The 288358-nt window shown below is 38.3% G+C and overlaps 1 protein-coding gene across 2 annotated transcripts; it reads right to left on the bottom strand.

Annotated features, from left to right (window-relative positions):
- Positions 1-57696: 57696 nt before the first annotated feature.
- On the bottom strand, positions 57697-266955 carry LOC131686263 (uncharacterized). 2 transcript variants are annotated; one of them, XM_058970531.1, is made up of 3 exons: positions 265837-266955; positions 69584-70272; positions 57697-69512 (listed from the first exon to the last, which is right to left on the bottom strand). In XM_058970531.1, the coding sequence occupies exon 3, from the start codon at positions 69041-69043 to the stop codon at positions 66539-66541; it is 2505 nt and encodes an 834-aa protein (XP_058826514.1). In that variant the 5' UTR covers positions 69044-69512; positions 69584-70272; positions 265837-266955; the 3' UTR covers positions 57697-66538. The 2 variants fall into 2 exon arrangements, with proteins under 2 accessions (XP_058826514.1, XP_058826512.1); XM_058970529.1 differs by having other exon boundaries at positions 57697-70272.
- Between the last annotated feature and the right edge of the window lie 21403 nt (positions 266956-288358).

Raw genomic sequence — 288358 nt, 5'->3', positions numbered from 1 at the left:
TTCTATTCTATTCTATTCTATTCTATTCTATTCTATTCTATTCTATTCTATTCTATTCTATTCTATTCTATTCTATTCTATTCTATTCTATTCTATTCTATTCTATTCTATTCTATTCTATTCTATTCTATTCTATTCTATTCTATTCTATTCTATTCTATTCTATTCTATTCTATTCTATTCTATTCTATTCTATTCTATTCTATTCTATTCTATTCTATTCTATTCTATTCTATTCTATTCTATTCTATTCTATTCTATTCTATTCTATTCTATTCTATTCTATTCTATTCTATTCTATTCTATTCTATTCTATTCTATTCTATTCTATTCTATTCTATTCTATTCTATTCTATTCTATTCTATTCTATTCTATTCTATTCTATTCTATTCTATTCTATTCTATTCTATTCTATTCTATTCTATTCTATTCTATTCTATTCTATTCTATTCTATTCTATTCTATTCTATTCTATTCTATTCTATTCTATTCTATTCTATTCTATTCTATTCTATTCTATTCTATTCTATTCTATTCTATTCTATTCTATTCTATTCTATTCTATTCTATTCTATTCTATTCTATTCTATTCTATTCTATTCTATTCTATCTATATATATAAGAGTCAAAGTTTGTATGTATATGATATATAGACTCCCAAACGGCTTAACCGATTTCCGTAAAAATTTGCACACAGTAGGTATTTGGTATGGGGCGTGTTTGTGTGCTATTAGTTGGAGATTATCTGCCCACCAGATGGCGCTTTGGAATAAATTGTGTTTTCCTCCTATTTCGCAGAGCGTCGCAGCAACGCGCGATGGGTATTAGCTAGTCTTTGATAACTGTTAGTTGAAAGTAACTCGTTGCTATAGCGGATAGCAGCTGTCAGTGTTTGTTTGCAATAAGTATCATATATAGAACACTCACAATCGTCTGAGCTCTCGATCGAAGCAGTTCGTTTTCTTGTGCTGTGAGTAAAGTAGAGTAAATCAATATACATTGTGAAGGCCAGTCATTGTTTGAGGCAGGCTTTGCTCGCCGGTGCCTAGGTTGGTGAAGTGAATAGTTCAATAACCGGACAAGCTGCTATATAAGCTAAGTATCTTTTTTTTCTCATTTCCCTTTCCCCGATCTGTCGCTACTTCTTAGATCCCTTTCCCCTGAATATACGTTTCATCTCTCGTTTACACCACGCGCTATCCTCGTGCCTAAATGGCCGAGGGCGAAGTAATATTGGATGGGAATGATATTCCCATGGATTTACCGGATAAACCCTAAATTACTCCCTCCCCTGATTCCCCCAGTCCTCCTCGTATTAAAACATACCCACCCAGTTCAAATGGACCCTGGGTGGTCTATTTCCGGCCCATCACGAAATCGCTTAATATTTTAGAGATCTCACGGGAGCTGACTGCTAACTACCCGGCCGTAGCTCAGATAACACGTGTTAGAGCTAATAAGATACGCATATTAGTGAATGACCTCGACCAAGTAAACCAGATTGCTCGCAGCGAGCGTTTTACAAAGCAATTTAAGGCGTATATACCTTGTTTGGCAGTGGAGATCGACGGGGTCGTCGCCGAATCGGGTTTGAAGTGCGAAGACGTGTTGAAGTATGGAGTTGGTTGCTTTAAGGACCCCTCACTTGTACATGTGCAGATTCTGGAATGCAAGCAATTGTATTCAGCAAAAACTGAGAATAATAAGACAACTTATTCATTGTCAGACTCGATTCGGGTGACTTTCTCCGGGTCTTCCCTCCCCAACTATGTTCTCCTGGATAAGGTTCGTGTACCGGTTCGCCTGTTTGTACCGCGGGTAATGAACTGCAGCAATTGCAAGCAGCTGGGCCACACAGCCACCTATTGTGGCAATAAGAAAAGGTGCGGCAAATGCGAAGGAGAACATGAGGATGACGCTTGCGGTGGAGAAACTGAAAAGTGTATTTACTGCGGGGGCCTTCCGCATGATCTTAAATCATGCCCCGCGTACAAACAGCGTGGGGATAAAATTAAGCGCTCCCTTAAGGAACGCTCGAAGCGCTCTTATGCAGAAATTCTTAAGAATGCTTCGCCATCTGTCCCTTCGGAAAATTCCTTTGTTCTTTTGGCTGGCGTTGAGCAAGAATCTGACGACCCACAAGAGGGAACATCTTTGGTTAACCCAGGGGAGTCCAGGAAGAGGAGAAATCTAGCTTCCCCTAGATTGCCTCGTATGGGTGCCAAGGTGTCGTCCACTCAGCCGAAGCAATTTGCTCCAGGACTTGGAAGTTTTAATTCTAGCAAGGAGTATCCACCACTTCCAGGGACACCAAAAACCCCAAGTGTTCCCTTTTTTTCAAACAAATACTCAGTTCAGTAGCGGACTAATGAAATTTTCTGACATAGTGGACTTAATTTTCACAGCTTTCAATGTTACTGATCCTATTAAAAGCATTCTGATACATTTTCTCCCTATGGTGCAAACATGTTTGAAACAGTTGACTGCTAAATGCCCCCTCCTTGCAGCGATCGTATCCTTCGATGGCTAAGTCATCAAACGAGGTCACTGATTCGATCACTGTCCTACAGTGGAATTGCAGAAGTATCCTCCCGAAAATCGATTCCTTCGAATTTTTACAAAACAGTTTAAAATGTGATGCTTTCGCATTATGCGCAACTTGGTTAACTTCCGACATAAATCTCAACTTCTACGACTTTAATATAATCCGTCTGGATCGAGAAAACCTAATGGAGGAGTACTTTTGGGGATCAAAAAGTGCTATTCTTTCAACCGAATTAACCTCCCTTCGACACCAGGCATTGAAATTGTCGCTTGTCAAGTTCAAAGTTTCCTTTGCATTGCTTCAATCTACATTCCTCCTAGAGCCTCGGTAGGGCACCGAACGCTTTGTAATATCACGGAATCCTTACCGGCACCGCGGCTAGTTCTGGGAGACTTTAACTCGCCCGGTACGGTATGGGGCTGTCTTCATGATGATAATAGATCAACATTAATCCAAGATCTTTGCGATAATTTCAACATGACCATCTTAAACACGGGAGAAATGACGCGGATTCCTACACCACCAGCACGCGCAAGCGCGTTGGATTTGTCGCTTTGCTCGACATCGCTACAGTTAGATTGCATGTGGAAGGTGATCCCTGATCCCCAAGGTAGCGATCATTTGCCTATCGTGATTTCAATTGCTAACGGTTCAAGACCATCGGAAACAATCAATGTCTCGTATGACCTCACACGGAACATAGATTGGAAGAGTTACGCGACCGCGATATCCGTTAAAATCGAATCCACTCAAGAACTTCCTCCGCAGGAAGAGTACAGGTTTTTGGCTGGCTTGATTCTCGACAGTGCGAATCAAGCTCAGACTAAACCAGTACCCAGCGCGAATACCCATGGACGGTCTCCCACACTGTGGTGGGATAAAGAGTGCTCAGAGCTGTACGCGGAGAAGTCCACTGCATATAAGGCCTTCCGGGAAGACGGGTTACCCGCTAGCTATCAACAGTACGCGTCGTTAGAAAAGCGAATGAAGAGTCTAATGAAAGCCAAAAAACGCAGTTATTGGCGCCAGTTAACGGTTAACGAGAGAAACAGCGATGAGCACGCTTTGCGGTACGGCTCGACGTATGCGTAACCGTAATACTACCAACGAGAACGTGGAATATTCAAACCGTTGGATATTCGCTTTCGCCAAGAAGATCTGTCCGGACTCTGTCCCGGCACAGAAAACGTGCCGCGCCGCGTCCCCTCACGATACCGCGAACGAAACACTGTTTTCGATGCTGCAGTTCTCACTTGCTCTCTTATCATGCAACAATAACGCCCCAGGATTAGACAGAAGTTAAAAGCTTTTTTCTGAACCCCCTCCCCCAGGATCCGCCACTGTCCAATCTTTTCCTCGGTAGTCCATTTTTTGTGTTTTCATAAATAGACCACAATTGGGGTGGAAACAGTGGTGGGTTTCGTTTTGCAGATCTTCCCAGTTTTTCGCGGCCAAGAACGTACGTTTCTTCTACATACTTTATTAGCGGAGCCATCTCTGTCGGAGCTGTGTGCTGGATGAGAGAAAAGGCTCGAGAAATATCTTCTGATGGTAAAAAAGACAAAGCACGCAACTTTTCAAACAAAAGTGATGCATTTTTGTTTGTCGAAATCATTGGAACCAGACCTAGCTTTTGGGTGTGTTTCGAAATATTCTGGCTATAGTGGAAAAAGCATACAACTGGCGAAGCATCGGAATATTCGTGATGAAAAGCATTGATCATGCCCTTCTCGAAGTCTTTCAGGATCATTTCTGGAGCTAACTCGATGTCTATCTCAGATGAAACGGATGTTAGCTTTTCGAGAACTTGTTTGTAAAGTTGCTCCGTCAAATTGGTCATCAACACGTAAACTGCTGGAATGGTGTGTACTGGTGCAATGCTTGAATGAATTGAGAATAGTTGTCTATAATCCCAGGGAACAGTAGGTATCAAACGTTGCATCTGCGATCCAATATCGAGCTTGATGCAGTCTTTTTATGTCTTCGGTTGATGCGAATAATATGGCATGGCACTCTTCGATACTGACTTTTCCCCTGAAAAATAGATCTCCGTCGACGGTTCGCTGATAGGGGAAGATGGGGTAAAACGCACTCCCTAAGTAAATATGATCATAACTCAGCTATAGAACATAAATCGGGAGAATTTAATTAATGATATCGTTTTGCCAACCTTTTCCTCTGTAATCACAATCATAACACTTTGAAAACTAATCAAGAACATGAAAAATATTCGATTCTTAATAATCATTAAAAATTGCCTTCCGAAAAATAAGCAGGGCAAAACGCACCTGTTCGGGGGTAAAATGCACCACAACAACGGGACATGATGCACTACAACAACGGGGCAGAAAGCACCGCAACAACGGGGCAGAATGCTCGGTGAACAAGCAAGTAGTTTTGTTTTCTAACGAGATTTCACAAAAGTGTGCCATTAAAAAGCCTTAGGTTATGCAATTAGTAGGTTTTCAGAACAATATTTCTGTTTTCGACTAAAAAATCAGCAGAATCAAAGAAGAGGGCATTTTGCCCCCGATGGAGCAGAGATATAAATTTAGCAAAAAGTGAATTTTTTAGTAGATTATTCATATATAGTGCGACAGAATAATGAACAACGGTATAAATAGAACTGGAATGCACTGATATAATAAAACAAATTGCATTTATAAGAGCTGAAAATCCTTGTTGCATGAGCCACGATAATGACATGAGAAGAGCACGTTATTGTCTTTTGTTTATTTCTCGAGCTGCTATTGATGTACGGTTATCAAACTTTGACAAAGTATGTTTATTTTGGCGGACTTCCGACTGGTGCTACCCTTTTCTATAAATTTTCAGTAGTTTTCAATATAAGCAAGGGGTGCATTTTGCCCCGGGGGTGCGTTTTATCCCATCTTCCCCTACTCTTCAGGTATTATCAAATCTCCCGAGTCCTCGCCTTCAGCACTTCGTGACACTTTTGACCGCGCTCGTTGCACAAGCTTCCTCCGAGCGTTCGAAGAAACCTGCAGTTGGATCTCGTTCGATAACCCAATGGCGGCAGTTCTAGCAATTCTCACTGATGGACCACTATCGCTTGCCACATGGCGCTTTATTGACAACCGCAGTCTAATCGCCTCCACTTTTATTGGATCCGGTGCATTAATATGATCTGATCCGGTTGTCATGACAACATGTGCCTTTCCATGTTTCTTCGTTACAATTCTTGCCGTGCAGCTGCTGCGTTCTTCATTTCGTCTGTTTCGGTTTCGACAATCCCAATAGAAAGTATCGTCCGTCCAAGTAACGAAACATTTTTAACACTTTCGGACATATAAAAAGTCGTATTTAACTTACGTGCTTATTTAAACAGTATAAAAAGCCCTTCCAGTAAAGAATATCGCCTCCTCTGGAACGTTTCAAAATTTCTGGTGAGGCTTTCATTTTGAAGAATGTTATACGATTTATTTCGTTTTGTCATCGTGAGACTAATGCTGATTTCGGTTTTAGATCAGAGTCGCCCTAGGTTCGCTCCAATATTAACAAAATTCATGCAAAAGTGACAGCTCAGAGCGAACCTAGAACGACACGGCTCTAAAACCGAAATCAGCATAAAATAATTTTCTGCTAGTGAACTTTCAAGGCTTGCTAGGAATAATATAGAAATGATAGGCGAAATGCAAATGTGGTAACTATGGTATCACTAAGTGTTATGTTGTATGTTGTTTATGTTGTTTTATTCACAATTTGGTAAAAAGTTGTAACGAGGTGGCCGCCGACCCGCAAACCGTTGATCCATTCGTCGCCCGGCTTGCTCAAACTTAGTGGTTTGAATTAGTTTAAATCCGACGGAGCGGACTGATGATGTCGGACAGCACGCTAATAAAAGCGATGTGATGTAGGTGTAATGAATCATCTGGTTTGCAAAAAGTTAAAAATATTCTTGTCTGGAATATTTACGACAGCTTTCTCGTTGCATATTTGCCGCTGTAATGAAATAAATAAATAACTGCGACGCATAATGTGGCAGCGCCACATCGCTTCAAATATAGTGCTGCCCGACATCGCTCCGCTCCGTCGGACTTAAACTAATTTAACCCTAGAACGTTGCACTGGGGTAAAATATACCCCACGCCATCTTTGGAGCCGTGAGTTAAAAACTTAATATAATATTATAAATTTTAAAAAAAACTTTTATTCACTACACTTTATTAATCATAACTAGCCTACTTGATGGTCTGACTAGGACTGACTTGCTGCTAATCGTTGGAACTTCGATGCTCCCCACAAGTGACACGAACGGGTGTTTATGTTTTAGCTACCGTATTACTTTCCCATGAAAGTACTACCGATGTTTTGTCTAATGGTGGCTTGGTGTGAACGATAATTGCCAATAGCCTTATTAACTCATGTGGAGACGAGAATTCGGCATTTACTGACCTGGGACCCAAACCATAAGGTGGTATAGCCAGTTTGCTTATAGCCTTCGTGGAAGCAGCTGTCAAAGTTGGCGTGAGGTACGTTTGTACCCCAGTGTGCGGTTGCCGTTAGCGTTTCGTCAGGTTTCGTGCTGTCAGTGGAAATGTGATTCGTGAAAATACCAGTTTAAATACTGGTTGTTTAACTACGTTAGTAACTTTTAGTATTACATATTCGTTTTTATTCATCTATTCAATTAATTTAATTTAATTTTGAAGTAGAAACAAATTCGTTCTTATTTTTGCTGATTTTTATTGTTTTATTATTTTTAATAGTTTTCAAAATAATGACTCGCAAGTACAATTGTGCACAGTATCTGCTGTAACAGTAACGTTGCGCGTTACAAATGTATTACCGATCAGAAATATTTTTTTCATTTCAATTTCCACCCCATTTAGTAGCATTTTCCAAAACCAGATTTTTAAACTTTCACTCTTCCAAAAAGTACGATTACTTTTTCAAAAATTTCGAAATTCCATTTTATACCGTTTCTAGACCATTCTTTCAACATTTAGAATCATTTGATTTTTTTTCAAATCGGTTTTTCAAAGTTATAGTAATTTTTGTGAAAAAAGTCAAAAACCACGATTTTTCAATTTTTTTTGTTCAAACCAATTTATGTATCATTGATTCAATAAATTCCGTACTTTCACTCACATATGTTTTCACAATTGAAAAACAAAGAAAATGAAGTACATCTCTTTTGTTTGCATTTTTACCTGCGAAAATTGCGATTAAACGCATGCAACGTTCTAGGGTGGAAAACGTAAGTGCAACGTTCTAGAGTTAAGCCCCTATGTTTGAGTAATCCGGGCAAACGAGTAGATCACAGGTTTGCTTGCGAGAGGCCGCCGCTTCCGACGGGATTTCCTAGGGAATGATTTGGCTAAAAGTTATACAACCACGTTGGACTCCATCTGATTGCAGTAACCATCGTAAATAAAATGATTAATAAATTGAATAAATTTGCTACTATATCTTTATATACTTTGCGGAGTCGTTCATTTCTCTGAACGTATTCATTCCTCTGTGCCTTACCTTTAATATTATTTAACCATTGAAATTACTTTTGGTACGAAATGGCTCATTCGGTGAAATGACCCATTCAGCGAAATGACCTTCGGCGAAACGGCATTCGGCGAAATGACCCGCCCCCGAATTTTGGGCGCTAGGCGCCCCCAGGATAATCCGCCCCAAAATTACTATAAATACTCGTGAATTGAAAAGTAATACAACGTACATGTAATGATCTGGTTAGTTCTAGACAACATAAGTCAATGGGACTAATAATAAAAAATGGATTTTTGCAATAAAAACAATGCTAATTTGGAAATGCCGAAGTTATTCCCATTTCCTGTAAAAATGCAAAATGCGGGTTACCTCCTTTTAGATGCCAGCCAGTCATATAACAATGACATTTTGTACAGGCGGGCATATCTATTCTTGCTGTTTTTAATCATGTTTTGAAAAAGGTATGGAATTGGTTTCTCGCATCAACAAGCTTTTAAATTTTCAGTTCAATTCCTTGTAGGGCCTTATTGTGCAAAATATTTCAAATGTTGACTTTTTTAATATGTACCGTATTTTCAGATCTCCTCGTTTAGGGAGCGAATTACGAACGAGGGGCCGCGTTTTAATGCACCTGCATCACATTATGTTACACGGGTGCGTTTCGGCTTCGCCTCATCAGAAACCGACACTAACTTTTTGTCGGAATAGATTAGCGCCGGCTTGACGCAAATCCCTTAAAACTAAAACACATGTTGTGTTTCAATCGAACGACTGATCAAACGTGATGTCCCGTCCGAGCAGAAGTTCTGTTTATGCCGATGAGACACAGTGAAGCCGAAACTTGTCTTGGCTTAGTAGGCCTATGCGAAAGCACTATGCTATATGCACCCTAAGGAGGAAAATTGGGTAAACACCAAAATTTCTCGCTAGGGCGAATTTTTTTTTGGTAGAACCAGTTTTTGCACTTAGAGTGCACAAATCCTCATTTGTTACAAAAAAAATATAGCATCACATTATGACTGTTCAGGGTTATTCCGCAAGTGCCTCATTCGGAAGGTTAAAAGAAGATCTTCCGTTGATTGAATGGAACATCCGCTCGCTGCTGGTTGTTGCCAAACAGGCAGTTGGAAACGCGAAAACTCTAAAGCTTTTGTGCAGGGAATTTGCAAGTGGTCCAGAAAATTTTATATTTTTGCGAGGTGAGCGAACCTGATAGAGCGCCGTTCATTGGGTGCTTTATAACGAAGACTAAATAACTTCAAGAAAATACGCCATACACATTCCAGATACGGAAGAAATATACTGAACAAAACCAAAAATTTATACGAAAATTGGTCTCTAATAGGGTAGTGGGTTCTTTTAGTTCTAGTTCAATCATATGGGCTTATTTTTCTTTCTAAACATAACAGAAAAGTCAAGAAAATTCTAAATTATGACTTTACAATGTCAACAGCTTCGATTGCCATTCAAATAAATCAAACTCATATAGTGTGGGAATAAGAAATACAAAATAACAAAAAAGTAGCCGGAAGCTGGGCATACATAAATTTTGTAAAACATCTCGACAACCATAATAGACAGTATGACGAGGTTGTCGATTAATTCGAAGCTGTGTAGTCAGAATAAAATATCACTGTAGAGTGCTCGAGCCCCTATTCTTTTGAGTCTAACGATCAAGCTAGTGATGCTGTTATTAGATACTTTTTCGGAAAACTAGCTCAATGGAATGATGCGGCGAATGACCATCCTATCGAGTCAAAGCGATTGGCCTGCAACCTGAAATATAATACACTGCTGGAAATATACACGGAAATGCACAAAACGAACAGTAACAGGAAAAACCTAGGTTTTCCTAAGGAATTTGGTAAAAACCGTTTCTACAAAAGGCACACGAAACTTTAAATTTACTTTCCGCTGTTTAGCACATGACAGCCGTCGTGACCGCCAAGTAGGCGTCAAGTCCAAAAAAGCAAACATTATTTATGCTCGCATGAAATGGCTGCAAATGGCTGTCGTCCCGTTAGAGCAGAAGTTCTGATGCTGAGAGCTTGCGGTGATGGTAATATGAATATGGATTGTATGAGAAATTCGTTATCTCACTTCACTTGTTGATCTGCATATTCATATACCATCCAAAATCTACCTCACGGTTCAATGCAACGTTTATCCAAGGGGTAAATACAGCAACTCTGGAAAAAATTTTACTTTGAAGTCAACTTACACATTATTTTTTGAAAAATAGTTCATTCATTATTGAGTGAATTCACAGAATAGAATTCCTTGAATCACGTAGATGTGATTTCATACCCCGATATTTGAAATCGGTTTAGTTTTACTCCTTAAAAACCTTTAAAACCATACTCTTTGTTGTGTTTTGACAAAAACAACTTTATTTCAGAAGATAAACCAAATATCCAAAAACAAAAGTAACAGTTCAAATCTCACGTTAGGTCTTTCATTTAAAACTAGTTTCGTTATGATCGATTCAGCCATTGCTGAAATATTTACATGACGTTACTAAGGACACACACACATACAGACATTGTCCCAGTATGTCGAACTGAGCTGATTGGTGTATGAGACTCGGTCCTACGGGCCTCGTTAAAAGTTTCCAAAGTTTGAGCAGATCCTATACATTTCTTTTGTAAAAAGTAAACATTTTTCTTGGAACATAATTTTTTTGATTGTTGGTCCCGGTTGCGATGCCAATATCGCTGTTCAAGCCACAGGTACAGATCTCCTAACACACGAGATATTTCTTTGCAAACTTCGACAGCTTAATGTGTTAGAAAATCTCCGCCACCTTTCCTGTTCCAATCGATAAAGTCCTATCCAGGAAGCAATCAAAAATTATCAAAAAAAATAGTGGAAATTAGATTTTTTATTTATTCAGCCATCTGGATTTGATTTTGCAATGCCAAATACTACCGACAAATTGGATATTCCATCAAATTGTAATTTCTCCTAATTTTGGTGACCCGTCTGAGAAATTTTGACTCAATATCAAACAAAATATGATTTTGGTTTAACAAAACTTTTTTGTCTATCTTGCCAATTTGTTACACATAGTAATTAATTGACAGATGGTAAGAGGTCATTTAATATGGTAGTGTTCTGAATTCGAAGCACATTCTATTTCAAGAAAATCCAAACAGTGATAAAGACACAGCAAATCGATCGACATTATCCAAAGATGCTTCCACTAAACTGCCACGTCCAAAAAATTGTTAAGCTCTCACCCTGAAATGAGTTCCATCCAGCCAGGTGACGCTGCCTCCCTTCTTGCGAAATATCGGGAAATAACTTCCAATCATGGTCTTTGCCATTTACAGGCATTATATACCTAAACGCACAATCTCACAATAACTCATATCGAATCATTCCATTTCCTTTTAATACCTTACTAAATTGGAAATTATTTTACAGCTTCCCCACAGGCTCTATGTAGTTTCTGCTTCCAGGACGGTCACACACTAACACACACGCACAGCCAATATTAGAAGGTAACTAAAATTTAACAACCTACAACATAATTCCGACCACTGCTGGCACGCTATTTCAAGCATTCCAAATCTGTCCTGTCCTCGATAAGGGGATCCGACACGGATTTAGGCGATGCGGCGAGAGTGGCAGTTATCGAGATTAGACAAACTGGAGCAAACGGACATACGGACCCGAATCCGAAAAATAATGTCGATTGGTGCCAGGGCGACTCGGACTGACATTGTGGTTCAATGAAGCAGCAAATGAATTTGCTGTGGAAAATGGGAAAATGGTTTGCGGTTTTTTTTCTGCTTCTTCAGTTTAGTTGTACATTGTGGCTTTTGGTAGCAGCATTCCTTTTTTTTCTGTGGCAATCGAAATTCTTTCGGGATAACTAGTTGCCGATCAAACCACATGGAAGTAATTATCTGGTTGAAGTTCGAATCGAAGTGCTATATTGTTATATGAATTTATCATTGTGGCTACGATGTTCCAGTATTTGTTTAGTTGAAATATTGATAATGTAGACAAGATAAATATAAAAAGTATCTGTATTCCAAGATGCTGCACATAACTAGCTTTGAAAGAGTTAGAGTAATAGACCACTATAGAATTCAATTTGAAAAATATAATATTTAAGATTCAAACAACAACAAAAATTTGTAAAAAAAAAGCGAAGCCACTAAACAGAATGGTCAAATGTCAAATCACTGAAAACAATATCAAAAACATCGGGATGTGCTTAAGCCGTTCTTGTGATTGTTAAGCAATCCAAATGACGTTTTTTGACAATTCAGCGGCGGGTTTTGTCAACAAGTTTCTTTACTCTGCTCCTGCGAACACGAGAACTCGTCCGATGAACATCTTTCGTTGGTCCGAATCGTAGAAGACTCTTAATAAAAAATAATCGTAAAAAGTTGTTTTGGAAAAATTGTTTTCAAGGAGTCTATCGCAAATAACCCTACATACCTCGCTACCGTTGCTATTTTTTTATGATTCATTTATTTGACACGGCTCATAGCGGTAGATTAACGGAGCCGTGGATCTTTTATATGTTTACAAATGTAAAAATAAAAATATAAACAAATATTACTATAATATTGGATCTCGTGCGCGCAACTTTTTATTGCAAGCGGAGACCTTCTTTCGCAGGGTCTGCTGCCACACTGCATCTGGAGGGTCATTTAATTCTTTTTTGTTTTTCACGTTCAGGTCAAAGCCGGCTTGGTGTCCGCGAGCAGATGTTTTTTCCCTGTTTCTTGCACTTATAGTTGACCAGTGTAAATTCGTCATTGCTATTACCTTCCTTGCCGATGTTGCTTAGTTGATTTTGCGGTGCTGAATGCTTCTTTTGTAGTTGTCATTATGGTCTGAGCAACTGCTGCCACAAATTTGGCCACCGTTTGTGGTTCAGGCATTGGTATTGAAAACTCTGTTTTGGGTTGGTTTGCCGTAGATGAGTTGGCAATCGGTTGAGATGTGTCTTCCTCTGCAACTTCCGCGCAAGGTTGTCCATGATGTACTGTCTGATTACTTGCATGTAGGAGTTTGCCCCTCATGAGTGCATAACGTAGTTTGTAGTTCCGTGAGTTTTGAGTTTTATTGTCAAGTAGGAGGGTACGGGCCTTTCGACACACATCCTCACTACAAAAACGCCGTTATGAGTACCCGGGAAGAAGTTTCCCGAAGAATTAGGTGTAACGGATTCAACTTCTCCGTATTGCGACATGCATTTTTCAATTGACTCAGGAGAGGTACGTGGTTATAGGTCATACAGCTTTACATCTATATAATCATTTTCAATAACGGAATCTTAATTCCAACGTTGTCGCTTTCAACCACGTGTTTTAAGTTGTTCTGCAAAACGAAACGCTCAGCTTGTGCTAACGTGTTGAATGATATTAAAACTGCACTGCGAAGATGATGATACTGGAGGTACAACACTTCCGTAAGTCCAAGTTGCATTTTTACCTTCAAAAGGTATTCCACTTCACAAAAACTCAGGCGCGTTGAATAAAATTTGAAGTCGACGACCGCGGCGTTGGGTCGGAGTAGAGCTTTTTCGTCAACTTTACTCATGGTAACAAGAATAATACGATGCCTCCTTTGTTCTCGAGACAATGTACACTAGATCGAGAGGCCTGTTGTTCGCTTGGCTCGATTGTAGTTCTGACAGCGGCAGAGGTAGAAAGTAAACTCTACCGTTGCTAAGTAGAACTTTAGCATCTTCAACAAAGTTCTTCACAACAATATTTTTAACCCTTTAAAAGACCCAGAGTTTGGGGCTATTAATGAATGTTATATAATTAGAAACACGGTTCTCTCATTTAGTTTAGAATATATTTACATATATTTCATAATAAAACTGTTTTGAATTTCTCAACGACAGGCATTTTCAGGTCGCCATAGGAGGAACTATTTCGGATCGCTTCCCTGAGTCGGCCGGAGTACCACAGGGTTCGGTGCTGTCGGTAACGCTGTTCTTAATCGCAATGAATTCGGTGTTAAAAAAGCTACCAAAAGGGGTCAACATATTCGTCTATACAGATGATATCTTAGTTGTGGTTACGGGGCCACACCCCAAACGCGTTCGTCGAAAATTACAAGCTGCAGTGGACGCTATCGGTAAATGGGCTGAGGCATCCGGTTTCAACATCTCGGCTACTAAAAACGAGATTACTCATCTTTGTCACTCACACCACAGGGTCACAAACAGACCCGTCTCCATCAACGAGAAAACTCTGAAATACACTGAAACCTCCATTTACGAACTCTTTTTTTACGTAATATTCGATTTACGTAACTTTTTTTACGAACTAAATTCGAAATAACGAACTCTTTTTGGAAAGTTACTAATATATGTTGGGTATTTTCGGAATGTAGTTCGAGTGCATGACGGAAATCGATGTCTTGAGCCATTTTGGAATCCAAGATGACGACTTCCGGTTTAGATGAATTCTCTATAACCTCAACAATATGGGTATTTTCGGAATGGGGTTGACGAATGCATGACGGAAATCGATGTCTTGAACTATTTTGGAATCCAATTCTCTATAACCTCAAGAATATAGGTATTTTCGGAATGGGATTGACGAGTGCATGACAGAAATAGGACCCTTATTGTTCGTTATCAAGAATATTGCTCAACCGGAAATCACCATCTTGGATTCAAAAAAAAATTGCGATTGTCCATTTTCAGCATCTACTTGTCAAGCCCGTTCCAAAAATACCCATATTGTTAGAGTTATCGAGAATATTGCTCAACCGGAAGCCGCCATCTTGGATTTCAAAACGGTTTCAGTTGTCCATTTTCAGTATCTACTTGTCAAGCCCGTACAAAAAATACCCTTATTGTTAGGGTTATCGAGAATATTGCTCAACCAACGAATATTAATAAGAATGTGAAGCAAACTTTTTTACGAACTAAATCCCAAATAACGAACACTTTTTTTACGAACTAATTCAATTTACGAACCCCCGGTTTGGTTCGTAAATAGAGGTTTCAGTGTATAGAAAGGAGTCCATAGTATTAGGCGCATCCCTCGACCGGTACCTTTGGTCCACACTTCTGCCGAGTTAAAAGGAACTGCGAAAGCCGATGACGATTGATCAAAACCATCTGTAGCCGCCACCAAAGAAGTAATCGCCACGCCATACTTAACGTGAGCCAGAGCATTATAACCAACAAACTAATGTACGGGATTGAACTCACCGGTAGCGCATAAGACTCATTAGTCAACATATTTTCCCCCGTGTACAACGCTTCAGTCCGAATAGCATCTGGCCTCTTGCCGAGCTCACCGTATGAGGCTTCGTGTGTGGAAGCAGGTGTTCTTCCCTTCCCCTGGATCGCAGCCACCGAGATCATAAGACACGCAATTGGATTCTTGGAGAAAGTTCCAGGGAACAATCGTATTCAAAGAACGACAGCAAACAGTGTCTTTAGGCGAGAGTTATATGGTACACGAAAACAGGCATCGATATCGAGAGAAATACCGCCACCGAGGGATTCTCAGCACCAGCTGAGGAACGAGTCGCACCAAGAAGGATTAGAAAAGTAGCAATGGAGAAAACATGAACGTTTGTCACAAAATAAAAAGAGCAGGAGCACAATCCATCCTGAAGTAATACCTAACGATGGATCCGGGGGATGAGGATTAGGGTAAACAAGAGGTTTAGGTTTAGTCGATAAGCTTACCTACTACAAACCACTGCAGTAAGAACCCGATTCTACCACGAGCTAGGAGGCAGCGATGTTTGCTGAAGAATCCTTCTCGATAACTGACATTGACTCAATTTGTTGATCTGAATCGATTGGTACGCATTACTCGGCCCTCCACGGCTCGGAAATAACCTTCACAGTTTAAGAATTTCTGTACCTTTCTTTTACAAGAAACGTAAAAAAATCAAAATCCTGCCTTCCCTTGAGGATTTTCTGCGCACGGGCCGGATAGCACGTCTTTGCTGTTGTAGCAGCTGACTAGATTTCGCCAACACGTAACTTAAAAATTGATGAAGCGTGAAATCCGTTTATTGAAGCACTCCCTTTTAAATTCTTCCAAATTCATAGTCTAATCCGTCACAAAAAAAAACCGGTTTTCTTGCTGAAGGAACAGATCCCTCGTCAAGTCAGTTTCTTCCGTGAGCCCACGAAAATAAACTTGCATCTTCTAGGAACCTTGCCGTGAGCAGTAGATTTTGAACCCTGATTTGCTTGAAATTCCCATAGACTTCATCGTCGATGAAGACACATCCATCGAGTCAGTACCTCGTCTTACAGGTTTTTTCGCCAAACCATAATCCCAGGTATTGAGATCAGGTTAAATTTTTCGAATGAACTTCTACCACAGTTGACGTGAATGGATAGCAGTATTGAGAGATTCCTTGTACTGTTTTATAACTCGAGCCAGAATACATTCAGGATAATCTAACATTAGCCAATTCCCGAGTAGACGCTGGTAGTTTTTCGAGTAACTGTTCACAGTTATTGTTGTTTTCTTCTCCTAGATAAAGAATAACTCGGCACCATGTTGGTTAAAAACTGTGAAATAAATAGACCAAGAAAATGTGTTTACAACAAATAAAAGGCTTTTAAATGCTTGCTGAGATGAGCTCAAATTTCCTAATTTCTCGCGTATCTGCATTCCGTTGAACGAGGAATCTGCCCAAAATCAATGGAATGCAAAGGCTACTAATTTAAGGTGACTGGAATTTGTTTGACCAAACGGTAGATTGGTCTTTTCCCCCTTTTTGAGTTCAACAAGATATCAATTCATACACGGAAGCAATATAGTAACATAACTGTACACGCTGTTATTTAGAAATTCAGAGTTTATATTTGATATTGAGCGTACTTAAGTAAAATCTGATAGCAAAGTGAAAACTGAACTTGATGTTGTGAAGTTGCCGGCAATGATCACTCAGGTTGATAACGTTTTGGTCATTTTAGTGGTTGAAAGATCAAAATCGAGAGCAAGAAATTGTTCTTTGACATTAAACAGATCTGCTATAAGTGAGAGCAAAATGAAAACTGTTGAAATATTTCGATAATAACAAAACAAGTACTCAATATATTTATTTTGCAAAAAAAAACAAAAGCGCAAGATTTTTTAATGAAAAAAGCACAAGATTTTTTATGAAAAAAGCAGATCATGAAAGCACAGCAAAATGACATAAAAATATTTCAGAATATTTTCTAGAAGTGAAAATGGAGTTTAGGCTTATAGAAGTCACCTTACTTCAGTATCAACACCTATCCAATGCCTTACTGATATCATTCAACTTGTTAGACCAAGCAGACATATTCGTTTTGCAAAACAACTTAAAATACGTGGCTGAAAGTTACAGCGTTGAAATAAAGATTCTCGTGTATATAGAAAATGACAGTATAGAGGTAATGTTATATGAACTATCAATCCCACCCATTTGAACACATTAGTTAGAGCAGTGTCTGCTATCTTTATTCAACGTATTAGCTTAAATGGTAGGATGAATAAGGGTGCGTTGTACTCGACTTTTCGCTTCGCTTTAACTTTTTATTGATCGGCTTCTACAGAACGAAGCAAAGATGTCGATACCGATTTAAGCGCAATCCAATGAGTGTAAGTCGAGTTGTCGGCGAAACAGTGTGACATCGTGACTAATGAAATGAATAAGGGCACGTCTACACTATACAATTCAAACACAACGGAACTATAATCGAACAAACCACGATTTGCATCCATGATGGGCAGATTTCTATGTGCAAGTACTGTAATTAAACAGAACATACTGAATAATCTTGCGCGGAAGATGGTCAGGAGAATACCTCACAACCGGTTGTCAACACATCTACGGCAAAGCAATCCAACTACCATCATCTGAACCACATAAGGTTGTCAATTTTGTGGCAACTGTTCAACTGAAAACACAGCATCAAGCACCACAACATCAACAGCCAGCACCTTCAATGCGGGTTTTGTCACCTGTAAGTGCAAGAGGTAACGAAAAACATTTGATCGTGAGCACAAACACGGCATGACTGATTAGAGATGGGCAGACTAGTTCTGCAGAAAAACAACTAGATCACATGAACCATTTTTTCGTTCAGTTGAATTTTTAATTGTATATAGTAAATGATTGTCCAAACAGTCTTAACTGGAAAGGCTGGAAGACACATGCAGTTTAATTTTTGAGCGAAAACTATCGTTGAGCGTTTGCCTGAGGATTTTTTCTATTTTTCTTGAATTTCATTCTTCGTTCAGTTCCAAATTAAGAGAGCATCCAGGATAGTTTGTGGGACGGTAGGTCAGTTAATTGTCATTCGTTCGCCTAAAAATTTGTCCCTTGAATTTGGCGACCTGCTTTGAGTGAACTGATCAATTCGTTTCCAAGCGAATTAAGCAGGTACTACTGTGCTTTGAAAAGGAACTCTCGTTCACTCTTTCTATTCGAATAACCAGTTGTCCTGAATCGATCGCGAACGGATTTCCCATCTTTATGTGGATGATAAAAGAAAAGTAAATGAACCTCAAGATGCAGCAGGTGACCAGATAAGTTTTTCCCCGCCGCGAAAGAAGCTATAGAAAGCAGCATGTACGAAAACCGACGAACACTCAATAACATTTTGTTTTGTTTTAGTTACATTTTGCAAATATATAAAAGACTCCTTTTAGACACCGCAATGAGCCGTATCGAATAAACGAATTATAAAAAATAGTGATTTCATACAAGGATGGTGTTTGATTAAGTAGTCGCCAATCCCTAAATATGAACCGTGTTAAGAGATGAGTTTCCAAAATTTTACGCTTCTAAATGTATTTATTTTTTGAAATCGTCTATAAGAAATATTTTCTCAGAAAGGGGTGCCCCTCCTTTGTCAGCCAGCTGGAGCCGCCTATGATTTTTACCGTCTCCTCGTCATGCCCATTCCGAAAACAGTCATATTTACCGGGCTATGGAACATTTTGTTTAACCGGATGTTTTCATCTTGAATTTTTAAATAGTGCCAAATATCGATTTCCGACGTTTACTCATCAACCCTATTCCGAAAATACCCATGAATTAATACGGAGGATTTGGCGTAACCGGGAGTCGCCATCTTGAACTGAAAAAAGAAACCAAACAATAAACATCGATTTCTGTCCTGTACTCGTCAACCCCCCAACCCATATAAGTTTTACTTTTGGTGATAATCTGGTGTAAACAGTGACACCTAGCGGTGAAAATGTGAGCAAGTGGGTTTTCTCCAAGTAAATTGTCGAAAACTCCCATACAAACTTCAAGCACATTGATCCAACAGCTAGACTTGTTCGATTTGGTTCGAATTTGGAACAGACAATCCTGGTGGGATTGGGAATCGACTTAGGGGTGGGCCGATGGCATTTTAAAAAATTAGCTTTTTTTCAAGGCAATCTAATATACAGCTACCGAGGTTCGACATCCCACCATTTAGTATCTTTGCGGTAATATGGGTTCAATACCGCAATTGCATGTTCTATTACCAAAAAGATAATAGAATCTTTCTCAAACATAATGGAAACTTACCCCTCGGATTTTCAGTGTAGAACGTTACATCATATATAAATGAGAGCAGATACTGCGCTCAGTGATGACCGCTCATAAACTCGTCACACAAATCGTAAGGTTACTTCTAACGTCTCCCCTTACCACATTTACTGTTAGTAACTCTCATATCCCTACTTTGAATAAAGTATTGAAATTTTCGAAGCATTTTCTAGTAAACTGTAGTTCCGGCTCAGTTACATTTCTGTGGAGCGTTTGTAATCATTTTTATATAAAATAAGTTAGTCATTTTTATACAAAAGCAAAAACAGATTTTCAACACTACTGAGAGTGAGCAATTTATCCATTTAGAATTGCTGTTGCCGCGCTTGAGATACCTACATAGTTTTTTATACAAATAATAAAAATTCAATTGATGCATTCTGTTGAATTATTTCTGGAATTGGGATACAGCATTATCACGAGCTGCTTCCGATATAGAATTATGTACATTGAATAAAAAAGGACATCGCATGGTATGGCTGACTTTCGATCCCAATTTTTGCTTTATTAAAACGAAAAACAATACACAATTATTCAATTTGTCGAGATCGAAAAGCACAACGCCAAATATGAAATAGGAATATAGCTTGATTTTTTTTGTATACTGTCAAGCAAATTGATAAATTTGAACCCAAATTCTGCACCCAGCCAGTACTCGTTTGTTGCTTTGCTGATTAAATTTTTTTGTTCCCAACCCAGCAAACTTGGTTCCATTGTGGCTTGGCTTGATTGGAATGTGCTATAAATTAAATCAATTTTTTCGCACACCCACCGCGTACATGCGCGCAGAAAAGGAAACTTTTTCCCGCTACCGGCGACCGAGATCGAAATCATCTTTTTCCAATTTCCACTAATGATTAGTAAATACTCCCGGCTCGGCGCGGGGACAGCGGCGCGTCACATTGTCCCGAAAGAGCAGCAGCGAAAATGTGGGTCCCTTTTTCCACTCCATCGCTGTCAACGCTAAACCTAATTTAAATTTCGTAACCAGCACGTTGCTGGTGGAGTTGGCGACGGTGGAAACCGGGCTTTGATTTTGTTTTTATTTCTCTACCCAAATTAAAAGCATTTCAATTTCCACATTCTCAACCCGCTCATCAGCAGCCGAGATTCCACTGAAGTATGTACCTACACGCAGTCCGGATCCCGGGGCAAATGGTGAAAAAGGGATCAGATCACGGTTCGATGGAACGTTAAAAGAGGAATTCCACCATCGAAGATAAGAAGGGCAAGTCTTTCAACCCGTTTTTCTCGCTCGCAACTGATGCACAGGGATCGGCAATTGGTTCAGTAGTCAGTTATACATTATGAGATTACTCCTTTCTTGGGAACGGTCACCTACTTCGACGAATGATGAAAGTTGAAAGCGAATTCCCCTCCCCGCTCGAGCTGTTCGATGGTGCACAATTTAATTAAAGAAGGTTTATCGAGAAACTCAGACATGGATTCGACATGACGAAATCAGCTCAGTGAGGTCGCTTGAGGCTGCTGGAAGTGGGGGGATATGGATGGGTGAAAGCTTTTCGGATATTATTTACAAGCAAGCATGCATACAAGTATGTATGAAGGGAAAAATTAAGTTTGATGAAGTTCATCGTACCTGATTGGAGATCACAGGAATTACTGGCATTAATATCGAATGTGTTTCAGTAGGAAAAAAAAAACTTTTCTCTCGTAAGTATATTTGTTACCGTTGTGCTTAGCAGGATTCCCTATGCATTAATATTCTAGACTGCGCACCGAATGCCAGGCCAGGTTCGTGGCTCTGGCTCCACTCCACGTCAAAAATAGTTTGCATTTGTTCCAACCTACCGCAGTCAGTCAGTTAGCCAGTCAATGTGTATGGATGCACTGCGGTTTGATTATTCTCCGCAGTCGATCCGTGGTTGTTCTGATGAAAGCAATCTCATTTCCATTGAATTAAGCTGTAACCGAATACAGCGGTTAATTGCTAGCTCAGGGGATAATCCTTGAGTAAATTTGATTAACTGCGGAGCTGCTTTTTACTGCAGATTCGAGAGTCGATTGAAATTCATTGCCATCAAATTAAACTTAAATTAAAATTGATGGTGAACCCGGTGTGGGTTTCAATCAGTAGAAAAGTTTCGTTCGATTGAATTGCGTATTCTCTGCTCCATCGGATCTTTATTGAGCACACTGAGATGAATACCAAGTATGATTTTGTTCAAACTTTTATACGGTATATTATGAAGCTTTCATGTCCAGAACATGACTAGAAGTCAATTTTTTTCCAGTTTCTTCACATCAGGAACATTGTACTGCTCACGTTCATGCTGACAATAACACTGTTGGTAGTTCGGTTGTTTTACATAACTTCACCAACCCTGAATTTTTTTTAATTCAATCTGTTTTTTCGAACTTCGATAATACTACTAACGAACTGTCTTTCCGTTTTCAAATAAAATTTGCATAAAACACTTTAAAAAAATCACGAACTTAGCTCACTTTTTCGCCACAACTTTGTATATAACTCCTTAAACTGTAGAAACTGAATACAATGCATGAACTGGAAAAAATAAAGAAAAAAACAACAATAAAATGAATAATATAAAAAATATGAAACTATTAAAATAAATAAAACGAATAAAATTATTTAAATGAATAAAATTAACAAGATCAAAAAAATCATAACAAAATAAAATAAATTTCATGAATAAAAAAATAAACAGAAATAAATGATTGAAATGAGAAAGTTTCATTCAAAATTCAATAGAGATACGAAGTGTTTAAAAGTGGTAAAATTGGATTGGAGTTGGTGTGATTTTCGTTTTTTGGTCACATGCCTCCCCTCCCCATAGTGCAACGTTTCTAAGAGATATTATCATCATCTTCAGGGGAAAGCAAGGTTTGTACATACGTTAGTTATAGTTTCTCGTAATACAAATATTTTGCAAATTTTCTCAGGACCACAAATATTTTTTTTGCAAAATAGATGTAATATATGATTTATTCCCGCAAAAAGTTCTGCGCCACTTTCTATCTCTAGGGATTGATAGTTTTGACTTGGACATTAACAAATATATCGGGTTAGTAGGAGATCTTATGACACAACATAAAAATGGATGGAGAAATAGAAGGATTTATGTGCCACGACCACGAAGAGAAAACGAAAGAGAGGGGGCTTGGGGAGGGAGGAATGATAAATGATCAATAATGCCGTGACATTATTTTTATATTTTAGGCGATATTTCGATTGCTGATATGCTTATTATAAATTATGCAACTGGTAATTTTTGTGCCATGACTCGTATAACATAAATCGTGCATAAATGCCAAATTTTCACTAGAAATTTGCGATTCCAAAATATAGAAGCTTTCGCAGATTCCACGAGTATAATATGAATTTGAATTATGTGAGAAATCTATAATCTCACTAGAGGAATTCCACGTAGATCCGCCAGAAAATTCTCAAAATCGTGACCGAGCTTCGTAGATTCCGATAAAACTTTGCACATTTCACCAGCATAGAAGACTAAACATTTGCCACAGTCGATAAGATTATTTTGACTCAAGAGAAACTTTTTAAAAGGGTGTAAAAGTTTCTATATGTAGCTTTTTCGAAAAAAAAACAGTTCGATTACCATATTTTATACAACAAAACTATCTGAAAACTAGTTACAGGAAATGAATTCTTCTGTACGAAAAAATATACACTGAAAAAATGTTCTTTAATTTTTCACAAAAGAAACCAAAATATTATTCAACCATAGGGTCCGATGATTAAACTATATAGTTGAATCATATTTTGGATGTTTCCATGTAGCTTTCAAATGGTTCGCAATATTGCCTTGATAGCAAAGGGAAAGTTACAAGAAATTTTGTGGGCATTTCAAAAAACCTATCGCTGTTAAAGGTCGTATTAAACAAAACAATTGTGCTGTTAAAACAAATTTTAAAATGTTTCGAGAACTACTACATTCCAGAAAACTTTTGTTACGATCTTTCTGATTCAAAATGGCGTTTAGGAGAATATTCAAAAAGAAAATTGTATTTTTGACTGCAAATAGTATGAATTATAATAATATGTCAAAACTTTTTTATTGAAAACTTCTCCATGATCCAAATACACTAGAAAAGATTCTTCTGGGGTACAGCAAATAACTTTTAAAAAGAGCATAATTACACGAATTAATTGTTTCTTTTGAAGCAAAATTCCAAAATTCTCGACAACTGTCGCATTTTGAAAGATTTTTTTTACGGCGCCGGTGGTTGAGTGGTAAACGTGACCGCCAGTTATTCCAGTTGGCCTGGGTTCAATTCCAGTAGAGCTCGTTGAGAATTTTTCTGCGGTATTCTGTGGTCTCGTCTTCCTTCGGAAGGGAAGTAAAGCCGTTGGTCCCCGGTCCATGCAATTGGTGGATCGATATCTAGTCCAGGTAGTGGAAACACCTCTCTGACGTCAATAAAGAAGAAGGAGATCCAACTTCTATACTCTTACTAACAAAAATATCCTCCTCCCGTGATACTTGTGGAGTGTGCAGTAGTATATACGGCCTCTAGCAAAACCAAGTATCGGACTAACCATTCCTTCCCTTTCCTTCCGCGATCTACGTTCGGGCCTGGCCGCTGCCGGTATTGATCAAAACACTAGGATTATCAGGGAGTTGCACATTAAAGATGTTTCGCTACTCCCAATCATAATTATCTACTGATTCCCTGTGCAACTTCAGCTAGCCCCGATCGATAACGGAGCAGCAGCCAGGGGTGGTCGCACAAGCTCAAGCTCAACTATCGCGGTTTGAAAGATTGTTAAATGCATTTTGATTTTAAATAATGCTTAAAATTATATTCTGCAATAAAATTTCAATTCTGTGTGTCATTTAGTAAGAAATTGAAAACATCTAAAAAGTTATAGTTAGAAAAACTTTTTTACCGATAAGTTCTCCATCGTGCAATCAATTCAAAATTTTTCTTTTCTCTTTAGGTTTTTTGATAATATATTAAAAATTTATGAAAATGGGTTTTTTTATAATTTAAATTTTGAACGCTTTTTTTTTAGAAAAACTATCCAATTTTTTTTCAATGTATATTTTTTCGTACAGAAGAATTCATTAACTATAACTCGTTTCCAGAAAGTTTTGCTGTTTGAAATACAGTAATCGAACAAAAATGTTTTGAAAGTAATGCACTCAGAGACGCCCACTCCATTTTGAAAAATTGCTCTTGCATCAAAATATTGCAATTGCCAGAGAATATCATGGAGATTCATAAACCGAACACACCTGCAAAGTTTCGTTCGAATCGAATCGATGGTCATATTTTGCGGTCGGCCGGTTTCCCCAATAATGCATCGTCCAACTGGTACGCACTCTTGCTTTAGCCATAGTGTTTTGTTTGTCATCGGTCATCGGTTGGATGTCACGTGGGACATTATATGTTGACAGCCCAGGTCGTTTCTTGACACTTTGCACGGTTGTGGGCGATATTCCCGATTAGTTGTCTACATCTCTTATAGAAAAGTTGGGAAGATGTCTGTATTTATTTATTTATAATTAATTAATATCAACAGACACAGTGTGGTCCTAATGATAATTTCTTAATCTATTTAAAAAGTCAAATTGTAATCTGCTACGTGGAATGTGAAGATCGAACTCGGATGACACTCTGTTGAAGGTCCGCTGCAAACCAATGATGGCACCGTTTACTCCATAGTTAGTCCGGCGAAGAGGTAATCGGAGGAATAAATTATTGCGAAGGGCGCGAGGGCGAACGTTCATGTTTATCGCACTGAGAAGCTCGGGGCAGTCAATTCGATCTTGCAAAATATCCGAAATCGTCATAGCACGGAATAGATGGTGAGGGTTGCTCCAAGGCAATCGACGAAGGGCAAACCGAACAAATCTGCGCTGTACTGTCTCAATTCGATGGACACCGTTGAGATAATGAGGGTTCCACACAACTGAACAATATTCCAGAGTTGATCGAACGAGTGAGCAGTAGAGAGATTTCAAGCAGTAGATATCTGAAAAGTGCTTAGATATTCTCATTATGAACCCCAAACAGCGTGATGTCTGTAACTACTGGACACTCTTCTTCAGATTAAGTTAGTGTCAAATTCTATAACTAATCCTGAGAAAAACCTATTAGAAGCTAGTATGAGAAACCGATTTAAGAGTTTCTGAACTGTTTCTCTGCTTCGGGAGATTAGAAGACCTCTAAAGTCGTTCGAAACTCCAGGTGCGGGGAAATTCGAACATTTCTGATTCTCGAGTCTCTTCTCTTGAAAAAAAATAGAATTGCATTACTTTACAAACGATTCTTACAAAAAAAAAATTTCCGCGCCAATTTAACAATTTCTAAAATTTACAACAAGTTGTGGTTTCTAATTGGAGGTAACCTCATTTATCTAAATGAATATTTAGAATTACCGTCTTATATTCGCCTTCAACCATTATTAAGTAAAGTTATAATAGTTTATCATAACATGAACACAGTAAAGAAAACTTTACTAGTCTAAAACTTACGCGAACCGATGGAAAGCGCAACGAAGGTTTATTATTTACGTTAATTGATTCCACGCCTATTTACTTGATACTACTAATACTATATTTTACGTGATTCGATATATGAATAAAAACCACTGCATTCGCTACATTTAAATATCTACTTTAGGAAAGTTACCATAATGGCAAAAAAGAACTAGAAAGCCACACATGAAATGTGACTGTATTGCTTAAAATTTTAGTTTGCTTTTCTGATCTGGGGTGTTTACAATTGTTCAAGGTTGAGATTGTCCCATTAAGATTTAAAACAGTTCAAGCTATTAGTTCGGTCTTCGGCCGTAGTTTTCTGTCTTTTTTCTTCATGTCTTCTTAAATAATTTTGATCAGATTCGCTCACCTACTACAAATTAAACGACCTGATAAGCAGGTTTGGTTCAATATGCAACATTCGATGTTGATTGGTTGTACGAACTACTTGATTTATTACTAATCCAAATGCACTAAAATATTAAATATTTGACACTAAATAGTGTAGTCCTACGTCCACAGTTCGTGCAACACCATAGGGCCGCACAGTGGCTGGAGGCTGGCCAAAACCTCAAAAATTTATTTTCGAAATATTGATATTTTATATTTTTTATCTCATGCATTGAATGATGTATATTCAAAATTTTATGATTATTGGATAAGAACACGATTTTTAACATGAGTTTCAACGTAGCAAAGTCTGGACTTTTTAATGAATTTCATTTCCGAATCCACAATTGCTCTGTTCACTTCAAATACATGTAGCTCTTTTGATTTTGGTCCGATTTTAGCACAACTAGTTTCATTGTGTAGAGGAACGAAAGAACTTGGTTATTGAATAAAATACATTTGAAAAATTTGCTTAGAATTATGACTTTTTAGTTTAAATATGTTTGAAGTGGTCAGATCAAAAATACTTTTTTCACTAATGTATTCTGTACAAATTTCGGAATCATTTCGGAACGGTCACATAGTACACATTCTATGGCAAATAACCTCTACTTTTCGAATATCATGGTCTCGTTCTGCGCCTAGGTGCGCAAAAAGGTTTATGGAGATTTTGAAGCTTTGTTGCTGATATGGAGGCGCATGGTGTTTTGTGTAAAATAGTTAGACAATCTACAGTAAACCAACACGTTATAAAATGGATTTAAAGTAGTGTTCTTAATTTTTTATAATATTGCTGACATTGGTGAACAGTGACGGAAAATCTATCATGAAAACGGGATCATAGTTATAAGAAAGGTTCAATGACACTCTATGGAAAAATGCATTTGATATTTTGCAAGTTTTGACATCAAAGATGAGCTCAGCACCTCAAAATTAACTTAAATTGTGATTTTCAGCCAAATTAGGTAACATTTGAGGTTTTGTCCGACTTTTGTTTGAAGACCCGCCACTGTGGGCCGTCCCTTGTAGTTTTTTTTTCCGATAACGCTGATGTTAAAGGTAATCGAACATTTTTTTATACTTTTTTGAACGGAAAATTACAAGAATTTTTTTTTACAAAATTGAATTATCACTTCCATTCAACTGCCCTGATTCCTATCCTTTTACTGGGATAACTATCAAAAATGCTAGCCCATGTGGCTGAATTCATCGTCAAGGAAGGCCGATCATGTAAAATGAGGACGTGTTCACATATTTTGAGTAAATCAATTAAAAATAATTCTGAAGTCTTAAAGGTAGAACATACCTATATATTGTGATATTTAGAATAATAAGATCCATCGGTTTATTAAATAAAAGGAGAATTTTATTCTTTATTTAATGACCCAATTGAAAAATACTGAGCCCTAATGAAGCCGGCCCTCCAAAAGCATCCTAAGGAAGTGAAATCGAAAGCAGAAATGAGGAAAAACAGGACCTCCACACAAAAACCATTTGGCCTAAACGCTGTACAAGACCTCATGACCAGTGTTAAAAGAAAGGTACGAAAATTTGGATATAACTGTGAAATTGAATAAAACGAGAACGGAAAAAATCAATACTATGCTTTATTTTATTTCTTGAAAGTTTGAAAACGGTGGTGAATTTTGACAAAATTTTCTTGTGATGCCATTTGAATCCGTACACCCTTTAATTAGCATGTTTGAAATTTTCTATGGACGATGTTTTCATTTTTACAAACGTGGTGATTTTAAGCGATTGTTTGGTAAGCTTATGAATAGTAGACAACTCTCTAGTAATTAATCCTATGCTTATCTTACTACACACTCGGGCTAAAAGTGTAGTCCCAGCTTCGTAAAGCGAATCCGATTTTGAATATCAACGTAACACAGGTACGTGATTCAAAGAATAAGCATTAGAAATCGATCCCGAAAACAATTTGTTGTTGTTGTTGTTTTATCTACGTCACTTAACACCGTATGAAAAACAATTTGTGAATTTACTAATAAATTAACTATTTTTAAAAAATAAATATGCCAGTTTACTTCAAGAACAAAATAATGTCACTTTGACGTGAACTTACGTCGTTCTTGTCTTATTGGTGCAGAGCAGAATGATTCGCGGAAAAAAACGTAATAAAACATTCTCCTTGAAAAAGAAAATGTTTGTAGTCCTGACAAAATTTGCAAAATATTTGTTTTGTGAGAAAACTAATGTCTACTCAGCTTCTTTTTTCCCCTGAAGATAAAGGTACAATTCATCGAAACGTTGCACTATGGAGAGTCATGTGACCAACAACCGAAAACAACTTCAACTCCAATTTAAAATTCAATTGTTTACTGAGCCTATATAAATACTATAACGAAAGAGATCCTTGGGTATCTCAAACTGGGTATTATGGATGTTTGAAGCTGAAAATTTTTAAAAGAGACAATCTACGTGCGTTTTTAAACTTCCCGTAACTCAATTAAATTTTGAATGAAACATATCTTAAAATATGTCATCTGAAAACTAAGAATACCTATTTGAGATGATATTTTTGAAAATGCACATTCATTACATTGGAATGAACTGTTATGAAAAATGGCTGATCAAAGTCCAAAAATATTAACAAATTAGATCCGTCTTAAGACCCCATGATGGGGTATGCAAGTATAATAATTCTTCTACCTTATAACTAAGGCTTCAGTTGCCAGTTGCCTTATACTGAGAACGCCTTAATTAAAGTTTCAATGCCATAATTAGAAGAGAGTCGTTGGATAATTCAGTAGACGTTTCGTTTTAGTACTCTGTATTCTACACGTAAATTAGCGAGGATTACGATCATAGTTTATGCAGAGAGTTGATCTGACTATATTCTTTCCATGCACATTATTCTGTAGCTACAGATGACACAATTTGTATAGAAAACCCTAATGTACCTTTTTCATGATCAATGTGACTAAAACATATTTATATACAGAAAAATAAGACGTCTTATTTCAAGAATGATCATGTCTCAAAAGCAGTTTATATGTCCAGGCAAACTTTCAATGACCACTTGCTTTTCCAAAAGTTCAAATGCTTATTCTGGTAGTTTGAACCATTCCTTTGTCATGATATTAGTTTGAATGAGACTCAATAACACATATCTCCGGTACGAGAATTCCTAACGAAATAATTCGTAAGCTATAAGGATGACTGGAAAGGGACTGTAATCGACGGAATGCACAGCTTTTGTGCTATCGACAATAATATAATCGCCAATATAGCCTAGATACTTTGCGACACCTGTATTACTATCTCTATCGTACTGCGTGTAAGAGGCTTGAAAGCACACGTCCTTATTTCACTCTACTATTTTCAAATAGTTGTTAAAATACTGGATCTGAGAATTCTCATCTGTACAAATATCTTTTTTTCAGAAATCTATGACCAAAAAGACATCATTGCATTCCAAAACAAATTGAATGTTCCAGTTTGCTGGTGACTAATTAAGGTCCATCAATAAAATAGAAACACCAGATAATCTTGAAGAACGTCATCAAGAAAAGGAGAACAAAAACACAAAAGTGAAAACAAAAAGAATGGAAAACTAGAAAGCGCATCGTTTATTATTTCCCACATTTCAAAACTATCTAGAACAATGGTTTTCAAACTAGTACAATTCCGTTGATTCTTTTTACTTTATATAAATCATCTTTTTTCGAGATTTCTTTCTTTATATTTTACCAGTTCATTCATTTAATGGTTTTATTCGTTGGGTTTATTTTATTCATTTTAAATATTTGACCAATTTTAATTAAATGATCATTCAATTTTAATTTTTTTATTCAGTATTCTTTATTATTTGCTTTTTTCAGTTTGATAATCTGACTATTCATTTTATTCATTTTCTCAAGAACTTTAATTTCACACATATTAATTTATTCTATTCGTTTTTATAATAAATTTGTTAATATAGTTTAATTTTTCATTTCAATCATTCTATTCTGATTATTTTTGTTTTCCTTTTATTCATTTGATTTTTTTCATTTTGACTATTTTTTCATTCTATTCGTTTTATTAACTCCTGTATGCCCATGCTCTTTAAAATCAACAAGGTTTTCAAAGAGCTATAACTTAGGGGTTAGACAAGATTTTTTCACAAATACAAGTAAGGCTAATAATCAACTATTACCTTTTTCGAGCCCTAACAGTTACAGGAATTATCCGTAGAACTGCAGTTATTGCAATTGTTCCAGTTATCGGTGAAAAAATATATATGGATGTCTTCGTTGCTTTAAAATATTTCTAAAATCTTATCAACATAGACTGTCTTCAACTATATTTTCCGCCCAATCGAACTATTGAAAGTTTTGCAGGATATGAAGGTACAAATTAAGTAGCTTCTAGCACTGCTAGAGAAGCTCTTGTGTTAATGGTTTTTCGTGTTTCTTTACTCCAGAACCTTTAAGAAAAACAATTTTGGAACCCTATTTACGCTAGAAGTTGGGCAGGAATGTATTATTTATTTACATTTATTATATTATTAATTTTTTCCAGCTCATATATTTCATTCAGTATATTCATTTTATTCAATTTTTTCTTCTGTTCAGTCATTCTTTTTACTCATATCATCCAATTTGTTAGCATGAAGCAATTAAATTTATTCCAATAATTTCAAAACTTTTATAAAAATTGTTTAATTTTTATTAGACCTGAGCTACATTTATTTATTTATTTTATTAATTTGATTTATATTGATCATTCTACACATTTTATGAATTAGATAATTTGTTAAATTTTTAAACCTTATTATTTTTTTAAATTTTATATGTTGTATTGATTTTCTAACATGTATTTGGTTTATTCGTGCAGGACTCAAAACTGTTCACTTCACCTTTAGTTGTGGTCAACATCGCGTGAGTTCTGAAAACTAATAAGTGCTATGTGTAAGAAATGTCTCATCTCACTGCTAGCTGGATTAAATCGGTTTTTCATTGCACTATTTTACTAATTCGTTGAATAAAGATAGCAAAATCGTTAGACCATAATGACCGGAATAATGTAAATGGCATAACTCAACTTAATTTTTGTATAACATTTTGCAATTGTTTCCAGAGAATCCGAACTAAACCCGATTAGCGGAATATTCATAGTTGATGAAATATTAAAATCAGCTTAAATATTTATTTTTTTTAATTTCAATTATAGAGGTTTTAACCTTAAGGTCATTCGCCTCTTCGGGTTAGAAAAATCTCTTAGGAAAAATTTCTAACCCTATGTGCGGGGTCGGGACTCGAACCCAGGTGCGCTGCGTACAAGGCAATCGATTTACCAATACGCTACGCCCACTTAAATATTTAAATCAATTATATAATGTGGCATTCCAAGTCAGAAAACAAAGTTCAACATACAATAGCCATACGGAAAAATTTGTTTAATGCTCCAGCAGGGAAATCACACACACACACACATTACATTCCTCCCAACCCAATCATCGTTTGTTGATGGGTTGCTTTAATTTTTACTAATTCATACTAACACGGGAATGCCTGATGCATTATGAATTAAACAATAAATTAAATTAACACCGATATGATTTATGGTGCATAGTTCACCGAACAGATCTCATACGACTAGTAGGCATTTGTATTATCAGATCCAATTAATGCCAAGTTCGCATGAATAATGATTCATCGTAGAAGTGGGAAAAAAATAAATAAATTTAAAAGTGCTAACATGGCACAAACAAACACTCACATGGACAGTAGTGAGAATAACTACATTTTCACTTTATTTGATTAGCGTTTTGCAATTATAACTTTTGCATCAGCAGAGCAAATATTGCTCTGATTCGATTCTAGTGTATCCACATATATATACACATATTTGCTGGAAACTAACATGGAAAGGTGAAACGGCTACAAATGAATTGGACGTTCGAGCTTTGCCCGTTCGTCAGGCCAGCAGGACAGTCAGTGCGCGTGCAGATGCTATTGGGCGATTTTACTCATTAAAATCGTTTGTATATCGGATTCTGATTATTCGCTATACTGTGAAAGTTTTTATTAATAATTTTATAAAACAAGTTCCTATTTTTCTGATCGTATTTATGAAATATATCGATATTGTTTGGTGAAAGGAAATTTTACAACATTTTCTCTAAAAATAAAAATGAATAGGTTTTTCATGGGGCATTTATGCACAAAGATCATGCACTAGAACGTTGTCAGCGTTATTTGTTGTTAAATTTTGATTCAGAATTGTAAAATCGAAAATTATCGTCGAACATGGCATTGTCACTAGTGCCTATTACAAGGTTCTACGTAGGCTGTTCAAACCTGTACGGAATGATCTTCTGGTACAATGCTACAATAGACTCCAAGTAAATGGCATCATCTAAACGAGAAACATTAAACACTTTCTTGAAGAAGATAATATGAATTGATACAGTTTGTAGAACAATCCGCTGATTATGTCGCAATACGGTTAAGTGATCTCCACTGAACGCGACTCAGTGAGGAATGTCTTCCCTGGCATTGCCAACAGTGCTCAGGTGTTGAGAATGCTGCATAATCGCTCCACTTCTTCATTCGAGACACAGGAGCGGAGATAGATAAGAAATATAAAACATGTTTCAAAAGGTCTTCGTTAAATTTATATACCTTATCAAATAAAATGTTTACGAGTCAATTCAGTGGCAGGCTCACTTATTGAACCGTGTCCAATTATTAAAAAGTATATGAAACCTGAAAAATTATTGAAAATAGTTTTTGTAGATAGTTATATATTAAATGTAATAAAAACTTGTCAATCCACCGTGTGATGCAATACGGCCTTTCTCATTTATCCAAGCTATGTTCAATATAATTGATGAAATGCATATTGCATTGTTGTTATTACACTATACACGAACCTGATATATCTACAATTCTTGAAACGATTTTTTTCGGTAATTAGGTTAACTCCCCGGAAGTGTGTGCACGTTCTGTAATTCAAGCGAAATAATCTTAGAGCTTCAGGCGGTTGCCTAAATGTAGATAATAGCGGCTTACCGAGGGTTGATCAGCATTAGTTCAATATTGTCTTCATTCTATCACATTGTGATATGGGAGGAGGGGTAATGATGTAGGTTGTTCATTTGAGATGAGGGGGTAGTTAACCATTGGTCGCAGTGGTTCGTCTCCAACAAAAAAAAACACGGTTTGACCCGCTGAGTAGGCTAGGTCAATGACTGGGGACTATCCAAGGAAATCGCGACAAAGTTGTAAGCTAAATGGCTCACGGAAAGTTTACCGCCAGAGATTGTGCGATTGAATATACGGAACTAGGAATTCTGGATCACAAGCACAAAGCCGGGGGCAAAATGGTTCAAATGGCAAGTAATAATGCGGAGTTAATTGCGAATTAATTCGCGAGCAATAGAAAGTGGTGCTTTAAAGTTCCATTAGTCTTTCTACGAAGTAATGCTTAGAGAACTTCCGTATTGAAAGTGTCTTTAGAGGTTTCGCACGAAATTGAGTCTCACATAGTGCCAATTCACTACAGACCAGGCTTTTGAATTATTTTTTTTTTTTAATTTTAATGGAGCGGAAGGGGATCAGGGAATTAGCGAAAGCACTGAAAGCTGACTTAATAGCCAAATGACACCAACTTATACTAGTTCTTTAGACCATGATTCTGATCATGTGTGTTTCAAACAGTACTTTTATAGTTTCGGGCACACTTTCGTCTGGAGAGTGCAGATGTCGAAGAAACACCGATGCATGAAGTCCTCGTCTATCCTGGATTTGCAGCAGCACAGAGGGAAATGCCTTCGTTTAGCGTAGAGAATATCATAGCGGTGATGTGTCGCGATGTACATGGAATGCCTCAGCACAGCAGTACCGCTAATACTATCGGAACTTCAGCGAAACGTGGCGAAACGAACAGCATGTTACCAACACTAACTACTAGGAAAATGTGACTCCTCTTTAACTAACTAATCTCCGGATCGGTCGACGTTCACGGTATTAACCATAGCCTCAAGATACACGGGTCAAACAGCGTGCTAGCAATAGCAGCGAATAAGAGACAAACAAGAAGAGCAATCGAAGAAAAAAATGAGAATTCGGTCTCTGGAGAAAGTCCCCGGACTTCTCCATCTAAGTAGGATAGATGCCACCAGAGAAATCTCAGACGGAGAAACGTAGATTCACCGCCGGGGCTACCCGAGTAGATTTCTATAAATGTGACAACCAAATGGCTTAAAAACGAGCAAAGATTGCGGCAAAAATTCCTGCCCCGGGAAACTCTCAAACTTAGCAAGGTAGTCACCCGAGTAGATCGTGACAAAGCAAGAAACTAAATGGCTCAATAGAACGGGACGATGTGGGAACTAAACGACAAAAGAGCCAAGGGGCCCAAGGTAAGAAGAGGTGAAATGGCACAATCCCTCCCAAAATACTACCCAACGGTGGTCCCGGGAGAACGAAAACATGGTGATATCAGTGAGGTCAGTTTCAGTATGCGTACTGGAGAAATAACAGTATGAATCCGACAGTACTGCGTGCCAGAGTTAAAAATAATCGAAGCTCTTTGTTGACGGTTGAAAATGAACCTAATGCGACTCGCGGTGAATAGAAAAAATATTCATTCAAATATCTATGTTATTCATTCAGTTGAATATCGTACAATATATTCATTTCACTAATTATATAGGAAAATGTTTTCAAATGCCGGTAAAGCATATGAAACAATGATCATCATCGCTTACATTTTGCCAGGGCCTACTTTGATGCGTTCGATTCGGTGCTGCACGGCTGCTTCGTGTAATAATCGGAGACGAATGAAAATCTGCATGGATGAATGGGCGGTTTGTTCGTTTGATATTTTCAGCTGCGTCACTGAATATTGAAAATGAATGCGGCTGAATATGATCAATTTTCATTCAATGAAATTGAATATTTTTAACTCTGCTGTGTGCCACGTCGGCAGTGGTCTCATTGGAAGATTCCTCATGGATAAATAAAAAAAACTACAACTCATACATGCATTCATCAGCACAAACATGGGGGGCAGCAGGGACCGGAAGAAGAGGAGTTCGGGGGCTTAACGACCCCCTCCCCCCTCCCCTGCGAGTTGGGAAGTCTTGCTAGGATATGCCGCGGTTTTGATTGTGCTCAGCTAAACCTCTAAAAAGCCATAATTCCGAAAGCAGTTCCGAAGAAGTGAGTCTTTGCCGCTTCTGCTGAGATCCGAAGACTTCAGCAACCAAAGATCTTAGCAACAGAAGCACTCTAACCCAACTGGAACCGGCACATCAGAATCGACGCTAGTAACATCCTGATTACGGCATACTGGTCGTGGCGAACGTCAACGGACGGGATACGGATCACGAATTGCACAGCTACTTTGGGCTGACAAGCGTGCTGTTCTACTCCCTGAGTAAGGATGGGCTGCCTACGTCCTGTCAAAACCTTGGCAGGTCTCCGGGTACGTTCAAAACTCGTCACCATTTAGTTGCTAGTACTAGGTTCGGATGGACCATTCCCGATTTTTTGCCTCTCCGGCTCTGAACACTACTCCACATGAAGGATACTGTCAACCCTGGCTTGACCTCCCTGCTTCATAGCTAAGAATGGTATCACAAGAGACGACTACGTACAATGAGTGGGAATAGCGACCCAGAGTTGGGACCGAATCAAATGGAGAAAGAACAAGAAACTGAAGCAGGCGTGGCGCCAGGGGTGGTTTGGTAAGGTCATTACCACCACCACCAGCTGAAGTTATTCAGCAAGACCAGGAAGCAGCCTTTTGGGAAGCTAGAAGCTTTAAAACGGGAGATCAAGCTTAGAAAGCCAGATTGCTACAAGAAGCTGTGCCAAGAGATAGACGCCAATCCCTGGGGCAATGCGTGCTGAGTCGTTATGGCAAAAATGAAGGGCTCGTCAACGCCAACCGAAATGTGCCCGGGTAAACTGAGGATAATCGTTAAGGGTCTTTTCCCGAAGCACGAATCAACTACGTGGCCACCGACACTGTACGGCTAAAAATGGGGAGCAAACACGGACGATCAGCAAGTGACTAACGATAAGCTCTCGGAAGCATCTATGCGCCTGAAATCAAAGAAAGACCCCGGTTCGGATGGAATACCAAACGCGGTGCTTAAAGCTGCGATCCTGGCATATCCGGACATGTGCAGGATGGTGCTGCAGAAGTGTTTAAATGAAGGAAATTTCTTCGAAATGTGGAAGGCACAGAGGCTGGTGTTGCTACCGAAGTCAGGGAAGCCACCGGTTGTTTCGGCCTCGTATAGGCCAATATGTCTAAGCAGAAGCACCAAAGAAGGGGACACCGTTAATGCGGAGTGGCTATGCTGATTGTAGAAAGTGCCTTTAACAGTGCTAGTTGGTCTGCTATTGCCGATTCGTTGTACAGTTTCAGAGTTCCCGAGTACCTTCGTAGAATTCTGAGGAGCTACTTTCAGAACTGGACACTGGTGTATGAAACTGACCCCGGAAAAAGAAGTGTATCCGTAACTGCAGGCATTCCACAGGATTCCATGCTCGGTCCCTCTCTTTGGAATGCTACGTATGACGGAGTGTTGAAGTTCCGTCTCCCCAGGTGCGTGAAGTTTGTCGGTTTTACAGGCGGCGTGATGCTTCTAGTGATCTGCGAATCACTAGAGGTAGTAGACAACTGTGGACAACTGGATACACGAGAAGAAGTTAACCATCTTACCACAAAACCGAATTGGTGTTGATAAAGGGCGAACACGAAATTATTGCGACACATTCAACAGGGCATAACTTTTTTACCATTGGGTAAAAATCAACCAAATTTTGCACACTTTCTCATTGATGTGTATTGTTTACATGTTGTCAAACTCGAAGTCGTGTTTTTCGATTCAACGAAAATGGAGGTGAACCAACGCGAGTCGAGAGAACAAATTCTTTCCAAACACCTGGAATTTCCTGACCTGTCGCACGGGCAGTTGGGAAAAATGTTGAACATTCACCATTCAACCGTCCCCAGAGTGTTGAAGCGGTTCCAGGAGAGGTTGACGTTGGACCACGGCAAGCTAGAAAAAAACCGGGACCGGAGAACAAAAAGGCGGAGGGAAAGGTGAAGCGGATGATTAAAGCAAATCCCAACGTCTCAAGCCGTGATTTGGCTAAAAAGATCGGCATGTCGCAGAGCTACGTTCAGAATGCAAAGAAGAGAGCTGGACTACATACATACAAGGTACAGAACTTCCCAAACCGCGATGAGCGGCAACAATCGACGGCTAAAACTCAGACACGGAAGCTCTACTAGAAGATGCAGACAAAATATGGCTGCTGTGTGATGGACGACGAAACGTATATAAAAGCCGATTTTAAGCAAATTCCGGGGTTGGAGTTTTTCACCGGCAAGAGCAAGTTCTATGTGGACGACAAATTTAAGAAGAAGAAAATGTCGAAGTTCGCCTCCAAATATCTAATTTGGCAGGCCATCTGCTCTTGCGGACTGAGGAGTGAGCCTTTCGTGACAAAGGGCACAGTAAATGGCGAGATCTGCAAATCTGAGTGCCTCGAGAAGCGCCTTTTGCCGTTCTTGCAGCAGCACGACGAAGCTCCGCTATTTTGGCCAGATTTGGCATCATGCCACTATTCTAAAAGTGTCCTGAAGTGGTATGAGGCCAATGCTGTCCATTTTGTTCCAAAGGACATGAATCCGACAAACTGTCCGGAGCTGCCCCTGGTGGAGCAGTACTGGGCAATGATGAAGTGGGAACTTCGGAAGAGCAAGAAGACAGTCAAAGACGAGAAGGACATGTTAAGAAAATGGAAAAAAAAACTGAGAAACTGGTACCGGATGACGCTGTAAAGACTGTGATGGAGGGCATCAAGCGAAAATGCGTTCAATTTTACACTCAAGGGTTCATCGATTAACTGTTCTTTTGATTTTTGAAGTAAATATATGTATAAAACCACCCCAAAATTTTGGTTTGATTTTAAACATTATAAGAAAATTGGCATGACATTTTCTGTGTCGCAATAATTTCGTGTTCGCCCTTTAAGCAACCGAAGGGGTCGAGGAATGTCTCATCGGCTCAAAGCTGGAAAGTCAGATAACGATCAGCTAAACTTTGATAGCTACATCGACTACGCATGCGGGAGGGCCGTAAAAGAGGTCTCGGCACTATCTCGATTCGTGCCCAACAACCCGGCTATCAGTAGCAGTAAAAAGCGGTGAGTGTCTTCACCTCGGTGCTTCGATACGCAGGACCTGCATGGGTGACGGCACTGCAGAAGAAGAGGTACAGATCTCGGCTGAATAGCACGTTCAGGTATAGAACTATCTCGTCAGAGGCAGTCTATGTGATAGCTGGAATGATGTCCATAAACCTTTAACTCGCAGAATATAGCGAGTGTTATAGGAGAAAATTCCGTAAACCAGCCCGAGCTGATGCCCTATGCAAGTGGAAACATCAGTGGGGTAACGCTGTAGACGGTAGATGAACCCATCGACTAATTCCATGCCAATCGGTGTAGGCGTAGTGAACTTCCCCATAACGCAGTTCTTGTCTGAACATTTCAAGATGCATCTGAACAGATTCAGTCATGCGAGATCGCCGTTCTGCATCTCATGTGGTAATGCAGAGAAAACACCTGAGCACGTGATCTTTGAATGCCTGCGAACTGTGATCATGAGCGAAACGAAATGAGAATCATCGTCTGTGCGGACGTCAACATGAACAATATTGTGCGGACCAAGAAAAATGGGACGCGGTGAGCAGAATACTCGTTCAAAACATGTCAGCGTTGCAACAAAGATGGCGCGAGGAGCAACAACCAACAACGTAGCAGTGAAGCGCTTCGGGTCGTTGAGGCACCGATGAATCGGAAGTTACACTCCAATCGGAATCGTAGGATCGACGATGGTACTCTACAAGTTAGTCTAATTACCAGCAGACGCAACCGTAGTAGGCTAGATCCTGAGTGTCACGTGTTGTCGACAATAGGTCGTCGGGCCACCTGGGAACCGGAAGTTATCCTCCGCCCGGAATCGAAGAACTGACCTCGTTATCTGACAAGCATTGAGATAACGGATTCGAAAGAACATTCGACGTCAGGAAATCTCTCCGTCGGAGTAGGCTAGGCCCACCACCGGGTATAGTTAGAGTAGATCGTGAAGTAACGCCAGCAAATGGTCAACTTGAACTTGAAGTTGCACTGCCCCCAAAATCGCAGGACCGACCTCGGCATCTGCCGAGCTAGCATCGATTCCGCAAGATCCATTGCTTGGTATCTCTGTCGGAGTAGAAAAAATCCAACGTCAGGGCTATTCCGAGTAGTCCGTAGCGAATCAATGGCTTGAATTATCAGGACATCAGTCAACCGGATGCAATCCTCCACCCGGAATTTCTAGATAAACCTCGACACTCTGCCGGACAGCATCGAAACAAAAGTGACTCGTCTGTCAACGGTTTTGGATTCGTTCGTCGGGGATCTCTCCGCTGAGGTAGACTAGCTCCACGTTAGGGTACTCAGGGACAGTGATGTCCCTATCCTCTGTGCAGTAAAGAGAAATTGAAATTGCTCCCCACACTCTGGCAAGCAAAACGAGAGCGCTTCTCTTTCGTTCATATACACCACCGTATTTGATATGTGTAAGCGCACGTTGATGGCAGAGGTAAATTTTCATACACCCAACACTGGAACGATCTAGAGTGTGGAGAAGAGCTCTTGAAATTCTCTGTGGCGCGCTCAGATAAATTCGCCACCGCGCGCGCCCCAGAGTCGCTGTGGTGTATTCACTGGCGTGGTTTCACTGGCGTGTATTCACTGGCGTGTGATCTTTGGTTTGTTTTCGTCTTACAAGCGACATTGTGGGTGAGTGATTTAATTTGCACAGGTTATTGCGTTGTGTTGTGTGGATGGCGGTATTCGAGCCTAGGGGCAAACAAGGAAAACGTTTTACGTATCAATGTATCGGCTGGTATAAACAAAGTTTTATAATGATCTGTAGTATCAGATTAATCGTATAACAGATGTAAGACGGAATTTGTACATCCACATTAGGAACGGCCTATTTTTTGTTCGACTGAATAACTCAATGGTAATTTAACTTATTTTGATTGCGAATTTGGCGACGCCAAAAAGTAAAGTGATCCATTACAAGTAATGTCCTGGTATTGCACACGTTTTCGATTATTATCATACGCAGGCATTGTAATTCTCTCTCACTCACGCGAGAAGAGGCTTATCCGATGTCCAACTTTTCCGAGATAAAGTCCACATAAAACAAAATAACGTTCACGAGAATTCACATTATTACTTGTTTTTTTCTGTAGCGCGTTATTAAAAATAATGACGTGCCAATTTAGAAGCGCTTCTATTTGACCGGTACAGTGCTTTCAAGGGGTTACAACACTGTAGATTTTTTATAACATTTAATTTTTATTTATTGGTTGAATTTTGTTTACTGGTGCTTTAGAATGCTGAAAATGATATTCCAAAAAATTAATCGCGAAAACAATAAATAAATATTCAATTTTTTTTCGCAACGCCTCTTATGTATACCTCGAGTATACTGAAAACGTTAACCGTATTTTTCTCGAAATAATTTTTTTTTTGATCTGGCCGGAAATGTAACTCGAACAAATGATTTTTGATGAGTTTAAAATTTTTACAGCATGTTCAAGATTACTTTCTCCAGCGATGTACGAGGGATTTAATTTTTTCATTGCATAATTTTTTAATAAGCAAATTTTGTGTCGATTTTTAACACATTTTCAGCGTTTTTCGACTAAAAAATGTGCCATTTCGCGAAAAATCAAGACATAGAAAAAATTTTACGTATGCTGCTTGCTGTCGTTCTAAGAAGTTTAAAAAGCTTTGGTTTTTGGCTCTGGATCAAAAATTACGGGACATAGAGTTCCGGCCGTGGACGGCTTCCAAAAAAAAAACTCCCCGACGGGAAAGTGCTGCACAGCCGCCAACTTGTGACGAAATTACTCGAATAAATCATTTTTTTTTGCAATAATGTTATATCTCTCATTAACCCTCTGGAAGTCGCACTTATGGCCCACTGAACGAGCAGCCGCTAATGCTTTAAGACGGGTTCGCTAGATTTTCAGAGCAGCGTGCACTGTTTAACTGAAAGTTAAACAAGATCTCGATTCATCTCATTATTGCGTCAAGATAAATTCCCGAAATATGCCTATTTTTCGTGATCTATAGTGGTGTAACCCCTCAATAATTAGTTCTGGAATCTTTTGACGGCATTTTTCTTCTGTGCCATCATTTACATAAATTAGCTGGTTTTCTCTCGAATTTCCATGCGATGGAATAATAAGAGAGATAATTAAAATTAAAACCTAACATGTTCGGGTACGAGTATAGCAAAGAAGTTCAAAATGGCAAATCCACCGTCTTTGCAGTGCATACTAAATTGTTCCAAAGAACGTTTATCTGTTTACCGTGATTTTATAATTTGTAAAACTTATAATATTAAGTTTATGTATCAGAGGATGTTTATGACCTCACCGAATAAAAATCTTCTTGTGTAAACCTTGAACCTATAGTTGATTTCGTGACGTGAGGATGTGCTTTTGTTTTCATTTCGATCCGAAAAAGGAATACGATCTACGTTTATATCAAAAATTAACGTAAACTTCGTATTCTATACATATATTAATCAATTCACCTGTAAGTATTCATGCATACACGTTATCGAGTACACTTCCGTGATTTTTATTCTTAGTCCAATTAGGTGATTCAAATTTTCTGATAAACAGAAATATAGGATTTGATTCCTGATGAAATAAGTTTTTATGGATATTTAGTAAAATTATATCAGACAATACTAATTATCCTCAACATATTCCATTTTCTTCTCAAAATTTATCAATTTCGAATGCTCTAGTAATGCTAACAAAGTAAATACATAATAGTTTAATAGTTCCGCACTTAAGGTGTGAGTCGCATTTTAGTCATGCTTGGGTCAGTAAAAGCCAAATATTTTACGCTTTTTTGGCTATTCTCGAGCGACGTAGCGATACAAAAAAATATTTCGTTCTAATTCTAATATATTTTTTTTGAAAATCTACACTTGTACTGCATTACAACGATAGCATTAGTTAGACTAATAATATAGTGCAATAAAAGCAGAATGTTGAAAGTTGTTCTACGTGTCTTATGAACTGCCCTAGAATTTTAATTGCAAATATGGGAAATCATTCAACGTATCTTTGGTATGTGTGCAAAGAACTAGAATATTTGAGTGAAAATTCTGCTAAAAAATCGATGAAGTTCTATGGGCGATTTCAATATATTAAACGAAAGCATTTAATCACAAAAATGATAAAAAATGTTAAGATTGTTTATTAACCAATTTATGTATGTGAAACTTCTTGTACCATTACCACTACCATGTATCATTAATATAACCATTGCTAATTACGGCTCCTATGGGACATGCAACTATAGATACATTAGCTCAACTATATATAACTTTCATACTCGGTCATACAAACACCCTTTTGTTAAGAACCGGTCACCATACCAGAATTTGCTTTTTTCCATATATATATATATATATATATATATATATATATATATATATATATATATATATATATATATATATATATATATATATATATATATATATATATATATATATATATATATATATATATATATATATATATATATATATATATATATATATATATATATATATATATATATATATATATATATATATATATATATATATATACAGGGTGTTTGGTTCATGGTTAAGAATCTCTCGGGGGGTGATAGACTGCCATATTTGGAGAAAAAAATTGTTCTACACATACCATCAAATCTCAACCGTTACAGAGTTATTGAACTTTTTGTGTAAAAAACTTATTTGTCTTAAAATACCTCTAACTTTAAAAGTATTCTTTGTATTTTAAATGTTTCAGTTCCATTCGAAAGGTGAGAAAATTTCCTATTGAATGGTGTTCTCATATCTTTTAAGTAGTTAGTTTTAATTACCTTTTAGCTGTAAAGTAGTTAAAAGTTAATGTTTTTGAGGAGGTTTTTGCTAATTTTCTCGAAATAATGAAGTATGATTATAGCAATATCTATTATCCAAAAGTTGGATTTTTAGACGATTCATAATTTGTTCTTGGAAGTCATATTTCTATCTCTTCTCATTTCTTTGTAATTTCATTACTATACTTTTCCTGTAACCGACTTGCAAGTGCTTAAAAGACTCTAATTTAAAAAATATGCTTTATATCGTTATTTACAAGATTTCATTGGAAAGCTGAGAAAATTTCCTATCAGTGTATGTACAAATATCTTTTAGTTAAGTGTACTAAATGATTTTTTACTAACGAAATAACTCAAAATTTGTGTTTTTGGAGAGTTTTTTAATTATTCTAATTATTAATCAACCAAATTTTGTTGTTACTATTGTTTATTTGATGCCCCTTAATGTTCTCTATAACTTTTTATTTGACACTTTGTCTATATCTCTTTTAATTTTGCTGCTATTTAATAGTTAACACAGCATGAGCTCGCCACAAATGTAGTGGGTTCGAATTCGTTATTTTTGCATATGAAACGATGTGATAAAAACGATTTTGCGTCGAAACCAAAAGAGATAATTGAATGGAGTCAAAGAAAGAACTGTAGAACTTGCTGAGATGCATTATTTCCATGATAATAATGGTGATGTTTATTATTTACTATTTTAAGAAAATTAACGAAAATGCTAATAATAGCACTAACTTTAAACTAATTTACTTTTAAAAGAATACTAAATTCACTTAACTGAAAGGTATTAATACTTTTTCCACTGTAAAATTTTCCTGGCTTTCGAATAAAAATGAAAAAAGTACAATAAGTGCCATAATTTTTCAATTAGAGCTGGTACTAGTGGAAATGAGATAAAAATATCCATGTTGAATAACCCAAAATCATGAAAATAAGAAAAGGTAAGTGTATCATGTCAAAGAATGAATTAAGCAGCACACCAAGACTAACAATCTGAATAATTAAAAGGATGAGGTTAACTATTAGGATTTTCAAGAAATGAACGAAAAATCGTTCAAAATTGTTTAATTTTCTTGTTTAAACTTGAGGAAACATCTTACTTGTTACTTGAAAATACGAAAATTTCATAGAGATTGACAGAGATTCCGACAGATACTACCAGATACCTAATACTTTGTTTTGCTGTTGATATTACGTGCAATGAATCCGTGCATTATAATTACGGTCTAAAATACTAACTGACGCAAAAATCTAGAATACGTATAATAAACATTGTTGCTGCTGACCCATTTATAACATCCTTTTATGGAACACAAGATTCATTGTTCATTTAAAATAAGCGTGAACACTAGTGGCCTTTTTTCTTGACCCCGAAACTGAGCCAATTTATTTCGCTCATTGACGCGCAGAATCCCGGTCCTAGCTCCCATGCTCTTGAAACATTCGCTTTCGCCTGCTGTTTAAACTATTTCCACGCAAAATAACAGACAAATAAAAAAATGAATAACGGGTGTACGCTCAATTGTGATGTTGTATGTAAATTAATTATCGTCACAAGCGTATACCTAATTTTAAACTTGTAGGATTAAGTTATAATAAAACTATTAATACTTATAACACGAGTTTGCATATCAGGTGCCTCTGGTCATTATAAAACTCTCTATACGATGATACGTAAAAAGTTTTCCCAAATTGCCCCGAGGACTGAGTACTTTTAGTTTTGCAGGTAGTGTAACAATACTTTATAAACTCCTTCGCTTTACCAAGCAACTTGTATGAAATCTTCAGTAGAAAATAATATAAGCTTGAAATAAGCTACCACCATCCACACAACACCTGTGTAAATCAAATCAATCGCAACAACCAGTGCAAATCAAATTAATTTCACTCGCAATGCTGCTTGTAAGACGAAAACAAACCAAAGATCACACGCCAGTGAATACACGCCAGTGAATACACGCCAGTGAATACACGCCAGTGAAACCACGCCAGTGAATACACCACAGCGACTCTGGGGCGCGCGCGGTGGTGACTTTATCTGAGCGCACCACAGAGAATTTAAAGAGCAAGAGAGCACGGTTATCTCGCACCCAACTACCTCAACACCAGCGCACACTTGAAATCGGTCTATACAGCTCCGAAAGAAAGAGCGTTCTTCTTTTTTCTGTGGTGTGTGATCGTTGTATCCTCTGTGTAGGCATCACACTTACGCGCCAGTGCATCACTAGGGTGAAATGCCATCACTGCTCAGGGTACCAGTGAACCGGAAGCCAACCTCTTACCGGACTGATTGGATCTAACACGACATCCAACTGGTCAACGTAGAGAGGAGCTTATGTACAATATCATGCCGAAGCATAGGATGATGCGGCGGAAATCAGATCAGCTAAATTAGTATGACCAGATAGGCCTGGAATCAGGCGAAATGCATGAACACAGCTACCACCTCACCCCATCTGTATTAACAACTTCAAATAGAATCCGGGGGATCAGGTAAATATCAAACTTTTGCGGGTTGTTTGAGGAGTAGGGTTCAGAGTTATTTTCTTTGTTCAGAGTCCCTCACTCTGGCACACGATGGACGAAATCGGTAGTATGTATAACTACTGAACGTTTGCTGGGTCGGTTTAAAAACTTTACCACCAAGTGGTAAAAACTCTCACACACACATTCGCCGCCGATGGACTCGCCGTTGGAGTAGACTAGATCCACCAGCGAGGACCAGTTGAGTAATACGCGATGTAGCACCGGTTTCGAATTGTCGGGGCACCAGCGAACCGGACGCCAGGCTCCACCGGAATCGCCTAGCCGACCTCGACAGCTTACTGGCTATCTCGTGAGTATTCTAGATTCATCGCCAGGTACTAAATCAAGCAGATTGCGTCCCCCAGCGGATCGCTGGGGCGCCAGTGAACCGGAAGCTACGCCTCAGCAGATACTGGCAAGCCCATTGAGTAGGCTAGGTCCACCGTTGGGAAGTAGATCGAGTAGAATGGGACGAGCGCGAAGAGCTAAATGGCTCACAAAAACGAGCATCAGTATTGGGACAGATCCACCGACGAGGAATTCACAGTAGGGTAGATACACAGCCAATGATATCGTGACAAAACTGGGAGTTAATTGGCTCATGAACCAGACATCGGTACCGAGAGGAATTCCGCCGCCGAGGAACTCTCAGTCCGGGTAGTTTCACCGCCTGGCGCTATCACGTTTCATTTGAGCGGTCACAATTGCTAGTATTATCAGCAGAACTGAAGCTATTGCAATTGAATTGATTTAATTACGTTGAAGAAGTGCAGCCAAGGATAGTTTCAGGTAACGCTCAGAATACCAAGGAGTACGAAAAAGTAAAAACGCTTACTTTGAGCGGTTATATCTCAGCCGTTTCTTAATCGATTTTAAATCTGGCTTCGCAGGGTATATCTATTGTGAACAAGTCGCTCTAAAAATAGGAGAAAAGGAGGTTTCATGACTCCATCAGTTCTGAGGAAAAATTGTTTTGGAACCCCGTATATAGTAGAAGAAAAGTTGTTAAGAAAGGGTTAAATGGATCGAAGGTCGAACCATTTTATTGATCAAGTGAGGCTCCGAGTTGACTGTGGAAGCGGGTATCGGTTAAGACGCAAATTCTTCCGTCGGAGAATTCTTAGTCGGGGTAGGGTGAGTTCACCGCCGGGAACTATCTGGGAACTATTGTGATAAAACTGGGAGCTAAATGGCTCATGGAATCAGAAGTTAAACGGCTCACTGAGATAAGAGCTAAATAGCGGAATACTAGGTAGATACGGAAACCTGGAGAAGTGTCGAGAGTTAAACCTTTCCCGCTTATGGTATGTGCAGCGTACCATAAACCTTTAAACTGCTATAACTTTTGGTTTCCACAAGATTTGTTTACAAAGGCAAGTAAGCTTGATAACTGGGACGATCACGTTTCATTTGATCAATCACAATTGTTAGTATTACAGCAGAAGTGAAGCTATTGCAGATGAATTTATTGGATGCCGTTGCCAAGAACAGTTTCAGTTAAAGGTGAAAAATAAAGTTTTGATATAAGTTCATTGTCTTACCATATTAGACGAATTTTACGCTAAATCGTATTTAGAATTGGCAGCACCCGCCATATTTTAATGAAACTTTCTGTACATGAAGACTTTGTCACAAAAAGCTACTTTGCATACTTTGTTTTTCCAAAAATGATCTAGACTGTCTTCTGAAAAAGGTCAAATTTTTTTACCAATTTTGTTCAAATGGCTATAGTCTAAAAATTACAAATCCTAAAAAATGTGGTAGAAATGATTTTCAAAAAATTAGTCAAATTTTTGAATAAAAATATTGAAAAATTTATTCGTCGACTCCTACACTGAAAAAAGCGATTTTAAAAATTTTAAGTCTATTTCTCAAAAACTCCATCTTTGATTTGGATGAAATTTTGTTCCAAGATAGGTAATTATGTTTCCTACCTACCGTCAAAAATTCAAGTTGGGAACTTTTAAGTAAGAAAGGTTATTTGAAAAAAAAACTTTTCCTTGTTCAAACTGAATTTCAGTGTTTTTTTATTCAGGGTCCATAGCTCAGAGACTAGCACCCAGAATCCCGTCGAGAGAACTCAGACTCCAGATTCCATAGGCCAGAGTCCAGAGTCCCGAGGCGAGAGCTCAGAATACAGAGTTAAGAATGCAGAGAATAGAGTCGAGAATCCTGGGTCCAGAGCTCAGAGTCCTCAATCCAAATTAATGTGGCCAGAGTACAGAGCCTTGAGACCAGAATCCAGAACCCGAAGTACTGGACCCAAAATACCGAGGCAAGAGTTCAGACTCCAGAGCCCAGAACGCAGATGCCACAATCCAGAGTTAATAACACAGAATCTCGAGGCGAAAGTCCAGAACCCAGCGTGAAGAGGGCAGCATCCAGAGTTCAAAGTCCAGAATATAGAGTTCAGAGTCCAGAGACGAGATTCCTGAGACCAGAGTTCAAAGTCCAGAAAACAGAGCCCTCAACCCAAAATACTGATCTCAGTGTCCCGAGTTCAGCGCCCAGAATCCAGAGCCCAGTGTCCACAGCACAGAACTCAGAGACCAGAATCCAGAGTCCACAGCCCACACCCGAGTGCAGAGCCTAAAGTTCAGAGTCTAAAGTGTAGGATCAAGACTAGAGCCCATGGTTCAGAGTCCAGAGTGCATAGTACAGAAATTCGAGGCCAGCGCACAGTGATCACCTTCCATACAAAAGTCGGACAAAACCTCAAACGTGGCCCGAATTTGATGAAAACTTCACATTAGGGTAATTTTGTGACGCTGAATTCATATTTGATGTTTATTTTTTTGTTTTTAAAATCCTCAGAATTTTGGCACTTAGGGTGGTTCGAAAATTCAACATTTACGAATATAAAGTGCACTGTTTCCGAAAATTCATTTTCAAAAAATTGGGTGCGGTGTATTTTTTAGCAGAATGCACATTTTTTCAATTGTTGATAATGATATGACACATCTATAAATTATATTGCGAACCCTGGGTAGTCAAAGGCTACAATGCGTCTCCTTCAGACGTATCATGAAAAATCACCTTTTATCATACCTCGGGGCAGAAAGGGGCAAAACAAGATATTCATTTTCGGAAAGTACACTAATTTTCAAGTTTAATGAACAACAAGCGATCTTTCCGAACCGTTTCAAAAAAAAGTACAGCCACTTTGAACATTATAACTTTAAACTGTTGCTCGATTTATTATTTGTTGTTCATGTCTGAGCAAGAAGAAAGGCTTGTATCGAATAAATCGAATGGCACCTATAAATCCAGCGAATAACCTTTTAAATGAAATCAGTTTGTCCCCAATCGGAATCTTAACTAAAAAGATATATTCATTTGAATAACTTAGGTTTGAAAAGAGCTTTCCTCAGAATTCATCATCTATTTCACCTTTGAAGTTCTGTAAAAAATTGAACTCTCGTCTTCGGGACTTAATATTTTGAGAAGACTCCATTCAACCTGTTAAGAAATAGAGAAAAATGTTAAATCACGAAAAATCTAAAATAAAATTTTGAGGTTTTGTCCGGCTAGGCGACACTGTGCAGCGCCAAGAGACCATCATCCAGCGAGAGTGAAGAGTCCATAATCTAAAGTTCAGTGTCCATAGTCCAGAGACCAGAACCCAGAATCCAGAGTCTCGAGGGGAGAGCCAAGTTTCCAAAATCTAGAGTCCCGAGTGCAGATTCCAAAGTTCAGAATCAATACTTCAGAGACCATAGTTCAGAGTCTAGAGTCCATAGCACAGCATATCGAGACCAGAACCCGGTGCCAAGAATCGAGCGTGAAGAGTCCATAGATCACAGTTTAGAATCTAGACTGGGTATTTTCGGAATGGGCTTGACGATTTGGTGCTTGAAATTTATGTCTGACGCCATGTTGAAATTCAAGATGGCGAGATTCGGACGTAAATTATTACGATTACACTTCGGATTGTTTATCTTTACACAGCAATTGATACCGTTTAACTTTGATTTATATAATTGATCCATAATGATAATTTTACTAGAACTGCTCATCACAACTGTTGTTACAAGACAGCTTTAAGGCCTTAGTTTTATAGTACTGTTATTTGGTAAAATGAATATTGATGCCGGTAAGGTAGGGGAACATGGGGAGACTTGACCAGGTTTTCAGCTAAAACTGCATAAATCTCTAAAAAAGCCTTCAATCCCCCAAAAATCATTCAGGTATAATGCGCAAAGTTATTGCGCGTCTTCGTGATTTTTTCCAGAATTTTTAATTTAATTTTTGAAAAGTTACAAAAGTTTTTCTGTGATCGTTTTTTCTGGTCAAGTCTCCCCATTGCGGGGAGACTTGACCAAGGCGTGGGGAGACTTGACCAAGAGAATTTTGAAAAATCATAACAAAAAATAATGACATAAAACATACTGTAATTATTATTTTCCCTATTGTCGAGATCCTTAGGTAGCAGTAAAAAAATATAAAAGAGTTGCATTTGATAAATTTTGATTTTTTTAAATGCATTTCTTTTTAAGGATTAACTGTACTGCTTGCATTGCATGTTCACACATCACGAAATCAGTCCTACTATTGCTAACTTTGCTTACAAATTTTAAAACATAAAGACTTATGTTTGGGGTGGGATTTTTTTATGGCGTGATTACCATTAACTGTAGATACCAAAGCATAATAAATATTAGGAATTTTGTATCTTTCTTCAGCTGATCGCCACTTGGTCAAGTCTCCCCAACATCAGTTATTGCGTTCAATTTCATGCGAATTCTAGTAATAACTATTCCAATGTTCCAGTTTATGTAAAATCATTTCACTGCTTCACAAGGATTAAGATGGTATATTAGCCCTTTAATAGTAATTAGTAGTCGAGTAGATATGTCCATACAAAGTTTGATAAAAAATTACATCATTTAATGCAAATTTATTAATCACGTAATATTTTCTGCAAGGAAAGGATTTTTTAATCCAAACTTTCAAAATTACCTTAAGGGATCGAAACAAGTATAAAAATATTTTTGAAAAAAAATTAAGAATCGAATAGAAGACGCCATAGCCGAAAATAGAATTTTGCGGTTGGTCAAGTCTCCCCATGTTTCCCTACAGGTAACCAGAATAATATACCAAACGAATACCAAATTCATTACTGATACTTTTTGCGTGTATTAGGCAACTAGCAGTTGGAAAATTGGATTCAGTGATGATTATGACTTTCAGAGTTTAGTTTTCGATAAAAATACACTGAAAAAAAATTCAGTTTAGAAAAGGAAAAGTTTTTTTCAAATAACTTTTTTTTCTTGAAAATGCCCAACTAGCTAGGGAACATAATTATCTATTTTAGAACAAAATTTCGTCCAAATCAAAGATGGGTTTTTTTTGTAAATCGACTTTAAATTTTTCAGTGTAGGAGTCGACGAAAAATTGTTCAATATTTTTATTCAAAAATTCGACTAATTTAGTAAAAATCACTCCTATAACATTTTTTGCAGGATTTGTCATTTTTAGACTATAGCCAATTGAAAAAATTGGTAAAAAAGTTAGATTTTTTTTAAATGAATAGTTCACATTTTTTCATGCAGTTGAAGACAAAACTTTTAAATGTTTTATGTTTCAAATCCCCAACCTTTTGTTAATAATAAACGTTTTTGAAAAATGGTAGATATAATTGTATATAATTCAAGGCCATGTTTAAATTTTCATTTCAGAAAAACGTATGAACGCCATTTCATCTTTTTTATAACATAATGGAGCCGGATGGGAGTGGTAAAGAGGATTTCGCATGCCACTATAAATTGTTTATCAAGACTAAAGTGTCTTTTGTAATATGCCTAAACATATTTTATCTGAGATATGTCGGTTACATCATAAGACGCAAATCAAAATGTCGTCGTCTTCAGAAATCTATTTGGTAATAACAGAAATCGCAGTATAATTAAACATAAGTCAGGACAGTTGAGTTGTGGTTATTTGTCTCCCATTCTCCAATTCACTCTTGACAATCAGGAGTATATGTGGGCAGGACAGTCTGGAGCGACATGCAGTTTGTGTGGGAAGGATTTTGATTAGAGCACATACTGGAAGCGTTAAAAAACTCATATACCCTCACGGAAATTGTTAATATTTTGACAGGAGAGAGACCCGTTCACAGAGTCAACTAAATGGTCAGACTCTTTGCTGTGTGAAGCGAACGTATTTCACCTCTGGTTTCTACTACTGAAAGCAAGATATTTGCCAAACTTTTATAAATTTGTTCTAAGGAGATATGCTTTTTTGTTGATAGCTACTGCCCCACTTCTTTTAAACTAACTATTGTTGGGGTTATAGATGTAAGATTATTGATAAGGTAGTTTGCTCTGAATACTCGTTGAGTCTGCCCGTTTAAAAATAAGATCTGTTTCCTTATGGAATGTGAAACAAGTTTCTTTCATATAAAAGCGAGTTGAATTAAGTTAAGATATACTTTCTGCCATACGGTAATTAAATCTTTTACTTGACCATTTGGGAATAAACATAACTTACCTGGATCAGCTCTCAAATTCAGCTGCCTCACTACTGAACTATTTCTAGAAGACCAAGGTACCAATCTACTTTATGTCATTATTTAAAGTTAGCTTTGTTTGAACGCTGAAATCGGCTGCGGGCTATGTTTGTTTTCCATTAACGCAGACAGGAACTCACAATTAAATACCTGATTTTTCTAGTTTCTGTCAACAACATCGAACGGGACAATGAAACATACCAGTAAATAGCAATTCCATATTTATCTTTATTCATTCCATTTACCGATTCCAAACCGCATCTAGATTTATAGCACTTTAAACAATAAATGTACCGCTGAAACCTAACTGAAAGCTTAGTAGCTGGGTGGGGGTTGAAGCGTGTGAATAAAAATTCGAAAAGCATATTGCTGAACGGAATTTGTGCAAATTTATGTCATTGTGTTCAAGTTTATTTTTCGGATGATGTGGTTGCACAGAATTCGACTAGTTTGGTTCAGCTGTCACCACCGACCGAACCCGCCGACAGCTCATCGTTCATGGATGTGATCATCATGTTGTGAATGAGTGGACACAAACACATTAAACGTTTTGTTTCATTTTTGTCGTGGTTTTATTGTATTACTCTCACAAATTCCACTCTTACTCGGTCTCGCTCATTGATTTCAATTTAATCTAATTTTTTCACTCAATAATTTATCTACAAAATGTTATTTACAACAATGTGTTACATCGGTCTTCGATCCTTCTGCCCAGTTTGTGGATTTCCGCAATTGAATTTTTTTCTTTAAATCTTTGTCGCTGCTGCCGATGTTGCTGTTTCTACTTCATTTCAACCGATTTTAATATTTACAATCAATTACTTTCATTTGATTTTGATTTTCCCCGTTTGTTTTATTATGCGCGGTTATGCCCCTGCAACGTACAATTTTATTTCCACTCACAACTCGGAGCAGAACATTCACGGCACAACGTACTCCCACCGACATGAAAAGCGATTCGCAGCGCGTGACAGAGGGCAGGTCATCAATCAATCATTTAAAAATGAATATAATAATACTGGGCAAGGAAAATGATATATTTGGGAAACCGTTGCTAATGGTAAAATCAAAGAGAAATAAACTGGACGACGAGCGAAAAAAAAACACGCGTAACCAACGCGATCTGCTTTCGGAATGAGTTTTAATTTTCGCGCGGGGCGTAGCTCCGTTGCTGGTGTTGACCGCGAGAGTGACCTACCAGTGTTGGTCATCGAACATGAAACGAACACAAAAAGTGGGTCGTAAATTAAAAGGTACATTCGCGCTGCCACGCTATCGGGGTGGGAGTGTGCTGTGAAATTTTATTTTATTTTGAAGGAAATGAGGAGTAAAATTTAAATCAACGTAGTACACGAACCAGTTGTTTGAATTGTCGGGTGTTCTGTTTTTTTGTTTATATTTATTCGCTATCATTTCAATTATCATCACTAGAGTTTTCATTTGTTTTTTTATTTATTTCTTTGTTTGTTTGTTTGCTTCATCTATCTGGTGAGAAGTTTCATTTTGTTTTGTTTTTTTTTCTGACGCATAACAACTTTTCTCATTATTAATGTCGCAATGTAAGAAGAGTAGATAGTTGCTGTTTGCCGGTCACAGTTGGTAAATATTGTAATGAATTGCCAATAAGTGTTTGTCTTCTTCTCATTTTTGGTATGAATGGAAAAGAGAAAATTTTAAGCTAACAACGATTGCACATGTCAAAGGATCTTCCCGAATTTTTATTAGAAGATTGGAATGCTGTCCAACCGCTCTGTTTTCGATTCGGTTCTTTTTATTGCCATCCAAAGTTGTTTTCGCTTTAGACTACCATTACAACGGATTTGTGGTTTGAGTCACTCTCTTGCAGATTATTTTTGGATGTATAAGTTGTTTTATGGCACCAAATTCCTATTTCAATGTAAAAGTTATTTTTTCGTAGATTTTTCGATTAAGACTTAAAAGTTAGCATTTTCTATAGAATTGTTGCTGCTCGGCTGTCAATGAAAACTGACTTCCAATCAGTATAGGTAGTGCGAAAATCGTGTGCTTCGTTATCCGCTTACCGACGAATCTTCGGTACCCTGAGGGACAGCGGAACTTCCAACGAGCCGTTTCTTTAATCTAAAGCAGCAACATTCCAAGAATAATACGGTTTTATCGCGAGGATTCCTATACGCGCCTCCATTGAAATTTCAATTTTTAATCGGTTAACCATTAGCGCCTCATTCTATCCAGTGATGGATCTAGGGGTACGGACCCCCTTCAATTTTTTTTCAATTGTTGATAAATTTTAAATCATTTTCAATGTAATATTAGCTTCAAACTCAAAATCATTATCAACCAAATTTGCGCACAAAAACAGATAATCATTCAATAAGGTTATTACGTATTACAAATTGTACAATATTCATTTGAAAATCGAAATTACAGACCTATCCCGAAAAAAATTCTGGATCCGCCCCTGATCTCGCACAGACCAGAAGCTAAAAATACACCGCTCGCACATAGCAAACCAAACGAAGAAATTTTACCCACGTCGCTTCGTTACCTCTACACGTTAGTAACAGAAAGTCTAGTTGCCTCCACGGTGAGCAAGACGAGTGAAACAAAAAATTGCCGTATTCCACTTTACGAAACTTGAAGAAGAGCTACAGTACGCAAGGTGAAACAGTTGTTAAAGGTGAAAATGGACTTGATCTTACGTTAGTGACCTACAGCTACATCATACAAAAAATGTGGTACTGGTAACTTTCATACAATACGACGTCGAACATGACAACACTTTTAATGTCCCCGTTTACATTAACAAGAATATTACTGAAATTCGCCTTCATGATCTGGCACCACGCACCAGCTACGAGTACATTAAAAAATTCAGGTCGAAATACGGAGAAGTGAAATCCGTTACGAATGATATCTAGAGGAACTCTTCATCTGGCATTCCCAACGGGGTTCGTGTGGTTAGAATGCAACTGCATAAATCTTACAAATCTGATCAAGGCAGAACCTAAATTTGAAGAATCCCAAGCACATGCTCCGGGCAGACGACCACGCGCCAGTTCTGCAACCAGACGGTACACTACGGTAAACCATGCGCTAAAACTGCTCCGAAAAATGAATCTAATACAACACACATAGGCAAATAGCCTTCCACCGCTAAAGCACAGACTAGCGGCCAAAAGATAATCCTCGGTAACCATAAACAAACATCCAGTAAACCGAGCGTAGGAATAACCAAAAAGAAGACGGATACACCAGGGTCACTCATAAATACAAGAAGTATCAACCAACAGTAAATATTCAAATAGCTCTAGCGATAGCGGCATGGACGCACACGAGAACGAGAGAGAGGGCAGACAGAACAACCAACAAGCAACAGACAGCAAAGTGAATGCACTCCTGAGAAAGATCAAATCTAGTGAAAAAATTGAGTCTCCATCAAATCGAATTTTCAAATGAAGTAAAAATTTGCGCGTCTATTCACGCGCCAACCGCCGGCGATTTGTACGCGCGTGAAGTATGAAGCCCAAACGGAAAAAAATCGAATCCATGTGCATGTGTGAAGTGACCTGTACGAGAGTGGCGTGGCAACTTCCTTTAGGAGGGCGGTTCATGCCTCGTAGCGACCTACCAGTTCAACCACTAAGATATACAAAGCCAACAGGCAGCATAGTTAAGCTATAAACAGGTAAGCCGTTGGACCGTTACAACCCTTACAAAATCTTAGAATAAATAGTTGCCATGTGATAATTGAGTTTGCAGTGGCCGGTTAAAGCCCTGGTCAGCATGCCGCAGTGGAGCTTCGAAAAATGTAAGAGATTTTTCGAAACCACTGGTCATGGTTGTTCTAGAAACGCCTTTGTTTGGCGACACGTTCGTAGGTTTCTCCAATAATTGCGGTGCTCGGACGAAGCCCAGGACCGTATTTTTTCCCTTATCCAACTTGTCGAAATTGACAGCGCGGGCTCAGGACCAACGAAGTCAATCGCTGAACCTGTTCCAGTAATACCGCAATGTCCGGGCACCCAGACAAGGTAGATAGTGTTGACAATGCTTAGTTCTTCGATTTGGGTTCGCCACGCGATCACTAGCTTGGACTGGGATTTGTCTGAGCTAAGGGCCTTGATTGCAGCCTGACTGTCGGAGCAGAAGTTTATAACTCTGCCGGACAAACTCAGTTGAAGAGCCGATTGCACCCCGCACATACTCGCAAAGATGTCTGCTTGGAATACAGTACAGTATCTACCTAGTGAGTGAGATTGTTCCAATCTCATTTCACGACAGTAGACACCAGCACCAGCACGTCCCTCCATCAGAGAACCGTCAGTGTAACAGACCACTTGCGTTTGTTGTTGTCTTTCCATAAAGCCAGACAACCACTCCTCTTGAGAGAGAATCTTCATATGGAATGTCCTGTAAGGAAAACTACAAGTGAGTGTAATATCGCTGGGAGCAAGAATATCTTCACCCCATGTAACCATTTGTGACCACAATCGTATATGACTGGTAGCAAGATCAACATGATTACTGTTCCAAAGCCCAGTAACCTGCAGTCTGTATGCACATGATAGTGCTTCTTGTTTTAAGTGTATGTGTAATGGTTTGATATTTAGAAGTGCCTCAAGAGCAGCAGTCGGAGTCGTGGTGAAAGCACCAGTCAACGCCATGAGCGCCATTCTTTGCAGATGGTTTAGCTTTGACTGGACTGTCACCACCTCTCACCTCTGCCACCAAACAAGGCATCCGTATGACAGTATTGGACGTACAATTGTCGTGTAAATGCAATAGATGTATTGAGGTTTGAGACCCCAGGTCTTTCCAAAAGTTCGTCTGCGCTGCCCGAAGGCCATGCACTCTTTCTTGACTCTGAACTCAATGTGAGCAGACCTATGCTACCCTATCATCATAGAACCCAATTTCTACCGAAGTACCGAAATCAGGCCAACGGCCTTCTGTACGCACACCCGAGGCGGACTCGTCGCCACCCGTCCTACCGACTTCCGCTAGATCCATTCCAATGTAGAGTAGTAGACTTGCGACGAATGGTAGCTCCAGCCCTAGTTGTAGCACACTACCAGACGGAACAAAATGAACACTGCTAATCTAGCGGAACATCAACGGCCTGAGAGCAAATCTTGTATTCTTGAAATGTACTGTTGCTCATTCCGTGCTCATCTGCCTGGCCGTCCGAGAGAAACACATAAAGAGCGGAAACCTCTACACTTGGGAGTCAGCTAAAAACGTTGAACATCTATCAGACGGTTGGCCTAGGGACTTATCGTCCGATTCGGTGCAATTGTACATTCATATGATTGTGGTCGCCAGAAAGATCAACTTTCCCATAAAATGCACAGTGGCGTCCCTTAGGAAGCCAGCGACATTGGAAATAAATTGAGGAATCTCTTCAAGCAACTGCAGAACCCCGAGAGTGACTTCAAAGCCCATCACGCAGCGTGGGGCGGAAGGAGGTACTGCCACCTCGGCAACGCTATTGTTGAGGCAGTCGAAGACAGAAATACGGTGATGCTAAATGACAGCATTATTACCATTCTCTGGAGTAGATCCCTATCCACCTTAGATTAGGGGAACATGGGGAGACTTGACCAGGTTTTCAGCTAAAACTGCATAAATCTCTAAAAAAGCCTTCAATTCCTCAAAAGTCATTCAGATATAATGCGCAAAGTTATTGCGCGTCTTTATGATTTTTTGCAGAATTTTTAATATAATTTTTGAAAAGTTACAAAAGTTTTTCTGTGATCGTTTTTTCTGGTCAAGTCTCCCCTTTGCGGGGAGACTTGACCAAGGCGTGAGGAGACTTGACCAAGAGAATTTTGAAAGTCATAACAAAAAATAATAAACATAAAACATACTGTAATTATTTTTTTCCCTATTGTCGAGATCCTTAGGTAGCAGTAAAAAATATAAAAGAGTTGCATTTGATAAATTTTAATTTTTTTAATGCATTTATTTTTAAGGATTAACTGTACTGCTTGCATTGCATGTTCACACGTCACGAAATCAGTCCTACTATTGCTAACTTTGTTTACAAATATTAAAATATAAAGACTTATGTTTGGGGTGGGATTTTTTATGGCGTGATTAACATTAACAGTAGATACCAAAGCATAATAAATATTAAGAATTTTTTATCTTTCTTCAGCTGATCGCCACTTGGTCAAGTCTCCCCATAAAATCTTGGTCAAGTCTCCCCAACATTAGTTATTGCGTTCAATGTCATGTAAATTCTACTAATAACTATTCCAATGTTCCAGTTTCTGTAAAATCATTTCACTGCTTCACAAGGATTAAGATGGTAGATTAGTACATTAATAGTAACTAGTAGTCGAGTAGATATGTCCATACAAATTTTGATAAAAAATTACATCATTTGATGCAAATTTATTAATCACGTAATATTTTCTGCAACGAAAGGATTTTTTTCTCCAAACTTTTAAAATTACCTTAAGGGATCGAAACAAGTATAAGAATATTTTTGAAAAAAAATTGAGAATCGAATAGAAGACGCCATAGCCGAAAATAGAATTTTGCGCTTGGTCAAGTCTCCCCATGTTCCCCTACACCATTTGTTCTAGCTCCATCGCCGGAACCTGTGGATGGTCGGTTCTAGCCGACATTGGAAACAGCGATCATTTCCCCACTGTTGTCTGCCATGATCTGCTGCTACCGACATATCGGCGTCATCGTTGGATCTACGATCGAATGGGCTGAACCACATACGAAGACAACTTGTCGAATGCTTTCGATCGATTCCGGAAGAGCTTGCAGAAGCAACGATTTAGTCCACAAAACCATGCAGCTCCCAAACCAACAGAATACCATTAAACTGGACGGTTCACTGATGAAACCCAGAAGTAGCGAAAGTAATCAGATATAGATCTCTCATTACTCGACCACTATCGAAGGGATGAGAGATCTTGGCATTCTCACCTTCTGACGAAATTGGTTAGGCATGCTATTGCGAAAGCCAAGGAAGTCGCCTAGGCTTCCATCCTTGATGGGATAAGTTCTGAGTCGCCAACACCGAAACTGTGAAGAAGGGTGAATGCCCTGGGCAGCAAAAGAAGACAAAATGACTTCGCATTAACGTTCAACGGTACCAAGATAATTGAGTCATCTGAAATTACTAGTGAAATCAGAAAGCACTTCGTGTTTCTCTCTATGGACTGCTCCATCCCACCCGTTTTCCTCAGAACGAAGAAGAGCATAGAAGCCACCCGTACACATTCACATTCACACCAGATGCTAACCAGGACTACAACAAACTGTTTTCTGGTATGGAACTGGTCATGGCGTTGAATATAGCACAGGGCAATTCTGTCGGATTTGACAAAAATTGTTACTCCCTGTTAAGGCTTTTACCCCCGGTTGGTAAGCGTGCATTAGATGCATTTAACATCATCTGGGGATGTGGGACCTTCCCAGAAAACTTTGAAACGTGCTCATGATGTAAAAAAACCAGGAGTCCGAATGACTTACGACGCATCAGCCTACTCCCATATATTAGAAAGACGATGGAAAGAATGGTAAACAGACGCCTGACGTCCCTCCTCGAGGAACAAGATCTTCTCAACCGTCACCAGTTTGCATCCCGGAAGCGACTCCGGTATGACGTGAGGAAGTACTTCTATAAGTGCACCGATGGGGTGTTCATTGAAACTTTATCAAAGGGGTAGATTTCTCAAGGAATACATCAGTGGCGAAGTTTCAGGGTAGGCGTTGGAGGAAACCAATTGGATGTATTATTGGAGGCCAATAGGGTTCCCGTGACTCGATGCTAGCATTCACACTATTTTTGGCCAGCATGAATTCCATCTGCGCCACGCTCCCGAAACGCATATTCGTGCTTGTTTACGCCGACAATGTGATACTCGTAGCTATCGGGAAAACGGCTGTTGCAGAAGATTGAAGCTGTACGCATTGACGACTGTTCTACGACCAGTCATTTTCGGGGAGGCTTAGTCAATATCCTGGCACCGCTGTATCGCATAAATTGCAGCCAATTTGGCTTCGTATCTGCTGTCAGACACCATATGGACATCTCGAACTTTGGCGAACGCGTAGGAGTGAGTGTGAGTGGAATTGAACCGCCTCGCCCATCACCTCCGTAGAATCCGCCGCTATTACTGCTGCCATCAAGAAACCTGAAGATACTCAGACAGTGATCTTTTCCGACTCCCTCTTGATGATCGCGACGCTGAAATCAGTGGAGTCCGACCTCTCCTACGTCCCAGCCATAGAGCAATCTTGTGAGCCGTTTGACCATCACATGCTGGGTTCTCGGGCATAGCTGAATCCGCGATAACGGGGATGCTAACCGCTTGTCAGTTCTCAGCGTACAAAAAAAGGTCAGCACAACAAAACAAAGTTACGAATCGCGGAAACGCTGAGAACAAAAAAAACAATACGAGACCGACAAAACACAAAATTTGACAAGAAGCTACGGCGAGTACCCAGCGGAAAAGAATCCTTTTAAGGGTCCCATCGTAGCTTTGCAGGAAGCTTATAATAATTTAAATTTATTTATTACCTATTGCTAGAAACAAATGCATTTATCAATTGTTTTTATTAAAAAAAATGTTAACCAATTATAACTAAAGAATAAGCTCGATTCCGACATTATAAGCAGTCTTCCTATGAACGTCGATAAGTTTGCACCTGTGTACAAAATTTCGTGCACGCGTTCAACCTTAAACTTACTTTGCCTTTGTGAACAGGCTCGCCTCGAACACCGAACCCAAGCGAACGATGTGCAAACTTAGGTTTAAACACCGTGTACGTACACCGTGTGCGTACACAAGAACGGCACACACAAAACAGAATGAGTCAACATTAGTGATGATAAGTGATAGAAAGAGAAAACTAGTGTCAAGAACCTGTGTGTACGAACACCGCGTACGTACATGGGATTCGGTTGTGCAGACGACCATGTGTACGTGTTTTGGTACGAGTTTTCACACGAAATGTGGGTTTAAGATGAGCACAAAACTAAAGCGAACATGGTGTTCGATGTTCATTTGGGAATTCTGATTATAAGGTCACATTATAAGGTCATTCAGAGCACTTTGTCACTTACTGGAGAAACCTACAAATATTTACGGTCAGAAGGTGAAAGGCAATATCGAAAAAAAGACTGACCGCGAAAATCGGATTGAACAAAGAGCACTCCCCGCTGTCGAGTGGGATGTTCATAATATCACCCGCGTCGACCTTCCAAAGTGTGCAACTTGTAATACACGACAGACATAGGAGTACCCAAGTAACCACGACGCTTCAAATGATGCAAAGTTAACAGTCTTAAATGAGTCGTTCGTAGAATGCGATAAAATTCTTCATTGCTGTAAAAGCAACACCAATGCTTTTATAAAGTGGAAAAGGGCGATTAAGCGACTGATGTAAGAACTGTCAAAGAAAGCATTTATTTTACATTAATAACGCTCTTATAAAGCTTTTGTCTGCTAAAAGCATTACTAGATGCTGCAATAATGTTTGTTTCGTTTTGACAGATCGATGTTATATAACACAACATAAAGCTGATATAATGTCGAAATGAAAATAATTAAAATGGAAAAATGAACGTTTTCCTTTTTTCAACTTATCTTATCTTATTCGTTAGATACAACATTAACATCACCACAAAATTTAAATTCCTTCAGATTTTTTAAATTAATTTTAGGGGATCCGAACCATGATCATCTGACATCAGCTTCATACGAGGTAGGTCGTTAGCACTCTTATCTGTGGAGGATAGCTGCCGACGGAATGATATTTGCAATATATGAATAACGTTTTACATTATATAGCCTTTGTTAATGCAATGACACGTCGGTATAGAAGGAGAGGTGCAAACATTTGGCATTTTTTGAGTAGATTAGTATTTATCGTGTGGCTCTCGAATCGCGAAATATAAACATCAACAAACGAAGCAGAGATTAATTTTAGTAGAGATTCCGAAACATGGTTAGTATTGACATCAAATTGTGCAGATGAAATATTGAGCATTTAGTGGTTTCTCTATGATATGCTTCATCTGAGTTGGAAATTATAGGGATGCATAGTCGTGTTGTTTAATTTCATGTATTACTCCACGGAAATAGGATTGGTTAAAAGCTATAGGTGTTTCAGTGCTCCGATATTTTTGCCCCATTCGTAGAAAATTGTCCCTTTGCCACACTACTCTCCATGTTGTTTCAGGTTGATATTTTTTGATTAGAACATTTTCTTCATAAACGTCAAATTATTTTAATACTTCGTAACATTTAGTTCAAGCATTATATGCTTTTCAAGTGTAGCGCAGTAGAGCGTCAAAGCATTTGTAAATGCAATGCAATCAAACACTAAACCGTTGCTCTAAAGGTGTGTATAATGCCTGTTACATTGCTCATAAGAGGCAATGTCTTGAAACATTTGGGATGTTGTGTTATGGTAGCACTGCTTTAAGAAAGTAGTTTTAGAGCAAATGAACATTATCGATGTTAAAATAATGCTTCATTATAATGCATGTGGTTATTTGGGTACTCTTAAACTGCCGGAGTTTGAAGATCTGCGATAACATCATGTCCTGTCCTCCTCGATTCGCCTTAGTAATCGAAGATGCACTAATTGCTTTCTTTAGGGACGCCAACCTTTTAAAATCCGAGCGCGTTTCCCTCAAATCCCTTTCTTACCACCATCGCACAGTTGTCGGAAACGCCAAAAACGTGAACTTAATTCACTAGAGGCCAAACCATCGAATTTTGGCTGATTTTTTGTATGGAAAAAGTAAAAAAATATGATAAAGTAAGCTTACCCTATTCATAGGGTTCTAAAGTGCCATGCACCAAACCTCTTTACCTTTATTGTGCATAGCTTAGACAGTGAAAAAGGTGCCTGTTCGTGCATTTTGGTTTGCACCTTTCTTTCTTATACGTAGTTGAAGTTGGTGTAAAAAAATGTAAAAATCTTCAATAACTTTGAAACGAATGAGTATTTTTACATACAGTCTTCGAAAACATTATGTAGTTTTGATACCTACACATTTGTCTTGAACATAATTTGCACAAAAAGTCACAATGAAAAAAGTTATATAAAAAACTAGATTTAAGGGGGTTGCCGTAGAAAATCGATAATCTTTTGTCCTACACGCTCAAGTTCTTTAACAAAACTCTTCGCTATGAGTAATTCTAAAACTTTGTCGAAGACAGCAACTTTTTACCACGTCAGTATAAAAAGTTAATTTTTTTAGTTCCATCATAGTAAGCCATGCCTAATTTCAATTGTTATCAGATTGTGGGGAATATTCATATAAACAATTCCTCGGAAGACACCCTGTGAATATATTCGACGGTTTAGCCTCTAGTGAATTAAGTTCACGTTTTTGGCGTTTCCGACCACTGTGCATCGCTCATTGGGGCCTCCACCACACTGATATGATAGAATATGGAGATATTCACAAGAATTTCTGGAAAAGGCTTGTTCTACAACTTTGTAGAAAGAACCTAATTTCTATTTCTCTCCGTTGACAAGTTAGTGTTGGCGCCCTCTATGCGGAGAAATGTGGGACGAAGAACCGACTCAGGGGTAGCCTGATGGGGTCATTTTTTCTTGTCATTCTACGCTACACCCGGACCGAGTACAGGTGAGGTGTTACCGCGGCGCTTTCGACTGTCACAATCGGCAAACTCAGCTATCACTAATGCTGAGCGGGCCTTCTGCCACACCTGAATCGGGTGCTGGGGCGCGTCAGTTGCGCCCCTGGCTAGATGTTTCCTTCATTGAGCACAACGAACTTAAGTGAAACGAAGATAAAATAAACTTTGTAAAATGCATTGTAACGATCTTTTTCCCGGGGCGAATAACCCTATGTGGTTAACGTGAAGATATGTGGAAGCCAGGAACGCACGCTTGTTGCTAGGCAGCGCCTCGCTTGTTTACATTGAGAAAAAATAGAACTCGAAGTGAAAATTCAAACGCGCAAATGAGCGTTTTCGGATATTTTCCTTCGGTCATCAGCACAGCAGCAGAAAATTCAAAGTTTTGTTAGTAAACTATTTCTTTCGGGTGTTTTTGCAGTGGAGTGTGCAGTCAAAGTGCATTTGAAAAAGTGAATTGAAAATGAGAAGAAGAAAAATAAGAGTGTTTCGAAAAGAAATCACAAGTGATGAGGGGTGATATTTTCGCACAAAATATGAACTACAGATGGCATTCCGTCAAAAACTTGGGTTGATTGTATAGGAAAATGCTCTAGCTTCCTGAAGTAGCAGTTTCGTGGCACACCGGCAAGGTTAGTGGGTTGAAAAACGTATTTTTATATTAGCTCATGTCAGGTACATGGTTAGACAGCGAGAGGGGTGTGTGTGGTGTAGGAGTTATGTTGTGGCTCGTTTGTATAATGTCCTTAAAGCAAAATGATAATAATAATAATAATGGCAACAGTAATCGCATGTCGAACTCAAGTCGAAGAACTCAGCAACCCAGTTTGGTAAAGAGCTATAGGTTGTATCAGAAGCGTAGATTGTTTCTTCGAGAGTGCAAACCCAGACTGTTTATTGTTTTGTGCTGTATTTGTCATTTTCCATAACTTTTTCTTCCACCTCTCATGCCGTTTCAATCATGAAAACAATGAGACGACATTGCGTGTCACAAGTTTCCTAAAATATGGAGCTAATCTAGTCTGACTTTTGGTCCATAACGACGGTATGCCTAACGTATGTATGCATTCAGTGATGTCTAGGTCCCTTTACTCAGATATTAATATGGGGTTATGGTTTACAAAGCCTCAATGCAGAAGATGATTTCATATATGCAGAAACTAGTACAAGGAAGATGTTAGATGTCACTCTCTGCTACGACATTATTATATTTGAGTTGGGTATCTGGATCACGAATAATGAGCTGAAACCCTCTTTTTCTGATCTTAAGTATATCTTCTTTGATCATTTAAACGTTTAGCTTTAAATCGTCTATGTGACGATGGTTATACCAAATCTACAAGTGACTTTCAACTAATTATTTTGAGATGTTAGCTCTCAACGTACAAAGTAGATATGAAATATTCATTACAAAGTGGAAAAAGTACTATAGATTGTGCTCTCCTAAACATAATTTTGGCTGATCTGTTTTTGGAAAAGTATCCAACGATTTCCGCATCATTTTTTGATCTTGAGCCTCAACATGGGTTTTTATTATATCCTAATAAGTTGAATAAATCCGTTGGGCTTAGTAGAGCTTCGTTTTCAAAGGTATGTGGCACTAAGAAGAAGAATTGTTTTCATCAACAAAACATTCTGAAATAGTGGTGGTGATATTCTGGCAGTGACATCCACTAAATTGAAACTCCATACGGATTTCTTTTTATTTTTTCAGAAAAAGAACCCTGACCTGGTAGAACATGGACAGCTCAATAGTCAATTTTTTACACAAAACAGAAATATGTTTGAAAACATTTTTCTGTGCCTGTACTAAGCTCTCTTTAATTTAATTAGTTATGCGAATATTTTTGCTTCGGAAGGTCCGATTGTCCCACTGAGTTTTACAAACGAAAAACTAAGATTAAAATAAAAATTAATGTTTCTACCAGACCTCATATCGGAAGATTAACAACAATTTTCCAAAACGAAACAATGATTATCTGTCAGTGTTATTCCAAACGAATCAAAACGATCCATATTGCAAATGGTGTGATCTCAAGCTTAAATTAAAACATTCGAAAGGAATTGTCTACCGAATTGTAAATTACGTGTAAACCAAAGATTATAAATATTCTGTCAAATGAACCCAACTTTTTTAACAGGTTGCCGAAAAATATGAAAACTAACTATTTCTGCCTGAAAGCGACGACAATCTTTCACAGAAGCGGTTGCATGATGATATTCAACAGAACCGGTTCAGATTACCGAAAACAAACAGCAAACTACCACCTCTTCTCGCAGTCCGAGTCCTAGTTTCCTAAACAAACACATTGGTTCACCTAACATTAGTACACTTTATAACATCCTCCTGCTGCTTTCCTTACGTTCTGCAATCGCACTCTTATAACGGTACATCATCCGATTCTAACTGTAACGAGCCGGAGGAGTGTAGTTTAGTGTGCTCCAGAAGCGGAGGCTTCATCCTATGTCAAATATCCGTCGTTTCATGGCTGTCGCCGACATAACCCTCATCCGGACTGTCCGCCAGCGGTCCAGACAAGTGCCTCAACTTGGTGCCACTTTCGCATTCCGCTTCCTCTTCCTCCTCGCGCTGTTCCGGTATCACATCCTTATCCATCAGCTCGGTGGTTTGAGCACCGACGCACTTTTTCAGCACCGGCACCGGTGCCGATCCACTGCTGCTACAGGGCACCGTTTGGGAGTTCAGCGCCGGTGGAGGTAAGTAACGGTTGAAATCGGGGCCTGTCTGGCCGGAAATCGGTAGCAACTGTGGGTGATAACCAGGCAGGAACGATGGCCACTGCTGGGGAGGCGCAGGACCAACACAGAATGCTGCCGGAGCGTTCATGTAGGTCAACTGTTTCACTCCGGTCGGTTCGAGCTTGTATCCTTCCGGTGGCGAAGGGAATTGACTTGTACCCGTAGTGTCATCACCCGGCTGCTGAGGATATCCTTCGGCCGTGTATCGAACATCCGTAGGACCACCGTACAGTTGATAGGTTTGTGATGTTCGTGTTATGAACTCAGCGTCGTTTGAGTAGCGAACTTTCGCTTGTCCTTTCTGTCCTCGATTGTGCGGTAGCGTTCGATAGTAGTTAACAGTAGGCCCACCTTGAGCCATCAGATTCAGATCGATGGGGAAACCATTTTGATCCAGGAAACATCCCGGACTAAGATGAATGTCCACCTGGTGTTGGTACATGTCTTTATTCATTCCTCTTGGCAGTGTCGACATGGCAGTGAACCGTGGACCCATGGGTCGTACTCCCATCGGTGGCTGGAAATAGTTCTGCTGATAACTAGCTTCACTACTAGCGTCCTGAACACTACTCTGCCCATCGGAATCCTTCTCGCCCATATCCGAATCCAACGCATCGGCTCGCCCTCGAATCTTCCCACTTTCCGCATCGTTGATCAGATCAGGATTCTGATCCTGATAACTGCGAGCTGATGGCGGACTGCAAAACTGTCCCGGCCCACCGAGTGCCAACTGGTTCAATCCAGCTTTGTCGTGGTTGTTTCCAGTGTTCAAATATAAAACAACATCCTGTGGACTGCTTTCACTTAATGCCACTGATCCGTTCATCTTTGCGCACGTCAACGGCTCTCCGATATCATTGGTGATTGATGAACACTTTTGGCTGTTACCGGCCGTATCTGAAGCCGACTTCCCGCGAGCCTTCTTACTGGCATCTCGTCTGATGCTACGCCTACTACATCTACATATGATCGTACAAACAATGAGGAATAGTAGAAAACCTGTGGCAGCACTAGCGCCCACGATGAGTAACAAATACTCCTGCGAGAAGGTAACCTCCTCCACTACCGGTTCTTCCTTCACGATAACATGTAACGTGTAGTTTGCCTGAACGCGTCCCGCTGAGTTTTCCGCTATGCAGAAGAACGTCCCATTATCATCCGGACTGGTGTTGAAAATTAGCAGCTCGCTTCGTTTTTCCTCGCCTGTGTCTTCGCTGTAGTGGGAGAGATGTAGATTAGGCGCTAGCAGACTGTCGTTCTGAAGCAGTTGTCCCTGAAACCACCAAGATATGGAAGCTTCCGGGGTGGCAGAGATCTTGCACGTCAGTGTCATGTTCCGACCTTCGGAGATCTCTCGATACAGTGAATCCGGTGTAATAACGGGGAGGCAGGCTAGGTCTTCCTGCTGAATGCTTCTGATTACTTGACCTGCTAGCCGAAGTGGTCCGGAACACTTCGGTTCCTCCCGCTGAGGAACGTTAAAACTGTTCAACCAGGTGTGAATATCAAGCAAACGGCAGTCACACTGCCATCGATTTGCCTGCAGGTTGATTCCATGTAGGGATTCCGGTAGAACATGGTTTCCCTGAATAGTGGCTATTCGGTTGCCATCCAACCGAAGCCATTCCAGGTTGTCCATTCCAATGAATGCTTCGTCTTCGATCAGTTCAATCTGACAATTGCTAATTTCTAGAGTTGTAAGAAAGGAGAGATGTTTGAACCCGTTAGTTCTCAATGTTCGAATTGGATTCCCGCTGAGAGATAGCCGCATCAATGCTGGATAGTCGGCAAATGTTTCCGTCGGTACCACCGAAAGCATATTTTCCGACAGGTCAAGCTCCACCAAATTGGTGAGCCCCCTGAAAGCTCGATCATGAATTTTTATTAGTTGGTTTCTAGCCATATATATCTTCTGTAGATTTATGAGATCCATCCTTTTGAAGCGTTCGCTTTGCAGGATAGTTAATCCATTGCCGGAAAAGTTCAGGACCTGTGTACCGGGATCCATTCCCTCCGGTATTCGGTTAAGTGACCTTCCACCGCATTCCACCGTCTGTTTACCGCCCTTCCACTTGCACACACACACCTCAGACGGACAACCGTCCACGCCAGTCATCAGGCGCATCATGTTAAATAACGCACCTAAAATCACCAGATTTAGCCACATTTTATCCAAAGCTGTAGCTCTTCTTTCCAGACTGGCACCTGTCATGCTTCAACTTTTTCGTCGGCGATATATCAACAACTCACTAATTGGAATCTTCATTTTCCAACTTTTCCGCGTAACAACCACCTACGATTCCCAGGCGGCCTTGCTGCTTAAATTGGCAATTATTTATTTATGGTTCACTTCGAAGCCGCAGAAAATATAAACGCATCACTTCGTTCGCCTCTCCACGGAAACCGAAGCAAAATTGAATTTTCTGGCGAGAAAAATTTGGATTGAACTTTTTGCGTTGGGCACTTCACCCTGCTAATGTTGATTTTCTTTTTTTTTTTTGTTCATCCACACTTCGCCCGTCTGGTATTTCAAACCCCACACTTCAACCACTAGGTGGCATAACTTTCGAAATAAATCTCACCGCTTGTGTTGCTTTTTTCCCTCACTTCCCGGGCACACGAGGGTTGTCTGCATTTCCATTTTTATTGTTTTTCGTTATTTCGTCCAGCTTCCAGTCTCCCTATTTCAAAGTACAGAATTAAACACTAATGTATAAATTTTCTTGCTGCTTCACATCTTCCGCTCACTCACCAACACCAAAAAAAACCAGACTCGGTGGCGGTAGGAACCAGCTTTTTAATTTAGCCCCGCTATCTGCCTGCCCTATCCACGATGTCCGGCCCGGTTCCACAATGTTGGAAGAACCTTATTTGTCTTCCAGTTTCATTCCGAATCTCAGCCCAACACTCGACGTGGGGCGTGATGGCACTACACAATCGCCGCACTCAATTTCCAGTGCTTGCACTTTTATCCGGCACGTTGCAACGACTGCAGCACCGCCGCCGCAGCAGATCTTCATCAGCGTCAAACGAAGAGGATGAAAATCATGACCGAGTCATAATCTTTGACTCCTCGTTTTCTATTTTGCTCCTAGTTTTCCTGCCCTTTCAGCTCTCGAGAAACACGAACAGATACAGCCCACTTCAGACGACAAGTATTCAGCGGTGATGATGACGATTGTATGCTGTTGGCAGTACAAATGTCAAACCGAGGCCCTTTTTTTCTCTAACGCTACGATAACGAGGACCTCCTCCCAACGTCCCGGTTGTTGATGTTGCTGCTACTGCTGCCACTGCCTCCCGAAGCCGGGGAGGTTTTTGATGCGGATAATTTTCCTGGAAACAGCAGCAGATGCAAATCCAAGGTGCTCACAGGAGTCGCTGGGTCACAGCATCGTTTCATAATCGGCGGCCGGTCCAACCACCAAGGCAGGTGATATCCTGAAATGAGAAGTAGAGAAAAGATGGGATTTCGTTTTAATAATCGTGGAGCAGGTGCGCGAGCGAGAATTGTTGATAAAATTAATTATATTTTCGAGAAAGCAAAACTGCAGAAAACGAGAGCGCTTCAGGTCGGTGAATGGAGGTTCATTAGTGACTTGTCGAAGCGGGAAATGTTTTCCCTGGGCGAGGCAGTCATTCGTGTAGAATATGTCGCTTTTCGAATGGTTTTATGATTTTTTTTCCTAGAATAAGTTTGACTTCGAAGATTTTCACTACATTAAAGCGGTTTACTAAAATTTGTACGTTTTTGCTGTATTTCTAGTTATATGCCAAGTTTGATTAATAAATAATCTGATTTTTTTCAGATAGTATTATTTTCAAATATCAATTACTATTTTCGTTTGAATTTCGCATTTTGTTTTTAACGATAATGCGCACATTTTCTGTATTAAAATAAAGTGGTATTACTGCAGGAAAAGGAAGTTTTTTGTGTCACTCAACCAAAATTGCGTTTCATCTTATAGCAATTAGTATTATAAAGTTAACCCATCATACAGGCAATAAAACCCATCGGTACCATAACATTGATAAAACACTTTATCTTCGGAGTTAATTTGATTATCACCGTGTGTCCAGCTAGAAAAAAATCAAATGATTGTGTACAGGAAAAGACTGTGACATTAAAAAAGTAGCTTTTCTCAAGAGTGTGCAGTATAATTCGCGAATGAATTTCAATCTTTTACAACTATCGCATCCTGTTCTACCTAACTCTTCTATATATTACAATTTGCTATACACCGTCCAAATTAACACATAATTTATTCGAATTCTATTCTAACCCTTACACAGCCTGTATTGAAAAACGTCCTGGAAAACACAACCACCAGTCCGTAGTATTTTTCTTGTTAACATATTTGGAGCATATTTTCATATGTCGCAAATATTAAAACGGCCACGCCTACTGTGCAGAGTTGGGTTTGAAGATGTTTCAAAATTAGACGGCAATTAACTTATTCATTTAGTGAATAATTTAATTAACGAATTGTTTTGAATCTTAAAGGAGGAAGAAACGAGGACAACCGTACCGACCGTTTCAGTTTAAAGGGAATATAATAAATCGTTGGAAGTGACTTGGCTAAGAAGGTTAATGTCACTCCTTTGGTCCTTTGGGATGGGACAGAGGCAGGGTCGCAGAGAGAAAATACGGGCCCGGAGGGTCCAACGTACGGGCCCCCACCACTATGTATTGCCTGAGTATAAAAAAGTTGTTTGATTTCCCATTGGAGTTCACTGAAACTATGTATAGTACACTGAAATTTTATATTAATGTACCAGTTTTTAGCTCTAGTTGTTTGTAGTGCAAATGAAGGAAAAAACGTAGAGTTTTTATACTTTGGGAGTTTTTTAATTCCTTTTCGACAGTTTTGGTGACTTTGAAAAGCGCCATTTTGTCAATAGCATTTATAAAAGTAAGGAAATGAAAAGATTGAAAATGTAGGAATTACAAAAAATGAAAATAGCTCAACGGCGACCATCTTTAAAAAACCAATAGGAAAACTAAATATTAAAAGAATGTACAAAAGAGTTAAAAACAACAAAATCAACCAAATAAACAAATTAATGTCAATGTCAATCAAAAAATATTAAATCAAAAAAAAAACCAAAATAAAATCTATAAAAATAGATAAAAGAAAACAGGAAACTAGAAAAACATATTGCGAAGATTAAAGAAGTCGAACATTATTGCACAAATGGTGAAAATAATTAAAAATCGATAGAAAAGTAGGAAAAATTTCAAAAATCAATGAAAATGAAAAAACTACTAAAAAGAAATATAAGAAATGAATAAAGCTGAAAAACTCGATAAATCAAGAATAATGAAATTTATTTAACATTAAAAACAAGCAATATTTAAAACAATAGAAAAGGTAAATAAAACGTTCAGAATGCATAAAATTAGAGGAGTATATATAAAAAACATGAATAAAATAACCATAGAGAAATTTAAAAAATGAACGAACCGTAAAATTTTTAAAAACAGGAAAATTGGAATGATGAAAAGACGAAAAAGTAAAGAAAATTGGAAGTATTGAACAAAAACGGAGCAAACAGACAAAATGGAAAACAAAAAATGGTAGAAAAAAGCCAACATGGTATACTATAGAATCAAAAAAAAAAAAAGAAAAATTAACACGAAGCAAATGAATAAAATGGATTAAATTATTTAAAGAACAGAAAAAACACTAGAAATGAAATTTGAAACGAATTCAAACAACGAACTAAATGTAAAGTGAAGAACAAGTGCGCATAGTGTCAAAAAAGATAAATCAAATGTTTTTAGGAAAATAAAAAGTCATTGTAAACGTATAGGAAAATGGTCAACAGAAAAAGTACTTTCAAAATAGGTTAAATGGAAACAATGAAGAAATAACAATAACGAATTAAATCTTAAGAAAAAGGTATAAACAATCAATAAAATTATATTAACTGTATCGATTTTGTTGGCTATTTTCGGCAAATTTGAGACTAAGAGAAACGAAAGCAATGAAATTGAAAGACGGATAGGTATTCTAGAGCGAATCAGTTATAAACTTAGAACGGAAAACTAGAACTAGGCAGGCTCATATGGGCATGATCGAAAGGAAATGTGAAGAATTCTTTGCCTTCTGCAGAGTAGGAGTTGGGCGTTACTGGTTACTCTGCAGAAGGCAAAGAATTCTTCACATTTCCTTTCGATCATGCCCATATGAGCCTGCCTAGTTCTAGTTTTCCGTTCTAAGTTTATAACTGATTCGCTCTAGAATACCTATCCGTCTTTCAATTTCATTGCTTTCGTTTCTCTTAGTCTCAAATTTGCCGAAAATAGCCAACAAAATCGATACAGTAGAACCTTGCGGCAATTAAAACATAGTAACAAAATTATATTAAATGAACAATGGGAAAAAATAAAACTACGAAAAACGAAAAGCTAAAAACTAGAAATAAGGAAGAAAATAGGAGAAAGGTAAAAAATAAAACAATAAGACAAATTGGAATTGAATTTGAATAAGTGAAATCGCTTTTGGAAATGGAAAAAATATAAAAAAGGGAAATAGAAAAAGGCTATGATAAGAATAAATGTAGTAAATAGACAAATTCTAAAAATTAGATGGAATGACAAAAGAAACAAATAAAAAGCAGGGTATTAAAATATGAAACAATAAGAAAAATAAAATAAAGAAAGCAGAATTTTCTCGAAAAATTACGATTGAAATGAGATAATAGAGAGAGAACTATAAATTAAAGTAAGTGAAAATGATAGCAATAGAAAAAAGCAAAAATAAGGATTGCAAAAAGATGGATAAAATAAAAGTACGGAAATAGATGAAAAAGCAGAATCTTAAGATTGTAGAAATTCAAATATAATCCACACCTTGTAAAAATAGATCAATGAAATTTTAACAAAATATAAAAAATCCATGTAGGAATAAAAAATGGAAAAAATGAGAAACTTGGATCAAATTTCAAATAAGGGTTGTGGTTGAATTTTACGCTATTCTGGTTTCAAAAACATTCATAATCCTATAAAAACATGAATTATTCTCTTATTTGTGTTGGTGTGTTAGCACACCTGTTATAATGAAAATGTTGATAAAAGGCCGTATTTGAAAGAACTGCAAAACGCATCTTTCCCATCCCTGGCCTCTTTGCAAGGGGGAATTGGTAGTCGAAAACTACAGAAAAAAGCTACGTCATTTGAGTGCGATCCCTTGACAAAAACGTATCGGTATCATCTCGTATCTGAAAATGGTTTTTTTATGGATTTTGTAACAATGAACGGCAAACCAAATATATTGAATTTTAAATTTGAATTTTTAAATTAATTTCGAATTATTGTGGTTTATCAAGAGTTTTTTAAGACTTATTTGGCCAATTGAGCTCTCAAATAGAGGTAGGGTTACCGCCTCTAATGGTACTTTGACCAGCAGAGTTTTACTGAGCAGAGAATAGACTTCAAGAGACACATGGGTATGCATTGAAATCAATTAGAATTTCGAATTAAAGTGATCACTCGACAGAATTTTGGAGTGCTTCCATTGCTTTTTATTGAATAAATCACTTAAAAACAAATAAATATGCACTGTTTTGTTACTTAAGTAGCTCGTAGCACTAGGAGGAAAAATATCTTATTTTCTTCACATTCAGCGTAGAGTGTAATGTTTTGGTAAAGCTCTCCACCTTTCTGTGCCGTTCACATTTAGTTGTATGTTTTTGCATTTGTTAACAGTTTTGTTGATTTAGTTGGGTGTAGTACTTCGCTTCCTAGGATATTCACAAAGAATCTAAAAGCACCAGCCACTCTCGCTGTGAAGGATAACCCGAGCGAGCTTTGCTCTGCTCCTCAGTAAACAAACACGGGGTGTGAAATCACACTCCATATATTGTCCTTCAGATGGTGCTGCCGCATGCTATTGTAAGTGAAACGCTCCAAAATTTCCATATTTGAGGTGTTGGCATATCCAAACAGTTTAAATCATCGCGTTTTGCTCATCTTTTTTTTAATCGAGCCGTCGAAATATCAGTATTATTAAAATGTAGCTGGATTTTGATAAAAATGCCGGTTTCGAATATGGAATAATGGAAAGTTATGCTAAAGATATGTACTTTATTTATATGTATTGATGTCAAAAGATATTATTTTGTTTGTTTATAGAAAATGTCAATAACTTTCACGATTTTGTAGCAGACGGTTTAAGCACACATTTTTGCAAAATTATTGAAATACTTTTTTTGTCCACGTATGTCCACTATGTTTCAAGGCAATTTATGTGTCTTGAACGATTCTCCATTTGGAACACTATAGCATTCTTGCCCGAATTTGTACGTTTTTGAGTAATCTTTGGAGACGAAGATGGATTATAAGATTTTCGGTTCAAAATTTAGACTCGTACTTTTAATTACTACTGCACCTCCGGTTGTCATAGCGAGTCGCACAATACTGCATTTTGAGCAGGAATAATTGTGTATTAAGTGGTGAAAATTTCATCGAGATTCATTAACATTTTCAAAATTTATCAAAAGTTGAACGCAAAAGACGTAAATAATTTTGGTCATTCATATTGAAAACTAACGGGGTGAGCAGAAGTGATCGCCAAAGGTTCCAAATTTCAAAAACCGTTAACGAATACCATGGTTAAACGTTACCGGGCAACTATGACGTTTGATCATGCAAAGCAAACCAAATCTAGAGGTGGAATATATGACTGGATTCTACGAGCGAAAATCAGTAATGAGTGAGGGCAGAGTAGTGTAAAAGAATACTAGGAATACTCCGGCCGTGATTTGGTTAAAAATTTCGCTTTGGCGTACACTCCAGCTTGGCGAATTTGTTCGTGAGAAGGTTGTCAGTCGTAGTATGTCAGCAAGCATGACAACAAAAAGGGGTTGCTATAAACTATACCAGGAAGTGGTACAAGCATGTTCTGACCAAGTATAACGCATGTACTTAAATAGGCGCTTCATCGTAATAATGAACTTTGTACAAATCCTCGGTCTAACAATTTAAATAAAACTATGAATCTTAGTTAATTTCACTTGTTTTCATTTTTTGTCATATTCGTTTTTAGTTCCTACAATTTGCATGCAAACTTTTTGTCAATTTTCACTCCATGCGTTTCGTCGTAGAATAGGCTTATTTTCTATAATTTAAAAAAAATACTATTTTTCGTACTTTGAGAAATATGTGCATCGGACAGCAATTGAATATTAATCGTACAGAGTTGAAAAGTTTTATAACTATGTTGTATAATATTCCAAATACATAGTTTGAAAAAACTAATAACATCAATTCTCATAAAAGCTACATCATCTAGACACCCAAATAAATTATTGCGTGCAAATCAATAAATTCTATCATTTAACTACACACCATTTAAAATTCGATACATTATAAACGTTATTGGCATACACTGGAACCATCAAAACCATTCATTTGTGAAAATTTACTAATATTTAAATTAAAATGTCGGCCATTTTGCATCCGCCATTTTGAATTTTGAAAATCTGACATCAAAATCGTAATCTACGCCCCAAAAAAACGATTTCTGGTAGAGAAAAAGGCAACGCAAAGTTGCAAAATAATCTAGTGGATTCTTCCGGGCGAATTCGGATTTACCTGAACGAAGACACGGAATTCGCCTCCAAAAACCGATGTTGCAACCCTAAGCAGGATTTCAATAATAACTTTCGATACTAATCCAGCGCTTTCGAAGATTGGAAATTCAATAGAACAAAAAAATCGATTTCATATTGGCAAAATTTGAAGACAAGCTCATGACTTCTAATCAAAAAATTTAATTGTTTAACCCTTACAAGTCTGATCATATTTTTGTTTCGATTAAGGGGTCATTCGCTTCTTCCTTCTGGTTCGGAATTTTCCTATAAAAAATCTATATTCCTGTGTGCGGGGTTGGGATTCGAACCCAGGTGAGCTGCGTACATGACATTCAATGTACAAATTTCGCTATGCCCACTCGAGTCTGATCTTGTTTCGATGCGAGAATTAGGTTGTTATAAACATAGTTGATACCAAATATGCAGTAGTTTAGAATTTTCGCTATTCTAGTTACCTCATGCACAAGATATTGAATTTTTAATTGCATTCTCAAATAAATTTTTGTCGAAAAAGTATTTGTCAAAATTTTAGTTTCTCGTAAAAATCCGGGCCCCCTTCAGAACTCCGGGCCCGGGGGGAAACACCCCGGTCCCCCCCCCCCCCTCTCGGCGGCCCTGGACAGAGGTATTTACACCTTGCCCTGGCTAATAAGCCTAGGTTAAAGCGCCTTCACTCGGCAAAAATGGTATACGTTTTATTATGAGCAAAACCGATTTAAGTACCAGTCAGAGCAGAAATCGTCGCTGTTGTGCTATCTTATGACAAGCGCCATTTAGCACATTTCGAGAAAAACGATTTTTAAAGTTTGAAATTGAATATCTTCAAACTTATAAATGATAGAAACACTTCATAGAAGACAATTGATGCTTCTATCTATTCTGTATTAATCTCTCAAATATTACGAAGATCGGTTGATTATGTTGCGAGTTGTTACTGAAAATGTAAACAAAAGTCGCACTCACACGTGTCATAGGTGTGTATTGATGACAAAATTTGTATGGCGTGTCATAATCGTGCATGGAAAATTTTCCATATAAAAAAATCATCAATTATTAACTTTTATTCATATCTTTGGCTTCATTTGGTCTATGAACAATCGGTAAGATGCATTTTAAAGGAAATGAGTCAGGGAATCTAGAAAAAAATAGTTATTTAAGGTTACAGTGTTGCCAAATATGCTATATTTTCAGTTGTAAAGTTAAACTGTATCTTTTTCACAAATCGTGTGTTTTTGTTTTGAAAATGATTATGCCATTCTGTTTCTCAGACAGTTTTACATAGAAAAACATCCTATATATCAAGATAGCTTGCGCCAAACCCCAATCACAGTAATTGTAAACAAAAATCATAGAATTTCTCAGTATATCTTAGTACCCAAACAGAATGTCAAAATTCTGAAAACGCCACTTTGTAGAGATTTTTCAGACAAGTAATGTTGCATGTCTAAATCAGTTTACCCCAAAATGGCGTTTGTCATAAGATAGCACAACAGCGAAGAAATGGGTAAAAAAACATTAGCGCAAAAATGGGTTAAAATGATATACCACTTTTGCCCTGAGAGGAAAAATATTCCATTTTGATCCTAAGGGGTTCAGAAATTTTTTATCACAAATCAATGAAACCATCATCAATGTGGAAGTTATTTGAAAGTTGGTGGTCAGTAGGTATCGGAAATTGAAGATTACCGTCATTTTGAAATCCAAGATGGCGAGTTCCGGTTACCACAAAATAGTGAGAACCACCATCAATATGGGTGTCATTTGAAAGGTGGTAGTCAGCAGACCCCGAAAATTGACGATTTCCGTCATTTTGAAATCCAAGATGGCGACTTACGGTTACAACAAAATAGTAAGAGCCACCATTAATAAGGGTGTCATTTGAAAGGGGGTGGTCAGCAGAACCCAAAAATTGACGATTACCGTCATTTTGAAATCCAAGATGGCGACTTACAGTTACAACAAAATAGTAAGAGCCACCATTAATAAGGGTGTCATTTGAAAGGGGGTGGTCAGCAGAACCCAAAAATTGACGATTACCGTCATTTTGAAATCCAAGATGGCGACTTACGGTTACAACAAAATAGTAAGAGCCACCATTAATAAGGGTGTCATTTGAAAGGGGGTGGTCAGCAGAACCCAAAAATTGACGATTACCGCCATTTTGAAATCCAAGATTGCGACTTCAGGTTACTAAAAATAGTGAGAATGTGGGTATCATTTGAAAGAGAGTGAACAGTACGTAACGATTCGCAGTATACAGGATGTTTCATGGCTAGCGTTACGATCTTACTAACACTATGGATCCTTTCTGATTGGGGTTCGGACATAGGATTAGAGTTCAAAATAATCGAACGTCTTTTATGAGGACTGAAAATGAACCTGATGCGACTCATGATGAATAGAAAGAATATTCATTCAAAAATCCATGTTATTCATTCAGTTGAATATCGTACAATAATATTCATTTCACCAATTCTCCAAGTAAATGTTTTCAAATATTGCTAAAGCATAAAATATTAATTATCATCGCTTATATTGTGCCAAGGCCTGAAGCGTTTTATTCGTTGTTGCACGTTCACCTCGTACAATAATCGGAGATGAATGAAAATCTGCATTGAATGAATGAGCAGTTGGTTCGTTTGACGTTTTCAGTTTCGCCACTGAATATTGAAATAATAAATAAAATAAATAAAATAATGAATATGATCAATTTTCATTCAATGAATTTGAAAATGTGTAACTCTGCATAGGACGACATGATATGGTATGAATAGATAACGTTTCGTGTACAAAGTGGTTTTAGGGCCAAGATCTTGTTGGAGGTACCCTGGCCTTGGCGATGAGCCCAGCTTCGGAACTCTTTAACTTGGAATGTCCCATGCCAGGACTGCCGAAGATAACAAAATATCAAAAGATCTTTGCAGGTACTTCGCGATAAACCCCGCATACCTACGTCTGCGATCTTCCAAACAGGATTACCCTCCGGTGATAAAGTGAACCGTTCAGCACTTATTAATTTACACACAAGGGGTGCCAAATGTGAACCTACAAACGCTCATGTTCACGCGATCATGAATTGATTAACTCCGGAAGTCTCAAATCTCGGCTCTAGCAACATAGATCAATGCGTTCAGTTGTACTAATAAAAAATAACGCTCATAGCAACTAGACAACACGTTCTATGGCGCCACGACCGGAAACTAGTGATACCAGGGAACTCACTCGCTTCTAGCATCTGAACCGAATACTGAAAATTAAGTATCATTCACGGTCCACGCGATCATTCAAAAGCACAGGCGAAAATTGGAATGGGCTCGCAGTTAAAAAATCGAATGTATACAAGCGAAGTTACACGCTAGCATCCGCGAGATACAAAAATCAACATAATCGAATACGTTAACTTACAAACGCTCGAGCCCATAGCCATTATGCACATAGGTGGACATGTAATCACGATCATCAACGATCTACTACGCCCATGATTTCAAAAACTGCAAATCGCCTCGATGATTTAGTGAACGCTAAAGGGCGAACACGAAATTATTGCGACACCGAAAATGTCATGCTAATTTTCTTATAATGTTTAAAATCAAACCAAAATTTTAGGGTAGTTTTATACATATATTTACTTCAAAAATCAAAAGAAAAGTTAATCGATGGAGCCTTGAGTGTAAAATTGAACGCATTTTCGCTTGATGCGGATGTGTCATCCGGTACCAGTTTCTCAGTTTTTTTCTATTTTGTTAACATGTCCCTCTCGTCTTTGACTGTCTTCTTGCTCTTCCGAAGTTCCCGCTTCATCATTGCCCAGTACTGCTCCACCGGGCGTAGCTCCGGATAGTTTGGCGGATTCATGTCTTTCGGAACAAAATGGACAGAATTGGCCTCATACCACTCCAGGACACTTAGAATGGTGGCATGATGCCAAATCTGGCCAAAATAGCGGAGCTTCGTCGTGATGCTGCAAGAACGGATAAAGGCGCTTCTCGAGGCACTCAGATTTGTAGATCTCGCCATTTACTGTGCCCTTTGTCACGAAAGGCTCACTCCTCAGTCCGCAAGAGCAGATGGCCTGCCAAATGAGATATTTGGAGGCGAACTTCGACATTTTCTTCTTCTTAAATTTGTCGTCCACATAGAACTTGCTCTTGCTGGTGAAAAACTCCAACCCCGGAATTTGCTTAAAATCGGCTTTTATATACGTTTCGTCGTCCATCACACAGCAGCCATATTTTGTCAGCATCTTCTCGTAGAGCTTCCGTGCCAGAGTTTTAGCCGTCGATTGTTGCCGCTCATCGCGGTTTGGGAAGTTCTGTACCTTGTATGTATGTAGTCCAGCTCTCTTCTTTGCATTCTGAACGTAGCTCTGCGACATGCCGATCTTTTTAGCCAAATCACGGCTTGAGACGTTGGGATTTGCTTTAATCATCCGCTTCACCTTTCCCTCCGTCCTTTTGTTCTCCGGTCCCGATTTTCTTCAAGCTCCTTTGCCGTGGTCTAACGTCAACCGCTCCTGGAACCGCTTCAACAGACGGTTGAATGGTGAATGTTCAACATTTTTCCCAACTGCCGGTGCGACAGGTCAAGAAATTACAGGTGTTTGGAAAGAATTTGTTCTCTCGACTCGCGTTGGTTCACCTTCATTTTCGTTGAATCGAAAAACACGTCTTCGTGTTAGACAGCATGTAAACAATACAAATCAATGAGAAAGTGTGCAAAATTTGGTTGTTTTTTACCCAATGGTAAAAAAGTTATGCCCTGTTGAATATGCCGCAAAAATTTCATGTTCGCCCTTTAATGCACTTATAATCTGATCAACATGGTCTCAACGAACAAATAAACGCTTATTCCCACGCGATCGTAAAGTCCCTACGCCCGCACATCTGAACCTCTGAACTCAACATCACAATCAGAATCACGGCCCGCTGCAATTGGCCTTAAGTAGTGTTTTAAAGATGGATATTTCTTGTTTCGTCTGTAATTTTAGTGAGCGCTTCTGATAAGGAGCCCTTCCGAGAACCCATCTCTATAACTTTAGTAGGACAATTCTAAAAAAAAACGGGTGTCAAAACCGAACTTATTTTTTCCTACACATACTACCAAGTCTTCTTTTCATATCAGTAGCATCTGGCTCAAATGACACGTTCAAAACAAAGCAATAAAGTTCACTATTCGCCATACAATCGAAAAGTTAGAGTCGCTGCTCACTTTATTGGATGATAAGCTACCAAATCGACCACATCCAGTACGCAGAGAAGAATTCATAGCGGCGAGAGCCAAGAGTACGCGATGATCGCGAAGAATCGATTTGACACCATTCTCAATAACTTGGCTTGTCGTATGCGACAATATGGCGTATTTTACGGAAGAATCGTGGTAAAAAGCATGTTAACAGACTTGGGACTGCCCAAACATGAATCCAGTAGTCTTGACAAATTGTGGTTCCAATAAGACAGCGCCACGTTTCCCAGTTGCTAGTTGCACAAAAAACTTCATGTTCATCCCTGAGTGTATGTGCTAAATACCCTTTTTCAAAGCAAAGTTCTAAACGTGTTTCAAATGAGGCAACACATAGAAAAACAGTATAATGATACTTAAAATATTTGTGCTTTGAAATTTCTACATAAAATATGCTACTGAACATGCCCTAAGGAATTTGCTAAGTATTAATGCTTCCAAACCTGTTATATAAATTAATGCTATTCAGTTCTTTCTTTCGGTCAGATGACATAACTTTTTGCTTGACTACCAAGGATCGCTTCGAATTAGCTTCGCAACTTTTTGAAAACAAATCAAAACTGCAACTGCTCTAACATACCTCAATCTTCTCACCCACCAAAATTTCCAACTCACCCCCCGCCGTTCAGTAGGCGCAAACCCAGTGGAGTCTATCTGTTCTTTAGTAATACCTACAGAAGCATGTTGTCAGATGACTTTGTGATAAAAAACGCATGAGGTACATCCGAAATATGGAACGCGTGTGCCAATAAAACATAAGAAGCGATATAGGCTTATCACCTTAGGTACATAAAAAATATTTTGACAGGAGACGTGGCTGTAACTTCTATGGATATCTTTAAATCATTTGTTAAACACTTTGATAAATCAGTATCACAAATCCAGTACAATGTAACGTACCTAAATGATATTAAAAGTAGAGAAAAAACTACGATTTTCACGGTATCATATAGGTATTTAAATAAACTTAAGATATAAAATCCCCATTCCAAATGACCACCTCTTTCAAATGACATCCTCATTGACGACGTCCCTCACCATTTTGTGGAAACCGGAAGTCACCATCTTGAATTTTGAAATGGCGGTTATCATCATTTTTCGATGTCTACTGACCACCCCCTTGCAAATGACATCCATATTGATGATACTCACTATTTTGTGATAACTGGAAGTCGCCATCTTGGATTTCAAAATTGCGCTAATCGTCAATTTTCGGTGTCCGCTGACCACTACCTTTCAAATGACACCCATATTGATAGTGGTTCTCACTACTTTGTGATAACCGGAAGTCGCCATCGTGGATTTCAAAATGGAGGTAATTATCCATTTCCGATGTCTGCTAACCTATACGGATCCTATATCTCATGATTTCTAAAGCATCGAAACATTGACTAAAATTTCATTATCCACAAGTCCGAATAAGAAATATCTGATTCTTTTCTTAGCACAAAAATGGGTTAATATTCTATACCAGTCTTGCCCTGAAAATTTTGTCGAACCACTTTTGCGCGAAATAATATTTGACCCACTTTTGCCTGAGGTTGTGATGAATATACCATTTCTGATCTAACAGAATATTTTAACCCACTTTCGCTCTTAGCAAAATTTTAACCCACTTGCTCTCAGCCTCTCATATGAAACTCGTCCCGCTGGGCCTCGGTAAAGTTTTCAAAGTTTCTGAAAATCCTATACATTTCTTTTATAATAAATGCAAAAAATGTAGCCTCCTCCCCACCAGAGAATACTGCTCACGCCCATGCCTCTATTCTTCCGTGGTTCCGGAACAGGAAACACGCACGCAGGATCAGCCCCACTCCCATAGGACTCGAGAGACTGGCTACCGAGTGAAAAATGGTTATCCTTGTACTTTTACGGAACAAGCATTAGTTTGATTCTACACCTCGCCTCCTCTAAATCCCGATCCCACCGAGCGGTACGATGCCGGACAAGCACGGAAAAGCTCGTAAAGAAACAAGAAAATCTCTCCATCCAAACCAGTATCCTTGTGCCAACTGCCGTCCCGAATCAATGCTCGCCAAACCCTATATACGTACATACATACAGTCATGCACAGTCTTCCTCGTTTCATGAAAAAAGTAGAACAGTTCGTTGCTTCCAGTCACACAAACTGGCGTCGAATCGATATCGAGTTCAGTCGAGTGTGTACTTTTCCTCCTATTCCCGCACGATTACTTTGAAAGCTTTTGGCGTCGCCACCAGGACAATGTAGATAATGATGAATTTGAAGGTACACCTTTGATTGAGGACCCACATCAGGATGGATGTGCATCGGAAGAAGATAAATTGTCCGCAATTAAGCAAACGTTTCAGGCCTCCCAGGAGAAAATCGAATTCAGCTTGATGGGTTTTTGCTGACTAGATAAGGCAGGTTTACTACAAAAGCGAACAGTCAATTTCTGTGTTGATGACGACGATAACACTGATGATGTTGGTAATCGTGCCCATTATCACCGTTGGTGCTTTCCTTTCATTTCGAATGATTCGTTTCCCGGTATGCGGCTACCGGAGGGGAGCCTCCGCCGGTGCCTGCGAGATTTTTCCAAACACCCCCAGTTACTTTCAAATCGCTCGAGAGCTCAACAAAAACGATGTTGAAGCTCTCATTACGTAATCATTGTGTGGTGTGCATTGTGACGCAGCAGTTTAATTTCGGCTAAAGAAGCCGAATATTTATTCTTCTAATATTTCGGGACCAACAACCTCTCAATTTCATTTTTCAACAAAACAAGCAAAATTCAAACAAAAAACAGTCGCTCATTAAAAGAAAAATAAATTTTTCTCTTCTGGTCCTTAAAGCCAGAGACTCCTTTATGCCGCCATAAGTATTTTATTGTCCTCCCCCCCCCCCCACGCATCGCGTTACTTTCGTTGCTCAATCCTGCCATATCCGGAGGCCTAGGCAACAGAACAGCACTTCATCAACTTCTTTGTGGGTCCTTTGTGCTCGAGCATTAATGCAAACACTTAAGCTTACCAACCATCCAACCAACCAACCAACAAAACCGGCCCCCATCATCGTCATCGGATCCACAAACCACCCTCGCGGACGACGCTAGCTCAGCGAAGGCTGCTATTTGGTCATGCGAACCGCTATCCAATCGGAACTGGGTGGTGCCTACTGCGAAGAAAGCGTGTGGTGGTAAGTGGACCGCATGTGAGAACGAAAAGCTCCGCTTCTGCCGGCGCCGAAGCGTCACTAGTAAGGACACAATTTTAGATGGCTTACGTGCCAATGGATAAGTGTGTAATTGGGCTGCTTTTGTTGCCAGCAGTGGTGCAGAAAAAAAGTCTTTTGTTGCTCAATCAACCAGCACTGGCAGCACTGTTTCGTCAGCTGCTTCAATCCAGTCCAATTGCGTAGCTGTTGGGTGCTTGATTCGAGGAATGAAGCTCGCTGTTTGCTGGTGTTGGGTGCTATATAGTGATAGAGACAATCGCAGAAATAGGATGATTCCGAGCCATTACGGTAATCGAGTGGCGATTGGAGGTGTTTTTTGTGTCCGTTCTGGTTGGTTTATCGAGCGATAGATTTAATTGTTTCGTTTTTAGAGCAAAGTTATTAGACGTTAGAAAGGGATAAGGTGCAAGAATTTTATTTACGCAAACGACACGTGAAAGTAAGATATCAACGTCAATATTTCTACTACTAAACTACAGCATACGGAACCCCGTCCCAGTAAATAAATTGAATATAAATGTTAAAGGGTTTTGCACAAGTCATCACAATGCCGACGTTTAAAAATGTAGCAATTCTTACGAGTCAAAGTATTACATTGCGAAACAAAATAAAAAATAATTGGGAGCGGAACAAAAAAATGGCGAAATGGGGTTCCAAGAAACCCCTAGTGAAGAATTTTTGGAAAAAATTGGAACGGGGCTTAGCAGTTTAAAATTCCATTCAAAATATTCGAAAAATGCAAAAGAGAGTAGGAGGATTACATGAAATATTGATAATCGATTTTTTTTTCGTCGAAGTATGTCTATAGCATGAAACATCAGCATTTAGTGTTAAAACAGACGAAAACCGCTAAAAACCAAATTAATAAATTTATAGCACCAAGGACTTGAAATTTTTGAAAAAATCTCGCTGATCAAATATTTTATTGTAATGCCATATGGTTTCAAAATGCATGAACTGTCGATATCTGATATCAAAGCAAAAAGGAAAGATCTGAAAAGAAAAAACAGAAAAGTAGTGATAAAAAGTGTAAAAAAAGAATTTTTGAGGACATTCTTGTTGTAAAAAAGTCTCTTTTTGGAATTGGCAAAACTTTTGACCATCGAATTTTTCTAACTCACTTCAGGGGGCTTTAGGGGAGCAGAGCAAATCCAACTAATAGCAGATAGCAGCAGGGTTCCAACTAAATCAATGTTAAATTTTTTTTGATAAAAATGGAACGGGACTTCACAGTTTCAATCTAAAGTTTTGTGGAATTAAAAAATAGCATCTTCCAGGTGAAAATGAATAGATACATTTTTTCGTGACGTTACAACGATTTGACGAATCTTCATTCCATAAATATGTTATAACTTTATCAAATGAACGCCTACATCAAAACTTATTACATATTCAGAAAGTAGACAAAATTTCTCGAAATATTCAATAAACATAAACTAAATAAACTGGAAGAGGGTTGTTTTATTACCAATAATGTAACGTGATGTTACAACGCGTCACAAATTAGAACCTTCAGCGTATTTTATTAAAAGTCAAAATATCTGCTTTATAAGATTTTTTATCAAGAACCAATCTTCTATGAAGTATTTCTAAATAACTTATGAATAATTAGGTGTCATTAAATATAAAGTTTATTGTTTTGTTTCTTTTTAAGTCTCTTTTACTTTCGTGACGTTACAACGCTCCTTTCTTAGGAAAAGCGATATCTCATTGCGTTGTAACGTCACGAAAATCTTCAACTTTTCTATAACGCTGTAAATCACGCTGGTGCTATTGTTTTGAGTGGAATTTTGAATATTTATTACATATAGCCATGTTAATGATATTTTACTCGAATAATTAATGGGGTTGTCCAAAAATCACGATGCAGTTTATTTTTTAAATTGTGGTAGGAATAATCGATCAAACCAAGATTTTTTTCTTTCATATCTGTTATAGATAGTTTTGAGCCATTTGACACATTCATTTATTTGATACGGCTCAATATGTTAGTTTAACGAAGTCGGAAAAGTAGGTTTTATAACAAATTTCACAAAAGAAAATAAACTGGCAGTATAGCTATGTTTGATTTTGAATCAGGTTCCCGATCCGAGTTTATAGTATGATATTTGTATTGATAGTCTTAAACAAGTGGATTTATATGAGGAAGCGAGCACAATTTAAGCGCCAGACAATCGATAGGGCTCGGTACACTGAAGTATTGTATATGTTTACTTGGGGAGACGACCGGGTGAAGATCTTATAAAAAAAGTTATAGTTACAAATATTCAGGGAAAAAGAACACGTCACATCACCGTGATGTTACGAAAGGATGTGTTACATCCAGTCGTTGATTCGACGGGATTTAAAATGTTGGCAAACTCCAACAAACACTCTCCATCTATCTTTTTTGTGCTCATTTGAGACCATGACCACAGCCAAAGCCTTTTTATCCGACTCTACGCCATTGAAACGTTTTAGTGTGGTGAACCTGAAAGGTCTCTGTAGCCCTAACTATTGCGTTGCAGTCTCCTGTAAATTCGAATAGATAATTCATAATGGATTTAATACCACAGGCAATTTGATGATGTAGCTGCTTCAATGATGTATTTCGGTTTGTAACGGAAGAATTGGTTGGTACCTGACTGACAGCAAGTGCGACTACAACTGTGGCCGCGGACAACCTTATAACAGGCGGCTCGTCGAAGATAGCGAAGTGTGAAATGGTTGATTGCTGGAAGGAAAGAAGTATTCAGGGAACGAATTTATATTCATACCTGAATACTACCCCAAGTACAAAACTCGAAAATTCCCTCACAACCTTCCAACGCATGTCCTGGACTACGTTGCTGTTAGCGCGATTGCATCGAAACGTAGCATATGACCAGCCAGCGTCGAGGAGAATACAGCGGAGGTGAACTTTAACCCTCCGGCACTCGCGCCGTTGTATTTTGTGCAACACCTTCCGAAACTCTAGCGAAATCTTCTTCCAGCACCAGCGGTTGCTCATTCGGGGAGCGAGTGCCGGAGGGTTAATGAAATATAATGTGACGTTCTACAAACATTTATTAAAAATACCTCACTCAGTGCATTCGAGTTTTGTAGATCGAATCTTATATAAAAATTTGTTTATTTTCTGAATCTATAATTAGGTTTGATGAAAGATTTCATTTGAAAAAGTTATAACAGATTTATAGAATGAAGGTCAAATCGTTGTAACGTTGCGTGTGTTGATGGTATATAACCCCTTAAGCACTTGAGGGTGTACATTCTGAATTTATAAATATCACGCTAGTATAGTTTCCTGTTTATGAAACAACTTGAAAGCGTTTTAATAAACCATTCGAAGTAAGCTTTAACACTATATCTGAAAAATCATTTAAGCGTCTTTTAAAAGTTGATTTACGTGACGTTACAACGCAAAGTGTATCCTGTTGTAACTTTTGTTCTGCACATCCAATAAAAGAAGTTGGAGGCTTTTTGGAAAAGTATTTTTGAATACAAAGAGAATCCGGAATATAAATTTGAACAAAATTGCAATTTTTTGATAAACTGAATAAATATGCATTTTTCGTGACGTTACAACATAGAAACAATCAAAACTTCTATTAGTTCAAAAAAATTTAGTAGTCAAATATGAGTGAAAATCTTTCTAGTTTTATTATTCTACACTCAATAACGAACAAATTCCTTTAAACAGATTGAAATTTCAATAATAGTTTAATGAAATAGACTTTTTTTAGAAGTCAATAATTCAGAAACCATTTTTCCGTGAAATTCAACTTACTTCTCTATATATTTTTCAACTATTTGTAGAAATGTCAAAGAATTGATTACATATTTTTTCAATAGTTTAAACACTACCGAAACGAGAAAAAAAATTGTGTTACCAAAATAAGACAAAACAAAAACATCCTTCTGGTGTACAAGCCCTCGGAATGTGTCAATATAGAAATAATTTTGTAATAGGTCATTCAAAAAATATTCGGTCAACTCAAGCGGATAGCGGGGTTTAGTTTAGCACACATTTCATATTATATCGATCGTAACAAAAATATCTAAGTAGGTCTACATCCAATCCGCGCAATACTCCTATTACATTTGGTATCGCCTATCACCCGGCAAACAAGCAATGCGCACATGGTGTCAGCGCTGCACGGCCAACCGAGACGCAGATCAATGAACATTTGCATTCTGCTTTGTGTGTGTACATTACCATTTTTGACCATCGAAGTTCCCCAACGAACTGCGCTTGGGAGCAGAACACATCCAAATGAATACAGGGTTTTAATGGATTTACACTCAGGTTTTTTGCGCGTTTTTTTGTGCGGTTTTTTGAGGTTTTTTACGCAGATTTTCCAATTTCCGTGGTTTTTTAATGCAAAAGAATCAGACTTTTTTTTCTGAAAAAAAAAATTCTAATTCCTTTTAAATGCAAAGAACTTAGAAGAATTTTGGCAGTTTTTATTTTGCGCGAATTTCGCAATAAACACGGTTTTTCCAAAAAAATATATATAAGTCCTTTTGAATGCAAAAGACGTAGAAGATTTTCGGAAAGATGGAAGAGACGGGTCGGGAATACTCCTTGTGGCCGTGCCCAACAATATGGGTATTTTCGGAATGGACTTGAAGAGTAGGTGCCAGAAATTTATTTTTGACGCCATTTTGAAATCATAGATGGCGACTTCCGGTTTAGTGAAATCGCTATAACCCAATCAATATGGGTATTTTCGGAAGTTGAAGTTTTAGTACAGTTTTTAGTGTTTTAATTAAACAGTTGAATTTACTTAAATTTAAGCAATATGATTAATTTGAATAAATTCAAACCCCCAACTCACACCACATACGTCTCTTTCTTTTCTCTTTTCCATTCTCACCACACTCTTCTGGATGAACACATAAAAATATTTTGCATTTTGCTGGTTTATGATTAGATCTTATATTTGAGGGTGTTTTGGATGATTGCCCAGATTTTTCATGCGGGAATTTCGGTAAATCGGAAGTCGCCACCTAGAATTTTAAAATGACGCCAAACATCGACGTTTGTCTCCTAATCGTCAAAACCATTCCGAAAATACTCATATTGATTGAGTTGTAGAGAATCTCGCTAAGCCGGAAGTCGCCATCTGGGATTTGAAAATGGCGTCAAAAATCATTTTTTCATGGAAAACCTTGCGGGGAAGGTTCAGAATTATTTATTTCTGGCACCTACTCGTCAAGACCATTCCGAAAACACGCATATAGATTGGGTTACAGCGAATTTCGCTAAACCAGAAGTCGCCATCTTTGATTTCAAAATGGTGTCAACAATCAATTTCTGGCACCCACTTTTCAAGACCATTCCGAGAATACCTATATTGTTGGGGTGCAGGCCATAAGGAATCTGTCAGACCCGTCTCTTCCATCATTCCGAAAATCTTTTGCATTCAAAAGGACTTTACAAAAACCGCGTTAATTGCGAAATCCGTGCAAAAAGAATTCCAAAATTATTCTAAGTCTTTTGCTGAGAGTTGTTTTACGCGGATTTTCCAATTAACGCGGTTTTTTTACGCGGTACGTATCCCCCGCGCAAAAACCTGGGTGTGTTGTGCTATCCAGTTCGTTAGAAATATTCGATGGTCAAAAGTTTTACCAATTCCAAAGAAAGACTTTTTTACACTAGAATGTATCAAAAAAAGTCTTTTTTACGCTTTTTTATTACTTCTTTTATGTTTTTTTTTCCTTTTTCAGATCTTACCTTTTTGCATTGATATCAGATCTTCACGGTTCATGCATTTTTAAATCATATGACATTACAATAAAATTTTTGACCTCCGAGATTTTTTCAAAAAATTTGAAGTCTTTGGTACTAAACATTTTTTAACTTAGTTTTTCGCGGTTTGCGTTTGTTTTGACACTAGATGGTGATGTTTCAATATTCTGTTACCTCCGATAAAACCTTCTTTGCGTGTGTACTGAAGCCCGCAAGATAGTGTAATATGATAGTGTTCAACAACAGACAGCCCCTCTGGTTCAATGAAGATCGATTTGAATATTTACCTGATGGCAAAATAATGCCGATAAATCTTCTATTCCATATAAATTGTATTCATCTAGTACATCAGGCCCCTGGAAGGTCTATTTCGGAACCGAATATAACCCATTTAACATCAACGATATATAGCGTAAACTAACTAAACAACACTCGGTCGTGTACGAAGAAGTATCTTGTCTACGTACCCGCCTGGGAAGTAGAGATTGATGGTTTGCAAGCAAAGCATTCCGTATAAATCGAGGAGTATAAGAATTTATTTTCAATCAGTCTCACGACGAGCCTTTCGCTGGATCTACTCTTCCAAACTTTGTTCTTTTGAACGAGGCTCGTCTACCTGTTCGCCTTTTTGTGCTTCAGGGCATGCCGTTATTGCAAACAATTGGGCCATACAGCTACCCAATGTAGAAACGCAGAAACCACGACTAATTTCTACGCTCCCTTGTCCACTAAAGATCGATAGTCTGATAATCATATTGAGGGAACATGTTCTAACGTGATTAGTCATTTCCTTTCCTACGCTACCTCATAAAGATCTGAGAGTGTCCTTTGATGGGTGCTATTACAAAACCGAAGTAAATGGCTCCTCGTCTCGGAAACTAACAGAAATTTCCTTATGGGACTCAAAAACTCCAAGTGTCCCTATATTTCGCTCCCATGATTTTCACAGGTTTAACACGAAGTATTTGGTTATCTACCGACGTAGATCTTCCACAATTTTAACATTATTCGCCAGGGCCGAATTAATCCTCGGTACCAGATATTGAAGTTGTCGGTTGCCAAGTCCGAATCAAAGGCAGACATTATTCCCCTATACATCGCACCTCACGGGGTATGTCATAGGATTGTCTTCACGTTGATAACCGATCTATTTTATTGTATGATATTCGCGATAATTTCAATATGATCATGACTACTCCACCACCGTGGCCAATATGGCCATATTGATTGGAACAGCTATGCGTCCACTATATCCGAGAAAATCGAATGAAAACAAAAAATTTCCCCGGTGACAGCATGCAAGGTTTTAACTGGATTAAATATTGACACTGCGATTACAGGACAGACGAAACGAGATCCGGTGCAAACAGCAATGGACAGTCTCCAAATTCGTGGTGGGTTGAAAGCACTCAGAACTGTACGCGAAAAGCTCCTACAAGGACTTTTCGAATGTCGGATCGTCCAATTTTTTTCGTATATATGCAATGTTTAAATGCAAATGAAAAACTTAATGAATGCTGAAAACGCGGTTATTGGCACCTGTTTGTCGATGGATTTATCTCGTTTCTAGGCTACCGTTAAACGCAATATACGGAAAAATCATACCAGATTACCTTATGGGGTTCTTCATTGAAAAACCCCGGGGCGGTGGATTGTACTAGTGTTGCACTTTCTAGTAGAAGAGCAGGCCACTAGACGTGTTTCATTCCCACTTCTGTTAGAAAGTGCAAAACCAGTGCAATCCACTGCCCGGTGTTTTTCAATGAAAAACAATATTAGTTTGAATTCTTTTGCATTGCTCCATTCCGGGTAATGAGAAGGTGGACACTCAGATTAGAATGGTAATGAGAAGTGATATTCATGAACGATCGCGGAGCTTCAACGAGTTTTTCAGTATTTATTATCAGAGGACGCTCGAAAATTTGCAAATTTCGTGGAACAATGGCAGTTTAAGAATCCCAAAGACACAAACAAGCCGTGGTTCAAGGGGATGGATAAGGCTCATGACTTCATTCGGATGATAACTCGGGTCATGTCCAATCACTATACATTGAAAGCGCATTTCCGGCGTATTGGGGTCATGGAGAGGGGGTCTCTGCGCTCATGGTGACGATTATCGCAACATTAAACATGTTGTCTGGTTATATGCCTAGTGCCCTGGTGCCAGTCTCCGTTAAAAGAATCCCTTCGGCCTAGTTCCACTCCGAGATGTGCTAGCTATTCTCGATCCCCCTATATGTCTCTCATATACAGATTTTTAAACACGATGGATAGCAAAATTTAGTAATCTCTTCTCATTTGGTTGATATGCTAACAGCTACCTGAAAATCTGGTCACAAAACAGTGCCCAGCGGATCCAAGGAGGGCAGTAGGCAATCATGATGTCCAATAATTTTTCCGTTTGCCAAAAAGCTGCAAGTTTAATTTCTTCTTTTCCCTAGCATTGTTGTCCGCCCTCTCTGCACTTTCCCTGATGCAGTCTCTGCTACTCTGATGTTCAAATCAATTCCTCTTGTGTGACTCTTTTGCCTTCCTTTTAATAAACCTAATAGTGTTTCTTCTGGTTTCAATTGTTAATCAAATAATAGTTTGTGCTAAAAAAAAATAACAAATTGTATATCTAGTCTTTGAAAATATTTCTAACTGCATCCTTTATTCTGAATAAAAAAGCAATAATATTTTTTTCTGTATATCAATCTGACTTCTTTGTTTTAAAATGTACATGTGTCAAAATATATTCCCCTTAGTATTACTAAAAAAATAACTTAAAATTTTAAACAAATCCTAATTATGATACCATATTTTCAAGAAATTTAAATTGTTAGCCAAAAGAAATTTGAATCTTAATAAAAAAGTGATATTATTGGGCATCAAGAATTTCAGACGAATGCATTTTGCTAGCTAGACAAATATGCGGTTAATTTCAGGATTAAGTTTGTTCCAAACTTTCGAGTGGGTATTTCCCCATTCTGTTAGTTTCGAGTGGGTAATACTATCCATACTACCCACTGTATCCGCCGGCTTTGTCTTTGATCACCTGGGTAAGTTTGATCAAATGAGACTTTTTTCAGAAACATACGATAAGATGATTCCATCTAACAAAAAACGAAACAAAAAACAATCCATATTCAAAACATATGAAGCATCTGTCGGCAACGATTACTTCGACTTTTAATGTACATTTTATGATAACAAATTCAATTTGAAAATGATACAACTTTCAAGCACTGTTCCAATTTGTTCAAACAATTCCTTGTATATTAATGAAATCAATCAATTTCAACCGTAATGATAACTTTTTTAGAAACCGTAAATATTTTTGTCTAATAATTCATTTTAAATATCTAAGATGTTTGTTAGTAACTATTTAATTTTGATTATTTTCCTGAAAAAAATCGAAAAAAGTCGGCTGTATCCTTTTAGGCAATTTTTTTTCTTGCGAGACGACACAATGCCAGCCCATGATATTGCCTACTAGGGTTCGTCGCGGTTGCGGCAATTACCGCAACCGCGCGGTATTTACCGCACCCGCACCGCAAAAACTGCGGTGCGGTGAGACACTTTTTCTCGCGGATGCGGTGCGGGAAATGAGCTTTTACCGCGCGGTATTACCGCAACCGCACTTAAAAAATAATTGATAAAGTCTGCAGTCTGCATTAAAAAGTGAATTAAAACTTTGACTTTTACCATTTAAGAACGACGTAAATTATTACCTTACAATAGGGAAACATAATAAACATTTAATTGCTCTAATTTCCATGGACTTGAACCATGAAAAGAAATCCGAATATAATCTGTATTCGACCTATCGTTACTTGATTTTTTACAATTTGTTTATTCTAATATGATAAAACAATCTGTTACTAAGAAATAAAATCTATAAGCTGTGTCAAATATTATTTGGTATGATTATTTTTACGACATATTTTGAACACATTCAAAAATTTACAAGCGAACCTTTTCAAATATATAAAATGCACAATCCAATCATTGAAAAACAATTGAATTGTACTGTCAAATCCAATTTAAAAATGCATCATTTTTCCCGATTCCTCTTGGGATTTGTGAAATTATGTATCGGTTACGATGACATTTTCTCAACTGTGAATTTTGATTAATTTGGAGAACTTAAAGATGAACTTAAAATAGTTTTAAGACTTAACAACAACCCAAACAATGAAATTATCATCATCAAACCAGGAATCAGCAGTAAGGGAGACAAATGTTTGAAAAGCGTCCAAAATAAGGAGGGGTCCAAATTAGGCTGATAACCTTATAATTCTTTCTTCAACATCGTATTTCTATCTCTTTTGGTTTCTGTGTAAATTCGCAATGAATTTTCCTGCAGTTCGTGTTTAAGACTCCTTCTACATAACTTTTTTTCGCATACGTCCATTGTTCGTCCAACTGGGAATATTTTCTACCAAATTAACAACTAATATTTTTGAGTTAGGAGTATTTTGTCACTTTTTGAAATTAAAGCTTTCGAAGTTAGTGTAGGGTATTTCGATTTTTTTGTGTTTCTCAAAGCCTCCCTTCATATTGTGACAAGTGTCAAAGTTAGCCCAGATACCAAATTTTGCACAGGAAAATTTTTGACCCCTACCAACTTCAATCGAAGTTTTTGCCATTGGCATTATGAAAAAATATTAGAAAAAATACATAAAAAGGTAGAACTTTCGAACTAGCTCTTAGAAAATTACAACTTATACAATTTTAAGAGAGCAATCTGAGTATTTGAATAAGAATACATCCATTTCTTAAAAAATACGAAGTAAGTGTTTTGACGTATTTTGTTCCTAAAATCCCCTATTTGCAAAAACATTTCTGCTGTATGCTGTAAATCATACATCTTTTGCAGTTTTTCAAATATCCTTCAACAACTCTGTACCGGTTGAGATGGGATGGATACCTGTTATGTTATGTGTAGAACGAATTCTGATAATTAAATTAAAAGTTTTCCTATTAATTGCTGCGGAAGAACGTTTTTGTATGTATAATGATGAAATACAGCTACATTTCATAAGACTTCAGTGCCATGCTAATATTTAGCTTGTTTCGAAAGTATTTATCTCAAGATGTACGGCATTTTACTAATAAACCTTGCAAAGTTGACATTTTTTAATAAATCTTACATTCTGAGGAGTCCGTCAAAGTTAATGTTCGTGTAAATAGGATATATTTTTTTTATTATATATATTTATACAAATAAATTAATAACTTTTCAACACATTTTTCAAAAATACAGAATTTTACCGCATTCACCGCATTACCGCGCGGTGCGGTGCGGTAAATGCAGTGCGGTTGCGGTAAGCGGTGCGGTTTTAACATTTTTTTGCGGTTGCGGTGCGGATTATCCATTTACCGCCCACATCCGCACCGCGACGAACCCTATTGCCTACGGATATGCATTTTACACAACAAGCGTTATCTCTTATTTCGATACACATATTTTGCTGATCAATGTTACTCCAAAAACAATGAATGAAAATTTACAGCAAAGTAATTTTATTTTATAGTGAAACGAAATAAAATATCCAACAATTTCAACATTTGAAAAATTTCAGCGTCGTTCTTTCATTCACCCGAGTCCCAAAAAAGTTTGACGCACATAGACGAAATTGTGGAGAGCGCGTACTCAGCTTCCGAAAATCACGACAATCACTTGTAGTTTTTATCAAAAAATAATAATCAATGTATTGATAATATTCCACATAAAATTAAGATTGAAATACAATTTAGCGGCAATAGAAGTTTTACCAATAAGATTTTTTTGATATTGGTATGAATTTTTAATGGACAAGACAATAATTTAGAAAACTTTTGAATCCAGGTACAAATCAGTTACGTTCATACCAAGAAGCAATTAAAATGCGAAAAACATTCGAGATATAGAAGAATGAAAAAACATAATTACAATATTCTGAGCAAAATTCATCCTACTAGTGTCTGGTATTTTGTCGACAAGAAAGATAAATTCCCGATGAATAAAAAAAAGACGAACAATTATTTTTTATGCTTGTTGTGATCAAATCCGATTCAAAAGGTTTATTTGCAAAGCAGACTTTGAAATAGATGACAAGGACGATACATACTTTCAAATTTCGCATGATGTGCCTTAAGTTTATCGTCAGATTGAACTTGCTGTTCAAATACCCCCCGACAAAATATTAGAAACTTGTCCAAAGTTAAGTTTGATTTTCGTGTTTTGAATTCATCTCGTCAGTGACTAGCACTATCTGAAGTTTAGTTAAACGAAATCTAGAAAAAAAATTCAATAGGACGTAAGTAACATTGAGAGCCTCTCTTTTTTTACTTTCTCTTTCGTTTATTACGACATCTTTACAACACTTTGCACTAATTTACCAGTACATATCGAAAGCCGACGGTTTTTACTAGAATATTATGCAAAGAGTAGAATAGTAAATGTTGGCCGAGTAATGAACAAAAGAGAAAGACCCCAAAGAGAATCTCTCATTGTTACTTACGTCCTATTCTAAATTTTCTCTAGAAATATTTAAACTAGTACCCAAATCAGCACTAGCTAAACACAGAAACCCAAACAGTTCACACTACATATGAGCACCTATAGCGACTGACTTGTCCCGAGTGATGTCCCGAGAAGCAAATACAAAAGTTCTGGTTTGCTGACGAGAAAGCGATAACGAACTCTTATCTTATGGCTAGGGAGCCAAACGCCTGGCATTATGCAACATTAATTCTCAAAAGGGAAAATTAGATTAAACCAACCTAACTTAAAGTTTGATTTTTTTGTGTTTCGAATTCGTAAACAGGCTCTTGACTTTTGGTTAGGGAACTAAAAACCCAATTCAAACACAAAAATCGAACTTAATTTAAGTTATGTCTTGTGCCCTTAATCGTTACGTGTCCAACAAAAAACACCTTTAACAGGCCAACGACGGTACCCGGGTACCCACAGATTGAAATGCTCATAACTATGGCTTCCTTTAACCGATTTAGACACTTTTAGATGTTTTGGATTCAGGAACTTGTCCACTTTTTGATTCTGTAAAATTGAACGGGGTGAACGGATCTGGTTCTTGGTAATCAAGATTTTCCGGAGTAACGTTCCAGTGCTAGCGTATGATTTATAAATTTAAATAATATTCTAGCAACATGAGTATCAAAACTCTTCAAATTCCCTCGGGAGTCTGTTATTTATTGTTACGGGACCTTGTGGTAATTTGAAAAATAGAATTCGAATGGAATGGCCACTCACGGCCCCACAGCAACCTGTTTCGGAACGTCCGTTCCGGGGTCAAATCACCAAATGGCTCCGAAATACGAGATACAGCCTACTGATGCAATTCCAAGAATTTTGATACCCATATTGCTAGTATTCCACTGAATTTCACATATAGTATCCCAGCACTGGAACCTGCTTCTGGAAATCCGGATTTCCGGGAACCGAATGAATCAACCCGATTCATTTTTACCAAGTCTAAAAGTGAATGAAATCTTGAATCCAAAACACCCAAAGATATCAAATCGGTTGGAAATTACCTTAGTTATTGGTATTTCAGACTTGGGGGGACCCGGGTACCCACGTCGGCCTGTTACGAAGTAAAAAAATTCAGGAGCCCCTCCTCACCCCCTTACTATATCAACAATATTATTAACACAAAAGCTTGACTTAGTGAAGTTCTAAGATTTCACAAAGTTTCAATTTCCAGCTATGGATAAAACATGGGAATTTCATTAATTGAAACCTAAAAAGGTACCCGGGTACCACGTCGGACACATAACGAATAATGCGTCAATTGGTTCAATCCGATTAACTCTTTTGGGAATTAATATTGCATAATGTCAGGCGTTTGGTTCCACTGTTTACCTGTAGCATTCATGTATTTTTAAATCTGTAATCGAAACTATGCCGCAGTTACCGCTACTCCAGTACTATTAGTAACGTCTATTTTCTTCTTTCCAGAATAGTGAGAAAATCGAAAATCGGTTATAAGATGACAATGTAGGTAAATGTTTGGTGTCTATGGTCCCAGAAAGTAATTTTTATGCTATAAATCAAGATTTTGTGTTGTGTTCGACTAGACCTATAAACTATACTAGATCACTCGAAAAGTTCAGTCAAATTTGTGTTGTTTGTGGCACCGGGTAACTTTTATTCAACCTGTTTCGGAGATATCAAATTGCCGCGTTATTTCCATTGGACTGTAAGCCCTTTGGCATTTGCAGGTTAATTGTAGGTTAATTGATTGAGAAATATTCGGTTTTCGTGGCCTTACGCGTTGATATTTGAAATACAGACTGCAGCAATATTTCGTCTTAAGAAAATTCATCCTAGTTCGTATATCACGTAAATGAAAATCTCATCAAATTAGAACTTTTACTTTTACCGAATATTCCACGTACTAAATGGAAATCTGAACAAACATAAAAAACTCTCTAAATCTTACCCCTCTCCCCCATTCGGGTGGAGGACAAGAAACGAAAGTAAACACCTCCGTGCCTGCCAGCTCCCCATTGTAATAATATTTGCTCACTTGTAAGATCCTTTTATTACAACTTTTAATGAGAAAGTTTTCCTCTGCAACTGGGATCGCGCCACCAACGCACATGGTTGGCAATAGGATAAACTTTATGGTGGCGAGCTTCCTGCAGTTATCATCCCCACCGAACCGTAATCCCTTTCTCGACATCGTTCAATTCGCTGACACTCGCTCGGGTTAGTAGGATAATATTACACATGTAGGTATATTAGCAGACATGGGAAAACTCGACCGAACCGGTTCGGGTAGCAAAGTAATCGGTACGAACTCACTCATTGAGTTTCTTCTCTTCCCGGCCTGGATGGGGTAAATATTTGCGCAGTCACGTTTACGGTGGTGTCGAACGTCAGGGCGGTACAAACATTTCGACAGGTGCGAGCGGTTGGTCGTCAAATATCAGGCGAAATATTTTCCCGTGTTATTCGAAATTAACAATCAGTTGTGAAAGCATAACTTTTGGTTTGTTTATTTTTTGTTACCGCGGTCATACGTTCGTGGGGATCACATTGCATAAAATCTTGGGAATTGTAAATAATTAATTCATTTTTTTTTTGGTTTATGACGTAACAGCTAATACCTTATTTAAAACATTTTTGGTGGTATCCAACGGGGCAAACAGATCGAAATGATGAGTTAAACGAAAAAAATTATGTGAAAAAATTCCTCCCAGAGGCAGGATTCGAACCTGAAACCCTTGAGACTCCAATCCAATGCACAGACCCTTATGCTATCCATGGGCTATGTGACGTCCCACGAAGAACACATGATTCAGTCCGGCTTGAACCTTCGTTCGATCTGGTCACAAATCTTGATATCTCCTGGTTTACCTGATGTTTTTCAACAGAAACAGTTTTTCTCAAGACTACCCATATTTTTTGCTCGATCATTCTTTTTCAAGACTACCTATGTTTTTTCGACAATCAGTCTTCTAAAAACTACTACCTTTTTCTGCTCAATCAGTCGGTTTCAAAACTAAAACGTTTTTCAAAAATAGTTCCGCCTAATGAAATTTTTCCAACATGCCGGAATCCTCCCGGAAGAGCTGTGTGCCAAATTGTAAAAAGAAACGAATAGGGTAACTTCTCCACCCGAAAATCCAATTGATTGTACCATTTCATTCGATGTTTAATCCGAATGTGAAGCTGAACAAATTTGTAAATTTTCTCTAATTGTGCGTAATGTCAATGAGAAGAAACAGCAATGTCCTCCGCCGATAACGGTGATTTTCTGCGACTTCAGAACTTTTCGGACTGAGCTTTCTACATTCCTTCCAGACGTGAAAGCTTTTTTCAGATTGGCCGAAGAGGAGCATGTCGGCTAACAGCGGATAGCTTGATTGGTCACAAACGACTTCTGTATCTCACGGAGAATCCATATACATTTTAAACACAAGATTTCAAGCCAGATATTCCACTCAAGGCTGTCTTGATTGCCGCAAGGTCAAGGTTTGAACGAAGTATTAAACGAATTGAAAAATTTACTTGGCTTTACTCCTTCTTATAGTTATTCTTATGGAGAGAAAAGCTAACGGTTTTAACGGGCTACAACGTTTTGAAATTATCCAGGAGCTCTATCTAATCCATTTTAATCTATTCTTGTCATTCTATAGGAAAATTACCGAATTCTATAGACAATGCCGAAGAATGTTTGCAGGTAAAAACTAAACGCAAAGCGGGCAAATTTCTCCGTTCATGTTGATATAATCACCAAAACTGCGCCACTAGTGACCAGCACTAACAGAGCAATGATGGAAATGTTAAGCCTCACCCGGAACTGGCATGCCGACCCATGAACTAACCAACCCTTGTAAAGGGAAAAAATAGAGTAACGGTCGTAATGCACTCTTTCAAGCGTCTGAAGTGAGATGTTTGTACACAGTTTACACCCAAGCTGGTTTTTTTTTCTCCAGTAAGTGAATGTGTGTTTGTGTGACAATAATCGCGTCCAAGAGCGCCCAGTTTTCCACTACCACCCGCCAGCCCAGTCTGTACTACCGTCCTTCGGGCTGTGTTCTAAAACCTCAACAGCCAGTCGGCATCGTTTGGTGCACCTGTTTTCCCTGCCACGAGGTGCAAAGTGGTATTTTTGCATGCCAAAAGCGCGTATATATAAAATTGCACCTTTGATGTTTGTTGCAACAAGCACGCGAAGGTCTGTTTGATCTAAAGTGCTCACTTTAGTTTGACGTTTGTGGTTGACTGTCAGAAAAACGAGAGAGAGAGTCAATTAGGGATATTAACCTAAACGGTAATCCGCTTTTCCATGCTCGCTGCTACTATGGCCATAGTAGGGTTGGGTTCGGTAGGAGTTAATTTGGGGTTCTCAGTGCGGATGAAATGCGTTTATGTATTTAATTTAATGAAATGTAAGCACCGCACAAACACAAGCGATAGCAGTTGGAATACTGAACAATGGTTGCGGCTCCAGAAAATTGAAAATAATTTTTATAGTTATTCCATAAAATAAATAATATTTACTAAATACTATTTACAGACTACACATTATAAACCGGTTACAATACAAAATAACGAGTTGACATATTCAGGAGAATTATTACATAAAGCCTATTTTACAACTTTCTAGAAAACACATACGCTCTATCTCCCTTCATTAAAAGTTAGTGTTGGTGCCTTCTATGCGGTGAAATGGTGAAATGTGGAACTAACTGCTTACAGCCATAATATGGTTAATCTCAGATATTACCATTCATCCGGAAATACTATTCAGCTAAACCGATTCACTTTTTCGCAAAACAAATAAGCTCGTTAATATCGACTTTTGAACTACCAAAAAAAAACCGGATATTAATGTTTGCGACGAAACTATTAGTTATAGTACTTCGATTCATACACGCAGAAAAAATTATATTAAATTCCAAAATAATTCGCTTAGAAATCAAAAATACATAATTTTGAATCAGGGTCTAATTGCAATTTTTTTTTAGATTTAAAAATATTTGTTATTAGGTTCCAAAAAAATGCTTGTTGTTTCTACTAACAAGCCCTCATAGGACTTTGTGTAGGTTCAATAATAATTTTGTTTGAATCTAACATATCCTTCTTTGAAACAAAGCATATTATTTGTTAGTTGAAATATGTTTTTCTTTTTAAAACAATGAAAAAACCCAATTAAATCAAACAGTTTTTTTTGATTTCAGGTTCTAGATTTTCGGTTTTATAACTATATTTTTAAATTTACGCAATTACATCTCCTAAATGACAACTTTTTCAACCTTTCCGCTTAAAAATGCTGTATTAGCTCTACTTCCTCACGTCGATTAATTTCAAAATTTCGACAGTGTATCAATTTTCTGGAATAATAATAATGTTAGGGTCATAGATATTACCCCATTAATAAATAATTTTCTCACCTTCGAAAGTACTATCGACCATTGCATTGCACAAATAAAATTGTATTTACATTTTTATATCGCCCATATCGTGTAAATTTAGCGTCTTGAGCTCCAATTCTTTACTCTCGACCTCCGATGCATCCATTTTTTTATTTGTGTGATACAACAAAATGGCGGAGATCGAACCAAACGCAGTCAAACCATTTTCAAGCAATATTTCAATATCTAAATGCAGTATTTTTGTTTCAAGTAGTACTATTGTAGAACCAACTAATTTTTTTGGTTCTAATAAATGCTTGAATTTGAATCAAAGTTTCTATATATTTGATACGAATATTCCTTGTTTTTTGCAGGGATTTTAGAATAAAAATGTAGTTTATTTTATCACTAATGCCAATATTTTTGTACCAATGTTTGGTATTTGAAAAAAGAAATTTTATTTCTGTTTCAACAAAATCTTTGACTTAGCATGAAAGTCAGAAAATATTTGATTCGAATATACCTTATTTCTCTGGTTGCTTCAGGGAGGTTTCTTTATTTTTTGAGCAATTTAATATGATGGTGGCAAATTTTAATTTAAGGAGGTATATACTCAGATGAAAAGCATAACTTTTTCATTTATTGTTGAAATGGTAAAGTGTCTATGGGAAGTTTGTAGAGGATTTAATCTTGAAAAAACTTTGTTGAAGATGCAAAATGTCTATCTCTTAAGAGAACAAAAGTTGTAAAGCGAAACAGATGTACATATCAATATACCCCCGTAAAACGAATTTGATGCTTTAAAAAGCCACATTTGGAGTATTGCAACTCGCTATCTCTTCTCTTTAAACATTTATGACTGTTTTTTAGACTTTTTCACTCTAATTTTAAGGGGCCTACGCAACTTAAAGTTGCAGGAAGTTGCAGCAAATATTTACAAAATTGTTGCAAAAATGCTTAACAAACATTTAGCAATCAAAAAATCAATCGGATCTAGTAAGACTTTGACTTTAAAACCATTTTTAAATTAGTGTTTATTTCGTACAACTCTTAACAATTTTCAAACAATGAATTATGGGTATGTTACTTGGAAACAAACAGAATGATACATTATTAAAGAACATACCGCCACACAGTGTCGCCTAGCCGGACAAAACCTCAAACATTTATTTTAGATTTTTCGTGTTTTAACATTTTTCTCTGCTTCTTAACAGGTTGAATAGAGTTTTCTCAAAATATTAAGTCCCGAAGACGAGAGTTCAATTTTTTACATAACTTCGAAGGTGAAATAGATGATGAATTCTGAGGAAAACTCTTTTCAAACCTAAGTTATTCCAATGAATATATCTTTTTAGTTAAGATTCCGATTGGGGTCAAACTGATTTCATTTGAAAGGTTATTCGCTGGATTTATAGCTGACATTCGATTTAGTCGATACAAGCCTTTCTTCTAGCTCAGACATGAAAAACAAATAAAAAATCGAGCAATAGTTTAAAGTTATAATGTTCAAAGTGGCTGTACTTTTTTTGAAACGGTTCGGAAAGATCGCTTGTTGTTCATTATATTTGAAAATTAGTGTACTTTTCGAAAATGAATATCTTGTTTTGCCCCTTTCTGCCCCGAGGTATGAAAAAAGGTGATTTTTCATGATACGTCTGAAGGAGACGCATGGTAGCCTTTGACTACCCAGGGTTCGCAATATAATTTATAGATGTGTCCTATCATTATCAACAATTGAAAAAATGTGTATTCTGCTAAAAAATTCACCGAGCCTAATTTTTTGAAAACGAATTTTCAGAAATAGTGTATTTTATATTCGTAAATGTTGAATTTTCGAACCACCCTAAGTGCCAAAATTTTGAGGATTTAAAAAACAAAAAATAAACATCAAATATGAATTCAGCGTCACAAAATTACCCTAATGTGAAGTTTTCATCAAATTCGGGCCACTTTTGAGGTTTTGTCCGACTTTTGTATGGAAGGTGATCACTGTGGGCCAGCTCCAAATCGCTTTGAACATGGTCGAGAAATGGGAAGCGGAAACCGGATTCAAAATGTCTACCGAAAAAAGTGCAACAGTAATATACAGCAACCTGCGTTCTCGCAGGCCATGGAGCCCGAACATGTTGAAACTGAACGGTACACTAATCCCCCGTGAAAACAGTCACAGGTGCCTAGGAGTGATCTTCGACCAAAGCCTACAGTTCCGAAAACATGTAGAAGTGAGAGCCAACTGTCAGCAAAGGATCCAGTTCATTCGCAGTGTAGCTGCTAGAAACTGGGGTGGAGATAGGCAAACGCTACTGAAACTGTACCGTGTCACCGCGCTGGAAAAAATGCTATACGCTGCACCGGTAATATCAGGAATGAACGACGCCTCACTGAAACGGCTAGAGATAATCCATAACACTGGACTAAGAGCGATAGTAGGAGCATTTCATACGAGCCCAATCAGCAGCCTGCTGGTAGAAACAGGAATCCCAGATGTACGCACTCTCTTAGAACAGAGAACCGCAATTTTCGCGGCACGGAGACGAGCCCTAGAGAAAGTTCGGGATGATGAGATCAACAACAATAATGGAAGCGCAAGTGAGGACAGCTTCACATCCAGTGAAGAAGCACAGGATAGTGGAGAACTCTGGGGGACGGTAACGAGCCCGACTAGAGAAGCCAATTCAGCAAGAACCCGAGGAGATAACGTTCTGCAAGACCTACAAATAACTCTGCCAAAACTAACAATATTCATGCGGCCAAGTACTGCGCCCTGGGAGAGGATTAAGGTACCGACAGATAAGAATCTGTTCACAAACGTAAAGCAAGGGGCGAATCCAGCAGAACTACGACTGCTGTTCAACAAGATGAAGAGCACGAAATATCGTATCCATAAGTACATCTGCACAGATGGGTCAAAGACTGACGACAGGTGTGGGTACAGTGTAGTCGCTGAAGACCTGCTAATCAAGAAAATAATACATCACATGTGTAGTATATTCACAGCTGAAAGTCTGGCAGTGAAGGATGCATTAGAATGGGTGGCTAACCAACAGCAGGTAGGTGCTTATATTGTATGCACTGACTCTATGAGCGTCCTCACATCTCTAGAAAGGAAAAGAATAAACAGCAGGTGGAAAGATGAAGTTGGGGCGCTGTATGCGCGAGCAAGGAAAAAAGGTTCAGATGTGATTATATGTTGGGTACCAAGCCACATCGGGATCTCAGGGAACGAAAAGGCGGATCAAGAGGCGAAACAGGTATTAAAATCCGCACGAATGGACAATGAATCCGTCGATATGAAAGAACTCAAAACAGCCATAAAGAATCGCATATGTTGGAGGTGGCAACGAAATTGGGATCAAGAAGCTAACAACAAATTACGGGAAGTTAAAAACACCGTTGAACCTTTTACACAGGCGGTAGGAGAAAACAGGCAGGAGAGCGTAAAGCTATCCAGACTACGAATAGGTCACACGGCTCTTACTCACAGCTACTTATTGGAGAAAACCGAAGTACCTCGATGTGAATTCTGCGACGAAATGCTATCAGTGAAACACATTATTGTTAACTGTGCTGCACTCAACGAAGAGCGAAAGCGAATAGGACTATTGGCCAACATGAGAGAAGCGTTGGCAGATGACCAGGAAAGAGTAAAAAAAGTTATCGAGTTCTTCAAAGAAATTAATCTATATGACAAAATTTGATATATGTGAAATTGCAATGTAAACACTATTTTTACGGACCTAAATGACTATGTTTAAACAGGTCCTAAATAAAAAAAAGAACATACCTTCAACGTGAGAGTCCATTTTTCTTAACTATCACAGGCTAATTCATTGGCGAATACTGAATTTCTGAAAAAAAAATTCTGACACAAACTTCCATTTAATTGAACGTCTCCGACATCTGCACTGTCGGTATTAATTCAAAGATTCACAGAGTCATCTGTGGTAAACTGACATCATTATATGGGGCAATTGGAATGTAAATTATATAAACAAAATCAAGAGCTGTAAAGGTAGAACTTATTTTTTCGACTTTTGGCCACCTTTTCGGGATTTTTGGCCACTGTGCACCACCATCATGTTCATCAAGCGCTGTTAGGCCCCGTGCAAAAATTAATTCAGTCATCACTTCGTTACAGGTTTAGTAATTTTTCCTGTTCGAGTTTTCGATAGCATTATAGATAATTAAATTATTTTCTTTAGTTTCACTTTTGGTGATAATATGATGTATACTATGCCACCTGGCGGCGAAAATGTGAGCAAGTGGGTTTTCTCCATATAAATTGTCAAAAACTTCCATACAAATTTCAAGAACGTTGGTCAAATAGTTGGACTTGTTCGATTTGGCTCTAATTTAGAGTAGATGGATGGGTTGGTTGCCTTTTCAAAAATTTGTTTTTTTTTTTCCTGGGCAGTCTAATATGTGTATATCAGTATTGAGTTCTTGTCGTCCGGTCTCACGAACACTTCTGCAGCTTCCTGGTTGAAAACAATCACATTTAATTTTGCCGTCTTTGTTTATTATTTTCCACCAGCTAGTGATGTAGTATTTGTGCCATGTGACGTGTACGTACATGAGCCGTACAAAAGACTATTGAAAGTACCACCTTTACCTGAAAGAGGCGCTGCTCGTGCTGCCTCCAGATTCTAGACATAGTTGTCAGCTTTCTTGCTATGTGCATTTCGCTAGTAGGCCCATCTTTCCCATTTTATATTCCTAGTAGTAAAAGTAAAAGCTACACATACTTTTTATGTGATTTTTATGTGTAGCTTGCGAGACGTTTCGTTAGAGGAATGTTTTTGCTGCGTAACTTACAAATTTTCGAATGATGTCGTCCCATTTTTACCTGCAAATAAAAAAAGAAAAGTATAATAAAGTTAATTTACAGAAGCGGCTTTAAACTGCAGTCAACTATTCTACACATTCAATTCAGCGCGGCAATGAAGCTGAGATCTCACATATTTTGATGATATTTTTGCACTGATTTTGACAAACATGTATTCGTTGGAAAGGTTATACATCTGGAAACATTTTGACAATAATGATTTTATGCCTGGCTAAATATTTTTTTAAATCTGAGAGTACGATAGGTACTATATTTGTGGTTAAATAAAACAATGTACACATCTAGAAAATCAGCGATTCAACTTTTCTTTTAACAGTATGAATACTACACATTACCTACACAAATAATAAATTAATCTATTGACGTCCTTCGTCGTGAAAGCGCGGAAGGAAATGTTGAAAAAAAGTTGATAAAACATGTTTTCTCAGCAGTTGCGTCTGGCTTTGTACTAGCGAATGATTTTTTCGGTGTCCTTGTCGTCGCCAGAGTGTGGAATTGTAGTTGTGAATTCTGGCTCACATGGTTGCCTAGCTATGCGACGATCACGTTTGCGCTTCGGAGCATTTTTTCGGAATCATTTCCTTCTTTCAACACCTTAAATTATTATATTGTCAGCTCACGCGAAATATCTGGCACGCTTTTATAGTTTTTTTATTCGATTCGTTTATTTGATAAGGTACATTTGCGTTAGTCTAAAGGTGCCAATTTTGTTTTGTTTTACATTTTAAATTACTTAAAACTAGGGGATCACATATTGAATTTTTTTTGAAACTAAAGAGATCGCGCGTGTGATGTTCGTACTGTAGGTCCCGTGTTTGTTGGCTCATTCAACAGAGATGTTTTGTGTCGCATCAAACCTTCGTGGGTGTATGGTGCTTGTGGAAGAGAGCGTTTCTGAGAATGATAAGAAATAAGAAGGGGCAGTTAAATTTGTATATTGATGGTTGTTAAGAAGGTTTAAACGAGGGACATATAGAGGAGCTCGCGGCTTGCCAGCACACCTCGAACCGGGACGTTGGTTGGTCTTCCTCGGGCCCTCAGGGTATCCATTAGCCGAGATCTGGCGGAACTGTACTCGGTGCACGCCCAGACAATGTGCTCGATGTTGTGATAGCCGTCGCCACAAGCGCAGATACCACTATCCACGAGCCCAATACGCCGGAGATGTGCATCTAGTGTGTAATGGTTTGCCATGAGTCGGGAAATCACACGAATGAAGTCACGACCCACATCCATCCCCTTGAACTTGTGAGTACTCTCTAAGAGGGCTGCACGAACCGCGAACTCAGGGTCGTTCCGTAGGGTGGGGGATATTTAGGGTTTCTTTACACGGCTTCGAGATTCCAAATATAACAAAGCGTAAACGTGGATTACCTTTAATTTGTGGTTTATTCCTGGCCTATCAACTATCGATCTATTATTAGGGTCGCTTCCTTCACGTGCACGTGGTTGGTGGCTGGTGGTGGATGGGGATGGCTCGAGGTCGTTCAGCTGTTCGGCGTTTATGTGACGGTTCCTTGATGCTCCGGTTGTTCAGGGGCTCAGTGAGTTTGACGGGCCTGAGTGGGAAGCTGACACTTGGCGAAACCTGACAGTTGGGTGAATAAATCCTTAGTAATTAACCCTTGCCAGGTGGTCAGTGAAGGGTTTTCCACACTGAGAGGTTCCCGTGTTGGCGGCGATCACACCGATGGCGCTTGACGGGACCTGGAACCGGGTGAGGTCGGTACGAAACCAGGTGGCCACTTTTCCGGTGTCTTCTCACCCCGTCTGACGACTTTACCTTCCGATTCTTTGTGATTAGCTGTCGTTACAGTCGCCTGCAATCAGCGATCGTGTAAGCTTTTCTTGGGCTGATTTACTAGGAATCTTAATTTTGCACTTTTAGCACGTCTGCACTACTTCGGTCGTCAGACCCTTCTGAACTCCTCTGTCCTTCCCTGGCACCTTCTTCCCCCTTTCCTGTCACTCCCCATCCACCCAAAGCTGCGATCCTCCCCATCCGGCATCTTCTGCAAATCACTCCCACTAGCCACACTGTCGTTACAAAACGTTTCATCCTTTCCTATCCCTTAGCATTCTTATCATATTTATATTTTCAATTTCACCGTTACATTTCAATATTTTATAACTTCAATTTCAATTCGATTTAATCTAACAATCTTCACAACACCTACAACTCTAGTGACCGATAATCTCGCAATTCATTAAAAATTCGCCACTTCTCGTATCAACAAACCATCTATACCTGGCCTTTGAAACCGTTCGGTCACAGTCCCCCACACTCCGGGGAAAAAAGAAATGCGATATCCATGAGAGCATTTCTTTTTCGCCATTATAACGACTCAAACTACTACTATTCGAACCGATCCAACAAAAATTATTTGATTGAGGACACTTCAAGTATATCTCCATTTTCATATCTTCTTAATGTTCCCACTGAACCGATTACACTTCCAAATATAAAGAGCTTCAACGCTCGCACATTCCCCGTTCAATCAACCAACGTGAACAAATTCCGCATTATCCTCGGTAAAAAAAGTTACGTCTATCTCCATCTCCCGTAATCTGCATCGTAAGTATGCCTAACTTTATAAATTATATTGCGAAACTAACTAAATGCAAGTCTACGTCACATTTGACTGCCATGTTCCCCCACATGTACCAACCATGTAGAGCTAAGATTCTATTTCGCCGTTTTGATAATGAACCCCATTATCTCTAATATCTATCTTGACGGAACCAGACCAACTCCCGACGAATTATCAGATCCCCGCCGGTATCAACGTATTTGCTATTCTCAAATGAAGAAATTTCTAAAAATTGGTCAAATTCCCCAATTGTGCCGATTTTCTATTATTTCTTTACCGGTCAATTTGAACCTGAAACAAACTGACGCAACGCTTTTGCCTTCTTTATCGACTTTTCGTTAGCTAGGTCGTTTGTTACTACCAACTGATACTTATCGAACCATCAAATGTGATTTTCAGCGTGATTACAAGTAATCGTTTGAGGATGGTTCATAGTCACCCCCATTGTCCATGGTGCGGTCCTATTATTAAGTTTTAATCGTCCAGATCGTATGAGCCCTCGTACATCATGATATACGACGTTCACCTCCCATACCGGTCCCTGGGTGAATCACTATCTATTGCTCAGGTAAGTCGCGTATTGTTATAACAGCCACCATCTTTATTCTACAATTAATTTATTCTCATCTACTTTTCAGGATTTAACCTGGTTTTAATAATTGCCCCGGCCATATCCCAAGATTTTTGCCATCAGCGTCCACTAATTCATATGATGAACTGCCGTGCCTCGCAAGTATAACACATGGTAGATACTGCGGCCCATATTTACTATTATATTGTTCACTGGCACTGGATTGTTTAGGGTTTCTCCTATAGACCAAGTCTCCCACGTGGTGTGGTTTAGCAAAGTTTCTTCGTCGCAGATCATACTTCATTTTAGTATTCTCATGTGCCTTTCTTAATTTTTTTCTCACGATTTCACGTATCTCCCCAGAAATTGTGCCCATTCTCGAAATTCTATTTTCAATTGACTCTTCAACTTCCTCTCTCCGGTGATCAGAGCCGCGACTGGCAGTTTCCTGACCAAAAATTACGTAGTGTGGTGTGAACCCAGTTGAGGCATGCACCGTGTTGTTGAAAACGAATTCAATGTCTGAAATTTTAGTGTCCCACTTCGTTTGATCTTGGCGCACGTACGATCTTATCGCGGCATTAATTGAACGATTTACTCGCTCCACAGGATTAGCCTGGGAGTGATACTTGGAAGTGAACCAATGCTTCACCCCGAAGTTTTCTAGCGTTGTCGAAAAATCTTTGCTGGTAAATGTTGAAGCGTTATCCGTGATGATTTTTTCCGGTACCGAATTACGGTGGAACCAACCATCTCGGAGAACGTCCACCAATGACTTCGCGCAAATTTTTCGAACGGGATATAATTGGATCCATTTCGAAAACACATCCAGTATGACCAGTAGGTAACTATTACCTTTCCGACTTCGAGGTAGGGGGCCCACGTAGTCGATGGCAATGGTTTGCCAGGGATGCTGAGCGGAACGTTGTTCACCCATTAAGGGAACCACGGCGACCGTAGGTGCTTTATTCTCTTTGCAGAGTGTGCACTGTTTCACGTGATCGCGAATGGAAGTGACCATTCCAGGCCAGTAATAATTGAGTTTTACCTTTGCCAACATTTTGTCGATTCCTATGTGCATCGAGTTTTCATGGGATTCCACTAAAATTTGAGTTCGACTCTCTTCCGGAGGTACCAATTTCCAGTCAAAACGTGAGTCAAAAGGGAAATCATGGGATCGCACCATCTTGTAAAGTTGTCCGTCCGTCACCCTAAAGTCCATGAACTTCTCGGGGTTATCTAGAACTCTCTTTCGCATAGAGGTGTACCACGGTGAAGTCGTCAAGGCTGACACCATGGAAACACTTCTCGAGAGGGCATCCGGTACGATATTGGTTTTACCTTTACGATGGACTATTGTCAGGTCGTATTGTTGGAGTGTCAAACTCCATCTGCTCAGTCTCGACGCAGTTCGCCACTTGGAGCGTAGAATAAACGTCAAGGCGGATGCGTCAGTAACTAGGGTGAAGTGGGTTCCTTCTAAATACCCTCTAAAATTCTCGATAGCTAATAGGGCAGCTAATGTCTCCTTTTCGGTGGCCGCATAGTTTCGTTGTGCACCGTTAAGTTTTTTGGAAAAGTAGGAAATTACTTTTTCCTCTCCCTCTTGAATTTGAGTTAGAACTGCTGCTACTGCCACATCACTGGCGTCCGTGCTAACAATAAACTCTTGCGTAAAGTCTGGACTGGCGAGTAGCGGTGCAGAAACTAACCACCTTTTGATTTCTCCAAACGCGAGTTCTCCTTTCTTATTCCAGGTCACCGTCTTCCCTTGTGTTTGTAGCATGTCCGTCAATGGACATACCACTCCACTGAAATTGGGAATAAAGCGGCGGTAGTAGTTGGCCATTCCTAAGAACCGGCGCAGCTTAGTTATGGTATTTGGTTTCTCATACTCCATTATAGGTCGTACCTTATCTGGGTTGGGGCGTAACCCCTCTGATGACAATATGTACCCTAGAAATGGCAGTTCTGACACACAAAATCGTGATTTGGATAAATTTACCGTCAGATTCGCTAATCGGAGTCTCTTGGCGACTTCTCTGAGCAACTGTAAATGTTCCTCAAAGGTATCTGAAATTACCACAATGTCATCCAGGTACACGAAAATTCTTGGTTCTAGTTCGCCGAACCCAAGTACTACATCCATTAGTCTGGAGAGCGTAGCTGGACTGTTTATGAGCCCAAATGGCAAGCGGGTGAATTGATACATCCCTCGCCCTGCAACGTTAAACGCAGTGAATTTGCGCGACTCCTTCTCCAGCGGTATCTGTAGAAAGGCTTCGGAGAGGTCAATTGTGGATAGATAGTTCGCCTTCTCCAAGCTTCCCAAGATTCGCCCTTGATGAGGCAAAGCATACGCATCCCTAACCGTGCGTTCATTCAACTTGCGTGCGTCTATGCACAACCGTAAGTCTCCGTTAGTCTTTTTAATTGGTACCATATTCAGTGACCAATCGGATTGAGACTTTTCTATTATTCCGCGTGCTAGCATCCTGTCTACCTCCGCTCTAATTGCTGTCTGCATGGACGGAGAGTAGTTGTAAGGAAACTGTCGCACCGGTTTCTCTTTTAAAAATTGCTCCATTATGACAATTTTATGTTCGCTCAGTGGTGTGGTATCCAGTTTCCCTGGCACCACCGATTTAAATTCTAATTTTATCGTATCTATTTGATGTTGTTGTTCGTCTGTTAAGTGCGCAGGTCGAAATGTCAGCTTATCGGACATTTCTTCTACTTCTGTTACGCAATCAACGAACCTCGGTTCAATACCAAATAGTTTCCAAAAATCGACCCCGCAAATACAGCCCACTTGTAGTTGTGGTACTAAGAGGGTTCGAACCAAGCGCAGCTGTCTCCCAACTTCGAACGGGATTTCCATTTCTCCTAAAACTTCTAAACTTTCTCCGCTCGCTGTCCTCAGATCGATCGACGTCTTCGGCTCAGTTATTTTCCATGACAAAAATTTCTTATAGACCGTAGGCCCGATTAGTGTACACATACTCCCGCTATCCAATAGCCCGGTAACTTTTACTCCAAATATTTTTAGATTTATATATGGTCTTTGATCTAATTTATCACTAACGATAATTTTCAAAATGTGATTAGTGGAACGGTATGCGCTTATATTCGGAACACCTCGCGTCTTTAGGCGGTCCGAATTCCGTTTTTTAAACAATACGGGCAGTGTGTTTTCTCGAAACCTTTGAATGCGCAAATAGTACAGAAGACTTTGAGTGAATCTGGACATCTATTATAGTGATGTGATTTTCCACAGTTATAACAAGTGTTCGGTGGAGGTGGCCGATGGGCCGCAACCAATCCATCCAGGCTTCTGGCGTCCGAAGCTTTTGCTGTACTAGCGTAGGAACATTCTCCTTTCGGTTCAAATTTTTGTGAGTTGCTTTGTGAGAGATGTTGCTGGGACTTATTTCTCCATTGCTCATTCGATTTTGATTCATGGAATGAACGGGGTTGAAAATTTCGATTATTCGTAGAGTGGGTTGGAAGGGATTGTGAGTCATACTGAACATAGCTTACCTCTCGTGGTTGAGTGAAAGCATGAGTATATAATGGGCAGTTAGTTGCGTCGATTTCATGGCACACGGCTATCAGAGAATCCATCGTGCACACTGATTTTCCAATCATGGCTCTTTTATAATCAAGTCTCAAGTTTCGTTTAAGGAGGTCAAACTTCTCCAACTCGTGAAGCGGCTTGTTCATATTCCGGAATAGTTTCTCCATATCCAAATAGTAGGATTGGAAAGTTTCATTTCTTTGTTGTCGACGTTGCATTAATTTAAGGTGTATCATAGAATCCAATTCGGGGTGGATGAACATAGCTCTAAGCTCATGAACCAAATGGTTCCAATTCATCAAGCGATTTTGAGAATTCATGGTTAGATACCAACTCAGAGCATTACCTTCGAATAAGTGTATCGCGGATTCGAATAACTCTTGTTCGCTGGTACGCTCAGAAAAAGCCATATGGGAAATATTCCACAGAAACTCGTTGAGACCAAGCCCGTGATCGTTTCCTGAATATTTCCCAATTTTCCATTCAACTACCGATAATGTTTTACGACGTATTGGCTGGTAGGGTTGAGTCATAGAACAATTCGAATAGGTGTTAAGTGGTGGGGCTGGATAGGGTACGTGTGGGTGCAGCTGTGATTGATAGCGTGAGGATGACGGGAAAGGTTGAGATTGGGGAAATACCGGGGTTTCGGGTTGAGTTATGCTGGGTTGCGCCCTGGTATCATTTCCTATCCAGTGTGAGTTATTATTTATTGCCCCTGGAAAACTGAATTTAGGTTGCTGAGGTTTCAGATGTCCTAGTAGATCTTCATAGTCATCTACCCTTTCTGGTCCATCTTCCTCTACCAACTTATATGAAACCTTTTGTTGTGGGAACCCACTCAGCCTCGATTTCAAAGCGTTTATGATTCTCTCTTTTTCGGCTAGTTCTTGACGTAAAACTTGGCAGCGTTGTCCAAACGTCGATTTCATTTGATCTAATATTTCTTCGAGGTCAAGAGAAATGGAATTTTTAGAAATATTAAGACGGGGGTCGTGCTGCAACTCGTCATCAGTACCTTTGGCTGTTCTGTCCAGAGTCATTCGGTTAAAGTCACCAGTCAGATCAATCAAGTCCGATCCGGGTTCTTCGGAGTGTCTGGTCATTACCTCAGATAGATTTCCTGCCAAGTCGTGATTGAACTGAAAATGCTCTTTATATAGGGCCATAGCCTTTTCATACTCTTTGTGTACTGCTTCTTTCTGATCTCCATCTGTGCGGTTCCTAAGGCGAATAAGGCGACTAGTTAAATGTATCATTTTCATTTCATATTCTGGTTTGTCTAAGCTATGCTCTAACATTATTGCTAAACTTTCTCTTTTGGCCTCCAATATTGCCAGCTCTCTTTCGGCATCGCCAGTAAACATAGCCAAACTAGTAACCTTCTTGTCTAATTCTTCTTTCAGGCAACTTGCTAGCTGACGACGGCGTCACAATGTCTCGTATTCTGAGTTCAAAATCTAACTCATCCTCACTAAGCAAATCTACGTTGAGATGGAGATATTTATGTAGAATAACGACATCCACCATTTTGCTGAGCCACCGCAGTACGAGGGCAACGATAATTATTTGTAGCTAATAAAGAATAAAGATGACGAAAGTCTCCTGCTCTATACGTTTGAGCGTCTAACCGTTAGTATTTATCCTATCCATAAAATCGACAAATTGTTTTTGGAGATTCCCCCCACACTCGATCCTTGAAATACTCCTCAGATATTAATTTTTGTTGGGCGCCACTGTGAGTACTCTCTAAGAGGGCTGCACGAACCGCGAACTCAGGGTCGTTCCGTAGGGTGGGGGATATTTAGGGTTTCTTTACACGGCTTCGAGATTCCAAATATAACAAAGCGTAAACGTGGATTACCTTTAATTTGTGGTTTATTCCTGGCCTATCAACTATCGATCTATTATTAGGGTCGCTTCCTTCACGTGCACGTGGTTGGTGGCTGGTGGTGGATGGGGATGGCTCGAGGTCGTTCAGCTGTTCGGCGTTTATGTGACGGTTCCTTGATGCTCCGGTTGTTCAGGGGCTCAGTGAGTTTGACGGGCCTGAGTGGGAAGCTGACACTTGGCGAAACCTGACAGTTGGGTGAATAAATCCTTAGTAATTAACCCTTGCCAGGTGGTCAGTGAAGGGTTTTCCACACTGAGAGGTTCCCGTGTTGGCGGCGATCACACCGATGGCGCTTGACGGGACCTGGAACCGGGTGAGGTCGGTACGAAACCAGGTGGCCACTTTTCCGGTGTCTTCTCACCCCGTCTGACGACTTTACCTTCCGATTCTTTGTGATTAGCTGTCGTTACAGTCGCCTGCAATCAGCGATCGTGTAAGCTTTTCTTGGGCTGATTTACTAGGAATCTTAATTTTGCACTTTTAGCACGTCTGCACTACTTCGGTCGTCAGACCCTTCTGAACTCCTCTGTCCTTCCCTGGCACCTTCTTCCCCCTTTCCTGTCACTCCCCATCCACCCAAAGCTGCGATCCTCCCCATCCGGCATCTTCTGCAAATCACTCCCACTAGCCACACTGTCGTTACAAAACGTTTCATCCTTTCCTATCCCTTAGCATTCTTATCATATTTATATTTTCAATTTCACCGTTACATTTCAATATTTTATAACTTCAATTTCAATTCGATTTAATCTAACAATCTTCACAACACCTACAACTCTAGTGACCGATAATCTCGCAATTCATTAAAAATTCGCCACTTCTCGTATCAACAAACCATCTATACCTGGCCTTTGAAACCGTTCGGTCACAAACTAAGGTTTCGTCGATACCTTGGGGACTATCGAATGTAGCCACCTTTCTAGCTCCCAATTGCTCCACGAGTTTTGTCAACTTTCGGTGGTTCTCTGATGAGTAATACTGAAACATTCGCTGAAGCAAATTGGTCTTTCTAGGGACCATAGCTAAGGAGTCCTTCTTCTTATTGCTCGGAATGGAGCAATGAGAAGGGACTACACCAAGGTAATCTAAAAAGATTTGTCACTCAGTAGCTCCCGTATTTTCCCCAAAAAATACGAGGAGCACTTTCCATGTTTCATCGAGCGAATAGCGTCAATGGAACTGAGGCTATCCGAAACGATGAAGTATTGGCCTGCGGGTAGTGTGTCAATGATCCCAAGGGTATACTGAATGGCAGCTAGTTCTACGGCGTAAACTGAAGCAGGGTCACTGAGTTTGTAGGAGGCGGTGAACTTTTGATTGAAAATACTGAAGCCAGTGGAGCCTTCGTGGTTTGATCCGTCAGTATAAAACATCTGAGAGCAGTCGACTTCTCGGAATGTATTATAAAAAATGTTTGGAACCACTTGTGGGCGTACGTGGTCCGGAATTCCACAAAGCTCGTCTTTCTTGGATGTGTCGAAGAAAACAGTAGATTCAGAAGTATTTACGAAATACACCCGTTGGGACTGTAAGAAGAAGGATTGCTTTCATAGATGATGAGCACTTTGCTTTCACACGAGCATGTCATGTTTCGATCAGAATTTTGAATTGTTTAGAGGCTGATCGAATACTGGCGCCATTTTGAACAGATGCAATCGCGTTATATATGTCCTCTTCACTTCGTTTTAGCGTATTTCAAACAAAATTACACACCATTCTGCTGTCAAAACAATTCAAATTTACATTATAGTTGCGACCTATAGTGCCCCTAAACGGCTGACTCTTCGTGCCCCCAAGCGTATGATTCATGTTGACGTCCGTATTTTTTGTTCAAAAACAAAAAAATCAAAAAACCAACACAAAACGCGTATCCAGCATAAATTTTTACGTAAGAAAAAACTTACTTGACATTTTTTTACATTGATTGAATGTGCTGTATTGAGGACAAAAGAAAATGCGTTTTCGCAGAACAACACACGAAAACATAAACGACGCCGTAACTAATACAGCTGATCCAAGGTAACAGCCGAAATGATACTCGCAAACGATGTTCTCTATCGTGTATCTATTTCACACAACATGAGCGAACTCTGCAATAACATAGCAAATACCCTATACCTATACCACAGATAACAGACTGATCGTTCTCAGTGGTAGGACCCGTTTCCTGCTTTCCAATACACGGACGAAGCGAACAAGGCACAAACAGCGAAACAAAAGACGGACTGTGATAAGGTATAAAAACACAAAGTACGATCGATCGACCACCGCCGGCGGTGACTGAACTAGACTGTCGTGAATTTATTTGGCACTTTTATTGCTGGTAATAATACAGTGGCGAGGGTATGTGAACAGATTGCGCTCTGCCGCAACACAGGTAGGCTCGATTCGAAACATGTGTAAATACCCGCTACTGAAATTCCGAATAAATTTGACGTTTGAAACACGTTTGGCAAACGTTTGTAGGTGGCGCAGTGATCTGTGCAATGTAGTTAGAGTGCGGCTGGCAAACACGTGTAGCAAACAATTGCGTAGATGGCAATAGTGAAGCTCTATTTTCCAACGTATATCAATTTGAAAGTTGACACAGGTTTCTTAGGAAATTTTGTTCTATGCCAAATGCCTGTTATCTGCGCCTATACCCTATACCTGAGTATTAATAACTCCTTAAAATATCGAATCGATTGCTTCAAGCGTATTCGAAATATTATGGTTACCACGAGATCGCTTTTCGAAAAAGTTGATTCAGAGATAATCGTGTTTGAAGTATGCACGCATGCACTTTAGAAGTAGTATGTTATTAAGAGCTGTAATTTAAGTCCCAGCACCATGAAAATTTGAATTGTTGATATGAAAGTCAAATAGCTGCAATTATTTTTTTTTGTTTTTTCAGCCAAACACAAAATATTTACCATCTTAATATACAACAATTTTGCGAAAACCTCGCGCTTTTTTTTGCTGTGTTTGACTTTTTAAATAAAGAAAAAAAAAAACAAAAGAAATTAGTTGGTGCAAAGAATTTTTATCTCATGAAACAGTTTGAATAATCAATAATCAATCAATAATAATCAATCTATGGAATTGATGAAAATGTGTGAAAGAAATGAATAAAGCAAAATTTTATTCATTGTTTCTACATTTTCTGTATCTATTATTATGACAAATAAATAAAAAAGAAAGGTAACGAGTTTTGCATTAATTTCACATGGTGTATACTTCAAAGTGGAAATGTTCGACTTATACCCTTTTTAAATGAAGTTAAGCTCCGTTCCTCTGCAATATCGTCCGGTAAACTGATAGATCGATGATTGATAGCAATTTGTTTCCCTCTGCAAGCTCAATCTTTCATAACTCTTGGAAGAGCAATTCTATTCGAATTATACACAAACAGTAGTGATGAACCGACCGACCGACCAACCGGCACTGGGATCTCTGTCCGTTCAACAAAGAGTCCACTAACGAGCTGGCCATCCTCTAGCTAGCTCTGGCTGACTGACAGATTGGCGAAGATGGCTGACGCCGCCCATTGGTGTTGCGTAAGCTGGCTCCGCTCACACCCGGGGCTGTTTTGAGATGTTTTCCATTTCATCGCTCGGTAAACCGGCTGGCGCTGGCTGGGTGACGGTGTGGGAGGATCTATGTTTTCATTTTTCAACACTTTGTCTGTTACATCACCTACCGGTTTGTAGAAGGAATCTTTTGTCTTCATGACGCAATGCTACTATCATCCGATGGATGCTGCATACGTGCGTACGTATGTTTGCAGGTGTGATGATGTTTCATAATAAACGTCGATTTACGATTATTTCTAGCTTATGCTTATGGCCCAGCATGAGTTGGTATCTGCTAAGAACCTGACGTGAGTTTAAATTTTCTTTTACAGCATCTTACTGCTGGTTTACTCTGAAGGTAAACTAAAAGCCCTTGATCTGTTTTTTTGTTGAGTTTCAAAAATTTGTCTGGGGTATGCAAAGTAAATATAAACATAAATGTTGAGCACGTCTCACAAAACTTTTCTTTAAAGTTTTCGAGTTTTGAATTCGAATGAATGGAAATTAAAATAATGGCGAATATAACATTTGTCTAGCGTTGGAAAAAGATACTTTTTTCCTTCTTACTCTATTTGAAATGTTCGAGTTTTGAGCAAAATCAAAATTTTGGAATTCGGTGCATAACTTATTTGATAGGATAAATTTATATTGTTGAGGCGAAAAAATTAGGGCAACCAAATCAGTTCGTAAAATTTTAGGTTATTGGAACATTAATTAACTGGCGGTCGCTAAGGGCATGCAAAAATCTAATCATTACATTGGAATAAATTAATATGAGTCGTTCACTTTTTACAAGCGGTTTCAAGCTTATATTGCTTTCTGACTGATACAGCAAAAGAATCAAAAAATCGAAAGCCAACTTTTTTAATCAAACCGCAAAATAAACATAAAATCTTCAAATAATAAATAAACCGGGCTGCTCACTTCTTCATAATATAACAAGTAAGAATCATTTAAATTATTTTCTCTCGACTGTACACGGTTTGTTTGTTTCAGAAGCGATACCCTCTGTTGAACTTTCGTCTAAAACATCCTCCCACTTTTCAGTCGAGATCTCTACAGTTCTCAGGGGCACCATCAGCAAAGCAACGCGTGCGATTTTAGAAACATTCGCGCTTCCAACCGAACCAAGAGCCTACAACACACATTCTTCAAAACGGGGTGTTTTCTGTACAGTGACAAAATGCGGAGGGCTGAGCTCGGCGCTTTTAATTAAAATGTTTCAACATCCCATTCACACTTGGTGAAAGACGACAACTTTTCATAGAAAACGACGCCCCGTTGCATCCTCTTCATCTTCATTAACATCCATGTGACGTCTTGATACTCCATCAACAAAAATAAGTTTTATAATGCAAATAGATCCAACTTTATCTGACCAACAGTTAGACGATGTCTCATAAATTTTATCTACACTACATTTAATAAAATAAATAAATTAAAATGTATAAGGCAGACACCAAGATGATCATGTTTCGCAAGATTGAAGGTAATTAGATAATAAGCTTCTTGTATCTCCATCTATTTTCGATTAAGCAACAGTAGTAAAAAGATGACAAAATAGTGCTTTCAACTGCTAAAATTAACCTTCCGGCAGTCGCGCTAGTGCACTGAGTGCACGCTGCTCTGAAAATCTAGCGAAATCGTCTTAGGGCACCAGCGGCTGCTCGCTCAGTGGGCCATAAGCGCGACTTTTGGAGGGTTAAAAAATTAAAGGGTTGTGTAAAGGACACGACCACGGTGACATTAAAAATGTAGCTTTTTTCAAGAGCGTGCAAATGAATTTTATCTATCACACATATCGACTCACTTTCTTTGTTCACTCGCCTGTTTTCATATGTTACAATTTGCTATATACCCTCCCCATCAAAACATAATTTATTGAAGGTCTTTTAACGGTAATCTATTAATTAATCAAGTATCTCACTAGGTGATTGGCATTATTTAGCTGAATCTGGGCTCCATCTAGTAAAAATAGGCTGGTCTGTCCAGAAAATATATTCAAAAGAAAAGTTCCATTTTGAGAGCTGTGATGAGGAAGCCCACGTCCGCCAACGGAAATATACAGATTCTCCATGAAATATGAAATTTCATTTTCCATTTAAATTTTCAATAATGTACTAATGAACTTTAGTAAACAATCTTAAGTTTAAGTATTTCTTGATCGATTAGTGGTGGAAAAAATGAAATTATTTGATAAATTACATTGTTATGCAACGTTCGCACTACCAGTTAAAACGGGTTTTTATGCTATCTTGGTGACATTTTTCTTGTTGCTAATTATTAAAACGTGTTATATTTCTGTAGTGTAAACATTGTATTATTAAACCAATTCTGCAGCGTTTTATGTTAAATAGGTGTTTTATGTGGTAATAGGACTGACATAATTATATCTTCAGTACAGCGGTTTGTTTCATAATTTAAAACAGATTTATTTTAAAATTTAAATTAGTATACCCAACCGTTCTATTTATTGTATACTTTAAAACGCAATTAGAACTGTGTTTTAAATACATAGGGTAGGATAGATATTATGACTGGATAAACTGGGAAAACAATTTTAAGTCCAGTAACGCTTAAGACATGGCTTGAATTTGAATCGAAAAAGAACACCCGCTTCAACTGCTGCTGGGACGGTAAGTTCTCTTTTAAAATTTTCAGTTGTGTGCAGTACGAAACAAAAGTGTTTGGAATGTGATTGTTTCCGATGCAATTACACTCAAATTTTTCACGCAGGGGATACAGGCCGTGTAAATGAAAACCGCGTAAATTTAAAAAAAACGCGTTAATGAAAACCGCGTAGATTTCAAAATCCGCGTAAAGAGACCTGAGTGTACTCTCCTATATAAAATACTACGCTGCTGAACAGTGCAATAACTACAGAAGCACGTTGTCAGATGCCTTACTGATAAAAAACATATAACCGAAATATGAAACATGAAAACCAATAGGCTCTTTACCCTACGCAGCTACAAAGCGCCGTAAACATGGATTAACAAGTTACAACGCACACGCATGCATAAAAATAAATATATTTTTTTCAAATGCAACACTCTTAACCCTTAAATGCGCAATGTTGTTTTAAAACAACATTGTAAAAACCATCTCAAAATTATCGTAGCAACGTATTAAAACCGTGAGACAATTTTCAGAGAATTTGAAAAAAATTGGTTTGCGCCTTTAAGGGTTAAGCAGCACACACCGTATTGAATTAAATTCAAACCACCCCGTCCACCCACTTTGCAAATCATTCTGTGACACCGTGCTGGTACCCGAAAAATCCGCACACGGCCACCGCTGCCGAAAATGCATAGCGTCTACCGCTTATTGTAGCGCCCAGACGCTGCAGCCATGATCTTACCCGTTCGACATAAGAACAAAAACTGATTCAAACGGGTACGCGTCACCTCTATTTATAAACTAACCGTATATGGTTTAGTCACTTAGGCGCGAGTGTGTGCAAATGCCAACGTTACCGAAAATCGATAGCGCTTATTGCATCGCCCGGAGACGATGTTGCTCATATGGGATAAGAGCAACAACTGATTTAAACGGACATGCGTTGCTTCTATTTATGACTTTTCGTGTTTCATTGAGCAACTAAGCTGCCCTCTCTTGACGGCTGTGTCTGAGAAATCTGCCTCACGAATGGTAATGTTCCCGTTTTTCGTGAACTTTTTAATTTTACCAATTTCCAAAAGTCTACTTTTATTGGGAGATATTAAATTATTACCAATATTTAAGTTAGGTGTTTCTGAATCGGTTGGTGTATGAATGATTAAAATCCATCTAGTAATATCGGAGTTATAAGCGTGCAAACCTTACATAGTTTCGTTACATGGGAGATAGTTTAGATTTTAGAATGACACTTAGCCCCAGATAGTGGAGTAAGACATTTTTAATGTCAAAAGACTGTCACATAATCATCTGTGCACTGTCCAGAGAAATTCAAAACAAATAAAAACGTGGTCCAACTTCTTCCTAGACCGAATGCAGCTAAGGTAAGTTTTCAAAGCTATTCATTTTCAATGACTAACGGTATTTTTTTAATTTGTTTAATTGACACGTCTCGGTGCGTTGGCTTAACTGAACCGTGAGTCTTCAATAATTACCATATTGAATACATAAATATAAAAAAACGACGGGAGCCCGTCGTATCTCATGTTTTTTTTTCTTGTAGAGGTCTTCTTTCTTGGAGAGAACCAGTTGTTGGGCCGACAATCGTACATTTTGTTATTTGCGACGTCATAGTGCACACACAAATGGTCTAACATTTCTAAAATGAAAATGAGTTGTAAAGACAGTACAATATTGAAAAAACTAACGATCTAAAATCATAATGAGAAAATAATTAGATAGAACTACTAATAGGACTGCACGAAGTTTCTCACAATGCGCTATGCTAATAAAAATGACTTCTATAGAAACGTTGGAGCTTTTATCAACGTACAGAACTCGTAAAGCTATGTGATGACCGTTACCGAGCGAAGATTTCTGCTACTCCTAGAAGTTCCAACATCATCGTTCGTTCGCAGTTCGCATTTTGTGACCCACTGTCAATCCTCAATTTATTTATTTATGTATTTCTGTATTTATTTATTTATTTGCTTATATACTTAATTAATCGTTTATTTATTCATTTAATTATTTATTTATTTATTTATTTATTTATTTATTTATTTATTTATTTATTTATTTATTTATTTATTTATTTATTTATTTATTTATTTATTTATTTATTTATTTATTTATTTATTTATTTATTTATTTATTCATTTATTCATTTTTTTATTTATTTATTTACATATTTACTTATTCATTCATTTATTTATTTTTGTATTTATTTACTTATTTATTATTATTTTTTTTAATAGAGCGTCTGGTGCAGCGGGCTAAAAATCAACTTCTTTTTTATCTGCTTAATTGTTAGTATTGAATCTCCAAAATAGTCTCCCACAATCTTGGTGGCCACGCTGAACTTCTTCTGTTTTAAACAGCCATGCATTCCTCGCGCGTATTTGTTGTAACACACGCAAATTTCAATCTATCGGCAACAATTTTCGAAAAACTGACAGCGATAAAAATACAGTGTGAACAATACATTCAAAACTACTTCTACCCAACTTTTCAAGAGAAATGCAATTATTTTCTACAGCATTTTCTCCGTGATGCAGTTTGATGTGGGACACCCTTTAATAGCGTATTTCTCGAAAAGACGTTTTTGAAATTGGCGGTTTTACATTTCTTATAAAAGAAATGTATAGAATTCGCTCAAACTTTCAAGATTTTTTCCGAGGCCCGGAGGGCCGAGTCTTATATACCAATCGACTCAGCTCGACGATTTGGGACAATGTCTGTGTGTGTGTGTGTGTGTGTGTGTATGTAACGGACAAATTCTCATTCGTGTTTCTTAGCAATGGCTGAACCGATCTTATCCAAACCAATTTTAAATGAAAGAACTAAAAAACAGTATGAACGCTATTAATTTGTTTTTGATTCTGATGCTTAGTTTCTAAGATATGAATGTTTGAATGCGTAAAAATGGCGTTTTTCGCAGTTTTATCAAATTATCTGTCGAAATTGACAATATAGATTAACAATTTATATGTTTTTAGACAGCTTTAACGAATACCTTTCGAACAAGCTATAGATTGTTGAAATCGGACTATTATCAAAAGAGATATTTAACATTAAATGCGGACGAAAGATTTTTATCATTTCCCATTGCCAGAAATATGACCAAAAACATGTAATCTATTATTAACGCCAAAACGGCTTATTTTAGGTCAATAGTATCTTCGAAGAATTTAATGGAGGTAATATGCCTTTTCTTTTGGTATTGTGCTTTTGCTGATTAATCCCCCTATGAGTGAGATATTTTCACAAATTTTCTTGGAAGTGATTATATCGAAATGATGCCTTCAGCAAATTTGTAGCTCTTACTTTTGCGAATAACTTTACTGAAGACTTCAAATATCTATTTTGAATACTTTAAAAGTTATGGCTTGTTGTTTGTGGATTACTCTTTGTCGCCTATTTTTTTGTTCAATATAGTAATATTGCATTGAAATAAGCCAAACATTATTACGATAAAACGAATTTTGTATTTCATTTTTCTATCTACAACCCCTAGAAATAATCATCGAACACTTCCAAGTTGTCTGGAAGGAACTTGATAGCTTATCAGTGCAAAAATGTTCATTTGTGCGAATCTTCTGACTGCAATTTTTCTAACTCATGACCATCTGATCGATCTGAAACATATCGGAAAATGAAAAGCGAAATAAATAACTCCAAGCAACGGCGTTGCCAAGAGAAGGTTTTGGGGTTTAACACCATACAACGCCCCCCTCCCCCAACACCCAAAACAAATTTATTGGATTGAAGTTGAAAATTTATTGATGCAGACTGATTTAATTCAATATTACAATAACAATTATCTGATCCATAGATTAATAACCTGTTGTTGTAAACATCATGAGGACTTTTGATAAATTGTCGGAATGGGGTCCTCCTGATATGTAACTGATCTATTGGTCTTGATTTCACAGTTGTCTAATAGCATCAATATCAAATTCCTGCCTGAAAATATTCCAATAGAAAATACCACAGTTCTGTAATCAATCATAATCCTCAGATTTCTTTTCAAATTGAGCTCGTTTTTGTAGAAATGTACTGTAATAAGGGTCTTTAGTTAATAGGAAGCGAAGTTAAAATTGATTTAATGTCTATGAAACATAGAACTGCGCACCAAAAAATGCATAACTTTCAACATTTGCTAAAAATGTTTTTGCCTTTCTCATTCACTCTAAAATTCGTCAATCTAATCCCGACCGGGAGGGCCGAGTGTCATATGCCAATCGACTCAGTTCGTCGAGATCGGAAAATGTCTGTGTGTATGTATGTGTGTCTGTGTATGTGGAAAAAAATGTGACCTCTATTAATCAGAGATGGCTGGATCGATTTGCACAAAGTTAGTCTCAAATGAAAGGTACAACCTTCCCATCGGCTGCAATTGAATTTTTTATTGATTGGACTTCCGGTTCCGGAGTTACGAGTTGAAGAGTGCAACCACACAGCAAATTCCCATATAAACTGAAATGAAAAAATTTCAAAATCAAATTTGTATTTTTGATGCCAAATCACTTTATAATGCATGAAACATCGAGATTTGATGTAAACTCGAAAAAAATAATGTTTGACAAAAATTGATTTTTTTGGACTTTAGTACATTTTTGCCTTTCTCATATAGAAAGGTTCTGCATTCACTCTAAAAATCGTCAATCATACCGGCCCGGAGGAAGTATGCAGTGAGTGGTTGCTACTTTGAAATTAAAATTAGTTTAAAATTTCTAAACAAGTTGAAAATTTTCGGCAGGACCCGGACCTCCCGGATCTTACTATGTGATATTGAAACATCGCTTGAAACCAGCGGCGGTCAAGCGATGTTTCAGTATCACATAGTATCTCAAGATCGTGGCTGTTGATCCATTGTACGCATGTGAAAATCGTACTGAACATGTAATATTGATTTCCACCATTGTATTGAACATAACCAGCCATGGAATCGTAGTCTGGACAAATGAGACAAGCACAATTGCACCACTAGGTGGATTAAAACAGGTTTTTATTTTGGGAATGCGTCGAGTTGAGACGAAAACGTAATATGATTAATAACGAGGATAACACTTTTCGAATGTAGAGAGAAATTTATGAAAAATGACGATTTCCATTCGAATCTAGCAGGTCCTGATCGATTTTGATGAGAATTTGATTTTTGTTGTATGATCAATTATATGTATAGGTCAAATGTTCAAAAACAGTAATTTAAGGTCAAGATAACATCATTTTGAAACCGCCAATTTCGGAGGTTTAGTATCTTCGATAAGTTTTACATACGTTAAACAGCGCATCATTTGATAAAATAATTTTGGCGGTATATCGTCCAAGAAGTATTTATGGTGAATTTTCTCAGGTTAATATTCATGACTACAATAATGCCGTTTGGACAGTAAGATCGATTTTCACCAAACCCCCACTAATTATAAAATTGGTATTGTAAAAAAAAACGTAAGGGCGATACTTCAATGCTGATAGGTGGGACCGAAAAAGTAAACAATTGTCAAAGGGGCGATACTATCATTTCGTCAATTTCAATAGCAAACACAAATTTTAATTTAATAATTTCAAATACTTCATGAAGTTTTGGGTTTCGATCACTGAATCATGCAATCTAGGATGTAAAAAACACAATAGTTCTTAAATAGGAAATAAAACCAAGTCTGGAAATATTCACTGTTGATTTTCTTTGGATGGTGTCACTGCTAGTATCGCTTTTTTCCAGAAAAAGCGTTGATTTTTAGGTCTCAGTCGTGTTGGAAATTTGAGTAAAGTATAAACTTCATTTCGATTCAAAAAAAAATTCGATTTTTTGGCTCAGTACAATATATAAACCCTTTAGGAAAATTCAGTTTTCCCACCACAATTTAGATATTTTATTAACACAGTATTAACAATAATTCGTTGGTATGTCTATTTTATAGGCCATTTTTTCGCTTTCCCATTGATTTGGTTTGAGATTTCTAGCACTGATGTTGTCCTATGCCTATGCTGAGTCCTGCCACTATCCCATGTAGTATGTGTTATCAAAAACATCGCGAAGCATCAAGTTCTAAATGTTCTCAAACGATATAATATCCGAAGAGAGTGATAAGAGTTATAAGAAATGTCTCATCACCCTGTTAGGTGGATTAAAGGCGTTTTTTTATGAGAATTCACAATATGTGTAGTCTGTCGATGAACTACAGAAAACTGAATTTTTTTTTTCTCCCTATTAATTTGAATAAGAATTGTGAGTAAATTTTACTTTAAAATATGAGGTTTTTCTGTTTTCATGAAGCCATTTTCCAAAACTCGAACATTTTTCTATTTTTTTTTATTCATCGACTAACTACAAGTCTAAGCTTTACAAATCTTATTGAATTTCCTGTGTCAGACAATTTTATCAAGAGCTATTGTGTTCGCCGCGGCGCTCCTCGACGTGGAAATGGTTGGACGTCTACTCTTGGAACGCTCGTATGTGTGGCTCGGCGTGACTGAAAATATTTTGTTTTCATACACACTGACTGTATAAATAAATCGTAACATTACATAAAAGATCAATTGTTGCATTGCCTTCATAATAGTAAAACAAAAAATTTTTCGGTTTGAGCACTCTACACAAGACGCCCCCCTTAAGCAAATCCTCAACCGTGGACTTTTCGCATACATACACACAAAAAAATAATGAAATTTAAACGACATGTAAATCAACATGAATGTAAACATACAAAGCTTGAATCGAAAATTTGATTGAAAATTAAATTTAAATCATTGCATTCATTTGGAGCATCAAAAAGCATATGATTTTACACCTTCATTCGTGATATTGATGTGATATTTGTCATTTATTTTACAGCATTATTGGATTAAAAATACATTGAAGTGCATTGGTTTTCCGATTAACGAAAGTGTAATTTTCAATCAACGTGTAAAATTACAATAAAATTCGTTGAAGAAAGCATGACAAGTCGTGTGTATTTGTGGTGGGATTTAATTTTACATTTACATTTGTGCTCCAAATATGTGCATGAAATTAAATTTAAAATTACAAAATATTTTTAACTGTGTACTGTTATCGGCTTGTTGAATCTAAATGTCGTACGGTGGAATCTAGGCTGCAGTAAGTCAGATGAGCGTAGACAACGTTGCGAGGCACAACAAATGAGAACAGGCTTCTCGGAGAGTCAATTTCAACATTGAATAGCTTTGCTACAAATACTACTTGCTGAAGCTGTCTGCCTTATTCTTGTGTGTCGAGACTGATCAGGCGACATCGAGTCGGATATGATGGAAGGTCGAGTGGATTCTGCCAATATTTTCTGCATCCGTTCAATCCATAAATTTAATGTAAGCTGACGAGAACTCTAAATCAAAGAAACATTTTTAAGTAGTGGACGAACAACATAATGCATTCATACAATGCGGATCCTGGAAATCATAGCCGATTTTAGAAATGAAATCGAATTGTCGGATAAAGCCGAACAATGCTGATTGAATGTTAACTTCGTATCCTACAAAACGCTGAGATTGCTGACGCAATTAACTCTAGTAAACCTAGCTTTGTCCATTGATTCGGGAGTTGTAACGTATCGGACTGAACATGCAGTAGGTACCAGCTAACGAATTTATCCAGAAGCTCTTGCGGACGGATACAGTCGTCGATAGATACTTTGTACGGCAAGGTACAATTTCAAATCGGCGTAAATTAGTTTTCATTCCACACCAAGCAGTAAAGCAGCATCGTTAAATAATAATATAAACTATAGAGGACCCATGTTGCTGCCTTGAGGGACTCCTGATTCGTTCGTAAAGCAAATCTGAGCTGCACACGTAGGACGCTGTCACCCAAGTATGAACTCATTTAACTAAATTCCGTGATGCGCCCAGCCGTAACATTTTTGTAAATAATATTTGGTGGTCATTTCGGTTTAATTCAGCTTTTAAGTTCGTGTATTGTATCATCCATCTAACTTTTCAAGCGTAAGAGTACGAAAGTGCTTACCGCAATTTCAAATATTTTGGATGCCTCAGATAGGCCAGTTATGCCCCACTGGTTTTTAACATTCCGACGATCACTGCTCTTAAACACAGGTACCATTTGGAACGATTGTTTCCAAATCACCTGGAATTCGCCTTGTTAAAAGGATTTGTTAAAAAAAAGTTGCACAAATGTTCGACTAAAGAAGCAATACAACAACTATAAACGACAGCTGGAATGCCGTCCGGTCCTGCTGAGTACGATGTTTTCAAACTATCATATCGGGAGTGATTAAAAATGTACACGAGTCTATCGAATTTTCAGGAACATCTATCGAAGCAGACACATGTTCGGGGGAATTGATGAACATTTTTGCTTTGAGTTGACAAAGTTCTAGAAGTTTTTGGGATTCCGGAGAAAATCCGTCTGAACCCGCATATCGTATGCTTTTTTTATTTCGTTTACTTGACACGGCTCATAGCGGTAGCTTAACGGAGCCGTGGATCATGACGTATGCTTTGTTAAATCCGCCATTCAATCCACGATGCTCATCACTCGATCTTGTAAAATTGTGCTTTGTTTTCGTAGTACTCCAACGATGTGTTGTCCATGGAGAAACAAAAATGGACCGTTTAACGAAATGCAAATTTGAACTAAGCTATTGAAACAAAGTATCACGAAGAAAAGCAGACATATCACCAACGTGATCCAGTGCGAGAAGAGAAGCCCAATTGACATGTTGCAAGCACTGAGTGCAAGCAGCGAAATCGATTCTGCAATGATGCCCTTATTTCATTCGAACCAGCGAAAGACATGCGGGGGCGGATGGTGTACATAGACCGGCAACAGCGGAGCAACAACTACCAGGATGTGCGCAACAGAACAAAGGGCTGAATCAAGCATCCTTCTGAGATGATTCGTGTTTAGGTTTGTTTGAAAAATATTTAAAAAAAATCTATCCCGTTAATTAGCGCCAAAAATAAATCGTCGATCTATTTTCTCACATCCCTGACGTTCTGGTAGTAAATTCAGATTGCTCGCTCGTCTTCATCGTCTTTCTGCAATACGGGGTTATTTAGTAAAGGAAAAAACTAAATCGTTAAAATATTCGCCTCTGGTGGAAACCCGCAAGTATCGAAAGTCCCCTGTAAGGGTCCGTTCAATAATTACGTAACGCAAAAGATGCCCAAAATTTACTCCTCCCTCCCCCATGTAACAAATTGTCACGAATTTCTCTATTCCTCCTTCCCCTATTACGTAACGTATTGGTTTTCTACTGTAAAAACTTGTTACGTAACGTTCTAGCTTTCTTCTCCTCCATATGTCACAAAATTTCTCGTACCTTCCCTCCCCTATAAGCGTTACGTAATATATGAATGGTCCCTAAGCCACACAGAAACAAGTCAACTCACGAGCACATAGATGCTACGCTTAATAAAGGAATCATTAAGGTACGAGAAAAATTAATTACGATTAATTGAACAAAAAACTGAAGAAAATCGGTTGAGTGGTTTCTCGGCAATCGTGATCATGAATCATTTTTGGAAAAACTACATTTCGAGATAAACTAGTTTAAAATTTCAAGTTACCACTGCTCTTGGAAGACGAATCTCGCTTGGAAGCGCTGTAACCTTCGATCTATTTCTCGGATCTCTATAAAAAATTGAGAAAATATTCTCAATGAGTTGTATTTTCAGATAAAATAATATTTTTTTTTTTCGATTTTTTTAAAAATTCAAAAATATGTAACCCCTTATGCAAAGAGGATAAAATTGCCGGCACGTTGCCATCCGTGACTAATGGGTTGAGCCCAGAGATATACACCCAAAATTTATCGACATTGGTTACATTTGAGCCAACCGAGAGGTCACTGGATCCGCGATCAGACGAAGCCAGCAAAGCCGAGTTTTCATCCATCCCACAAAACATAATGATTTTCGTAATTCCTCATCGCTTTATCGTGATACATTATTCCTAAGCTTACTGTCAGATTTATCACGCGGAGTAAGGTCACGTTACACACTTATGAACTAGATCGTGAAAGCGTAACCGATCGGTGGTATCCTATGGTATAATTTAGAATTCCGCGAACAAGACTTGTGACTCTGTAATGTATTTTTGGTGCTCAGTGCTATTTTCGTTTGTTTCCAGACATCATCTACTCATTCTTATGATTGACTAGTCAGTAGCTACTAAACATAGTTATGTTATGTCCACGAACCAAATTGTGTAGAGCTTCTCAAATTTTTTTGAAGCAGTTTACATGGAAATTTCAAAATAATGTGCAGAGTTGCATAAAAGTGAATATAAGTAAGTATACCATTCAAAGGTAACCAGGAAGCAAGATATATCGTGGAAAATATAGTTTGTATTAAGAATTAGTTCACGAATCCATAAATAATATTTTATGATTTTGTGAGCACACGAATTGTGAGTCGTGACCAATATTACTAGGATCTGTGTAAACAGAAACCGCTTTGATTCGAAAATCTGCGTGAAAAAATAGTCCTTTTAAATGCAAAAAAAATTGGAAGACTTTCAAAAAAGATTTCGCAATTGACACGGTAAAAAGTCCTTTTGTTTGAAAGGCTTAGAAGATTTTTGGAATAATGGGAGAGGCGAATTTTGAAAACACCATATAGCCCGCACCTCAATACTAAGGAGGTTTTTGAATCAGTCTTAATTAGTAGGTGCTAGAGATCGATGTTTGACGCAATTATGAAATCCAAAGCGACGACTTCCGGTTTAGCGAAAGTCTCTATAACGCAATCAATACGGTAATTTCCAACATGGTTTTGACGAGTGAGTGTCCGAGGTCGATGTTTGACGCCGTTTAAAAATCCAAGATGGTGACATCCGGTTTAGCGAAAAGCTCTATAATCCAATTTATATGGGTATTTTCAGAATGGTTTTGATTACTAGATGCCAAAGGTTTGGTGCTGTTCCGAAAGCAAAGATGGTGACTCCCGGTTATCATTAACCCATTATAATCCAGGGGTTTCAAAAAGTGAGCCAAATGCAGTGATATCTTCAATTCCACCAAAAAATGTATCAAAGATTATGGGAAAAATAAAATCACCGCTTAAAATGGTTTTGAGAATGAAAATTTCTCGTGCAAAAAATTTCGTGCGCTTAAATAAAAACAACAAATTTTAAGTTGTTTGACATATTTCTTCGGATTTTCTAATAGACAACAATTCTTTTACATCTGTGGGAACGTTTTGTCACATAATGGAATTATTAGCAGGAATTCCAACAATAAAATTCAATTAAATGTATTGCTTACTTTTCAGCCGCCATTTGCCCCTGCTATACACGGTTCAAAAATGTAAACAAAATTATAAAAAAAGGCAGTTGCGTTGTTTCACAATGAAATATGAGGTGCAATGATCCCATTAGTGCAATAATAAAACAGATGCCAAAATTCTGCAGTAAATACGCGTTAAACGATGGATAGTTCTGCGTATGAAATTTCATACGCTAGGATATAATGGATTAAAACACTTCAGGAACGAATAACCACAGAGTTAAAGTCTCTTCAAATAAAACCATCTGTCATAAAACACTTAAATGTTCGTCAATATAGGTATGGTAATTAGATAACGAAAATTAATTATTGGAAACATTTTTAAACATCTGTTATACAGAATTTCGATAAACTGGTTGTGCGTCACCATCAGGCTTGTTATTTGCTCACACAATGTGCCACAAAGAGCCGAATAAACCGATGAAAAATAGAGCCACACAAAAACACTGCGATATGCAGAACGACCGCACAAAGAGAAACTTGAAAACGAAAAAGAGAAAGATCTGTGCACCAAGAGCTGCACAATTTCGTTTAAAGAGTCACCTTGAAGATCCACTTTTTTGTGCCTCCCCTTCCTGGTAGTAGGTAGGCGAATCAAACTACAATTCAAGTAAAGTTTGACAGGAAGAACGTTTTAAAAACGTTTTTTGGTTCCCTTCCCTACCTCCGTGCGCGTGGGACCAAGATTCACACTAAAGAGCCTCTTTATTTCTACTCTTTGAGGAGTGCAGCCAAGGAGTGCACGTATGGGAGCAACACACATCGGAGTGAAGAGGTTTATTGTGAAAGAGAAGAGCGGTGGTTCGCATGAAAAGTGCAAAGAGCGTTTTTTATTCTTCTCCTTATTTGCTCTGAGGTGCATTACATCCCTGGTCGCCATCATGGATTTTAAAATGCCGACAAACAACGAACTCTTGCACCTAATCGTCGAGACCATTCCGAAAATACTGATATTGTTGTGCTTGTTGAGCTGTGGGCCATAATGAGTCTTCAAGATCCGTCTTTTCCATTTTTCCAAATTTTATCTTTGCGCGAAGGGCACAAAACCTGTAACTAATTTCGTGCGGGGCATCACGCTTGACTAGGGGTTTGCCCAGCAACACTAATTGTGTTTCCTTTTTTTGGAGCTAGAATCAATCCGGCGCTAGCTTAGTCCTATCACTAAGTTAGTGTCGGATTCTGATGATACGAAGTCGAAAGGCAAATTCCATAGCTAATTTGGTTATAGGTTTTGTGCTCTTCATGCGCAAAGATGGCTATAATAATTTTCTCCATAACAGAAAAAATAGTTTTTACATAAATTGTTCTCCACTCAGGAGATATATAGCATAATGAATGATATTCCGAGTTTAATTCACCACAAATAATCAAACCTGCTTTGATTATTGAACTTAATCATAACCACGAAAACTTAAGGTGTAATAAATCATGAATCTATTCACGTCGTATAGTCGCACCATAAACAATATATCCGTTGGATCTCGTGCACACAACTTTGTATTGCGCGCGGAGAACTTCCTTCGCGGCCAGAAAACATTTATCTGTTCGCCTATTGCGGGGTCATTTAACTTTCTCCTGTCCTTTACGTCAAAGGCACTGTTAATGCTGTCTCGATGCTCGCGATCACTTACGAGTGACCAGTGTAAATTCGTCGCCATTATTTTCGATTTCTCCTCCGATGTTGCTTTCAGTCGATTTTGGGGTTGTGGATGTTGCTTTTGCGGTTGACATTATGGCACTTCCTTTGTTTTCGAGACAATGCACACTAGATCGAGATGTGACTCGATTGTACATTTGATTCAGGTAGAACTAGACAGTAGATTGTTGAGGTTGCTTTTGACAACAGTCCTACAGTTGTATATTTCTGAATTTCTGAAATCAACATTCAATTTCAACATCTTCCTCATTCATTCACTTCCCAACTGACTAAAATTGCATGCAGAATCGAATACTTGAGAGCAGAAGAAATGTAAATTCATTTACCAACCAAAGCATTCATTTGTTATTATGTGGACAGTTTGAAGATAAAAGTTGGTATCTTTTACATTTTTTTAAGTGAACTGTGTAATTTGTATCTATTGCATTTTTGTTCGATAATACCTCTCAGAGCTAGCATAGAAACAAAATTCAGTTTGCTTTTGAAACCAAACATGTGCGAACGTGAAAGCGCTGCATCGAAAGAAAGAATGACGAGGGAAACGACCCAAACATTTCATTCATCACGGCTGGCATGAATTGAATTTCATTTCTCTGTCAAGTTCACAGGTGTAGGGGAATTATGGTTAAAACCGACACCTTAAGCTTAATAATTTTTCTAATTTGCCACAAAACCAATAAAATTATAGTTTTTATGCAGAATTCTTCTTCAGAAAATTCTTAACAAGATTTAATTTTTTCAGCGCTTCAAAAAATTAATTTCATTAAAAATTATTGGTTGTAAAACTTGGAAAACAAAGTGACTTTTTCTAGGCACTGCGGGTAAAACCTACACCCAATAGGGGTAAGATCGACACCCTCTTTAATTTAATTTCCCTCCACTTTATTAAAATCTTTATCTTTATTAAAAATGAGATATACACCCAAAACAATTTCCCAATGCAAAAAAGGCATTACATCCTTTCGTGCACATTCCGAATCAGAATCATGCTTTCTTCGCATTGTAGACCAAGCATAGCTACTGCATTATACCAACACCGCTTGATTCATGATGAAATAAATTGATTGAGAATACACGCTACCATATTATCTGCCCGCATGTAAAAGTATTAGTTGGTTTTGCTTGCTGAGTCTGCCAAAAAGGTAGTGTATTCTATACATGAATATCTCTGTGGTGTTTGTAAGAACTTCTGTCTTCATACACAGTTACGCTTTTTTGTCTGCGAACAACTCAATTCCAACCACACTAAACACGGGAACAGTTTACGTTCACGAGAGTGTGTGATATACGCGTTGTTATTTTCCCATAGCGAATGGTTTTTGCAGTAAAATCATCGCTCTCTCTTTCTGTGCTTCAGAGAAGAGTGGAAGAAAATGATTTGTGCTCAGATTGATTTGCGATGATCGTTGCCCAGGGCGATGATGTGCGCCAGATTCGCATGTTAGGGAAATAATATAAACTGAAATTAACTGTCAGTGCCACTGCTACTCAAAAGTGCAAAACCATGTCATCACTGCCCTTATAGTTTATGATACTTTAAATTTAGATACTTTTACTGCAAAATACTGATATGATATCACCTGAAAGTACTGTTGATATGAGGAATGCCAGAAATGATTGGCGGACGGCTTCTATCCGACAAATGTTGAATTAACTTGTTAACCCAATGTTCCCATATAGGTAACTTTCTCCTGCGTATAGTGCGCTTAAATAATCATTAATCATTATTTATGAACCTATCTAGTGGCTAGAACTCGCATATCGCTGGTAAATTTAGGGTTTAGAGAACGCCGAAAGCTCAACATATTATCAAAACAAAATCATCACCCACACCCCACCAATTTGATGACGCTATAAACTGTTCTCTCCAATATGCAGCAAGTGATCAGTAGAAAGGCGAAATGGAAACTGGTCCTTGAGCGTGTATTAGTATTTTCAGAGCACACATGTATCCGAGTGGAGATGTCCTTTACATGTGTATTAGCGCGGAGTCATTTTAATACTTATGCGCCGATATCGTTAAATTCACTAATACATTCTCAACTGTGGGTTTGTGTAAGTTTCTGTGGTGTAATCGCCTTAATGCATTTTTGTCCCGGACCAATATCGCTTTATATGCATTATACCAGTTACAATGCAAAATTCTCATTAGAATCATGCTTATTCGCATGTAATTCATGCGGTTCGCGTTTTGGGTGTACGCGTGAATAATGCAGTGTGAGTATGTATGATGCAAATATGTGCTTTTTATTGCTTCATCATGTAGTGAGGGGAAGAAAGTTCGAAAGTGTAGTACTATAAATAAGAGTATTTTATGCTATAGGATTATTTATTGATGAGTATTTCCAAATGATCCTTGCGCACATCATTGCAACCTCCAGTGTCATTTTATTTCGTAAGAGAAGATTTGTAAGCGTTCTACGTTCTGCTAATTGGATTCATTCACTTATAAGTGACACACACACTTCTTAGTAAAACTATCTTTTTCAGATTTGATTTTTCGGACTCTGATCATCAACGATCTATTGGAGTATACATAAGATCATTGTCTCATAGTGATAAAGTTCGTCTACAACAAATCAAGAGAACACTAGAAATTCGGTTTGATGAGCTTTTTGCAGAAATAGCAACAGCTTCGATAGAATCAGATAAGCAAAAATTCCAATTTTTGATTTTTAAAGAGACTTACAAGAAATAAACACAATAAAAGTATTTCTGTGTATTTCTGCTGATACTATAGTGTTCTAATAGGCTAATTGAAGTATCACAAAGATTCCCAGTATTTTGAAATAAATCGCAAGTATACACAACCATCTTAACAGCGTGTCGGTTTTACCCTAACCATAAGGTGTCGGTTTTACCCCAACAGCGCATATTTTTTTATAAAAGCAATTAAAAATATTGAATTTCTCAAACTCGTCTTCAATGCACCTAGTTGATCATTGGACAGGCCGATAATAATAGGTACTGAAAAATGTGGTGATTTGAAAAGCTTTTGTTCGGTTAAAACCTTAAAATCTACCAACGAAATTTAACATCCAGACGAGTATGAACGCTGCTGTCGTATGTTTTGTTTATTTTTATGACATTCGGCGTACTAACGTAAATCCAATTTTTCTTTAAATGCTCTAAATAAACGTACTAATAATAATGTATCATTATGAAATGAATAAAAATTTGATTTCTAGGAAATGTTGTGGGGTGTCGGTTTTACCCACAATTCCACTATGTTAATTTTTCTAAATTTTGTTTACATGTCGATTCAAAAGGCTCTGGAAAAAAGGTGGGTGGAACAACCGATAGGGGACTAAATTCTTGCAATGCCCGAAAGTTTAGAGATCACTGCCACATTGGGAGAATCAAAAGCAACTATATCATCAGCCATTAAAGGCTGTCCCCAGGGAGGTGTGTTATCACCCCTGCTCTGGTCGTTAGCAGTGGACGATGTTCTCAATGACCTGGCTGCAATGGGTTTTGAGATTGTATGGATATGCAGATGATATAGTCCCGATTGGGAGAGGAAAAATGAAACTGTAAAAAATGAATCAATTCAATTAGCGTTGAGCTGGTGCTTTAGAGAATTTGAAATTGAATTCTTTAAAACCGGTCATTGTATCATTTTCCAACATAATAATACTAAAGTTGATTCCTCCATCTCTCATCGGAATTACAATTAACTACGCAGAAGATGCGAAACACTTAGGGGTTATCCTAGACAAAATAAAACTGAATTTGAACTCGCACTTGACCTACGCTGTCAATGAAGCAGCAAACGTACTTTGGGCGTGCAGCAAACTGTTCAGGTAAACCTGGGGGATCAAACCTCACACTACCATCACTAGGCCACGATTAATTGTTCCTCTTTTGTATGGTTACCCTAAGACGAACAAAAGACCATAAAAAATTACAAACATTCAGAGACTTTCACGGACTTGGCCATTGTCTTGACAAGTATCACTTAGGGAAAAAATTGACACAATTGAAGACGATACTTGTCGTTTCTGTAACTACGGAATACATACTCTGCCATTGAGCAGCATTATTTCTTCAACGCCAGCGATACTTCGGATGGCACCATATGATGCCTAAGCGATATATGGCATACCCGTCCCAAGTGGTTCATCAACTACATTAATAGTTTAAATAAAAACCGACTGAGGCAACACATGTGGACAAACAAATAACTCACTTCCGACGACAATCGTTTCAGGTGATTTGTAATATGTCTATGTACATGAAAAGAGAGCAATCACAAGAGTTAATCTAAACAGTGGTCGAAGTGGCAAAGTTTCTTCCAACAGAAAAAATAGTTCATATCGGTCAAAAATGATCGATTTTATAGCCATCGTTTTTTTTTCGTGTTATTAGCCATTATTGTCGTAGTTTTCAACCCTAGAACGACCACAGCTATCACTTGAATTCTCATTAATATATAGAAGAAATAGTTATGATTTTAAAAATTGTTAGCTACAATTACATTTATTGTAGCTAACAATTTAAAATTAAAATTAGTAACAAAGATCCGATAATATTCAATAATTTATAATAATTCTCATATACTTTGAACTTATTTAACTAGCCCTAAGTTGGTGTTAGTTACTGACGAGGAGAATCCGAAACACTAAAAACACCATGCTCATATATTTGCTAGTTTCCAGTCGTCTGTGCGGTTATGATGAGCTGCGGTGATACAAAACTCCAGTGGTTACTAAATAATAAAAATTTACAACTATAATAACCCCTAATGATCCATGCCTTCACCAATATAATCCATTCCCTGAAATTCCAGTGGTTACCGATTAATTAGGTACTACATAGTATACCACTAATTAAAAACTATTTACTGAAACCCGATAGCAAATTGCTGATGCCAAAATCATTCAAAAATTTATCGACATCATCAAAGTGCAAGCAAATTGCTTCGAAATTGGCGGCTTGTTTCGAATTTCTGTAATTAGTTTTTTCTGGAATTCGAACAACAATAAATGTGGGTTGAATTAAATTGAATGATAGCTACAGTGTATGCATACGTGCGGTCGTTTCATTTGATGAATGCATAAAACAACCAAACACGGTTTAGATAGCGATTTAGAATTTATGTAGATTTCGCTAGAATTTCACAATATGTTCCCATACACTGCGTTCCTTCCGTTGCTATAATGCCGAATCTCGATGTTGTTTTACGATCCAAGAATAAACGATTAAATGGCACAAATCTTCATTTAATTAGATAGAAGGGACACACAGGTAACACTCACTATGAGGCTCGAAGCGCTCTTATGACTACACCTTTGCACTTAAACTCAGCACACGTCATTTAAATTACCGATCTAGCTCCATCCAACCTAGCCCCACTCTCGACCGGAACAGCCCAAAAGCAAATCCGTCAGTGTTGATCTAAGCCATCCTTCTAAACAGAGTAGTGCTTTCGAAAGCTTTCAGAGTATCCCTTTCGCTTGGGCACACACACACTTCCGTGTGTATGTGCTGTGAAGAAGGGCACTGAGTACCGCTCCCAGATCGTTAAGCAGACGCCCGTCACAAATGGAATTCCCATTCAAACACACCGCGGCACGTAGCGCTGTGTCATGCTGGAGAAAGAAGATTTGATACACCCATACGATGGGCGATGGGCTAATCCTGCCATTTCTGTTGGGGTACAATGTTAGTTAATAACATAGAGCTGCTGGTGCTGCTGCTAATAGCAGCCAGCGCACCACACATCACCGCAAGTCACTCGGTCTGGGTACGGTTAGGGTCTGGGTCGGGGTAATCCATCCCCGTTTCGGTACCTTTCAAGTGCTTTTGCTTGACAGACCAAAAGTATCACATAATCGAGTGGGAGTTTGGTCTGTCGGTTAGGTCCACTTACTGCAATTCTTCGAATTCTGGATGTTTGAGCGTCAGAAGAGAAAATTGCAATGGAATTAGTGCTTGAAAAATGTGCTGTCAAACACAGTACCCGTTTCACATGTGAGTCAACTTGTAGCTGTTGAAAATTGTTTGGTAAAATGCATCCAATAAAAACTGCATTGTTATGGGATATACATATTGCAACTCAGTAAAATGCAGTGTTTTATCCTATTTTTTAAAAGTATATAGCTCAAGTTTCACTATTTTTGTGCTATTCGCCCAATGAATTGATCCAATGACATCAAATTTCTTACATTACGAAACACATCCTTTTGTGGTTTTTGGGATGTTTTCTGTTTACGTTCTCTAATCGACCCACGAAGATTACGAATATTTTCGATACTATAAAATTTGATGTAATGTTTCAGTTCTGAGTATCACCAGATGACCACTAACCGGGTGGGCCGAATACTGAGCAGAATACAACCCTTACAAATACTGATGTCGAAATTAAATCTTTATATCGTTACACACCATCGTATCAATTCACCCTGGAAGGTTTTTTCGAAAACAGGTTCCCACTAGGTATTAAGCACCAATAGACTATAGGGTATGTATAGAACTCCGGCAATACACAGATTCACGGGTTTCTGTTCAATAATGACTACTTCTGGGTCAATGAATGTGAATATCTTTGGCATATTTTTCACTTGTAAAAATATGGTCAAAAAGGATTGTTATGAAATGCTTGCTCCGATTAAACATATCTACATAACTCAAGGAATTTGAGAATCACTGCATGAGCGTATACATTTAGTGAATTTAGTTAATAAGAATTTAACTATTTCTCGAAAAATAATGTATAAGTTCACTTCATAGATAAAGAATTTTTTTTTGCAGAGTTTAGGTACATGCCCCTGGCATTGGGCATTGCTTTCTACCGTAAATTTGATGATATATACAAATTTCCATGTAATCCACCTAGTAGTAAGGGAATAGATTTCTCATATAATTCAAATTCGTATTATACTCGTGGCATCGTCGAGAGCTACTATATTTTGGAATCTCAAATTTCTAGTGAAAATTTAACATATGTGCAAGATTTAGGTTATACTGGTCATGGCGCAAATTTTATTGTAGAGCAGAACTTTTCACGGGAATTAATCATATATTACCTCTTACTTCAAAAAGTAAATATTTGTAGTCCTGAGAGAATTTGCATTTGTATTATGAGAAAACTATAATTACCGTCGTGCGGGGTTATTTGGATATGCAGGGCTACTTTGCACACTTTAGTTTTTCAATATTTACTAACAGACGCGCTTTTATTAGATTTATTATACCTTTGACATTTTTAGAGCCATTTCTTTTAAATATGTTGCATTTGACTTTTGTCATTTTTCTTAACACTGTTTACCAAAACAAACAAAACACTTCAAGGGTCGATAAAAGTGATTGGAGGGTAAAAAAGGACAGCTCAATAAAATAGAAAATCTTAAGTGTACCAAGACTATATACTGCTTTTCTGAAACAAGAAGAAAAAAGATGAAAAATGGCGTTTTCCGTTTGATTCTAATACATCAGGATCGGTTTTTATGAGCTTTTGAAGGTTTTTGTGTGATGGAAAATATCTTTTTTCGTTTGCTTCTAGTATGTAAGGATCGGTTTCTATGAGTATTTGAAATTTTTTGTAACTTTAAAAAAGTTGTTTTTAATATCATTATCGACAACTTTACCGAAGATACCAAGCTTCTAAATAATGTTTTGAGTTTATTCTCCGTAATTATGTCCAAGAGAATTAATTACCAAAATTGTTCTTTTCAAGAGATGCTCTATATAATGTTGTATAATTTCTTTGAACCTCCAAAGTTGGTGGTTGCGAAATAATGTGGTCTTGGCCGTGAAAAAATTGGTTTCGAACCTTTATTTCAGAATTCCTGGCATAAAAAGCGCATAATTTAAGAACGTCACCTTGTGTACTAATTACGCCATCAATTTAGCACTCAAATATACGTCATAAATAGCCCTTATTTCATTTTTTTTTATTTCGCGAAATTTTCAATCCCGTGTGGCTATTTTTATAATTGATAATTCAAAAAATATTTAAATGCTGTTAAAAACCTATTCTGATATGCTAGAAATAAACTGATATTGCCATTTTTCATCATTTTCCTTATTTCTATACGAAAAATAATATTCAGTCTCAACCCAATCAATATTTTCTGACAAGTAACGTTGCAAATGTTAAATTAAAAAGAATCCCTTATTTTAGAAAATGCGAAAAATGCGTGATGCTTTATTGTTGAAAAAGCCTCTGATTTCAGTATAAATTAATGATATTTCAATGAAAGTAAATAAAACTGGTTAATTTTTATTTTATATCGAATTCAAGAAATGTGTAAAGTAGCCCCCAACTAGTCCACAAAACTTATTTTTAAACGCTATATGAACAACTTTTTTTATGTGTGAACTAATTCTGCTCATATTTGGCATAAATAATAATTATACGATGACGATAAATCTGTGCTGATATGATATAGATCCATCGATTATCTAAGGAGTTCTAATTCGTCAAAATTGATAAGAACTGCGCAAAGAAACCCCGCACGACGGTAATTTATGTACCAAACCTGGTTTTCCCTGAAGATCATCTTCATGAGATCTCTTCGAAACGTTGCACTATGGGAAAGGATGTGATTAAAAATAGAGAACCACATCAACACTAATATAATTCGATTTTATACTGAACGTTTATATACACTATAATTAAGGAAATCATTGGGTATCTCAGAAAAATATTCAGCTTAACTGGGTAATATGGATGCTTGAAGATAAACATTTTGAAAAGAGACATTCCACGAGCGTTTTTAAACTCTTAATATCTCTATTGAATTTTGAATGAAACATATGTCATTTGAAAACTAAGAATACTAAGGCTTTGTGGTGATATTATTGAAAATGCATTTTCATTGTTTTGGTATGAGCTTTTATGAAAAATAACGGGTGAACGTCTAAAATTATCCACAATTTAGATCCTGGAAAAAGTCCATCAACGACTCGCTGAACTCTCGATGGGGGATGCAAGGAGAATGTTTCTTTTAGCTCATAGCGAAAGTTTCAGTTGCTCTTATTTGCCATGCGCTGAGAACGCTTCAATTGAAGTTACAATGGCAGTCACAATTAATGGAGAGGCGCTGGATAATTTAATGTACTATCGTTTGAGAGTATTCTACAAGCAAATGAGCGAGGATTACAATTTGAATTTATGCATTGGACATACAGTTCATCTGATTACATTTTTGCCATACAAATTACTGTGTAGCAACATACGACACCGTGTTGTACTGAAAACCCCAAGGTACCTTTTTCAATATCAGTGTGATTAAACATATGTATTTGCAAAAAATTAATATGTGAAAGTTCAAGAATGTTGCCACTTGCTTTTACAAAAATTTAAATACTTAGTTTAATAGCTTAAACCATTCCTTTTTGTGGGATTTGTATAGTACTCATTAATTCATATCTCCGGAACGAGAATTCCGAACGAAACAATTTGAAGGGTACTAGAATAACTGGAAAGAGTCTGCATTGTAATCGACTGAATGCACGGCTTTTGAGCTATCGTCAATAAAATAATCAACGACATAGCCAAGACAATTCACATTAACTTCAGTGCAAATAAGTTTTTTGAAATATCTACCTGTCTCATTCACGAAACGTATTCTCTCTGTTTTTTCAGGAACCTATTGCTAAAGAGACGTTATTGTATTCCGAAACAAAATGAACGTACTAGTTTACTGGTAACTAATTAAGGTCCATCAATACAGTAGTAACGCCAGATAATCTTAAACGATGCCGTCAAGAGAAAAAGAACGAAAAGGTGAAAACCAAGAAAATTAAAATACTAGAAAGGGCATTGTATTTGTATCTTACTTGGTCACTTTCTAAATGAAAGGATTTTCACGAATATTTCAGAACCTTCTGAAACAATGGTTCTCGAATTTGTAGAATTCGTTTTTATTCATTTATTTTATTCAAATCATTTCTTTCAATTTCATTCTATATGCCATTTTTCTTCAGATTATTCACTTCATGGATTTTATTCGTTTTGTTTATTTTTTTCATTTTGAATACATTGAAAACCCGTTTTTATCAGCCCCTAATTTCATCAGTTTTTGGATCCTATTTTATCGACTAACCAGTATTATGAGGATACTAGCTGACCCGGCAGACGTTGTCCTGCTTATAAGTTTTCACTGGAAAATACAACGAAAGCAAAAATAGTGGATAAAATTTCTATTAATTTCAATTCCAATTGTAAAACAGATTACGAAAAGTCCTATAACATACGTTATGGACAACAATGCTTTTATTTCTGCATTATAAGCTACAATGCTTTTATTTTGCTATAAACAGCAACAATGCTGATGCTTTACCAATATCTGAATAGGACCATGGGAGAATCGACGGTACGTCAAATTTGTTCCGAAGCTTTTCAATGACTTATTTTCATTTTCAAAGTTGAATCGGAATTTTAATCCGTTTGAATCATGCGAAGTCGTCGAAACAAAGCGTCGCTGCATTCACACTCCTTCATGAATAGTGCCTTCATACACGTTGCTCATCAACTCTTTCGCCGCTCTTCCTTTTAAATGCATGAAAGGTATGTCATAAAATATAACTTTTGGTATGTCATAAAATATAATTTTTAAAGAAAAAAGTACCGTCACGGAAAAACTGTTTAATATTTTGTATTCCTGCTATAAAAACCTTTCACAGAAACTAACGTAAAAATTGAAGAAATCCGTCATGTCGTTCCAGAGTTATGCGATGATACATTTGATTAATTTTCATCACTTTATACAATTTGTTAAGATTTTTCATTTTTACAATTTTGTTTTGCAGTTGTTCAATTTATTCATTTCATCCAAATAATTAATTTGACTAGACTTTATTTACTTTATATTTTTTATAATATCGAAAAAATTTCATTTTAGTCTTTTGATTCTGCTTATTTCTTTTATTCTTTTTATTGATTAAACTTATTTTGTTTATTTTATACATTCTATTAAATTTATTGATTTTGTTAATTTTATTCATGTATTCAATTTCATTCGTTTCTCAAGTTCGATCGTAGCAACCATTGAGAAAGAAAGAGCTTTTTGCTGCCTGTTTTTGCTGTCATACGAAATCAAATGTTCTTAGAGTTATAGTGAATCTCCACAATTAAGTTTAATGAAGTTCAAAATGAGCAGGTCAAATTTTATCATTGTCGTGAATTATTGCGTGAAAGAATAATACCAAAACAGAAAGTGGTGAAGAGCTGTCAGATCCGAAGGAAGTGATTCATCCAGATGGCAGACTGGAGCATGCATCAGATAAGTTCCATGATCTATCCCTATCGTTAATATTGAAACTATCGTTTCAAGTTCGTTTAAGTCCAGTTCACTTAATGTAACTTGTTCAAAGCCGGATAGAAATCCGATTGTGATAAGTTTTATTCAAGTTAGCCGAAATTCAATCAACCTTCTGAAAAGCAACAAAGATTGTGCTAGTGTAGAACCGAAATTTATTTCTAATTGGGATGAATCTTCCATTTTGAAAACTTCATATCTAGATTTGGATAAGATGTATTGAATAGTGAAAAAATTAGCTAATTTATATTCCGCTGCAATCGCTTGTTGCATTCTAGCCGGAAACAATCAAAACGCTGTTGCATGCATAGGATTTTGGAATAAAGATGGTCGGGTTTAATTTGTTTGTTCGAACCCAAAGACCGAGATTATAAAAAATTATAAAACCCATTCCTTATGAGTTATTATATGCATCACCTTATGAACATTTCAGCTATATTATCAATCAGAATTTGAGCGACCGAAAAAAGAGTTCGTAAGATGCGCTTTTATTATTTTTAGAGTGTGGAAGTCGGATGTAGATTTCAGGCGTTAAGGTCGGACTGGGGATTATTCCTCCTTTTATTAGGGTAAGGTGGGGCAAATCCGACCTAGTAAATGGTTTTGACTGTGAAATGCTCATTTTACATCAGATAAAGTCGTTTTATATACTAAAGTAAAGGTTATACTTCTGGGCAAATTTCTGTGTATTGCATTTTATTCGTATCTTTAGAAAACTTTGAGATACAAGCGTTTTACGAAAACGTTCATTTTTGCTGTTTACAAAAATGGTGGGGTAAACCGCCTATGGTTTTGGTTGATTTAGTACAGATATTACCCAAATTTTATGATTTTTCAATGATAAATCAATGAATGTTATGTTATTGAATTGTAACATGAATAATGCGAATGGAATGGTCAATCTTGGAATGTCAAAATCACGAGCAGTAGCACGTAAAGATATTCCCATTTGCATCGGAGCAATTGCTCGACCAATTCTATATTTATCAAGTTTTTGATAAATTAAAAAAAAATTATGAAAAAAGTTGGACTAAATTCATCTATTTACTTTGTAGGACTTTAATCATAGAATTTAAATCCACTTACATTTTTTATGCTATCACTTTAACAGTCAGAAATAAAAATCAAATCAAAAGTTGTAAAAACATACTTATTGTCGTTTGAGTATCTCAATGTAAACTAATAAAATGCTGTCATACCACCATTATGATTATTGTCGGTGCTCTACACGACAACATTGATATTAGTTCGCGTAGTGCTTCCAATTTTCGATAACAGAAGGGGGTCAGGTTTACCCAACGGTCGGATTTGCCCCACCTTACTCTATACTTTATTTGCATTATATAAATTTTTTTATTATATTCCCAAATTACATTTTATTCTTTCTGAGTAATTACTATCATTATTTAAACTATATACATCACATTCTTTCTACGCTTTTTTTTCTTGACATTTATTTCTTGATATTTATTTATTTAATTATTTGGGCAGGAAGGCTGCATAAGAGCATCATACGAACTGTGTCATGGATTAGGGTACGCGGATCGCCTGTCTTTAGTCACAAGATAATAATGTCTACATTGACTTCCTAATTCTTCGGAATTACGTAGTTATTGTAGATATTCCTATTTGTCACGGCACGGTAAGTTTGACGCGCTCTTCTCATACAAACCATCAGGCAGTGTTTTAACGAGCATTGCAAATACTGCTATTCAAACGACTAGATTTTATTGTTGGAAGGCTGCGCATAAGAACTTTTGCTTATGGATCCAACCCTTTTTGGCCCTTCATACAGCGATAAATTGAAAGTCGTTTGCTAACAACATCTGGCTTTACTGTTAAATGCAACTGCAGCCACTGACGTAGTCCTTGCCCTGCTAGTGGGTTCACTCCATCATCATCATGATCATCATCGTCAATAATAAGAATATATTGGCTCGATTGGTACGTTCCCCATGTTATTTGGAGATGTGTGCCTTGCCATGTCATCTAGTCACTTTTCAAAGGGGAAGGGGAAGGAAGGTAAAAGTAAAAATGTAATGGAATTGCAAATTAATACACAATACAACCACACCACAAAAACTGCCTAGATTATTCACTCTCGAAGGAATAATGAATCCAACTGATAAAGCATACAGCACTTCACCACACTGGGTTAGGAACAATAGCATATTCTGGAGTTTTAGCTCCCTATACATAGGTTAATCGCGGGGGATACGCGCGTAAAAACCGCGTAACAAAACGTGTTAATTCAAAAATCCTCATTAATTTAAAAAAAAAAAACCGCTCTGTTTTAGTTTTAGTACTACTCAAACCATGAAACTTTGCTCAAAGAACCCTATTTTTACCTTTCTCATATAAAGAAAGGCTATGCAATCACTCCAAAAATCGATTGTCCAACGGAGGCCCGGAGGGCCGAGTGTCATATCCCATTCGACTCAGTTCGTCGAGAACGCAAAATGTCTGTGTGTATATGTATGTGTGTGTCAAATAATGTCACTCAATTTTCTCAGAGATGGCTAAACCGATTTGCACAAACTCAGTTTCAAATGAAAAGTATAATGCTTCCATAAGACGCTATTGAATTTTTAGTTGATCGAACTTCCGGTTCCGGAGTTACAGGTTGAAGGGTGTGGTCACACGGCAAATTCCCATATAAACTGGTAACTCTATGATATCAGAATGATATAATACATATTCAAATACGTACAACATTACTTGGATTTGCGGGTCTAGATCACTAATAACCAATTAAAGTAGTTTTGACCACATTGGACCAATTAAAGTAGTTTGGACCACATGACGGATCTTGATGCCCCCGGGGAACTCGTCAAGTTCCTGAGCCAATGTCACACCTATTTTCCAGCAAAATCTTAACCGATGTTTACAAACTTGATTTCAAATAAAAAATATAATACTCCCATTGACTGCTATTGAATTTCATTCAGTTCTGACTTTTGGTTGCGGAGTTACAGGTTGGTTATTGCGGTCGTATAGGAATTTCTCATATAAACCGATACAATCATAATACCTCATAAGTTTCAAATTCATTGAAATGAACTTTAAGTTACTTCGATTCGCAGGCCTATATCACTGATGGCGAATGAAAAATTATTAGAATGTATTGTCCACTATCGATATTTCCGGAAGTCTTGGGGTTCCGGGCCAATTCCAGATCTAAAGCCACTTCGGTGACGACTGAAGCAAATTTCACTAACCTAGTCTCAAATGGTAGGTATAATATGAAGTTCCGTGTTGAACCCTACAGATTTTGATTAAACGCAAGTTTGCAAACCACACCAATGCTTGGTTTAATCGGATGCAGCCTGCGAGCGAATTTCGTACTTTACCCAAATTATCCACAGTGGTAGAACTGGTTTTGGACCAACCAAATCCGTCGCTGCATCCTCTCTAACCAATTCGTTCACCCATCCATTTCCAGTAATACCGGAATGACTGATCTATGAAAGGTAGATAGTATTTGAAATACTGAGTTTTTCGATTTGAGTTCGACATGTGTTCAATTAATTCGATCAAGAAGCGCTTTCAGGGCAGCCTGACTATCAGAGATAAAATAAATTCTTTTACCGTAAATTCCCTGCCGAACTGTCGATTGTACGCCACACAGAATCGTGAAAATTTTTGCTTGCAATACGATTCAGTATCTACCAAGCGAAAGAGATTGGTTTAACCTCAGTTCACGACAATAGACACCCGCATCGGCTGGGTCCTCCAACAAAGAACCGTTAGTGTAACAAATCAGATATGCTTCATGTTGTCGCTCGTACAGCCAGACAGCCATCCCTTGCGAGATGAAATTCTTACGTTGAAAATTTTTGAAAGGAAAATTACATAAACGGGTAAGATCACTGGCAGCAATAATTTATACATCATCGCAAGTAATTATTCGGGGCCACCGTTTTGTGTAGCTGGTTGCTTACATCCCGAATGTAGTGGTCGATTAAACGCTCCTTTGATTTGAGAAGGAAAAAGGTCAGGCTAATCGGTCTAAAGTTCTTTGCCTCCTCACAAATAACGCAGCTACCTTCGGGAATTACTATTATTTTCCGCCACGCTAATGGAATAAATCCTGTTGCAAGACTACAAGTAAGAACTCTTTTTCAAAATATGCTTGAAGTGCTCATGTCCCGTCTGTAATTAATCTGGAATGATTCCATATTTCCCGAAGACTTGTGCGGAGCAAAACTTTCGGTTGCCGGAATTCAACGATCTTATGTCCCAGAATCAGAACTACCTGACGAGAACTCAGGGGCAGTGTGTCAAAAAGACAGCTCAGTAAACCCAGGTTTTTTTACGCGGGGGATACGAACCGCGTAAAAAAACCGCGCAAGAAAGCCGCGTAAAAAACCTGGGTGTACTACATCTTCAGCGTTAGCGGTTCTAGTCGAACTGACATGAGCGTTTTTCAATTTCGAAAGTAACTTATTTAATCTACAAGCTCTACAAGCACACGTAACTCGAAGCGGACAAGCCTCTTGGTATGCTGCTACTATGTGTTAGTTTGTTTTATCCAAGTACTCATGATCATATAACGATACTTCGAGCTCCTTGGATACGAACTAGCATACCAACTCAGGCGTCATACCGTCAGAACAGATAGTTACACCTAACATCTCTTCTCTGCCAGCTCATGCAAATTTGTCCTACATAATTATTCCATCAATTGCGGTGTAAGTGAGCTGCTCCAAATCATGTGGTGGGCATTTGCATCACTGCCGATTAAGAGTAAAACTCCATTTCTGCCACACTACGATACATTGAAATCATCAGAAGGTGACGACGATTCATAAGGCTGCAAATATGTCAAACATTGCACGTATTTTTGGTAATGTAATGTAATTACATGTAATTACACACCTGTTAATTGTTATACTGAGGATATGTAGGTTAAAAACCGGAGTAAACATGTTGATACCGTGCAAAATAAACTGCGTTGTCTTTGAGATTTTATGCACGGTTTTATGACACAGATTTTTATAAACTTTTGAAGTTAACTTGTTTAGTAAAATATTCTTAGTAGTTTCGAATGTAGGACTTAAAAAATTGGTTCGAATTTGGGGATTAGAGGGTTAATTGAGGAATTCGTGCAAAGAAACCACCGCTAAAAAACCTTGATGTATACCTTAATAGCACGTAACGCAATATGGAATTTTTGGCATATTTCAATATTTCACTTAGAAAATTAGATAAGGCTTTTTTATTGTGGCCTCGTATACAGCTTACGCATACTTCGTTTTCGTCGTACGTTTTACGTTAGAATTTGAGAAATGGCATAACAAAGCGGCGTTCATATAAGGCTTCAAAAAGTTGAAAAGATTGCCTTCTTTCAAGATCCCCAACGATCCAATTTTTCGTACGCATACTAAAAATAAATGAAAACAATCTTGTTCCTTGCATTCCGTGTTTACGTCCATACACCGGTTGTACCGCAGAATTCAACCTACATGATGCGGATGTTAGAATGTGCTTTCTACACAAACAAAATTTTTCTTCGCATTGCCTCCGCATTCTGCCCCGAACCTAGACCTATCCACTTTCAATTTGAATTTCGTGTCACAACCGAAAGCCTCACACGAAAATTTGTTCACACATGCTCTCATTTTGCACATGTAAATACAAAACTGCCTACAATAATAATTCATGAGCGAGCCCCGCATCTTGTCTCAGCAAGGCATTATGTTTTTTCATGCAAATAACAACAATGTTCGATGCGTCAGCCGACAAGGCACAAGCCTCCGGGCAATGCTCTAGATCATATTTAGGCAGTACATACGCGCAAGGTACATTACATAAAGCATCTTTTTATAACTTCAAGAAAGGATATCTTATTTTCAACTTAGGTCTACTAAATTTTATGCTTTAATATTCTTGAATTTATGTTTGGAAAACCATACATGAACACGCTCGACTGTTTGTGGATGACAAAGACGACACGTGGATTGTACGCAAATGAACAGCACAGCTCATCCGCAGTAGCACGTAAGGCATTGGGAAATAAATTGTTGGCTCTGCTGCCGTGCCATGGCTCGAATCCGTTAGGTAAGCTGTGTTATCGCAGAGCTGAAAGCCGAACAAGATGAAGTCGTGCCAATAAATACTGCGAAAATCTGACAACAATAGTTGGATTTAATTTTTCCGCTCAGGGGGGAAAAACGACATTCTATCTCACTAGACTCGTCCGCGGGTAACCGAGTTCGAAGCTTTTAAGAAGGATATGATTCATTTGAAATGTTGCAGATTTGCTGGAAACATGCTGTCGTTGAGGTGAGAGTAGGCCGATGAAAGAAAGTGTCAAACAAACTACCGTAAGTTTCCTGATAAACTGTTCTGAAAATTATTTCCCACTGAACTAAAAATTAATTTACATAGGCTTCTCACTTCTTAGAGAGGTGATAATGGGCAACAGAAATAAAAGTTACCTGCTTATGGGAAAAGTGCGAAGGCATAGATTTAAAAATTAAAACAATTGGTATCTCTAATGTGAATTGGTTGATTAATTATTAACAAAACAATTTGATAATTAAGAATTATATTTTGATTTGGAAAGTGTAAAAATACTTTCAACATTTCAATATCTTATTCAATAATTACGATATTTGCAGAGATGTTTTAAATTATAACATCTTCCATTTCTATAATCTATTCTCACCCCCAAAGACGACACTCTTACATAAATACAAACCTCTCCAGAAGCTTGAAATAAATGTTCGCGAATCCATTGTGTGGCTTCAGGATTGAAATTAGAATGTTGATTGAAGTGAACATAAGTGATTTCGGTAGAATCGTACTCCTCCGACGGTACCAACGTTCCAGTCCACCGTTCGAGCAAACACCATTTCCAACTCGAGCAATTTATTTCCAAACACCGCCGGGCGGGGTTGACAAAGCGCCGCCGAAATCCCGGCGTAGAAAATAAATCAAACCGCACTAATGTCTTTTTATCACTCCGACAGTAACACTTGAGTCGTAATCAACATGCCACTTCTGCCAAAGTACAGCCAGAGCTAGCGTAGTGAAGCTAGGCACTGACTTAATAACACTTTTATAATATGATGTCTAGCAGAGTTCAGCTTAACCGTCATCACCGGAATGGCACTTTTGCCCCAGGGCTACCGGATCCTGCTAGTAGCGGTGGCACACTCAATGACAGTGTGTGTGTAGGTGAAGGGTGGAGGGACCTGGATAGTATCACCGAAATCCTTCGGTCGATATGTTGGCCGACGGACTTTGCTAGGGATGTCACCAAATTCAGGTACACAAGATGTCTTGGTATGTTACGAGTGGTGCATTAAATAGTTATTTTTATATTGCATCAATATTTGTAAAAACTTAACAATAACTTGAAAATTAATTTCCCTTTTTTGTTAACGACTATTGAGTCAATTTTAAGCTGTATTAACGGAATTTAATTAGGTTTGAAATATATTTTCCAATATTAAGAGCCATAGTATTCAAGGAAGAGCAAGGAGATGAAAGAAGATAGTTTATAAAAGCGTGGAATAGGATCACATGAGCAAGCTTAGAGTTTACCGGCGGGTTAACCTTTTGTCTTCTACCGCAGGAGTCAGGATATTTTGGCATTTGAAATGAGAATCACAGAAGTCTGCGGCATGTCCGGATGAGCGTAAAGTAACTTTGTACTTCATGCTGTCGGAACCGACCAAAAGTTAAGTCACGGAAACCCCCCCCCCAAACGACGATGAAACTTTTGAATGGGCTACACATTAACCCAGCCCAAACTTGTTCAGTAATTTCTTTTGACGACTTGCTCAGTAAAGTGATATTTTTAAGGAGCTGTCAGCAAATTGTTTAAAAATTCGCGGAATAGTTTTCATTTTTTAGCGATTTTCAGTAAGTTTTCGAATAATTTACTGACTCCCGCAATATTTTTCACTGAATTTATCAGCTCTTCATAAACATTATCCAGTAAAATACTGACTGATTGTTCGGCAAAATTGTACCAACGTTACCGAACCTCTTTAAAAACTTACAAAACAGGTACAGCAAATCACCTGTCAAGTCGCCATTTTCCGAGGAAACTGCTGACTGACCAGTGTTTTTTGACGTTTGGATAGAACGGATTGCGGAGAGTTCGGTACCAAATTGTTTTACTGAATTGATTACCGAACGGTTAGCTGTTCAAAACCCCAGCAAAATTTTACTGTACCCAGTAATTTAAATTAAGTGTGTAGTTTTTTGTCCCTCACGAATTGCCTGGAGTGTTTTATTTGATCGACTATTGTGATTACCTCAGCAGCTATGTGATATGGTCACATGTGTTGCTGATTGACACGGTGTCGGCAGCTTTCACCCAAAGCTGTGACGATGGATTACCCCCCCCCCAGAATGTACCATGATGCAATTAGTTTTCATTTTCAACATTTTACTGCAATTAGCTTTATAAGACTCTTTCTCAAAAAGTATGCGACATAACATTTTTTCGCGTACTTTCATTGGAAAGCTGGGATTTTTTTCTAAATTACCCCAGTAACAATTTAGGTTTTTTTTTTCTCCGGCGTATTGGGCTCGTGGATAGTGGTATCTGCGCTTGTGGCGACGGCTATCACGACATCGACCACATTGTCTGGGCGTGCACCGAGTACAGTTCCGCCAGGTCTCGACTAATGGATACCCTGCGGGCCCGAGGAAGACCAACCAACGTCCCGGTTCGAGATGTGCTGGCAAGCCGCGATGTCCTCTATATGTCCCTTATATACACCTTTGTGAAAACTATCAATAAACAAGTCTAACTGCCCCTTCTTATTTTCCTTATCATTCTCAGAACCCTCTTCCACCTGTATCAAAGCATCTGTATCGAATGAGCCAACAAACACGGGACCTACGGCACGATCATAACACGCTTAACTCGAAATGTAGCCGATCCACATCTGAGCCGTACTACGAAATCGTCTGGAAAAACCCCTGCCATCTTGAGGAGGACCACCCGGCGTCCCAGTACATGATTACCCTGATGAAGGCCACCCGAGTTTGTAATCCATCCGTTGATCTCACGATGCCTGAAACTGAAATAATTTTCTCTCCCTGCCATCTTTGTCTACCCTCCCTCCCCTGACTCTTATACCCAGAAGAAACATCCCGACCCCCCAATATCATCACGAAGCATTTAGCTCTTCTTGTCTCTTCTAGTTTTAACTATTATATTATATAATCTCGTTGAAAATGCCCAACTATACTACCCATTAAAAAATAACTATAATTACGAATGTTTACAAAATTCAATCATGCCCTCTAGTTGTTCCTACTTTTAAGATAGTCGTAAAAAATTGTCCCTCTTAGTTAAACATTATTTGCTCCAATGATCTCACCGATAAAAATGTCAAACCATATTGCCACAAAAACTAAATGACCCCCCTAATCTTACGAAAATAATATTATCCCCTTGTGTAGATATATAAGATAGCTATAAAATCGTATTAGTTTCATTTAAAAAAAATCAATATGTAATCCCCTAGTTTTAAGCAATTTAAAATGTAAAACAAAACAAAATTGGCACCTTTAAGCTAACGCAACGTGCCTTATCAAATAAACGATTTGAATAAAAAAAATTTAGGTTTTATGGCTCTCTTTAAGTCCTTCATAAAACTTAGAACGAACTTTGTAGTATGGTATTATAAAGCTACTGGGATACGTAGTAATATGTTTCATTTTAGAACATTTTGTGACTTTTTTTAAGTAAAGTTATTTGAAGTTAGTGTTTTTTATAGCGTAGGGTATTGCGATTTTTTGCAATTCTCAAAGCCCCCCGTTCATATTGCGACAAGTGTCATATGCCAATTTTCACATAGTTTGGACTCCCATTCACTTCAATTTAATTTTTTACCATTGAGGTTAGGGAAAATATTAGAAAAAAAAACTTTCAAGCTGGCCGTTAAAAAAATTGATTCAATGCATTTTTTAAAGTGAACAATCGTAGTATTTCAATGAAAATGCATCCACTTCTTGAAATATACGGAAGTTAGGGTTCTGGGATATTTTTTTCAAGAGTTGTCCTACTGGAGCTGTAGAGCTAGGTTCTCGTAAGGGCACCTCGTCAGAATCACTCTTTACGATTGCAGAAGAGATGGGAAATATCAACCAATAAAACACTGCTTAAGGCTAATAGCAGCGGGCCGTGATTCTGAATGTTATATTCATTGTACGGTTCAAATGATCGCACTCGGACCGTCAAACTGATACTCAATATTCGGTGTACTGTTCAGAAGCTAGAAGAGAGTGAGTTCTTTGATACGACTAGAGTTACCAGTCATCTCACCATGGAACTTTTTGTCTAATGAATATGAGCGTCATTTTACAATTGGTCCAACTGAAGGCATGAGCCTAAGCTGCTAGGATCGAGGGTAGAGACTTCGGGACGTGATCGATTCATGATCGCGAGAGTTTGAGACCGCGTTTGTGACTTTATAAGTGCTAAAACGTTCACTTCATTGCCGGGGTGTTTTGATATTGACGATATCGCGGGCGTAAGTAAGTGTGGATGATTGCAATTGCATGTTCACGTTTGTGACCGAGCTTGTGTTATCGCGAAGGCCACAGGTGCTTGTATGTTTTGAATGAGAGAGAAGTCGGATCGGGATCAAATTAAATAGCCATTTACGGGGACGCAATACCTTTTATTTAAGACCAAGTTTAGTTGAATCGGTCTAGCCATCTCCGAGAAACCGATGTGATTGTTATTCTGAATTTAGATACTTCCGCCGGGGCTTCCGGAACCGATGATGGTAGTCAATGTAGCCAAATAGACTTTGAATGGATGTTAGTGACCTGATACTACAAATCGAAGCAGTTTTGGTCATATTTTGGAAAAATTTTCACCTGTATACATTCATTGCAGAATTTATTGAAATCGACATTTTCTACATGTTCGTGCTCATTACCCTGTAATTCCGGAACCGGAAGTCGGATCCATTAGAAATTCAATAGCAGCCTATGGGAACGTTGCACCTTTTATTTGAGACTAAGTTTGTCAAAATCGGTTCAGCCATCTCTGAGAAAAATGAGTGACATTTTTGGTCACATACACACACAGACGCACATACACACACATACATACATATACACATACATATATACGCACAGACATTTGCCGAACTCGACGAACTGAATCGAATGGTATATGTCACTCGGCCCTTCGGCTTTCAGAGCAATTGCAATACCTTTCTATTGAGAAAGGCAAAAAAGATGCAAAGAGATTAAATAGAAGCGTATAAATTGACCGATATTAAGCTTGGTACACATGAATAGTGGAAAAGGAAACTATTAAAAGTATAGAAAAACAGACTAATTAATTAGAAGAAAAAAACGAAATCGTACCTTAGTTTATCCAATCCGAATCGAATGAACAAATTTAACACCGGTTAAAAGCGACTAACGAATCCTAAAAAGGATTACTCACTATTCTATCATATACGCCAGTTCTGCATTCATCCCCTGCCACATCTGTCATAGCTACTCAGACGAACACATACACGGATAGACTTACGTCCAACACATAACAATTGTACACTAGTACTAAAAACTACAATTATTACTACACAAACTACACAACCTGTAAAAGGCTTCAACATTTACATTTTTAAAATTAATTATCCTGTGCACGATGACGAAGTCAACCGTTCAATCGACACACAAGCGAGCTGTGTCCACAAATACCGCCATTAAGCCGTTGAACAATGTTTGCAAACTCAGCCCACAGAAAAAGTCAATTCTCGCCCTCACGTCCCACCAGTCGGCTACGCCAGTCTGCAGAGGCTAGTGGATGACCGTTAGGGCTGCTACAGAGTATGAAAAAAACAAAACATAAAAAAGGCCCATAAGCCTTCTCGATGCACCACTATTTAGGCGTAAAGCAATAACCATCTTGAAGTAGTTATCTGTCAGAGGTTATTTAAAACGGATGCACAAATATGCTTGATGATCTTAGCAGTACCGTCCAACCCGTCAACCTAGTGGGGAAAGTTAGGGTTTTTTGGGATATTTTGTCCATATAATTCCCTATTTATAATAACATTTCTTCTGCGGACAAAAATTTGAGCAATCATAAGAATTCTGAAATATTTGATTTTTTGTGTTGCCTGGCCCTACCTATCATGATAGAATGGGAAAACTTGGTTATAATGATATTTTATAATTAGTTCCCATATTAAAGATAAGCTGTCGTAAGAAAGTTGTTAACTCATCGTCCAGAATGGTTTCAAAATGTAAAATCTTTCTTCAGTCTAATTCAGTTCATTGACTTTTTAGGACTTTTTACATTTTAAAAAACACTGAAAACAATAAAGCTAGCAATAAAGCATAGTCAAAAATTTATTGAGATGTATGACACCTTGAAGAAGTTGCTATCATGTTTATTACAGGTTTATTTTACCACAGTTGTACAGATAATAAACAGTTGTACTGATAATAAAGACGTGTGCTGTTTTCGAAAATACCGTTTTTTACAAACCGAAATGAGAAGATCAGAGCACAATTCCGAAGGTACTCGTGTTGAGTGTATAGAAAAGATAGAAGAGGTGCTTTTAAGTCGATTTTGCTGGATTGATTTTTTTTGTTCTCTTTTCTCTCTTATTTCCGTACATCTATGTCATTTTATTCTTTAACTAGAAATAAAAACAGAACAAGAGACTGGCAGATACTGAAGCCATGAAATCGAAATCCCAACTAATTGATTTATAAATTCAACCAGTCACAACATTTTAGTCGCTCTTAGTGATTGTTCGCTGTACACTGAAAATATAAATTCGTGAATATAATGAAATTGATCATGCAATGCACGAATTCATTCGTCGTTTTCTGCAACGAAATATTTTCGTGCATTGTAAATAGTTGGTTTCGTTCATTTGATGAACAAGAATGGCCGCTTGGTGAACGAAAGCTTTCGTAAATTTTACATATTTAGTATGCACTGTACGAATGTTATCGTTGATAACGACATTATTTTTCGTGAATGAAGCGAAATGTTTCGTTTATTCTAATAAACGTTTAATAAAGTTTTCGTAGTTAATAGCATATTATTTTGACATTGCTCCGGCAGAGAAACACTCAAACTTCTTCATACATAACCAATGAGCAGTTCGCGATGGCTCAACTGGATCCGTACTGCTCCGGATTATGAGTCAACTGAAAGCGAAAGAGGTTCATGAAATCTTCCTGAAACCGGAGAACACAGATACGATTACTAAATAGTCAGACCGAGATCATCGCGATGATCAACAATTATTGACTCCATATTCTACCTCTATTGAAGCTCTTTTGACGTTGACGGTTTGACGAGTGGTGCTCGTTAATATTATTAAGACTTTCGTATATAGCAGTGAACAATTCGTTTGCCTAATGAAGCCGTTTCGTAATAAGCTAACGAAAGTCGTTTCGTGATTTTCACGAAAAACTCGTAATAAATAAAAAGTGTTTCAATGGAACTACGAGTGATTCATCATATGTACGAAAAATTCGAATATTTTATGAAAATTGTCTGTACGAATTCAATTCATTAGCAAATTTAATAATACACGAGTGTATTCGTGGGTAAATCTTTAAAAACCGATGATTTGCCATTTGTTGCCATTTTTAGTTTTACACGAATTTTTCTTTTACACGTTTTATGTGCTTTGTTGGACGATTGTTGTACATATCATGGTTTTGCTGGTTAACAGTGTTTTAGTACGGAACTAATTCCTCCCATGAATATTAAATTAAATGTCAGTAAAAATTATTTTGCGTTAAAATTACTGTCTACCCAACTATTTCAGCAAATCGAAATATTTTTTGCCAAGTAAGCTTTAATGTGATGCCTGGTATTTATACTAAGAGTGCACTGATCTAACACAGAAATTCAAATTGTGTACAATTCAAAAACTTATCATTTAAATAACAAACTCTATTATTGGCAATGTTTAGTATTACATGTCAGTTTTGTTAAACGTGGTACTAGCGATGCAATATTCATTTTTGGAGAGTTTTAGTGCTCAGTCTTCTGTAAAGCTTCTTCTACTTTATTTATATAATCCCTCTATTTGACTTGGTTCAATGCTTTAGTCAAACGGAGCCGTGGGTTTTTATTATATATTTCCATTATGGAAACAAAATAAAACGAGTTTAAATGTTTGTCCGGCAGATGTCGCGCAAGCGTTTGGCCATTGCACGTGGAAATCTGTATCTTTTCTCCTAGCCAACTGCATCTTTGGGATCGTTAACCATTGTGTGTCCGACGCGGTACCCGGGTACCTTTTTAAGTTTAAATTAATTAAATTCCTATGTTTTATCTATAGCTGGAAATTGAAACTTTGTGACATCTTAGAACTTCACTAAGTCAAGCTTTTGGGTTAATAATATTGTTGATATAGTAAGGGTGGGAGTGAGCAGGGGCTCCTGAATTTTTTTACTACGTAACAGGCCGACGTGGGTACCCAGGTACCCACAAAATTAAAATGCCCGTAACTAAGGTAATATTCAACCGATTTCGATACTTTTTGCCGTTTTGGATTCAGGAACTCATCCACTTTTGGACTTGGTAAAAGTGAATCAAGTTACTTCATTCGGTTCCCGGGAATCCGGGTTTCCGGAAGCAGGTTCCAGTGCTGGAGTACTATTTGCGAACTTCATTGGAATACTAGCAATATGGGTATCAAAATTCTTGGAATTGCATCAGTAGGCTGTATCTCGTGGTTTTGGAACCATTTGGTAATTCGACCCCGGAACGGACATTTCGGAGCAGGTTCCCGTGGGGCCGTGAGTGGCCATTCCATTCCAATTCCATTTTTCAAATTGCCATAGGGTCCCGTAATAATAAAAAACAGACTTCCGAAACAATTTGAAGAGTTTTGATACTCATATTGCTAGTACATTATTAAAATTTACAAATCATATCCTAGTACTGGAACATTACTCCGGAAAATCCGGATTACCAAAAATCAGATCCTTTATTCCGGTTCTATTGTACAGAATCAAAAAGTGGACGAGTTCCTGAATCTAAAATATCTAAAAGAATCCAAATCGGTTAAAGGAATGCTATAGTTATGAGCATTTCAATTTGTGGGTACCCGGGTACCCTCGTTGGCGTGTTAAAGGTGTTTTTTTTTGTTGGACACATAACTGTTAATTTCTATCTCCCTATTGTACACTTACGTGTTAGCATTGTGGTTCTTTATGTGAGCGAACATCTGATTTCTTCCTCGCTTCTTGGCTTTACAAGTGTGTACTTCACAAATTTGGCAATTGTTTGTGTTCAGTGTTTGCTGAGCGGGCTAGACCGCAATGTGTCATTTTCTCACAGAACAGATACGTATTAGATTGTCCTTGATAAATAATTCTCTGTGTACCGGTACTGTCCCATTATGTTCAATACTACAGGGCCAAGTAGGGAGAAAAGGATTGGTTCATCGACACTCTCAGCACAAAAACAGTATTAGCAATGCCGGGAAGTAGTTCCCATATGCGTCCTTCGGCATGGATTCCAATTTTCCTAAATGTGACAAAAATCTACAAGTAAGCGGGTTCCGATCTTGTAACCGAACATTGATTTTTGATCGTTCAAATATATGAGGATCTTAATTATAACATCGCCACACACAACCATGTGTTTGAAGTAATGCAAAATTAGTGGTTTCGCCTGTGCAAATTTATTGAACGCTTTGAGCGCTGAATGCCTGGCATGTTAGAACTCGATAAAGATATCTTCCGTAAGTCTAATCTTCATTCTCAACTTCAAAAAATGTTCCACAATTTGAATGCCCAGTCTTATGCGAGTCATAAATAATCAATATTTGACCGAAGCACTACCTCTTGCTTCTGCGACTCACTGATCTCGACAGATTACTACGACAAGAAAAATAGTAACAGTTTTATTTTGTTCTTCGGATACAGCACATAAATAAAAATAACTCTTTGGCGTTCGCTTCACTTTGACTCGGAAAGAAACGTAAAGCACACTGAGTTTCGTAACCATTGCCTTTGGTGGTTGGAAAAACCAATATTCTTCAACTTTTTCTCATTAATTTGTTCAACCCAAACGAGCTACGAATTTAAGTAGCCGAAAAGCTTTTTTTTAATTTATTTTTAAAACACTCCACCCGAATAGAAATGTACAGCAATAAAACTGATTTTCACTGTGACAGTACAGTAATTTTACTATAATTTACAGTAAGTTTTAGTGTTATGCTACAACACAAAAATAATAAACTTTAACGCTTTTACAGAAAATTTCAATGTAAAATAGACTTTTGCAGTAAAAAAGGGAAGTGGTTATGTATCTTAACATTAAAAAATCGATTTTTCTCCTTACATTTTTTCTTGAAAACAGCAAAATTTAATGTGAATTTACTGTATCAATTTTTTGCTGATCAGTAAAATTTATTGTTACATGAAATTCAATTGTAAATCTACTGTGAGAACTTTGTATTGAACAATGTTGAAACAGTAATAATAATATTTATTGTTTTATGATCGATTTTAAATCGATCAAATTGAAATATTCACAATAAAAAGGAAAATTTTCACTCATGAGGCCGATTTTTCAGAGAGACTCGTCAATAGGAAGCATCTAAGTGGCTCAGTCAAGCACGAAAAGCTACAAATAGAGGTGCCTCGTGCGCACTTAAGTCAGTTGTTGCTCTTATCCCAAACGAACAACATCATGACTATAATGTCCGGACGGTACAATAAGCGCTATGGATTTCCGGAAACGTTAGAATTTGCACACACTCAAACATAACTGACAAAGGACCGTTTCTTCACCCTCGCTTAAGTCAGGTTTAAACGTACTGGTGAACCTGGTTTAGAAGTTAAGCAAGGGTGAAGAAATCGGCCCTAAATCAATTATGGGTAGTTTATAAATATAGGTACCGCGCGTCCGTTCAATCAATCGTCGCTCACTTGCCTAACGAGCAACATGATGACATAAGAGCGCACAATTAACATTGCATACAACAAAAAATTGATCTTTTTTACCGAATCAACCTTTCCCTCCCCTAAAGTTGATAAATTCTGGATAATTTTATTTATATAAAAAATCAAAATTAAAAATAATACTTAAATATGAAATATATATAATATAAACAATTTTATTTGATATAATATGACTCAATGGACAATAAATTAAAGTGCTGATTGCGAAAAACATTCAAGATGAAACTATTTCCGAAATATTGTTAATTTTATTGTAAATAATCATTATGCAATAATTCCAAGCAATTGCCATATTATTATTTTTTATAGATTTTAATTTATTAACGAATAAGTAAATTCTGTAAATTTCTAAAAGCACATCATGCCAGAAAATTAAGAATTTAATTTCTATTCGCTTTTTTTTCTGTTCATCCCCACACAAGTTTTCATCTAACCAACAAGCACTGGCCGTGATTTATTCCCTTAGCCAAGGCTGTGCTTCCTTTTTACGCTCGATGGGAAAATAAACATCGCGTAATGATGATTTATGGCCATTATTAATATTGATAACAACAACAAAATAGATCGTTCAACTATCCTGCCCCTCTATGTGCCGGAAATGGTAGAAACTGCGAGCAGGGATACACCAGTGCGCTTCGAGACCAATGGCTTCAGTCCAAACTTAGACAGTTCTAAGTTTACGAGTTTGTAAGGGGCTCTCTATCCCGTCGTCTCTATATTCATAGGCAGTATATCTGCTCACTGGGAAGCTGTCAGTACGGTGGTAAAAATGTAACCGCTCTGCTAAATACAGAGTATATACGCATTTTCGGACTGGCAATTGATTGCAGGACCTTCTGCCGGAAAGTTTTTTTTTGTTCGAAATAATGGATGTCACGATGAATGGTGTCCAGCACTGCGGAAGTGGCCAGCAAACCAACCGAAAGACATTACCGGTTTCGGTCTGCACTGGATGCTTCATTTATTTTGCACAAAGCGACTGTACGAACAGCGCATGTGAGTAGAATTTATGTTGTTTGCTATTGCTGCCGCCGCCGCCGTCACCACCGCCACCGTTCAGGGGACAAGAAGGCTACATCCGCCCAATTGTGTATGGTTTGGTCCAGAGTCATAATTTTATACTGCGATGGAACGTACATTATTTTAATTCTGTTTATTGTCTATCCGCATGATGGAACGATTGCTACGACATCGGTCACGGACTACGGGATAACTGCTGTGGCCACAGGAACTCAAGTGCAGAAACAGATACATCGGCACAGTCATTCGGAGTAATGAGGGCAATCCATCATTATCTAATTGCTTCCGTCTGCAGATGAAAGTTTGATGGGTTTTCTACGAAACTTTCGGAATCACATGCATATTCATGTTCCCAAGGTGGACAGGAGATCTAATTAACTAACCGAGTTGCACAGAACGATTTATCTTTTTAATATCATGTCCCATCCGTTCCACGAGAATAAACTAGAGCTTTGGAAAAGTTTTCAAATGATGGGAAATTCCGAATGTTATTTTCGGCTATATTAAGAATACATTAAGGCAAATCGATATTCTCTAATTTTAAAACAAATTCATGATTCCTAATATATTAGTAAATAGCCGTGCTCGTGAAACAGTTCACAAAATCATAAAATATTTTTGCATGTATTCGTGAACTGGTTCATGATTCCTAGTACACTAGGCACGCCGTACCATTCGTTCACAAAATCATGAAATATTATTCAAGTATTCGTGAACTGGTACATGATTCCTAGTATAATAGTCATGACTGACCATGCGTGCTCATGAAATAAATCACAAAATCATCAAATATTATTCATGTATTCGTGAACTGGCTCATGATTCCTAATATATTAGTCACGATTAAATATCCAAAAAAACTCATGAAATAGTTCACAAAATTATGAAATATTATCCATGTATTCGATAGATGTTTCATAATACCTAGTATAATAATCACAACTTACTATTAGTGCTCGTAAGATAGTTCCCGAAATCATTAAATATTAAGTTTTGTTTTTCTTTGTGTTTCGAATCCATCTCGTCAGTAACTAGCACCATCTGGGTGTCTAGTTAGACGATGTATCTAAACTAGTACCCAAATTAGCTCTAGTTAGACACAAAAAATTCCAAACAGTTCACACGACATATGTGAACGCCTAAAGCCACATGTCCCGGGAAGCAAATATAGCTCTGGTTTGCTGACGAGAAAGCGAAGACGAACTCTTGTCCTTTGGTTCAAGAAACCAAACGACTGGTATTATGCAATTAAATTGGACTAAACCAACGGGAGATGTGGCTTTAGGCGTTCACATATGTCGTGTGAACTGTTTGGAATTTTTTGTGTCTAACTAGTGCTAATTTGGGTACTAGTTTAGATACATCGTCTAACTAGACACCCAGATGGTGCTAGTTACTGGCGAGATGAATTCGAAACAAAAAAAAACAAAACTTAATTAAAATTAGGTCTTGTGCCCTTAACGCGCAAAACGGTTTAGTCAAATTTTTATTGCACATTAAATATTATTCATTTTTTCGTGAACTGGTTCATGATTCTTTGGACATGATTTACGATCTATTTTGCGTGCTGGTGATATTTAGAAGATTTCCCTAATGATTTTCAATTTCATGCAACATTGTAATGAAATTTTCACGTGAACTATTTCACAAAATTCATACACTTTTTCGCGAAACGTCCAGCTGTTAGTAATAGGTACGAGAAGTAAAGCACCACAAATTGTGTTCGTAGTTCACAGAACAAGATACCGCAAATCAGTCACACTTTTATAATCTAGTTCATATTGTCACGTTTCTCTGAGTAAAAAAAAACTGATAGTAACCAGTAAATAACAGATTGCGATAAGGCGAAGAGAATTTACGAATACCATGATAAAATTGCTGATATCATGAACATTAGTCAATTTTTTCCAAATGTCCAATTCGAAAGTAAGCTCTAGAATAAAACATCACGACAACCTGAACAGATAATACCAAGATCGTGACCAAGATCCTAAAATCATGAACACAAATATTAAAAATCGTGACATAGATCCAAAAATTATGAACATAAATAAACATAAACAATGTGAACCTAAATTATAAAAATCATGAAAAAGTTTCTAAAATCATAAACATAAATCACATTAATCGTGAATAAAATATCAAAAATCGTTATTGCGATCCTGAAGTCATGAACACGAATCACTCTAATCATTACTAAAATATGACGATTATGTGAATAGAAATTACGAAAATCGCAATTAAGATCCTGAAATCAACAACGTAAATCCCGCTAGTCTGACAGAAAAATCCAATAGTAAACTAAATAAAATAACATGGTACCGCGATGAGAAACCACAAAAATCTCGAAAAAGTTCCTGAAGTCATGAATATCGTTTGACTGTCGGCTGTGTATTCCCAAATCATGATCAAGAATTATAACAAAAACTAAACATGTTTAGGGTACAACAGCAGTAACCCAACCAAACATTCGAACCCAAATAACCAATGAGAATTTTAACGTTGCCTAATATCTGCTTTAGATCCACATGTAGGGCAGTCTTAACTCTTTGCGACACAGTGGGATGTAGACGTCCCACCTACGTCTCCTAAGTTTTTATTGAATTTCTAGATAGCGCTGACATACAAATACGAATTCTTTCTTTTAATCAACTCTTAGGGATGTAATGAGTACAACTAGTACACAAAATTAGGCTAATTTGTTGATTATTTATTAGTTCTAAACAATTAAAACTCGAAAATCACGTTTTATTACAATAAATTCGGCTGTGTCTGAACTAAAAGTCTTAGAGATTTAAAAAAATTTTTGCAAGTATCTCAAATATTGATTTGTTGCAGAATTTTTCGTAGATGAGTTTTTTTCAAAAAAATATCAAAAGAAGAAAAAATGGAGTTTATTGTTATGTTGGTCTATAAAAGATTCTGAGAGTCAGGGATTCACTAGCATAAAAATAGATTATGTGGTTTTTTAAGGTCGCTGATTACGATTCTGATAACAGAATTTAAAAATTCAAAATGGCGGCTACACAATGGCAGCCATTTTTTACGAATTCTGCTACAATGACCATAAAACTCGATTTACGAGAGTTTTTGTGCTCGTTGATTACGATTCTGATGTCAGAATTCGAAGATTCAAAATGGCACCTACAAAATTGCCACCATTTTTAACGAAATTGGCAAATTTTGTTACAGTCAGTATAAAATTCGATTCACGAGGGTTTTTTAGCCATATTAGATCCGCCATTTCAATTTGACAATTCTAACATCAGAATCAAAATCAGCGACCCTGAAAACTCCCTTGTAAGACGTTTTAGGCCAATATAAAAAAAAACATGAAATTTAGCCAAGCACAGTCGCCATATTGGATCCGCCATTTTGAATTTTACATTTTCGACGTCAGAATCAGAGACAGTGACCCTGAAAACTCCCTTATAAAACGTTTTGGGCCAGTATAAAAAACGTGATATTTAGCTAGAATCACAGTCGCCATATTGGATCCACTATTTTTAATTTAACATTTTTGACGTCAGAATCAGTATCAGCGATCCCGAAAACCTATATAAAGCTAAAAATAACAATATGAACAAAGAAAAAATCGCGTCGCAAAGGGTTAAAGAGCCGCTAAGCCATATATTCTGTTATAATACCAGTATTATGCCAGAAAATGCGAAATGTCGTGCTATTACTGTGCAGAGATTGAGATTGAGCCCATTTTGCGGTTCTAATGCTATTATAAGGCACCAGTGCGCAAATGTTAGAAAGTTTGAATTGGTTGTCATTTACCGCAATGTGGTTTTGCAACAATTTCTTGTTTCCTTTTCGGCATGAAGAACAAAAAGGAAAATAATAACAATACAGTTTGGAGCTGTAATTGACTTCCTTCTGATGCATTGTATTGAATATCCTTATTGAAATTTCGTTGTCACACGATATGAATAATATTTTATGAAAATTAGCTTAAGAAAGTCACAAACAGAGGCACCATGCCTCATCCCTCACGGCAAGTGCATGCATAACGAATAAATTCACAGCACTGTGATAGCATTACATCGACTTTCTATTTGCTATATAGTGGCACTAAATCCACATGTAAAGTATACATGCTTTAAAGATACTTGAAGCATGTACATCTTATATCTGCTTTATATATACGAAGCAAGCGGATAATGCTATATTTCGGTTGTGCATGTATGCTAATATAGAGCTTAATTGCATTGCTAATGCTAATGAGTTTCAATGCAACATTAGTGCAAATGTATAGCCAATATTGTGCAATGGCTTAATATTTATGGTCTTTTGGGAATGTAACGCCATGTATATATGCGGGGTGAATTAGTTTTTTTAAAACACAAATAGAGATTTATTATTCATAAATTCAGAAACTTGGTCACGGTTTTCGTTAATCATTCAGTTCACAAACTCGCGATCTTTTGTTCGTGAATTTATGAATAGATTTATTTCGTGTGAGGGAATGATGACCCACGATGTTGTGCTCACTAGAGCTACTATATTCAGAGTTAGGCGAGCACAAAAGCCGGAAAACTGGCAACTCTCATTTCAGGAAGAAAACACTGGCATTCCATGCAAATGTTCAGGCTCTAGCTTAATAATTTCATTGTCATCGTGATGTGATGATATGATTTCATACTTGTGCGAATATCTCTCGGTGTTACAGAAAAATATTTTGTTCTTTTTCTCGATAACACAAGGAAAGAGTGAAATAATTATGACCATAATCACAATACCTTTTCCATATACATTCAAAAAGAACATGTTATGTGAAGTCATGCTCGATTGGCTCCGGCATTCAACATGTTCAATTGGCTCCGCTCAGTGTCTCCACCTAACTATGAATATAGTAACTATAGTGCTCACAAGATAGAATTACCCCTTAATGTATACGTTGAAAATCGAGGAAGTGACGTAGAAACGACAGCGATATTAGCGAAAGGAGAAGAAAACAAATATCTCGTTTTCAGTTACGTTGTTTTAAAAGATTGTGACAGAAATATCAGATTTAGCATACACGGATTCCGAGCAATAATGTGTAGCATGATCTTGTTTGGCTTTAATGCGATGAAAACCGTATATGAACATTCAAACCATTTCCATACAAAAGTGAGAATTCCAAATTTCCCATTTATTTACTCGAACAAAATGGTTACTTCTCACATTGCCTTATTTACCAACACCATCGCCGAGGTTGTCGTGCTGAGCACTTATATACCATTCCCATCATGCTGTTTGATGTGAGGTAACAAATCGAGACGAATCAACATCAACAGCAACCCCGACTTGTAGAAATTCACCTGAGCAAACACTAAATCACCCATGGCAAGACATTTGTACGCAAACAATATATTATGGGAGCTTTTTGTACACATTAGGTTGTCGTTTCGGAAAACATCTGCATTAAGAACGGCACAAACATCCATAATATCACGTTGACGGGGAGGTGGCAAGGTAGTGGTAGGCTTCTCCGCAGCCGTCCCAGCCACGCTCCACACCGGAAGAGGAATTCACAAATGTGAGAGAGCTAACGAGTTGGCGTTGATGCGGATTACCCGCCATGTATCACAACCGCAACATTTCCCAGCAGCGCAGTATCCATTTCGAAGCAAAAAAAAACGCCATTTCGCAAACGACTAGAAGTGGCAGACTGCTGTAGAGTAGTAGCATCAGAGTAAGTTTGAAGTGGGTGCAAATAATGCACATCAATTTCGATTGCGAGAGACTGCTGCTGCTGCTGCTGAAGCAACATGCAAATTTTCCATTCATTCATCGGCCCAATGCTATGCATTAGGATTATGGAATGCTTTTTGTGTAGTGTATGGGGAATGTTGGATGATGATGAAATTTGTTGGTTTAATTGGTACTTCACCTTTTGATCATTTGTAACAGCTTCTGAGAGAGTAAGGTGGAAGATTTTACCTGAAATAAAAAAAAACAGATCGTTATCAACAATCAACAACGTGGAGTATAATAATTTGCTGAATTAGTAGCTAGCGGATTTTTTAATGAAAAGTTTAATAATAGTATTTTGCCCTTCTAATACAGAGAGGTTGTGCAAGTCCTCCAAACTCTTGCAAGCTCTGAATGACCGAATCTAATCTACCTATAGTTAAAGAGGGGCAGAGAAAGATGTCGTTACAAGGGTATATCAAAGTAGCGCTCTTCCCAATATTTTGGTCGTTATAAATGGTATAGCTCTCTTTAGTTTTTCTGCAAAAGAGTTCTTATGGAGTCCTAAGGGTACGCTTTTGATTTTCCTGGCACTTTTTGTACGCGGAGCATGTTAATAGATCATGTATACTCTCTCCAAAATAGGTACGCTTTTCAGAATATCTAATGCAAGAGTCATCCTAAAGATTCTATGGAACAAGTAACAGCAACCCACGTGAATCAGTAAATGTATGCCAGACAAACTCGAATCGGTGACCACGCCGTCGAGCTTAACTTTGTGGGCAGGCATTTAGAAGCGGTAGTCTTTTATAAAATACATGTCACCAGCAATTTCATTTGTTTGTATTAGATTATTTTCGACATTTTTGGAATTTTTAGCGGATTAACTTTGATCCCAAAGTAGATCATTGTGACTGACTGACAATTTTTATGATTTTCAGCAGAAAGTCGGAGTCTTCTATGACATATCTTGTTCGATATCCATTTTACCATTAGTTGGGTCTTTTTTAGGAGAATTCATTTATGCATGGGGCCCGATGTAAGATCGAAACTAAAAATTACGAAATTATTGGAGATATAAAAAAGGGAGTTGGACGATAGTAAAGCAAAATGTGGACACCTATCTTTTCTCGATATATGGCGACCTTTGATAGCATCAGATAATAAACGCATCGTTTTACGCTCTTATGCAAAGGAAGTGTCGTGAAGCACCACCAACCAGGTCGCAACTCCTAACATTTTTTCCTCAGTATGCTGGTCTTGATATAGAGTCTACTGAATAGATGTTCTGTTGATTGCCTTCAAACGTCTAGTGCCAACTGAATTTGCGAATTTACATGTCAGTCAAGCGGTCTTTTGAAAGTTAGGGTTTTCGGTTTTTTACAAGTTTTCAATCATCGGAAATAAATATTCAAATAAATTCTAAAAATATTTCTATGACATAGACGGCTTGATTTCCTCAATAAATCGTCTGCTCAGTTAACATTCACCGTTAATTTTTGTTAGTCAAAATTCAGTTTATAACCTATTTCGCTTGAAATTCCTGAGAACGGTCGTTGATACTGCAAAAATACTGCTGTATTTTCTCTGTAGACGACTTGGTTCTCAGAACTTCCCAGAAAACTGCCCACGAATCAGGATTATGTAAATCTAGCCCCATTAAATATCAGTAATCTTCAAACATATTTTGAGTTTCCACGGAATGTAATACCTTAATCTAGTGAAGGCTATATGGTTTGACAATAAAACGGAAGTCCCCTGCCTTCCCACTTATCTCCTCCAATTTCTGTTTCAGCCAGGTATAGCTTTGTTCGTTGTCCGGAGAGAACCAAACAATACCATACCTTAAGCCAAACCCACTGAACCTGGGGATGAACGAGTTAGGAGAGATTAAAAAAAGACTCTCGTGAAGATCTTTTAACGGATCCTTCAACGCAATCGAATCTTTTTGTTCAACCTCGCTTGCACTCGATAAGTACTGTGACTCGAAGACTTTATACAATGAGCCGAAGCATTGTTGAAGAGAGCACTTCTGCGATTGTGCTTCTTTTCTTTGATTTTGATTAAAAAAATACCATTTTTAAGGAATTAGAAGAAGTAGGCTTCTCGCAACTACCAGTGGGAAGTGATTCAATTTTCGACTCACCGAATATCCGAACAGGATCTACACGTATCAACGATTTAATCAAAAAGAATGGGAATTTACAATAAAGCAAAGTCTACACAAGTAAATCCAATTTTGTCTACCACTTATTCAAAATTTGAATTATCACATAGTAGAATCACAAGAGGTTACTACATGTAGACTACAGTGCCCAGAAAAATGATAAATTTTTGAAAACTCTATCGGCCCACCCCTGAGTCGATTCCTAGTCCCACTAGGAGTACTTGCTCCAAATGGGAAGCAAATCGGACAAGTCTAGCTACCGGACCAACGTGCCTGAAATTTGTATGGGATTTTTCTAAAATTTAAATGGAGAAACCCCACTAACTCGCATTTTCGCCGCTAGATGGTACTGTATGCATCGTACGATCACTGTAAGTAAAAATAAGAAAGATAATTTAACTGCCTACAACTTTGTCGAAGACTGCTATTGAATCCAGCATTGTTAAAAGAAGTTATTATACTTTTAACGAAGTGATGTTTGAGTCAATTTTTCATGGGGCCTAGCAGTGCATGGTTGTGTATCTGTACTCGATTCTCACCAACTATACATTTTTGTGCGATAATGGCTAGATTTAGCTGAATAGTATGTTCAGAAGAAGTGTAGTACATAATACGAGCTATGTTTTGGTTGGAAAATTTTATTTCCACCTGTGACCGCATAGAGGGCGCCAACATTAACTTTTTATAGAAGTGAAATAGAATATCGAGATGTTCGGAAGAATTATTTAAAAATGCTTGTTCTATAACTTTGTGGAAGACACCTAATCTCTATCTCTTTCCGGTGAAAAGTTAGCGTTGGCGCCCTCTATGCGGTAAAATGTGGAACTAAAAATTTCTAACCAAAATATGACTCGTATTATTTACTATAAATCTTCTATACATACTATTGACCTAAACCTAACCATTATTTCACAAAAATGATTAGTTCGTCCGAATCAAGTACTGATACACAACCAAGCACTGCTACGCCCCATGCAAAACTGACTCAGACATAACTTCGTTAAAAGTTTAATAACTTTATTTAACAAAGCCGGATTCACTAGCAGTCTTCGACAAAGTTTTGGCAATGAAATTATCGTTCTTATTTTTACTTACAGTGATGATACGATGGATATAGTGCCACCTAGCGGCGAAAATGCGAGTTAGTGGGTTTTCTCCACGTAAATTGTCGAGAAATCCCATACAAACTTCAGGCACGTTGGTCCGGTAGCTAAACTTGTGCGATTTGCTTCAAATAAGTACTCCTGGTGGGACTAGAAATCGACTCAGACATGGGCCGATAGGGGTAATTTTTTTTCCTTTCACTCTAATGTAGACTCTTAAATGATCAAAGACGACATACTTATGATCAGATAATGACGGTTCGAGCTCGTTGGATACGAGCAAGTTTACCAACTCATACGCAATACCGTCAGAGAAGAGACCACCTCTTCTCTGCCAGATCGTGCAAATGTTGGGTGATTTAATACATCAATCCAATCTGTACTGCTTAAATAGTCCGTGAATTCGGTACCTTCAAATTGATATCTGAGCTGCCTCAAATTATGTGGTGGGTATTTGCATCATTGCCGATTTTGAGTGGAAACACATTACTGCCAAAGTATGCTACAACCCTTTTGAAATTATCAGAAGGTGATGATTCATGATGCAACAAATATGCCGAACTATTCACATAATTTTCGTTTATAATATCAACAGTCATATTGACTGTGACATCACAAATATCACGAGTTGTGAGGTCGGATAGAGGGTATGCGTCGATAGCCCTTTTCACAAGTTTACATACACGAGGCATTTCACGTGGATTTGTCATGCTAGTTTTGTTAAAATCTATAAAGATGGCGTTAAGTAGCTTTCGAACATAGAGGTTTCCTTTTTGGAAATACGGTTCTTGAACCTTTGAAAGCTTTTTCTTCCTGCAAAAGGCGGGCTAGATTCATGTTTACTGTACGTTTAGGCTGCAGATTAAAATTTATGCAACTCGAACCATAGTCGATCAGAGCATTGCACATTTCAACACCGGTACTTATTGTACAGTAACTAGAAGATACCAAACACGTTGACTTATAATTACGGATAGCAAACTCAGAAAATGGCATTAAGTACCACTAATAAATTACATAACGCTTTTAGGGGGAAGATGTACGACAAATTGTGATATGTTGTGGCATATGGGGGAGGCATGACCCGCATTTGAATACCACGATTTACGAAGAAACAAACGTCCACTGTGTAAGAGATTCGCCTAACATAGCAAGCATAATACCCACGACACTCCGTGTGCGATTCGCACAATTTAATTGTGCCAGCCATTCAGTCCTCGGCATGAACAAACACTTCTACTCGAGGACTCTTGTTTTCAGTCGCCTCTTACGGCATGGGATCTGGAACACAGTGGATACATTCTTGGCTGAGATGCTTCAACCTGCCGGATGGCACAAGGTTCACAGGGTCTCTAAGGTGGTTTTATCTGAAGAAAGATAATAGACTGTTATCAACCTCCCAGTGGACCACAGCAACCCACCGCTTCTTATTCATAAACCGGGATAACCAGCTTTCGACCACAATTCGTATCGGACGATTGAAATGCTATTCTATTATGCTTACACTATCTGGTTAAGGCAAACGGTTTATTATCCGAAGCTCAATTCGCCTTTCGCTATGGCAAGGGAATGAACGATTGTCTTGCGCTGCTTTCTAAAGAGCAAATGGCTAATATAGGTACTTTTGGTCAATAAGTAGCAACTATAGTTCTCGGAAAAGCTTCACTGTTATGGACTTTGGTCAATTTTAAACAATTGTTCGTGGAATAGAAGCGCAGCGATTCGGCAGCTTCTCGGATCGATCGCTGAAATTTGCGCCTTTGTTATGAGGAGTTTTTTGCCTTTAGGTACTTGAAGGTTAGTTAGACTCACTTCAAGGGGATACATTCTGTATCGGAAGATTAAATTTCAACAAAATTTGTTTAATTTAATGATGATTATTTTCTGTGCACATTAGTTTAATCTTGGAAGTGAAGCATACAAAACGTTGTTTCGAATAACGTTACTCTCAGAAATTAAGTATGGGCACTTCTGTTTCTGTTCGGCCGCGAACATTCACATTATCAACTTGGAACGAATACAGTACCGTTCTTTGCGTATTGCCAGAGGTTTCACTTTCGTTTCTGGGATATCTCTTATCGTCTGCTCATCTGACGCGCAATAATAAATTCATTGGTTCATGGAAATTTTGATGACTTGTCGAGTTTCAACCACAAACCAAATCTATGACAGTGATAGTAAGCTTTGCATTTGTGGCAAGAGTTTCCAAGACATCAAGCACGTTGTTTGGACGTTGTTTATCTTGGTGCCAGTTTCCGCTCAGAAGATTACTTGCGAATTCGGAGTCGACACAATTTACATATTCGTGAGATCTTAGCAAGCTGGAACTTATCGTGGAACTATTATTTTTTATATATCATAAATATTGAACTGTTCAATCTGGTTTCGATGTACCGCTTGTGAACACTGTCCAAATGATACATCCTACTTGACAAGGAAAATATTTGTAGTCGTTTTGTTCTGAAGATGAAGGGATACTCCCTTTGAAACGTTGACTTTAGCGCAAAATAAATGTTTCGTGATTGAGACCCAGGACCAAAAAGCCATCTTTGATTCTACAAACAGAGCGGTCGTTCCCGTCCCCAGTAATAAATATGCAAGTTTCAGCTAATGTCGGTCTCAAGTTTTGGAATCATTCTCTACGCTTATCGGTCCAGTATTCGTTCCTTTGTATGTAAAGAATAATCCAAAAAATAGTAACGTAAATCATCAACATAATATATTGTCCATATTTATGTTGATTCATTTCTTGATGTTTCCAGTTAAATCGGGAACACCAATTCCTAGTCAAAAACATAATGGTAGTTATTCCCCAATGCACAGTGGTCAAGAATGCGAATTTAGCTTTAGGAATTTTAACTTTTTGCTAAAATTAAATAAATTAGCCTTACAACATGTTTAGCAAAGTTGTTGTACTTTGCAAGGCCCTTCTTTAACTAAACCGATGCTAGGGTGGTTCTAAATTTAGCATTATTTAAAATAGAACTTTTTAACGGTTTGAGATAGAGCTTTACTGTTTTCGATGAAGTTGTAGAGCAACACATTTTAGACAAATTTGCTGAAGACATACAAGCTCTAGCTTTTATATTTTCCATTGTAGTGAAATTCAAATGTAAGCTTTAGGGTGTTCCTTAAAAACGGTTTTATTTCTATAACTGTTGAAGTTTTTATTTTACGCTAAAGTACCCTTTGGACAACTTGAAGATTATTTTAGAGCGCATAATTTGCTTTAAAGCTCCAACTACTTAACTTTTTTCGTTTCAAAGTTATAAGAACTTTTATATAAAAAATATAACTTTTTCAAATAGAATTATCTTCGATTCTGGCACTGAACATTAAATACTGTTGCTTTCATATGAAATAGCATGCTTTGTAGTAAAGATCACCAAAAAATGGCAAATGCGATATTTTTTTATATCTTGCAATATTTACTCAAAAAATAGTTTATTTTTAGTAAAAAGTATTTATAACTTTCTAACGAGCGATGCTAGACGTTCAATATATTAAGACAAATTGTTCTCCTTCAAAATATTTGAAAGTATTTCTAAAGTGATCTTAATGAAAACTCAAAACTGCAAAAGTTATACAAAGAAAACCATTTTCTAAGAAGCACTCTCAATTTTTTTGGTAAATTTCTTGTAAAATGAAAAGTACACGACATAGAGTTTCAGTGTCTTCGACAAAGTTATTTAAAATTTCATTTTCTTCAATTTTCTGAAAGGCAGCGAAACTCTATCTCGAATCATTAAAAAGCTAATTTTCTGATTTTAAAAAAATTAGAACCACCCTACCCACTATTCAAAATAATAGAAAAGTATTGTAAAGTGCGATATTTTATCATAAATACGAAACTACATTTTTATATTGTTCACCGTGAAAGTAATTTAAACATATTACAAAGAGTCAATTCATGAAAAACCAAATTTTTAATATAACTTTTTCAGTTTTCATTTTTTCCAACCTGTCCTTCAAATGTTTTTCAGAGTTTTTGAAGACGAACATTTTTTGCTAATACATCAATACTCTAGCTTTTATTGTTCAGAAGATATAAGCACTTAATATTTCAAAAATAGATTTTTTTAAATCAGTTTTATGAAATTTTTAAAAATATCGTTTTCGCCATTTTTTGCTCAATTATAACTCTATTCATGACCTTATTTATAGTTCAAAAAGAATTATCTTTTATTTGCCCCATATACGTGATATTATTATTCCAAACAACCCCATTTTTGGCGAAAAAGTGCTCATAACTTTTGAAAGGAAATAGCTAGATATATAGTGCCATGCAACAAATTATTCGCCTTGAAACAATTTTAAAGTTGGCTGAAGACTACTTCAGTTTTAAATGAATACAGCAAAAGTTATTGGAATAGAACTATATTTCGAAGAAAAACCCCAAGCCCCGACTTTAAATTTGTTGTAAAATAAAAAGTATGACAGATAGAGCTTACAAGTCTTCAGCGAACTTTTCCAAAATTTGTCGTTCTACAACTTCGCTGAAGGTCGTTTGTCTCTAGCTAGAATGATTAAAAAGTTAATATTTTGATCTTGGTAAAATTAGAACCACTCTAACAGTTGTTTTAACAAAAAGAGGGGGCTCATAAACTACGAAAACTTCTCAAAAGACTTAATAAGGCTAAGTTGTTTAGTTTTAGTAAAATCTCAAATTTCCTGCTAAATTTGCATTCTGGACCACTGTGCAATGTAAAGCGGCAAATTTTTAAGTGAATTTACTGAAAGAAATGTCCTAATTCAGCTCCTTATTAAACGAGGAAGTGAAACTACCGTCAAAGTACCGAATCACCACAGCAATTAGGAACAAATAAAAAATATAAAATTTATTAGTCCTCAAAACATCAAAATTTGGTTTGCAATCTTAGTTTTGAAAATGGCAAAAATCTTTGATTTCCGGTATCTGCTGAACACCCCCTTTCAAATGAAAGTCTTATTGTTACTCCCTCTCTTTTCTGGTAACCGAAAGTTTTCTATTTCCGCCGACCATCCGCTTTCAAATGACTCCCACATTGGTTTTCGCCAGTTTTGTGGTAAGCGGAAGTCGCCGCCTTGGATTTCCAAATGACGTTTTTCATCGATTTCCGATTTTTACTGTTCACCCCCTTTCAAATGACACTAATCATCTTGGATTGCTGACTACCCCTTTCAAATGACATCCATATTGATGATGGTTTTCATTGTTTTGTGGTAAGCGAAAGTCGCCATCATGTATTTCCAAATGACGTTAATCATCAATTTCCGATGTCTACTAATCAACCGCTTTCGAATGATGCCCATATTGATGATGGCTCTCTCCATTTTCTGCTAACCGGAAGTCGCTGGCTTGTTTTCCAAAATGGCGTAAAAAACATTTTCCGATATCTATTGACTACCCCGTTTCAAATGACACCCATATTGATGCTGCTTCTTTCTATTTTCTTGTAACTAGAAGTTGGAATCTTGGATTTCAAAATGGTGTTAATCACCAGTATTCGTTGTCTACTGACAAACCTCCCTTTCAAATGACACGCATATTGATGATGGTTTTCACTAATTTGTAATAAATATTTTTTCTTCCTTTTTTCTATTTCGTCTATTCAATTAGCTAGAGATTACTGAGTAGGGAAAGTTATGAAAATTTAGAGCCGTAGTACTCAAGTTAGAGCGAAGATGTGAAATATACAGATCGGAAAACTAGAAGCGGCACGGACATTAGAAACAGGCATCAAATTTTACGGGCTAATCTTTTGTCTTCTACGGGCAGGAGTCGAGCTAAGGGAGCATAACTACGAATCGCTCAAGTCTACCGACATGTCTCCTGGCAAAGACAGACGTGTCCCTCTTCACCGAGAGAACCAAGCAAAAAGTGAAAAAGTAATAAATAATTTCTGAAACCATTCTTAGGCTAAAAATGAAATATTTTTCCTCTCAGGGCAAAAATAGTACATCTTTTAAACCCATTTTTGCGCAATGCTTTTTATCCCATTTCTTCTCTGACTGGTCTTTAAACCGGTTTTATTCTTAACAAAATGTATACCGTTTTTGCTCGCAGTAAATTTTCAACCCACTATTGCTCTCAGCCTCTCATATGTTTCAGCCTTTCTGCGGAGTGCCGTAGGTATTTCAATCTTAAGGCTGTCATGAGCAAAAGAGTCAACGTTTCTAAAATACTTTTGGAATGCCATGACGAATTTCGCGCCAAATCGAACAAATGTTGGCAGCACTGTCTCAGATTTTGATGAAGCTTTCTGTACATGAGAACTTTGTCACAAAAAGACACTTTGCATACTTTGTTTTTCCAAAAATGATCTAGACTCTCTTTTGAAAAGGGCCCTACTTTTTTTACCATTTTTTTTCAAATGGCTATAGTGTAAAAATGACTATAGTCTAAAAATGACATATTGACTCCTACTCTGAAAAAAATCGATTTTAAAAATTTTAAGTCGACGTACAAAAAACCCATTTTTGATTTGGATGAAATTTTGTTGCAAGATAGGTAATTGTGTTCCCTACCTACCGTCAAAAATTCAAGTTGGGCACTTTCAAAAAAAAAAAAAGTTATTTAAAGCAAATTTTTCCTTGTCTGAATTTTTTTCAGTGTATTTTTATCGAAAACTAAACCAATGAAAGTCATAATCATCTCAGAATCCATTTTCCAGCTGCTAGTTGCTTGAAGCATGCAAAAAGTATCAGTAACGAATTTGATATCTATTTATAACAAACTTGAATGAAGACTGGAAGATTGGAAGATCGGAAGATTGGCAGACTAAAAGACTGGAAGACAATAAGACTGCAGTTCATTTGTTCCTCTCAAAACTGATAAATTGTATGAAACAATTGACAAACTTTTCTAAAATTTATTTTATGTCTGATGGAGCAGCAGCACAATACAAAGATAAGAAAGACTTTGTAAGCTTGTGTAGATTCGAGTCAAAGTATGAGTTAAGCGCAGAATGGCATTTTGTTGCAGCGTCCCATGGAAAATGACTCTGTGATGCTATTGGTGGCACTCTCAAGCGAATGGAAAAAAAACCAAACTGATAAAAATATCACAAAATTAATTTTAACAAAATGTCAGAAGGACTCTAAGAGTTGTATAATAAAGCCAAAACAATATCTGGAACTCAAAAATTCCACAGTTTTGTGCCTATTTGTCCTGGGGGCAAAGTAGATACGAAAAGGTATTCTAATTCAGAAGTTGAACCAAAAATATTTTCCTTGTATAGAAATAATACAAAATAGCATGCATTAAGATAGTTTTAAGACAAATGTGATATATAAAAATAAATAAATAATTATGTAAAATCCAATACATTATGTTGTGGTAGTTATTTCTTTCTCTGATTCTTCCTCAGCACTAAACAAGAAAATAAAAAAGTAATAATGGGATATTTGTTTAACGACATAAACTCTTTTCAATGGGATTCTTGATTAACCCTTTCATGCCCAACTTTTTTCTAGTGCATGTAGGCTTTCAAAACTATTTTTCCTTGAAAACGGTGGGGTCAAGCAACACGAAAAACCTTTTTTCATAAAAATAGGTGCTTTCCTCGCTGTGCTAGAAACTGCTCAATTTTTACCTTCCTATGCTCAATACAATTCTCCTAAAATATTTACAATTGTCCAATTGCGTGGAAAACGTAGCCAAAGACAGTCTAAATTGATAGATTTTATCAGTTTTCAATAATATTGCAACATAACGAAGATATGCGAAAAATTCATTTTCAGTCGTTGACGTAAACTGTCTCTGGCAGCACTGCTTCTTCGGAATCCAATCAGACTAATTGCAATAACTTCAGATCTAGAGCTGATCCTAGTAACTGTTAATACTCAAATGTAAGGCAAAAGTCACATTTATGAGCCTTACTTGTTTTTGTGAGAAAATGTTGCCTCAATCAAAAGTTATAGCTGTTAAAAATCGTTGTTGTCCACAAACAACATGGGCATGAATGCGTTAAGGGGTTACATGATAAAAATGTCAAGAAAGTTTGAATTTACGTAAGGGAATAAAGCAATGATTCCATTACATCAAACTTATAATATTTTGGTAGTACATTTTTCAGTAAAATAAACAAGCATAAGTTGGTGGAGTTATGGCTTTTTCCCCGAAACCCTTTTTTTAAGAGGTTTGCAGTGATCACGATTGGAGACCAATAGATCATCTAAAATCCCAAAACTCAAAAAATTCCATTAGTATATGAGTGTTTCTCGTACCATAACGATTAGTTGAAAAAATAATATTTTTTCTGCATTTGAGAACGTTTTTAGTATGCTTTAAAAATGAAACAAAAATTTTGGATAAAAAAGGAATCGTTAAAGTATGAGAAAAATTAATTACAATCAATTGAAAAAAAAATAAGCAAATTGATTAAGTAATTTTTCGGCAATCGTAATCACGGAAAAACCATTTTTAGTGAAACGACATTTCGAGATAATCGAGTTTTAAATTTCAAATGACCACTGCTCTTGGTAGACGAAGCGCGCTTGGAAGCGCTGTAACTTTCGATCTATTTCTCGGATCTTTATAAAAATTTGAGAAAACAGGAGTTGTGCTTTCAGATAAAGTGATAAAAAAATTTCGATTCCATGAAAAATGAAAAAAGTAGTTAACCCCTTAAAAATATGCTTAGTTGCTAAATTAGGCAATTATTGGATTCTGAGATAATAATGACTGTCATTGGTTTAGTTTTCTATAAAAATACACTGAAGAAAAAAGTTCAGTTTGGACAAGGAAGTTTTTTTCAAATTAATTTTTTTCCTTAAAAGTGCCCAATTTGAATTTTTGACGGTAGGTAAGGAACATAATTATCTATCTTGGAACAAAATTTCATCCAAATAATTTTTTTTTGTAAATCGACTTTTAATTTTTAAAATCGATTTTTTTTCAGTGTAGGAGTCAATGAAGAATTTTTTCAATATTTTTGTTAGGAAATTTGACTAATTTGGTGAAAGCCACTCCTGAAATATTTTTTGTAGGATTTGTCATTTTTAGACTATAGCCATTTGAAAAAAAATGGTAAAAAAAGTTTGGCCCTTTTCAAAAGACAGTCTAGATCATTTTTGGAAAAACAAAACATGTAAAGTGGCTTTTTGTAACATAATCTTCATGTACAGAAAGTTTCATTAGAATCTAATAGAGTGCTGCCAACTCTGAATGCAATTTGGCGCGAAATTCGTCTCATGCAAAAGTTGACACACTGCACAGAGGATATAATGATGACACTCCACAAAGCTGAACTCTCCTTCTTTGGAACTGAATAAACAGACTTCAAATGTGGGCTGGCGATTGGGTGTTCCCGAGCAAACCCCTGGTCAAGCGTAATGTTCCGCAGGAAGAGGAGGTCATTTTTAAGCTGAATGGAACTAGTGAAATCTAAACATTTGATTTGATGCAAGATGCACTATATTAAATTGCTCCCTAGCGGAGAAAAATTTGAATAAAAATTACATACAACTAGTAGCTCAGTTGTTTACAAATAGTCTTAATCCGGTGCTTGCTTTCTCCTGTCACTAAGTAAGTGCTGGGCTCTGATAATACAAAGTCTAAACGCAAATGCCATAACTAATTTTGCCTAAGTGTATTCTACTTCACTTCGGTTATGTCTCTGTAAGCAAATTATTCGTATGTCTTGTACTGTTTCTCTTGAATTTATGTTGTGTATAGTAACACAGTAAGTTATCATTAAGCGAAGAAACCAACTGTAAGCGCTCCCGTTACCAACAGTAAAATTAGATAATTAATTTTGTGTAGATATTAGAACGGGAGGAAAAGGATATAGGATTAACGGATGGAAAGAGGAAATGGTAGGCGAAGGAGCGGGAAAATGAAGTGGAAAGGAAGAGGTGGATTATGAAACTGGGTTTACCATTAGTAGAATAGGTTTAAGCCATGTTTTCCACTTAAGCCACCAATTAATCCAGACGCACGAAGTTATCGGAGCAATTTCACAGTTCAAATTCCAACCACTGGCGAAACGTTTTTAAACTAAGGACTGAAGATTCAGTGGAAGAGATTTAGTTAGAGAATAAAATTACAATCGAGTCAGGCAACCTCTTTGGAAACAAAACTCCAGTGGGAGCGAAAACTCTATTACCTCCCCCCTTGTTAATTTCAAAACCCATTAAGTTTAGGCTGGAGAGTTTGGCAGGTAAGTCTCACCGAATACTTCGGAAATAATGTACGTGGGGGTCACAGTTCGTGTCACCACGAGTCAACAAAACTCGTGAATCAGACCCAGGCCACTATTACATTTCTGCCGGGATTCGTCGGCCACGTGGAAAGTCTCGACAAGCAGGCTATTATTTTGCCTCCTGCAGCCCAGCAAGTTAACCTGCAACACCAAGTTAACCATCAACCGCACACGACCATCGCCCAGCGAGCCATTCGGCAACCACATACGACCGCAGCCTGCCTAGCACGCAAACCGACAACAGTCTACGACCGTCATCCAGTGTACGCTCATTACGATCCTCCCCGCTACAGCGGCGGCCGGCCCCTATACATTCGATTCCCAACCGCGCACATAGGATTGAAGATATTTCTAAAGAGATTTTTCTAAGAGTGTTTTGGACTTTTATCAGTGCTAAGAGCCGATCCTGTAATTTAAAGAAAATCTCTGAAGGAAAATCATGTTTGGTTTAGTCTGCAAATACCTCCTTGAGATTAAAAAATAGAAATATAATATACCACCCCATTTTTTCGGATGATGGTGTTTCTGATATACCATTAGCTTGAAAACACTATCTTCTAACCACCGACTTTAAACATAAAATTTATACTAGTGAAAAAATGGACACGAATTTCGTAGAAGATGTACCTCGCTGATTCTCCAAAACAACTCCCGCGGTGCAACCTGATTGCAGTCACCTTTTCATCACCGCGGTTCGGTGGCCAAGTGCTGACTCATCTCGTAGGTTCCCATAGCGCCGCATGTCGCTTGACTTTCTTCATAACGATCACATCGGTTGCCAGAATCCACACTATTAAATGCATCGGTCAGTACCTGCAAGTTCCTAGAACGGCACATCATCCACCCACAAAGCCCGAACCCACCAGGCTTACCTGTGAGTGGTATTTTGTGTCCGACATGTCTCGCAATCGTGGGACAAAATATCACCATTTCGCTTGACCACAACGCGAAACGAACCGGGCGCCTGCCTGTCCGTCAGGGGCAGATTACCAGCGAGATGGAAAATATGATGACCGCTGCTGCCGTGCTATATGCTTTCAGGACGAAATGATTATTCAGTAGATTTTTTTTCCCACATTATGCTCAACTGTTTCGGCATAAAGCAAGGAAAAACTGGTAGCCTTTTGACGTCTGTGCTTCTTTCGTAAAATGGTACGGTGAGGTACTCTCGTGAGATGACCGACATGGGGACGTACCCTACACACTGTCAGCTAAGTTAATCTGTTTCGTCGTTCCGGATTTATGCAATTTTGCTGTCCTTTTGCTGGAGCTCTGTGTGGAATGTACACTGCAGACTTGTCTCCAAGGGAAAGACGAGAACAGGCTCAGCGAGGATTTCTCATCAAATTGTTAGAAAAAAAAGCCGGGATAGTAGATAAACTAGCATAACATCCGTCGGCATCGGTGTGGAGTACGAGCAGACCATCATCACCACCTCGAACGAGGTGGAACGTTTTCAGGTAATGAAAAGTTATCGCACCGGAAGTAGTTTATGTACTTGTTTTAACAATGAATGGTGGGTCAGGGATCCAGTTAAATTTATGGGAATCGTTAATATTTTGAATTGTAAAAACATTTGCGTGTATTTCTCATTAGATACTTTCATATCACGTCGCTTTTAGAATAGAAAAACGTGGTTCACCAACATTTTTTATCGAACCGATGAATATCTTGAATGGTGCAAAAGAAAGTTTCCAATTCTGCATTAATATAAAAAATAATTTAAAAAACAGGGAACCAAGACTGTAATTTAAAAGAGTTCAAAAAACTTTGTAGTCTAACTTCCATCATCATAGTAATATGTTGATCAAAAAAGTCATCACTGACTTCATACGTTTTGTTCCTACAAAATGTTCCATAACTTTCCAACAGAAAAATGAACAGCCTCGGTCGTCAAATTTTACGAACTCCCTTCGAGAAAATAAAATCATTTGGTGGTCGACACTTCACCATCGTGGAGTGCCCAAACGGCTCAATTGGACCGATTGCCCATTTTATTGATGAGATAAATTCTTTCCCAAAGTCCCACAACGGTCGTTTTTCGTATTCCTACATAACGCGTAATGAGATACCGAAACGGAAGTGCTCTTCATCGACAATATAGAACAAAGCAAACAATCGCCCCACTCACTGCTGACTGAAGCAGTCACGAGAGAAAGCATGGGAAGGCAATAACGACCGGAAACATTTTTCCGAACTGTTATTGGGCTTGATAAATGAACGTAGCAGCAGTGGTGTTGTGGACTGCATACGCAGGGGATGATCGACGGAGGAGAAAACGTTCCGCCGTGCTCTGTAAGGCAACTGCTCCTCCTGGCAGACCTGGTCTCCTAAGTATACAATTTCCATGCCGGATGTCTTTTCAGCACTCGTCGACATTGTCTATCGGTACGGGAGGATGCTGGCTGCTGAGGCCTGCTCGAGTCAATAACATAACAATTTCCAAACGAAATTCTTTGAAAAGCGAAGCACTGGATGTATTCCAATATTATCTAGCTATTTATCATTCCAAGCGCGCGGCAGGGCGTAGGCAAGGTAAAGCCAGCTCGGCACGTGAAGCCCTGCGCTGGAAGTAGACTTTCTCGTCGCTTTTAGGGGTAACATTTCTATCAGCGCTGAAGAATGGCTTTGCATATCTCATCGCTCAGTAGCTTATGTGAGTGTCACATGTATGGAACCGGAGAAGCTGGTAGTCTTGCAATGATGATTAATATATAGCGAATTAACGTAGTCGGCTTTCAATTGAAATGCTTCCGATGGAGCAGGATTACATTTCTTTTGAATATTTCTCTTTCATACCGATGAACTATTTCGTTGGACTGACTGGAATGTTTTCACTAAATATAATTGGAAAATATACATAATGTACTTCATATAGACCAGTGATTCTCAACCTGGGGTCCGCGGTGAAAAGGTTTATGGGGGTCCGCGAAGATGGATACCTTTTCCGGTTGGATATTGAAATTTAAAAGTTTTTTTTTGCAAAAATCAAAAATTCTATATTGATATCAAAAACTACAAGGGGTAGCCCTATGGGGTTGCACGAACTGTAGACGTAGGACTATACTACTTATAGTAAAATATTTATTTTCTTAGTACATTTATAGTAATAATAAATCAAACATATTTCTTACGTATGGTTTAATCACAACCAATCGATTGTGTGTGGTAAAAAACCCGGACCAGTGAAGAAAAATCAAATTTTAGACAATATAATCACATTTCATGTATAGACCAGCATTCTAGTTATATTTTGTCATTATTGTAACTTTCCTAAAGTACGCATACAAATATAGCGAATGCAGTGGTCTTAATCATATATCGAAACTATAAATATACAAGATTCGAAAACAATTTTATATATGGACTTAGATGCGTTTTTGCAACGGTTTTTCAAGTGGCAGTGTATTCATTCATAAATAGGCTTTGTAGTTTGTACCTATTAGTAGAATCAAAATACTATAGGCTGAGTTCAAATGAATCACGTGATGGGGAAATGAATCAATGAATTGATAGAACGTAAATAATAAACTTGTGCAATTTAGTAAGAAATTAGATCTACCTACCTACACATTCGCCTCAAACATTAAACCCAAGCGCACAAAGCAAAATGAATTAACGCTGATGATGATGGGTAGAGCGAAAGAGACAACTAATACCACGACACTATGTTAACTGTGTTTGCAAATGGAGCTCGCATGTACAAACTATTTTGTGTGCGAATAATTATACATAAAAGTGTGCTGGAAACGAGCACAACGCAAAAGATAGCATAGTGTTTGAACGGACAAGCTCATTCGCATTCACTGGGTAGCGTATCTCCACAAGCAGTGTAACGGACTTCTAACTCAGCTACACTGGCTGTGAAAACCTGGCTTCATTTTACTCATCTTTGCAACGAAGAGATAGAGAAATATTTTACTTACTACGAGGATACTTGTTAATTTGGAGTACAAATCAACGCTAATCCCTAGAATATACGATGTTCAGTTTCACGAAGCAGAATGGGGAATGCCGTTGCGACCTGTTTTGTGCCAATATTATCTTTTGGTTACAAATGTGGATATTTTCAAAAACATTCACCAAATATTATCGAATCCTAAAACTTAACTTTATTGAATTCTGAGCAACATATTACCTATTATCGATGGACTCAATAGAATATGCTAATCGGATAAGTCCAAAATATTGTTGACAAAGAATGTGAAACAAATTTTGGGATATTTCCAAAAAATCTTCAAATTGATCTAGAGTGTTCAGTTCCAATAAATGTAAAAAAAAAACTGAAAATTGAACAGTGTTGGATTTTCAATAAAGCACGTTTTACAAGGATACAAACCAATACAATGAAGTAACCAAAGTAACAATTGAAGTTTTATAGCACGCTACAAGTACAATCTAAGTTTTATAGGCTTTAAAACTACCTTAAAACCTCAATTGTTACTAGGGAAAGGCTTTCGATTTCATACATTGCTTCTTAGAACACGACCCCAGATTTCTGGATCAATTTTAGACTTTACAAGAAAGGTATATCGTTACTCCGTTGATATGCAGGGTATTACGCGCAACTTGTCGCCGGGAAGCTACCTAAACTAAACTTTATTGAATTTTTTATTACCTAATTGACTTGTATTTATAGATGAATTCCCAGGTGCGCTTCTTGCAAAATAATGTTCTTATCCATAACCCGGGTTAATTAGCTTTCGACCACAATTCATATCGGACGATTGAAATGCTATTCTATTACACCTAGACAATTTGGATAAGGCGAACGACTTGTTATTGTAAACTCAGTTTACATTCTGCCATGGCGAAGGGACGAACGATTGTCTTGCCATGTTTTGAACATAAATTCAACTGACATACGCTCTAAGAGCAAATGGTTAATTTATTATTAACCAATATGTAGCAAGCATTGTTTTCTCGGAACATCTTCATTGTTTTATACAAATTCTAAACAACTATTCGTCGAATAGTAGCGTGGCGATACGGCGACTTCTCAGATCATCTACATGGGTTTACCGTCAGACTCTTGTTTAAAACCCCTCTCTTTACCATTCCTTCGTGTGAAGCAGTGATTAATACCTTGCCAGCTCATTCACGCCATAATAAATTGCAGATGATGGTGTGGATGCTATCACAGAACTACAGATTTGCAAAAATAGTTGCATCTAGAAAAATCTTTACAATTGAGCTGTAAATCCGGGCATCGAGTTCACGAAGAAGAAAATCGAAAGAAGTTTTCGAGGAAGTGTGATCCAGCTCAACTTCAGCTTATACCAGTGAATAGAAAGATTGTTGAGATTTTTGCATTCATGTACTTGAAGGCTGGTTTGACTTTAAAAATTGAAGGGGATACATTTGGTATCGAAAGACTAAATGTCAAAAAAAGGATTAATTTTCTTCGCACATGAATTTGATCTTGGTAGGTAAACTTACAAAAGGTTGTATTGAATAACGATACTCTCAGTAATTAAGCATGGGAACTACTATTTCCGTTATACCGCGAACACTCCCATTATCAACTTGGAACAAATACAGTTCGCGTATTGCCCAAGGTTTCCTTTCCATTTGTGGGATATCTCTTTTCATCTAGTCAGCTGATGCGAGGTAATGAAGCTTTGATGACTTGTCGAGTTTCAATCACAAAACAGACAGTAAACTTTGGCGATTGTGGTAAGGATTTCCAAGACATCGAGCATATTGTTTGGGCATGGACAAAATGTCATAGTCCCAAGTGCCGCTCAGAAAATTCGTTACGTTTTCGAGGTAGATCCTTATTCGTGATATCTTGGCAAGCCGGAACCTGTCGTTTATGTCGTTGATCCATTATTTTTTTTAAAATCATAAGTAAGCAACTTTTAGATAATGTGGGACTCATATTTTCGATTTCTCGCATATACCAGTCATCGAGTTTATGCAACACAACTCAGTACTTTTCGTATTCAGTGTGGATCAACAACGAAGCTAGCATGCTTCTCTCTTTCGCGGTCCGATACACTAATCTCTCCGCTCATCGGCCCAGTATAAAACAGAGTCAGTGTTCGTTCTTTTGTATGTAAAGAATAATATGCAAATCTAAAAACGACGAGACACGACGATAATACAAAGAATAGTAACTTAACTCATCAACAGAAGATCTTCTCCATAATTATGTTGTTTATAAACTGATAATTCCATTAAAAAGAGAAAACAAATTCTTAGTCCAAAAAAATAAAAATTATTTCCTGATGTAAAAAGGCAAAGTTTTAAGTGAAGTTTCCGAAAAAAACGCTCCAAAGCTTCAACGCAACACACAGAAAGTGAAATTAATTCCAAGGTATCGAATCGGTACAGCAATGAAGATCAAATATAAAAACTCAAAATCCAAATCTACAGATTTGACACCATGCAATAGTGGCCACACTGCCCCCAAGGGAACTAAATTTAGTTCGCTTCACATCAGTGTTCGAATATTTAACTCGGCTTTCATGATCAGTATCCATGTTTTACCGTCTGGGAATAGTAAAGATGTTTGAATTAGCAGCTTCCAGTTCAAAATCGCTGAACAACATTAAGGGGTTACACCACTGCAGAACTCGAACAAATGGGCATATTTCGGAATTTTTTCTTGGTACAATAAAGGGATGAGTTGAAATGTTGTTAAAAGGAATTTATAACATATGCATTGGATCAGAAAAATAATTTTCTCTAGTAATTTCATCACAAGATGGCAACTGTGCAGCATTTCCCTCCATGCGAGTTTTTTAGGTAGAAGTCCACGGCCTGAAACTTATCTCCCGTAATTTTAAACCTAGCGCCAAATAGTTTTTTCTGATTCCTTATGACAGTGGCAAGCGACTTGCGCAGGATTTTTTGCTTTTTCGCGAAATGGTGCACTATTAAGTGAAAAAATACATACGTTGCTAGAGAAATCAATTTCGAATATGCTGTGAAAATTTCAAAACAATCAAAAGCCATTTGTTCGACTTGTATTTCCGGCCAACTCAAAAAAGTGGGTTTGAGGTTTATACAGAAGGCGTTGCGGAAGAAATGATAATTTGAACATTTATATATCGTATTCGTCTTCCATTTTTTGGGATATAATTTTTAAGATCCTAAAACACATTTTAGACTAATAAATATAAATTCGACTTTTTAAAAATTATACTGTGGTGTAATCACTTGAATGCATATTAGGCTGTTAGGATGTTGAGACTACTTTCATCCTAATTATATTATAACCCTACTCATTTAAAGCCTTTGGTTAAAGCAGCGTCTGCCATCTTTCTTCATCTCATTGCCGTAAATAGCAGGGTGAAAATTAGGGCACTCGAATTAAGTTTTCGTTGCGTTTAAACACCAGTATTTTACCATTTTCCGCCTTAATCCAATCTTTGTCATAATAAAATCATCGCTGTCTTCAAATCATTCTGAAGGACATGTTTAATAAAAAGTGTCCTAATATTAGTGTAATGCTCACATGTCTATTAATTTGCTCCACCAAACGTACATAGATTACACACTTAGTTCAAATTATTGAGTATTGGAAAATTTTACTTGGGTTTTCAACAGCAAGCCTTTCGGTAGTTAATTTAGTAAACCATTTCTGTTGCCAAACTCTCCGCAATATTCCCTTTTTATCCAAACGTCAAATATACTCAGCAAATTTTCAGATGAGGATTGCTGACCTGTTCAGTAATTTGATCATTAAATTTGACGAATTGGTAGTGGAAATTAATCTACCAGCTTTTAAAGGTTGTACAGAAAATAATTAAAATTCGAACGAAAGTAATCTTACATTTCATACGTCTCCCAACCTTTGAACGGAACGGATCGTTATATTTCACAGTGGTGTTCGGTGTGTAAATTTTAGTGAATCAAGGTCATCCTTTGTTCGTTCGTTAGCTGCCGTTCTGCTGGTGCCGACAGTAAATCCAGTACATTGTTTTCGCTGGTGCGGAACAATCGACGTTGTTTGCAGATAAGTTTTGCTTTATTTTTTTTCCTCGTTTGCTTTCTTTCCTTTTCCCTACTTTACTCAAATCAAATAATAAGACACATTCCCGTTTATATAACGCTCTGCCCTCGTGCTTAAATGGCCGAGGGCGAAATACCATCTGATGTAATCATGGAAGTCCCTGATCCCCCTAATACTCGCATTGCTCCCCGTATAAAGCAGTACCCAGAAGGTTCCTCTGGGCCATGGGTGGTATATTTTCGGACCGGAGAGAAACCGGTTAATATATTAAAACTTTCTCGAGATCTGACTGCTAATTACCCGGCTGTAACTCAGATAACACGTGTTCGGGCAAACAAGATACGTGTTCTAGTGAATGATCTCGGCCAGGCAAACGCGATTGCTTGCTGTGAGCGCTTTACACGGGAATTTAAAGCATACGTGCCTTGTGTGGCCTGTGAAATCGATGGGGTAGTGTCCGAACCGGGCCTGAAATGCGAAGAACTGTTGGAGCACGGGGTTGGCTGCTTTAAGGACCCCTCTCTTGAACAGATTAAGATCTTAGAATGCAAACAATTGTATACCGCAAACACCGAGGGAGGTAAGACTACCTACTCTCTATCAGGCTCGCTTCGGGTGACATTCGCCGGGTCCTCTCTTCCCAACTACATCCTCCTTGACAGGGTTCGCCTACCAGTTCGCCTGTTTGTACCGCGGGTCATGAGCTGCAGCAATTGCAAGCAGTTGGGCCACACAGCCACATATTGTGGAAATAAGAAACGATGCGGCAAATGCGAAGGAGAGCATGAGGATGACTCTTGCGACAAAGAAACTGAAAAGTGTATTTGCTGCGGGGGCCCTTCACATGCTCTTAAATCGTGCCCTGCGTACAAGCAGCGCGGGGATAAAATTAAGCGCTCCCTTAAGGAACGCTCAAGGCGTTCTTATGCAGAAATGCTAAAGAATGCTTCGCCATCTGTCCTGTCCGAAAATCCCTATGCTGGTTTGGCTAACGTTGAGCAAGAATCTGACGACCCACGAGAGGGAACATCTTTGGTTAACCCAGGGGAATCCAGGAAGAGGAGAAATCCAGCCTCCCCTACATTGCCTCGTAAGGGTGCCAAGGTGTCGTCCACTCAGAGTGCGCCATCTACAACCAATAAATCCAACGGAAGTGATGTACAAAAGCCGAAGCAATTTGCTCCAGGACTTGGAAATATTAATTCTAACAAGGAGTACCCACCACTTCCAGGGACATCCAAAACCCCAAGTGTCCCCTTTTTTCAAACAGATACTCAGTCCAGTAGCGGACTAATGAAATTTTCTGACATAGTGGACTTAATTTTCACAGCTTTCAATGTTACTGATCCTCTTAAAAGCCTTCTGATACGTTTTCTCCCTATAGTGCAAACATTTTTGAAGCAGTTGACTACTAAATGGCCCCTCCTTGCAGCGATCGTATCCTTCGATGGCTAAGTCATCGAACGAGGTCACCGATTCGATCACTGTTCTACAGTGGAACAGCAGAAGTATCCTCCCGAAAATCGATTCCTTTAAATTTTTACTAAATAGTTTAAAATGTGATGCTTTCGCATTATGTGAAACTTGGTTAACTTCCGATATAAATCTCAACTTCCACGACTTTAATATAATTCGTCTGGATCGAGAAAACCCCTATGGAGGAGTACTTTTGGGGATCAAAAAGTGCTATTCTTTCAACCGAATTAACCTCCCTTCGACACCAGGCATTGAAATTGTCGCTTGTCAAGTTTTAATCAAAGGTAAAGACCTTTGCATTGCTTCCATCTACATTCCTCCTAGAGCCTCGGTAGGGCACCGAACGCTTTGTAATATCACGGAATCCTTACCGGCACCGCGGCTAGTTCTGGGAGACTTTAACTCGCACGGTACGGTATGGGGCTGTCTTCATGATGATAATAGATCAACATTAATCCAAGATCTTTGCGATAATTTCAACATGACCATCTTAAACACGGGAGAAATGACGCGGATTCCTACACCACCAGCACGCGCAAGCGCGTTGGATTTGTCGCTTTGCTCGACATCGCTACAGTTAGATTGCATGTGGAAGGTGATCCCTGATCCCCACGGTAGCGATCATTTGCCTATCGTGATTTCAATTGCTAACGGTTCAAGACCATCGAAAACAATCAATGTCTCATATGACCTCACACGGAACATTGATTGGAAGAGTTACGCGACCGCGATATCCGTTAAAATCGAATCCACTCAAGAACTTCCTCCGGAGGAAGAGTACAGGTTTTTGGCTGGCTTGATTCTCGACAGTGCGAATCAAGCTCAGACTAAACCAGTACCCAGCGCGAATACCCATGGACGGTCTCCCACCCTGTGGTGGGATAAAGAGTGCTCAGAGCTGTACGCGGAAAAGTCCACTGCATATAAGGCCTTCCGGGAAGACGGGTTACCCGCTAGCTATCAACAGTACGCGTCGTTAGAAAGGCGAATGAAGAGTCTAATGAAAGCCAAAAAACGCAGTTATTGGCGCCGGTTCGTCGACGGGTTAACGAGAGAAACAGCAATGAGCACTCTTTGGGGTACGGCTCGACGTATGCGTAATCATAATAGTACCAACGAGAACGTGGAATATTCAAACCGTTGGATATTCGCTTTCGCCAAGAAGATCTGTCCGGACTCTGTCCCGGTACAGAAAACGTACCGCGCCGCGTCTTCTCACGATACCGCGAACGAAACACCGTTTTCGATGGTGGAGTTCTCACTTGCTCTCTTATCGTGCAACAATAACGCCCCAGGGTTAGACAGAATCAAATTCAACTTGCTGAAGAATCTGCCTGACACTGCAAAAAGGCGCCTGTTGAATTTATTTAACAAGTTTCTTGAGGGTAACATTGTCCCTTATGAATGGAGGCAAGTGAAGGTCATCGCCATCCAAAAACCAGGAAAACCAGCCTCCGACCACAACTCGTATCGGCCGATTGCAATGCTGTCCTGTATTCGGAAGTTGTTCGAGAAAATGATCTTGTATCGCCTCGACAATTGGGTTGAAGCAAATGGCTTACTGTCAGATACACAATTTGGCTTCCGCAAAGGCAAAGGGACGAACGATTGCCTTGCGTTGCTTTCTACAGAAATCCAAATGGCCTATGCTAACAAAGAGCAGATGGCATCAGTCTTCTTGGATATTAAGGGGGCTTTTGACTCAGTTTCTATCAACATTCTGTCAGAGAAGCTGCACCAGCATGGTCTTTCACCAATTTTAAATAACTTTTTGCTAAACCTGTTGTCTGAAAAGCACATGCATTTTTCGCATGGCGATTTAACAACATCGCGATTTAGCTACATGGGTCTTCCCCAGGGCTCATGTCTAAGTCCCCTGCTCTACAATTTTTACGTGAATGACATTGACGATTGTCTTGCCAATTCATGCACGCTAAGGCAACTTGCAGACGACGGGGTGGTCTCTGTTACAGGGCCCAAAGCTGCCGACTTGCAAGGACCATTACAAAATACCTTGGACAATTTGTCTGCTTGGGCTCTTCAGCTGGGTATTGAGTTCTCCACGGAGAAAACTGAGTTGGTTGTTTTTTCTAGGAAGCGTGAGCCGGCGCAACTCCAGCTTTTATTAATGGGTGCAACGATCAACCAGGTTTTCACATTTAAATATCTCGGGGTCTGGTTCGACTCTAAAGGTACCTGGGGATGTCACATTAGGTATCTGAAACAGAAATGCCAACAAAGGATCAATTTTCTCCGAACAATAACTGGAACATGGTGGGGTGCTCACCCAGGAGACCTGATCAGGTTGTACCAAACAACGATATTGTCGGTGATAGAGTACGGGTGTTTCTGTTTCCGCTCCGCTGCGAACATACACTTCATCAAACTGGAGAGAATCCAGTATCGTTGCTTGCGCATTGCCTTGGGTTGCATGCACTCGACCCATACGATGAGTCTCGAAGTGCTGGCGGGCGTTCTTCCGCTAAAAAATCGATTTTGGGAACTCTCATATCGATTGCTCATCCGATGCGACATTCTGAACCCGTTGGTAATTCAAAATTTCGAGAGGCTCGTCGAGCTTAATTCTCAAACCCGTTTTATGTCCTTGTACTTCGACTACATGGCACAGAGCATCAATCCTTCTTCGTACAATCCCAACCGTGTCCGTTTCCTAGATACTTCTGATTCTACTGTATTCTTCGACACATCCATGAAGGAAGAGATTCGTGGAATCCCGGACCATATACGCCCGCAGGTGATCCCCAATATATTTTATAATAAATTCCGAGAAGTCGACTGCGACAAAATGTTTTACACTGACGGATCAAATCTCGATGGGTCCACTGGCTTCGGTATCTTCAACAATACTATCACCGCTTCATTCAAGCTCAATGATCCCGCTTCAGTTTACGTCGCAGAGTTAGCTGCAATTCAGTACACCCTTGGGATCATCGACACTCTGCCCACAGATCACTACTTCATCGTTTCGGACAGCCTCAGCTCTATCGAGGCTCTTCGTGCGGTGAAGCCTAAAAAGCAATTACCGTATTTTCTGGGGAAGATACAGGAGTCCTTGTGTACGTTATCTGAAAAATCTTATCAGATTACCTTTGTTTGGGTCCCCTCTCATTGTTCTATCCCGGGCAATGAAAAGGCCGACTCATTAGCAAAGGTGGGCGCATTAAATGGTGACATATACGAAAGACCAATCTGCTTCAACGAATTTTTTAGTACTTGTCGTCAGAGGACGCTCAACAGTTGGCAAACCTCGTGGAGCAATGGGGAACTTGGACGATGGCTACATTCGATTATCCCAAAGGTATCAACGAAGCCTTGGTTCGGGGGGATGGATGTGGGTCGGGATTTTATTCGTGTAATGTCCCGACTTATGTCCAATCACTACACCATGGATGCGCATTTGCGGCGTATTGGGCTTGCGGAGAGTAGTCTGTGCGCTTGTGACGAGGGCTATCACGACATCGAACACGTTGTCTGGGTGTGCGCCGGGTATTGTGACGCCAGGTCTCAGTTAAAGGAATCCCTTCGGGCCCGTGGTAGACCACCCAATGTACCAGTCCGAGATATGCTGGCAACTCGTGATTTCCCCTATATGTCCCTTATTTATACCTTCATAAAAACGATAAATATCCCAATTTAGCCCCTCTCTTTTATTTCTCGTTTTTAGAGTTTCCTCCTGCCTTGTGGAACCGATCAGCTCCAGAGTGCCACTATGTAACCGCCATCGCCCTTACCACTACGCCTGCATAGAAGGAAACTGAAGCGAGAGCGACTCGAGGTCCGATGACTTTTGAAAGATTCCCCGCGGGTCCGAAGAATACCATCCGCCAATCCGGTACTCGACGACTTACTATACTGAGGCGCAAATTTGATACGCTGATCCCCCTCCCCCCCCCCCCGCTGTTCGAGCGAAAGTTGCAAGTTTTGCTCTTCTTTCCCTGTCTCTCCCCTGTCCTTGATACAACTGCTGCTACACTGATGCGGAAATAAGCCACCCTTTGAATATCTTGACCAAGCATAAGTTTTAGTTAAAAAATTCAAATTAGTATTCTGTATTCCTAGTTTTAAGATAGCTATAATTTTTACTCTTTATTGAAACTCTTGTCCTCCATCTTGTAAATAGAATTGAATCCCTAGTTTTAAGATTTCTGTGAAATTTCTCATAAATATTTGTTCCCCCTTTTGTGTACTAAACTATATTGTTAGTTTTAAGATAACCGTAAAATATTTCGTAAAATACTATTACTCCCCCTCTTGTATATCAAAGTGAATCCCTTGTTTTAAATTTTTTCATAAAAAAATCTTTTGGCCCTCTTTTGTATATTGAATCTTATTTCTAGTCTTAAGATAGCTGTAAACTTTCTTTTCCTTTGTAAAAAAATATTTCAACATTGTAACCTCCTAGTTTTAAGATATCCAAAATGTAAAAACAAAAGCATTTGGCACCGCCAAGCTAACGCATTTGTGCCTATCAAATAAACGAAATGAATAAAAAAAAAAAAAAAATCTTACATTTCCTGAATTCGATTACGAAGTTGAGCCCGGAATTTCTGAACACAAAACATTTTCATTATCAAAAAAATTACTTGCTCGCAAAAATCTTCAAAAATTATCAATAAAGCCGAAATATTTCCACTTTTTCGCGATTGAATCTACACTTCCTTGCACCATCAGGCTTCTAATGATTATACTTGCGAGTCAAATCCTTTATCCAAAATCGTCATGTGTAAAGTTGCTCTAGTCAAGGAATAAATACATCTCAAACATAATGACAACCACAAAAATCTCACTATTACTCCTTTCACTGGGTCCTGTTGAAAATTCGTGGTTTTACGAAAGACTAAGAAGTATTCGCAATGTGCAAACACGTCGTGTTGATGTTTTTCACTGTAAACGGCGATTTAACAGATGGTTTGTTGTACGTGTTTTGTATTTTTTGACGAGATTCGATGATGTTTAGCTTTTTGCCGAAAAAGTAAGTATTTTACTGAATGGTGGATAATTTACCGAAAAAAGCAAAAGTAATAATAAATTCAATTAAAAATATTCCAGGTTTTAGCAGCAAATTATTCGTAAATCTACCGAAGTCGCTGAAAAATGAATACGCTTTCGCCATTTTTTAGATCAATTGCTGATCTCCGTTAAATATTACTGTGCAAATCGTCAAATGAAATTACTGAACAACTTTGGGTTGGCTTAGTGTGTACATATAAATGGATGGTTTTAACCGTTGTGTGACCGACGCGGTACCCGGGTACCTTTTTAAGTTTCAATTAATTAAATTCGTATGTTTTATCCATAGCTGGAAATTGAAATTTTGTGACATCTTAGAACTTCACTAAGTCAAGCTTTTGGGTTAATAATATTGTTGATATAGAAAGGGTGGGAGTGAGGAGGGGCTCCTGAATTTTTTTATTACGTAACAGGCCGATGTGGGTACCCGGGTACCCACAAAACTAAAATGTCCATAACTAAGGTAATATCCAACCGATTTCGATACTTTTGGCCGTTTTGGATTCAGGAACTCATCCACTTTTGGACTTGATAAAAATGAGGGTTACTTCGTTCGGTTCCCGCGAATCCGGGTTTCCGGAAGCAGGTTCCAGAGCTGGGGTACTATTTGCGAATTTCAATGGAATACTAGCAATATGGGTATCAAAATTCTTGGAATTGCATCAGTAGGCCGTATCTCGTGGTTTTGGAACCATTCGGTGATTTGACCCCGGAACGGACATTCCGGAGCAGGTTCCCGTGGGGCCATGAGTGGCCATTCCATTCCAATTCCATTTTTCAAATTGCCATAGGGTTCCGTAACAATAAAAAACAGACTTCCGAGACAATTTGAAGAGTTTTGATACTCATATTGCTAGGGCATTACTAAAATTTACAAATCGCATCCTAGTACTGGAACATTACTCCGGAAAATACAGATTACCAAAAACCAGATCCATTATTCCGGTTCTATTGTACAGAATCAAAAAGTAGACAAGTTCCTGAATCCAAAACATCTAAAAGTGTCCAAATCGGTTAAAGGAAGCCATAGTTATGAGCATTTCAATTTGTGGGTACCCGGGTACCCTCGTTGGCCTGTTAAAGGTGTTTTTTTTTCTTGGACACATAACTGTTAATATGCAAAAATGTATTGACAAAATTTGCCTCTCTGGTACTTTTCAAACTTCAAATAAAAATCAAAAAACTTTTTTTTTTCGATTTGACATCAGATTTTAACATTTCATTGATTTCTAAAAGATTTGGCATACAGAAAAAAATAAAAACTGCATTTCAAAACTCAAGTCCCATCTTAATTCAAAAATATTCCTTGCACCACAAAGGCATTTTTTCAACATTACACCAGATCTCGACGCTTCATGACATTTTTTTTCGATGGCGCTCAAATTTTGCATGGGGACTTTCTCGAGGCACCAATACTTTTGAGGTGTGTCCGATTTGAAATTTAAGGAAGACCATAAATATTGGCACTCTACCGTATATCAAGTGTACTCCTGAATTGACCCCAAATGATCCTAAAATGAATGTCTAACAAGACTCGTCGCAAAAGACCTGACCTTATATTTAAAATCAAACATATTGAACTGGGTTCGATCGTATCCGATCTTCTGTCGGATCAAAGATAATCCGCTATGTATTCTAATATTCCACAAGATGCAGTAATATTCAGCTGTGTCAGATATCTCGAAAGTTCGCCTAGATAAGCTCAGAATTGTGATATTTTGTCTAAAGCAAACAGATGACGATACTGGCGACAAGACTTTCATGAGGACTTAACGCGTTTATATGCCCGCTCACAAAGTTGAGATCGATGGAGTAGTTATCGATTCGAGCTTGGCCTCTCGGTATTACTTCTTCCCCCAGAAGTAATACCGAGAGGTAGTCCCTGGGGGGAATGATGGCGGGGCCCAATGGAGTTTAGTCGGTATTAATGGCAGCGTCACCATTCGAGCCCGACTCGCCCCCAGTACACCCCGTGTGGTAGCTTGGCACCTACTAATAGCACGTGTACTGGGCTAGTACGTAAACGTCTTCTCCATTGTAAAAAAAATGCGTGGATCTACTGAAGGACGGGATTATCTGTTTCAATGACCCCTTGCTCCAACGAGCGACGATGAGTTACAATCGCACCGAACCTTCAAACTAGTGTTGGGTGACCTTTTGGCGAGACTGCTTTGCGTCTTCTTCGACAAGGATCGTCTGCATGATCGGTTGTTCGTTGGTCCCGCGCGTCATGCATGCAGTATTGCACTAATTACAAGCAAATGAGTCTTCGTAACAATATTTTTTCTCTCTTTTGAAAGGCCTCTAAATATACCAGCAAGAAATGCCACAAATCCGAAGCAAATAGCCCCTCGTCTTAGACCTTTTGAGAAGAAATAAAGAGTTTCAAACGCTTCCAGGAATACCAAAAACCATGTGACATTTCAACCAGAGATTCAACTTAGTGCAAGATTGGTTACTCCTAGGTTGGGAACCGGCAACTTTGTGATATTACAAAACTCCTCCCGGCATCGAGAACACATCAATTTGCATTGCACGGGTTATCTTCTCGATGATAATTGATCTAGATTACTCTACGATCTTTGCTACAACTTAAAAAATGCAGTCTGCTTTACTGGCTTTGACCACATTTCCGTTTTTCCTATGAAACTGAGAAAAAGAGCGGAAAAGTTTGCAATATTTTTTGCATTTTTTTTGATATTTGAAAACTTTGTCTTGTTTGTTGTTTATTCTGAACTAACAGGATTGTAGCGTAGTCTTCTGACGCCTTTGATAGTCTCAATTATGCGCCTTTTTGCTGTCTGCTTTGGCATTCTTTTTCAGTTCGACTTTCAAATAATAATTTTGTTTGTACCTGGGAATGATACTCCTATCCTGACTAATTTCATGACTTAACCTCACTTATTTTAAAAAGCCGATCAAGATTTTAGTGCTCCCCAAGGTTGGCGGCCTTGGCAGGAGTCAACCTGACCAACCGCACGCTACGGCTCTGACCGTATCAAGCGTTAACCCCGAGATCAGGTAGCGACACCACCAAGAATAACTCACATCTTGGGAAGTCGTACTTGACGGAGGCGAGGAAAAGGATCGACGCGCTCTATGAGTTCGTGAACGACAAGCACAATGTGCACAACAAGGTGAAGCAGCTAGTGACGAATATTAAATCAACCGTAACAGCTGCTAAACGCGAGCAGGAGGCGCTCCTGATGAGAGCTGAATCAGTCGAAAAAGCTCTGATGGAAGCCGAAGAACACGCGACAGCAGAGCTGGAGGGTACCAGCGATGAGAAGGACTTTGGGAAAGACTGTGGTTGGTGCATCGTGGGAAGCCAGCAGGCGAAGCGGAGGGAACGGAAACAAGAGGAAGAAACGAAGAAGGAACAAGAGAAGAAAAAGAAATGTAAGCCTCCTCGCGAGAGGTACAAGGGCCGTTCACTGATCATCGAAGCGAACGATAAGCCGTCCTACGCCGCTCTTCCCAAGAAAGTGAAAGAGGAACTAGAGCTGAAGGAGTAGAATATTGTTAAGACGAGTCGCACTCAGAAAGGCGAAACGATTTTCGAACTGAAGAAGGATGCTTCCGTCAAGAGATGGAAGACTCCGCGAGCTCGTTTCATAAACCCTTGGGCAGCAGGGCAAACGTGAGAGCCCCATATTCGAGTGCAAAGGTTTACAAGAGATAACAACTGTAGAAGAACTAATCAAGCAGTGCAAACTAGATGTACCGGCGACTAACCGGATTTGAAAATTGTATTGAGGCACTCAAACGGCGACGATTCGACTGCCGATGGTCTTTCCCAACAAGCTGGCGGAGACCGGCAAGGTTAAAGGTGGTCCATGTGCTCGCTGAGAGTCGCTCCGCGAGTTACCAAGCAGGTGGAGCGATGCTTCAGGTGCTTGGACTTCGGTCATCAGGCGAGTAACTGCAAGGGCCCGGACAGATCTACACTGTGTTGAAAATGCGGAGAAAGGATTGCTGCACAAAGCAACCACACGACGGTCTTGAAATACACTGCGCGCAAAAAGGTGCAGGCAGGTTAACAATAATGGAGATATGTCAGCTCAATCTCAATCATTGCGACATTGCACAGCAACTGTTGTGGCAGTCGACAACAGAAACGAAGTGCGATTTTGCAATTATTGCAGAGCCGTATCGTGTTCCTCCCGATAAAGATAGCTGGGTGGCGGATAGTGCAGGGATGGCGGCAATCCAAGTGATGTGCGGTTTCCCTGTCCAACAAGGAGGTGGATAGCACACACGAAGGTTTTGTGATCGCCAGAATAACCAGAATATTCGTCTGTAGCTGTTATGCTCCGCCACGATGGACACCAGAGCAGTACAATCGGATGCTGGACGAACCAACCGACTCGTTAGTTAGACAAACGCCGGTTGTTGTAGGTGGAGATTTTAACGCTTGGGCCGTGGAGTGGAGTAACAGGCTGACCAACGCAAGAAGTAACAGCTTGTTGGAAGCTCTGGCGAAGCCAAATGCCGGGGAGCTGTCGGAAACGAGTAGCGGGGGTATGCGATGTAACCATATCGAGGAAAATGGAGCCGAGAAACTACCGGATTCCGGCGTACTGGTGGAACGAAAGGTTCATCATCATCCGGGATCTCTGTCTAAAAGCCAGAAGAAGCGTTCAAAGAGCAAGATCTAAGGCAGTAAGAGAAGAGTGTAAGTTAACACTCTAGACGGCTAGAACCACTTTTAAACGCTAGATAGTGCTAAGCAGGTCTACCTGCTACAAGGCCCTGTGCAGAGAGGGTAGACGCTAACCCCGGGCAATGCTTACCGTATCGTGATGGTCAGGATCAAGGGTCCAACGACGCCAGTCGATTTGTGCGCTGATAAAATGAAGATTATCGTGAGGGTCTTTTCCTGATGCACGACCCAACCGCATGGCCACCTACACCGTACGTCGATGCAGACGGTGGAAATGCTGGTGACAATCGAGTCTCCAACGACGAGCTGCTTACAATGGCAAAAGGGCTGAAAGCGAAAAAGCTCCTGGTCTGGATGGTATCCAGACCAGGAGTGGCACCGAAGACCGCGATCTGATGTTTCCGGCCGTGGAATTTAGGGTAGTTCTGCAGAAATGTTTGGGAGATGGTTACTTCCCGGATAGCTGGAAGATTCAGAAGCTGATGTTGCTGACAAAATCTGGTAAGCCACCAGGAGATCCATCGTCGTATCGGCCTATATGCCTGCGGGATACACTCGGTAAGGAAAGGGTCATCCTCAACAGGTTGACGAACTACGCTGAAAATGAATATCGACGGTGGACGCCATCCGTACAGTCATCGCGCAGGGTGAAAGCATCGAAGGACAAGAGAAGTAGTAATCGCTCCTGCACCGTGCTTACGATTGACGTGAAGAACGCTTTTGACAGTGCCAACTGGGTGATGATCGCAGTAGCGCTGCGCAGATTATGGGTCCCGGACTATTTGTGTAAGGTTACTTTCAGATTCGAGTACTGATGTACGAGACGAACTTGGGGCAGAGGTCGAGTAGAGTAACGGCAGGAGTATCTCAGGGCTCCATACTCGGCCCAATGCTCTGGAATAAAATGTACAACGAAATCTTAATGCTGCAACTGCCCAGGGAAGTTGAGATCGTCGGCTTTGCAGATGACGTTGTTTTGACGATAACCGGCGAGATCCTTGAAGCGGTTAATATGTTGACGGCAGAGATAATAGGTATCGTGGAAACCTGGTAGGCTGAGTAGTGCTGGCCAGCAACCGAAAGCAAATTCCAGCGTGTCGTGATCAGCGTTTGCTTTACAATTCATCTCATCGAGGCGTGCGCTGAACCACCTAGGTGTGATAGTCTACGATCGTTTAAATTACAACAGCCATGTCGACTATGTATGTGAGAAGGCTTCGAGAACAACTAGCGCATTGGCAAGAATCATGCCGAATAACTGAGGAGCAAGAGGCAGCATCCTCAATACTGAGGTATGGTGAACCAGCCTGGGCTGCTGAACTGAACTCAAAGCGGAACTGGACGAAGTTGACAAGCACGTTTCGCGTAATGGCTGTTCGTATTGCAAGTGCTTACAGAACGATATCGTCGGAGGCGTTAACTGTAATTGCCAGTATGATCCGTATCTGCATCACTCTGGCTGAGGGCGTGGAATGCTACCACAGAAATACAATAAATGCAAGGAAACTGGTCCGAGCGGACTCATTGGCTAAGTAGCAGCAAAAGTGGGACAACGCGGTGAAATAAAGGTGGACCCACCGACTCATCACCCCTTTGCTCGGAGTGTGTGGACGTGCAAGAGACACCGCAACACGTGGTCTTCGAGTGCCCTATGTTCGAAAAAGTTCAAAGAAGTATGTCTGGTGTGACAGTTGACAATATCGTCAAAGAGATGTGCCGCGACGAGTATACCTGGGACGCTGTCAACAGAGTGGTTACGACTATACTCCCCAAGTTCTCTGCAATAACCAACAAGGTAGCGCCATTGACTAGAACGCCACCGTGGAGCCATAAATCGGGTTTCGGGAGGAATTTCGCCGCGGCGGAACTCTCCGTCGTTGTAGACCCGGTCCACCTTTGGGGATCAGATGAGTAGTACACGACGTAGCACCGGGTTCGGGTCGTCGGGACGTCAATGTACCGGATGTCAGGCTTCACCGGAATCGCCGGACCGACCTCGACACCCTACCGGGTGTCTTGTGAGTAGGCTAGATCCAACGCCGGGGATTCGAGCGAGTAGACCGCGTCGAATAACTAGCAATAGGTAGTTCGGGCGCCAGTGAACCGGAAGCTACGCTCCACCCGGATTCGCTGGACAGACCTCAGCACCTACTGGCTGGCCCATTGATCAGGCTAGGTCCACCGCCGGAAACTAGATCGAGTAGATCAAGACAAAACGGGGTGCTAAATGGCTCCTGGAAACGAAAATCTGAGTGGAGAGAAATCTATCGCCGGAGAATTCACAGTAGGGTAGATTTACCGCCGTGGACTATTCGAATATATCGCGACACAAGTGAGAGCTAAATGGCTCACGAAACAGACATCGGTATCGAGAGAAATTCCGCTATCAGAGCGCTCTCAGTCGGAGTAGGCTAGTTCACCGCCGGGTACTACCCGAATAGATCGTTATAAGATTGGAAGCTGAATGGCTCACGGAAACAGGAGCTGAAAGACTCATAGAATCAGCATCTAAACGACTCACTGGGACGAGAACTAAATGGCGACGTAATAGATGGAGATTAGAAGCAATAGAAGGCTCAAGAGTTAAATCAAAGCTCAGAGGTCGATCCTGGACCAAGTGAGACTCCGCGATAGAGCAGAAGAAATAGGTGCGACGAAAGCACACAAGACCCTCTCCCCCCTTCCTAAAAGTAATACCTTGATGTAGTTCTATGGGAAAGAAGGGCAAATGGATTCTCATATCAAGGACTAGGCACTCACTTTGAAAACAGAGTTTTTAACCGAGGCCCGCAAGGCCGAGTCTCATATACCATTCGACTCAGTTCGTCGGAATTCCGAACATCTAGCGTCGACAATACAACGTCGAAAATCCGACTCCAAACTTCGCCGTCGGAATTCCGATGTTTAAAATCCGGCTTCAGAATTCTAACGTCAAAAATCCGTCAAATTCCGACGCCAGAAATCCGACAAATGTTAGTTGAGTAAGTTATACGCAGTAAGGCTACCTAATTTGAATAAATTTAGTATTAAAATGCTGATGTTGGTATTCTGTTGTCGAAAATCCGGAATTCCATCGTCGAAAATCCATCGTCGAAATTCCTAAGTCAGAATTACGACGTTGAAATTCCAACATCGAAATTCTGACGTCGAAAGTCCAACGGAATTCCGATGTTGTGTTTTCGAAGTCAAAAATACGACGCCGGATTTTCGAATTTCGTATTTCAACGTCGGATTTCCGAATTCAGACGCCGAAATTTCGTCGACGCAAAACCGACGTCGGAAATCCGACGTCAAAAATACGACGTTGGAATTCCGACGTTAAAATGCGGCCTCGAGAACCCGGCGACGGAGTTCAGAGGTCTCCATTTCGGCATCGGAAATCCGACTCCGGAGTCCCGACGCCGAAAATTCAACGTCGGAATTTCAACGCCAAAAATCTGAACTATCCAGAGGAGAGCTGTGGAGCATAAACTTGTTGGTAAAAGTCCCAGGGAAGTTCTACTAGACCAATAGACACGTGGAGGCTCGACTGTTGTTTGCCAAAGAAGAACTAAGGTGGGTTTGAAAATCTTAAGTCGGAAGTCCGACTTCGAAACTCTGATGTCGGAGGTCCGACAATGAAAATCCGTAGTCGAAAACCCGGCATCGAGAATCCGACGTTAGAATTCCAAAGTCGAAAATCCTACGTCAGATCGTTGATAGTGAATGCCACCGTCTCAGGCACGTCTTGCATTCACTGACTCACTGAGCATAAGGGGAGTGCATAATTCCATGTTGCGATAGACATATCATTTTTGGTCTAAGTAATAATTATAGCTGATTGTCCGCTGTTAAACTTGCTGACTGAGCCAATTTAGTTTGATTCCTAGTCTCAAAGAACACTGCCACTGTAAGTCCATAAAATTTCAAATCCGCCGAAACCACTTTCAGAAACATCCGATGTAACGAATGAAATGACTATTGTATTTCCAATCCCCGACCCTCGCTTCATACTGTGGTAAACCGTCATGCCACGGCAAAGTTAAAGCCGTCATCGAATGGTGAAGTAGATTTGCTACTACTACTGCTGAGAACGGTAAAAGGTTAGGTTCAATTTTGAAAATTTGTAAAACGTAACATACGACAGCTGCCACTCGGTTTGCCTTCTGGTACATGGTTCAATCAATTACAGCGTCCTATAACAAGACGGTTGGTGTAGTTGGGTAGGCAGGTAGATGAACAGGTAGCAACTCGAGTCCCGAAGTGCGCCTCAAATGAACGATTCATTAAATCTACGCGGCAGTCAAGCACATCCTCTCGTCACTTACATCGAATAATGATCGATAACGTGTAGTCATCACAAGTGATGCCATTAGGTAGTCCGCTCGTCGCGTTGTCGGCGTCGTCGTCGTCGTCGGCGTCGTTGTCGGCTTCAACGTCAAACAGGAACCGGTGGTGATGATGGGTTTTTATTTCGCGCTCCGATGGGTAGTATTACATAAGCACATAAATTGATCTCTGCCGGTTGGCTGCGGCACATATACCAGCATCCATATATGCCGGGTAAATATACATATAGCTGCGTGTGTGTATGTTTAGTATGTAAGTTTTCCATGCCGAAGGAAGGAAGCAAGGATGTTGCTTTAGGGTGATGAGTAACAACTGGGTTTCCGCCGCGGAACGAACGGGCCGGAAGGTTTAGGGGTTTTCCACGTGCTGACGTTTGGATTGATATCGTGACGGGTGGTGTGAGCAAGGTCGGGATTCTAATTACTGCTTGTTAAATACTTCTTTCATAGCCACAAGGAGAGCATTTGAGTTGGCATTAGGCAGTACATTAGTTATCGTTTGTCTAATGAACAGCGTGTTTCGCTGGGCTGAGTCGGGTTTCTGAAGGCTTACAAATGGTTGTTGATTAGAGGGTAAACACGTAATCGAAACTAGTCAATGTGACCGATTGTAATTGAATGATGGTTGAATTCAGCTTTAGTTTAGAATTGAACACCAAAATTGGTAGGATGGTCATTTTTGGACAATACAATATTTCATGGAAGCTGATAGAGGACGAAGAAGTTTCACAGGTGGAAATACATAAATTGGTATAGACTTAGCTGACCAACTCTGATGAAAAAATCCGTAAACCATGCGAACTATGTGGCTGTTCGTGGTGCAGAATGGTGTACGGATTTTTTCGACAGAGTTGGACAATTTAATATAGACCAATTTATATTCCTTGAGTTTCTAGTGTTGTTAGTGGAGAGGTAAAAAGGCATATCTCGAACCATGTAGAGTTTCCGAGCGCGCGTTTTAGGTAACGCTATGCTGACGTTCGTCCTGATTCGGAACGTTCTGTACCTTGTGCATTCTCAATCGTCTGAACGAAACTTTGTGAATCATCAAGTTTTTTGGCCAAGTTCCGAATAGAAATGTTTGGATTCCTCTTGAAATGAGCAATCAGTGCTCTCTTATTTGTTGGGCGCTGTTCCCGGTTTTCGTCCAGTCCCTGGCTAGTGGAAATATATAAGAAAAAAGCTAGCACAACAACAATTCGTGGGAAAAGCGACAATATATCAAAGATCCGTCATTTCTATTCATGCAGCAATGATCGTGTTGATCAAAATCGGTATAATTATAAGAGCACCCGTTTATAATCAACACAATATAAATTTATTTAAAAAAGTCAACGATTCGACCAGTAGTGCATTGAAGGAGAAAATGTGACTTTCCCATAGTTGCCAGTACATTAGAACGTTCATTTACGAACCAAACCGGGGCCCCGTGGGGCTTCGTAAATTGAATTAGTTTGTAAAAAAGTGTACGTTATTTCTGATTAAGTATGACAGTTCTCAACACTGTCGGTAGAAAAGGCTACACCCGAATGCAGTCAGTTCTGTCAGTTGACTTGCTACGAAATTAGAGTGTAAGAAATTGACGTAGGTAGGTTTAAATTGTAGTAATATTAGCAATAAAAATCCTTTTTCCCATTTGAACCGTCGAGAGGAACAGACCGCGAATAAAAGTTTTTCCGCTGTACTAGTAGTGCGTAGTTATTCCTCGTGAACCATATTCCATCGGTATCCCGTTTTCTATTGTGCCTTCACGAGTCGTCTGTGTGCGAGTCCCGAAAGCTCTAACCGCCGGAAATCACGATCCTGCCTCAACATTTTGGTGCCGTGACCAAGATTTGATTTCCCTCCAGAAGATTCGCCATCGCACATCGAAAAACCGACGCTATCCGCCATCGTTTCGTTTCGCCGCTATTGTTTCCGGATCAACTCTTCAACTAGCATCCAGAAGATCGCCCTCTTCACCCCGTAGTACAACCAAAAAAATTTAATACAAGGCCTAATTTGTACAGACAGCTGGTACGTATATCTCCAAAGCGCGCAGGAGTTAGCAACAGGTGCCTTGAGATTTTCGATTTTTTTTACATTACGCACCCATTCCGACGCGACGTCGACCCCGCCGTAACACTGCAGCTGCTGATTTACGCTCACCCGTAACAAAGAGGACCCACGTGCCGCTTGTTCCTGCCTTTTTGACCATTTTCTCCGTGCCGATTGAAATCGAGAAAGCTGTTGCAGAACAAAATAAAAAATTACAAGGTATAAAACTAGCCTTGAGAAGGTTAGTACCGTTCCAACTTCTCTACTCCGTTTGTCCGGCTCTACTGGGTCTTTTTTGTATATTCCAACTAGTGCACTCTTGGATTTATCACGATGGCCGAAGAACGTACGAAGCAGCAGCTTCTTAATCGTCGAACAATACTCATCGCGTCGATTGAGAGAGCGGAACAGTTCGTCAAGAATTACCTGGCGGAACGGGACGCCGGGCAAGTGTCAATATGCACCGAGCATCTGGACACCGTTTGGATGGGACTGGATGAAGTACAGTCGGAACTTGAGGATATGGAAGAAACCAACGAAGGTATGGCACAAAACCTCCAAATCCGTTCCCATTATGAAACCTCCTATTTCCAAATAAAGGCTGCTCTAAAATCGTACCTTCTCTTGTCTCCTTCAACAAATGTGATCCCTCAAGCGTACTCTGGGCTCTCCGCTATAAAGCTACCGACTATTTCGCTGCCGGAATTCGATGGAGACTACAACCAGTGGTTAGCCTTCCATGACACTTTCGTTGCCTTGATTCACGACAATGTAGAAGTTCCCGCCATTCAAAAATTCCATTATCTTCGCGCTGCTGTCAAGGGAGAAGCAGCACAGCTTATCGAATCTATTGGGATTAGTTCCGCCAACTATATCATCGCTTGGCAAGCGCTCGTTTCACGTTATGCCAATGAGTATTTGCTGAAAAAACGTCATCTTCAGGCCCTATTAGACTACCCCCGAATGAGTAAAGAATCCGCTGCGGCATTGCATTCTGTAGTCGACGTATACGAACGTCATACCAAAACCCTCCGCCAACTTGGATAACCAATTGATGCGTGGAGCACCATGTTGGAACATCTCCTTTGCCTTCGACTTGATACCGGTACCCTGAAAGCGTGGGAAGACTTCGCTACTACTGCTGATAACCCAGACTTCAACTGCCTGATCGACTTTCTACAGAGACGGGCCCGTGTTTTGGAATCGATGTTAGTAAACCATCAAGCCCAGCCTGCACCGCTCTACCAGCCGCCCATGTTTCGTAAACCGCCGTTCCAAAAAATCGTTTCCCATGCCGCAGCAGAAACAACCCATCGCCAATGCCATGCATGCGATCAACATCACCCACTTTTCCAATGCCCACAGTTCGAAAATATGTCGCTCCCCGACCGATTAGATCTCGTGAATTATGATCGCCTATGTCACAATTGCTTTCGCCAAAATCATATTGCGCGCAATTGCCAATCGAATTTCTCCTGTCGTCACTGCAAGAAACGACACCATTCTCTGCTGCACCCTGGCTACTATCCAATCGAAGATGATCTACAGCCTTCCACATCACACGCACTAGCCCACCCAGTGAACCTCGTTGAAAAGCGAAATAATGCATCGACCGTTCAACGAACAGCGACGTCCACTAATGCTGCAACAGTCCAGGCGAAAGATCAAGCTCCGCTTTCAAACGCAAACGTTTTGCTTTCTACGGTTGTGCTACTGGTTGTCGATTCTAACGGTAAATTACACCCGCACGAGCACTATTAGATAATGGCTCACAATTCAATATAATGAGCGAGCGACTATGCCAGCTTCTTCATTTGCATCGAAGCAAAATCAACATCCCCGTGTACGGCATAGGTGAGTCGTCATCAAACATCCATCATTGTGTCAGAACAAATATTAAATCAAGAAAATGCGCCTTCGAGATTAGTCTTGATTTTCTCGTTATGCCCCGAATCACAATTGATTTACCCATCTTAACTGTCCCTGGAAACAGCTGGCATATCCCGAAGGATTTTTTTTTGGCCGACCCAACCTTCAACAAATCTGGTGCGATCGATATGTTACTCGGAGCTGAGCATTTCTTTACATTCGTAAACCCTGGTACTAGAATTGATCAACCTAACAACCCAATCCTTATCGACAGCATTTTTAGAGGGATCGTTAGTGGAAGAACTGTTTCCCCCGTCGCAGCGGAACCCATAGCATGCCATATCGCGCTCAGTGACCCGCTGCAAGAAGCCCTTGAACGTTTTTGGCGCACTGAAGAGATGGAAAACAAACTCAGCTACTCTGTGGAAGAACAGCAGTGTGAGTCCCACTTTGCTTCCAACGTTTCCCGTACACGCGAGGGAAGGTATGTCGTCCGTTTACCCCGTCACACTAACTTCGATCTCATGTTAGGTGAATCAAAAGCAGCCGCCCTTCGTCGCTTTCATTACTTAGAAAAGCGACTATGTGGATCACCCGAATTAAAAGCACAATACCATTCGTTCCTATCAGAGTATTTGTCGCTAGGCCACATGAGGCTGGTACCTGAAAACAAAATCGAACCGTCTCTGGTGCACTACCTACCCCATCATGCCGTATTAAAACAATCAAGTACAACCACAAAGGTTCGTGTGGTATTCGACGGATCTGCAAAAACATCGACTGGATTTTCTCTAAATGATGCCCTGCAAGTTGGTCCTATCATTCAGGATGAACTTCTTACCTTAGTGCTTCGGTTTCGCAAATACCCCATAGCGCTTGTAGCGGATATCGAAAAAATGTATCGCCAAGTGTTATTGAACCCAGAAGATGCCCCGCTACATCGCATACTTTGGCGATTCGATTCTCATGCCCCGATTTCCACCTACGAATTGCAAACTGTGACATATGGTCTGACAACTCTAATAAAGGAAACTTTCGGAACGGAGTTGACGAGTAGATGATGGAAATGGTAGTTTGGTGCCATTTTGGAATCCAAGATGGCGACTTCCAGTTGAGCAAAATTTTGTATAACTGTAACCATAAGGTAATTTTGAAATGGACTGGACGAGTGGATGACGGAAATCGCTAAATGTCATCATTTTTAAGGTCAATAGAGAAACTTCCGGTTGAACAAAATGTTCTATAACAATATCATCACTAATCACTATACATAAATGTACTCTATAAGCATCCCATTCCGAAAATACTCATTTTGTTGAGGTTGTAGAAAATTTATCTAAACTGGAAGTCGCCAAATTGGGCTTCCAAATTGCTCTAGGCATTGATTTCCGCCTTGTACTTGTCAACTTCAATTTGAAAATACCCACATTGTTGAGGTTATAGAGAATTTAGGGAACGTTCATATAGCACGTGGGCAGTTTAGGGGAAGGTAGAATGTACGAAAAAGTCCATGCTTGTCCATGGAGATGGGGTGGGGATACGAGAATTGTCCACGTGGACTCTTGTTTTTTTTCCTTTTTTTAGAATGTAGAGCAAATTTTCACCATGATTCCTTCCACACTTTTTCCCATTACAGTGAAGACCCATTTTTATCAGCCCCTTGGTGAATTTTAGGCTGACAAAACGTGGACATTGACAAAATCGGGACATATATTTTTTTTTCTTTTTAAGAAACCTTATTCTTTTTCAGTCTCTAGATACAGCCTCACAATCCTTTCTAATTAATTTAATTTCCCCTTAAGGGGGTCTGACAAGGTAAATCTAAAAAAAATTGTTTTGCATATTTCGGATCTCTAAGATGCTCAAGAAAGAATTTACTTGAATTCAACTTGGTTCGTCTGCCAGAGCCCATCCAACTACCAACTATCAATTTTCATATGAGGCTGACAAAATCGGCTAAAAAAAGCTGATAAAATCGGCGGTAAATCGCACATACAGTTTTGCTCTCAGAAACATTTGATCCAATCTTTTGTAATTTCGTCAACTCTCATTCTTCTTTTTGGATTTCATTATTTTTGACACCATACCCAATTCAAGAACTCATACGATACTTCCATTTTGCGTTATTTTGATGAATGCAAAAATGTGTGTATTTGTGCACAAAATTTATAAGAACTTCTTTGAGCTGGTTTTGATTAAAAGTCCGATATTTTTAACTAGTGTTCTGTGGATAAAGTTATATTTTGAGACAACATTCAACGTAGTTTAATACGTTGGTTAAACCTATAATTTCGTGGAATTTTAATCCTTTATAAAATTAAATAAAATAAACAATTTTTTAATAAAAGTTCACAGGTACATCGTGGGTAGGTGTAAAGAAATTGTTCCTCGATGGGGCGGAGGGGGCCAAAAACCAAGGTATTTTTGTCCACGTGGTATATGAACGGCTCCTTATGTAAACCAGAAGTCGCCATCTTGGATTTCAAAATGGCTTCAGACATCGATATCCGTCATCTACTCGTCAACCTAATTCCGAAAATACTTTGCTTTTATTAATAACAGTTTGCTAAAAATGCGTTATATAGTGTACAACTTCATACTATACTGTACGTACTCAATCTTATTTTACAAAATTTGTTCGCATAAAAAGATTTCGTTATTTCGAATTTAATTCGCAAAAAAAAAAAGTTATGCAAATCGACCAATTATAATGCGCGATCCAATGAAGTAATCAAACTAATCCAAGACAATTTCACTTCTGATTTCAGTTAGTTCAGTTCGGATTGTCGTGGTTTTATCGTACTTTTTTCTAGTACGTAAACAATTTTTGGCTTTTTTTCCTTTGTTGGGTACATTAACCACTGCGACCAGTTATTTGATCTATTGTAGTATATCCCCTGTTTACTATATGCTTACCAGCTCAGCTAATTACTATTTGTTTGAGTAAACGCTGTTACTCGATTTTAGCATTTTCCCAATCAGGTATTATATATCGTATGAAATTTACTACCTTTTTAGGAGAGATTGACCAGATTCTCGATGGTAGAGTTAGTTCCAATCCGAAGAATTTGTTCCTTTTTGTGAATGGTGCAGGACAATTGCACAATAAATGTGTTTGGCTTTAGAACCTATTCCGTTGGTTGAAACTCGTAAAAATCTAAAAATAATTCAAACAAATAACAGTAAAAATCGACAACAAAAATTGTCCTCAAAGTTTGTCGTATGGTGTGTATCAAAACTGGTGATACATCAGAAATGGTCATCTCAAGTAGCAATGTTGGTTAGACTTCCAAAGAAAAAATAAGAATTTATCAAGACTCAATCGTACCAACCCTGATTCGAGTCTTAGTCCCATTAAAAGAAAATAATCAAATTTAATATGAATGACAGAAGACCCTACAACCTCAACTTCTCGTATTCGGACAAAGGTGGTAAAGGTTCCATTCGATTTCTTAGATCTGCAAAATATGTATGATTTTCAGTATAAAGCAGTAAAGTTATTTAATATTAGGGGGTTTTGTGGACAACAGGCCTCAAAACCAGAGTTTGTCGCTTTTTTCACGAAACTAAAATATCTTTATTCAAATGTTAAGAATGTTTCCTTTAAAAAAGGTATAAACTGTAATTTTCCGGATGCTACTTCAAAAAATATAGTATTTAGTATTTTTTTCTTATATTTTGCCATATTGTCAATATCAAAAAACTTCAAGCGAAGTGAGCGGGGGTCTAAAATTGTTTAGATAATGTGAAATTTGACATCTGAGCTTACTTTGACATGTTTCACAATATGAAAGAAAGAGAGAGAGAGAGAGAGAGAGAGAGAGGAGAGAGAGAGAAGAGAATTTAAACCATTTCTTGCGATGTCCTAACCATCAGGGATTGTCATATTCGGTTACCTTCGCTTGAATATCCGTTGTTGTAACTAGAGTGAATTGATATTGTTTTCGAGGGTTGTTCTACTGAAGCTGTAAAGCTAGAATCTCGAAAAGGCTCTCTGTCAGAATCACTCACTACAATTACAGACGAGACGGGATAACACTGTTTAAGGCCAATTTCAGCGGGCCATGGTTTTGAATGTGATATTCATTGTACGGTTCGGCTATGTGCGAGCGTAGGGAGTTCACGATCGCGTGTATCATCGCGAATGACTCAACCGTTTGTACGTTATGTGACGTCGATTGAATAAATTCTATTTTATAGCCGTGTGTCGCATTCGCATATTCGCGAATCGTGTGTTTTTGGACGATCGCGCGCGGATGCTGAATTTGATTTGCAATTTTCTATGCGGTTCAGACGCTAGATAAGAGTGAATTCTTCCATATCACTAGAGTTACCGGTCATATCATCATGAATCGTGTTGTCTATTGGGTATATGCATCATTTTTATTGGTCCAACTGAAGACATGGACCTAGGCTGCTAGTGCAGAGAGTAGGAACATCCAGACTCAACCGTTTCATGTTCGAACATGGGCGTTTGTGCGTACACAGGCATTTGTAGGATCACTCTTGAGACCTCGTTTATACATTTATAAGTGCTAAAACGTTCATTTACTTATCGGGGCGTCACACAGTAGCGGATTCGCCTAAAAACCTGGCCAAAAGTCGAAAATTGCATGCTAGTACTTTGGGTTCTAGTTCATATATTGTCCTTCAGATGGTGCTGCCGCATGCTATTGTAAGTGAAACGCTCCAAAATTTCCATATTTGAGGTGTTGGCATATCCAAACAGTTTAAATCATCGCGTTTTGCTCATCGTTTTTATCGAGCGCTCGAAATATCAGTATTATTCAAATGTAGCTGGATTTTGATAAAACTGCCGGTTTCGAATATGGAATAATGGAAAGTTATGCTAAAGATATGAACTTTATTTCTATGTATTGATGTCAAAAGATATTATTTTGTTTGTTTATAGAAAATGTCAATAACTTTCACGATTTTGTAGCAGACGGTTTCAGCACACATTTTTGCAAAATGAAATACTTTTTTTGTCCACGTATCTCCACTATATTTCAAGGCAATTTTTGTTCCTTGCTTTCATTTCACTTGCTTTCATTTTTTTGTCATATTCATTTTTAGTTACTACAAGTTGCATGCAAACTTGTTGTCAATTTTCACTCCATGCATTTCGCGTAGAATCGGCCTATTTTCTATAATTTTAAGAAAATACTATTTTTCGTTCTTTGAGAAATATGTGCATCGGACAGCAATTGAATAATAATCGTACAGAGAGTTGAAAAGTTTTATAACTATGTTGTATAATATTTCAAAATACATAGTTTGAAATAATTAATAACATCAATTCTCATAAAAGCTACATCATCTAGACACCCAAATATCTTATTGCGTGCAAATCTATAAATTCTATCATTTAACTACACATTATTTAAAATTCGATGCATTATAAACGTTATTGGCATACACTGGAACCATCAAAACCATTCATTTGTGAAAATTTACTAATATTTATATTAAAATGTCAGCCATTTTGAATCCGCCATTTTGAATTTTGAAAATCTGACATCAAAATCGTAATCTACGCTCCAAAAAACCGCGGTATGTACATTTTTAGGTTAATCAAAACCATTTTCGACTTTTGGCCAGGTTTTTAGGGAAATCCGCCACTGTGCGTCATTCTGTTTCTGAGATCGCGGACGCAGGTGCGCATGGACGATCGTCAAAAGACCGAGTGTTTGTATGTTAGCGTGTTTGTCGCGTGTGGTAGCGTGTATGTAACTTCGCGTGGATGAATTCGATTTTATAATCGCAAGGTCACGCACACTCGCGTGTATTCTTGAATGATCACGCGAATCTGATACTTAATTTTTAGTGTATGGTTCAGATACTAGAAGAGAGTAAGTTTTTCCATCACTGGGGCTCTCGGTCAAGTGGCCATGGACCGTACTGTCTAGTTAATGTGACCATCAATTTTCGATTGGTCCAACTGAAGGCATGAGGCTACACTGCTACACATCCGGATGTGACCGATTCATAATCGTGCGAGCGCTGGGTTATTGCTTGAGACCGCCTTTGTAAATTTCTAGGTGCTAAAGCGTTCACTTAATTACCGGGGTATTTTAATGGTGGCGAAATCGCGGGCGGTAGTATATGTGGATGATTGCAATTTTATGTTTGCGTTTGTGACCATATTTATTTTATCGTGAAGGACATGAGCACTTGTATGTTTTGATTGTGAAAGATTGTGAGTATATATGAGAGAATATGCAATTGATTGTGTTAGTGAGTGTTCATATGAATCTTATTTAAGATATAGCAATAAAAGGAAAAATATCATCCCGAGTAAAGAAAAAATGCAAAGAGATTAAGTATAAGCGTATAAATTGGTCAATATAATTTTTGATACACATAAGTAGTGGAAAAGCAAATTACTAGAAGTACAGCAAAAACAGACTAATGCAGTAGAAGAAAAGAACACATGTAACATGCAATCAAACTACTTGAATTCATTATTATTATTATTATTATTATTATTATTATTATTATTATTATTATTATTATTATTATTATTATTATTATTATTATTATTATTATTATTATTATTATTATTATTATTATTATTATTATTATTATTATTATTATTATTATTATTATTATTATTATTATTGTGTTTGTTAAGGCTTTAACCACTGAGGGTCATTCGCCTAGAAAAAAGGAGTCATTACATTGCATTTTGCAAAGTCCTTGAGTTCTTCGATTAGATATTGCGCTCGGTGGCGATAATACGCTGGTAGGGTCGCGTAACAACCTCCCCAGCACCCGGTCCGGGTGTGGCGGAGGGCCCGCTGATTGATGGTGGTAGATGGGTTGGCAGATTGTAGTCGCAGGTACCGCGGAAGAACCTCCCCAGCTCCCGGTCCGGGCGTGGCGGAGGGCCCGCTGAGCAATGTTGGTGCATGTGTTGGCAGGTTGTGGTTGAAAAGGCCGCGGGAGTCTGGGTGTGGCGGAGGGCCCACTGAACGATGGTGGATGGCCTGGTATGTTGTGGTTTATTGAGGGGCACGGGAGAACCTACCCAGCACCCGGTCCGGGTGTGGCGAAGGGCTCGCTGAGTAATGTTGGTACATGTGTTGTCAGGCTGTGGTTAAAAGGGCCGCAGAAGAACATCCGCATCACCCAGTCCGGGTGTGGCGGAGAGCCCGCTGAACGATGGTAGACAGCCTGGTATGCTTTGGTTGATAGAGGGCCACGGGAGAAGCTCCCCAGCACCCGGTCTGAGTTTGGCGCAGGACCCGCTGAGCAATGTTGGTGCATGTGTTGGCAGGTTGTGGTTGAAAGGGCCGCGGAAGAACCTCTCCATCACCCAGTCTGGGTGTGGCAGAGGGCCCGCTGAAAGATGGTAGATGGCCTAGTTTGTTGTGGCTGATAGAGGGCCACGGGAGATCCTCCTCAGCGCGTGTTCGGAGTGAGTCGGACAGCCCGCTATGTGATGGTGGTAGTTAGGGTGTTTGAGGCCAGTTTGCTCTCGGTCCACTTTAGATAGCTTCAAAAATATTGGCATCTTTCAAGAATGCGAGTAGTGTCTCTTCCTGTGCTGAGTTGTTCGATAGTGTGTCCCGAATCGAGGAGGGCAGATTATGGAGTCGCTGCAGGTCTTCGAGTTCCCGGCAGTTAAGGAGTAGGTGCTCTACCGTGATTCTTGTATTGCAGGTCGGGCACATTAGAGGATCGACGCGGGTGATGGTATGGGTGGGGGTGATCTTCGTGTGTCCTACCCGTAGGCGCGACAGTGCTCTTTGTTCCCTCCGGTTTTCGCGGTCTGTCCACTTCGCAAGATCTTTTTTAACCTTCTGTGGGTAGCCTCGTAGATTCCTCCAGTGGGCGATAAAGTGCTCGGAGTCTTTTGCCTTGAATTCTCTAATAACATCAGACGATGGGACCTCTTTGGAAAACAGAATGGCGGCCGAATGCGACCAAACGGTCAGTCTCTTCGTTACCGCGAATTCCACTGTGCCCGGAAACCTAGCATATGGTAGTAAACGGGTCGCAGGATTGCTCTATGGCTTGAACGTAGGTGTGCTTGGACTCCCCCGATTACAATGCTTTGATGACAGAGAGGGAATCGGAGAAAATCACAGCCGGAGTATCTTCAGGTTTCTTGGTTATGGCAATGGCGATGGCGGCTGCTTCTGCGGAGAATACTGAGCAAACAGAGGGTAGACAAAGGGTGAGGCCCTCTCCAATTCCGCTCACACCCGCCCCCACGCCCTCGCTAAGTTTCGAGCCGTCAGTGTAAATGTGCAGATGATTCGGGTATTTGCGTTCAACCATTTGAAGGAATTTAGCTCTGGCAGTACTGGGAGGATCGCCTGCTCTGGCGGATACAGCCATGCTGCAGTCTAAGTTTGGGCCACGCTCATGCCAGGCGCGGTTGCGAACCCGATGCAGCTGTGCGATTGTAGGTAGAGGGGTATTGCTAAATGTGGTATGTATGTCCTTGGCTGTCTGTAGAAGGTGACATCCATCACCAGATGTTTTCTCTAAGAATCCAACGGCTCGTTTCAGGACAGCTACCGCCAGTGCCCATCGGCAGGGAAGTACTCCGGTTTCGACGCAGGTGGCTTCGGCAGGGGTGCTGGGCAGTTGATTCGAAGCCAGTCTGACTGATCCGTGATGCAACGGTGACAAGATATCTACTAATCCCTCCCAATTGAGACTGGTTCTCTCGATGCCGTAGAACAGGCGACTATGGATGAGGGCTTGGCCGATATTTAGTGCAGTTCGCCTATTCCACTTTGGGTGACGCGAGCTGATGGTGCGAATTAGTCGTTTTCTACTTTCGCAGTCCTTTTTCACCTGCCGGAAGTGCCAAAGTGCCGACCAATTGTTTTTCCGATAGCAATAAGTATTATATCGTCGACGTAGACAAACACGTATATACCTTTCGGAAGCGTGGCAAAAAGGGAATTCATGCTGACCAAGAATAGTGTGACTGCCAAGGCCGACCCTTGGGGGACGCCGTTAGCTTCCCGAAACAGGTTCGATTGCTTACCTCAAATGCCCACCCTGAAACTTCGGTCACTGAGGTACTGCTTGAGAAAGCAGCCAAGGTTTCCGCTAACACCACATTGGTGCAGCTGGCGAAGTACTCCTTCACGCCATACCTTGTAGTATGCCTTGGCGAGATCAAGGATGGCAATGTCTGCATGCAGGTCGTTGGCTATGGTGTCACTTACTGTTTCACCGAGGCATCCTAGATGAATTCCTGTGCCGAGTCCCTTACGGAATGCGAACTGTCGATGGTCGAGAAGCTCCTGTTCCTCGAGGGATGTTATCAGGCGTCTGTTTACCATTCTTTCCATTGTCTTCCCAATACAGGGTACTTGAATTCATCTAAATACCAGCAAATGATAATTATTTATCATTAATGACGTCATTCATGTGCGCCAGTAAACTAATCGTACCTTATTTATCCAATCCGATCTTTCCGAATGAATCACGAATAGAGAACTGGAATGAAGCAACCAGCGAATCCTAGGGAGGATTACCCACTATTCTATCATATACGCCAGTTCTGCATCCATTTCCTGACCCAACTGTCCCAAATATTCGGGCGAATACATACACAGATAGACATACGACTAACATATAAGAATTGTACACTAGATCCACAAACTACAATTATTACCACACTAACACTAAAAGGCTGCTACTTTTCAATTAGTTCATAAATTTGTGGACGTGTCTAGTGACTATCTGAAGTCATCAGAATTAATACATTTATGCAATAATTTTTTAACCTCTCTCGAAACAAAATCCTGGTTACGGGCCTGCACTAATTCATGCAATCGAATCCGTACCGACTCAATAACAAAATATGGTGAACAGAATGCAGAGCTCGACACTTATTGAAGTATTTTCACACCAATGCAGTTTCATGGGTACATGGTACATAGAATACATGGTCGCCGAATCAGCATCTGAAATTCACAATCGAGTGAAAGTTATTAGCAAACAATAAAGGATATATACAATATGGTACTTGTGGGTTTTATTTAGAACATTACGGACAGTCAATTTATTTTGGCTTTAAGCACTAAATAACATTCGGTCCATTTTACTACCGCGTTAAGGCTATCACCTTCGTCACAGGCTTAGTTTTTCCACTCATAACCATTTGCCGCAAACTTTTCGGGCCCCCCGGGTAACGTTATCAGTGACGCTCGATAAAAATATTTCTTTACGGTTACGATAATGAGGGTACGAATAACAAAGTGCTTCTACGCTCAAATTCTACAAGTTGTGTCATTGTTGCATAAAAGTTTTTTAAGGGGGGTGGGGTGACCATTTCGCCTTGCCCGGCCTGCTGTGCCGCGACGAGTCGGTAATTGCGTTTATCTGCCATCATCATCGCCGGCACCGAAATTGCGCACCATAGACTCCTTCGCTTCCTGACAGCTTCAATTTAGACACATTTCCTGCCGCGGAGAAAAAAAATCCTCCCCGCCAACGAATCCATTTCACTTCACAAACATCGTTCGTTACTCGCGAAGCGGACCGGATAGAGCGACTGACTGTATTGTACGACCAGGGGATCCGACCTCTCGTAAATGACTGGCAATTTCTCACGCTCGCGAAATGATACGCTATACTTTCCGCTGGTTGGGCGCTGGCTGCTGCTAGCGTGAGATTAAGAAATAAAATTTAACGGACCAAAATCAAACAAAATGAAAATGCAAATGGTCATTTTGTCAACGAGTCGCGCAATGTTTGTTTTTGGGTGGACGAGGGTTTCGAGTTTGTGGCTTAAATTAGTGGGAAAACTTAGGTTTACAGGCAGTTTTCTACGGTTTTATTGTTCACGGTTCACGGCGCGCTCCTGCTTCAGCAGGAAGCGAGCGATGGCGAGATTGGCTTTTCCGTTGGGTGACATTTGTTCTTATTGGCAATGAAAGGGAATTGTGTAGTTCGTACTGAAAAGCTTAATTAAAAACTTTTATTTTTCCACTTAGGATTAACAGTCAACGTATATTTTACGGGAAGAATGAAACTTGATCTTGACCCACGCGATCGGTATTAAACGCATATCTGAACCCCTTGGATCCCTAATGCTACATTCAGTTCTCTTTAAATAAAAAATAGTAGGCGTTGGTTTACGCAAAATGGTCAACAAACAGTGTGTAGAGTTGGTTGGTATCGTGAAGTATCACTTCGCCTACTTGCAAAAGGAATGATTCAAGTATTAAAGTAAAATATTTTAACTATACAAAATCTACACTGAACGAGTCATGAACTAATTATACTGCACACTGTTTCCAGAAAGAGAGAACTATTTTATTAACTTTATGAAAAGGTTGTCAACATATCAAATAACAACATGAATGAAAAAAATGATACTGCTCTTTTCTAATAGACATGCACGTTTCTTATTGCTACCATGATTTTGTACATGTTTACATATATTGAACTATTTCCCGGCGTTCACTGCATTACGTAATGGGACCGTTGGTACGTCAATGTATGGAAATTCTATTTATTCCGACGACACCATAGAATATCAAATTATCTACACTCACTGAGCATCCTTATTGCTGCCAACGAAATTATTTTTCTATCCAGCAGCAACATTCTCTTCTAACCCATTTTCCCATTTGAAAAATGGCAGCACCATTCAACCGCTCGTTGGCTCGAAATTATGAGCTGTGGTATTGCAACAAAAAAGCTCATGTTACAGACTAACCTGCAAGCTCTGCTAGCTACATAGACTTGGCCACTTGGTTCCCCTCCGTGGTTCTTTTTTTTGTATGTATCGCAGCCAGCATAAATTCGAATAAATGCCACGCGAAAAGGCTGTCGAAAAATGCTTTGGCTTACTCACCCTTCCGCTCGCCCTCCCTAGCCTACACCCGAAACGGAAAATATTCGCCCTGCTGCTTGATTCGCCTAATGGAGCGCCGCCTCATATCCCTCGGTGACATATGAGCGCCAGCATTAAAACCAAAGAGACATTTTTCCATACCGTTTCCTGCCAAAGTGCCAACAGAACGCGGAACCCCACCAGGGGGGAAGCTATTTCGTGCGCGCTAGTCGACGACAAGAAACGGGAAAAAAGGCGAAGCAATCCAACCATTTAATGGACACGGATTAGCGCAGGAAGCTATTTCACGCGTACAACTATTCGAAATTGGATTCTGACGCGGTGACAAAGGACCAACCAGAAATGGAACCGTCAGCTGGAAGTGGGTGTTTATTTTCTCCAAGATCGTTAATTTGGGTACCACGGCGTTTTCGGTTCGCGTGACAGTTTAATTACCGGGGCTACTTTTTTCCCCCCGGAAGCGCTTTCAAACCATAAAATCAAATTTGACGTGTTGAGCGGAAAATGTCTGAATGTGATTACGGTAATTACCCCCTGATTACCATCGCGGGATGGGAAATTTTATTCAAGCGGTGATATTTTGTGGATTACACTTTTGTTGGATTTGAAATAAATCTCCATATTCATCGAATCCAATTACTTTGATCAAACCACTACACAATAGCTGCTAGTCGCAGGTCGCGCCTCGCAAACCATTCCATCCAATTTGCCTATCCATTTCCACTTAAAACTCCATTCCAGGATAGATTCAAAATAATGACCACTTATTCTGCCGTGTTTGCTCAACGGCTTCCACGGTTCGGTCGAATCAACGCCATTACATTTTGAATCGTTTCCCATTCACTTGTACGGTAGCGCGTACAAATATACCGCGGTTTAAACTGCGACACACTGCAATAAATGTGTGTACAGATCCCCCTTCCCTCCTCTCCCTCCACCAACCACGTACCGGAGCGTGTAGCAATACAGCTTATACCAGTAACTTGCACCTAACAACAGCGCGATGCTCTGGGCGCGAACGATGCGATATAACTCGGTTAATTCTGCCATTTTTCAAAATTGCATAATCCATCAACTTTTCCCGCGTAAATATACAGCTGTATGTCACATTCAGACTTCCTGTGGTAGTGTTGCTATTTAGCGAGCAATGTTGCCAGTAAGGCAGTAAGGAAAATGTACAAATAGATGTTTTATATTATTCGGTTCTGTTTGCTCTTTGAACACTTTCAACAAACGATGAAAGTTCCTACTTCTGCTACACGGAAAAAAACCGTTTATAAATTCGTGAAAATAAGATCAAGATTTCGTGAACTGAGGGATTTGCGAGAATCGTAAGCAAGTTCCTGAAATTATGAATAATAAACCTCGTATTCATGAAACTATTTGTGTTTCCAAAAAAAAACTAGTTCGCGTCGCATATATACTATGGTTGTTCCCTAGACATGTTTAGGTTTTGTTGTGATCCTTGTTCATAATTTGGGAATACATAGCCAACAGTTAAACGTTGTTCATGATTGCAGAGATTGTGATTTCTCATCAAGTTACCGTGAGATTTTATTCAAGATTTTGCTATCGGATTTTTCTATCGGATTTATGTTTATGATTGCAGGATCTTAGCCGTGCATCTGGTAATTTCTATTTCGTGGTATTTTAATCATGAGTAGAGTCGTTCATGTTCATGATTTCGGGATATTAGTCTCGATGTTCGATATATTTTTAATCGCGGGAAATGTGACTTACATTCATAATTTCAGGATCTTTGTCACGATTTCCATAATTTCTATTCACGTTATCGTGATATTTTTATTACAAGTAGAGTTATTTATGTTCATGAATTCGAGATCTCACTCACGATTTTTAATATTTTAATCACGAGTAATGTGATTTATATTCATGCTTTTAGAATCTTAGCCGCGATTGTCGGAATTTCTATTAACGCTATCGTTCTATTAACGTTATATTAGTCACGAGCAGAGCGATTTACGTTCATGATTTCAGGATCTTAGTCACGATTTTTGATATTTTTGTCACGAGTGGTATGATTTAAGCTCTTGATTTAAGGATCTTAGTCACGATTTCGAATTAAGTGGAGTGATGTGATTTATGTTTATGACGTCAGCAGTTTTTATTATGATATTCGTTATTTTTTCAGCCTTATCGCGATCTGTTATTTTTAGCTTTCTTATATTTACTTGTACCTCTTGCTGGTCGCAAGCAGTTCGATATATAGTACATTTTATGGAATAGTGCATGAAACAAAAATGATTCTACGAATTATACTCCAAATTTTGAGGAATAGTCTCCGTGAAAATTTTATAACCATGTTGCATGAAATTGAAAATAATTAGGGATATCGTCTAAATATCACAAGCACGCAATATAGATCGTAGGACAAATAATTGGATTCATGTACTAGTTCACGAATCCATGAATAATATTTCATGATTTCGTGAAATATTTTACGTGCACGAATGGTCAGTCGTGACTATTATACTAGGAATCATGAAACAGTTCACGAATAGATGAATACCTAATATTTAATGATTTTGTGAACTATTCTTCGAGCACGGATATTAGATCGTGATTAATATATGATTTAGTTCACGAGGATTGCATGGATTCATGAATAAAATTCTGAGTTTCGTGAAATCGTTAACGAGAAAGTATCCAGATTTTTGATTTTGTGAACTAATGAACTAAATCTATGAATAACATCATAAGTCAACCTTCGGTTTATGAATAATGTTTATAAAGTTGTGAACTAGTTCACGTACAGAAAATCGATTTTGTAATAATATTTCTAAAACCGTTGCTGAAGTTTACTATCGGGCAAATGACGGCGAATGATGTAGGGTAGTAGCTCTGCTAGGTAACGCCACGGTAAAGCTCTAAGAGCAAAGCGGAGAAATCTGGCTCCAAATGCTTGTATAAGGACACCAAATGAATGCTGAAGCATCCTGAACAGACCGAACAAGTGATAAATACAGTGCCCGAAAACAATATGGATCAGTAATCTCGTTGGAGATTCTTATAACAAAGCCAATATTTCTATTAGCCTGTGCTATAACGTGAGAGTAATGATTTCTAAATGTCAGTTGCGAATCTAGGAGTACGTCAGTCTCTCATAACTGACACCTTCTCTAGCGATTTTCCAGCAATGTTGTAGCTCCATTGAATTGGGAGTTTTTCTACGTGTGAAAGATATTATGGAGCATTTGGACACGCTGAGAGACAACAAATTGCGATTACACCTGTTACACAAAGCATGTAGATGTCGCTGAAGTTCGATACAGTCCTCTATTGACCGCACAATAGCTTGGGATAATCAGCGTATATGAATTTGCACCCTAGGGGTATAAAACATAGGAAACGTCATTGAAAAATAACGAAAAAAGCAACGGTCCAAGATTGCTCCCTTGAAGTACACCCGACAATTTTATGAAGCTATATGAGCCGTTAGTTCCTAATATCACAGACAGAGAACGTTCTACGAGAAATTATTCAAGCCACCTTGTAAAATTTGATGAAGCGTCCTGCCGCTATATCTTTGCCAGAAGAAGAGAGTGATCTACACGATCGAAAGCAGCTTCAAGATCGGTGTATGCAGTGTCTACATGTGATCCATTTTCAATGTTTTTATTGCAGTGGGAAGTAGTCTTACATTCGATGGCCTGTATTGAGTTATGAGGTCCAGAATTCGACTTCGCCTTTTATTCACTGTAGACATTTGTCGCATGTTCAGTACAGACATTTTGTTCAACAAGGTAGTACTCGCCCTCGAAAAGGTTAATTCACAAGAGTCTGGGGAAGCATACTCGGAGGGGGAACTCTTCCACAGAAGGCCAGGTTGGTTATAATCACCAAACAGTAGATGTGCCGTGTTGGGTTCAATGGAAGTTGCGATGTCAAAGACAGAGTTTATGTGCTTCTGAATAACTTCTACCCACTTGCGGAATCGGAGGAAATATATACTGCGCCTATACAGATGTAAGTATCGGGACCGCGAATATTTACCCAGAGTTGTTTATATTTATAGTTTATAGTGTCATGTTTATATGTGGATGAGAGTCGGTTAGAGACAGTAATGAGCACACCACCACCTCGTTTTTTCCCTGCACTAATAGGATCGCGTTCGTTACGGTATACCGAGTACCTTGAGCCAAATAATTGGAGCGAGTTATTTTGCTAATTCAGCCACGTTTCGGTCAGAACAATAACATCATGATCGACATCTGAAGCAACGCCGAACAGCTAATTAATCTTTGAGCGTAGTCCTCACACATTCTGATACTAAATTGTCTCTATAGGCAGCCTCCTGACGATTGAACAGTGGAAGATGGAACGGTGGAGGTGGAAGCAAATGTCTGTAATTGGGGTGAATTTTCAACGGGGTCAGCATACACAAGCCCTACTTCGGAAGAACGGTTATAGGAATCAGGAATCAGAATATATTGGATTAAATGGCACGTTCCCCGTATGTAGTCGGGGAGTTGTGTCTTGCCGTGTGTTTTCATTATTTCCTGAGCGGAAGGAAAGAAGAAGGAGGTAAAGGGAAGTAGAATTGGATAGGTAGGAAAAATAACAGCACAAAAACAAAAGCAACCTGCAGGTAAGTTAATCTCACAAGTAGTTCAACTCGCCTGCGAGTAAGCCTAAAGCTATATACCACATCGGATAAGAAACTTTAGTGTGGCTCTGAGTTTCAGTCGTCCAAACATGGTGTCGTCTATGTAAGGACGGCCGAAAACTCGAAATCGCAATTGCGCCACTGCTAGACAGTTGCATATCAGATTATTTGAGGTTCCGTAGTCGGATTCACAAAGATCACATGAAAAAGACTCAGCGCGCTGAATAGTTGCCGTGTGATAATTGAGTTTGCAGTGGCCGGTTAAAGCCCTGCCGCAGTGGAGCTTCGGCAAATTTAGGAGATTTTTCGAAATCACTGGGCACGGTTGTTCTAGGTACGCCTTTGTTTGGCGACACGTTTGTAGATTTCTCCAATAATTGCGGTGCTCGGACGAAGCCCAGGACCGTATTTTTCCCTTATATAACTTGTCGAAATTGGCAGGGTGGGCTCAGGACCAACGAAGTCAATCGCTGAACTTGCCCTGGCCAATTCGTCATCCCATTCATTTCCAGTAATACCGGAATGTCCGTGAACTCAGACTAGGTAGATAGTGTTGACAATGCTTAGTTCTTCGATTTGGGTTCGGCACGCGATCACTAGCTTGGACCGTGATTTGTTTGAGCTAATGGCCTTGATTCCAGCCTGACTATCGGAGCAAAAGTTTATAATTCTGCCGGACAAACTCAGTTGAAGGACCGATTATACCCCGCACATAATGGCAAAGATTTCTGCTTGGAATACAGTACAGTATCTACCTAGTGAGTGAGATTGTTCCAATCTCTTTTCACGACAGTAGACACCAGCACCAGCACGTCCCTCCATCACGAATTGTCATTGTAACAGGCTACTTGCGTTTGTTGTACTCTTTCTATAAAGCCAGACAACTACTCCGCTTGAGAGGGAAACTTCACATGGAATGTCCTGTAAGGAAAACAACATGTGAGTGTAATATCGCTGGGAGCAAGGATATCGTCACCCCATGTAACCATTTGTGACCACAATCGTGTATGACTGGTAGCAAGATCAACATGGTTACTGTTCCAAAGTCCAGGAATCTCCAGTCTGTATGCACATGATAGTGCTTCTTGTTTGAGGTGTATGTGTAATGGTTTGATATTTAGAAGTGCTTCAAGAGCAGTAGACGGAGTTGTGGTGAAAGCACCAGTCAACGCCATGAGCGCCATTCTTTGCAAGTCGTTTAGCTTTGACTGGACTGTCACCACCTCTCCCCTCTGCCACCACACAAGGCATCCGTATGACAGTACTGGACGTACAATTGTCGTGTAAATCCAATAGATGTATTAGGATTTGAGACCCCCTTGCAAAAGCTCGTCTGCACTGACCGAAGGCCATGCACGCTTTCTTGACTCTGAACTCAATGTGAGCAGACCAATTCAGTTTGGAATCCAATATAACTCCAACATTTTTGACTTGATCTGCACACAGTAGCTAAGAATCAAAGAACTGCAAGGGACGAACCGCGGTTGTTATTCGCTTTTTCGTGAAAAGGACTATTAAAGTTGTTGCATTAAGATTGTTCCGATGTAAAGTCCAGTAATTAGTATTTGGTAATCGTCAGCAAACCCGTAGTTTGGAAATCCAAGTTCATTGAGTTTCTTCAACAAGCCGTCGGGTACCAAGTTTCATAACAAAGGTGACAGAACGCCACACTGAGGACATCCGCAAATACTCAACTTTCGTATCTCTGCCTGTCGCAGTGACGAGCAAAGAATGCGGTTACTAAGCATTACGTTTATCCAACCAGAGATACATGCAGGTGTCTCATGACCGCACGTCGCTTCCAGAGTAGACTGGAAGGACACATTGCACTATGGTCCCAAAGCTGTATTTAGGAAGACAAAACTGTTTGCGCCTAAACCGTTGATTTTAGATATATAGTATCTTCAGTAAACTTTCTTAGAACTTTCTTACCGATTTTTTTATATTAGTTGAATTAGGGTGGTCCTAGTGGTTAGGGTGTTCAACGTTTCAACTTCTTAGATATGTAGAATTCAGCTATATAATGTTCTACAAAGTTATAAATCAATCAAATTGGAGCAACTTTTCTGAAGAAACTATGTGGCTATCTCTAATGGTTCATGTGCTATGATTTTTGCAATATTTAAGGTAGGGTGGCTCTTTAAAAATTGGTTTTCTATTAATATCTTTTTATGTGTTGAATTCTAGCCAATATTTTGTTCTAGAGGTTTTTGGAACTTTTGTAAATACATATTTTTGCCGAAGCAATGAAGTTTCTATCTCTTTTGTTTCCATAGTTACAGGCGATTTTCAAAACAAAAATGGTTTTTTTCAAAGCTATATATCTTCCAACATTGCAAATGGATTTTCAATATTTTAATTTCATTTGAAAGATCAAAACTTTTCTAGATTTTGGTGAAAAAACTGCGGAAGCGTTATTTCTGTATAAAAAATTATTATTTTTGAAAATGGTGTATTTTTCAACAAAAATCGTTCATAACTTTTCAAATAGATGAGATAATAACTTTGTTACTTCAGCAAAAATATTCGTCATAAAATGTTCTAAAAGTGTTGCAAACAAAGTATTTACGATAGATCAATGTCTGAAGTGACAAATGAGAAATAGTGATTTTAAGGGATCACGTTTTCATCACTCAATCTCTTATTGTAAAATCAACTGAGAAATAGTCATTATCTCATCTATTTGAAAAGTTATGAACGATTTTTGTTGAAAAATACACCATTTTCAAAAATCGATATTTTTTTACAGAAATAACGCTCCCGCAGTTTTTTCACCAAAAAACTAGAAAAGTTTTGATCTTTCAAATGAAATTAAAATATTGAAAATCCATTTGCAATGTTGGAAGATATATAGCTTTGAAAAAACCATTTTTGTTTTGAAAATCGCCTGTAACTATGGAAACAAAAGAGATAGAAACTTCATTGCTTCGGCAAAAATATGTATTTACAAAAGTTCTAAAAACCTCTAGAACAAAGTATTGGCGAGAATTCAACACATAAAAAGATATTAATAGAAAACCAATTTTTAAAGAGCCACCCTACCTTAAATATTGCAAAAATCATAGCACATGAACCATTAGAGATAGCCACATAGTTTCTTCAGAAAAGTTGCTCCAATTTGATTGATTTATAACTTTGTAGAACATTATATAGCTGAATTTTACATATCTAAGAAATTGAAACGTTGAACACCCCAACCACAAGGACCACCCTAATTCAACTAATATAAAAAAATCGGCAAGAAAGTTCTAAGAAAGTTTGCCGAAGATACTACATATCTAAAACCAACGGTTTAGGCGCAAACAGTTTAGTCTTCCTAAATACAGCTTTGGGACCATAGTGCATTGTCAAAAGCACCCTCAATATCTAGGAATTCACCCAAGCTTACTCAATATTGTAAACAACATCGTGAATCAGAGTGATCGTGGATTTCACTCACCGATATGCCTGTTGCATTGGAAGCAAATTCTTTTTCAAGACATCTTTGAGAATATCAAATCCCTTTTGCAGTAGCGCGGGAAGTCTTTTTCGGGTGATTTGTATGGAGCAAAGCTGTCAACTGCCCACTTGACCGATTCAGTGGTAACCAATGTGCGTGCTAACGCCCACGAGTTCGAATCACCAGAATGGGATCTGTGAACATTGTTCAGCTCCGGATCGATACAACCTGGAAAGTGTGTGTCGAAGAGATAATTAAGAACATCTTGTTCGACCGTCACATAAACACCATCTCGGGTTTTTACGGAGTTCATCCGAAAATCTTTCGATTTCGCGAGAATTTTATTTAACCTGCTAGCCTCGTTCAGACAAGAGACGTTAGTGCATAGGTTTTGCCAGCCAGCCCACTCTGCAGATCTAAAACATTTCTTATATTCATGCACTACGTGCTGACTTGAAAGCCCTGGAGTCATCACGCTGACGCCAGTTCCAAGCTCTTCTCATAACCTTTTTCATTCTTTCAAGCACAGCCCTCCACCAAGGGGTTCCCCTAGTCGATTTAACAGTACGAAGTGGACAAGCTTCTTCGGGGGATGCTACTATGAATGAGTTCATCGTATCCACGACGTCATCTAAGTCATCTAGTTGACTAATTATTGGAAAATATCCATGAAATTTAATCGCCAAGTTTTCCAAAAAGAGGTCCCAGTTTTTAGATTTAGGATTACGATATGTTACCCCATTGAAGGTGACATAAAAATGATCTAAAAATATATATTTATGATCGGATAGAGACGGTTCTGTTTCATTTGGAACCGTTATGTCTAACACCTCCTCCTTCCCAGACCTCGCATAAATTGGTCGGTTTCCCACATTCAGCATATGGAAATTTGTACTACTTATGTACTCCATCAGTTCAGAGCCACTCAGATTGATGTCTGAGAAACCCCAAATGTTGTGATGAGCAGTCGCATCAATGCCGATAATGAGCGGAAGCCTATTTCTGCTACAATATGATACAACGCTTTTGAAATTATCAGATGCAGATGACTCGTTATTCGGCAGATATGCTGAGCAATACATAATTTTTTGTTTACGTTATCGACAGTCAATGTAACTGTGACAACACAGATATTGCGAGTTGTGAGCTCCGATATGAGATGCGTCAATAGGCTTATTTGTAAGAATGCAAGCACGAGGCATTTCACGTAGATTAGCCATGCCTGTCTTGTTGTAAACAATGAAGGCAGTGTTAAGTAACTTTCCAAAATAGAAGTTTCCTTAATGGAAATACGGTTCGTGGACCAATGTTATGGAAGCTTTACCTTCCTGCATGAGTCGAGATAAATTCATAGTTGCTGTACGTTGATGTTGATTTGTGCTATTCAAACCATTGTTGGTTAGAGAACTGTAAGGGGAACTGGGCCAATTCGAACCTAGTAAGGGTTTATGAGCTATTGAACTGGAACGTGTCAAGCGAGTCACAAACAATTTTTTTTTCTGAAAGCCTGATCAATAGCGCACATTTTTTTCTAAGGCGACTTTTTTCGATCTTTTACTGTATTGTATATAAACCGTTCTGTGCAAAAGTACATGAAAGGTCCGAATTACCCCAACTCTGTTCCAAATCGTACCACCCATTTCTTATAGATCTTTTGCAATAGAAATGAATTACTATTATTGCCTAATTTATTCCTATTTCATTTTCATTAAATTTCGAAATGTGAAATGAAAAGTTCTCTATGATATATAAAACTTTGCAGGAAATAAACATTGAAAAGTAAGAGCTATAACGCCGAAATCTGTCAACAGATTTGCAAAAATTTGTTTTCCTGAAAGCTCGGTCGACTGCGCACACTTTCCTCTCAAACAATTTTTCGTTATCGTATCAGATCCTAGATAGCGCAAAAGGTCCAACTTGGACCAACCCATATTTCATTATTCACAAACCGATTAAACGAAAACAGTTGATAGTCTCGCCCGAAACAAGATATGAAATAAAGATATTATCCGGCAGATCCAAGATCACGATGATGAGCTGGATTTAATTAGTGGTTGTTGCCAACATAAATCGTGTTTTTCGGCTTACACATTTTTCAAAACACAAAAACTGAGAACCGCAAAATTTTGTGAGATAGAGCCACATGACAGCCATAAAAATGATATATACGCTTCTTATAATATTACTATAGCTGAGAAACAGCTGGAGGTCCGATTTGGTCAGCAGTCCGAATTGGCCCACTTCCTCCTACATTTCATTTCCAACATATATTTTTGTGAAAGAATGGTTAAGCTTAGCTCAATAGTAAATTCATAAGAATTATAGTAAATAATACGAGTCATGCTTTAATTAGAAAATTTTAGTTCCATATGTTTCTGCTTAGAGAGCGCTAACACTCACTATTCAACGAAGAGAGATAGAAAATATGTGTTTTCTACAAAGTTGTAGAATAGGCATTGCAGTAATTCTTCTGTGCATGTCGATATTCTATCTCTCTTCTATGATAAGTTAGTGTTGGTGTCCTCTATGCGGTAAAATGCGGAAATAAAATTTTCTAACCAAAATATGACACGCATTATGTTCTAAAATTCTTCTAAGCATACTATTCAGCTAAACCTGATTATTATTCCACAATAATGTATTGTTCGTTGGAATCGAGGACTAATACACACGAAAAATTCCATACAAAATTCAAGCACATTGGTCCGGTAGCTGGACTGATCTGATTTGCTTGAAATTTGGTGCAAGTACTCCTGGACTAGGAATCAACTCAGGGGTGGACCAATTCAGTTTTGAAAAATTCATGATTTTCCTAGGTAGTCTAGTGACCATATCAAGCGAGTAAAAATCCTGGACAGTCCAGACTACCTTACCCCGTCACCTCTCAATCGATTGTGCCTACTCCCCAGGTTTTCGGCAGTCTTTCTTGAAATTCCGATCACTGAGCTCTTTTTCGGACTTACACACGCGCTGTTCTGATGTGACGAAATATTTGAAATCGTATGTGCAAGACCGTTCAGAAGTTGTGAGCACTAGATACATGGCACTGAAGTAAATCAGAAACATCAACGGTCCCAAGTAGCTTCCCAGCGCTATTCCTGATTTAAAAATTCAGTTTCCGGTAATCTCCAATGCCAGTCATTATCTCTTGATATGAGAGCTGCAAAAACTACCGTTGATTACAAATTTCTCCATTTTATCGATTATTATATGAAAAACAGCTGATATGTTGGTGTAAATAATATCAGTTTGAGCGTGACTTTCCATATTCCCTGTTATGTAGTATGCTAGACTCGACAGGTTAGTCGTTATTCACTATCCAGGAGTAAAACCATGTTAATCGTGGATTAAGTACTGCTTGCGTTGATCCAGAAGTGGTTCCATAACCACCAGGTCGAAAGAGGAAGCGCTCAATGAAGTCATTCCACGATAGTTTCTGATGTTTCGCCATGTCCCTTGCGAATCGCAGCATAATGAAACGAGTTTAATAGGCTTCATGGACCAAAACCCCTTTATTTATATAATATATAATGGAGAATAGAAAAACCGTCAAACAGTGTGTTTATATGATTAAATTCTTGAATTATATTGGAAGTTTTTATGTAAAATGAAAATATTTACATAAAAACTTCCAATAAAATTCAAGAATTTAATCCTCAATTAAATGATTCGTCACAGAAACGAGAAAACATGAAGCAGCAATCGGAAATCAAAAACTGAAAATCAAAATTTCTGGCAACATTTTATAAGAGTAGCTTATTCATATCCTTTATCGTGTCACTGCTTATTGTACCCATAGAAAAGTTTGTCGCTACAAGGCTGTTGCCTTTTATATCCAACATACATTTCCGGACGCTCATATTTCCTCGTGACTATATAGATATAACACAATAGCATTCCTCTCGCTTTTTTTTCGACTTACGTTATGACTAGCTGATCTGACGTCTTATGAATTTCATTTCTAGCATCTAGCTGTGATATTTTTGTCGTATTCAGATAACATCCGGCGAACCAGCTGAAAGGCCCGGAGTTGTACTGTTATAGGTTCCGGTGTAACTTCATCTCCACATGGGAAGGCGTGATGATATGTGTATGTTGCGAATTAAGATTTTCTTCTTCCATACACGGAACATGGAAAGTTTTGCATTGTTGCTGCAAGAAAAATGGGACACAGGAATGAAGTGGTACAAAAGATGAACACCTCTTATATTTATAGTAGAGATAATCTCGCTGTCACACTTCATTGTATGAACGCAGTAAATGCTACTCATGTAGTATCATGAAAGCATCCGCCGTTACGGGACCGAATAGTAAAAAGCAATGTGCTCCGAGGATTAATAAATTTAATTTTCGGTTTGAACGTCGTTGCAACGTGATATTAAAAAATGTTAAATTCCTATAAAGTGAGGTTTTAGTAAAAAATAATCGAAACATATGATGGATCGGCTGACTATATGGTCGGTGTTAAGTCAGACCGGACTAAGTGACAAAATATTGATTTCGAGAAAAACGAGTTTAAAGTTTGAATCGCAGCATCCTTTACATTATGATGGGAAATTAATTTTTGCCGTAATTCTTGTTTATTGTTACATATTTCAAATCTGGCAAGAGTCGAATGTAGCTGACGAAATTCTGTATCCATTGCTATAATTATCTCATTTTTTGATGTTTTGCGACTTAGTCCGGTCTGACTTAACACCGACCATATGAAATGACAAACAGGAATGGACCAATTACTACGCACAATAGCTCTCAAAAATTCATAGTGTCGATTTACTGAAATTTATATTAGTTATTAGCAAACTTTAAATGAGGTATTCACAGAGTAGGATTTATCAGAGAACCTCATTTAAAACCCAGCAAAGCTTCATCCTAATCAACCAACTGTTATCAGTACTAAATTTCAGCTCCTTCTCGCGTCCGGTTCGGAACTGATTCGCTTCCGTCTGGGGAACAGCCCCAGCGAAACCTAAAAGCCAGTATATCGAGATGCTTATCGTGTATGCACCCCTTCCACTGGTTCATGTTTTCATAAAGTTTACCATACTCCATCCGTTCCACTGATACTGAATGCGAAATAGTGTGTATGAGTGTGTGTGCGAAAGAGAGAGGGTGGTGGAGATCCTGCTAGCACATTGAACCTGCTCCACTTTGCTTAGCATCATCAACATAAACCCAGCCGGGCAATGTTCGTTCGACTCAAAGGAATCCTTCCACCCCATCCACTCACACCCCAAGGGGCCAGCGCAGTGCGGTCTCACTTTCTGGCGCCTTTTCATTCTTGACGGTTTCCCTGAAAGGCGAAGCATAAAGCAAATAGATGAAATGGGAAAGATAAATTTTATATCCGAGTATTTTGCCGAACAAAAACAATAATAACGGCGGTAAGGGAACAAAAGAATTGTGTATGGTTAAAAGGGCTTCCGCTTTTCAAAAAAAGAAATGCGGAAACCCTGGATAAAAGGAGTGGGTTAACGAAAAAAGGAATGGGGGTGGTAAGCGCCTGTCGTCGGAGTCATGTGCGAGAGTAAAGACAAATATTGGTTCGAGGCAAACTGGAATCGGCAAAATGTACCTATATGTAGTTGAACTTTGGATCTGTGCTGTAAAACATTTCCGGTGGAGGTTAGAATGTATTTTTTTCTAAACGATAATAATTGTATCGAATTATTTTAACCTCGACGCTAGTAGACATCAAGTAGCACTGATCCTAATCTATACACGAGGTAGATTTGTTTGCCTCGCGAATGTTTTACGGAACATTTAGAATGACAGACTTAACTGTATTAAGCGACCGAAAATAAAAGTCGTATGGATAGAACATGCTTCGCAAAACCCGTTTCAAACATATTAGAATATAAAAATCGGAAATAAACTTTAAGCATAAAAGTCGGACAGAAATCTTTCAGCATTAGAATTGCCTAAAATGTTCTTAACCGTAAAACTCGGCAAGGACGAACCTCCAGTATAAAAATCTTTTAAAAATAAACAAATCGTTTGTAGGAGCATCCGTATATCTTAATATTCAAGATTAAAAGTCGGCTATCAAAAACTACTGTGTAAGAATCGGATATATTTTTTTCCGGTTTTTTTGCTGATGGTTTTTTTATCCGACTCTTACAAAGTAATGTCCCAGTCCGATTTTTATGCTTGAACCGATTTTTATATTCTAATATGTTTGAAACGGGTTTTAAGAAGCATGTTCTGTCCTTGCGACTTTTATTTTCAGTCGCTCATATGTACATATGAAAATGTCAAAAGTACTAGCTAAGTAAGCTATTTCAATTCTTATGACTGAGGTAGCAGTTCTTATTACTGATAATAAAAAATTCATCAAATGTTCATAAATACCGATCCTTATCTACCGTTAAACAAGGTTACTTGTTCGGTTTTTTTTAATTAAATTTAATTTATTCATTTTGATTATACCACTAATTTTATGATGGCGTTATTTTTTATTAAGTTATTTCATTTTAATCGTGATATGATTTTTTTACATCATATGTATCATATTATTTTATTTTTTTTAAATTTTGTGCAATTTTATTATTTCATCTTATTTTATCTTTTTATCCGTTTTTATTCAATATATTTATTTTATTATTATTTTTGTTTATATTATATTATATTCACATTTATATTATGCATTCTATTGATTTTACTCTAAATGATTATTTTTTTTATTAATTTGAGGTTTGTGGATCTGTATCATTGTGCAACATGATTTAAAAATATGTCACCCTTCACCTCTGAAACAGACTCTTTTCACCTTCCGGTGGTACAAACCGGGATACGCTGGGGCTGGTGCGGGTTCTAGCCCCAACCATTGTCAGTTCATACTAACTAACATTCCCTTTCATCCCTGGAAGAAGGGCATTGGACGTGACCGGCATCGTTTTTGACTATTAGATGAAAATATTGAGTCAATGAAACATGCACAGTGAAAATGCTTTACACATCCCGAACCTCATTTTTGGTTCATTAGGAATTTTCACTTATTTGGTCGATCACGAAGTACAGCTACGGGCAGACTATTTAAGCCAAGCTAAGCAATGCTACATTTATTTCATGCATTGTATTAACTTTATTTTTTTATCTATTTCATTAAATTTATTAGTATGATTCATTTTGCTAATTCCTCTTATACTAATTTTATTTGTATCATAACCTTTATTTGTTTTATTTATTTTATTCTATTTCTTTTCATATTATTCACTTATTAGATTTGTTCATTTAATCAATTATAATAGTTTCGATTGGTCTTTTCATGTTAAAAATTGCATCTATATTCCTGTTCATATTCATATCATTTTTCTGATCCGTTTTATTCGTTTGCTTCGATTTAAGTACCCTAGTAACAATGGAGGTTTTATGATAGTTTTATAGCCACTCATAAAACTTAGATTGCACTTGTAGCGTGCTATAAAACTTCAATTGTTACTTGGGTAGTATATTAATTATTTGTTTTTAATATTAAAAGCATTAGTTTGTCTTGATTCTTGTAACATTTTTTCCATTCTACTAATTTTATTCACATCTTCATTTTATTCATACTAGTTCAACAGCTTTTTTCGAATTTCTCAATGTTTTGCCTTTCTCCAAAAAAAGCTATGCAATCCGAAAATCAATTTTTTAACCGAAGTCCGGAGAGTTGAGACTCTATACCATTCGACTCAGTTCGTCGATTTTGGCGAAAGTGTGTGTATGTTTATGTTACCAACAATTGCACATCGGTTACTCGGAGATGATCGAACCGTTTTTATCATACTTAGTTTGAAATGAAAGACACAACGTTTCCATAGGCTGCTATTGAATTTCATTTAATTCCGACTTCCGGTTCTGGAGCTACGGGTTGAAGAGTGCGGTCATGCATGAAATTCCCATATAAAACGGAGTCAGCATAAACTCATAATTTTTTCTTTTGGTTTTTGACGTAACCTTATTAAAGACTTTTTTTGTGGTATCCAGCGAGGAAGTGATCGCAATGTGAGTGAAACGAAAGTGTGAAAAAATTCCTCAGAGGCGACGTTCAAACCCGTAACCTTCGAGACTCCGGCCCAATGCACTAGCTCTTATGCTATCCTTGGGCTATGATGACGTCCCAGAAAGAACAAATGATTATCGCACTAGCGACGGTGATCGTACCCTGCCTGCAAATCGAGATCACGCACACACACAACCACAGATGCCACCCGACACATGTGATCTATTTAATTTCCCCGCTAAATATCAAGGCCCGGGTTTTTACTATCGTCTGGTGTCTAATTTTTAGTTCATTACCCACCCTACTTCGATGGGTGAAGACTGTCGATTTCTGGTCCCTTGCCCAGTTAACAGAGGTGTGACGAGAGTTAACTCGTCTAGCAAAAACTGAACTACTGTATCGATTTTGTTGGCTATTTTCGGCAAATTTGAGACTAAGAGAAACGAAAGCAATGAAATTGAAAGACGGATAGGTATTCTAGAGCGAATCAGTTATAAACTTAGAACGGAAAACTAGAACTAGGCAGGCTCATATGGGCATGATCGAAAGGAAATGTGCAGAATTTTTTGCCTTCTGCAGAGTAGGAGTTGGGCGTTTCACCCAAGTCTATCGCATGGTCTATGGTAGAACATAACTCATCATCATGTTTTACCGCCGACGCCGGCAAAAATTTCTTAACAAATCCTCGCCTAGAACGACCGAACCCTTTCTGTTAGCATCAAGCAGTGACGTATGCATTCAATCGACACCAAGCTATCGGTGTCGCACCGATCCTATTATGATTGAACTACTTATTTATTTTTTCGTTCCGCACACACGGATGGCTGATAGCAATTAATGACACAGCTCAGCTAGCAGAAATCGAATTTTTATCTACTCTTTTACCAACTAGTTTATTTGTTACTATGTTTTAATTGCCGGAAGGTTCTACTGTATCGGTACGACACCGATAGCTTGGTGTCGATTGAATGCATACGTCACGGCTTGATGCTAACAGAAAGGGAGAAGAATGATCGCATGGTCGTTCTAGGCGAGGATTTGTGAAGAATTTTTTGCCGGCGTCGGCGGTAAAACATGATGATGAGTTATGTTCTACCATAGACCATGCGGTAGACTTGGGTGAAACGCCCAACTCCTACTCTGCAGAAGGCAAAAAATTCTGCACATTTCCTTTCGATCATGCCCATATGAGCCTGCCTAGTTCTAGTTTTCCGTTCTAAGTTTATAACTGATTCGCTCTAGAATACCTATCCGTCTTTCAATTTCATTGCTTTCGTTTCTCTCAGTCTCAAATTTGCCTAAAATAGCCAACAAAATCGATACAGTAGAACCTTCCGGCAATTAAAACATAGTAACACAAAAACTGAACTAATAATTCATTTGTTTAGTTTTTGACGTAAGTGTCAATACCTTATTTATTTTTGGTGATATCCAACGGGTAAAACTGATCGAATTGATGAGTGAGGCGAAAGCAATTAAGCGAAAAAATTCTCCCAGGGGCGAGATTCGAGAACGCAACCCTCGAGATTCGCACCGGGCCGGAGTCTCGAAGGTTGCGGGTTCGAATCCTACCTCTGGGGGAATTTTTTCCACATAATTGCTTTCGCTTCACTCACCATTACGATAAGTTTTCCCCTTTGAATACCACCAAAAAGTCCGGAATCAGCATGTTATCGAAAAGATAACGGCAAATCATCTCCGAAAAACTGATGTAAGATTGATAATTCTGAAAGATAATCATATTTCCCGGCACTGCCGAAACCTCTTATGCTGGTCAATGTGGCCAATATGACTTCGAAAAAAAAGGCAAGAGAAATGTTGGTAAGAGGTGAACCCAACCGCATTTTATACTTTTCATTTGATACTTGGTTTGTAAAAAGCAGCTCAGTCATCACCGAATAACCGATATGACTTTAACTCGGGAAAATGCTCGAAACCCGGGACTCTCGGAATAGTCGATAGTGGACAATAACTTCAAAGAATCTTTGCTTAGCCATCAGTGATCTAGATCTGTGAATCGTAGTAATTTGATGTCTATTGCAATAAATTTTGAACCTCGGAGGAATTACGATTATAACGGTTTATATGGGAAATTCCTGTGTGACCGTACCAACCAACCTATAACTCCGGAACCAATAGTCATATCTCAAGAAAATTTAATAGCAGTCGATAGAAATGTAATGATATTAATTGAAATCAAATTTGTAAAAATCGGTCGAGAGTTCGCTGAGAAATAGGTGTAACATTAGGACATTAGAAATTTGGCAAGTTCCCCGGGGGTTTAAAGAACCGTCATAAGCGACCAATGTGGTCAAAGCCACTTCAATTAGACATTAGTCATCTAGACCCGTAAATCCAAGTAGTGTTTTATTATGTATTGCATCATGTAGACATCATGGTGGTACCATTTTATATAAAAAACTTGCTGTGTGACCGCACTCTTCAACCCGTAACTCCGGAACCGGAAGTTCGATCATTAAAAAAAATCAATGGCAACCGATGGGAAGGTTGTACTTTTCACTTAAGACTAAGTTTGTGCATATCGGCCCAGCCATCTCTGAGAAACAGAGGTGACATTATTTGCCAAATACACACATACGCACACACATAGGCACACACACATACACTCGGACAATTTCCGATCTCGTCGAACTCAATTGAATGGTATATGAGATTCGGCTTTCCGGGCCTCGGTTCCAAAGTCGATGTTTGGAGTGATTGCACAACCTTTCTATATGAGAAAGGCAAAACGTATTGCGTTTATTTTTAGAAAAAAATTGGAATTCTCAGGCAACGTTTCCTTTTCAATGAGGGCAGTTGTATGACGGAAATTGATGATTGGTGCCATTTTGAACGCTGAGATGCCGGCTATTAGTTATCAGAAGACACTTAAAACCACCATCAATACGGGTATGAAAGGCAGTGATCAGCAAAAGGCGAAAATTGATTATTGCTGCCATTTTTAAATCCAAGATGGCGGCTTTTGGGTACTACCAAACACTAACAAACATTATCAATATGGGTGTCATTTGAATGTTGGAGATCAGTAGAAACATAGATAGGACAATTTTTACAAAACAATGAAAAGCATCATCAATATGGGGATCTTTTGAAAGGTGGTGATCAGTAGAAGATGAAAATTGATTATTGGCGCCGTTTAGAGATCCAAGATGGTGACTTTCGGGTACCAAAAAAACACTCACAACAATCTTTAATATGGGCGTCATTTGAAGGGGTGTGGTCAGTAGACAACGAAAATTGATAGTAGACGCTATTTTGAAACCCAAGATGGCGGCTTCCGCTCACCACAAGACATTTAGAATCACCATCAATATGGGTGTCATTTGAAAGTTGGTGGTCAGTACAAAACAAAAATTGATGTTCAGCGCCATTTTGAAATCCAAGCTGGCAGCTTCCAGTTATCACAAAACACCAAAAAGCAGCAGAAATGTGGGCGTCATTTAAAAGAAATTTTGAATAGTCAGATGAACTGTAATGTTTTTACACAATTAAATTATACAAAAACTTCATTTTCTGATTTTTAAACGGCCAGCCTCACTATAAATGTATAAAAAATTAATATTCATGAAAGTTTTCAGGGAGTTTTCATAAGCCTTAAGAAATTCCTACAAATTTCAGAAATTCAAGACAGTTTTAAAACTTCCAAGACATCTTTCGAAATTTAAGAAAGTCCTAACGAATGTAGCAAAAGTCGCAAAGAAATGTTACCAAATTCGAACATTTTATGCGAAAGTCGCGGAACTCCTACACCATTGAAAGCTTTTGGGAATTTTTCATTGATTTATGAATAATTTAACGAGCTTCCGAAATTTCCCACAAACGGAAATGAAATAAACCAGATGGAAGAAATGTCATTTTCATTCATGCTGGATGACGAAAATTATCCTTTTTTAAGGGGGTCCTCTTATATAATTGTGGCAAAAAGTGCCTAATGTTTAATAATTTTTTTGAAACAGTAAAATGACTTAGACATGTGCGCTATTCTACAAAATGTTTATTAAGGTTTTATCTAAAAAATAAAATTTTTCGAGTGTAAGGGATCATCCATAAACGACGTAGCAGTATATGGGGGAGTTTTGTATTTTGTGATGATGTGTGACGACAAGGGGGTAGGGGGTCATATCATGCTACGTAGCTTTATCCGTTTCATCTAACTAAGATCGTTTTTTTAATTTTTAATTTTTTTCCGGGTTAAGGTGGGGGGGGGAGGTTTACCGTCAAGCTACGTAATTACCAGGGGGTATTTAGGGGTTTGTGATGAAATGCCACCAAGGGGGGAGGGAGGTGTTAAAAATCACTCAAAAAATGCGACGTCGTTTATGGATCATCCCTAAGGTGTTAAAAATGGCGGCTTTCTCGGAATAAGGTTTTTCGAATCTACGGGCATTCTCGTTTTTGAACCATTCACCCAATCAACTTCGGGTTTTGCCCGCCTAAAAGAAGATAACATTCTCGGGCGCTGTAACCTACAGGCTTTTACAGCAGGCTAAAGTGGAAAAATCATTCGAAAAAACGATACTTTATTTTCAAGTCGCCGCCATTTTGTTCCTATATCGAATTTTTTCATATTTTTTAGGTTGGGGCGCCTCTACGGAATGTAATCTTCAAGATAGTTTTGGTTTGCTGACAACGAATTGCGACCTGTATCGTGCCCGCCGATGAGCTCGGTTTTCAGAACACATTTTGCTGGAGCCGCCATTTTGGACGCCATTTTTGACACCTTGCCCTCGAAATTTTTTATTTCATAGATGAAACCCTAATAAACATTTTGCAGAATAGTGCATGTCTAAGCCATTTAACTCCATAAAAAATAATCAAACAATAGGTACTTTTTCGCAAAATTATATATCGTAAATTATCTACCGCAATAGGAAGTCAATCACTAATATGTGGATTAATTTAGTGCTGAATACAATGAAGATTCGATTTTGTCAGCTTTGTGAGCCGATTTTGTCAGCCTCATGCCCAGGTCATCCAAGTCAAATGTAAATCCTTTCTCGAGTATATTTCTTATCGTAAAGATGCAAAACAAAAATAAAAACGACATTTTTTTAAATTTTGGCCTCAAGGGTAATTTATACGAAATAACCAGATAGAACTATGTATAGTGACTATAAAACAATATTTTAACAGCTACGGTTTATAAACAAAAACTAATAATACAGTGTCGGACAACAAAATGGGACCTAACACAATATGCAAAATTGCCTCAAATCAATTAATTTGTTATTTCTTTTTATGACTTGATAATAGCATATATCCACTGCTTTTACATTAAAATATTTTATTTGAACTTTCTAAACAATAGCACCAGTATACAGCAGTACTGTAAAAAACGAATTAAATCAGTTAGTTCTCCTGTCTGAAGATTCTATCGTTGGTACTTACAAGTATTTGTTTCTCAGTAATTCTCGGATTCTACTCGACATTGACTGAGCAAAAATGCGACATGTACTAATTGTAGTAACACGCTGCCGAACATACAGTGAAGACTATTAATTAACCTGGAAAATGCTGCATGCACTCCTACGCCCTTTTAATAAATTACCCTTGGATCAAAATGATGTCCTTGATTGTGGAGAATGTTTAGTTTTCCATGCCTGTGAAACGTGTAATGTGTTATCGAAATCGAGGTGAGCGGGCCTCCGAAATAGTTATCAAAGTTTGAGCGAATGCAATAAATTTCTTTTGCAAGAAATGTAAAAAATAAATAACCATATCATTGAAATTAATTGAAATTTCGTAAAATTAAGTTGTATTTTTTATTTATCGTTGCGAATCGAAAAATGAAAATTTGGTCTAGAAAAACTTGAAAATAGTGTGCAAACTTGGGAAATTTTTACTGTATGCACACAGTATTGTGCCTATGCACAGTGGATCCACTCTGCACAAAAGCTGGACAAAACCTCAAAAGTAATTTAAAATGTCTGAAAATATCATCTAAGGGTAATTTTAGTGCGCTGAACTCGATTTTGATTAAATTAGGACGCTAAAATAAAAATTAGACAACCTAGGGTGGTTCCAAAAAGTATTTTTTTTTAAATTTCACAAAAGTGAATTTTAATAACTTCTTCCGATACTTCGTAAGTGAACAGAAACATTTTGATTTCCTTAGGTAGTCCTTAGTGACGAGTTAGCTAGGGTGGTTCCAATTTATCGAAATCTGGTGAAAAAATGATGTAATTTTATACATTTGTTTGTAGTCTAATCTGAATACCATCGTAGAAAAAATCATCCCTTCATAGCTCCTTAAGAGATAATCCTCATGTACTAATTTATGAACGTATGCGTTTAGAATTGTTATAAAAGATAGCATATCTTAAGGTATTTGAAAGAATGCCTTAATTTTTTATTTTATTGGTTTATTTATTTATTTGGCGATAACTGCCAAAGCTATCAAAAGATGACAGGTTTATTTGATTTTAATGAAGATCTCAAATCATGCCCTACTATGCTCTATTCACAGTTTCTCATACGATGAATACTGCAGCTAAGCCGCTCAATACTTTTCCATTGATCTTCAATTCCAATGATGATAAGAATATCTCTCCTTGTGGGTACTGACTTAGTTTTTTGTACGAAAACATCCTGAGCATTCTTTATACTGTATGTGTATGCTTTGAAATAAAGGCATGAGCGTTTTTGCATGAAACTCTCTTCAATTGGGAAGTGAATTATTGAGGAAGATTTTGAATTTGATTGTTGATTATGATAGATTCAATAGGGAGTTTGCAATAACTAAAAATCGGGTAAAAAAGAACACTTCCCACACCCACGAGTTTACCTTACATCGGTCAAAAGTAAAGCTAACAACCAATACCTACTAAAGAGATAGTATTCATGGAAAGATATGATAATAGTTGCAGTTAGTTTGCCTCGTTGGCTTGTATTTATTTGAAGTTTTCTATATTGCAGATAGCTGTGAAAATGTAGAAACGCGAGTCATAGTTGCAAGACGGTTAAGGCGTACTTACACCTGTGTGCAAAATAATAGCACCACTGCTAGGTTAAATGAAGTTTTTAGAACAAATTACAATTTTATCATATTTTCTTTTTATTCTCTACTGATTTTTGACTACTTCAACTTGCTGAGTTCATTATTTTATTTTTTTGTTTATGGTTACGTTGTTGTTAAATAATTTGTTTAATCTGAAGCAATGTTATTTTTTTGCTGTGCAAAAAAATAGCACCACACGGGAAATCAGAATATTTTAAATCCATATGAGCGAAACGCATCATGCAAACCACGAAGAAAGTTTAATAGTTTATTGTATAACCTTTTCCGGTTATTACCGCTGCACATCGTCGTGGCATTGAATCGACAAGGGCCTGGCATCGTTTTACAGGAATAGAGTACACTCAAGTTTTTTTTACGCGGTTTTTTTTGCGCGGTATTTTTTTACGCGGTTTTTTTACGCGGATTTTGAAATTTATGCGGTATCCATCAATGAGGTTCCCTTTATCGCGGATTCTTAAATTGAAGTGGTCTTCATTTACGCGGATTTTGAAATTTACGCGGTTTTCATTTACGCGGATTTTGAAATTTACGCGGTTTTCATTTACGCGATTTTTGAAATTTACGCGGTTTTCATTTACGCGGATTTTGAAATTTACGCGGTTTTCATTTACGCGGATTTTGAAATTTACGCGGTTTTCATTTACGCGATTTTTGAAATTTACGCGGTTTTCATTTACGCGGATTTTGAAATTTACGCGGTTTTCATTTACGCGGTTTTCATTTACGCGGCTCGTATCCCCCGCGTAAAAAAAACCTGAGTGTACCATGAATCGCGCACTACCGTCCAGAGTTGCTGGACAGTTGATGGTTTTGCTTTGAAAACAGCCTGTTTAATATTAGTCCATAGGTTTTCAATAGGATTTAAGTCAGGGGACTGAGCAGGCCATTCCATAAGTTCAACATTGTTTGAAGAAAACCAAGATTTCGCGAGCTTACTGGTATGCTTCGGGTCATTGTCTTGCATCATTACCCATTTTAGTGGCATCTCTTCTTCAGCATAAGGCAGCATGATGTTCTCCATTATTTCTACATACACTTTCGCATTCATTATTGGTTTTATCCAGTAAATCGGACCAACACCGTAGTATGAAAAACCAGCCCAAACATTAATTTTTGCTCCTCCATGTTTTACCGTTTTCACGGTGTACCGTGGATCATATGCAGCATTTTCTGGCCTTCGAATATAATGCCTTCGTCCAGACGACCCAAAAAGAACCACCTTAGATTCATCCGTCCAAAGAATGTTGCGCCATTTTTCAATTGGCCAGTTGAGATGTTCTTTGGCAAATTTCAAGCGATTTTGCAGGTGCCGCGGTTGCAATAAATGTTTTCCGTGGACTTCTACCGAAAAGCTGAGCTTCACACAGTCTTCTTCGGATCGTAGAAGTACTGATAGGAAGCACCAGTTCTTGTTTTATACGTACAGACGTTGCAAAAGGGTCGTTTTTGGAAAACCTCGTCAGCTTTCTCACTTCATATGAACTAAGCTTCCTTTTACGCCCGCGTGTTTCTTCTTTGTCACTCCATTTCTTTGCGTTGCTAATCATTTTATTAGAACATCCAAGAGTTTCACCGATGAATCGATAAGATTTTCCTTCGGAAAGTAGTTTAAGAATAATGTCTCGTTCTTTTACAGTGCAATGAGCTGCACGACCCATTTTCTACAAATAAAAATAAAAATCATGCTTAATTTTGTTTGGAATTACATCACATAACATTTTGCAATGTGTTTTTCAGTAAATACGCTTTAATTTGCAAAGAAACAACTAAATGATCACACTTTTTTAAAACGGTGCTATTATTTTGCTACGCAAGAAAACGTATTTTGATCACACACGAACGATTGACGTTTAGTGATTTGTGAAAGTATTGAAATATATACTTTAATTTTGACTAACAGATGTCGCTTCATCATAATTCGGCACTAGTTAACATGTGTACTGTTCACATGAGAATTATAAGCTATCATATTATTTTAATTACGACCGGTGCTATTATTTTGCACACAGGTGTATATTTATATCAAGGAAATCAAACCTTGAATTTACCAGCAGCGTTTAGAAAAAGAAATCCACCGGTGAATAATAATGCAAAACTTCATGAAATCAAAAAATACCATGCGTATCCGTGATAAAACTAATTTTACAAATGTCCAAATATGAACCTTCGGCCCAAAACGGTGCAAGATGGAACTATAATTTTTGAAAACTAGATAAAATTCTACGTCAGTTGTACTAGATGAGATCCTTTAACACGCTTTTACCGATAAAGAGATGACACTCTGAATGTAAATAAGTTCGCGTTAAACAACATAGTTATATTGATTATATTGGTAACTTTTGAAATACTCATTATTTCTCAAATCGAAATACAGCATTGAATCCCTGAGATGATTTTCTATTAAAATGCCTATATTGGTTGTTAAATTATCATTGTAGTTGTAGTAGTAAAGCGAGATGAATTATAATGAACAAAAACTTTTTTTCACTCAAATTCTTGCAGATTTTGAAGACCTTGTACGGTTCAAAAAAATGTAGCTTTTAAATTTTTCAATCGATTAACTTAAAACTTTGGTTGATACAGCTTTGAGCAATGTACATTAATAAAAAAATATAAAAAGTGTGAAAATCGACAATAAATTTTGGAGGTTTTGACCGGCCCGGCCCCACTGTGCTATGCTAAGAATTAGCTCCGAAGTTTATTACATTTGAAGTGGTGGGTAGTGGTAAGGGCTTTCTGGTTTTCACCCAAGTTTTTGCATGTTTCAAAAACCTTTTAACTTCCTCGCAGTAACCCAACTTCAACATAGGCACCGTCGCCAGCCCAACAAAATGAATCTTTTCATCCTTCTAATATTACCTTCTATTAGGCACCAGATGTTCCGCTCGTAAACGGGAAAAGAACTTTATCTTTTCCACCTTTTTCCATGCCATATAATGATCACTTTTCTGCCCAGGTAGCGTTACCGAGACAATCCCAAAATATCCCACAGGTATGGGATCACACACAGAAAAACCGAACAAGGGTTTAGCAAAGGAAAACATTTCTTTTATTCTGCCTCTTCTCTCTATAGAGCTTCTCCGGCTTCGGGCTCAATCTTTCTCCAAGAACAATTCATTACAGCGTGTTTCCATCACGGTCGGTAATCCCCCGGGGAAGTAGAGACTCATGTGTTACTGCTGCATATCGGTCTGATTTCCCACATGAACGACCTTGGATGTTGTGCTGTGCCGTCACCCCCACAAGTCACCATGCGTCCTCATCATTCGCTATTGCCGTGGGCTTGGGCCTGATGAAAGATGGTGTTTTGCTTTTTTCCGAGACACTGCACATTGTTGGCACGGATGCGCGGTTCAAGGTTGATTTTTATACGATGCTGCCCCGGCGGTGATGATTGTGGTGTTGATGCCGGGTGTTTGCTTTCACCGGGCCACCGCTTTACGCATGCATGTGTTAGGTTGTTCACTTCTGCGGAAACTTTCCCCGTTGACGGTTATGTAATTCACACCCTCCGGAGGTTCTGAGTGTTGTTACGTAGTGTGTTGATACCCAACACTACCTGCCTGACTGGCGGGCATGGACTATGGAATCTCGGTTGAACCAGTCAGTGATGGGAATCGAACCGAACGGAACCGAACCGAACCGCAGGAACGTTTTGTGACCAAACCGTTGTTGTTTAGCTCAGGTCGAAAAGCGCGTGACGCGTGCAGAAATGCGTACATACATGTTATTGATGATTTATGTCACCGCCAGCGGTTAGCAACGGCAGTGGTGACGTTTTAATTAAACCAAGAACCATTTCGATTTTAGCTCTCGGAACAGAGTTTCAGATTGACTTGCTGCTGTTGGCATTTGAGGCTAACTGCACTGAATTGTTTCAGCGTGAGCGAGGAGTACGCGAATACTGTTGGAGCATCTCTTAACGTGTGATTTCGGAAAATCTTGGAAATTGTCCATATGGTGGTGAACTGTAAGTTCCACTAACAAATGAAATAAGAAGACCATTCATAGGTCAAATTAACATTTATAAAGCTGCATTTGTAAGCTGCTTTTAAATTTATTAGACTGGTTCTCATGCTTTTCACCTCGCATAATCAAACAACAATGAACAATAATTTGTCCACCAAGCCATACAAACTAGGTGTAGAAAACTCATAGTGAGCGTGTAAGGCGATTTGCATAATGCTAAACTAACACAACAGTTTTCCACTCCATTTCATCAAGGTCGGGGTACTGCAAACAAATGACAAGAAACTGTGTTACAAAGACATCACGACCGGACAACTCAAACAGAAAGGGAAAACAGAACAAACCTAGTTCTATTTAACAATTCCTCGCTGTGACCTGTTGAAACAGTTTGTTTGAAAGTGACTCGAATTTAACCCTTAAATGCATATTTTGCCAGCTGGTTACACATTTTGTAATATAAAGGAAATTTGTCGTATCCACCACAAAATAATGATTGGGCATTTAAGGTTCAACATACCGACATCATGGGCTACTTTATGCCACGGAGATTACGCCAAAATTTGAGACTGATATTTGAGCTTACAGCTCAAATTTAAGGATATTTTTAACCAAAGCAAAACATAGTTTTATTCGCTGGTTTAACATAAATATAACAACTGAATATAAGCTTAAGAGAATGCTTGTAAGATATCGTAGCAGGCGATGCACAGAGGATTTTTTCGATTTTTTGTTTCGTTATATTTTTTTACATACCTAAGAACCTACTGTATAACGTGGCAAAATTAGGAGTATATCAAAAATTGTTAAAGAATTTTTGCATGTATGCCCAATGGTGATATTTTAAGGGATAGAGGTTTTAATCGTTTTCGTAATATATGCAGTAAAATCGCTTTCTAGTGATGATGACTGTATTAAATAAGACAATATTATTACAAACGTAGTTCAACACAGCCGTTTGTTTAACTTCACCTTAAAACTAACTAAAAAAGTAGACTTGCTGTGTATTGCACCAACTTTAAAAAATACCTTTTTCAAACATTTCAAATTTTAGCGATAAAAAAGTTACATTATACGGCTAGATCCGGTAAAGTTGCTGAAGCAGTATTAAAAAACAAGATTTCAGCTATACAAAAAATATTCGAACTCTTCCGATCTTGTGCGATTCACCAATCCCAAGCGAATTGAAAATTTTGAATTTTTTACTAATTTGAGGTACACCGAAATGCTGTAGGGCCAAATAATGTTTGCCAAAATGTATCTCTGTGAAAATATGCACAGGCGTCCCTTTTCTTCTTCCTTTTCCAATGATCAAATGTTTTTGCAACTGGAAAAACAAATGTATTCACATAGATCACCTAGAAATTACTAGTATTCGAAATGATATAGAAAATTGGCCTCTGCACTGGTAGGTGGGTAGATGCCAAATTGTTCCAAAAACTATTAATTGTCTATTTTTAGTTCATATTAAGGAATAATAATAACAATTGCAGCAGCAATTAATTTTGGCCAGGATTCGACCCCAATTACTCCTCTGTGCGATGAACAAACATTGTAACGTATGGCATGTTTGTTTTTGGTAGGGTAGTCGGTGCTACACTTATTCAAACTTGAGTGTAATCAATCAATCTCTCCATTTACACAACACCGGTGTAATAAGAAACGAAAACTCTATCAAATTTTCGTGGAAAAGTATAGTATATTTATCAAATTATTAGATAAGACGATATAGATTACTTCAAGTTACCTTGGCAATGTTATGCAATTATGCATGTTCTTACACGGAAAAAATTACTCCCAAAATCGTGAATAAAGTGCCATGAATTCTGAAACAACCTCGTTTTTACGTTACAAAAACACGACCATGAACAAAAATCATGGTTTTTATAATTATGTCCAATTTTCATTCAGTAACGCCCGCGTAACGCTTTTATTAGTGGAAATATTTTTTTTTGTTTTGTGAACTTGAGTCATGTTTTGCGCCATATCATCACCAAATGGATTTTCTGTGCATGAACTAGTAGAATGCCAGAAATGCGTGGAATCGGCATTTTTTAGTTTGGTGGGGAGTTGTGAACCATCGCAAAAAGTAGGAAAAATGGAATATTTTTGCAGTTTATTTTAATTTGGGTTATAGAAGATAAATTTTAAGATATTTCTAAACTAAAGATGAGATGGAAAAGTGATCTGATTCGCAATGCGTAGGTGACAAAATGATTCGCTCCAAGTCACCTGAATTCACGGTTGCGGCACGGGAAGATTAAAGTTGTGGCTGAGTCCTGTTCTTCGCATAAAATTTAACCTTTTTATAATAACCATAATATGTATGAGTCATCCCTGTTTTTCGAATTATGATACTATTCTTTTAAAAAAATAACAATAATCCACTGTAATTTATGGTTCACAACTCCTCACTTTGCATATCTTCGAAAAATACGTATCTCCATCGACACAATAAAGGTTCATCCAAAATTTTTTTTATCAATGAAAGCCAATTGCACAAGGAATGTTTTGCACTAATTTACTTTGAAATCAGCTACATAACGGGACTCCACATACCACAAATAAAATTGGGTAAAAAACTTTTTGTTTGATATATTTATTCGCTAGTTCCCTAAACACGAAGAACACGAGTTAATGAAACATTTGGTAATGAGAAAGTGCCGTCATGACAGTAGAAACATTTAAAAGTAGTTACCTCATTTTAATCATTTATAGCTTAGCAGGAATTGACGGTGTTCACAGCTCCCCACCGTCCCCTACACAACTTTAAGAACATTATTTATAAAACCAAAGGTTGACTAATTATGCTATTCATAGATTTAGGAACATCAGTTCAAAAAATCAAAACAGTTTTGATACTTTATCGTGAACTATTTCGCGAAACTCGGAATTTTATTCATAAATTTTTATAATCCTCGTGAACTAATTCATGATTCATAATATATTAGTCACGATCCAATATCCGTGCTCGAGAAATAGTTTTCATAATCATCAAATATTATTCATGTATTCGTGAACTGATTCATGGATCCTAATTTAATAGTCTACACTTACCACTAGTGTTCGTGAAAAAGTGCACGAAACCATGAAATATTCATGTATTTGTGAACTGGTTCATAATCTTTTTTATACTAGCCACGATTTACCATTAGACTTCGTGAAATATTTCACAAAATCATGCAATACTATTTCAGTATTTATGAACTGGGTCATGATTAATAGCACAATAGCCACGATTTACAATTCGTGGTCGTGAAACAGTTCACGAAATCATAGAATATTATTCATGAATTTAAAGTTACGACTTACCATTCGTGCTCATGAAATAGTACACAAAATCATCAAATATTATTCAGGTATTCGTGAACTGGTTCATGATTCCTAGTACTTAACCTAGAATCTATATTGTGGGCCTGCGACATTTAGAAGATATCCCTAAACATTTTCAAGTTCATGCAACATGGTTATGAAAAGTTTGCGGAAACTATTTCACAAAATCTAGAGTATTATTGGTAGAATAATTTTTGTTCCATGCACTATTCCATGAAAGATCATATATGTCCAGCAGCTATCAACAAGCTAGAGGCACAAGCAGTAGATATAAGAAAATTGTTAGGATCTAGAACATCGTTATATCATTTGATAAGGTTCAGTGTGATGTCTCGACGAAAAAAGAAAACTGCGCTGAGCAGCAAAAATACATTATAGAGCCACGAATCGTGTTCATGATATAGCTCATGGAACACGATCCCGCTTGTTAGTCAAACATTTATGTTCTTGTTTATATTGTCGCAATACTCCGAGCATAAAAACTGATAATAACTTAAATATAACAGATCGCGATAAGGTGAAGACAAATTACGAAAATCATAATAAAACTGCTGGTTTCATGCATATCAGTCACATCACTCCACGTGTCAAATTCAAAAGTAAGCTCTAGAATAAAATATCATGATAACGCGCAAATACATTACGAAAATCGTGACTAAAATCAGAACATAAATCATACTATTCGTGACAAATATATGCAAAATCGTGGCTAAGATCCTGAAATCATAAACATAAATCACTCTCATACTTAGTTGCGTTTCGGCTTCGTCTCATCAGAAACCGACACTAACTTATTATCGGAATAGATTAGCGCCGGCTTGACGCAAATCCTTTAAAACTAAAACACACTTTGTGTTTCAATCGAACGACTGAAATAAGGATTTGTGCACTCCTGTACAAAGACTGGTTTTTACCAACAAATTTTCACCCTAGTGAGAAATTTTGGTTTTTACCAAATTTTCCTCCTTAGGGTGAAATATAGCATAGTAATAAATCACTCTACTTGTGACTAAAATATCAAGATAACGGAATAAAAATTACGAAAATCGTGATTAAGATTCTGAAACCATGAATATAATAAACATAACTCGTGATTAAAATATCAAAAATCGTGACTGAGATCCTGAATTCGAGACCATAAATGACTCTACTCGTGACTAAAATATATAAATTATACTATATTACTCTTTCAAAAATCGCGACTAGTATCCTGAAATCATGAGCATGAATCACTCTACTCATGGCTAAAATACCACGATATAGAAATCACGAAAATTGTGACTAAAGATCCTGCAATCTTAAACATAAAACACGCTACTCTAACAGAAAAATCCGATAGAAAACTCATGAACTCACGGTAACTTGATAATAAAAATCACGACTAAGCTCCTACAATCGTGAACTTCGTTTAACTGTCGTCTGTGTATTCGCAAATTGTGAACAAGGATCACAACCAAAACTAGACATGTACAGGAAACATCCACAGTAACCCTACCCAAAATTCGAATGTAACGCCATGTATATATTCGACGCGAACTAGTTTTTAGAAACACAAATAGCTTCATGAATACGAGGTTTATTATTCATAATTTGAGGAACTTGGTCACGGTTTTCGTAAATCCTTCTGTTCACGAAATCGTGATCTCGTTTTCATGAATTTATGAACGGATTTTTTCCGTGTAACGACTCAAATTCGAGTATTCCGGTGATCCCGAATTGTTCGGCTCGCGTTAATAATGCTGGTGATGTTGTTTTTGAGAATGCGTAGAGTCAATTAATAAAAATAATAACGAGAAAGATTCCTTCCAGAATTATTCATCATCGAGTATAGAAATCGGTAAAATATTTTTCAATCCCCTTGAAGTGGAAAATTTTCTGAAGGGGTGATATTTAGTTTAAGCTTACAAAAGTCGTCTTTATCCAATTATATCACCTAGCTCAATAAATACTGGAATCATTCAACACGTTAGTCTAAGCAGTCTTCCCAGAACAACTTAATATGGCCGTGTTTATATATAAGACGACAAAATAGAGATACTATTGCAAGATCTGGCACCGCGTACATGCATTTATTAAAAATGCACGTCGCAATACAAACAAGTAAAGAAGTCAAAATTTCCCAAACGGGGGTAGGGGGAGCTAGGACAATTTGGTCCTAGTAACGGTTTATGAACTCTAAAACTAAACGTGTCAACCGATTAGCAAGCACTTATTTTTGTTCTATAAACCGATCAGAAACACGTAACAGAAATATTCCAAAACTATATCTCACATGGTTACTTGTTATAAATTTGTGTTATTTTAACTACTAACGAGACCTAATTTATGACACAATATGTTACAAAAATTGTGTTCTGTTATTATCTTGTTATTTCATTTTGATCGGGAAGCCGGATCAATTGCGCTTTTTTCTGATACAAATTACATTTTTGGATCTCTTACCATATTGTGTATAAACGCTTCAGCGAAAAAGTACATCAAAGGCCCGAATTACCCCAACCAAAAATGGGTTCAAAATTACGTGAATTTGCTTGCCTAGATCACCAATGACCATTCAAAGCAGTTTTGACCACATTGGCCCCCTATGACGGTTCTTGATGCACCCGGGAGCTCGCCAAGTTCCTAAATTAATATCCCGCTTATTTCCCACCAAATTGTTGATCGATTTTTACAAACTTGTTTTCAAATGAAAGATAAAGTAATTCTATTAACTGCTATTAAATTTCATTCAGTTCTGACTTTTGGTTCCGAAGTTACAGGTTGGTAAGAAAGGTCACACTGGAATTTCTCAAATGAACCGTTACAATCGTAATATTTCAGAGGCTAACCATCTATTGAAATGGTTACCATATTACATCGGTTCGCAGGTCTAGATCACTGATTGTCAATCAAACGTTCTTTGAATATATTGTCCTCTATCAACAATTCCGGTAGTCCTGGCTACCTTCCTTTATTAAAGTCACATCGATTCTTCGGTGATAACTGAACCTATTTTCTCAAACCAAGACTCAAATAGAAGATATAATATGCACTTGGGTGCTGCATACCCCCTCCCCTTCCTTGCTGATAGCCCTCGCCCTTCATCTCCTACCTCGCCCCCCCTTCCGATTCGATCACCCTCACACCTGCATTCCCTTCATCAACCCAGCATACCGAAATAAGAATTCTTTATCTGGCAACTGATTCTTGGCTATCACTCTACTAGCTCCACCCTCATAGCATTGAACTCATGCTGATTAAGCTAATTAAATATTGTAGTTTTTAAAATACAGGATGAAAGGGATACGTGCTAAGTATGATAAGAATGTGATAGACATTTTCACAATTATATTTAACATAATCAGCTAATGAATCATAGTTTGGATAAATGAGAATGGCACAATCGCACCACTAGGTGGATTAAATCAGTTTTTTTTTGAGTTCAGGGTGGTTATGGAAGTGCTAGTGTTTTATGATAGTGGTTGAATGACAGTTGCAATATTGTACTTACAATCTTAACAAAGGTTTCAGGATTTTTGTTGGGATTATTGATTAACAGAGAGTAATTCCTTTAACTTTAACATATTAGAGAAGAATGTTATCTATGGAGCTTTGAAAGCTTTGAAACCAGTTATTGAAGACTAGAAAGACACTTTTCGCATCGTTTTTCTTTCTGAAGTTCCAATATTTTATATAAGATAATCTTTTACTCGAAAAATAGTTTCAACTATCAGTTTTTCGTTAATAGTATCAAAGTTACAAATACATTAAAATTAAGCTTTTTTTTAAATTACCGAAAACTTACATTAGCGTATAAGTTATACAATTTTGATAAGAAACAGTGATTAATAATTTACAGGTAGACGAATGCTCTTATTTACCAATGAACAATGTTTTAAAACGCCGTTTTCGGGTTTGCTTCAAAACCATTCTCTTTAAAAGTATAGTTTGTTCGAAGAAGTTGTAGCCTTTTATGATTTCGCTTCTGCAGAAATACTTGGTTCAGTGATTACTTAATCCTCAGTAAAATTGTAGCTTGTTACTATACATTGCAAACGTTACCTTCACCAACTTCCTCTCTGTACTCAGCGCGCTTGAAACTGGCCAATCCCGAAACTTATTCGTACAGGTCATTGAATTCCACAACGATTCATTCACTACCTTTTGCTGGATCTATGGGAACTGTATCTAAACGGGAAAACGCCGACCAATTGGTAGCCCAGGACAGCATAGCTAGGAGGATCATAATAAAAGTAGTGCCAGCCACCGATATCATCCGACACTTTTCACAAACCCTCAGCAACAATTTCATCAACCATCATTGGCAGACCTCACTGAGATACCTGAAGAAGATAAAAGGACTCGAAAAATGAGACGATCGCAAAGACTGGAGAGACCAAAAGGTCCTATCCAGCCTTCGGGTACACCAAAATCTACCATGCCCACACTATTTCCCAAGGATTCCGATGTGCCAGCTCTGTAACAAGAAGACCTGAAAAGGCCTGAAAACATAACCGTAAAATGAATAGTTAATGATAAATTCTAAAAATTCACTTCGTATGCATTCATAAATCTAATTTCAAATAAGCTCCTGCATCAGGCTATCAACACTTTGTAGTTCCCTTTAGTTATTGCTCGTATACGTGTATTTTACAAACAATCCGATATGAAAAATAGACTTTTTCCTTGATTCATAACATTTCGCGCTATCATAACTATTTATCTATATTACGTTTTGTAATTAGTTGGTTTTCATCCCACTAAAAATATCGTCAATTACACAGAGATTAACTTTTCTAGACAATACTTGTAATAGGTACAAAAAACAACAAAAGAGTTTAAAAAAATCTCAAAAACGAACCAAGATCATTTCTTTTCCGGGTACTCGAAGGCTAACTGACCAACTACATAATAAACATATTTACAAACATAATAATACATAATAAACAAACATAACATAATGGAGCGAATCCCAGACCTTATACCCTTCCAAACCACCAACGCCGCGAAAGCTATTGAAGAGTCTTTTGAATCGTCGTCCTTCCGTTAATTAGCTAAAGCATCAACACTTTCCGTCTACCTTATCCTTCTCCGTGAACGATGGAGATTGTAGCTATCATTCTGTTGAGATTTTAATATGGGTAAGAATAGTATGAATTTTCTTACCATTTTCTAAGCAAATGTTATTAAATAATCCGCCAAAATCACCGTCACAATGCAACGCCACGGAAGCACAATGGTGAAGACAACATCGATATAAACGATAAACCCAGTGAAAGCGGACTGAGTTACTCCCAAGCAATAGTAAGCGACGCAGCTAATAGATTCCCAAAAGAAATAAGATCTTTACGCGAAGTTACTAGTCGCGTACACTGCAAATATAATTAAATTCGATTTGTTTATTTTCATTTATACATTGCAAATATTTAAAAAATTCACAGCTCGCCGCAAAAACTACCCGAATTTGATGATACTTTACTTTAGAGTAATTTTGGAATGGTAAATTTTTATCTTTATCTTATTTTTCAATTTTTATAAACCCAGTATTTTGGAATGCAGGTTGGTTCAAAGAATCAATATTTACGAATATAACGCATAGTTCTACTGAAAACTCACACAATTGAGGGAAGCATATTTTTAACCCTTTCATCTCCTACTTTCTCTTGTGCATATGCATATGCATTCCAAAACTATGTTTTCCTTAGAAATGATGGGGTCATGGAACACTAAAAACCGTAGTTCTATCTTTATTTGCTTCCTTCGCTGTGCTGGAAGCAGCTCATTTTTTTCCTTCCAATGCTCAACACAATTTTTCTATAATTTTTACAATCTTCCAATTGCGTGGAAATCGTATTCGTAGACAGTTTAAATAGATATATTCTATATTTTTCCAATAATATTACAAAATAACTAAAATATATCAATATTTCATTTTTCGTCGCCAACGTAAACTCTCCCCGGCAGCATAGCTTCATAGAAATCCAGATCTTTGCAATAACTTCAGCTCTAGAGCTAATATTTGTAAAAGTTATTGCTGAAATAAAAGGTAATAGTAACATTTATAAGCCTTACTTGTTTTTGTGAGAAAATATTGTCTATACCATCATTTATAGCTATTTAAAGACGTTGTTAATTATAAACAACATAGGCATGAAAGGGTTAAAAATCCTTTTTTCATCGCTGATAATTCTGAGCGTCATCCATTGACACGGTGGATATTGTCGTACAACATCGAACACTGTGCGTACGTTCGCATAGATGCAATGAGATCATCTCCGTTTGCGATCGAGTCGGGCGTTCCCCAGGGAAGTCATCTAGGCCCGCTACTATTTATATCATTCGTGAACGATTTGTGCTCTAAGTACATGTTCGTGGATGATCTGAAATTCTTTCGTGTAATTGATTCGGTAGTCGATTGCTGTGCCATTCAAGCCGATATCGATTTGCTGCTAAATTGGTGCACACTAAACGGGATGAAAGTAAACGTGCAAAAGTATAATGTGATCTCGTTCTGTCGTAACAGGCACTTAACAACGTTTGATTATAGAATGTCAACAAGCATTATCAACCATGTAAACACAGTTAAGGATCTAGACATTCTTCTCGATTGCCAATTGAGTTTCGCCAGCTTTCCCGATCAGAATGAAATAACAAAATTATAACAGAACACAATTTTTGTAACCTATTGTGTTATAAATTAGGTCTCGTTAGTAATTAAAATAACAGAAATTTATAACAAGTAGCAATGCGAGATATAGTTTTGAAATATTTCTGTTATGTGTTTCTGATCGGGTTAGCTGGCAAATATGATTTTAAGATTACTAAGACTACCTTTAAACATAGAATTAATAGTAATTAAAGAGCTATCTGTACCAGAGACGAAAAATGTTTTTTTTTTTTTTCATTTACCAAAATCAGGCGAAAATGACGTGACAGCGACGCTACTTTCTAAAGCATCGGAATTTTTCGAAAACGAAAATGAGACAACGGCCTAGGACAAGGCATACGAGTAAGATCAATTTCATTATTTCCTACGCACACTCGTTTTCGCTTTGAGATTGAGAGCGGCATTGGTCCCTACGCTATTGAACATAGTGCCGGGCGAACGAAAATACACAGTTAACGATATTTATTTGTCGTTGTTCGATTTCGTGGAATTAGAAGCTAGTGATGATATTGGACGACTGAAGCACTACTGGTGTGCATATTTCCAGTTATTGCCGCGTTCTAGTTGCAGTTCTGTGATACACATTGCTATAATTTCATTTAATGAAAATTTAAATGAGGAACAAAGTTTTCGGATTTAAAATTAAAACGAAATTTAATTTTCGTATTTTCATAGAAAAACGAAAGTCGCTGCTTCTGCTACTGGCTTTCATAGAATTGAAAGAAGATGCCGGCCATGTCTTTTTTGTTTTGCTTTGTATGTATTTAGTAATGAAGGAGGCAGCAAAAAGACGAAAGTGAATCCAGTGGGTTTCATCGTTCATTGAAAGGATGTGAGAATTTTAGGCCCTGATCTGTACGAGTAACTTGAAGACTAGTATAAATAAATAAATTACTTCGCAAACCCCAGGCAATCAAGCACTACCATGTGTCTCCTTGAGCCTTTTCATTTTCGGAAAGTAGATGCCATAATTTTCAAGTATCACGCACTTTTAGTGAGCTTTCCGAACGCGAGCGATTGAGTAGTGAGAGGAGGTTCTATAAAACTGTTATGCCAAAATCATCATAGTGGTGCTTTATGCACAGATAGTTGGATGGGCTGGAGGATAAATTTATTTTGCATGTTAATTTTTTTTTCGAATTGCCTTTATATTCTGCTTCCTTTGAGTCAGCAAGATCTTAAAAGTTTATGGTATGAACCTTAGAATATATAGAATAATATATATAATGTTTATTATGATAGTTTTATAAACAGGTGCGGATCCAGAAAAAAATTTCGGAGGCGCCTGTAATTTTCATTTAAAATTTACTAACTATACAATACGTTATATGTGATAACCTCATTTAATTAAAATCAGTTTTCGTGCTCGAATTTGGTTTTGAATAATTCTGAGTTTGGAACGAATTTAAAGTAGAAAATAATTTAAAATTTCCTAATAACTTAAAAATTTTGGAGGGATCCGGACCTCCAAGACCCTCCCCCTAGATCCGCCACTTTTTATAAACAACCAAAAATTCAGATCAACTTCTAATCCTCCTATAACATTGCCGTACATTAAATTGGCAGCATTTTTTTCGGAACACTACTAATTCGAATGGTAATTGGTAATGATAATCATATGCAAAATATGACCTTTTTCCTACATCTCTAGTTTACCCACAAGAGGTTTCAAGTTTCTATAGTAATATCTATGGAAACTCGGATATAAAAACTTAAATTCCAATAAAAATTTCACAGTAACTCTGCGTACCTCAAAACTTATGGTCACGTAGTGTATTTTATAAAGAATAGTTGAAGATCGCCTATTGATTGGAGGTTCCCATAAAAAGTTATTTAACTTTGAAGACCAACCAATTTTTTTGAAATTTCCTATTCTAAGCATGTGCGAGAAAGAGAGGCAACACATAACTTTATATGAGAATATCAATATCTTTTGTCGAAAATAACGACTTACCTTTCAATATAGGGGCCCAAAAATTTCGGAAGAAAAATGATGTAAGGTTTTGAACGCTTATATCTTTTGTTGTACTGAATGGATTTAATCAATTTCTTCGGCAATTTGTCGAAAATATTTGTACCAATGTTGTATTAAATTTTGGAATATGTAGGACATTCATTATCAATGGAAATATAGTGTTTTGACATATCTTTCGAAAACGACTCGGAAAAGTGAAAATTTTCAGCCCATCCCGCACAGAGCCGTCAATATGGTGCACTAACCGAACAATAAAACGATGAAAAGTTTTAAATATCGGTCCACTACATGTTTGTTCCTATGATTATTCGTATTGGGTTGCTTGACGAGAATAGTTGGTGGGGGAAAGCCGGAATATTCGTTTTGGTTATGCCATTAGCAGCCGGGCGGAAAGGAAAGGCTCATGCACGGCACGAGAACGAGCGAGAAAGCGATAGTAGTGTATATTTGCGAATTATTACAGTGACACAATCTCATTTTCGTGCATCGCTATGCGGAATGCTTATATGCCTTTTACAAGTAAAAAATAAGTTTACGGGACATTTTATTTATGTAGAAATAGTTTACTAGACAGCATAGGGAAGATACAATAATTATCTTTTTACTATAAAAGCTCATTTTTCCAAAAATAATCATAATTCTAAAGATAGTCAAATATACACGCAATCTCATATTTGTACAGTACACATATTTTTTCAAAAATCAATGTTTTTAACGACATTTTAAATAGTTGGACGCAACCTTTGAACAATTTCAAAGATTTCATGAAGTGATTTAGTTTAATTTTGGAGAGCAATAATTAGTTTTCGTCCCATTATGGCAGTTAGTTTACTTTTTTAGCCATTACGTTTATTTGAGGGAATTTCTTAAACTAGTGTAAAGGAAACTGTGCCAATGAACACTTTTTTATAGTAATAAAATCTATTTTTCTAAGTAAAATAAAAGAAAAAAGAAATAACAGGTCTTAAATTACAAATCAATTAACTTTTCAAAAGTATACACATATGAAATTGTGCCATTTTCACACAAAGTAATGATTTTGTATATGTAGTGTACGGAAACTTGCCCACTTTAGATTACAAATAATAAGAAAATGACAGATGATGATTCTACTACCACATTTACAAAACAATACCTATATTAAATAGGGCAAACATTTATGAAACAATATTAAACATGTACACTAGAGGTGTACGAATGTGAGATTGTGTCACTGTACATTTTGAACCTTAATAACTTTCCTTCTACTAAACGGATTGCTCGTTTAGTTTCATAAATCGGAAGGAAAACGTTCGACGCTTGCTACCGATACGTTGTTTGCTATATAAAATACGTTGTTTTTTATGCAAAATTTGTTTAAATATTTCAAAAACTACTTTAAATGAAAATCAACATTAATGATAAAACCTATAAATAGGGGCGTCGCCGCTTTTCTCAAAGCCAGACGTGTGTAAGACGCAGTGCATAACAGACGTGCGTGCTAGGTGTTAGGTCTTCAATTGAGAAGCTGCATCGGAAGACCAATCAAATCGGCTACCACCGGAGAGAAGTAGAAAAACGATGGTGGAGGTGGCGGCGGTGAGAAGGCCAAACAGCCAAAGGCTGCTGCTAAGAAACGCAGTCACTGAAAAGGCGGTTGCAACTGCCATTAAAAACGCCACCAAAACATCGAAGGCTGCAGCGAACAAGCCGAAGACTCCAAAGCCAAAGAAGGTCGCTAAACCTGCCAAGAAAGCTGCCCGAAGAAGATAAGTAAATTCACGCGTCTCTAATGTTGCCAACAGTCCTTTTCAAGACTAATAAAATACTTGTAAAGAATTAGTGGTGCTTATTTTCCATTAGCGCTGTTAATTGTTGATGGATTTGTGTCATAGTTATATGCAAACCATCCTTAGGATGAATATACAATGGAAAAAGGATTTTATTAGGAAGTTCCTTTTATTAATTTGTATAATTAAAAATAATTAATATGATAAATCAATAAAACCCGAAAGTTTTTGCAAATCCTTCCAAGAAAATCAGTGAATGTGGCAACTCTGCTCCAAGCGAAAGCTCCACCAAAACGAATGATGAAAATATTTTCATTTATCGCACAAAAAGATAGCCTTCCATCTGCACCGAAAAGTTAATAAATAGGAACGCCTTGATGCAAAGCGTGCTCATTCGGTGTGAGCTGCGAAAGGGGAATGTTCGTATATGTGTATGCAGTAGAAACAAATCGTCGGCAAGGTTTGAATCGTTTCAAAAGATTCTCGTCTTGTATCACCATAGTTAACCCTCTGCTGCCAACCCCGTGGTTTTGCGGGGTTAAGGAGAATCATTGTAAAATGTCCAATACACGATTTTATGTTGTTACCTCCACTAAAACCACACAGAAAAAAATATTTTGTAATTTTAAGTTTATTTTCATGCACATATTTGGAGCATGAATATAAATGTAAAATTAAGTTCCACCACAAACACACACGACTTGTCGTGCTTTCTTCAACGAATTTTATTATAATTTTACACGTGGATTGAAAATTACAGTTTCTTTAAACGGAAAACCAATGCGCTTCTTATGTATTTTTACTCGAAAACTGCTGTAAAATGAATGACATGTAATATTACACGAATGAGAGTGTAAAATTGTATGCTGTTTGGTGCTCCAATTGATTTTAACGTAATTTTCAATCAAATTTTCGATTCAATCGTTGTATGTTTACATTCGTATTGATTTACATGTCGTTTAAATTTCATTATTTTTTGGTGGGCACTTCAAAACACTCCCACCTGGCATACAAGTACATTGTCCGCTTGTTGAAATCATATGAAATTATTGACCTGTATTCAATGCGGACAACTCGGTAATAAAATTGTTTTACTGAATAGATTAACGAACGGGATCCCCAGGAAAATTTCGCTGAGCCCGGTGAATCGAACTCAATGCGTAAAATTTAGCCATTTGAAAGAGATACAAGTAGAATTTTAAGAATATAATCATCGCGGTTATGTCCCGAACATTACCCGTCCCTAGTTTTTCGCTAAGCGTGATTATTTCTGTACGCTAGAAAAACGATTCCGATGGTTGTTTCGAGAGATTTTAACATTGATATTTCAAAGCAAGAAAATATGACATTTGTTCATTTCATGAATGAATGTCTCAACGAGCTTAGAGTCCAGCGCATCCCCTATCAACGCAGACGCCAACAACAAAGATTCTTTTCAGAACCACCATAATTATTATAAAGAATAACTTGAAACATTCCCACATATTTGATTGAGTATCATTCGATTTGAATTACAAGTCAAACGAGTAGTCACGACGCTCCGGTTATGTTCTAGATATTACCCATCCATCTTTTTTACAGCAAAAACGGATCAATTTGCAGTCTTCGGCAAGGTTGACCCTTACACCTTAAGCTATATATCTGCAGATTTTGGGATGCACAAGATGATACTAGCATTTTGTACAAAATTTATTGTTTCAATTGCCTATTTTTCATATATTTTCACATACATACTTCTAAAGTCTAAACTGTGAGTGAATTATAGTTTTCGAAAAAAGTTTATATTTGACAAATGATATGTGGAGCCAATTAACGTTTAATTTAACAGTGTTCCGAAAAAAGTCAAAATTGTTGCCGGTCTACTATACATATAACTAAGCTTACCAACTCTGACGATAAAATCCGTACACCATACAGCAACGAAGCGTAGTCGTTCACCACGCTCAGGCAAACCGTTCGCACAGTGTGCGAATTTTTTCGTCAAAGTTGGTTAGCCTTCATAAAACCATATGGCGAAATGCCAAACCCCATATATTTCTACACAATACACTTACAGACACAGTTGTATAGTTAAGTCATCGAACTCAAATAGCTTCCGAAAGCAAAAACCATCAGCATCCAGTCGGCTGTCCGTTCCCATACAAAAATTTAAGGGTGGTTGACAAAGATTCTCGAACATACAGTGGCGATCAAAAGGTTGGCGTCTCCGTGACTGCCGTAAACGAAAAACCGCAAAAGAATCGAGTAGAATCGAATGTGCAGTTTCAATTTAATGCTCGAGCTTAGCTTTGCTCGGGTTGAAGTTATTTCAGTAGTATTGGAGCAGAAGAAGAAAAACCCCAATTTTACGACCATCTGTCATGTCATTCGATGTTTGCCTTTCTTACATTTTCCAACGGGGAAAAGGGATCATCGAGTTTGATGGCTTAGGGTCCCTTGTCAGTTTGTTTCAAGAAAAAAAGTCAGACCTACCTGCTATGGAAATCGTGTTCGAGTGATTTTGTGCGTGATGTGCTGTTGATTTTCTTGCGGGTTGAGTTTGAGTAGGCTCGACCAAATGATCTTGCTCAGCCTAGGAGTATGATACTTTTGTGTAATCCTTTTATCGATTTTCGTGTATTGAGTTTTTTTTAATCCTTTGTTAATGCGCTGTAAGTTCAGCTTGTGCCATGCTTCCTGTCGGTAAACGTTTTATAACTGAATACCATCAACACTGTGTTTCACATCCATACCACTTTCAATGACGCTTTACACAGTTTGAGTTTACACCGAGAAAGATCCTTTCGTTTCTATAAATTGGAAGTTGGAATCTATTTCTGTTTTCACTGATAAACCACTTTAATTTCATGGGATATACACAGGACACCAGTTAGCATAAGCTTTCTTCGCCTACACATTGCATTTAATACTGCGCTAGGAAACAAATTATCTACACATTCCTTGTAGAGTAGTACAACTTTTTACCTATGTTATTCTCACGCTCCAGCGGCACCCTGAAACACGTCACTGTGAAAATCTCACCTTGCAACTTGTTTTTTTAACCACACTGTCGACACTACCTCTGGTGACGGGGTTCTAATTGGTGATGCTGTGTCGTATCAATTATAATCACAACACTGTTCTCCCGATTAGCTCTTCCGAACGGCTGAAATTTGCGCCGCGGTTCATGCAATACAACGCCCAGTGATTGATTTTTTTTGTTTCGATGACAGTCACCCACCACCCACTGAATCAGCAGCGTGCTGTTTTTGACATTTGTACACACACACTGTCGGTACTGCTCTCAGCATCCAAAACGGATGACAGACTTGAGTCCTGAAGCACACACTACATATATCGGCACATTTGCTAATTATCCTCCGACCGCGATTCGAATCCAGCCACAGTCACCACGATCGATCCTTATTTATGGAACGCTATAGAGTGGCATATTAGCGATGCCGATGGCAGCTTCCCGACGCCCTTTTCCACTACCATTATTCTATTAAGGATTTTTTTTCCTTCCTAAATGTGTTACTTAATAACCACTTCTCTTAAGGGGTTAACATCGCACCACGGAGAAAACAGAGACACGTTGGCGTCGTGTTCGAATGACGCTAGAAGACTGGTCGGCTGCAGACCGTGCACGTTTCCCGCAGCTCTTCTCTCTGACAGTGCATCTGTTTTCCTGCGTTCTCTCCCAACGAATGGCAGAATACAGCGCCGTTCGTTCGAAAGCGGAAAATGATAACACTAAAATCGAACGCTTTTCCTTTGCAGAAGACGCACGCACATCCACGCGAAGGAGAGAAATTAGTTTCCACCCGTTCTCTTTCTCTCCATTTTCTCTAGTTTAAACAGCAGGAACAGAAACTCGAGGACATTCCAATGCTACTAATCGAGATGGATGGCCGTCGTCGTGTTGTGGTGTCAAAAATATGCTACTGATGCTGGATTACTTATCTTCATTCGGATGCTTCTTGAATTCCGAGCATGATGGGTGTGGAGCTTCAGACTGAGCGCTGGGAAAAACAAACATTTTACCCTTAGAAAAAGCGACAGCGCCCGGGAAGACAAATCCTTCGTCGTCGCGCCATGGTATACATCGGGATGTCTCGGATTTTGAATCATATTTTTGCCGCACATCGCATTCCAACCCAACCATTTTCTCTTAAGGAGTGTTCTGATTTTATTTCTGTTTGCGGATCGAAATCATTAATGCCTATGTTTGCAAAATCCTACGGCTGAGCTTATTCGACGAAAATATTTAAAAAAAAACATGTCTAGGGTAATCCCTATGTCTCGACAAATATGTCAAATGGTCCTAAGTGCAAATGAGAGTCTGTTTACTTTCTCTTTCGATTATTACTGCGTCATCATAAAACTGTTCAATAATGTTTTAGGATATATTGAAAAACTCTGATTTCGACTAGCATATTATCCTAAGAATTAAGAAACGAACGTATAAACGGCCGAGTTATTAGCGAAAGAGAAAGTAAACAAAGAGAAACTGACATTTGCACTTAGGACCATTTGACATGTTTGGCTAGTTATGCATGAGACAATTGCGTAGTGTAAGTCTGTATAAATAACAGTAGCTTTCAAACTTTTAGAAAATTGAACAAAATGGTGATAATGTTGAAATATCACATAGTTGAATTATTTCTGTTTTCTCCTAGACTCGAAGTTTTTTTGGACCTCGTTTGTCAAAATAAAATTCTATTTCGTGTAGCTAAAAAACGGAAAAATGTATTAGTCTAGGTATGTTGTATATTAGGGCATGGCAAATAGCATTATTTTTTTAAATCTCAAAGCTCTTTCATATTGTGGCTAGTGTCAAAGTAAGCTCAGATGCCAAATTTTACGTCATTTGGACATTTTTATACCCCGCCCAATTCGCTTGAAACTTTTGACATTGCACAGTGGTCCAGAAGTAAATTAAAAATTTGGTATTTCATGAATTGACCCTTTGAATAATGTTTACAATACTTTCACGGTGGACAGTATAAAAAATATAGTTTCATTTTCGTGATAAAATATGGCACTTTACAATACTTTTCAATTATTTTAAATAGTGGGTAGGGTGGCTCTATTTTTTAAATCAGAAAATTAACTTTTTAATGGTTCGAGATAGAGTTTTGCTCTCTTCCAGAAAATTGAAGAAAATCAAATTTAAAAAAAACTTTATCGAAGACACTGAAACTCTATATAGTGTACGTTTCATTTTACAAGAAATTTATCAAATAAAATAGGGTGTATCTTAAAAATAATGTTTCCTTTGTATAACTATTTCAGTTTTGATTTTTCATTAAAATTACATTATTTTCAGATATTTTGAAGAACAATTTGTTTCAATATACCGAACCTCTAGCTTCTTTCGTTAGAATTCATATACTTTTACTAAACATAAACTATTATTTGAGAAAATGTTGCAAGATATACAAACATATCGCATTTGCCATTTTCTGGTGTACTATACTACAAAGCATACTATTTTATATAGCAGAAACGGTACTTAATGTTAAGTGTTCTAATCGAAGATAATGCTATTTGAAAAAGTTATACTTTTAAATATAAAAGTTCTCATAACTTTGAATCGAAAAAAGTTTAATAGTTGGTGCGCCCTAAAATAACCTTCAAGTTGTCACTAGTGTTTTCTATTCTATTCTATTCTATTCTGTTCTAACTCTTACACAGTCAGTATTAAACAGCATCCTGGAAAATACTTAAGTTATTCTTTAGTATCTTTCTTGTCAACATTAATATTTGAAGCATATTGTAATATGTCGCAAATATTAAAACGGCCAGGCCTACTGTGCAGAGTTGGGTTTAAAGATGTTGCAATATTATACGGCAATTAAATTATTCATTTAATTAACAATTCCACCAACGAATCGTTTTGAGACTTGAATGAGGAAGAAACGAGGACAACCGTACAGACCGTTTCAGTTTATAGGGGGTTAGAATAAAACGTTGGGGGCGACTTTGCTAAGAAGGTTAATGTCACTCCTTTGGTCCTTTGGTATTTACACCTTGCGCATTTACTCGCTCTCCTCCAAACTAATGCATCGGTTTTAGATCCGAGTCGCCCGAGGTACGCTCCAATATTTATTAAAGCCATATAAAAATGATAATTCAGAGCAAATCTAGAGCGACTCCGACAGTCTATTCTCAACCACCAAAGGCATCAGTCACAATACCAGTGTGCTCTCCGCTGCTACCCAAGCCAGCGCAAGCAGTTGCTTTTTTCTTGTGTGCTTTGTCTGAAGAACAAAGGGAACCGTTACTATTATTCTATGAAGATGGCTGAGTCTCGACAACAAAATGTGATTCTTCGGGCCAACACGGTGGCCATTGACTTCCGGTCTTTCCGCATAAGACCGAGTATTGGTGATGTGGAACATTTGCTGAAGGAGAAAATGCAGCTTCGGTTTTCAGACGTCAGTTTCATTCAGTTGGAGCACGTCAGACACGCGGTGCTGATAACGTTCAACAAATTCGCCCAGGCGAAAAGATTCATTTCGCAAAACAATTTGAAACACGTACTGGATTGTGACACCGCTAAAAACAAGATCCCTGTGTATATGGATAACGGAAAGGTGGAAGTTAAATTACATGATTTGACACCACGTACTTGCAAAGTGGCCATTGAAAGATTCATGTCGTATTTCGGAGAAGTGTAATCAATCACGGAGGATACGTGGAGGAACTACTTTCCAGGTATTACAAATGGTGTTTTTGTGGTGAGAATGCGGGTAGATCAATTCATTCCCTCCTACCTTACTCTGCAGTACACAACAGAAGGAGGTGATACCATTATGCAGCGAACTCTATGTACATATCAAGGACAAACTAACACGTGCCAGTTCTGTGAACAAACGGCACATTACGGACAACCCTGCCCAGAAACCGCTAAGAAAAGCTCATCTACAGAAAGAAATATCAACACTCAGTCTCCAATATCATTCCCTGAGCCACAAACGGTTGCCAAATTTGTGGCTGTTATTCAAGCAATAATGACAACTGCGAAAGCCGCGTCAAGTATCACAAACTCAACCGCTAATTCTAGCAACGAGGGACCTACTAGCAATGACGGAGGGTTCACGGTCGTGACCCGAAAGGGAAAGAAGTTAGGAACAAGACCTGATTGCGAACATCAAGGCAGTAACCCCGATGATGACCCGGACATGTGCGAAGACGACAAAGATACAAATGACCCCCTTGATATAGTTGACGTGAATGCAAGGATTTCCCCGACACGAAAACGGATCTCCGCGCGCAATGGCAAGTCGCGCGTACGGAATCGATCTTAGCATTAATTGTTTGTTATTTTTATTGTTTACATCATGTAAATATATAAAAGACCCACGGCTCCGTGAAGCCGTGCCAAATAAACGAATTAAAAAAAAAATAGAGCGACTCCGATCCAAAAATGAAATCTGCATTTGCATCCACCTGTGCTTTAATCGTTCATGTCCAAATGGTACTTTAGTGTAACATAAAAGCTGCAAAATTTATATAAATAAAACCGTTTTTAAGGTAAACCCTATCGCTTACATTTGGATGTCTCGTGCAATGGAATGTATAAAGTCTAGAGCTTGCGTGTCTGTAACAAATTTATCTAAAATGTGTTGCTCTAGAACTTCATCGAAGACCGTCAAGCTCTATCTCGAACCGTTAAAAAGTTCAATTTTAAAATATAGCCAAAATTTGAACAACCCTGGCTTATCGCTAAACAAAAAGAGGGCATTGTAAAGTACAATAACTTTGTCAAACATATTGAAAGGCTAAGGCATTGAATTTTAGCCATTGAACATTGGTGATTTTTTCCCAAATCATTTACATATAGATAATAAAACGTACCCTAAGTGTTTAGCAGTTCACTTTCTTGGTTGTCGTTTTCGTCTATACTATCGTTACTGCTGATGTCTTGGAGACTGTTGAATGCTTTAATTTCTTTCTTCGGTTTGCAGATTATAGTAGTGAAATGATTTATTTGTTCGTTACCTTCTCGTGGGGGTGCTGATAGCTTTGTTTTATACGCTGGATGATGACGTAGCTTATTTAGCGTTCGTAGAGTGAAGATTGTATACTTGTATTGTATGTGTCGTAGGTTTGAATGGGCTGTTCCAACCGCATTCTCACCACGCAAACACCGTTGAGAATGTCTGTGACAAATGTTCCATTCCATAAGTTTGATAATATCGGCATCGGGTGTTTCTGGAGACAGATCATGTAGGCTCGATTGCGTTATCTTCAACGTGTACGCCCCACTTTCGATTCTAGCAGTACTGAAACATTTTATGTTAGAACTTAAAACAAAAGCTTTTTTTGGGATTGCACCTGTCACCACAGCAATTCATATATGGTGGAATTGAATTGCGTGAACATCATAATTTATCTTTTCATAATTTCTACCTACACACAATTAACAAGAGAATGGAAGATATAAAAGATTTATTTGAAGCTATACCCAAGTAACAATTGAAGTTTTATATCACGCTACAAGTGAAATCTAAGTTTTATGAGTGGCTATAAAACTATTACAAAACCTCAATTGTTACGAGGGTAGTACTCAAGGTTGATCAAATGTTTGAAGAATGAAAAAATAGAAAAGCGTGAAATTGGGTCATATGAGCAAGTTTAAAGTTGCTCGATGACTTAACCCTTTGTCTTCTATTGCAGGAGTTGGGATGTTTTGTTCGGTGATTTTTTATTGATCTCTACATGTGTTCAGCGCAGCTGATAAAGGTGGCGTTTGGTGTAAAAGTGTTCAAACCGAAAATAATTTTGTTTTATGATCTTGAAGGCATATTACAACCAATTTTCACGTAAAGGAGCACCCGGCGGACATGATAACTCTTGATAAAATTGACTGAAACCGGCAATTGAACAAGATTTTTTAAACTAATTCGATGAACCGAAGTTTCGAGGAACGATCGATCTGCGAGTGTGGGAGGAGAGACGCATGGCGAGAGGAACGTATGGCTGTTTAAAATCAAAAGATCAGCGTAGCCACCGAGATTCTGCGGAACTGCGTGACTCCTATTCCTAATGAGAGAATAGTATGTATAATATGACCAAAACTCTGAAAGAACCAATAACACTTGTTCGAAGCTATACCGTAACACTTGATTTTAAGTATTGTCATATCAATTCATCTAGTCGAGAAACGGAATGTGATTTGAGGGTGGATATGATGGTTTTACTTCCGGTGATCTGTATCTAGTTCCAACATACAAGGAATACTGAAGCTCACAATAAAACGAATTAGGATCCATTTCGTTTGAGACTTGGAGGAGCTTATTTGTACTTTTTTCCGACCTTTTTTGTTGCAAATGAGTATTAGTCCTCTTTCTATTATTTTCAGGATTGCACATGTTTTGTCGTATGTAATTGTAATAGTTCGTTGATTTGATGGCGTTCTAAGGGAACACGTATCCGCCGGGTTATGCCAATCGAGCATTTCGGGTGATGCCATTTTGTGACATTACTTTGGATTGAGTAAACTACTTTCTATTTTTGCTTAGTCGTAGTTTGACCATCTATGGAGCTAATCTACAGGGTATTGAATGTGCGTGGAGAGAGCGCCGTGTAGTATCCGGCGTCTTAAATCTCTCGCAGTATTTCAGCAAAGAATTGATCCACTGGGTTTCTGTTCCCATGTCATAAGAGCAAACTAATGACAGCTGTGGCTGTGGTCCACTGGGAGGTTGACAACAGTTTATTATCTTTCTCCGAACAAAACCAGCCTAGAGGCCGCGTGGCATTCAGCGGATTGAAGTATCTCAACTAAGGATTGATCCACTGGTATACTGCTCCCATGCCGTAAGAGGCGACTGAACACAGGAGTCTTCCGGCGATTGAATTTACAAGTGACTTGGATGAGGTCGTGGATAAAACAAACTCACTCATAGTAGCAACACACCAAGAGGCTTGGCCGCTGCGATTTATGCCTGTTTCTAGAGGAACTGCTTGGTGGAATATTGAACTTGTTCGACTCAAAAAGTTATGCAGAAGAGCTTAGAATCGCAAATACAGCGATGGGTCGGAGGCATTAAAGTGGGGTTGCATAGCATACAGAAATGCTCTTCGATACTCTGAGCGTAGTGTTTGGAAACGCCTCTGACTCAATCCTCAACGAGACTAGTAGACTTTCGAAATCAAAAGTCTTTAATTTCAGTTCGATTAGAACTGCTAATGGTGAATACTCGTCTGACGAAGATGTCGTACTCAACTGTCTTTTTGACACACACTTTACAGGTTATATGGAGCCATCACTTTACGACTGCCCCTGAGTTATTTTGTAGTAGCTCTGATTCTTTGGCATTTGCTCGTAGAATTGTGACAATCGAATCGATCGAACGGGCGATTAAAAGTTTTGCTCCGTATAAATCTCCGGGAAATGATGGAATCATTCCAGTGCTACTAAAAAGAGGATATGAACATTACAAGCATATCCTGAAGAAGCTTCTTACTTGAAGTCTTGCAACAGAATACATTCCATCAGCGTGTAGCATTTATTCCTAAAAATTTAAAAGGAAACAAATAGAGATGAGAAAACTAAGTGTCGGAGGATGCCCTCAAGGTGGTTTGCTGTCACCACTTCTATGGAATCTAGTAACCGATGGGTTTTTGAGGAAACCTTATGAGCTGGGTTTCCGACATATGGTTTCGCCGATAATTAATGATCACACACTTTTTAATTTGATGCAACAAGCCTTATAAGTTGTTGAGCAATAGTGTTTTCATGTTGGACTATCAGTTAGTTCAAATAAAACATCAAGGGTGAAATGGTCTGTTGCAGTACTTAGACTTTGAATTATTGTCGCAGATCAAGTTAAGTACGTTGGGGTAATTCTAGACTCCAAACCTAACTGGAGAGCTCACATAAATTTCAGAATCAAGAAAACCTGCATAGACTTCGGATAATGTAAACGGGCATTTGGCAAATTTTGAGGACTCAAACTCGTGTACATTCAGTGGATCTACACAACAAGTGTTAGACCAAATAAAGTCATACGGATGGCTAATCTGGTGGCAGAATCGAGAAGTTATAACAATTCAATGTCTCCAAATGGTTACTTTGGATGAGTACACACTTGCTCCCAGTGACCTTACACTCACACGGAGTTTTCCTTTTAGAACTTTCAATGTGAGAATTCCTCCTCGCGAGGAATGGCTAGCTGGTTGAATGGAGCGACAACTCGAAGAATACGTAGTTTGATATGACGGTGCTTTGTTGAAAGGCCGAGCCGGTGCTGGTGTCGTGAAATGAAATTAAACCAATCTCATTCGCTTGGTAGATACTATACCGCATTCCAAGCAGAAATCATCGCGATACTGTGTGGCGCTTAATCAGTACTTCAACAGGCAATTTGCGCTAAAAGAATCTATTTTTACTCTGACAGCCAGGCTGTCATGAAAGCACTTAGATTCGAGTTCGAAATTAGTAATGCCTGTTGAACTCAAATCGAAGAACTTTGCATTCGGTCATTCCGGTATTAGCGCTTCGACTGAGTTCGTTGGTCCAGAACCGGTTCTACCACTGTGGACAAGTTGGATAAAGCACGCTAACGTGCGTTCAAACAAAATCTTTTCTACCGGATGTGAGTCCGAAAATGTCAAATTAGTTGCATTTTTACATGCACGTTTGCAGTATTGTAGTCAGGGCACTGACTGGATAGTGGATATTACAAACTCAATTATGATATGGCTACTACTCAGCGTGCTGAGTATTAGTCGTGTGGTCTTTGTGAATTCGATTGTGGAACTTTGGTTCTCCATACATAGATGAACCTATGTACAGTGAGCTGAAACTCAAGGATATTCTACTGTTCCAAACCCAGTGTGGCAAAGTGCTATAGTTTAAGCCGCATTTGAATGAATGTCTCTTCGAAGGTGTTGTCGTTCTATTATCTTAATATCCCCTCAGTGGTGTTGATGTATTCGCTCATCGAGAAGTGTTTTTTATTCCCTTGGGAGTGAGGATTACTTGTTTATCGTTCATGTTCTTTGTGTCGTTATTTTCCTTATCCCTAACCTTACCACTTCCCCATTCCTTTCTATCAGGAAAAGATGAAAAGACTAACCAAGAACAATCTCTAATCAACATAGTAAACGTAATATTTGAGCCAGTCGCTACTGATTCCTGATTCGCGATTTGGCATTCTTTTTAAGTGATCAAATATTCAAACATTGTACGAACCCAATTCTGCAAACTATTTTACACACCCGCTATTTGAAGGTTTGCCTTGCTATAATTTTTATTGCGAAAAAGGACATTACTAAACTGAACGAAGTCTTGTCGATGAACCTTTCCTACATGTCCAAACTTAATTATTCATATGTTTTCTCTCTCGCACAACTCTGACATGGCGTGCATCGTGTAATGCATCTAACAACAACACACCTGGACATGATAAAATTGCTCGTTCAAGCTGTGGATGAAAATAATTTCTCACGTGTCACAAAGTTTTCGTTTTGACACAAAAATGACGGTTATTACGAACGCATAAACTGATTCGTTTGACAGTACATATGACCAAACGGGATTGAAGTTTGAATTAAATCTACTAACAATCATAAACACAGCTACAACACACATTTCCACTCGATCCGAACCAGGTCACCATTTGCGATATGTTTTGCGTAAACGAGTCCCTTTTCACACTCGATATTCGCTTCCAGGTAAAATATAACTAGTACCCGGAAGTGTTCCCACAATCTGCGCCTTAACGGGCCAATAAATATTCTACGGGTCACTAGGAAAATCCTTACTTCTTGCTATCGAACATTGTAGTCGTAGGTGGGCAAGGCAAGTCGTCACAGTGGCAACATCAACATGGTTTCTCATCCCTATGGCAATTGTACATTGTATGTAAGTATATGTACCTGTATGCTCACACTGAGATTCAAGCGGTTGTGGACGAAGTTTTGTTCCGATTTGCTAGGGTGGGCAAAAAAGTTTTGTAGGACTTTTTTCAAGGGATAAAACCCGGTGAAGTACGGTGATTTCTCATTTCTCCTTAAATTTAGTTCCCAGCGGTTTCACATACATAATTTGAATTTGTCTTATGTGAAAAAACACTTTTGTATTGTATTATGGACACAATAAGAAATGATTTATTACAGCAGAAGTTGAATAACGAACGAATTTTTTTTATAGCAATCCCGATTAGCACGGACAAACATTTTCAAACTTCAGGGCAATTGTTTTCTGTCTCTCTCATAAAACTCTGTTCAACTTTTCGTCCACCCCAATTTGTGTCACACCGCCCTCCAACCGGTAACGACTTCGAGAGCTGATTGGCCTGGCGGCTACGCGGAAATCGCCTAACTTGTTATTGTTTTTATTGGCATCCATATCAACGGGCGTATTCATTGGGCTGTCATGTCGTTTTTCAAACATGTGACAAACAGCTTTCCGTACTTCGTTTGTTTTTTTTTCAGCGTTTTCAGCAAACTTTTGCCCAACTGGATGGTTGGGTAGGTACTCGACCGACGAGTAGCTGATTTATTTATGAACAAATAACATGTTTTCGTTTGCCTCCTCCCGGGTTGGTCGTGTCAAAGTCGCCGGCATATTCTCTCCGCTTGTTTGAAGTGGCCGCCCGACGTGTCGTGGCCAAAGTTAATGGCATGTACATCGCCCAGGCGAGGATTTATGGTGTGTTTTGCTGATTTGTTTACGTGCTCACGACATGCAAATTGTGAGCACGGAAGGAACAGTGGAAAATTTTAATTTGGGCATACCTGGGGATGTCTTCATCGGTGGGATTAGTGTAATTATGCGACTTGAAAACATGCGACAAACATGAAGGTAGCAGAAAAGTTTTGATTGTGTTTATTTGTTTGCATGGCCAAATGGCTCTAATCTAATAAAGTGATAGAAAATAATTACAATGAGTAGAAGTGTTATTTCCATAGAAATTTTCTTTTTTTTGTGGGGAGTCATCTATTTATTGTGTTGCCTACTGCTGCTTGGGAAACAATTAGTCCTCATTTTCCTGAGTAACCGTTTACGATGGGACAGAAGCTTTCAAACAAATCGGGTGTTCCTCGAGGAAGTAATTTGGGCATACTCTTGTTTAAACTTTTTATTAATGCGCTACCCAAGGAACAATTGAAGTTTGTAGAATGCTACAAGTGCAATCTAAGTTTTATGAGTGGCTATAAAACTACCATAAAACCCCAATTGTTACTAGGGTAGCTACAGTATTACCACCAGGGTGTCGATTAATGTACGATGATGATGTTAAAAATGCATGGTACTGAAGTACCTTCAGCATTGCTCCAGCAACAGATCTTGGACATTTCTGATGAATGGTGGTCCTTAAACTTACTAACAACAACTCGGCCACCAGGCCATTTGTGATCTTCTTTCGGACCAAAGAAAAAAAGTGTTTGAATCTATTACAAATTTCTCGGGTTCTGGCGGATCGGTATTCGGCCGTGACAGAGATATCGAAAATTCGCCCTGATAAGCTTCGGATGGTTGTTAACAGTTTGACTCATTCAAACGATATTGCTGGCTACGGGCCCTTTACGAAGGAGTTCAGGGTGTATATTCCAGCTAACAGTGTTGAAGTCAGTGGGGTCTGGCTGTTTCAAAGACCCCATGCTTAAGCCAGTGAAGATACTGGAATGCAAACGTTTGCATTCAGCATCAGTCGCAGCTGACGGAAAGAAAATATACGTCAACTCAGACTCTTATCGGGTGACCTCGCCGGTTCTGCTCTGCCCAACTACCTCTCTTTGACAAGGTTCGTCTACCTGTTCGCCTCTTTGTGCCGCGGGTCATGAACTGTACTAATTGCAAACAATTGTAACACATAGCCTCCCATTGTAGCAATAAGGCTCGTTGTGGGAAATTCGGTGAGAATCATCGATTCCTGTGGAAGAGATGTCGAAAAGTGTCTCTACTGTGGGGGAAACCCACATGATCTCCCTTCATGTCCCGCGTACAAACAGCGCGAGGACAATCTTAAGCGTCCCCTTCAGGGACGCTCTAAGCGATCTTTTGCAGAAATGCTTAAGATAGCTACGCCACCTGTCTCTACGAACATTTATACCAACTTGTCTACTGACGAATGCGACTGTAATGAGCCCCAGGAGGGAACATCTTCTGTTGTGCCTAGAAGCAATAGAAAAAGGAGGAACATTTTCTCTCCAAAGCTTCGTCGTAAAAGTCATAAGGTGTCTCTTCATGGCCCCCTCAAAATAACCACTCAAGGAAGTACTGGTACAAAACCGAAGCTAGTCACTCCCGGTCTCAGTAACCTGAGCTCAGAAAAGGAGTTCCCAGCACTTCCAGGAATATCAAAAACCCCAAATATTCCCATATCTCAGTCAGAGAAAGAAAACAGCGCTGGCTTAATAAATTTCTCTGACATTGTGGAACGTATTCTTACAGCGTTAAACATTTCTGACCCCCTTAAAAGCATCTTGATAAGCTTTCTCCCCGAAGTAAAAGCATTATTGATGCAGTTCACTGCGAAATGGCCCCTCCTTTCAGCGATTGTATCCTTCGATGGTTAATTCATCGAACGAGGTCAAGGATTTAATCACTGTTGTGAATTGCAGAAGCATTATCCCGAAAATCGATTCCTTTAAAATCTTACTAAATAACTTGAAATGCGATGCTTTTGCACTATGCGAGACACGGCTTACTTCAGAAACAGACCTACACTTCCATGATTTTAACATTATTCGCTTGGAGAATACTCTTACGGAGGAGTACTTTTGGGGATCAAAAAGTGTTATTCTTTCAACCGAATCGACCTCCCCTCGACAATAGGTATTGAAGTTGTCGCTTGCTAAACCAGAATTAAAGGCTAAGACTTTTGCATTGCTTCCACCTGCATCCCCCTAGAGCCTCAGTCAGACACCGACGGCTTTGCGATATTGCGGAACTCCTCCCCGCTCCGAGGCTAGTTTTTGGTGACTTCAATTCCCACGGTACGGCATGGGGTTGCCTTCATGACGATAATCGATCTACCCTACCCAAGAGCTTTGCGACAACTTCAATATGAATACGGGTGAAATGACACGGATTCCTGCCCCTCCAGCGCGTCCGAGCGCCTTAGACCTGTCCCTCTGCTCGACATCGCTGCGGTTAGATTGCATGTGGAAGGTAGTCTCTGATCCCCACGACATCGACCGTCAGCCAATCGTAATTAATATTGCTAACGGTTCAGGGCCACCGAATACAATCAATGTTTCGTATGACCTCACACGAAATATTGATTGGAAGAGCTACGCGTCCGCGATATCCGACAAAATCGAGTGCACTGAAGAGCTTCCTCCGGAGGAAGAGTACGGGTTCCTGGCTGGCTTGATTCTCGATACCGCGATTCAAGCTCAGACTAAACGCGTACCAGACGCGAACTCACGCGGGCGTCCTCCCAACCCATAGTGGGACAAAGAGTGCTCAGACGTGTACGCGGAGAAGGCCGCTGCGTATAAGACATATAAGCCGCTGCGTATAAGACATATAAGAGAGAAACATCCATGAGCACTCTTTGGAGCACGGCCCGGCGCTTACGAAACCGAAACAGTACTAACGAGAGCGTGGAATATTCAAACCGTTGGATATCCCATTTTGCCAAGAGGGTTTGTCCCCGACACAGAAGTTCTACCGCGCCTCGTCCCCTCACGATAACGCGAACGAAACACTTTTTTCGATGGTGGAGTTCTCACTTGCTCTCTTGTCGTGTAACAATAAAGCTCCACAATAAAGCCAGACAGAATCAAATTCAACTTGTTGAAGAATCTGCCAGACGCTGCCAAGAGACGCTTGTTGAACTTATTTCTTGAGGCTAACATTGTCCCACACGATTGGAGACAAGTGAAGGTCATCGCCATCCAAAAACCAGGAAAACCAGCCTCCGACCACAATTCGTATCGTCCGATCGCAATGCTGTTCTGTATTCGGAAGTTGTTCCAGAAAATGATCTTGTTTCGCCTCGACAATTGGGTCGAAACAAATTGCTAACTGTCAGATACACAATTTGGCTCAAAGGCACGAACGACTGTCTTGCGTTGCTCTCAACCGAAATTCAAATGGCTTATGCTAGCAAAGAGCAGATTGCATCAGTTTTCCTAGATATAAAGGGGGCTTTTGATTCAGTTTCTATCCAAATTCTTTCTGAGAAGTTGCACCAGCATGGTCTTTCACCGACTCTAACCAACTTTTTGCTAAACTTGCTGTCTGAAAAACATGTCTCTATTACAGGTCCCAAAGCCGTCGATCTGCAAGGACCGTTGCAAGATACCTTGAACAATTTGTCTGCTTGGGCCCTCCAACTGGGTATCAAGTTCTCCACGGAGAAAACTGAGCTAGTCGTATTTTCAAGGAAGCGTGAACCAGCGCAACTACAGCTTCAATTAATGGGTCAGACTATTGCTCAGGTTTCAACTTTCAAATATCTCGGGGTATGGTTCGACTTTAAGGAACCTGAGGATGCCACATTAGGTATCTGAAACAGAAGTGCCAGCAAAGGATCAACTTTCTCCGTACAATAACCGGAACATGGTGGGGTGCCCCCCCATGAGACCTGATCACGCTGTACCAAACAACGATATTGTCGATGATGGAGTACGGGAGTTTCTGTTTCCGCTCCGCTGCAAACATACATTTCATCAAACTAGAGCGAATCCAATATTTTTGTTTGCGTATTGCTTTGGGTTGCATGCACTCGACACATACGATGAGTCTAGAAGTTCTGGCGGGCGTCCTTCCGCTGAAAAATCGATTTTGGGAACTCTCATTTCGATTGCTCATCCGATGCGATATCTTGAACCCGTTAGTAATTGCAAATTTCGAAAGGCTTGTCGAGCTCAATTCTCAAACCCGATTTATGTCCTTGTACTTCGATTACATGGCACAAAATCAATCCTTCTTCATATTATCCCATCCGTGTCAATCTCTTTCATGCTTCTGATCCAACTGTATCCTTCGACACATCCATGAAAGACGAGATTCGTGGAATCCCGGATCACATACGTCCGCAAGTGATCTCAAGCGTCTTTTTTTACCATTTTTTGTTAACCATTTTTGTTAACGACCTATTGAGTCAATTTGTCAACAGTTTTTTCGGCATTTAATTAGCAAGGGACTGGAAGGTGAAGTATATTTTTCAATATTTAGAGCCATAGTACTCAAGGGAGAGCAAGGTGTTGAAGGGAGAAAGTTTAGAAAAGCGTGGAAGGATCATATATGCAAGCTTAGAGCTCACCGGCGACTTAACTTTTTGTCTGCTACCGTAGGAGTCAGGGTCTTTTGGCATTAGAAATGCGAATCACCTGAGTCTACGGCATGTCCGGACAAGCGTAAAGTAACTTGTTACTTCTTGCTGTCGGAACCGACTAGTGTCGACTAAGAAATGCCAATCAGTACCAATACTTAAAAATAGCCATAATTAATCTCCCCTAATTTTATTAAAATTGAACCACTCCTTGTAGTTATTTCTAGTTAATAGGCTTGTAAAATGTTTCGCTTAGTTAATAATTAATTGCTCCAACAATCTCCCTTCTGAAAATCATAAAGTTCTTTACTATACAAAGAACACACAAAATGACCCGTCCCCCTAAGTTAATTCCAGACTTTTTCGAAAATTATTACAGACTTTTTAGAAAAACACTTGGTCGGTGTTAGGTCAGACCGGACTATGTGACAAACGCGTTGAAAGTTTGAATCGCAGCATCCTTTACATTATAATTGGAAAATAATTTTTACCATAATTCTTGTTTATTGTTTCATATTTCAAATCTGGTAAAAGTGGAATGTAGATGAAGAAATTATTTATCCAGTGCTATCATTAACTCATTTTCTAATGTTTTGCGACTTGGTCCGGTCTGACTTAATACCGACCACTTGGCAGTTTAATACCAAATTTAGTATTTTTAACTTTTCCAAATTGTAACCGTAATTAATTATTAGTATTAAGTTGATCTTAATAAATTCTACATACATGTAGGCGCGTGCAAAGTATAACGTTTTGTTAATATAGCTAATAATGTATATAAATTAAAAATAATATAAATATAATTTATGTTGTAAAGGGTTATACATAAATGGTCACTCAAATAATGAGTTCTACTACATTCTGCTCATACGTAATATTTTATTTATTCTCGGAATAATAGATTGTAGGAATATAAAAAGTTTGACTGCCAAAAAGTGCCTCAGAAAAATAAATTTTGAGGAACATAGTGCAAATTTATGTAAAAAATAATGTTAGAAGTCAAAACATTTTAAACAAGATTTTACGGTATTGGTTCCTCTAAAGAAACATTGTATTTTAGTGATACCTGCAAGTTCATGGAACATATTAAATTAATTAATTAGGGTTTTAACAAGAAAAAGTCTAGAAACCGACTTTTAGGTTATATTCACAAAATAACAATTTCACCTAAATAATTGGTTCTGATGTCTGTGGTGTCTTCGTCGAAGTTGTTCAAAATACAGGGTGTTTGGTTCATGGTTAAGAATTTCTCGGAGGGTGATAGACTGCCATATTTGGAGAAAAAAATTGTTCTACACATATCATCAAATCTCAACCGTTACAGAGTTATTGAACTTTTTGTGTAAAAAACTTATTTGTCTTAAAATACCACTAACTTTAAAAGTATACTTTGATTTTAAATGTTTCAGTTTCATTCGAAAGGTGAGAAAAGTGAGAAAAAGAAAAAATATTTTATAAGTAATCAGTTTTAATTACCTTTTAGCTTTAAAAGTTAGTGTTTTTGAGGAGGTTTTTGCTAATTTTCTCGAAATAATGAATTAATATATTGTCTTCGAATTAATAAATTTTCGTACAGACTGAAATACTATACTAACTTAAACCTATTTTGAATTTGAACATTTCTCTATTTAAGTTGAAGTCAAAATAATGAAAAACACTATTGAAGAGCTGACAGCAAACATCTACCGGGATATTCTGGCCGTACTGCGTGCGATGAGTAGAGCGCCGAAAGAAGTCCATTCTCCGCAGAGACCTACCAGGAACGTTGAAGTCCAGCTTAGCGAGAAGCAGAGGGCAGTCAATGTTGTCAGCGAGAAGATCGAACACAAAAAGTCGCTGCAGAAAAACTCTCCTGTTTCATAGCGTAGGCAGGTTGATAAGCGCACAACGATGCTCATACGGTGGTAGTTCAAATCGATTTCGCCAGGGAAGCCGTCGAAGCTCTTTTGCACCCGTTCTGTGCGATTAATGTGTACGGTGTGATACGGGGCCCAAACGATAACTCCATACTCTAGAATGCTGCGTACCAGACTGATGTACAGTGCCTTCAGGCAGTAGACGTCGTTGAAATCTTGGGTGTTTCGTTTGATGAGTCCTAGTACTGCATAGGCTTTAGCAGTTACTGCATTGAAGTGTTCGATGAAACGTAGCTTACGGTCAAGTATAACACCAAGGTCCTTGATTGATGAAACTCGTTTTACTGGGGCAGCGCTGACTGCATACTCAAACGTAATTGGCGAGAGTATTCGTGTGAATGTGATTATGTTGCATTTCTGAATGTTTATAGTCATTCCGTTTCTATCACACCAACTCATGATCCTATCTATGTCCATCTGAAGTGCACAACAATCTACCAGAGTTGTTATGATGCGATAAATTTTCAGATCATCTGCGTACATCGCCTTACACGATGTCAATTTGCTGAAAATGTCATTCACAAGGAGCACGAAGAGAAGTGGTCCTAGGTGACTCCCTTGAGGTACACCCGATGTGATGTCGAATGGGTCTGAAAGTACAGTTCCAAGTCGCACAGATGCACTGCGGTTTGTAAAGTACGAGAAGATCCAATTGGTCAGCCAGTCCGGAAATCCGATTCGCCTCAACTTTTCAACAGCTAGCTGATGAGGAAGGCGATCGAAGGCTTTGGAGAAATCTACATACACTGCATCAATTTGTTGTCGTTTCTCTAATTTATCAATCAGCGTTGACACATAGCTCATTAAGTTCGTCGTTGTTGAGCGCTTTCTAACAAACCCATGCTGATCTGTAGTGATGATGTGTTTTACTGCAGGGTAGAGAATATCTAACAGCATACTTTCAAAAACTTTTGGGAGGCAGCTCAGGATTGAAATTCCCCTGTAATTTATGACGTCATGGACGTTACCGGCTTTATGAATTGGTGCTATTAAAGCCTCCTTCCACTTGGCGGGAAAAATACTTTCACCGAGAGAGCGATTGAAAAGCATGGATATCGGTACAGCTAACGATGAAGAGCATTCCTTGACGAAACATGGTTGTATTCCGTCCGATCCTGGTCCCTTTGAACCATCAACACCACGTAGATTGGTAGTGTACGCGTTCGGTGAAAGATGTTACAGGCAAATTCAAGGAGAACGTCAGCAGACTACTCAGGTACGATTCAGACAAAGGTGGTGGGTTATTACTTAGCACACTTTGAAAGAAAGACGAGAATAGATTTGCTGACTCCGCAGGTGTCGTTGAGGTCCTGTCACGGTAGTTCACGTTTTCAGGAAAACCACGGGTGGATGTTTTGTTCCGCAAATAAGCCCAAAATTGCTTCGGCTCGTCCTTCATGTTACTCTCAAGTCGTGAAACGTATGATCGAAAGCAAGATGCATTCAATGATTGAAATTGTCGCTCTAAATCTCGCACAAACGATTTATCATCTTCACCTCTTTTCCGGAAAAATCGTTTACGAGCCTTCCTTAACCGATTTCGCAGATTGCGCAGCTCATCGTTCCACCAGGGGCGTTTATTTGTGCAACGGCGCTTTCGTCTTCTCAGAGGCACGTGTTGTTGAAAAATTAAGTCCAATTCGCGATAAAACCTGTCCACAGCCTCGTCGAGAGTACCCAGTGATAATATTTCAATCCAATTGATGTTTGAAATTCTCGCATTTAGCTCGTCATAATCGCATTGATTGAAATCATACCACACATCTACATCTACATCTACATGGTGAACCGTAAAGAGTCTCAATGGTCAAAACAAACGGATGATGATGACGATCAAATTTCATTAGCGGTACGGGTGGTTCTATGATTTCAAAATCACTGGCACTACTTACAAAGGCTAAATCAAGTAATCTTCCATTGTCATTCGTCAGTATGATTATAGCAATATCCATTATCCAAAAGTTGGGTTTTAGGACGATTCATGATTTGTTCTTGGACGTCATATTTCTATCTCTTCTCATTTCTTTGTAATTTCATTACTTTACTTTTCCTGTAACCGACTTGCAAGTGCTTAAAAGACTCTAATCTAAAAAATATGCTTTATATCGTTATTTACAAGATTTCATTGGAAAGCTGAGAAAATGTCCTATCAGTGTATGTACAAATATCTTTTAGTTAAGTGTACTAAATGATTTTTTACTAAAGAAATAACTCAAAATTTGTGTTTTTTGGAGAGTTTTTTAATTATTCTAATTATTAATCAACAAAATTTATCGTAACTATTGTTCCTTTGATGCCCCTAAATGTTCTCTATAATTTTTTATTAGATACTTTGTCTATATCTCTTTTCATTTTGCTGCTATTTAATAGTTAACACAGCATGAGCTCGCCACAAATGTAGTGGGTTCGAAATCATTATTTTTACATATGAAACGATGTGATAAAAACGATTTAGCGTCGAAACCAAAAGAGATAATTGAATAGAGTCAAAGAAAGAACTGTAGAACTTGCTGTGATGCATTATTTCCATGATAATAATGGTGATGTTTATTATTTACTATTTTAAGAAAATTAACGAAAATGCTAATAATAGCACTAACTTTAAACTAATTTACTTTTAAAAGAATACTAAATTCACTTAACTGAAAGGTATTAATACATTTTTCACTGTAGAATTTTCCTGGCTTTTGAGTAAAAAGAAAAAAGTACAATAAGTGCCGTAATTTTTCAACTAGAGCTGATACTAGTGAAAATGTGATAAAAATATCCAAGTTGAATAACCCAAAATCATGAAAATAAAGAAAGGTAAGTATATCATGTCAAAGAACAAATTAAGCAGCTCATCAAGACTAACAATCTGAATTATTAAAATGATGAGGTTAACTATTAGAATTTTCAAGAAATGAACGAAAAATCGTTTGAAATTGTTTAATTTTCAATAAATTACTTTGAAAAGGCTACTTAAACTCATTAGCTGAAACATGTGAGGACATCACTCAATGCGAAATTTTTTCACCTTTCGAATGGAACTAAAACATTTAAAATACAAAGTATACTTTTAAAGTTGTAGGTATTTTAAGACAAATAAGTTTTTTACACTAAAAGTTCAATAACTCTGTAACGGTTGAGATTTGATGGTATGTGTAGAACAATTTTTTTCTCCAAATATGACAGTCTATCACCCCCCCCCCGAGAGATTCTTAACCATGAACCAAACACCCCGTATAACATTCAATAGCTTCGACAAAGATATCTACCTCAAAAAAAATCTTGAAAAAATTCTTGCTCGGTTACTCTACTTTAGCAAAATAAAAAAATATTTACAACTATGCAGAATAATACTGTGAACATATCCAACCAAGAAATGTTGGTATTAAAATGACATTTCAAGCCTCAAATAGGTTTGGCAACGCGCCCGCCAGTGTCTTATCAGCACATGTGCTATAACTTAACTCACCAATGATCATATGGTGCTATGATTTTTTTTTCGTCACTTGTCATTTTGAGGCAATTTTCTTAGGTGAGTTGATTCTGTCAAAAGCAATCACGAATGATGTTTGGTAGTGGATGGTTGGACAGTCCCAATTTATGATACTACTCGTACTACTTTTATATTCTATCGTGAATAAGCTATTGAAATCATGAACACGAATCATATTATTCAGTCTGAAAAATTTAATAGATAACTCCTTAATAAAATATCATGATAACGTTATCACGGAAATTGTGACAAAACCATCAACTCATAAACATTACTTCTCGTGAAAATCCGGTAGTGAATTCAAGAACAAAATATCACGATAATACAAATGTAATTACGAAAATCGTGACTATGCTTCTGAACCTAGAAACATCAAACACATTATTCTGGGCGGAAAATCCATCAGTGAACTCATGAACAAATTATTACGAATACGAATAGATTTAGGAAGATTCTTTATTATTCATGATTTCGAGAGCTTCGTCACGATATTCGTAAACGGTTCATTTTTTTCAGTGTCGCATTATGAGATTGATAGACTTGGCTCGAGATGCGATTCTGCCTAGTTTCTAAGTATAATTGACTCGACTCGTCTTTTCACAAACTGGAAAATCTTGCATTGAATTTAACAAATTTCGTATTTAGAAAATCACTGACTCAACGATTTTCCATTTTCATGCTTATTCAACTGATTAGAGCTGAAAACAAGGAAAAGAACGCTCCGTCACTCGGGAAAACAAAGCCACCCAAACAATATTAGATATACAGGAAGACGTGCTGAACCCACCCTAATCCTATTATTTTCACATGTCATCATACTGCTTACTACTCAGTGTCTAGAACTGAATCAGCCAGCTTGGCAGTAGGCCAGCCGAGAAGGAATGAAAAAAAAAACACACACACACAGAATGCGGCACGATTGACTGAATCCTTTTTCACGAGTCGCGTCGCGACGCGGGCGGCGCCAACTGTAGCCAACAAGCGAGTATAGGAGTACACACAAGCCTACCACCGAACGACCATTGCTCGCCGCGCTCGGAGTGTGAAACGGAAGAGTAATGGTTATTTATTTATCTTCCATTTAATTTTAGTTTAAAAATGCTATAAATCACGCAGCGCAGGTTCGGAAAGCGTGCGAAAATGGGTTGCGACCAAAAGTGAGCGGAAGTAATGGAATAGGTGTAGGAAAAGCGGCAGCCAAAGGGGATGCGGGTGTGGTGTTGGTGGCAGAAAGGGGGAAATAATTCATCTTAATATACTTTGCGCGCGGATACACGGATACTGCGATGGAATTTGGCCCGAGAGATTACTTTCAAGCTCTGCTGGAATGTTTTCTTCCAGACGATTCCTGTGAGGAATGAAATTGAACT

Source organism: Topomyia yanbarensis, chromosome 2 (genome assembly GCF_030247195.1).
Source record: "Topomyia yanbarensis strain Yona2022 chromosome 2, ASM3024719v1, whole genome shotgun sequence".
In the NCBI taxonomy this organism is placed as follows: domain Eukaryota; kingdom Metazoa; phylum Arthropoda; class Insecta; order Diptera; family Culicidae; genus Topomyia; species Topomyia yanbarensis.
The sequence above is the reverse complement of the archived record's forward strand: the minus strand, read 5'-3'. Positions and strand labels throughout refer to the sequence as shown.

Bases quoted from the DNA above. Each gene is read 5' to 3' on its own strand.
- LOC131686263 (XM_058970529.1), bottom strand. From the start codon at position 69,043: ATGACAGGTGCCAGTCTGGAAAGAAGAGCTACAGCTTTGGATAAAATG.